Below are 288,358 nucleotides of genomic sequence, written 5' to 3' on the forward strand. Positions count from 1 at the left end.
TCTGCTTTTTCATTGTGGCCATGTTCCGAAGTGGACCTGTTAACAGAGCATCCTTAGGTATAGGCAGACATGAATGTGTCCAGACTCTCTCAGTAAAATCCCCATGCTTCCTTGGCTGAGGAAACACATAGCTTTGGAAATGAGTTCCATGCTATCCCACCCTCTTCAGAGAAGCAATCTTTCTCAGCTCATGTGTCTTGGCTGTGTTTGATTTGTCTTCACACTCAGGAAGATGGGAACCAATGAAGTTGGCTAACAGCAGTGCTTATAAACAGCACCTCCATTTCTATGCATGTTCCACTGTACTTTTAATCATTATTCACTTGTCAATGGATTGAGGAGGGAGACATCTGTGAGTTTGAGGTCAACCTGATCTACACAGTGAGCTTCAGGCCAGCTGGGGCTCCAGAGTGAGAGCCTCCTCCCCCCCTTAAAAGAAAACACACAAAACACAAAATTGAAAAACAGGTAAACAAACAAAAACCCTTAAAGAAGCTGGGTTGTAGTGGCTCAAGCCTTTAATCCCAGCACTCAATAGGCAGAGCATGTTGATCTCTGTGAGTTCAAAATCAGCCTGGTCTACAGAGCAAGTTTGAGGTTGCCCAAGGCTACACAAAGAGACCCTGTCTCAAAAAAGAAAAAAAAAAACCACTTAATTAAATAGATATGTTTACTTTTTAACATTTTTTGATTCATGGTCTCTCTATGTACCTGCCTGATATAGGTTCTGGGTGCAACATGAGTTCTCTCGAACAGCAGAGGGTTAGGAGCTGTGCCATCTCTCCCCCCCAAATTCAAGTACTAAATCTCTGCAGTTTTAAGTCAACAGGTTTACTTTTTCCAACATTTAAAAGTTGATCCTCAGCTGCAAAAAATGTTGATACTTTATCATCATAAAAGCATTCAAATAATTATGAGGATCACCTCTATGAGAAAAATAAATTCACATTATATATTAGTGATCTTCAAGAATTACATTCAAGAGACTAGTCTTCCTAGAACGAAGAGGTTCTATTTGTCACCTCAATTCCTTACATGTTTAATTTTGTTTTTGAGCCCAGGTCTCACTGTGTGCTCCTAGCTGGCCTAGAAGTCACAGACCCACCTGCCTATGCCCCACAAGGTATAGGATTAAGGTACATGTCACCATACAAGGCCATATTTATGCTCCTTACATAACATCTACACAATACACCACAAGCTGAGTAGTGAATAAGAAAACAATGCCTTCTAGATCTCAAATAAATATACAGTGTTCATAGTATGTTTCTTTTTAACATTGTTTGGACCTTCTCTCCTTGTTTCAATTTCTTTGATGAAGTTTATTTGCTTATTGTTTCAAGCCACAGAAATATATGAAGTGGACTTCCAGTTGATTATGACAAGCTAATACCTGGAAGAATCCAAGGGCCTTCCAGAGGTCAAGCTGAGGCTCAAGGAGTCTTGTTGATATTTGGCTTTTGATTATTAGCTGTTTCCTGCTTTGAATTTCTCATGTGCTATTATAGCATTCCCATCATTTATTAGGTACCATTTCCCCTCTACTAAAGGAATATTTAGATAAGTTTTCTGTACAGTAGCACAGCCAGGATCCATAATTTCAGGGCTTTCTGTAATTATCATCATTAGCAGCATCTGGCCAGGACCATCCCTGGATGGATGAAAGTATCTTACCTGAGTTACCTCACAGATTCTCTAATAACAGACTTAAGCATCAAGACTATTTGTTTGAGAAGGCCTGGAAGATGTGCTAATTAAGCTTAACTTTCTCCTTTCCAAAGTCTCATCTCTAGTTTTAGATCCACTCTTAACAATTAACTCAGAACAAAAGGGTTCCTATTAACAGGTACATCTAGCTGTGATGGAAGTTGCCTAGCCAAGTTGCCTAGTGACCCTAGCACACTTGCCAGAAATGGTGGGAGCAGAGATAGCTTGGAGAGATAAGGGCCAAAGGGATAAAAATGCAGTTTTATTTTCAGAGAAGGACGAGACAGAGAAGAGAAAAGAGAATAGAATAACTGGATGGGTAAGAACTGGAGAAGTACGAACTGAGATGGGGAAGAACTAGATTGAAGGTCGAAAAGAGAGTACTAGAGGAATGAGATGGAAGATGAGGAAGAGCCAGATGGAGAAGAACAAGATGAGGAAGAACAAGATGAGAGAGAAGGAGATGGGTGAGGAGCTACTAAATGGATGAGGACCTAGATGGAGCAGAACTAAGATGAGAGAATTAAGATAGAACTTAGAGGGGACAGCAGAAAAATGTAGAGAGAAATCAGGCAAGAAAGGAGCTAGACATGAGAGCAGAACTGAAGCTGTGTAGACAGAATTTTATTACAGAGGAATAAAGTAGATGACAAATGTAACTTCTTTTCTGAGCCCCTGGGAAGAAGATTTTTAAGGCTGGACCATAATAATTTTTGAGAGTTTATGTTTGTTTCGTGCATGCCTGAATGTATGTATCTGCATGACTAGTTCTCCTAGAAGACAGAAGAGGGGTCAGATCCCTTTCAGTCACAGTTACAGGCATGTGAGACAACCATGCTGGGTGTTGAGCACCAGACTCAGGTCCTCTGCAAGAGCAGCACAGTCTTTACAACTCAGCCTTCTCTGCAGCCACTGCAGGTTTCTGAAGTTGGTGAGCCAGTACCCTTGGAAGATGGCTTTACTTAATTTTACTTTTCTAGCAATAAAAACATGGCAGCCAAAGAGTACTCACTCAATGCATCCTCAAAAAAGAGAAAAAGCCTATATAAAATTCTTAGTCATGGTCATTATGGCAGTAGTCGTGTTCACAAGTAAGATGGTGTAAATAAACCATAAGCTTATGCCTTGAAATTGTTAGATGTTCTGTGTGCTGAAATGTGAAGATACTTCACTCCAGAAGGGTCATCTTGGAAGGGAAAGCCATCTTCAGCCACCCATCACCTACTGCTTTCAGACTCGTTAGCCATTGTTTATAAGATGTGACAATATACCACATGCATCTCTAATCCATCCAGGGACTGTCAGTGCCTGGCTAACCACTTGTATAATCAGCATTAACATGTGACTTCAGCTGCTATTTTCCAAGTTCAGGTACAAATGAGTAGCCCTGGAAAAGTACATTACCTGAGCTATAAATCATATATTGACCTAGACTGAACATGCCAGTCAAATGTTCGTGCAACTTTAAAGAATCCTCAGTGGAAGGCCTGCAGGCAGGACACAGGAGGAAATTCCTCCACAGAGCAGTGGAGCACAGCAGTAAAGCAGCTGGACGGGGATTCTTCATGCCATCGCCACTGCTGCTGGCTGCTGCTTCAGCACCGTCACAGGTTCCAGACAGGGTGTCAAAAGTGGACAGTGGACTTGGGGGCAAAGGCCAGGGTGCCGTAGATCCAAGTGGACTCAAGACAAAGACTGACACTAATGGTCCCAAAAGCTGGGGTGGCGGAGACTGCATGTGCTTTGCCATTTGCTCTTTTGAGATAGGGTCTCTCTTTTAACCCAGGCTTGCCTAAATCTCAGTGATCCTCCTGCCACAGTGTGCTCAGTCCAGAGTAGAGTTGTGTGCCACACCTAGCTTCTGTTATTTAATGATTAAATGTGCAGAATTACTAGAAGTAAGGCATGGTAGTGAAGGCCTTTAATCTTAGCACTGTGCAGCAGAAACAAACTGATCTTTATGACCTTGAAGAAGAAAACGAAATAATAGGAATAAGATGTAAAAATAAGTATTCTTAATGTGGCTCACTTATTTTCCCCAATGATGCAGAATTGAGAGAAAAAAAAATCTGTAGACTTATATGTCAAGTGTGCAGTAAAATATGTATATTTAGTCATCAGAATATTGGGACTCTCTAGTAAATATGGAGTGATTAAGTAAAAATATTTTGACTCCATAGAGTTTAGTTCACTAAATCCTGTATTTATTTACATTGATGGGCCTTTTCTATAGAATAATTGTTTAAGAGACTGTAGATTTATGTTACAAATTTTTTAATCAAACTTTTTACAAAAATGAAAATCATATCATGCTTTCCACTGCTGGCCTGGGGTATTGCTTGGTGCAGAAAATGGCAGGTTTCTTTGTCCTTTCCCAGTTTCACAACAGAATCACACTAATGCTCCAGAAAAGAGTCCTACTAAGTGCAGGAATAGTTCAGGGAAGTCTTTGCACTCCAGCCCCAAGTTCTGCTGCATGCCAATCTCTGCAGCTTTCCGGGGAGCTCTGTGCTAGGCCTGGAAGCCAGGAATAGGAAACTCTGTCTCTTCAAAACACTCTGTCCCTAAGGGAGCTGCTCCTGTCACTCTGGACCCACTAGCCAATCAGGGCCTCCAGACAGACTGCCAGTCCGAATAGGGTGGGCACTTCCGGCAAGCCATACTGCAGGCTCGGCGGCTCTGAGGCTGAGTGAGACTCTCTTGTTCCGTGTGCTGCGCTGTGACCCGCTGCCGGGAGCTGTGAGGAGAGCGGGGCGAGTTCGGAATCCGCCATGGTGAGCGAGGGGCCGCCGTCCCCACACGGGTAGGAGCCGCGGCAGCCGGGGTGGATTCCGGGGCTGTGGGAACCGGCGGACACGGCGCCCCTTGAGGTCCCAGAGGTCCCTGCTGTCCCGGGAACTCTGGTGTCCTGTGGCCTCTGAATGACTTATAGTTGCGGCTGCGGCTGCGGCTGCGCAGAACATGGTGGGGTACTGTGTGAGGATTTGTCAATATTGCAGACGTCATCATGCAATGCACGCGCATGAGCAGTTTTCATCGTTGTCTTGGAAGGCAGATTGGCTGACTCTCTGAGCATTAGTTTCTCTAGTGTCTTCTAGAAGTTCTGCATTGGCCCTGAACATTTAGGTGTAGGTAGATCTGTCTGCAGTTAATTCTGTGCATGGCGTAACGTCTGCGTCATTAACACATTTGCATGTAGATGCCAGGGTGGTCCAGTCATGAGTGTCAGTAAGTGCCAGCCTTACAGTGTGTGATTCCTGGCCTCATGTGTCACAATTGACTCTATATTAATTGTCTTTATTTCTAAATTTCCTCTTATGTTCTATTGATCTCTTTATTCTTTCCCAGACAGTCCAGTCTTTATTGCAGTTGTATGAAAAGTTTTTAAGTCAGATGATGTCACTGTGTATGCTATTTACTCAATCTTGTGTTGATAATTTTTTAAATTGTTAGACATCTTATTGGACTTTTGTTGTATCTATAGCACAGATTCTGTATTGAAATAATGTTGAGGCTTCATGTCGACAGTCTTGGAATTTCTTTCCTTTGTTCCAGTCCATTGATTCTTTCAATTGTGAAGTTAATAGCTTTGGTTACAGATATTTGTTACATTTCATTTGTATTTCTAGTTGTTTAATCCATGGTGACATATGAAAGATATGAGGGTATGTGTTTTTTATTTACCAATTTTATTTATTTCATGTATATGGATGTTTTCCTAGAATGGATGGATGTTCATCACCTATGTGTTTGGTGCCCACAGAAGAAAGCAGGGGACATCAGACCCCCTGCAACAGCATCTACTGATGATTGTGTGCCACCATGTTAGTGCTGGGAACCAACCCCAGGACTTCTGCAAGAACAAGTGGTCTTAACTGCTGAGTCATCTCTCCAGTCCTAAATGTGACAGATTTTCAAAACTTTATGTGTGTGGGTGCACATGTACACACTGAAAAGCCAGTGTTAAGAAAGTTGAGGTTTACTTAACAATCTGTGACCCACTCTTTCAGTATAGGTAGGTGTTTTTAAGGTTTATTTTTACCTCTTTTAAACAGTGGTTGTTGGTATCTGTGTTAGTGACTATTGCTGAGAAGAGACACCATGACCATGGCAACTGTTGTAAAGGAAAACATTTAATTGGGGCTGGCTTACATTTTCAGAGGTTTAATTCATTGTCATAATGGTGAGGAACATGGTGGCATGCAGGTAGACATGGTCCTGGAGAAGTGCTTGAGAGTTCTACATTTGGATCTGCAGGCAGCAAGAATAGAGAAGGCCACTGGGCCTGGTTTGGGCCCTTGAAACCTCAAAGCCCACCTGCAATGACACACTTCCTCCAACAAGACCACCCCACCTAATCCCTCTCAAACAGTGCCACTCCCTGATGACTAAGTAGTCAGTCACAGGGCATATGGGGGCCATTCTCATTCAAACACCACAGTGTCACTTCTATTCTCCAGTGACTCCCAGTTATTAAGAACTTTGTTCCTGATGGTGGCGGCACACGCCTTTAGTCCCAGCACTCCAGAGGCAGTGGCAGGTGGATCTCTGAGTTTGAGGCCATTCTGGTTTAAGAATGAGTTCTAGGACAGCCAGGGATACACTGAGAAACCCTGCCTCAAACATCCCAGAAAAAGAAAGGACTTTATTTGATGTTTCTCAAGTGGTTATTCATGAGAGCAAAGTGCCATATAGCCCAGGCTTGCCTGATACTATGTCCTTGAGAATTGCCTTAAACATCTAACCCTGCCTCTGTCACCAGTGCTGAGAATACAGATATGCAGGTCAGAATGAAAAAGACAAGGGAATGAGTGTCCTAACGGAACCCAGGCTCTTATTAAGGATTTCTGATGCAGAGGAACCAGTGTAGGAATCTGCGTCCATTGCCTACCTGCAGGCTGGTGTAGTCACAGCAGAGAAAGGGATGAGGTTGAAAGGATTCCTGTTTTGTCTGCAGTTGAAATTGCCTGTGAGCAGTTAGGTAATCAGTTTTAGGTGATTGATAAATGTCCTGATCAATGTTTATTTGGGTTCCACAGACCGGGGCAATGAAGATTTTGGATAAGAAGTGAATTTCCTTCTAGAAACCAAATTGCCGTAGTTCCACTAGTTCGACCAGAACACAAGAGCTGGATTCATTGCTGTGGTCCTGCCTAACTGGCCTGTTGTTTTGCTGGCTGAAAATGTACAGCCCAAGAGAAAGGGTTTGAGTGATTCTTGGTGTGCTCCGACATAAATCGTTAGTCCCCTAGCATGTGGGGCCATAAAGCCTGTTTCAGTGTTTCCAGATAATCTCTCGAGACTATAATTCCATCATTTGGCCTTTCCCTTTCCCTGCTCCCAGCACCCCATAAACCACCTCTTGCCTTCAAAGTTCATGGCTTCCTTTTGCTTTGTTGTTCCCATTTAAATTTGACCTATGGCTTTTAAAAAAACTTATTTAACTTTTTAAAAAACTTTTAAAACTTTATGTGCATTGGCATTATGGCCCCTGGAATTGGAGTTATAGACAGCTGTGAGCTGCCATGTGGGTGCTGGGAATTGAACCCAGGTCCACTGGAAGGGCGTTTTTAAAAAACACCCTTTTCTTCAAACTCATTAAGATGCACTCTGTCCTATCTTTGAATGAGAAACTGTAATGGGAAGGAGTATACCTGCTTAGTTTTTGGTTGTGAGCCTAGCCTTTCAAGGCTGAGCCATCTCACCAGCCCGCTGTACCTGTTTACTATTGCTGATTCAGCAATACCCTTGGTAGGCCCCTAGTACATAGAACTAATTATTGCATCTTTTCCATTAGTGTGGCTTAAGGTGAATCTTGCTGGTTTGTAGGGGTGGTTTCTACATGGAGACATTCATCTGCCTCCATTTAATTTTAGATCTTTATGCAGGCCAGAGGTCAGAGGTTCTGTTCTCTTGACCACAGGGTTTTTTTCTATTAGCAGGCCTTATTTACTACTTTTAACTTTGCTCCTTTGTAAAGCCCCTAGAATCTCTTAGCTCAGATATTAGAGCTCCCAAACACGTTTGGCATCTTTGACCTCTGGTAAGGATGAAACTGCTGAGAGTTCGAGTGACACTTCTGGCTTCTTGTCAAGAAAGCAACCAATTCCTTTTGTTTGAGGACTTTTTACCCTCAGTGGTTTAGCTACTTCTTAGCTCACCCTTTCTGAAGAAGTAACCATACTGGGATTGGAGCAACAATTGATCTGGCTATTTCCAGCTGTATTTGGGGTGTTAGGTGGCAGGCAGTATTGTGATACCTCACCAGGGATCTTCCCTCAAAGATCCCAACTGTCAGATGTAGAGAGCAAAGGAGGTCCATGGCTGGTGTTTTGAAGGACTAAATGTCAAAAGTCCATTAGAGTGTCTTGATAGGCTTTCAGGAGTCCCTTCCATTAGACTCCTAGTTTTCCTTTGGGCTCTAAGGTTATTCTGCAGGGTTAGGAGTAGAGTTAGCAATGAACCCACCATAGCTTTCACACCCTTTGAAAGTTCTTGCATGAGCTAAAAGTCAGCATGATGCCCTTCCCATGTGGCTTCTAGATAGGGAGAGAAGAGATATTTACCATCATTTCATGTTTATGTTAAAACAATACTGGCTGGTCTGCCTTGGCTATAAGCAGATGCTTCATTGAGCCAAAATCTGATGTCTTACATCTGAACAACATCTTTTTATCAAGAAGAAAATATTAGTGAAATATATTTGTCTAACTAACATCTCCTGTAGATTTACACTTAATATCTGTGTGATCCCTTGGGTTGTTACCAAGTCTTTTAGTCTTTGGTTAAACTTTCCTTGCTGAGTGCTAAAGACTGTGGCCAAAGTAATTTTTCTTCTCTTTGTCAAGGACAGTTGTCCAACTGATCTCACGTCGGCTTGAGAAGACCTTCAGGTTCCTGTAGCCCTTTTACCAATTGTCCATCAATGTGAGAATGAGTCAAAGCCTTGCTTGAGAAACTAGTTTACTTTGAAACCAGAATTGACCCTCCTTTTGATAGACTTGACAATGTTTTGAATTCATTGAGTGGGGTTTCCCTGCTCTCCAGATTTATAATCTATCAATCCCTGTTGTATTTCTCAATCTGTCCATGTCCTATTCTCAATTTAAATGGAGGTTGAACATGAAATGATGCAGACTAAAGTACCCTTTTAGAGATGGTTTTTTATACATCAGGCTGCCTGTGTTAGAAAAAGTGCAGCATAGTTTATCATATGCAATGTGGGATTAAGTACTCATAGTTTAGAGACTATAGGACACCAAAAACTATTTAGAGAATTTCCACAGAGCCATACCTGGTTTGACTCCAGATTGTTAGCACCTAGCTTTAATCTGGCTTTTGTGATTGCTACCTTTTGTTTCTCAGTATCTTCTATGTAAATCTTCTCTGAGAGCATTTCTGAAGGTGCAAAGCCTATGCAAATTTGGTTGAAGAACCTGAAACACCACAGATATTCTTTGGCAGAGAATTTCCATTTGGCATTGTCCATTTGGGACGCTTACGTGAAAGGTATCGGTGCAAAGATTAACTTGCCATTTTGATTTCCAGAGTGGCTGTACAAGTTTGCATTTCCACCAACAGTGTAGGAGTGTTCCCCTTGCTCCACATCCTCTCCAACATAAGCTGTGTTCAGGTTCAGTGTAACTGGATTTATGTTGAGGTCTTTGATCCACTTGGATTTGAGTTTTGTGCATGGCCATAGAAATTGATCTATTTGCATTCTTCTACATGTCGACATCCAGTTATGCCAGTACCATTTGTTGAAGATGCTTTCTTTTTTTCATTGTACAATTTTGGCTTCTTTGTAAAAAATTAGGTATTCATAGGTGTGTGGATTAATGTCAGGGTCTTCATTTCAATTTCATTGGTCCATATGTTGGTTTTTATGCCAATACAAGCTGTTTTTAATTACTGTAGTTCTATAGTCAAGCTTGAGGTAGGGATGGTGATCCCTTCAGAAGTTGCCTTGTACAGGATTGTTTTAGCTATCCTAAGTTTTCTGGTTTTCCATATGAAGCTGAGTATTGTTTTTTTGAGGTTTGTGAAAAATTGTTTTGGGATTTTGATGGGGATTGCATTGAATCTGTAAATTGCTTCTGGTAAGATTGCCATTTTTACCATGTTAATCCTACCTATCCAAGAACATGGGAAATCTTTCCATTTTTTGATAACCTCTTCAATTTCTTTCTTCAAAGACCTAAAGTTCTCGTCTTACAGGTCTTTCACTTGCTTAATTAGAGTTACCCCATGTTATTTTACATAATTTGTGGCTATTGTAAAGGATGAGGTTTCTCTAATTTCTTTCTCAGCCCATTTATCATTTGTATGCAGGAGAGCTACTGATTTTTTTGCATTAGACTTGTATCCTGCCTGAACATTACTGAAGGTGTTTTTCAGCTGTAGGTGTTCCCTGGTAGAATTTTTCTGATCACTTATGTGACCTCTTATCATATCATCTGCCAATATTGAAAGTTTGACTTCATTCTTTTCACTTTGTATCCCCTTTACCTCTTTTTGTTGTCCTACTGCTCTAGCTAGAACTAGGATCTGGTGGCTAGGTGGACTGGCGCTTACCCATCTCTTTCTCCAATAGATGCAAGAGGTGTCTTCCTCTGAGGCAGCTGCTCTTGGTTCAGTCTGTGCTTGCTGTGTTTGTGTGTCTCAGGGGGCTACTCTTGGTCCAATTGGAGCTCTTGGTTTAATTGGAGCTGGCAGATTCTTGTCTCAGGAAGCCACTGAGGTCTCAGGGGGATGGATGGGTTTAGGGTAGGGAGTGGGTCTTGTAGATTACAGGATCCAATGAGACATGTTGGTGGGATAGCCTGCCTGCAGAATCTTCCCTGCTAGCCTGCAACTGAGGAAGCCATGGGTGGGAATGAGGGCGCACTCACCTCTTGGTTCAATCAGAGCTGGTGGATTCTCTAGTAATGTTTCTTTTACAAATGTAGATGCCCTTGTATTTGGGGCATATATTCTGGATTGAGACTTCATCTTGATGGCTTTTTCCTGTGATGAATATGAAATTTCCTTCTCCATCTTTTTTGATTAATTGTAGTTTGAAGTCTATTTTGTTACATATTAGAATAGTTACACCAGCTTGTTTCTTAGGTCCATTTGTTTGGAAAATCTTTTCCTAACCCTTTACTTTGAGATGATGTCTGTCTTTGAGGTTGAGACGTGTTTCTTGTATTTAGCAGAAGAATAGATCCTGTTTTTGTACCCATTCTGTTAGCCTGTGTCCTTTTATAGGCAAATTGAGTCCATTGACATTTAGAATTATTAATCACCAGTGATTGTTAATTTTTGTTATTTTTGGTTTTATTGTTGTTGGTAGTGTGTGTGTTTATTTCCTTTCTTAAGGATTTGCTGGTGTGGGATTATCTATTGCTGGTGTTTTCATGTGTACAGCTAACTTCTTTGAAGTTTTCTTATAATACTTTCTATAGGGTTGGATTGTGGATATATATTGTTTAAATCTGGTTTTGTCTTGGAATATCTTGTTCTCTCTATTGTAATTGAAAGCTTTGCTTGATATAGTAGTCTGGACTGACATCTGTGGTTTCTTAGTGTCTGCATTACATCTGTCCACACAAATTGTTTGATCCACACTGTTAATAATTGGTCAGTTGCATTAATGTGTTACTTGGGATCTATGAAAAAGTATCTTTTATAAAAGATTTTTATAAAAGTAATCCAGTGTATTGCCTAAAGTTACCTCTTAGAATCCTATAGAGATTGTCTTTAATGCTTTTATAGATGGCATATGTAAAAAGGACCATGGAAATAGAAGCTGGTTATAGAATTGCTCAATTTGTTATTACTCCCATACTTAAAAGGCAAAGCAGTTCCAGTGAGTAGGACAGGAGGTTTTGGAAATACTGGGGGAAAAGGTATTTTGGCTAATGATCATTAATTATGAATGGCCTAAATTAAAAATAAAATTAAATGGGATTGAGATAGAAGGATTATTGGATTCTGATACTGATGTATCTATAATTTCACAGGAATCCTGGCATCCTAACTAGCCTTTACAAGAAATCTCCACTCAATTTGTAGGCATGGCATAGTTGGCATAACTTTATCTCAAGTAAAACAAGAATATAGGATGGATTAAATGTATAGGGCTGGAGGGACAAGAAGGGATATCAGAGCTTTATGTGGCTGATATAGCCATGAATTTATGGGGGAGAGATTTGTTACAGCAATGGGGGAGGTCAAGTTAATATTACTACAATTTCAGAAACAGCTCATAAATTGACGTTTAAATTGAGTTATATATGGATGATATATATACAGATATCTTAGAAAATATGTTTAATATGGTACTGAAAATTTTACCCTATAGAGGATTACAAATTTTTCCTGAAAAATACAAAGACAAGATTCTCATAGGTATTTAGGCAAGAAATTCAATAAACAGAAAATTCAGCCGCAAAAGGTGTAGATTAGGAGAGATTGACTGCAAACTCTTAATAATTTTCAAAAATTATTGGTTGATATTAATTAACTGGTTGAGGCCTATAATTGGATTGTGTACCCCAGAATTAACTAATTTGTTTTAAATTTTGCAAGATGACTCAGATTTAAACAGTCCAAGACAGTTAACAGCTGAGGCTGAAAAAGAATTAGAATAAAAATTACAAAATGCCTATGTGGATAGATTAAACCTCACAAAGAGGTATGTTTTAGTAATTTTACCTTCAAATCATTCAAATACTGGAGTCTTTATGCAGAGAGAGGATTATATTTTAGAGTGGATTTTCTTAGCTCACAAACAGTAAAAAAATTAAAAACTTATGTAGAAAAGTTTCTGAACTAACCATAAAGGGAAAGTTAGGACTTTGTCAATTGTCGGGTATGGATTCAGCTGAGATTGTGGTACCTTATACCAGTGTTGAAATTAGGCAATTGTGGGAGATTGATGATTGGCAGAGAGCTTGTAGTAATTTCTTGGGAGAAATTAACAACAAATATGCAAAAAGTAAGCAAATTCAGTTTATGAAAAGAACTGAATGGATTCGTCCCCACATAGTAAAAAGGGCACCTATTTCTGGGACTCTTACATTCTATGCTGATGCAAATAAACCAGGCATGTCTGGTAATGAGGCAGTGAATATCAGTAAAATTGTTCATACAATTTTATAAAAGTAATCCAGTGTATTGCCTAAAGTTACCTCTTAAAATCCTATAGAGATTGTCTTTAATTTTAAAAAAGTCCATACAATGCTGTTCAAAAATTAGAGCTGTATGCCATTCAGATGGCTTTATTAGACTTTAAGGAACCTCTTAACATAATTACTGATTCTCAGTATGGTAAAAGGGTTGTATTGCATATAGAGACTGCTGAATTTATTTCTTATAATTCAGAATTAACTATTGTTTGTACAACTACAACAGACAATCCAAGGAAGTGATTACCCACTTTACATTACCCATATTTGATCTCATACTGGATTGCCTGGGCCGTTAGTAGCAGGAAATGTGGAAAATGATCAATTATTGATAGGATCTGTATTAGAAGCCTCAGAATTTCATAATGTTAATAACACCATGAAATAGTAGAGGCTTAAAAAAAATTCTATTACTTGACAACAAGCTAAGGAGATTATAAAATACTGTCTTGCTTTTTCTTTTTATAATCAAGTTCCTTTACCTGCAGGAACTCATCCTAAAGGTACACAAAGGAATGAAATGTGGCAAATGGATGTATTTCATTTAGTAGATTTTGGAATATTAAAATATGTTCATCATACCATTGACACTTATTCTGGATTCCAGTGGGCATCTATCTGCCTTAAGTTCTGAAAAGGCAGATTCTATAATTACACAATTATTAGAAACAATAGCTGTAATGGGCATACCAGTACAAATTAAGACTGATAATGCTCCATCTTATGTTTCCAATAAAATGAAACTTTTGTGAGTGTGTGTGTGTGTGTGTGTGTGTGTGTGTTACAACATAAAACATGTTACTGAAAACCATACTGTAACATCTATGGTTACAATCCTACAGGACAAGCAGTTGTTGAGATATCTAACCTCACCCTAAAAGAGATGCTTGCTAAGCAGAAATAGACTGCATAATGACGTGTTAACCTTAAATTTTTTAAGTGTTAATGAAACAGAGACAACAGGAGCAGAAAGGCATTGGACTATAGTAAAAACTGCTGATTTAAATCAGCCTGTGTACTACAAGGATGCCATGACTTCTGCTTGGAAAAAGGGGGAGGTGTTACCATGGGGCTGGAGTTTGCTTATTTTTCCACAAGAGATAATAAATTGTAGATTCCATCAAAATTGATTAAAACAAAAAAAAACACCATGCGCAAAAGACATCTCCAAGATGCTGTAGATGCAGGGATGCCTCTGCTAAAATCTAGACACAGGTTACCTTTGCAACAAACAACTAATCCTCCCACTTGGATATAGCTTAAGTGTTTGTGTGATAAACAAGAGATGATACTTTGCATGACTCACAAGCCTCTGGATGCTACAAACTTATTTCTTGCCATACTTTATGTGGTAATGGTACAGGTAAAAGGGATGGATCATAATCACCTGGCATTTATCCCCAATCCTCCACTTAGCAGTAAGTTGGAGAGATATGCATATTCCTGTAATGGTTAATGAATCTTCTTGGCTACCTGGTCCTTATGATAACCAAGCTCCTGCTCAGCCAGTGGAGGAGGGTAAAGTAATTGACAATTACACTGTTGGAGTTATGAGGAGTTTCTGTTTGTATGGGAAATGGAATTCAGTGCCTAAATATAACTCTCAAGTATGGCTATTCATAGTCAATACTACCTAAGATTATCATAATAAGTTTTATATGCTTCATGCATCTGGTTTTAAAGGCCTGGAGAATAATGCTACTACTTCCATACATCTATCGTTCTGTGAGATGAGGTTTTCCAACAAGGAATCTTGACTGGATACATTGGCAACAATGTAAGAGTGAGAAACCTTGAGTGCTAATTAATATCTCCAAAGGAGACATCATTGATTGGAGCCCTTACAGCTCCCCTCAAGGGGAGATATTCTCACTCAGAGTTAAGGTGGAAATGGTATAATTTAAATGGAATTGTGAAAAATCAGTGCTTCTATTAATGAACCTATTCAGTGGCATGGAGTTAGAATGGCAAGTTCTTTCCTGCAGTTTGGCAAGTCAATTCAGACTAACTTGTGGAAATTGACAAGTACCTTCCACACTCTCAAGATGTGGGAAGGAAAATTAAACATCAAGGATGATAAATAAACTCTGTCTTTCAGACTAAAAGCAATCCTTTATGGCATGTGTACCATTACCCTACTTGCTACTGAAAAGGACCTGTACAATGGCTCCCTAATAATTACAGCATCACTTGTGAATGCTTTATTCTTCATACCTGTGTTAAATCTTGTATGTTTTTAAATTTGACCTTTCAAAGTTTATATATACTTAGAGCAAGGCCTAGATACCAGTGAAGTTGTCAAGGCTATGTCAAGTTCAAAACTCTACTGTGATGATCCTGGTACAGAAGCTCACTGAAAGAATATTAAAAAGAACACGGCGAATGCTTGGACTGGTCATTGCAGTTATTATGAGAATCATTGCATAGATGGCTACAGCAGCAACAGCACTTTATGAAGAAATCCAAACCACTGAATTTGCTAGAGACTGGAATAAACATTCAGAAGTGTTGCTTGGATTCTAACTGAGGGAAGGGGGTGAGAAGGTGAGGTGAGAAGGTGCAGCATCAACAGCATAGACACTGGGAGTCCGTTGAAGGCAAATAATGGACTCATTTATTCAATAACAGGGAAGGCCTTACATACCCTCCTCCCAGCACCCAATCTGTATGGTCATCCCTAATTGGCTGGACATGATTAAGAACTCTGATATCAATTAGGAACTCTGACAGCTCCTGTTGCTAGGCTAGGTTGGCTCATAAGGAGTACATTATGTGCATGCCTTGGCAAGGGGTCTGATCCAATTTCTTCGACCCTATGGGCCTGTCCTTCTACATATCTACCCTTTTATTACATGAGCATTCAGCGGGAATCAGAGTTTTTTGCTCCAGCCTTGTTGACCCTGCCTCAAAGGGGCTCAGCAACTGGACTGCACCTGACTTAGGTTGGCTTCCCAAACAAGCTCTTACTCATCTTTGACTACCAGCCCTCAAAGAGCATCCATCCCTGAGGATTCACACGGGATAGGGAGTTTCAGGTAGTAGCCTTTTGAATTCCAGAAAGCCAGACATGCATAACCTCCTGTGAGGGCTATGAGTTGGATGTTTAAGAGCCATTAACACCTATAAAGTAGCCTTAGTTGTCACCTGCTATTGGAAGTGCTGTAGGAGACACTTAAAAAGTAGAAAGATCAAAAGCACCACCCCACCAATCAAAACATAAGTGAAATGCAGGAGGGATCAAACATCCTCTTTATATCATGCCAAACCTTTAAAAAAAAATAGTCAAAGGCCATAACCTCTTCTCTTGTTTAATTTAATTGGAAATTTTCATGTTAGCTGTAATGGTTAATATAGAAACTTAGCTGACTATGGGCCCTTAATATATTTAGCTAGCTCCCGGCCTGCTAAACTAATGTTCCTCATCTCAAAAGGCATCATACAAAATGAGGAAAAGCAAGGCTCCACAAGTCTTCAGCCTTTAGAGGGGCAATGAAAACAAGAAAGGGGAGTATATGCATTACCCGTCCTGGGTGATTTTATCCTTGGTGGAAGCAGGCTGACCTATGGCCAAGTGCACATCTCTTGCTGGGACCCATATTGGTGTAGTGGCACTCTGAGGAAAAACACAAGCATACCTTCTCCCACAGGTTAGCAGGGGGGCTGCAAGCTGCCATTGGAGGGAGATAGGATCTCTCCATCTCACCAGGGGCAGGGGTGTGTTCCCTGGCAGAGACACCCAGTGCTTGTATGCCAGGCTGAGACCCTTGTCATCAAATCTGAGAAAGTTCATATGAAAAAGGACGTCTGTTGAGACCAGATGAGGATCTCTCCTAGTCTCTGGTGAGATAGTCCTAATCAACAGTTCCTTAAGAGCTCTGTTGGCCTTCTCTACAATAGCTTGTCCCTGTGGATTGTAGGGGATTCTAGTGGTATGGGAAATCTTCTAGGACCCCAGAAAGTCATTAAATTGTTGAGAGGCATAAGCAGGGCTATTGTCAATATTAAGTGCCCAAGGTAACCCCATAACTACCCTAGCTGACTTAAGGACCATTGATAGCATTGACAGCCTCCTTCCCAGAAGGGGTGAGGGCATAAACAAAGGAGGAACAGGTATCTATTGTCACATGAACATATTTAAGATTGCCAAAGAGGGAATTATGCCTGACATCCATCTGCCAGATGGCATTAGGCAACAAGCCCCGGAAATTAACCCCTGCACACTGAAGCGGTCCTAAGGGGTCAAGAGGAGCACAAGTGACACATGCCCAAGACAAATGTTTACATTGGGAAACAGGTAATTCTGGAAGAAGTCTATGCAAATTCTGTGGAGACAGATGGAATTGCTTGGAAGAGCCCTGGCTTGCTCTAGGAGATCCATATAATGGTGTCTGTGACCTCATTTTCTTGAGTCAATATTCTGGGTAATTTGGAATGAAATCTAATATGTGACAGGTACCAAGGCTCAGTCCTCTGATTTAAGACATCTTGTATGAGCAACATGGTGCTGGCAATGGGGGTCAGTGAGTCTTTGACCTGAGAAAAGGCCAGCACACGAACTACCTGTAAAGCATATTGGCTGTCAGAAAAAATATTAACGGGCTCTATCTGGCACTCTACTAGAACTTTGAGGAGGGCCAATAGTTTACCCAATTGAACAGGACCAGGGTTAGGGATAACATATGTAACATCTTTGAAGCCAGGATGCTGGATAAGAACACCATATCTGTTTCTATTGGAATCTGAAAAGACCAGAGTGGTATGAGGAATGGGAGTGCAGGGGGATGGGGTAGGGGCTACATGGGGCTGTATCTGCTTTGGAAATGTGGGGAGTTCTGCTAAGATCTTGTTTTTTGGCAAATGATTGTCAACAGTTCCTGGGAATCCTGCAACCATTTCCTGGAATGAGATAGAATCTTCCCAGCAGGACTGGGTATTCTTTAAAGAAAAGGGGAAGATTATCTGGCTCTCGTCCATATGTTTTCCATGTCAGCATCTGTGCCTTATGGCCAAGTTGGAAGGACAGATCAAACTTAGAGGTGACCTTGTGCAGGTAAAAATGTGCTTGATGTTTCCATAGAAGGGGCCCAGATTGCCATAATACTCCCCCCCAATCCCCTGGGTGTCCAGAGGACCATTACCAATAAGGCCTTTGGGGATCATGGCATTGCAAGCTGGAGGTGGCTAGAATGGCCAAAACCTTTTGTAGCAACTCTTTAGCTTCTTGGGTAAGGCTAGCCTTAGTGGAAGGATAGGTGAACCCCTCCAACAATGAAATAGGTATCTCATCTCTTGATCAGAGATGGGTAAGAAAGTTTTAAGCCAATAAACCATGTCCCGTAATTGTTGTAATTCTGACACTGAGTACAGTTCCTTCATTTCCAATTTAAAGGAAAAGGGGCAGACCTCCTTAGCAATGGAAAATCCTAAAAAGGCAAAGGGGGGTACCATTTGGACTTTATCTAGAGCCACCGTCAGATGTAACAATGCAAGATCTTCTAATAATCCCTTGGCAGTCTTTTGCATCTGGGTGTGCGAGAAGGAGATTATCTGTATACTGGATCAAAAGAACGTCCCTGGGGACATTGACCAATTGGCAAATAGTGAAGCTATTCTTCATTCCTTGGGGCAAAACAGTCTATTGATAAAACTTAGCTGGTTTATGCATATTAGGTTCCCACACAGTAAAGGCAAAATGATCTGGATCCTGTGGCACCAGGGGAATTTGAAAAAAGCAGTCCTTAATATCTAAAACTAATATATAATAAGATGGAGGAATTACGCTAGGGTGGGGGAGGTCTGGCTGTGTAGACCCCATTTCTTCCATTAGACCATTAATTACATGAAGATCCTGCAGGAGGCAGTAGCGTCCCTATTTCTTGGGGATAATAAATATGGGAGTATTACATTTACTTGTGGATAGTTCAATGTGCTCCATCTCTGTTCTGCAACTAATTCCTTTAGGATTGACAGCTTGGGTCCAATTAGAGGCTACTGTTCTACCTATACTTCTTGATCCAAGAGCCAATGGAATATGGCTAGGGGGCTCAATGGTGGTGGATCTCATGCGGACAGCAGTGGCTGTTAGAATTGGGGGTGCAGATCTCGTGCAGGGTCATGGATTTCAAGACCTGCCTTTTCATAGACCTTGATGTCATAAAAAAAAAAAAAGGCCCTGTCATCTGTAGTTAAGGTAACACCTATATCCTCCAAAATATCTCTGCCCCACAGGTTCCTAGGTATATTGGAAATGATAGAGTGAATGGCTCCCCGATTGCCACCAAGATCCTTCCAATGGACTTAGAATCTTGTTGACCTCCCACACCACTGATGGGGGGTGGGGGGCGCTGGGTTTAAACTTCAAATGAGTGAAGTGAAATATCTCAGTCTTGGTTACAATGGTAGTATCCACACCCATGCCAACCAAACCCTTGACAGCTTATCCATCAAGGTAAATGGTTAGCATTGGGAAATGTAGGAAAAATGGGCATTGTCCAATAGATTTTTGGATTACTAGAGCCTGCTCTTACTGGTGGGGCTGAGGAGTTCCCCACCTGGAGTTTAAAGGGGCTGGTGTTTCAGCAGGCTGTGACTTGCCCAATGAAATCCTTTATTGCATCTGGGGCATCAGGTCTTTGGTTTTGCCCTGGGGCAGTCATGCCGCACATGGCATGGTTTGTCACATCCCCAGCAAGTTCTATCTACCTGGGGACCCTTGTGGGTGTCATTAGCACACTGCCTGTCAGTGAGAAGAACATCCAGGGAGGCAGGAAGAGTGGCAATGGGACTGGTACTGGGGTCAAGATCTCTGGTGGCCTGCACCCATTTGTGAATGTCCTTATTCCTCACCGCTGCAACTGCATTATGGGTTTGGGCATTGAGCCCCTCCCAAGTCAGTTGTTTAATCACCATATCTCTAGTTGGAGCATGCATCCACTCTGTGCTCTACTGCCTCATTGACACAGGCCTGGTAGTCAATGAAGAGCTCCCTGGGCTGTTGGATCAAATTGCAAAAGTAAGCTGAGGGGTCTTGGGGAGTAGAGGCTCTGAGGACCTTGAGAGACTGTTGAAAATAGGCATTCAAGCCAATCTGTGCCTGGTGCACAAGATGGAAATATTGCCCATGCCTTTTAGATGTTCATCTGGGCCTGGGATTCTGCCTGATGATCATAGACTGCAGGCTCCAACACGGCTTTAAGCAAATGGTACCAATCAAAATAAGTTTGTAACTGCATGGACCATTGAGCAATGACTTGCTGAAAGTAGGAGGAATCTGGGCCTGACTCATTGGCTCACTGATGAGGGAGAGATCAGCTATGGCGGTGGGAATCCAAGGTTGGGCATCGGCATTTGGGCCCATATTGACTTTGAAGGCTTCTATGGGTCTACAGACTGTCAGTGGTGCAGGTTGTGAGTGTTGTAAGACATCTGGCACTAATGGAATAGTAGCTGCCTCCTGACGCAGGCTAGCATTGGGGGTAGATTGTCCCAAGAATACTGTGGTGGAGGGGTAGCTGCCAATGGTGGTGGAGCAGAGGGGATAGCTGCACATGCCTTAATGACAGCTGCCTTCTCTTTCATAGATTTGGTAGGACCCAAACTGACAGCTACATTCTCCTTGACAGATTTCAGGGGGCTCAAACTGACAGCTATGTTCTCCTCGACAGATTTCAGGGGTCCTAAACTGTCAGATTTTGTCTGGCCCAAACTATCTGTTTCTTTATCATCAGATATTGTAGACACATCTGACAGGGAAGTGGTGGAGGTGATAAAAAGATTACCCATCTTTTCAACGGGATGAAAATTTATGTCAGACCCTTATGTCCTGTGCTTAGTGGGGGACTTTTGTGGTTTTTTAAGGCCATGACCTTATGTCCACATGGTGTTCCTGGATGAGGGATGGTGATTGGGAGCTGAGCCTTGGTTCCACCTCCTGGTGGGGGAGGTCAGTCCTTACATGGAGGTGCTAGGCGAACCAAAACAAAACAAAATGTGCCTTGCTAATGGGATGGGCAAATAAACATGACAGAGAACACAAAAGAAGGAAGGAAATGGGGGTCCCAGTGTTTACCTACCAAAGGGACCAAAAGAACACAACACTGAGGGGCCTTCTCACACAGCATTTTGGAGGTGCTGTCAGGCACTGGCGAGTGAAGAAAGGGAGAAGATCAGAATCTGCACTGGGAGAAACAAAGTAACAGAAGTCCCACGTTCAAGCACCAGTTGCTTGGATTCTAATGGCTCCCTTGGGCAAGTGGGTGAGAAGGTGCGGCATCAATGGCATAGACACAGGGAGTCCGTTGAAAGCAAATAATGAACTCATTTATTCCATAACAAGGAAGCCTTTATATGTCCTCCTCCCAGCACCCTGTCTGTGTGGTTTTCCTTCATTGACTGGGCATGATCAGCAACTCTGACAGTGACCAGGAACTCTGACAGCTCCTGTTGCTAGGCTCTCAGGAAAACTCCAGGTTGGCTCTTAAGGAGTATGTTATGTGCATGCCTTGACAACTGGTCTGAGCCAATTTCCTTGACCCTATGGGCCTGTCCTACTACACAGAAGAACTTTGGACTGAGCAAAATAAGACTGATAATAGTAAATGAATTAGCCAAGTTAAGATAAGCTGCTATATTGTTAGGGAATCAGTTAGAAATTTTGAAGGTGCAGATAAAATTAAAATGTGATTGGAATGTTCCTTCTTACTGTATCACACCTTAAGATTTAATGAAAGCAATTATGATTGGGATAAGGTTGGGATGCATTTTTTGGGTCACCCTAATTTTTCTCAAATGGTTTATGATTTACAGAAAGAAATTAAAGAAATTGTGCAAAAAAGTTACCTAATACAATAGGAATGGACATTATGGAAAGTCTAGCAGACCCTATACCCACATTCAATTCCATGAATCATTTGAATAGATTTCTTATCCTAGCAGTTGTTGCTCTTGTTCTAGCAATAGTAACTTTATTTGCTTTAAAATGTGTTTTGGTTTACTTACATAAGATTGTAAGAAGAAGATATAAAAAAGGCTATATTTACCATGAGGCCACGTAACTTACAAAATAATTGATTTTTATACATAGAAAGGGGGATCTGTGACTGCACTCCCACTGGGCTACTCCTGGCCTGGGCACCAAAGAGTAGCACCTAGCACTAACCCATCTTTTGTTTAGCAGACACCTTTTGTTTCTCTTGTTACCTATGTGAATCTTGTCTCAGAGTCTCCCAAGGATACAAAGGCCTATGCAAAACGTGGCTCAGGAAACCTGGAGAACCATGGTACTTTGATGAATCGAGGGATTTGCACTTGGCATTGTATCTTTAGGAGCATCTTTCAGGTTGTTTCGAACATATGGAAATCAAATGGCTAAACTGTAAATATAGAGAAAAATAAAGATGCCCTGGGCAAAGGGAAAAATGCTTCAGTCCTTAGAGGCTGGATTTCCCCTGCAGCCGAGAAAGGCTAAATTCTTTCTTAAGGTGCCTCTGAGTCTTCTTTCCATAGTTTCAAGTGAACCCACACACCCATGCCATGACGATTTGAGACATTAATGCTAGTTGGAATTTCATTTTTAAGAAATCATAAATGCCAGTACCAAGCTGTTTTTATTACAGTAGCTCTATAGTAGAGCTTGAGGTCGGGGATTGTGATGCCTCCAGAGGTTGTTTTATTGTACAGGATTCTTTTGGCTATCCTGGGTTTTTGTTTTTCCATATGAAGTTGAGTATTATTCTTTCCAGATCTGTGAAGAATTGTGTTGGTAATTTGATGGGAATTGTGTTGAATCTGTAGATTGCTTTTGGAAAGATCGCCATTTTTACTATGTTAATCCTGCCTATCTATGAGCATGGGACGACCGACATGTGGACCAATGGAATCGAATTGAAGACCCTGACATTAACCCACACACCTATGAACATATACAAAGAAGCCAAAAAATGTACAGTGGAAAAAAGAAAGCATCTTCAACAAATGGTGCTGGCATAACTGGATGTCAGTGTGTAGAAGGCTGCAAATAGATCCATATCTGTCACTGTGCACAAAACTTAAATCCAAGTGGATCAAAGACCTCAACATAAATCCAGCTACTCTGAAGCTGATAGTAGAGAAAGTAGGAAGTATTCTTGGCACTGGAGATCACTTTCTAAATATAACACCAGTAGCACAGACACTGAGAGAAACAATCAATCAATGGGACCTGTTGAAACTGAGAAGCTTTTGTAGAGCAAAGGACACGGTCAACAAGACAAAGCAACAGCCTACAGAATGGGAAAAGGTCTTCACCAACCCCACATCTGACAGAGGGCTGATATCCAGAATATATAAAGAACTCAAGAAATTAGACATCAAGATGCCCAACAGTCCAATTAAGAAATGGGCTATAGAACTAAACAGAATTCTCCACAGAGGAAGTTAAAATGGTTGAAAGACATTTAAGGAATTGCTCAACATCCCTAATTATCCGGGAAATGCAAATCAAAACGACTCTGATATACCACCTTACACCTGTCAGAATGGCTAAGATCAAAAGCACAGAAGACAGCTTATGCTGGAGAGGTGGAGCAAGGGGAACTCTCCTCCACTGACGGTGGGAATGCAAGCTTGTACAGCCACTTTGGAAATCAATATGGCGCTTCCTTAGAAAATTGGGAATCCATCTCCCCCAAGACCCAGCTATAGCACCCTTGGGCATATCCCCAAGGAATGCTCAATCATACCACAAGGGCATTTGCTCAACTATGTTCGTATCAGCTTTGTTTGTAATAGCCAGAACCTGGAAACAACCTAAATGCCCTTCACCTGAAGAATGGATAAAGAAAATATGGTACATATACACAATGGAGTACTACTCAGCAGAGAACAACAATGACGTCTTGAGTTTTGCAGGCAAATGGATGGATCTAGAAAAAATCATCCTGAGTGAGGTAACCCAGACTCGGAAGGACAAACATGGTATGTACTCACTCATAGGAGGATACTAGATGTAAAACAAAGATGACTAGACTGCTACACAACTCCAGGGAGGCTACCTAGAAAACAGGACCCTAGGAAAGACACAGGGATCACCCAATGACAGAGAAATGGATGAGATCTGCATGAACAACCTGGACGACAGTGGGAGTAATGAAGGGCAAGATTTGAGGGAAAGAAAGCTTAAAGGAGCAGGAGATCCCAGCTGGATCAAGAACAGAAAAGGAGAACAAGGAATAACAGACCATGATAAATGAAGACCACATGAGAACAGGAATAGGCAGAGTGCTGGAGAGGTCCCCGAAAATCCACAATGATACATCCTCTATAGACTGCTGGCAATGGTTGAGAGAAAGCCTGATCTCACCTAGTCTGGTGATCAGATGCCTGAACACCCTAACTGTCGTGCTGGAATTCTCGTCCAATAACTGATGGAAGTGGATGCAGAGATCCTCAGCCAGGCCCCAGGTGGAGCTCCAGGTGTCCAACTGTCGAGAAAGAGGAGGGTCTGCAAGAGTATGAATTGTTGAATCCAAGATAGCAAAAAGCACAGGGACAAATAGCCAAACGAATGGAAGCACATGAATTATGAACCAAAGGCTGTGGAGCCCCCAGCTGGATCAGGCCCTCTGGATAAGTAAGACAGTTGAATAGCTTGATCTGCTTGGGAGGCACCCAGTCTGTGGGACCAGGATCTGTCCTTAGTGCATGAGCTGGCTGTTTGAAACCTTGGGCTTACACAGGGACACTTTGCTCAGTCTGGAAGGAGGTGACAGGGCCTGCCTGTACTGAATCCACCAGATTTATATGAATCCCCAGGGGTGCCTTGATCCTGGAGGATATGGGAATGGAGGGGAGGGGCTGGGGGGAAGGTGGGGGTGGGTACGGGAGGGGGGAGGACAGGGGAACCCATGGCTGATGTATAAAATTTAAAACAAATAATAATAAAGAAAAAAAGAAATCATAAATACATCAGTGTTAGTGTCTCCTAGGCCTGAAATCTCAGTGCTATTATAATTTTACCTTTGGCCTTTCATCATTAATAACAGTTTGTGAAAATACTTTCTTTCAAGTACTTTTAAAACCTCCTGGTCTATTCACTGGAGCTGCTTTACCTTTAAAATACAGCTGGGTGGTAGTGGCACACGCCTCTAATTCCAGCACTTGGGAGGCAGAGGTAGGTGGATCTTAGTGATTTCGAGGCCAGCCTGGTCTACAGAGCGAGATCCAGGAAAGGCGCAAAGCTACACAGAGAAACCCTGTCTCCACCCCCCCCCAAAAAAGAAAAGATACAGAAGCAATAGTAATTGAGCAATTCTATCACCAGCATCTATTTCCATAGTTTTTTTTTTCCATTTAATTCATAATTTCAATTTCTCCCTAGTAATTTTCATCTATAATTCCTCGGTGAAAAAATAAATCCTTAAGATATTAAACTACTTTTTCCCATAATAATTCCAGTTGTCTCTGGGGGAAGAGGACCATACACTCCAGTGGTTATTTTGTAACAAGAAATTTGTGGAGATAATGTTAAATGTTTACCCACTAAATCCAAAGCAGCAATTCCTGAGGTAGCATACAATAAATCTCCAATACTGAGCCTAAGTTCCCTGGTTGCGCTATTTTGGTTGCTCTATTGATGAGCGATATCATTGCTGACAGGATATTGCTGGTTCATGTTGCTTATTCCCGGGCCCCAAGCTAAGCCCTTTATCTGGTTTCCCAATTGTAGAAGATTGCCATGTACATCTCTGATTGTTCTACAAATAATTAGTCCAATGTTTGCCTTTTTCACACCTCTTACAAAATTCCCAAAATTAAGAACCTTTTCCTTGATTATGTTCAAGGGAAACATTTCCTTTTGAAATTCTTGCTGACAGTCCTTTAAGTGCCCCAATTTCCCACTGTGAGATCCAAGTCCTTTAGCCAATGCCTGCTCAATAATATTGGCATTGTAAGCAGTAGATCTAATATCAGCAGTGGCCTTAATCCACTCTCCTAGAGGAGCTCCCTGCGCTTTCAAAGGCCTTCTTTATGGCCTTTTCACATTCTGTATTTGCATTTTTAAAAGCCAAAGACTCAGCCAAAACCTTTCTAACATCAGGATCAGACAAGGTTATTCTTGTTTTAAAAAAAAAAAAAAAATCAGTGGAAGCTTCTCCTGAACTTTGTGTAAATTTTGTAAATGATGTAGTTCTTCTCCCTGGCTCTTCAACCTTATTCCAAGCCCTTAAAGCAGTCAGATGGCATTGTACAATAGTTGCATCATCAAACGGTACTTGTCTTTGTATGTCAACATCCTGACCCTCACCCAACAATTGGTCCTTCAGTTTATTCCCTCCTCTAGCCTGATTATGCTGTTCTGTGACTGTTGCTGCTGCTTTGCAACAGGTGAGTCATTGTAATTGAGGACCAGCTGCCAGTATTGCATTCACGTGGTCCTTTCAATCTTGTACAGTAATTCTATTCTGTATGGCTCAGTTACTTAAAACTGTCTTATTTGAGGTGAATGCATTTCATATGCCACCACTGCTTCCTTAAATCACCTTAAATCTGTCATGTCTGTAGGTTTCCAATCAATCTGAACAAAGCCTTGTGGATATTGATCTTTTGCTGGCACTTGCTGCAAAGTAATGGGAAGAATCTGTAGAGATGTCAGTATTACCTTAGGCCACCATTCCTTTATTCTTTCATAAAGTGGCACTGTAGGTTCATAATTAATCATTTCCTTTTCTTTCTCCATTTCTTACTGGGAAAAATTCTTAATTAAAATTTTCTTTCTTTAACCTTTCTCTATTGAGAAGATACCTTTTTTAGCTTCCTTTCCTTCCCCTTTCTTTATTGGGAAGATAACTTTTTTTTTCCTGGATATTTTGTGTTATGACTTTGTTGGCTTTAATATTTTCTTTGACAAATCTATTTCCTCTATTGTATCTTTAACACCAGAGATTCTCTTTTACCATCTCTTGCATTCTGTTGGTTATGCTTGCATCTGTAGTTCCAGTTTGTTTACTCAGATTTTCCATTTCCAGCATTTCCTCAGTTTGTGTCTTCTTTATTGTCTCTATTTCAGTTTTTAAATCTTGAACTGTCTCCTTCACATCTTTAATTGCTTTTTCTTGGTTTTCTTTAAGGGATTTATTGATTTCTTCTAATGTTGTGTTTGTCTTTTCTTCAATTTTTTTGAAGAGAAATTTTCTTTTCCTGTTTAAAGTCCTGTATCGTCCGTCTTCTTAAAGTCATTTTACAGTAGATTTCTTCCGCTGCTTCTGTGTTGGGATGTTCAGGTCTTGCTGATGTAGAGCCACTAGGTTCTGGTGGTGCCACATTGGTCTTTAGGTTGTCTACTGTATTATTATTATTATTATTATTATTATTATTATATTATATTATTTTGTTTTTTCAAGATAAGGTTTCTCTATGTAGCTTTTGGAGCCTGTCCTGGAACTCACTTTGTAGACCAGGCTGGCCTCAAACTCAGAGATTCACCTGCCTCTGCCTCCCGAGTGTTGGGATTAAAGGTGTGTGTACCACTGCTGGCCATGTTTACTGTATTTTTGCACTGGCATCTACCCATCTCTTCCTCCACTTGGTTCAAGTGGTGTCTGTGTCTGAGGGGGCCTCTCTTGGTCCACTCGACACTCTTGGTCCAATTGCAGCTCTTGGTCCAATGTGAACTCTTCCTCCAATGTGAGCTATTGGTCTAATTGAGGCTCTTGGTCCAATTGGAGCTCTTAGTCCAATTGGTGCTGTTGTACTCTATGACTCAGGGAGCAGCTGCGGTCTTGGAGGGTGGATTGGTTTGGGGAGTGGGGTGGAGCTTGTAGATTACAGGGTCCAATGGTGGATGACGATAGTCTGGCCTACCTACAGGGGTCCTGCCTCCTGTCCTGAAACTGGGACTGCAGTGGGTGGTGGTATGGGAGTGCGGGGTTGTGCTCCTGGGCCCAAAGCCTAGAGGCTGGGGTGATTGTCTAGGAGAACAAAGACTTACCTCTTAGTCCAAGGGGTGTTCGTGGACTCTGTCTCAGGGTGCAGCTATGGTCTCGAAGGGTGTGTGGGTTTGGGGGTGGTGGGACTTGTAGGTTACAGAGTCTGGTCAGGATTGGTGGTAGTCTGGCCTGAAACAGGCTGTAATGGGTGGTGGTGTGGGGGTACCCCTGTGTCCCTGGGCCCAAAGCCTAGAGAGCAACTGGGGTCTTGGAGGGTGATGCTGGTCTTTTCTTAACTCTCTGTATTCTTAATCAACTTTATTTGTTATACTATTTATTCTTAATCATTCTATTTATTTGTTTATTTGTTAGAGACAGGGTCTCACTGTGTAGCTCTGCCTGTCTTTGAAATCTCTACATAGATCAGACTGGCTTCAAAATCACAGAGATTCACCTGTCTCTGTGTCTTGAGTTTTGGAATTAAATTTGTGTACCACCATGCCCATCTTGTTCATTTTGAAGTTAGGAGTTTTGATACAGTTTTGCTAATGTATACTCAGTAGTGTTGCTGTGTTTGCATGTCTCTCTATATATCTGTTAGTAGTCATTTCTCTTGCAATGCCATGTCCTGTTCAGTGGGCACAGAATTGAGAGGTGTGATCTTCCTTTTCTGTTAACTTCTAAAATGACTTGGTGGCTGCATTTGAAATCCTGTGACATGGAATAAATGTATGGAGCCCTCAGACTCATGTAAATATACTTTCAATGAAATGTACTTTTACAGTTCAGTCAGTCTCACCGTTTCTATTGCATACATTTGTGGGATACTTTAGGATACAGTGACCTTTGAGGATGTGCATGTGAACTTCACCCATGAAGAGTGGGCTTTGCTGGATCCTTCCCAGAAGAATCTCTACGAAGATGTGATGCTGGAAACCTGCAGGAACCTCACTGCTATAGGTAGGAATGCTAGGGGTTTTTTGTTTTTGTTTTTGTTTTTTTGTCACTTTTTCCAAGAAGGGGACAAGCATTTCTTGATCATTGATGCTTTCCTGTGATTTCAAATGTGATAAAGGAAGAATGTGGTGAATAAGTCAGTCATGGTTCTCAGGTTCAACATACATAGTGACTTAAAATTTGTATAATTTCCTGTAATATATCATACATTTTGTGGTACTGTATTTTAGGCTACAAATGGGAAGACCAGAATATTGAAGAATATTATGAAAGTTCTAGGAGACATGAAAGGTAATTTTCATATGTGAGATGATGTATATGCATCTCTGAAGAAATTTCAGTGTGTCCTGAAGCTTTAAGGAAAGACAATACTGTAAGCACAGCTTTATGATGACTGTAAATTCTCACAAACCAATGCACCTCAATGTCAGGTAGGTGATCCATATTTCTAAGGTATTCTTGTAAGAAAGAGTACAATAAAACAGTGTGTTAACACATGGCACTATTTTAATCATAGCTCTGTGAGATTCATTTTGTAGAATTGTCCATCCTTTTCATACTACTTAAGTATCATATAGGCATACACATTGATTAGGGGGATCAATGTATGTCCAAGGCCTTTTGTAAGCAAATAGTCCATAGTAAAGCTAGTGTTGCTCATATACTTATAGAAACTTACCATAGTTTATTGAGAGGGGCAATTTATGAGAGTCAAGAAGGTTGTCATGGTGGAGGAACCTTAATCCCTATAACCACATCTCTATGAAGAACAAAAAGTTAGATTGTGTGAATGTAATGTGAAAACCTTTTCTTTGTTATTCTTCCTTTAATAGGTATCTCATCTGTCCCTCTGGCTACAAACCATTTGAACAAAACGGATATGGAAAGAAGCAATGTACCTCTCTCTCTCCTACAACAGTTAGAAGATTTTTCGGAGTGCCCCCTATGAGTAGACTTGGTGAATGTGATACAAGTTTACAATTAATTGGTTTTCCAACTACACCAGGAATACATCAACAAACTCACACTGGAAAAAAGCCTTATGATTACAAGGAATGTGGGAATTCTTCTGTCTGTACTGGTTCACTTTGCAAATGTAGTGTGACTCACAGTATAGAAAAATGTTATGTATGCAATCAGTGTGGTAAAACTTTGAGTTCTTCCAGTTGTGTTCAAAGATGTTATAAAACTCATATGGGAAGAGGAAGTGATAAATATGAACCATCTACTAAAGACTTGAACCATCATTGGTATCTTCAGACACACAAAAGAACACATAATGAAGAGGATCTTTATGAATATAATCAACATGATAAAGACTTTAGATCTGATTCCTCTTTACAATTACACCAAAGAACTTATTTGGAAGTAGAATCCTATAAATATAATCAAGGTGCAAAAGACTTTGAACACTACAATTGCTTTCAAGTACATAGAATTTATACTAATGAGCAACCATGTGAATACAATCCATGTGGTAAAGCCTTTGCCAGTTGCCATAATCTTAAAATACCTGAAAGAATCCTTACTAGAGAGAAACCCTATGTATGTAATCAATGTGGTAAAACTTTTGTCAGTCGCCATAATCTTAAAATACATGAAAGAATTCATACAGGAGAGAAACCCTATGTGTGTAATCAATGTGGTAAAGCCTTTGTATATTTAACTAGTCTTCGAAATCATGAAAAAACACACACTGGGGAGAAACCCTTTGTATGTAATCAATGTGGTAAAGCCTTTGCTTGTCGCAGTAATCTTCAAATACATGAAAGTACTCATACAGATGTGAAACCCTACAGATGTAATCAATGTGGTAAAGCATTTGCACATATCATTTATCTTCAAAGGCATGAAAGAAGTCATACTGGAGACAAACCATTTGAATGTAATCAGTGTGGGAAAGGCTTTACACAATTTAGTCGTCTTCAAAAACATTTCAAAATTCATACTGGAGAGAAACCCTATAAATGCAGTCAATGTGGTAAAGCATTTGGAAGTCGCAGTAATCTTCAAACACATGAAAGAATTCATACTGGAAACAAGCCCTTTGTATGTAATCAATGTGATAAAGCCTTTGGAAGTCGCCGTAATCTTCAAATACATGAAAGAATTCATACAGGAGAGAAACCTTATGAATGTAATCAATGTGGTAAAGCCTTTGCACATTCCACTAGTGTTAGAAATCATGAAAAAATTCATACTGGAGAGAAACCTCATGTATGTAATCAATGTGGTAAAGCCTTTGCTTGTCGCAGTAATCTTCAAATACATGAAAGCACTCATACAGGAGTGAAACCCTACAGATGTAATCAATGTGGTAAAGCGTTTGCACATATCATTTATCTTCAAAGGCATGAAAGAAGTCATACTGGAGACAAAGAATTTGAATGTAATCAGTGTGGGAAAGGCTTTACACATTTGAGTCATCTTCAAAAACATTATAAAAGCCATAGTGGAGAAAAACTATATGAATGTAATAAATGTGGTAAAGCCTTTGGAAGTCAGAGTAATCTTCAAACGCACGAAAGAATTCATATTGGAGAGAAGACCCATGCATGTAATCAATGTGGTAAAGCCTTTGTAAGTCGCAGAAATCTTCAAATACATGAAAGAATTCATACTGGAGAAAAACCCTATATATGTGATCAATGTGGTAAAGCCTTTGCACATTTCACTAGTCTTCGAAATCATGAAAAAACACACACTGGGGAGAAACCCTATGTGTGTAATCAATGTGGTAAAGCCTTTGCTTGTCGCAGTAATCTTCAAATACATGAAAGTACTCATACAGATGTGAAACCCTACAGATGCAATCAATGTGGTAAAGCGTTTGCACATATCATTTATCTTCAGAGGCATGAAAAAAGCCATACTGGAGACAAACCATTTGATTGTAATCAATGTGGGAAAGGCTTTACACATTTCAGTCGTCTTCAAAAACATTTCAAAATTCATACTGGAGAGAAACCATATGAATGCAGTCAATGTGGTAAAGCCTTTGGAAGTCGCAGTAATCTTCAAACACACGAAAAAATTCATACTGGAGAGAAACCCTATGTATGTAATCAATGTGGTAAAGCCTTTGGAAGTCGCCGTAATCTTCAAACACATGAAAGGAGTCATACCGGAGAGAAACCCTATGTATGTAATCAATGTGGTAAAGCCTTTGTAAGTCGCAGTAATCTTAAAATACATGAAAGTACTCATACAGGAGTGAAACCCTATGGATGTAATCAATGTGGTAAAGCCTTTGCACATGTTATTTATCTTCAAAGGCATGAAAGGAGTCATACTGGAGACAAACTATGAATGTATTCAATATGACTTTCCTTTGCAAGTCACAAAAACCTTCAAAAACATGAAAGGTGTCATACTGGAGAAAAACCCAATGAATGTAATTGATGCAGTAAAACTTTGCAGGTCAGTGTAATCTTCGCACATCAAAGAAGTAATAGTGAAGAGAAACCCTACAAATATCAATGTGATAATGTCTCTTTATGTTACAATCTTTATCAGAGGCAAAACAGTATTACCATTGGAGAGAAACATCATTAATCTAGTAAATTCAGTAAAGCTTCACACACCACACACAAATGTTCTCAGTGAGCTGCCTCACTGGTGCTCAAGTAAGATTAGTAGAAGCATTCTTCCTGTCAAATATTGTCTTTTTTCAAATTATAAACAAATTGTCATCCAAGGATAGAGGAGCACAGAATAATTGCTACTATTGAATAGTAAAACTTACTTGAAGTATCAGCTTTACTTATTTGCAAATGAAAATATTATTTATTCTGCCATTCAGTTTTTTTTTTTTAATTGTGTTAGTTTATTCTAAGGGCTAAATGCATGTTCCTAACGCTTTCTCAGATACACAAATGAATGGCAAAGAATTGTCTCAGTGTGTGAAGGTTGTTCCTGCTAAGGCTGATTACCTGAGTTCAGTCTCTGGTATACACACATTATTCATACCAGTTTTTCTCTGATTACTACACTTGGGCTGGGGCATATGCACAGCACACACCCACACACATCAGTATTTTTGAAACTGAAATAAGAAGTTAGTGAGATCACTCACCTGCTTAAGACACTCACTCCCAAATTTGACTACCTCAGTTTGATCTCCAGTAGTGACATAGTAGAAGTAGCAAATACACACTTGTAAATTGTCTTTTTCCTGGCACATGCACAACATGGCACAGGTGCTGGCATACAGGTAAAAATTTCTAAAGAGATGAAATTTACAAGCAAAGAAAATAACCAAAATATTGAGAACACAAATACATTGTAGCATTCTATGACATGTCACTGTTCAATAAAATAATGATACCTTTTGTTTACATCTTACATTATTTGTCTCTGAGACAAAGATAGGTCATTTTATAAACATCTCATTTGGGTGTACTGGTCCATTTTGGAGACAGACAAATGGATCTTGCTGAATTTTAGGCAATCATGGTCCACATAATGAGATCCTGGATACTCATGGCCATGTATTGAGATCCTGTATCAAAATAACAAGAAGAAAATTTAAGTAACTAACATATATCACATTATGGAATTTTCCTAACTTAATCTGGCTCCATCTCTACTCAACTAAACACTTCATTGTCTTCACTCACGTCAAGATAACTATGTTAAGAAAGACAATAAGAAGTAATGTGCAGAGTCCATTCTCAGAGAGGAAACCAATTGATTCCTTCAATGACCATGTAGCGGGGATTTTCATCACCTCCAAGTGAGAGAAGATAGAAGGAATCATGGGACATCTTCATCTTCTGAATTATAATACATATTTGGGTCTGAACAGTTGATTCAGTACTTTTGCTATAAAGTATTCAAGCACATTTTTGTTTCCTAGCACCCACATCAGATGGCTCAGAACTACTTGTAATTATAGTTCTAGGAGATCTGATGCATTCATCTGGCTTCCTTGGGTACCAAATATGCAAATGCTGTAAATATATAAACGTTTTTATATATTTTTATATATTGTAATTTTTTCAATTGTAAAACTTGAAGAAAGTCCTTTTTAAAATATGGGGTTTTATATGTATATATATACACACACACTCATATATACATATCTATGTATGTATAGTTCATATACATCTGTGAGGGACACTACATATTGTAAAAAGGACTTTCTTCATTTTTTTAAACTAATTTAAATAAAAATTTAACTTAGGTATATTCATGGTCCTGGATTTGTATCGTGAGATTTCTGAATGCTTTTGAGAACACTCCCAATAATAAAAGAATAAGTCTTGTGACTTCAGTTTCCTCAAAACACAAAATTGTTTTTGAAACTGTTTTTGTGCTCCTCTCGTGTGGCAGATAAGAGTGAGTTTACTTCAGATTACTAATTATTGCTTGTTGTTGTTATTCAATTAAATGTTTAAACTATTCTTTATATGCCTGTATGGAAAAACATGTTTTCCATGTCTGGCTTGTCCTTATCATTGTATACAGCTTGAAGTCATGAGAATCTTATTCATATGACCTTTAAAACCCTTAAATGGGGGATGTCTTTTTGTATGCTGTGAAAATATGTTGCTCTGATTGATGGATAAATAAAGCTGTTTGGCCAATGGTAAGGCAGAATAGGCTTAGGGAGGACATTCTAACTAGAGAGGAGGAAGGAGAAAGGCAGAACAGTCTCACTGTCAGCTGCTGCCATGAGAAGCAAGATGTAAAGATACTGGTAAGCCACCAGCCATGTGGCAAAGTATAGATTTATAGAAATGGGTTAATTTAAGATGTAAGATAACGCTAGCGAGAAGCCTGAGACAATAGGCCATACAGTTCATAATTAATATAAGCCTCTGTGTGTTTATCTGGGTCTAAGCAGCTGTGGGACTGTGAGGACGTGGGAGCCAGGTGGGCACAGGAAAACTTTCAGTTACAAGTATGAAGTGTGTTGGGCCATGGATAAAGTTTTCTATGGTGTGAGTCTTTTGCCTCATTTATCAGCTCCATTCTTCCAGATCCCCTCTAGAATGGTGATGAGTTACACCTTATCAGGGGCCAAGTCAGCTACAACAGAAGAGAGTGGGGACCCTCACAGAAGGAAGTGACAATAATGGGGCAGAAGACTTATTTTCTCAAGTTTGTGAATCATTTCTTTCAACGTACATTGGTGTTTTGCCATGGGTGTCAGGTCCCCTGGAACTGGGTTTACAATTGTGAGCTGCCATGTGGGTGTTGGGAATCAAACATGGGTCCTCTGCAAGAGCAGTCAGTGGTCTTAACCACTGAGCCATCTCTCTAGCCCTTGACTTTGCCAAGTTTGTTCATAATTTTTTAAAGAAAAGAGAAGCACAAGCATTAAAGCCACAACTATTCAACTGCCTGCAAGTTGCTTATGATTACAATCCCTGGTTTCCAGAAGGAACTTTAAGTATGGGACAGAGTCAGAAATAATATTGCAAAAGAAATATGAACTGAGTGAAAAGTCTTCTTTCAGGCTTCTGTTGTTCAATATGTATGATATCATCTTAGTCACCCCCAAAGAGGAAGAGCTACACTGAAAATGTTGAAAGATAGTGTGCAATATTTGGGACAACTGTTTACTAGAATGACTTTTAAACCACAAAAATTATCCATAGACAAGACAATTTAAAAACAGTTGACCTTCAGAAATCATTAGTGGGTATTTAATTGGATACATCCTACTTTAGGAATGCCCAATCATGCACTAACAATATTATTTAAAACCCTACAAGGTTTCCTTACACAATGCTCACATATCTCGTGAGGCAAGAAAACAACTACAGCTATTTGAATCCAGAGTAGAATAGGCATTTTTGTATTATGAGGATCCTTTGCTGCCTTTAAACTTACTTATTTTTCCCACTAACTTGTCTCCTATTGGTATTCAAGCACCAGAGGATAAACCTCTGTAATGGAAATATTTATACCATAATGGTCAGAAAATACTACATGCTCTCCTTACTCTTATTGCTGTGTTATATTACCTCTAACAATCAGTGTTTAAGAGTGTTATACAAAGATCACTCCAGCCTCTAGGCTTTGGGCCCAGTGGCACAACCCTTCACCCCTCACCACCATCCATTGCAGACCTAATCTCAGGCTAGCCAGCAGTTCTCCTGCATACAGGCCAGACTACCACCACCACCCCCAAACCACAGACCCTCCCAAGATCAGAGCTTCTCCCTGAGACAGAGCGTGCCAGTGCCAATTGGACTGAGGTGAATCTTTGTCCTCATAAATGATCTCCACATCCTCTAGGCTTTGGGCTCAGGGGTACAACCCTGTGCCCCCACACCACCACCCATTGCAGACCTAGTCTCAGGCCAACAAGGCAGGTCTCTTGCAGTCATGCTGGACTACCACCATTCCCCACCCCACCTCCCAAACCCACCCACCCACCTTCCGAGACTGCAGCTTCTCCCTGAGACAGAGCCTGACAGCTCTGAATGGACTGAGACCCAGTTTCAGGCCAGCAGGCAGTTCTGCAGGCAGGCTGAACTACCACCATTCCCTGTCCATCCTTAGACTACACTGCTTCCTGAGAGAGAGACTACCAGCACCAATTGGACTAAGAGAGTCTGCCAGAGCCGATTGTACTAAGAGGACCAAGAGTTCTGATGGGACCAAGAGTGTCAATTGGACCAAGCAAGGCCCCTTCAGACAGACACAGCTGGCACTGAGTGGGGAAAGAAGGATAGATGCCAGTGCAAAAATACAGTCAGCAACATAAAGACCAATATGGCACCACCAGAACCTAGTGATTATACATCAGCAAGACCTGAACATCCCAACACAGAAGAAGCAGAAGAAATCTACTTTAAAAATGGCTTTAAGAAGATGATAGAGGCCTTCAAAGAGGAAAGGAAAAATTCCCTTAAAGATATTGAGGGACAACTGTAGCTGGAGTTATCTCCAGTCTTGTCTGGGCCCACAGCAAGTCAGAACCAAATAAACACACACAGGTTAATATTATTTAAAATTGCTCAGCCATTAGCTTAGGCCCACCACTGACTAGCTGTTACATATAAACTCAACCCATTTCTGTTAGTCTATATGTTGCCATGTGTTCCATGGCTTTACCTGTGTGCCTGTTATATGCTGCTCCCTGGATGGCGGGATGGCATCTCCTGACTCAACCTTCCACTTCCCAGAATTCTCCTCTCTTTTTGTCCTGTCTATACTTCCTGCCTGGCTGCTGGCCAATCAGCCTTTTACTTAGCTATCAATCAATCATAGCAACACATTCACAGCATACAGATATCCACAGCAAACATCTGAGTGTATCAGGTTCTGCTGACTCCCCATGTGAGGCCTTCCTTGCCTTGGAGGAGGTGGGAATGGGAGTTGGGATAGGAGGGAAGGCTGGGGGGTGAGAGGAGGGGATCTTTGGTTAGTATGTAAAATAAATAGAAAATTTCTTAATAGTAAAAAAAATTAAGAAAAATTCTATGAATTTTTGGATTTTATCTGTTGATTACCATAGAAGTGTATTAAATCATTATCCATCTGGCCAGCAATTTGATTTTCTTCTGAGAACTGAATTTGTGATTATAAAAATTGTCCACCTCCCATCCCACAGGCAGAAACTTATTTTGATAGCTCATCTAATGATACAGGAGGGATTCATGGTCCTAATACTCATCAATTTATTAATACTTCTTTTTCCTGAGCTCATCAGGAAAAGTGATGTTTTGATTAATCAGTTATGGTTAATTCATTAACCATTAATTACTCTTTCAGATTCTGCTTATGTAGTTGGATTGTTTCCAGCAATAGAAACTGCTTTGTTTTTTCTTCACATCCTGTTATGCTCCCATCACTACAGAAACTACATTAAGTTTAAATCTCCACAATCCATAGTTTATTAATCATGCTGATGCACACTTTAACATCCCTGTTTTTGTTGCAGAAAGAAATAAGCAAGCTTATGCATTAACCTGCCTGACTTTTACTTCTCCAGAACACAGGCATCAACACCTATACACTATACTAATTATATACCTCATGTACAGTGCCACAACATGCTTGAACGGGTGACACAAATTCTGCAGGAATGTCCTATTTGTGCTCTCTTATACTGTCATGGCCATATAGCTAAATTCAGTTATTCCCAGAGTTAAAAATACTAATGAATTAAGGCATATGGATGTCATCCACTTTCCTCTTGTGCCTCATACCTGCATACAGAATTACCTATTTCTAAGATTCTTTGAGCACTTCCTCAGTCCTCAGAGCAAAGCTTCTGTGTTTTGCTCTTCTCTTATACCAACTTTTGCTGTTGTGACAGTGCCTACCTGTATAAAATTTAACAGTGGACTCTTGTGTAGTACAGAACTTTAAGAACTTCTGTAAGGAATGGAATGTTAATCATAATACAGGAAATCCTTATAATCCTCAAGGCCAGGATATAATCTAAAGAGCATATAGAACATTAAAACAATAATTATTTAAAAATAAAAGGAGAGACTGGGCAGTGGTGGTGCACACCTTTTATCCCAGTCCTCAGGAGACAGAAGCAGTGAATTCAAGGCCAGCATGGTCTACAGAGTAAGTTCCAGGATAGCCAGAGTTATACAGACAAACCCTGTCTCAAAAAATTGAGGGAAAAATGAAATAAAAATGAAAGGGGGAGCACCAAAAGGTATTCCTGCATTTATTTACTCTCAATTTTAAAAATTTGCCTCCAATCAAAATTATCTACACCCCTAATGAAAGGCACTGTAGATATCCCATGTTTAAAAATAAAAAAGGGGGAGATGATGGAATATAGTCCAGGAATGAAATCATGTCTCTTCCCACCCTAATACATATGTGAACACACATATGCCCACAGGACATAAATATAATAAATAAAAATAAATATATGCAAAATGCCCCAGTGTTCTAAGTGATGATGTTACAGGCTTGAGCCAAGGCACCTATTTTTGTCCCTGAAAAGCAACAGACTAATAGCCCAAGGGAGGCCCAGGAGGCCCACTTCTATATTTGATCATTTGTGTATTAAGTGAAAAGACCCCAGAATATAAATGAATTTTGTCATGAAGTCCTTGGTCCAGTGTGGTACATTAACACTGTGTGAGGAATAGAGGGATGTGCAGAGAGAGGCATTAAGATTAACACATGAGAGAAACCAGGAGCTGTGGCTGTGATTCAGTTTGTAGACTGCTTGGTTAGGATGCTCAGAGCCCTGGGTTCCATTCAAGCATGACGACTCATGACTGTCATCCTAACACTCAGGAGGCAACAGTGGAGAGCTGTGGAATTTGAGATCATCCTTAGCTACATGGCTAAAAATGAGGCCTCTGGATGCTGCCCCTCATATGGTGCAAAAGTCAGATGGCAGCCTGTGGGACCCAGTCCTCACCTACCATATGGATCTTAACAACCAAACCTCATCCATCCAGCTTGGTTGTGAGGGTCTTTACCCACTAAGCCATCCCTTAAGCCTTGGTCTTTTTTTTTTTTTTTTTTAACCATTTTGGAGGATAGGGCAGTGCAGGCTTTACCTTGAGATGCTGAAATTTCCAATTGGGCCACTCTCTTCCTCTCCTCCCTGCCCCCAGAGAGGGTTTCCCTATGTAGCTCTGTCTGTCCTGGAACTTGCTCTGTAGACCAGGCTAGCCTGTAACTGAGAGATCCACCTGCCTCTGTCTTTCAAGTGCTGGGATTAAAGGCATGCACCACTACTGCCCAGCTAGAGTTTATATTTATAATGGGCTCATGTAGTCCAGATAGACCTTGAATTCAAGACTTTCCTGCCTCCACCTCCTCAGTACTTGAATGACTAGTGTCATCATGCCCCATTTATGCTGAGGCCTAGTGAATGCTGGGCCAGCCCTCTACTTGCTGAGGCCCACCTGAGCTGAAAACCTTGATATAGCAGACTTGGTGATGCACAACTGCACGCTGATATCCTATCTTAAAAACAAACCACAATAAAAACAACAACAAATCTTCGTTATCAGCAATTGTGTTTGTGTGTTTTGAGACAGTCTAAGTTGCCTGGGCTGCTCTTGAATTTCTGATACTCCTGCCTCAGCCTCCTAAGCACAGGTCAGTGCCACTGAATGAGGAAGCTAGAACACAAAGAGGTTTCCCTCCAATTCCTTTACTCCCCTCCCTCTTTTCTTTCTCTCCTCTTTCCCTACTCTTCCACCTGCCTGTTTGCTCCCCAACTGTTATCCTCCTCCTTTCTTCCTTCTCCACATTTCTTTTGTGGTGGGGTCTCTTGTGGTCCTGGCTGATCTCAAATTTACTATGTAGCTAAGATAACATTGAACCCCTGCTCCCTCTGCCTTTCTCCACCGTGTGTCCACAGGAGGCTCAGGAGCATGGTGTTATTCTGGCTTTATATCAAAACCATCTCCTATATGCTATTCAATGAGTCCCCTGACTCGTGACTCCATTTTGGGGTGCTCACCCTCCTTCAGAATTGCTCTGCCAATTCTTCAGCCTCAGTTTCTATCTAGGGACAGCCTTGTGATTTCTGGGAACATCCCAGTGCATGAACCTATCATATGGACTGTTGATTCCCTTGGGTTTGATTAAGGGGACTTGCTGGGACAAGGCATCATACAGCAGGTGCCCCAGGGTGTTTCTCTGCCCTGTCTCCCAACCTCAATGAGGACATGCAAGTACATACCAGATCCTGTAGAAGTAGCTGCTGTAGGCACAGGGTCCCTTAGGACAAAGCTCAGCTGTTTAGCCTTCATCTTTAAACCTCTGCAAGCTGAAGTCACAAGGATCACTTTCCCAAATATCTAGGATGATGAATGGGACTCAGAAAGTGATAAATGTGAGCCATTTACTAAAGTTTTGAACCATCACAGGTATCTTTAAATACACAAAGGAACTCGTAATGAAAAGGAACTCAATGAATGTGAACAACATGATAAAACATTGAGATCTGATTGCTCTGTACAATCACACTAAAGAACACATTTAAAAATTAAACCCAGCCGGGAGGTGGTGGCACAAGCCTGTAATCCCAGCATTTGGGAGGCAGATGCAGGCAGATCTTTGTGAGTTCAAGGCCAGCCTGTTCTACAAAGTGAGTTCCAGGACAGGCTCCAAAGCTACAGAGAAACCCTGTCTCAAAAAACCAAAATAAATAAAAATAAATAAATCCTATGAATATAGTCAAAGTGATAAAGCTCTTGCATGTCACAGTTGTATTCAAGTACTGAGAACTTAGACTAGAATGAAACACTATGAATAAGAACCAATGTGGTAAAGGTTTACACATCCCAGTATTCATAAACAACATCAAAGAAGATGTATTGGAACGAAATCCTATGAATGTAATCAATGTAGTAAAGTCTTTACACATCCAAGTTTTCTTTTTCTTTTTTCTGTTTTATAATGTAATTTAATTTTCCATATCAGTCATGGGTTCCCCTGTCCTCGCGCCCCCCCCCCCGCCCCTGCCACCACCTTCCCCCCAGCATACCCCCCCCTGCCACCACCTTCCCCCCAGCATACCCCCCATTACCATCTCCTCCAGGGCAAAGACTCCCCTGGGGATTCAGCTCAACCTGCTAGATTCGGTCCAGGCAGGTCCAGTCCCCTCCTCCCAGGCTGAGAAAAGTGTCTCTGCATAAGCCTCAGGTTCCAAACAGCCAGCTCATGCACTAAGGAAAAGGTCCAGATCCCACTGTCTTGTTGCCTCCCAAACAGTTCAAGCTATTCAATTGTCTCACCTATCCAGTGGGCCTGATCCAGTTGGGGGCTCCTCAGCTATTGGTTCATAGTTCATGTGTTTCCATTAGTTTGGCTATTTGTCCCTGTGCTTTTTCCAATCTTGGAATCTCAACTATTCTCGCTCATATAATCCCTCCTGTTTCTCACCAAATGGACTCCTGGAGCTCCACCTGGGGCCTGGATGAGAATCTCTGCCTCCACTTCCATTAGTCAATGGATGAGAATTCTAGCACAACAGTTAGGGTGTTTGGGCATCCAATCACCAGACTAGGTCAGTTTGGGCTTTCTCTCGACCATTGCCAGTAGTCTACAGTGGATGTATCATTGTGGATTTCTGGGGACCTCTCTACCACTTTGCTTCTTCCTATTCTCATGTGGTCTTCATTTATCATGGTCTGTTACTCCTTGTTCTCCCTCTCTGTTCTTGATCCAGCTGGGATCTCCCACTCCCCTAAGCTCTCTTTCCCTTGAACCTTGCTCTTCATTATCACCACTCACATCCAGGTTGTCCATGTACATCTCATCCATTTCTCTGTCTTTAGGCAATCCCTGTGTCTTTCCTAGGGTCCGGTTCTCTAGGTAGCATCCCTGGAATTGTGAGTAGCAGTCCAGTCATCCTTTTTTTACATCTAGTATCCTACTATGAGTGAGTACATACCATATTTGTTTTTCTGAGTCTGGGTTACCTCACTCAAGATGATTTTTTTCTAGATCCATCCATTTGCCTGCAAACCTCATGATGGCATTATTTTTCTTTGCTGAGTAGTACTCCATTGTGTATATGTACCCCATTTTATTTATCCATTCTTCAGGTAAAGGGCATCTAGGTTGTTTCCGGGTTCTGGCAATTCCAAACAATGCTGATATGAACATAGCTGAGCCAATGCCCTTGTGGTGTGATTGAGCATTCCTTGAATATATGCCCAAGAGTGGTATAGCTGGATCTTGGGGGAGATGGATTCCCAATTTTCTAAGAAAGCACCATATTGATATCCAAAGTGGCTGTACAAGCTTGCATTCCCACCAACAGTGGGGGAGAGTTCCCCTTGCTGCACGTCCTCTCCTGCATAGGCTGTCTTCTGTGCTTTTGATCTTAGCCATTCTGGACAGTGTAAGGTGGTATCTCAGAGTTGTTTTGATTTGCATTTCCCTGATAATTAGGGATGTTGAGCAGTTCCTTAAATGTCTTTTAGCCATTTGAGCTTCCTCTGTTGAGAATTCTCTGTTTATTTCTATAGCCCATTTCTTAATTGGTCTGTTGGGAATTTTGATGTCTAATTTCTGGAGTTCTTTATATGTTCTGGATATCAGCCCTCTGTCAGATGTGGGGTTGGTGAAGACCTTTTCCCATTCTGTAGGCTGTCGCTTTGTCTTGTTGACCATGTCCTTTGCTCTACAAAATCTTCTCAGTTTCAACAGGTCCCATTGATTGATTGTTTTTCTCAGTGTCTGTGCTACTGGTGTTAAATTTAGGAAGTGATCTCCTGTGCCAATACATTCTAGACTACTTCCTACTTTCTCTTCTATCAGGGTCAGAGTAGCTGGATTTATGTTGAGGTCTTTGATCTACTTAGACTTAAGTTTTGTGCACGGTGACAGATATGGATCTATTTGCAGCCTTCTACATGTTGACATCCAGTTATGCGAGCACCATTTGTTGAAGATGCTTTCTTTTTTCCATTGTATAGTTTTGGCTTATTTGTCAAAAATTATATGTTCATAGGTGTGTGGGTTAATGTCAGGGTCTTCAATTCGATTCCATTGCTCCACATGTCGGTTTTTGTGCCAGTACCAAGCTGTTTTTATTACTGTAGCTCCATAGTAGAGCTTGAGGTCGGGATTGTGATGCCTCCAGAGGTTGTTTTATTGTACAGGATTCTTTTGGCTATCCTGGGTTTTTTGTTTTTCCATATGAAGTTGAGTATTATTCTTTCCAGGTCTGTGAAGAATTGTGTTGGTATTTTGATGGGGATTGCATTGAATCTGTAGATTGCTTTTGGAAAGATTGCCATTTTTACTATGTTAATCCTGCCTATCCATGAGCATGGGAGATCTTTACGTTTTCTGACATCTTCTTCAATTTCTTTTTTCAGGGACTTAAAGTTGTTGTCATATAGGTCCTTCACTTGCTTAGTTAGAGTTACCCCAAGGTATTTGATATCACTTGTAGCTATTGTAAATAGTGGTGTATTTCTGATTTCCTTCTCAGCCTGTTTGTCTATTGTATATAGGAGGGCTGCTGATTTTTTGAGTTGGTCTTGTATCCTGCTATTTTGCTGAAGGTGTTTATAAGCTGTATTAGTTCCTTGGTTGAATTTTTGGGGTCACTCATGTATACTATCATGTCATCTGCAAAATGGGAAAGCTTCACTTCTTCCTTTCCAATTTGTATTCATTTAATCTCCTTATGTTGTCTATTGCTGTGTGTAGAACTTCAAGTACTGTACTGAATAAGTATGGGGAGATGGGACAGCCTTGCCTTTTTCCTGATTTTAGTGGAATCGCTTTGAGTTTCTCTCCATTTAATTTGATGTTGGCTGTTGGCTTGCTATAGATTGCCTTCATTATGTTTAGGTATGTTCTCTGTATTCCTGATCGCTCCAAGACCTTTATCATGAAGGGGTGTTGGATTTTGTCAAATGCCTTTTCTGCATCTAGTGAGATGATCATGTGTTTTTTTTCCTTTGAGTTTGTTTATATGGTGTATTACATTGATGGACTTTGATATGTTGAACCATCCTTGCATCCCTGGGATGACGCCTACTTGATCATGGTGGATAATTGTTTTGATGTGTTCTTGGAGTCTGTTTGCCAGTATTTAATTGAGTATTTTTGCATCAATGTTCATGAGAGAGATCGGCCTGTAGTTCTCTTTCTTTGTTGCATCTTTGTTTGGTTTAGGAATCGGGGTAATTGTAACCTCATAGAAGGAGTTTGGTAATGTTTCTTCTGCTTCTATTTAAATTGAACAATTTAAAGAGTATTGGTATTAAGTCTTCTTTGAAGATCTGGTAGAATTCTGCGCTGAAACCATCTGGTCCCAGGCTTCTTTTGGTTGGGAGACTTTTAATGACTGGTTCTATTTCCTTAGGGGTTATTGGACTATTTAAATGGTTTATCTGGTCTTTATTTATAAGTATGTGTTACCTACCCAGAAAATTATCCATTTCTTTTAGATTTTCCAGTTTTGTAGAGTAGAGGCTTTTGAAGTATGACCTGATGATTCTCTGGATTTCCTCATTGTCTGTTGTTATGTCCCCCTTTTCATTTCTGATTTTGTTAATTTGTATGCTCTCTCTGTGTGTCTTTTGGTTAGTTTGGATAAGGGCTTGTCTATCTTGTTGATTTTCTCAAAGAACCAACTCTTTGTTTCATTAATTTTTTGTATTGTTCTCTTTGTTTCTACTTTATTGATTTCAGCTCTCAATTTGTAATTTCCTGGCATCTATTCTTCCTGGGTGACTTTGCTTCTTCTTGTTCTAGAGCTTTCAGGTGTGCTGTTAGGTCACTAGTATGAGATTTCTCCAACTTCTTTATGTGGGCATTTAATGCTATGAATTTCCCTCTTAGCGCTGCTTTCATAGTGTCCCATAAGTTTGGGTATGTGGTGTATTCATTTAATTGATCTCTAGGAAATCTTTAAATTCTTTCTTTCTTAACCCATTGGTGAATCAGTTGAGCATTATTAAGTCTCCATGAGATTGTAGGTTTTCTGTAGTTTTTTGTTGTTGTTGTTGTTGTTTTTGTTTTTGTTGAAATCTAACTTTAAACCATGGTGGTCTGATAGAATGCAGGAGGTTATTCCAATTGTTTTGTATCTGTTGAGATTTTCTTTGTGTCCAAGTATGTTCTTGATTTTAGAGAAGGTTCCATGGGGTGGTGAGAAGAAGGTATATTCTTTTTTGTTAGGATGGAATATTCTGTAGATATCAATTAAGTCCATTTGAGTCATAACATCAGTTAAGTCCTTTATTTCTCTGTTAAGTTTCAGTTTGGGAGATCTGTCCAGTGGTAAAAGTGGGGTGTTGAAATCTCCCACTATTAATGTGTGGGGTTTTAGATGTGATTTAAGCTTTAGTAATGTTTCTTTTACATATGTGGGTGCTCTTGTGTTTGGGGCATAAATGTTCAGAATGGAAACTTCATCTTGGTGGATCTTTCCTGCAATGAGTATGTAATGTCCTTCTTGATCTCTTTTGATTGATTTTAGTTTGAAGTATATTTTGCTGGATATTAGGATGGCTACACCAGCTTGCTTCTTAAGACCATTTGATTGGAAAGTCTTTTCCCAGCCTTTTATTCTTAGGTAGTGTCTATCTTTGAATTTGGGATGTGTTTCTTGTATGCAGCAGAAAGTTGGGTCCTGCTTTTGTATCATTCTGTTAGCCTGTGTCTTTTTATAGGTGAATTAAGTCCATTGCTATTAATGGATATTAGTGGCCAGTGACTGTTCATTCCTGTTATTATTATTTTTTTGGTGGTAGTGTGTGTGTGTTTGTGTGTGTGTGTGTGTGTGTGTGTGTGTGTGTGTGTGTGTGTATGTACTTCTTTGGGGGTTAGTGCTGTGGTGTTATCTATTGCCTGTGTTTTCAAGGGTGTATCTGACTTCCTTAGGTTGGAATTTTCCTTCTAGTGCTTTCTATAGGGCTGGGTTTGTGGATAAGTATTGTTTAAATCTGGCTTTGTCCTGGAATGTCATGTTCACTCCATCTATGATGATTGAAAGTTTTGCTGGGTATATTAGTCTAGGCTGGCATCAATGGTCTCTTAGTGTCTGCATTATATCTGTCCAGGTCCTTCTGACTTTCAAAGTCTCCATTGAGAAATCGGGTATTATTCTGATGGGTTTGCCTTTATAAGTCACTTGACCTTTTTCCTTTGCTGCCCTTAATATTCTTTCTTCATTCTGTATGTTTAGTTGTTTAATTATTATGTGGTGAGGGGGCTTTTTTTGGGTTGTAGTCTGTTTGGTATTCTTTTTTTTTTACTTAAAAGTTTTTTTGTTCACTTTTGATACCAACCACAATTACCTCTCCCCACACTGCTCCCACCCACCCTCCATCTTTCCCCCCACAAAACCTCCTATCCAGTCCTCAGAGAGAGTAAGGCCTCTCACGGAGAGTCAAGGAAGTCTGCCTTATTAAGGTGTGGCAGGACTAAGGTCCTCTCTGCTGCATCAAGGCTGAGCAAGGCATCCCTCCATGGGGAATGGGCTCCAAAAGGTCAGTTCATGCACGAAGGATAAATCCTGGTCCCACTGCCAGTGGCCACCAAAAATGCACAAGTCACACAACTGTCGCCCACATTCAGAGGACCTAGTTTGGTCCCATGCAGGTTCCCCAGCTGTCAGTCCAGAGTCAGTGAGCTCACATTAGCTCAGGTCTCTGAGGGTTTCCCCATCAGGATCTTGTCCCCTTTGCTCATATAATCTCTCCTCCTTTGCTTCAACTGGACTCCAGAAGCTCCAGCCATTGCTTAGCTGTGGATCTCTGCATCTGCTTCCACTAGTACTGGATGAAGGTTATCAGTTCCCTTTATCCTTACACATGGGAACAGGGCAACTATGGACCTCCCATCTGGGAAACAAGGTGTCAATCATCATCATAGCTTTGGGTCTTCATGTACTGTTTGGTGTTCTATAGGCTTCTTGTATCTTCATAGGCATTTCCTTCTTTAAGTTGGGGAAGTTTTCTTCTATGATCTTGTTAAATATTTTTTCTGTGCATTGGAGTTGGCACTCTTCTCCTTCATCTATCCCTATTATTCATAAGTTTGGTCTTTTCATGGTGTCCCAAATTTCTTGGACATTTTGGGTCATGACTTTGTTGGCTTTAGTGTTTTCTTTGACTGATGAATCTATTTCTTCTACCGTATCTTCAACACCAGAGATCCTCTCTTCCATCTCTTGCATTCTGTTGGTTATACTTGCATTTGTAGTTACTATTCGTTTACTCAGATTTTCTATTCCAACATTCCCTCTGCTTGTATCTTCTTCATTTTTTCTATTTCCCTTTTCATGACTTGGACTGTTTCCCTCATCTGTTTCATTGCTTTTTCATTATTTTCTTTCATGGATTTATTGTTTTCTTCTGCTTTATTTGTCCTTTCCTCTAGGTTTTTTTTTTATAGCATTCTTCCCATTTTTTGTTTGTCTGTTCCTCCACTTCATTTTTATTTCCTCTATATAAGGCTCTAGCCTCTTCATGATGTTATTCATAAAGTTGTTTTCTTCTGCTTCTTCCATTTTGTGATGTTCAGGTCTAGCTATTGGAGGAGGGCTAGGTTCTGGTGATGCTGTATTGCTCTTTATTTTGTTGTATGTACTTCTGCCTTGATGTCTGCCATCTCCTGTGGATTCGTTCTTGATCTTATCAGCACAAGTGGTCCAGACAGAGCTGACAGATTCAAGAAGCCTCTCTCTGTTCCAGATGGAAGCTCTCTGGTCCAGATGGGAGTGCTAGCTGGATGGAAGCTGGGGGCTGGTCTCTGAGTCTCAAGAAGTGGCTGTGGTCTTGGGTGGATGGGTGTGGGAGCAGGGCGTGAAGATTGCAGGGTCTGTCGGGGGTCTTGGAGAAGGGGAACCTTCCCAGTGGGGGGTGGGAGGGTCCTGCCTGATGGCCAAAACCTGGGGCCAAGTTGGGCAGGTCTTCCCTGGAATGGCTGGTGCCCAGGGATGGGACCTAGGGGCAGGCCTCTCTGGATATGACCCCAGGCACTCACCTGTTGTCTAGATGGGAGCCTGGGGTAGGATGGGATCTGGGGGCTGGTCTCTAAGTCTCAGGAAGTGGCTGGGGTCTCTGGCGGATGGGTGTGGGGGCTGGGCATGGAGATTGTAGGGTTATTTATACTGTTGGAATTTATTTTTACTTTTTTCAGATTGTGACTGCCTTTCTTTTTTAGTCTTAAAGGTATTTTAATTTAATTTTGAATTTTACATAAGCCATATTCTAAAGACTTTGAACTTTGCAAAAAGATTTTGAGGTTTTAGTGAGAATAGATATTTTTAAAGAGAAAATTTAATGTGTTTGAATTTATAATGATTGTTTGACTTGTTAAAATCATTTTTGTTTTTAATGTGAGATCTTGCAGATGAATAAAGAAGAAAAGGTTGTGGTTTAACAGTGATGTGTTTTGTGTGTCAAGTTGACAAGTGGTCAATTGTACTGGCTAATCTTATGTCAATTTCACACACAAACTGGAGTTATATGAAAGGAAGGAAAGTCAATTAAGAAAAAGCGTCCATTAAAGTTGGCTGTAATGGCTTTTCCTAATATTGTTTGATATGGAAGTGTCCTAGGTTGTATGAGAAAAGAAACTGAGCAAGCCAATGGGGAGCAAGTCAGCAAACAGCATGCCTCCATAGCCTCTGCATTAGCTCTTGCTTCCATGTTCCTGCCCCATTTAGGCTTCTGTCCTGACTTCCTTCACTGATGAAGAGTAATATGGAAGTGTAGGCCAAATAAATCTCTTCTATCCCTTCTTGCTTCTTTGTTGTGGTATTTACATTGCCAAAATACTAACTAAGACTTCCTGTCTCAATAATCCAAAATCAGGGTTGTGGTCAAATGGCTTAGAAATTAAGCACACAGCTATTTTTCCAGAAGAGACAGTTTCAACTCCCAACACCAACATGGAAGTTGAAAATTGTCTGTAAGTCCTGTTCCAGGGTATCCAACACCCTCACACAGACATACATACAAAACACCTATGCATGTAAAATAAATATCAATCATTAAAAAAAATCACATTATGGAAACTTCCTTAACATAATCTGGACTCATTCTTACTCAACTAAGTTTTTTGTTGTCTTCATTTACATCAAGAGAACTGTATTAACAATTATAATAAGAAGCAATGTGCAGAGCCCCTTCACATAGGGATAGAAATCATTCAACCCTTCAATGACCAAATAGGGAATTTCAGCACCTCCAAGTGATAGAAGACAGAAAGAGTACTGGTACATCATCTTCTACATTAGAATGACATATTTGGGAGTATGGAATTTAACTCAGTAGTAAAGGTACTGTTTGGTACCCAAGTTTGGTTCCTAGCACCAACATCTGATGGCTCAGAACTACTTATAAAGCTGGAGATCTGATGTACTCTTCTGGCTTCCTTGGGCACCAGTTATACAAATGGCGCAAGATGGACTTCTTTCTCTCTCTCTCACTCTGTATGCATATGTGACTCCATGTTTTTTAAAAAGGTTGAATTCATGTATACATATATATTGCTTTTTTTCTAAAATGAAAAAATAAATTTAATTTAGGTATATTGTCAGAACATGGTCCTGGAAAGGAGTTATTTGAGGAGAGTTCTGAATGTTTATGTGGGCTGACTTCAGATTTCTTAATATTACTTGTTGTTTTATTCAGTTAAATGTTGAAGCTATTCTTTATATGCCTGAATGGAAAAACATGTTTTTGTCCCATGTGAACTACTTTTATCATTTTATGCTATGGTGATATTTTATTTGTACTGAAATGTGATTTTATTTGTATGTTAATAAATAAAGTTGCCTGGGGGTTAGAGCTAATAGCAAGCCATAGCAGAAGCAAGGTGGTGGCGGCGCACACCTTTAATCCCGATCTCATGACAGACAGATCTCTGTTTGTTCAAGGATACAACCAGCATGGAGACATATGCCTTTAATCTCAACACCAACCATAGAAGACCTGGAGGTCTGTATAGACAGGCAATGATAAGGAGGTCATGTGGTTGGGTTTACAACCAATGTGAAGGCAGAACAGAAAGTCAGTAGAAAGACAGATACAGAGGAAGTAAGTCTCTTTCGGAAGGGAAGGATGGCAGCAGCAATGAAGGGTAAGAAAGGGTTTTTAGAATCAGCTCTTAGCTACTGCTCTGACCTCTTAGGCTTTTAACTCTGCATTTGGCTCTGTGTTTCTTATTTAGTAAGACAGTTACATCTCCAGTATACAGCTTGAACTCATGAGAACTTGACTCATCTAACCTTTCTTAACTCACAGAGTATAAATTGTCTTTGCCAATAAATAAATTTGGATATTTTATGATATTTTAGTCCTCCTTACTTATCGACTCCATTCTTCCAGATCCTGCTACCTCTAGAGCAGTGAACAGTAGCACTTGAGAAGAAACCAGAAGTCACTACAAATTATGAGACTGATGACACTCAGAGAAGGAAGTGAGTGAAAATTATGGGGAAGAAATTAGGGAAGGCTTTGCCTTATGTTGAAATAGTGCATTGTGTCTGTGTGTGTGTGTGTGTGTGTGTGTGTGTGTGTGTGTGTGTGTACATATTTTTTCTTTTATTAAGAGATTTTCTATTTGTTTTATATATCAACCATTTATATATCAACCATGGATTCCCCTGTCATCCCTCCTTCCAACCCCCAGCATTTGTCCCCAATACATCATGTTTTTAAAGAAAGGAGGCACACAAATATTAAAATTAGAAATATTAGATTGCTTGAAAATTGATTATGATTATTATTCATGGTTTCCAGAAGGTGGAATTTTAGATGAAGTATGGGGTAAAGCCCAAAACGATATTGAAAAGGCATAGAAAAAAGGAAAAAATTTCCGTTCAATTTTGTGTCCTTTGGTCATTAACATGGACTGCTATCACACTAAGAAAGATAAGGAGGACATAAATCATATAAGACTCATTGTGAATTCCTTCAATGAATATAAACTTCATGATCAAACTTTTAAATTGGCAAAAGAGGCAAAGAGGTAGTTTTTCTTGTTCAGGCAAAATCAAAAGTAAAAATATCACATATATGTGTGCAGAGGATAGTTCCCTCGGCTCCCTCACTGGAAGCTCCTTTACATACAAATCCTCCATTTTCTGAAAATGACCCTGAATCATGGTGTGAATAATTTACTGATCAATCTAATCTTGAATTCTCTCCATTTTGGTGAAGACCTAGGAAAGCCTATGATAAAGTTGACTTCATTTACCAATTCCATCCTGGTTCCATGAGGTGCAATTGGAATTTCTAGTGAAACTTCAGCAAAATCAAAATGTTTAACATCTAATTATTCACTAACCAATCCATTTAAACTCTAAAAGAGATGGCATTGAACTGTTCTAGCTTATTATCTCAAGAAGCAAAAAATACCTACAGCTATTTCAATCCAGACCAAAGACGTATTTGTGTATCCTTTGAATCCTTTCTTGATGTCAAATGTACTTATTTACCCCACTGAATTGTCATAAACAAGTATTATAGCACAAGAGAATAAACCTTTGGAAAGGAATTTTCTCTTTTCTGTTCCCTTACTCAAACATAATGACCTCTACTCTATTGTTAATAGGCTGTATTTTCTCAAGGCATGACAAACTCCCCTACTATGTATAAAGTCTATATAGAAAACATGTTAGAGTCTGTGTGGCAGGCCTTCCATTAGTCTTAGATTATTCAATATATAGATGATATCCTGTTGGCTTGATCCAAAGAGGAAGAGCTACATTTCACATATGACATAACTCAGGAGATGCCAGAAAACCAACACAAAATAATGGATTTATTGTTGAATCAAAATGGTACAATAATCAGGCTCTATCTAATATTTAGATAAGCTAGTTACTATAACAACTGTTAAACCACACAAACATAAAAATGTTCATTAAAGAAGATAACTTAAAAACATCTGATGACTTTAGAAATTATTAGGGGCTATTAATTGGCTGTGCTCTCCATTAGGAGTAACTAATGATATACTAACCTTTCTATTTAAAATTGTTGAAGGATAGGCAACATTGTATAGTCCTCACATATTAGTTCCAGAGGAAAAGTAAGAACTACAGTTTTTGAATCCATACTAAGAGGGGCATTTGTGTATCCTGTGTATACATGGTCCCTGTTAAACTTACTTATTTGACCTACCAAATTGTCTCATTACTTATTATAGCAAAAGAAGAGAACCTTTGAAATGGATTTATTTACACAATAAGGGGTAAAAATACTAGCAGCCCACCTTACTTTTCTTGCTCAATAGTAATTCAGGGCAGAACCAAATGTCAAAAATTATACAGATTTGATTGTTGCTGTTTTATATAACCCTTAGATAACAATCAGTTGAAGTGTTTTAAAGAATTGCATGGACTTTCAAATCATTTGCATATTACTATGGAAAAAGATATGAAATCATTATCCAGCTGTCAATATAGGCTTTTCCTAATGTGACCTTAATTTGTAATTACAAAAATTGTCCAAACTTCTCTTGTTCTACAGCCTGAAACTTATTATTTTATTGATTGTTCACTAATGAATTAGGAGAGATTCATAATCCAGATATTCATCAATCTATTAATACTTCTTTTTCCTGAGCTCAACAGGTGGAACTTTCTGTATTGATTCATGTATTATGGTTAATTTATAACCTGTCAAGCTGGTGGAGCTACCCTAATATCTAACAAAAGAAACCTCCAAGCAAAATGAATCAAAAGAGATGTAGGACACTTCATACTCACCAAAGGAAAAATTCACCAAGAGACATCTCAATTCTCAACATCTATGCCCCAAGTGCAGGGGGGCACACATTCATAAAAGAAAAATTACTGAAGAATAATTCATACATTGAATCCCACAGATTAATATTGGAATACTTTAAAGGTTTATTAATTAAAAAAACATAGCCAGATATTGGCATTAAAACCTGAAAGATCAGAGAGACAGAGAGCAATCCACTATTTCTTACCCCTATGAAATCCCCCACCAAAAGAGAGTGGATTCCTGTTTCCTCATAATTTATATACCTTTCTTTGTCCTGTCATATTACTTCCTGAAATTAAAGGCATGTGTGTTTCCCTAGCAAAGGCCTGAGATCTCAAATGCTGGTATTAAAGGTGTGTGCCACCATGCCTGGCTCTGTTCCCAGTGTGGCCTTGAACTCACAGAGATCCAGATGGATCTCCCTCTCCCAAGTGAAAGGATTAGGGATGTGTGCCTTCTGGTCTGGTCTCTATGTCTATTCTAGTGGCTGGCTATGTCTTCTGATCCTTAGATAAGTTTATTAGCACACACAATATATCAGCACACTTCCCCTTTTCTGTCTAAAATAACAAAAGAAGGTTATAACTAATATAAGAAAACTATATACAATAAGTTCAATAAGTCTATAAAATATATACAGTCAAAAATTATATTAACAATGTCCAGTCTATTAACTTGGGCAAATTCAAACAAAAACTCCATTACTTATCCTATCTTCTTGAGTCCAAAATGTTGTACCTCAATCACATTCTACCCTAACTTGTATTGCTAACTGAAAACTATCTTTTGATGTCTTTCAAATTTATGTATTTTACACCTCTTTAGTGAGTTTCTTTTCTGAATTTTTTAACAAGGAAAACTGTAACTATAACTATCTAATCTTTAACTCCCTCAGAGACCTGAGAAGGAAACAATATTAACTAAGTAAGCAGGAAGTACAAACAAGTGACTTCCAAGAAATGTGAGAAATGACAGAAACAGCTAGCTGCCTGGAAAGTCACCCAAGATTACTCTGCAACATTGGGGCATCTATTTTTGGCCTGTAGGCTTAGCATATCTGACAGACTCTTCTGTGAAGCAGGATTCTCTCTCTCTCTCTCTCTCTCTCTCTCTCTCTCTCTCTCTCTGGTTTTTCAAGACAGGGCTTCTCTGTGTAGCTTTGCGCCTTTCCTGGAACTCACTTGGTAGCCCAGGCTGGCCTCGAGCTCATAGAGATCCGCCTGCCTCTGCCTCCTGAGTGGGGATTAAAGGCGTGCATCACCAATGCCTGGCAAAGCAGGATTTTCTAATGAGCCTTCCTACCTTGTCTTGGCAAGGATTGGAAGTCCTTTCTTTTGTGTCCTGCTTGTCCATTTTAGACAGCATACTGTCTAAAGTAAGACAGCTTTAGTTTCAAAGGTCTTATATGGCTCTTTCTTTCTGCTAGTTCTAATACATCCCATCTTTGCCTATTTCCACTCACTACATGTGGCTATTCACAGCAGGTGTCTCATCAGTTTGGTATCTCAATATAATTGTGGTCTCAAAATGCAACTCAGACTTCATGCTCATGGCTTGGTTGCAATGAGCTCTCAGAGTCTCTTCACTGGGGCTATGACTTTGAAAAACAGGTGGTAGAAACAGTGCTGAAATGAAACCACAGTGGAAGAGTCTGTGACCTTTAAATTTTGCATCTTTCTCATTTCAAGGACCAAAAATAGCATGTAGATGATATCACCATATAGTCTTCTAGCTTTGGATTAAACAGATTCCATTGGAACAGAGCAGCAGCAGATTCTGTATGAAGTTGTTTTCTGGATTTAGGAATCAACTTACCTTTTCATTGTGATGAAACACTATAACCAACATGATATTTCTACTGATTTCAGAGCAGAGCTTAAGAAACTGGGATAAAATGGTTCCAGACAACATCTTGTGCTTGGGGACTGAGAAGTAGGTGAAACAGCTCGATGACAACTCTTTGCTTCCACAGTTACAAGTGTGGTAACATATGGATGGACTCAACTGTCTCTGCTTGATGCCAACAAATTCTACCATCTTATCCTTTGCTGTTTGGAGCCTACTTGCCTAAGCCATAGGGGCCATCTCCTATATTTATGCTGACCTCACTATAGAGACATTGTAAAGAAATGAGTAAAACACTGTATATTTAACTGTTGAGCTACTGTCATATTGGCTTGTGATCTTATTAGTATGGATGCAGTAATGTGACATGGCCCTCATTTTTGCTAATGGTTTAATTTTAAAAATAGGTCAACACTACCTGACTTTTTTTATTACTGAAACTACATAGAATGAACCAAAATGAAAGCATCCAGAAACATCATGGAGACTGAGCCCTCAGGGGATTACCCCATTTAGACTCTGAAGTTGACATCGGACTTCAGTGGTGTATGTTAGTTTTGATTTATTGTTGACACATTGTATTATCTAATGTATTTACTGGACTACACTGGGCAGTGGAGAATTTTCTTAACCATGTCCCTTCGGCACTAGCCAAGTATTAAAGGAAGTTTCTAACACTTTGTAATGGTTACAATGAGAAGGCTCATGTGAATTTGCATTAGTCTTGAGCCAGTCCTGGGAAAACACCCATCCCAAGAGATTCAAAAGAATAGATTGCAGGGTGCTAGACAAGCTTCAACCAGTGAGAATCTAGGACATCTGGAGGCTACAAATTGAAGCTATCCTGGGTCTTATTGCCTCCTACCATGCCCATGTCCCCTATTTAGAATCACCATGCCTGTTCTTCCTTAATACTCTTGGGACTGCTCTGGTACCTTTCACGTCCATTCTTGTGTCTGGCCAAGCTTGCCCTAGGAACCCATGGTTTTATTTCCATTTTCTAGATTCTTTGACATAAAAAAGCTGTGGAAAATAATTTTTCAATAAATGATTTCTATGTGTAGCCCTGGATGTCCTAGAACTCACTTTGTAGATTAGGATAACCTTGAACTTGTAGAGATCCACATGACTCTGATTCCAGAGTGCTATGCTTAAAGGCATGAGTCAAGGCAACCCTGCTCAGAAAAAGAACATTATAATATTGTTTATTTTCAGTTACTAGGTCTGGAGAGATGGCTTAGCAGTTAAGAACACTGGCTGTTCTTACGGGGACCTGAGTTAAATTCCCAGCAACTACATAGTGGCTCACAACCATTTATAATGGGATCTGATGCCTTCTGGCATGCAGTCATGCCTGCAGAGAACTCATACATTTAAAAATAATCTGTCTATTCCCAGTTATTTTATTTTTTTCCATTTTCTGCATCCTGAAATCTCTAAACTATGACTACTTATTCCACATTACTTATGGTAATTTATATTGAACCTTTCTTACCTGGGCAGCATGACTTTTAGAAAGCCATCTCTAAAAAGAAGAATTTAATCTGTGTGATTTCATGTGCTCTGACATCTTTGATCATGAGTGTTGACTGCTGTACAGCATGATTTTAAAAAAGTATGAGGTGACTCTTCACATTCAAGTGTTTTGTCTGGTATAGTACTTTTAATACTTATTACAGTAATCTCTGTACACCATTCACAACATATGATAACACTCATCTAGCAAATCTACAAAGGTAATAAGGAAATAGGAAGACAGGTACATTCAGTCCCATTAATTGTCTCTGAATTCAATAGCAAGCCTCTTGCTGAATGCAAACCAAACTGGTGAAATTTATAAGGGGACAATTCCCTTTTGTATATTGCTGTTTTTCACATTCAAGATAAATATGACAGTAGTAAAAACAACTGTACTTTTATTTTTAATTTTAAAGTGGAGTTTTGCTTGGTGTTGTAAACATCAATTTGATGATGTTTTGGTATATATTTGTTGCTTCTGTGTATCTGTTATAGACAAAAATTTAAAAACTATAATCATGATTATGATAGAGATGCCATGTATTATATGGACAATGTCTTGTGTTTTCTCTTTGATTTATTTTAAATGTATGTAGCAAGGAAACTTTAATTTATTTCCTTATCTTATTATGTATTTTCTCTTTAGCTTTCTTTTATTAAAGTGGTATTTTACAGAGTCATCATAATTCTAATAATAGTCATCTTCCTGAATTCAGCCATGCCTGTGTATGAGGTGACCATTTGTTGATTGCAGATGTTCTTTTATTTTAAAAAAAAAAATCTGGTAATGAGATTCACTGGACCATCATTCAGAGCATCTAGCATCTCTCCCAACAAATTGAATAAAATTCTGCCCTGACTCATGTGATATCATGGGTTTTAGGAGTAGATAGGCTTTATATGCAGGGAAGACAAATGATTAGTCAGGTTCTACACATGCCACTGTAGAAAAGTCAGTATACAAACAAAGTGGAGACATTCCCATGTGGTTGCCTTTGGTTACCCACACTCCTGTCAGCATCCCCTCATCCATTATCAGTAAGTAAGCCCCCAAAACTCACTGAATCCACAGGGTAGACTCTGGTGAAAGTGTGCCCTTATTTCTCATTGGAACTTAATGTGGAGGTGAAAGACATTCCTTCATCTTCCACCCACAGGATTAAATCTCATAACAGATCATAAATTTATTTGTTAATATTCCTATGTCTGATAGTTATGCAGAAAAGCAACCATAAGTAAAAGAAGATGTTAGAAATATCTGAATATGGAAATGGCCTTTGTAATGAAGGACTTAGATGGATGAAGATGTAGATGGCTAGATTTTTCCAGAATAAAAGATTAGAAAACATTTTGCAAGTTTTGAGATAAAAAATGAAATTTAGACATGATATATTGTGAAATAAAGTTGTCAAGGTCAGAAATCAAGTGTTTCAAAGATTGGCCAAAATGTACATGAAATCAAAGATTATTTAGGAATGTCTGACTATTGAAATATCATAAATAGTTAAAGGTACTAGGCTTGTGTCTCTCTGATCTTCTGGATATTCAGTAACCACACTTGGAGGCTATTCTAATGTAGTCAGAGGGATTAACAGCAAGAATATTTTCCATTTACACACCAGGGTCAAAGAGGTCCCAGGGGGCTGTGGGCCACTAATCAATGTCCTATTAAGTCTAGAAAGTCACATGTTCTCTTGTACTCAGAGGCAATGTAGAGCTCACTCAATGAATTTGAAACATTGTCCAGTCTATAAAAAGCGACAGTCAACGCTAGTTTCAAATTAAGCCACAGTTGGTGAAGCAAGGCATTTGACTTATCCTCACATTGATGGATAACAAGCAAAAAAAGTTATAGAACCTGAGGGCTCTCTCAATCCCATGAGACATCTGAAGAGCAGTTGCACAACCTACCTTGAGAGTACAGAGTGAAAAATTAATTTTAATCATCTACATAGTCTTCAGCACTTAGCAGGATAGTTTAACCAAAGATTAAGATTATTTGTTAAAAACCCAAGACTTCTCAGTCCCTATATATTAGATGTAAGTTTGAAGGAAATGTTCCTTACACAAATATTTCTCACTAATATTTTCTTTGTGATGACAAGATGTTGCCCATATGTAAGAAATCACACTTTGGCTCTCTAAAGCAGCTGCCTCCAGCCAAGAAAGACCAGCCAGTTTTGTTTTAACATAAAGATGAAATGATGGTTAATATCTATATTCCCTTATCTAGAATCCTCATGGCAAGGGCATCATGCTCACTTAATGGATCATGCAAGAGCCATCATAGGACATGAATGAGGATTGGGGGGATCATCACTCTGGAAAACAACCTAAGAAGTCAAGAAAACCAGGAGTTTAATATATGGGCTTTTGTGAGCCTATCAAGACTGTGTAATGGATTTTGGATATTTTAATCCTTTCAAGACATCAACAAGGACCACTTTTCCTCTCTACATCTTACAGTTAGGATCTTTTAGAAAAGAACACTGATGAGGTGCCCTAATACTGCAACCTGACATGCCAAATATAGCTGGAAGAAACCAGGTCATTTGTTGCTCCATTCCAGTAGACCTCTTCAGATGAGGTCAGATAGGAACAGGAGGTAGAAATTGGATAGGCAGTTTAAAATAAGAAGACCTCAAAGAGAATATGAACCAGTTGCTTTCTTAATTGAAAGCCAGAAATGTCATTGAGACTTTTAGCAGTTTCGTCCTTGCCAGAAGCCATAAATGCCAAATGTTGTACAGTTTCCACCAGAAGACACTGCTCAATCAGCTGTTTAAATCAACAGTAAGTCATTATTAGCCATCCAAGGACTACACTGGGCAATCATATCACAGTGCAGCCCCAGGCCTTTCTCAGTGTGAGTTTTGAGCACAAAGACATGTTGTTATGGCTTGACATATTTCAGTTAACAAGAACAGTTCAATGAAAGCAGAAGTACAGGAGCCAAAACTATGCTTAGTACATTCAGACACTTAGAACTCTGGACTTTGATGGATTTGGTCTTTACTTTGGCTTTGGCTGGTAGTGCTGTTCACTTGCTGAGTTTTCCACCATGAATGGCACTTTCATCATGTAATCAATTGTGCTAAGGGGTGGAACATATGAAGATATGGGGCTCTGTTACATTTCCCACTGGTCTTAGTAAATGAGTCCAATTGTGGACTCATCCTGTTCTAAAGAGGAGTGATTGGTCCTAATGACCACTAATTTTAATGAACTGATGCATAATTAGCCACACAGTTTAAGATGCTGAGCCCCAATGTTCTGACCACAATGAGAAGTAAAGAACTAGCTAGAGAGGATAGCAGAGTAGTCAGCCTGAGGCACCAAAGAACAAAGATGAATAATAATGATCAGATTGATGTCTTTGTCACTTTCTCTTTTGAAGTTTTCCTCAGCCTAATTAGATTTTTGCTAATTGCTCCATATCAATTAGTAGAGAAACAAAAGATTTATCCAAAAGCCATACATGATTTCTTTATGTCATGAGAAGTAAATAAATTCCTCTCCAATTTTGTAGGACCATTTCTGCAAGTAATCTAATTGTTGCTTTAATACAGGATTGGAAACATTTAATTCCTCTAGGTCCTGATTATACTGTCTACATAGTTTGGAAAGCATCAGAAGATACACATTTAGTCAATCTCTTAGTACATGCCCACCAAGTAGTCTCAGTGGCTCAGTAATATTGCTGTTATCCAGATGAAATAACCCATAAGGAAGATTAGCAGGCATCAATATGAAGGGATCTGCCCAGGATAAATCTTCTGAAGTTAATATGGGCAGCCCTCAGTCCTGATGAATTTTTATTAATCAATGGTCAGACAGTCTGGTTAGTTCTTTTTCCTATGTACTATAGGGACCAGGTGTGTAAGTACCACAGCAATCTTGTCCAATTTGTAGAAGGGGATGATATAACTCTGTCCCTAGTGCCCCTTCCTGAGGAATACAGTCAGATTACCCAGGTTTTTCTTATTTTTCAAAGGTCAGAACCTTGTAAGGCCTATTTCAGGAAGACTCACTAACAAAACCCCAATTTTTTCAATGAAAACTCTCTTATTAGTGAAAATTTAGGGTGCCCAATTAGAGGCATGCATAAAGTTATAAAGTCCATATTCCAACATCCAAAGAGAAACATCTTTCCCTTTTCCAATAGAAGCAGATGTGGAAAGTGGGCATCAAGAAGCAAAGGTCAAGATGGAATATGGGTTGCTGGCCTGCTAATACCTTTCCTCTACCTTTCTTCCTCAATTTCCTGTCCAGGCATAAGAGCTGTGGGGGTTGACCATGACCCTATACAATAACCATAAGAGAAAATTTTATATATATATAACCACAGGGCAGGGAGTGGAAGGGCCCAGGGCCCAATAAAACTTTAATTTCAATGCACCCATAGTCCAGAGATAGTCATTTGGTAATCAGTATCTATGGCTATTGCTTTTGTGACCAGGGTGTGGTGGGTCCATGGTGTACAACAGCTACATTCACATCCATAGGATGTGGAGAGAATCCCCATGCAGGGTCCTTTCTGTGTTGGTTCTTGGGCACATTTGACTACACAGTTGATCCAGATTGTATCATTAGACCCAAACCAGGGGAAACTGATGGTGGACAGAGTCTGTCTGAATTTCTTTGGTAGTTAATGAATACCCATGATGGAGAACTAGAAGGCCTGTAGTGACTTGAGAAAGTAAGAGTGACACAGATTTGCTCAGTGCTGGTCTCTGAGCCTGGGAAGCAGTGGAAGAGGTCTTACAAACATACTTTCATAGGCAGTGAATCCTTTCCTATATTGAGGCTAGGATGCCAAGCATAGGAAGGGAAATAGGCCTATCCACTCTTTGCTGTACTCTAATGAGAGTTTTGTGAGATGCTGTAACATCCTGTTTATTTTTTCTACATGATCAGAACTTGGAGGTCTGTATGCATAAAGAAGGTTTCAATCTATATCTTAAGCCTTAGCTATTAATTGAAAAGTTTTGGCTATGAAAGCCAGGCCATTATCAGATCCCATTTCTAGGGTGAGGCCAAATCAAGATATCAGTTCCTGGAAGAGTTTTTTAAGCTACTATTCGGGCAGTTTCAGTCTGAGTTGGAATGTTTCTACCTATACAGAAAAGGTATCTCAAAAAACTAGCAATTATCATATATTGCCCTGGTAGGGTGGACGTTAGTGGAGTAAGTTTCCCAGAGTTTACCAGCATGTTGTCCTCACATTTGGACCTCTTTCTAGGTAAGGGATCCTCTTTAGGATTTACTTGAGGACACACCTTGCATCTGGGTGAAACTGCCTCTCCTGGGCTCTCCAGTCCAGGTATAACAAACCTTGGTCTGAGCAACTCGGAATGTTTTGAGGAGCCCAGATGAGTAGCCTGGTAAAGGTTAGTTACCAGAGTCCTGCCAGCTGTTTCTGGGAGAATGATCTTTCCCATCAACACGTGGGTTAGAACTGTGCCTTTCCTCTTTACCATGGAGCCTCAGGCAGTATCCAGTCAGGATACATTATCAGAATATCGGGGGCCACAGAGACAGGCAGTCAGAGCAGTGGGGCTGCAGCCGGCCACAATTATAATAAAAACCAGAAACTGAGCTACCGCCCACTGAGGAGTTAATGAAAACAAGCTCCTAATCAAGAGCTTGGAACAGGGACACTTTTAATCCCAACACCTGGGGAAGGAGCCATCTCTGTGGGACAAGACCAGAATGGATCTGTACACTGTCTGAGGCCAAACCAGGGCCCAGCTGCTGAACCTGCAAAACACAACAACTTGGAGGTGTTGCTAAGACTACCCTACTCAGCTAAAATCCATCTTGGAGGGGAATCAGAAACCTACAGTTTGTAGCCTGAGAACACAAGAACAGCTGAGAAGTTGACAAATGAGCAAAATGTGACCTGGGAACACAAAAGAAGGCACTGCCCAGCCACTGAACCAGATCACCAGAATCATAAGTATACACTTCACCAATGAGAACAGGTAAGCTCCCATCTCCAAATTGGCAGATCAGCTCTCTAACTCCTAGGCCCTACCCAGTGAAGTCCCAGCAACCAGATAGCTACCTTTCCCAACTCCCTCCCCCAAAATAAAACCAAAATAACAAACAAGACTAACCTCTATGAACCTAACAACCACTGAAACCATAAGCATACCCTACACCACACGGGAACAACTGCTCCCAGAGACAGAACCCACTAACACTGATTTGACTAAGATGATCCTGAAGAAACAGAGACCAACAGCACCAATTTAACAAAGAAATCCTAGTGAACCAAGACTAACAATTAGAACAAGAGAGGCACCTTCAGACACAGACACTGGCTGCACTGAACAGAGGAAGAGATGAGTAGAGGCCAGTGCAAAAACATAGGAAACATTATGAAGTCCTAAAGAGGAAATGAAAAACTGCATTAAAGAGGAAGTGCAAAACTACCTTAGAGAGGAAATAAAAAATTCCCTTAAAGAAATGGAAGAAAAAACAAACAAAAAATTGGAAGAAATGAAAGAAAGCCAAGAAAAAGTAATTAAACAGATGAAGGAAACAATCCAAGATCTGAAAAATGAAACTGAGACAATAAAGAAAACACAAACTGAGGGAATGCTGGAAATAGAAATCCTGACTAAACAAATAGGAACTATACAAACAAGCATAACCAACAGATTATGAAGATGGAACAGAGAATCCTGGATAATGAAGACACAATAGAGAAAATAGATGTATCAGTCAAAGAAAACACTAAAGACAAAAAAGTCGTAACACAAAACATCCAAGAAATTTGGGACACCATGAAAAGACCAAACTAAGAATAATAGGGATAGAAGAAGAAGAATACCAACTCAAAGGCACAGAAAACATATTCAACAAAATCATAGAAGAAAAATTTCCTAACCTAAAGAAAGAAATACCTATGAAGATACATGAAGCTTGCAGAACACCAAATAAGCTGGATCCAAAAAAAGTCTCCTTGCCACATAATAATCAAAACATTAAACATATAGAACAAAGAAAAAATATTAAGAGGCTCAAAGGAAAAATACCAAGTAACATATAAAGGTAAACCCATCAGAATAACACCAGACTTCTCAATAGAGACTATGAAAACTAGAAGGTCTTGGACAAATGTTATGCAGACGCTAAGAGACCAAGGACACCAACCCAGACTATTATACCCAGCAAAACTCTCAATCTCCATAGACGGAGTAAACAAAATATTCCATGATAAAACCAGATTTAAACAATACCTGTCCAAAAACCCAGCCCTACAGAAAGCACTAGAAGGAAAAATCCAACCTAAAGAAGCTAAACATCCCTATGAAAACTCAGGCAATAGGTAATCCCACACCAACAAACACCAAAGAAGGACAACACAACACAACCACAAAAATAACAGGAACTAACAATCACTGGTCATTAATATCCATCAATATCAATGCTCTCAATTCACCTATAAAAAAGACACAGACTAACAGAATGGATAAGAAAACAGGATCCATCATTCTGCTGCATACAAGAAACACACCTTAACTTCAAAGACAGACACTACCTTAGAGGCACCCACATTCATAAAAGAAACATTACTAAAGCTTAAAATGAACATCAAACCCCACACATTAGTAGTAGGAGATTTCAACACACCACTCTCACCAAAAGACAGATCTACCAGACTGAAACTCAACAAAGAAATAAAGGACCTAACAGATATTATGACTCAAATGGACTTAATAGATATCTATAGAACATTCCATCCTAACACAAAAGAATATACCTTCTTCTCAGCACGTCATGGAACCTTCTCAAAAAGTGAACACAAGCTTGGTCACAAAACAAATCTCAACAGATACAAAAACGTTGAAATAACCTCCTGTATCTTATTGGACCACGATGCCTTAAAGTTAGACTTCAACAACAACAAAAATTATAGAAAGCTTACAATCTCATGGAAACTGAATAATGCTCACCTGAAACATCAATGGGTCAAGGAAGAAATAAAGAAATTAAAGATTTCCTAGAATTCAATGAAAATGAAAGTACAAAATACACAAACTTATGGAACACTATGAAATCAGTGCTAAAAGGAAAATTCATGGCTCTGAATGCACACATAAAGATGATAGAGAAATCTCCTACCAATGAATTAACAGCACACATGAAAGCTCTAGAACAAAAAGAAGCAAACTCACCCAGGAGATATAGATGCCAGGAATAATCAAATTGAGGGCTGAAATCAACAAAATAGAAACCAAGAGAACAATACAAAAAAAAAAATGAAACAAAGAGTTGGTTCTTTGAAGAAATCAACAAGATAAATAAAACACTAGCCAAATTAACCAAAAGGCAAAGAGAGAGCACCCAAATTAACAAATTCAGAAATGAAAAGTGAGACATAACAACAGGCAATGAGGAAATCCAGAGAGTCATCAGGTCATAGTTCAAAAACCTATATTCCACAAAATTGGAAAATCTGGAAGAAATGGACAATTTTCTGGATAGATACCACATACCAAAGTTAAATCAAGACCAGAGAAACCACATAAATAGACCAATAACCCCTAAAGAAATAGAAACAGTCATCAAAAGTCTCCCAACCAAAAAAAGTCCAGGACCAGATGGTTTCAGTGCAGAATTCTACCAGACTTTCAAAGAAGAACTAATACCAATACTCTTCAAATCATTCCACACAATAGAAACAGAAGGAATACTACCAAACTCTTTCTATGAAGCTACAATTATCCTGATACCCAAAACAAACAAAGAAAGAGAATTACAGACCAATCTCCCTCATGAAAATTGATGCAAAAATACTCAACAAAATATTGGCAAACTGAATCCAAGAATACAAAAAAAAAAAATTATCCATCATGCTGAAGTAGGTTTCATCCCAGGGATGCAAGGATGGTTCAACATATGAAAATCTGTCAATGTAATACACCATATAAACAAATTGAAAGGAAAAAACCACATGATCATCTCATTAGATGCTGAAAAAGCCTTTGACAAAATCCAACACCCCTTTATGACAAAGGTCTTAGAGAGATCAGGAATACAAGGAAAATTCCTAAACATAATAAAGGCAATTTACAGCAAGCCAACAGCCACGGAGAGAAACTCAAACCAATACCACTAAAATCAGGAACAACAAAAAGCTGTCCACTCTCCCCATATTTATCCAATATAGTACTAGAAGTTCTAGTTAGAGCAATAAGACAACAAAAAGAGATCAAAGGGATACAAATTGGAAAGGAAGAAGTCAACTTTCACTATTTGCAGATGATATGAGAGTATACATAAATAACCCCAAAAATTCTGCCAGGGAACTCCTATAGCTGATAAACTCCTTCAGTAAAGTGGCAGGATACAAGATCAACTCAAAAAAATCAGTAGCCCTCCTATACACAAATGATAAAAGGACTGAGAAAGAAACATCACCCTTTACAATAGCCACAGATAATATAAAATACTTTGGGAAAACACTAACTAAACAAGTGAAGGACCTTTTTGATAAGAACTTTAAATCTCTAAAGAAAGAAATTGAAGAAAATATCAGAAAATGGAAGGATATCCCATGCTCATGGATAGGTAGGATTAACATAGTAAAAATGGCAATATTACCAAAAGCAATCTACAGATTCCATGCAATCCCCATCAAAATCAAAACACAATTCTTCACAAACTTGGTAAGAAAAATACTCAACTTCATAAGAAAAAGTAAAAGAACCAGGATAGCTAAAAGAATCCTCTATGATAAAGCAACCTCTGGAGGCATCATCATGCCTGACCTCAAGCTCTACTATAGTTATAATTATAGTTGGAGCTCACTAACTCTGGACTGACAGCTCAGGAACCTGCATGGGATCAAACTAGGCCTGCTGAATGTGGGTGACAGTTGTGTGGCTCGATCTGTTTGTGGGGTCCCTGGCAGCAGGGCCAGGACTTATCCCAAGTGCATGAACTGGCATTTTGGAGCCCATTCCCTGAGGTAGAATACCTTGCTCAGCCGTGATACAATGGGGAGGGGCTAGGCTCTCCTTCAACTTGTTATGACAGACTTTGTTGACTACCATGGGAGGCCTTACCCACTCCGAGAAGTGGATGGGAGTAGAGTGGGAGGGAGGTGAGGAGGTGGGAGAAGGGGAGAGAGGGAGAACTGGGGTTGGTATGTCAAATGAAAATTTTTTTAATAAATAAATATATTTTTTTAAAAAAGAATATCAATAGGCCCCAGTGGCCTTAGAGCCATTTGTTGAGCAGCCAGGTCAGTGGCCCAGAGAGGAGGATCACATTTCATAGGGGAAGCCAAGTTATCTTTATGAGGACCAAGATTTTTAATGCCCCTTTTCCCCATCTGGGAGTTTGGGTCAAATTGATCATTTCTGCTTTTTATGCTGAGGTACCTGGTTTGAGACCAAATAGTTTCAGTTAAAGTAACTATTGCAGGTCCCACATACCTGGTTTCATCTTTCATCTCATAGCAGTCATGGCAGAGTCCCTGTGGGCAGTCAACAGGGAAGAGCAGGGTACATGGTGATGGGATTCTCAGCCCAGACTTGAGGGTAGTGAAGGAGTAGGGCCTGGTATTGTGTCATACAGGAAGTAGAGAGCCGTTGTTCTGGTGTTCCTTTAGAAGGGCCTCGACTGCATTATGGGGTGCTGTGAGTATAAGATCATGACATAGAGTTATATTTTATTTTTTATTAGACTAGTAGTAGCTGCCACAGTCTTAAACACATGGGCCATCTTGTAGCTCCCAGGTCCAGACTTTGGACAAGTATGTCCTAGATCATTTCCATGGACCAATATTTGAGTTAAAATTCCTTTTGTGTTTTGTTTCATGGAAAATCAGATAAAAATGTTTCCAAACATCCTGAGAGCCTCAAATGTTTTTTGTTGTTCCAGTCCAGATTAGGGGATCTGCGATAAGAAGCCTTGCTATTTCCAGAAACTGTGGTATCCAGAGGTAGCAATTTTGAGCTGCACTGAGGAACTTTCCAACTTGTCTCTTAGTCTTTAAAGCTGGGATCAGAAGGGCCACAATCCCATTCAGAGCCTTGCTCCTTTGTCTCCTCTTTCCCAGGATAGGTAACCTCTGATGCATAATGTTGGGTTTTCTGAGCTTAAATTATGTAGCCCAAGATCTGTAAGTCTTGCAGCAGTTACTCAGTGGCCCTTAAACAATCCAAAATTCTGACTGAAGCATAGGATCCAGATAAAGAGCTCTCAGCTTCCATGTCTGCCAGCATGACCCCATTCTACTCACCATGATGGCAGTGGACTAGACCTCTGAAATTGTAAACAAGTCAAAATAAATGCTTTCCTTTATAAAAGGTTCCATGGACAGTGTCTTTTCTTGGCAATAAAACGAAGACAGATACAATATTTTACTTTTAAAAGAGATGAACATAACTAATAGAACACTTAGCTATATTGATTTTCAAGAAGATTAAGCCTTTTTCCTGGAAGAAGGAAATACATTAATAACAAGAAATTGTATGAGCATGCCTCCTGTAAAATGTTAGCTGCTGAGTGCTGTATGAGACACATAGGAGATAGCCAAATACCATGTGGCTGAAGTGAGCCCACCTGGTTTGCACTCAACAGTATAAGAGTATTTCCTATTGAGGTCCACAAAGGTTTTCTAGTGAAATCTGAATTTCTCTACCCAGCAGGGCTGCACTGGAGGATTACTTTATCATGTACATGGTTACCAAGTGATTGGAAGGGTCTACACTTGCCTGAGCCAGAGGGAGGTCTTTTGCTTCACCCCTTGCCATTCTTATAAATAGCCCTTTAGAAGAGACAGAAGGGGCCAGTGGATTTTGATCCATGCTCTCCCAAGGCTATCCTGTGTTCTATCTGTTTCTCTCCTCTCTATCCTTCTACCTAATATTTCTCACTTCTCCCTCCTCAAGAGTACCCTGTACAAAAAATAGAGCAGGCCTCCCACAGAGAAATGGGTAGGTCTTCCACCAGATGGCATCAGAAACAGAGTACAGGGACTTGGCAAAAGGAGGGTGGAGGGCCCCACAAGAAGCAGTTGGTTATGTCTGATTTTGTAGTAAAATTAAGGCAGAGGTATTCTATTTGGGGGATTATAGATAAAGTAAGGTGGTTGAAAGAAATGCCAAAGTAGAAAGTAGGCTGTTTAGGGTTGGGGATTTAGCTCAGTGGTAGAGTGCATGCCTATAAAGTGCAAGGCCATGGGTTCAATCCTCAGCTCCAAAAAACAAAAGTAGGCTGCAGTGAGAGTCTCTCTCTCTCTCTCTCTCTCTCTCTCTCTCTCTCTCTCTCTCTCTTCCTCTTTCTCTTTCTCTGGGATTCTTTCAGACTTAAAATTTCATTAGAGAGTTGTACTAAAAGGCTTAAGAACTCTTTGCATAACAAAACAAAACAAAACAAAACAACTCTTTGCTCCACAATCCCAATATAATTTCCCTTAATTGATTCCTGGCTTTGTTATATTTGAGACTGAGTAAGGAGTTAAACAGAAGGACATCTTAATGTCTGGATTTCTTAATCCAATAAATCTAGTTGATGCTGTAAATTAAGTATAGCTGACTGGAAATGAGAATTAATCAACTGTTGAGTGCTTTAGACTTGGGCTGGGTGTTGGGGATTTAGCTCAGTGGTAGAGCGCTTGCCTAGCAAGTGCAAGGCCCTGGGTTTGGTCCTCAGCTCTGGAAAAAAATAGACTTGTTCTGATTCTTCCATATTAAGTGTAGAGGTTGTGGCTCCTATTTGAAACAGGGAGGCTGTGGTCACTGCACCATCTGCCACAACAAGCAGAATAGTGGCCATTATGGCTGCCATTATTCCAAAGTCTCTTTTTATTCTGATTTGTTCCATCAATTCCACCCTATGTAAATGTGTTACACTGGTCAAGGTACCCAAAGGAAAGTGGGCAGGTGCACCACTACTGGCCATGAGGCCTCCTCAGGATTCCAGCAGGGTCCCAGCTTACAAAGGTCTTGAGTGCAATTTAGCATTGGCATGGAGGAATTGGTTAAGATAAAGAAAAAGGGGGTCTTTATGTATACAGGGGTGGCAGAGAGGGCAAAATATTCTTGCATGATATAATAGAGACCATCTGTAACTCTGTCAGAAGCAGAGATGGTGTCATAACATAAAAAGGTATAATCTCCATTGAAATAAGTGCCTCCTTTTATAAACAGAAAGGGTCTTAAATCCATACAGGCATGGAGGCCATATAAAGGTCAGACCCCAAAGGCAGTTCTAGCCTTTTTTTTAATTCACCTTATGAGGTAATTATCAGTAGTTTTTGGTATAGTACTACTCATAGATAGTGGGGCCTCACACTCCTCTGGTGTCTGGACCCAAAGCCCCATGTTAGCCTTTCCATTATAGGGAACAGGGCACAAAATCAGAAGGCAATAATCCCAATTTATAGGTTTTTCAATCTTGATAGTATGTTCCTCCAGATTTAGACAAAAGGAATCAAATGGTTGTTGAATGCCTTCAGTGATGTTTTTTCCTTTTTTTTTTCAATAGTGGGGCCCATTATATTGACACCCTGCATAATTCCAGTCATTTTTCCAATTAGCCCTCATAATCCTGTAAAATCTCCTAAGAGGGGCTGGAAAGATGGCTCAGTGGTTAAGAGCACCAACTGCTCTTCCAGAGGTCCTGAGTTCAATTCCCAGCAACCACATGGTGGCTCACCACCATCTGTAATGAGATCTGGTGCCCTCTTCTGGCCTGCAGCCAAACATCCTGTATACATAATAAATAAATAAATACATACATACATACATACATACATACATACATACATATATAATACATACATGAATAAATAAATAAATCTAAAAAAAAATTTTTAAAAGTTAAAATAAATAATCTCCTAAGAGGAGAAAGGAATGCACCCAGAAGCATCCATTCTATGGTGTGAATCAAAGCAAAGGATATTTGCTAGATCATAAGACCCAAATAAATAATTAAAAGAGCTTTGAAACGGGGCATAAAGAAGGCCCAACATTTTGTTAGTTGTATAATTTCCCAAGTTGTATAAGTTGCCAAAGGGTGGGTGATGAGTAATATCTATTTGCCAGAGTGCATTGGGCATTGGGTCCTTGGGGTTGACTCCTGCTCTATTTAGTGGTTCAAGGGGGTGCTCGTGGAGCACAGGTGGTACAAGTATGTGCTAGGTGCTTACAACTTGACAAGGGCAAGTCAGGCAGAAGTTTATGGAAGTTAGGAGGCAACAGGTGGAGGAACTGTTGGTGTAAGTGCCTGGCCTGCTCTAGCACTGGCAGTGACACTGTCTTGATCATTTTATCTACACGGTGGTTGCCAGCAGCCGGCATTCCTGGCAATCCCAAGTGTGATCGAATATGAGATATATACCAGGGATGCCTTCTATTCTCTAGCATGTCTTGTATTGCTTTCATGGTCATGGAGATGGGATCTTTAAGGGTTTTTAGTTTATCAAAGGACAATAGCTTACATGCTTGAGTCATGCATTGGCTGTCTGAAAAAATGTTTATGGACATTGACTGGCTCAACTCCAGCACTTTAAAGATGGCCAGGAGTTTTCCCAATTAGATGGAACCTGGGTTGAGCTGGGTGTGAGTTGTTTCTTTAGCATTAGGCATGGTTATATTAAAGCCAAAATTGGTCTTATTGGCATCTGTAAAAGCTATAGTACTTGAGGGAGAGGGACATTTGAAGGATTTGCATATGGGCTTAAAGTTAACTCAAGAAGTGACAAGACTGACAAGCATTCATCTTGGGAGACGTGGTTATCCAAAGTCCCTGGAGAATCTGTCATCATATTTTGGAAGGGAAGAGAGTCTTCCCATAAGGACTGAGTATTTTCGAGGGGGAAGGGGAGGACAATCTTGTCTGGTTCACGGCCCATGATTGTCCTAGCAGTTGCTCTTGCTTTAATGCCTATCTCAAAGGCAATATCAAACTTCGAGGTGATATGGGAATACTCAGAATGTGAAAGATGTATCCAGTTTAGGAGGCCTGATTGCCATAGTGCTCATAATATGCCACACTTAGACCAAAGGATTAGGACTATCAGGGAATATTTGGATTATGGCTCCTTAGGGAGGCATTATAGGCAAGTTCACTAGCCCTCTTTAACAGATCCTTGGCCCCCTCTGTCAATTGTATTTTTGCAGAGGGGGAGGTATGCACCTCGAGAAGGGAGAACATTTGTCTCATGTCCTCATCAGGAATTGGGAGAAATTACTTGAGCCAATTAATGGTGCCACAGAGTTCCTGGAGGTCTGTAAGGGAGAAGGACTCTCATATTATAATAGAGGCATTGAAGGGTTGGATGACTTGGCTGATTTGGTAACCCCCCCTCCCAAAAAATGGGGGCAACCACTCTATCTTTTCTGGGGAAACCTTGAGGTGAAGGGCTCCTAAGTATTATAGGATCTGGGGCAATAACTCCTGAAGTCTCTGTCTGCTTGGGTAGGCCAACAGGATATCATCCATATAGTAAATCATTAATACTTCTAACTAAGGCCTGTTGAACATACAACTGGCAGATAACTGGACTGTTTTTTATACCCTGGGGTAATACCTTCCAGTGACAACAGGAAGCAGGTTTTGAACATTGGGCTCCCAGACAGTGAGAGCAAAGTGCTCTCTGTCCTCTGGTGTCAGTGGTATTGAGAAAAAACAATCTTTAATATCTATTATGAGAATATGCCACTCTGGTGGAATAACACCTGGTGTGACAGCCCCACTTGAGGGGAACCCAATATTTTCCCAACTTTTTCTTAATTACAAAAATGGGATTGTTAAATCTACTGTGGAAAGGCTCAATATGGCCCAATGACAACTGCTCTTCAACTAATTTTCTCAACTCTGATAGTTTGGATTCTATAATAGGCCACTGGTCCACCTACATAGGCTTCTGCAATGTTCAATTTAATGATATGAGCCTTGGAATGTTTATATCTGTGTAGGGGGGCAGTGGCCCTTAGAATTGGGGTGAAGGCTAGAATTTCTACCAGATTGACCTGTTATGTCATGTGTTACTATATCCTCATAAAAGGCCTTATCATCTGTGGTAAGCATAGCCCCCATTTCTTCTAATAGGTCACAACTCCAAAGTGTATGGGGTGTATCAGCTATAATAGGGCGAAATCACCCCCGATTGCTATCAAGATCCTTCCAGTGAACCGGGTGAAGGGTTGTTTTTAAAGGCTTATCTCCTCTTACCCCAGTAATGGTTGGGCTCTCTTTTAAGTTTCCAACATGAGAAGGCTTGAGCATCATAAAGAGATATTACCATGGCTTCTGCCCCAGTGTCTACCAGACCCTTTGTGGGTCTGCCATACAGGTAGATGGTCATCATGGGAGAATGTGGGAATATTGGAAGGGTCCAGAACAGTCTGGGTTTGAAGATACCCCCCTTACTTTCTGTGCTGAGGGATGCCCCTCTTGGAGTTTAAAGCAACTTGTGAAGAGCCCTTGCAATCATGTGCCCAATGAAAGAAAGCCAGCTGCAACAGCAAAAGCTTCTCCCAGTGCTCATGATCTTAGAGGGCACCCAGGACAAGCAGGGATGCCACTGCTGCTGGGTGGGACAAAAGCAGCTGGCCATGACAGTAAAAGTGGCTCCCTGTGCTCAGAGGCTATGGGACCAAGAGAGACTGGGGACAAGGCCTAGGTGGACGAGGGCTAACAGGGAGAGAGCTGGTGGGGAAGCTGGGAGATGACAGGTGAATGATAGGACTAAAGGAACTGGCATACCACAAGAGGAACATTCCCACTCCCGCCTCAGAGGGAGGGAGGAGGGGATTCCTGCAGTGGGTAGCCAGAAAGCATCACCGTGAAGATAACGGTCACTGCCCTTAAGACTCTTAAATGGATAGATGAATATACTAAGAGCCTTCAACCATACCCCAAAGGGGCTGTCAGGGTCCCTCCATCGGGCAGAGACCCCTTCAGTTTTTCCTGAAGAGTAGCCCCAAGCAAGAAACTTCAGTTGGTTCAGAGCCATGGAGGGTCCCTCATGAAGTCCAGGGCTGGAAATGAAAGAACAGGCTTGTGTTTGTGGTACCGAGTGTGGTACCACATGGTGCCTCTGGAGAGAAAAGACTGTTTGGGAGGTCAGTTATTGATTCCATTTCCTAGGTGACCAGCCCTTATGTAGAAAAGCTGGGACAAACTGAAAATAAACAGTATGTGCTTTAAAGATGAGTGAGGGGAAGGGAATGGAGAGAGAGAGAGAGAGAGAGAGAGAGAGAGAGAGAGAGAGAGATCCCAACACTCACCAGTTGGGGAAGAAGAACAAAGAACTGAGAAGGGTGGGTGTCTGCTCACCAGGGATCAGCCCTAGGGGGCGTATCAACACCAAGTCATAATTGGAATCAGGACAGCAAGCTGGCCAGCAGAAAATAAAGAAGAGTGCCCAAAAAGAAAGTTAAAGAGGATCCAGAGAGCAAGCCCTGGGAATGGGTCCATTGGAGCCAGAATGTTGTTGACTCTGCAGCTGGGTCCCACACTCTCTGATCCTAGGGTCAGCCGGGTGAATAGATGCAGAACCAATGGCACAGGCTCTGGTAGACTGCAAGCAATCTCATTTATTAAACAAAGGACTGAGGTATTTGTGTGTGTAGTTTTTGGTGGGCTCTGCTTCCAGCTGCCGTGGTGTTTTCTAGTTAGCTCTGGGTTGTATGTCAGCAGTTGCCATCTTGAAGGTCTGGTTTCAGTCTCCTCTGTGTCCAGGATACTACTGTGTATGTTAGAGCTCTTTGTTTCCTTAACGCATGGCCCAGTGCTTTCCGCCTTACCCGCCTCACTGCATTATATAAATATAACATATTTTTTCTATCCATTCTTCCATTGAGGAACATCTAGGTTCTTTCTGGGTTTTGGCTATTATGAATAAAGCTATTGTTAACATAATTGTGCCATTGTCCTTGTGGTAGAATGGAATGCTCTTGGGGTATTTGCCCAGAGTGGTACAGCCAGGTTTTAAGGTAAATCAATTCCCAATTTTCTGAGAACTTGCCATATTGACTTACACAAAGGCTGTAAAAGTTTGCACCTGACCAGCAATGGAGGAGTGTTCCCTTGCTTCACATCCTCTCCAACATAAGCTGTTATTTGTGATTTTGATTTTATCCATCTGACAGATATAAGATTAAATCTCAGAGTCATTTTTATTTGCATTTCCCTAATGACTAAGGGTATTGAATACTTTTTAAGTGCCTCTCAGTCATTTGAGATTCCTGTGTTGATAATCCTGTTTATATCTGTACCCAAATTTTTCATTAGATTACTTAGTTTTTTTGATGTCTTATTTTTTGAGTTCTTTATATACTTCTTAAATCAGCTCTCTGTTGGATGTGCAGTTGGTGAAGAAGATCTTTTCCCATTTTGTAGGCTTCTCTTTTATCCTTGTGGTAGTTTGAATGTAATTAGTCCCAATACTCTCATAGGGAGTGGCATGATTATGAGATGCGGCTTTGGTAGAGTGGGTATGATCTTTTTGGAGAAAGTATGTCACTGTGAGGTTGAGCATTGAGGTTTCCTACACTCAGGATACTCCCAAGTGTCTCAATTGATTTCCTGTTGCCTGCAAGGATGTAGGACTCTCAGACACAGCTAGATCACCACATCTGCCTGCACACTCTTGCTCCCCACCATAATGATAATGGACTGAACCTCTGAAAGTCTAAATAAGCCACTGCAGTTGAATGCTGCCTTCATAAGAGTTGGTCACAGTATCTTTGCACAGCAATAAAACTCTATGACAGTCCTTTTGATGGTGACTTTTGCCTTACAGGAGCTTTTTGGTTTCATGAACTGCAATTTATTAATTGTTGATCTTAGTGCCTTTGTGATTGCAGTCCTGTTCAGGAGGTCATCTATGACAATGCATTCAAGACTATTCTCAACTTTCTTTTCTATCTGGTTAGGTGTATCTGGTTTTATGTTGATGCCTTTTATCCACTTGGTCTTGAGTTTTTTGCAGAGTGATAACTATGTATCTGTTTGCAGTCTTTTACCTGCCAACATCCAGTTAGAATAGTACCATTTGTTGGAGAAGCTTTTGTTGTTCTACTGTATAATTTGGGCTTGTCAAAAAACAAGTGTCCTTAAGTGTGTGGATTCTTGTCTGTTTTCACTTTGATTCAATTGACCAATCTCTCAGTTTTTATGCCAATACCATGTAATTTTTATTTTTCAAGCTTTGTAGTGCAGCTTGAAAACAGGGATGATGGTACTACCTATTTATTGTAGATAATTTTTAAAGCTACCCTGGGTTTTCTGTTTTCATATGAAGTTGATTGTTGTTCTTTCTAGGTCTGTAATGAAATACGTTGGAATTTTGATGGGGATTGTATAGAATCTGTGTGTTGCTTTTGGTAAGATGGCCATTTTCTACTATGCTAACCCTACCTATTCATGAGCATAGTAGATATTTACATCTTTGCACATCTCCTTTCCTCCTTCAAGGACTAGAAGTTTGTCTTTTACTTGCTTGTTTAGAGTTACATCAAGATAGTTTATACTATTTGTGGCTATTGTGATTGATGTTGTCTCCATGATTTCTTTCTCAGTCTAATTAACATATGTACAGAAGAAGGTTAATGTTTTTTTTGTTTTGTTTTGTTTTTTAGTTAATTTTTTATCCAGCCACTTCACTGAAGGTGTTGTAAAAGTCTTCTGGTAGAATATTTGGGGTTGGTTATGTATACTAACTACCATGTCATCTGCAAATGATACTTTGGTTTCTTCCTCTGTAATTTGTACCTACTTTATATTCTTTCATTTTCCTATTGTTCTACATAAAATTTCAAGTACTATATTGAATAGATATGGAGAGACTGGACAGCCTTGTCTTGTTCCTGATTTCAGTGGAATTGCTTTAAATTTTTCTCCATTTAATTTGAAGTTGGCCATAGGTTTACTATATATCGCCTTTCTTGTGTTTAGGTATGTCACTTGTATCCTTGTCTCTTCATGACTTTTATCATGAATGGGGTCATATTTTGTCAGATATTTTTCTGCATCTGATGTGATGATCATGTGATTTTCTCTTTCAGACTGTATATATGGTGGGGTCCATTGACAGATTCTCATATGCTGAACTACCCCTGCATATCTGAGATTAACCATATTTGACCATGGTGAATGATCTTTCTGATGTGATCTTGGATTTGGTTTGCAATTGTTTTATTGAGTCTTTGGCATCAATGTTCATGAGTGAGATGGGTCTGTAATTCTTTTTATTTTTGAGTCTTTTTGTGGTTTTAGGCATCAGGATGAGTGTGGCCTCACAACATAAATTAGGCAATGTTTATTCTGTTTCTATTTTGTGGAATAATTTGAGTGGGGGGGGGGCTCAAGACAGGGTTTCTGTGTAGTTTTGGTGCCTTTTCCTGGATCTCACTCTATAGACCATGCTGGCCTCGAACTCAGAGAGATCCACCTGCCTCTGCCTCATGCATGCTGGGATTAAAGGCATGCACCACTTCTGCCTGGCCCTCTTTTCTGATTAGTCTATCTGTGCATTTTAATTTGGATAAGGGTTTGTCTATCTTGTTTATTTTCTCTAAGAACCAACTCTTTGTTTCATTGACTCTTTGTATTATACACTTGTTTCTATTTTGTTGATTTTAGCCTTGAGTTTGACTAGTTCTTGCAACCTATCACTTGAGTTCATTTGCTTCTTTTTGTTCTAGCACTTTCAGGTATCCTGTTAAGTCTCTAGTATGAGATCTCTCAATTTTAATGAATACACTTAGTGCTATTAAATTTCCTCTTTGCACCACTTTCGTTGTATCCCATAAATTAGGTTTGTTCGTTTATTTTCAATGAATTCTTGGAAGTCTTTAATTTCTTTATTTCTTCCTCGAGGAAGTTGTAACTCAGTAGAGAACTGTTCAGTTTCCATGAGTTTTCAGGCTTTCTGTTGCTTCTGCTGTTGTTAAAGTCCAACAACGATCCTAGATGGTCTGATAAGATACAGGGGTTATTTCAATTTTCTTCTATCTATTGAGACTTGCTTTGGGGTTGAGTATATGGTCAACTTCATTGAAGGTTCCATGGGGTGCTGAAAAAAGGTATATTGGGGGGGGGGGTAAACTGTTCTGTAGATATGTTAAGTCAATTTGAGTCATAATGTCTGTTTTTTCCATGATATTCTGTTTAGTTTCTGTCTGGATGACCTGTAAATTGGTAAGAGTGGGAGATTGAAGTCTTCTACTATTTATGTGTGGGTCTGATGCATAGTTTATGTTTTATTGTTTCTTTTACAAATGTTGGTCCCCTAGCATTTGAGATATAGATGGTCAGAATTGAGATGTCATCTTGATAGATTTTTTTTCTCTGACAAATTTGAAGTGTCTCTTCCCAACTATTTTGATTTTATTTGGAAGTCTATTTTGTTACTTATTAGAATGGCTACACCAGCTTACTTCTTAGGTACAGCTGTATTGAAAAATCTTTTTCCAGTTCTTTACTGTGAGGTAATGTTCATCTTTAATGGTGAGGTGTGTTTACTGTATGCAGCAAAATGATGGTTCCTCTTTTTGCATCCACTCTGATAGCCTGTGTCTTTTAATTTGGAATTGAGTCTATTGATACTGAGGAATATTAATGAGTAGTGATTGTTTATTCTTGTCATTTTGATGTTGGTAGGAGTGGAGATAGTTTGTGTTTCCCTTGTTTTGGATTTGATGTTGTGAAATCATTTATTTCCTGTGTTTCCTTGGGTGTCATTTACCTTCTTGTGTTGGAGTTTTCCTTCTGTTATCTTCCATAGGGTTGAATTTGTGGATAAATATTGTTTGAATTTGGGTTTTTAAAAACAATAAATACTATTCCATTGCAAATTTTATAGTAGTAAGAACTCCCGTAACAGCTAGTTTATATAACAGAAAATCATACTGCAGAATAATTCTGATTGAGGTACAGTCCAAAGAAATTAAAATATGCATAAATGAACACATGCATGCAGGGCATCTGAGATTCAAGAGCAAAGGGAGCTGGGCGGTGGTAGTGCATGCCTTTAATCCCTGCACTGGGGAGGCAGAGGCAGGTGGATCTTTGTGAGTTCGAGGCCAGTCTGGGCTACCAAGTGAGTTCCAGGAAAGGTGCAAAGCTACACAGAGAAACCCTGTCTCGGAAAACAAAAAACAAAAAACAAAAAAACAAAACAAACAAACAAACAAACAAACTAAGGCAAAGGGAGTGACAGCCATTTTCCATAATTCATTATTTTTAACTCTTGGATTAACTCAAGCTATGAAACTCTGACAGTGTAAAAGGATATAAGTAGGGCCTTCCTGCACAGTCTCTCACTTCTCTAAGTGGTATGGTGTGGAGTCCTGCCCCACCAAGAACTCAGGTCACCTGTGAAGAGGTAGCCTGGAACTGAGGAAAGGTAGAATGCTCGCCCACTTCCCAGCCTTCCTCCTACCTGGAGACAATCAAACTCAGCGGGGAGTCAAGTCAAGCAAGAACTCATTTCTTGTTAGGCAGTAAGCCTCTTTTATAGCAAAAACCTCAGAACCCTAGGAGGGTGGTAAAGGAACCAACCAACCATTTTAAAGGTCACCATATACCCATTTTCTTGTTTATGAGTTATGCCCTGACATCATCTCCTGATCTTAGTATTTTATCTCAGCATAAACAACTTGAGCAAACTTACACACCATTTGTATCTAATCTCCACACAAACAACCCAAGCTAACTTCCTCTCAGCACCATCCTTGTATCTGTTCTCTACTTAAACAACTTAAGCTAACTTCCTCTACACACCATCCTTTGTATCTACTCTCTGCTTAAACAGCTTAAGCTCTATTTGTTTAACTCCCTCTCAGCATCCTCTTTGAGGCCAATGTATGCCCCACAGTATGGGGCTCTGAACATAAAGGATATTAGCTGTAGTGAGTAGGTGCTGAGGTTCCTGTTTTAGAAAAGTAAAAATAAGGCAGGGTCATGCATCAGCTTGCTTATTTCCTTCTGTAATAGAAACAAGGATGCTAGAGTATGCAGAAGAGTAAGTAACAAACAAAGGATGCCTTAGAGTTTTAATCAAATGTTTCTGTTCCTGGGGTAATAAGAAACAAAACAGGCAGTGAAGATAATATTAAAGCAATTTCTATGCTGGAAATATTCCTACAACATAAACAGAATCTGAAACAATATTTCCAGGTTTATAAATTAGCTGTAATACATGAATCAAAACAGCAAGTTCCACATGTCGAGCTCAGGAAAAAGAAGTATTAATAGACTGGTGAATGTCTGGTTTATGAATACTTCTTAATCCATTAAATGAGCCATGAATAAAATAAGTTTCTGTGGAAGGAGAGAAGTTGGACAATTTTGTAATTACCAATACAGGTCATATAAGAAAACGTCTCTCTTGCCAGCAGGATAACGATTTCCTATCTTTCCATAGCAGTATGTACATGATTAAGTCCATACAGTTCTTTAAAGCACTTAAATACTGATTGTTCTTTAAGGGATATATATACAGCAACAATCAAGTATGTAAAAATTTTGACATTGGGTCATGCCCTTGTTCAGTAATTGAGCAAGAGGAGCAAGAAAAGCTGATATGGTGTAAATAAGTTCATTTCAAAGTTTTCTCCTCTTGTGATGTAATACCTGTATGATATTTAGTGGGGGAAATGAGTGCATTTAAAGGGAACCAACAATCCACAGGATCCACAAATGCCTCAGTTAGTATGAATTCAAATACCTTTAATTCTTACTTATCCTCTGGAGGATGTGAGGACTATCCAATGATGCCTCTCTTTCTGTAGTTTCAAATAGAATAGTTAGTGCATCATTAGGTAATTCTAAAGGAGGACATAGCCAATTAATACTCCCTAAAAATTTCTAAAGTCACTGTTTTTCAGTTGTCTTATCTAATGGACATTTTTCTGTTTGGTTTAACAGTTGTTGTAGTGACTAGTTTTCCTGAATATTGCACAGTCTGATCACCAGAACATTTTGGTGCAAGAATAAGGGCACTGTTTTATGCTTCATTTGTTTTCTGGCATATAATATGTCATATCATAAATGAATTGTAGTTCTTCCTCTTTCAAGAAAGCCAGCAGGACATAAGGCTAAGGGAAGGCCTGCCTCTAACATATTTCTTATGTAGTATTGACACATAGTAAATGGGTTTGTCATGTCTTGAGACAATACAGTCCACTGATATTGGAGAAGTATTTTATGTTTGAGTGAGGGGACACAAAAGGCAAAATGCATGTTATCAGGATGAAAAATATACTTTAAAAGCATTCTTTTAATTCCAAAACTATTGAAGACCAGTTTTTAGAAATATCTAGGGACCTGAGTAAACCTTCCATTGGTCAATTTGTATTTTTTGGCTTAGAGTGTAAATCCATCCATTCCATCAGTTAATCCTCTTGTGCTATAATATCTGTGGGTAACAAATCAGTGGGGTAAATAAGTACTTTTGAAGGCAGCCAAGGATCCACAGGATGCACAAATACCTCTTTGGTCTGGATTGAAACAGCTGTAGTTAATTTTGGCCTCTATAGATAGTATGTGAAGATACTCCAATGCCATCTCTCCTTCTAAAGTCTAAGTGGATTGGTTAGTGCGTAATTTTGATTTTGCTGAAGTTGCACTGGAAATGCTAATCACACCTCATGAGGCCAGGAAGGAATTTGTACGTGAAGTCAACTTTATCATAGGCTCTTCTAAATAGTCACCAAAATGGAGAGAATTCAAAATTAGATTGATCAGTAAATTACTCACCCCATGCTTCAGGGTCAATTTCAGAAAATGGAGGATATGTCTGTAAAGGAGGCTGTAGTGGTAATGGGACCTGGGAGAATGGAGCTGATAAACAAGGACAATTAAAGTCTCATAAAATAGCTAACTTTATTCATTGCCTGAGATAATTTATACTCTGTGGTTTAAGAGAGGTTACATGAGTGAAGTTCTCATGAGTTAAAGTTGTATACAATAATAGAACAAGCCATATGGGACAAACACATGTTTTTCCATTCACGCATATAAAGAATAGGTCAAATATTTAATTGAGCAACACCACCAAGCAATAATGAGCAACCAAAAGTTAAATCACATCTTCCTGCACAAAAACACATTTCAAGAACAATTTCTGGATTTGAAGAAATTGGGGTTTTTTTGTTTCCTTTTCTTGGAGTGTTAACATAAGTATTCAGAATTCTCCTCAAATGACTCATTTCCAAAACCATGCCTGATAATAAATATAACTCATTTTATTTGTATTTTAGAAAAAAAATACATACATGAAAAAAGTTATGGAGTCACACACAAACACATAATTGTCTTGCACCATTTACATACCTGGTGCCCTAGGAAGCCAGACGAATGCATCCTATCTCCAGAACAAGGCTTTATAAGCAGTTCTGAGCCATATGATATGGCTTATCATATGGGTGATTGGAACCAAATTGGGTACCAAACAGCAGCTTTACAACTCAGTCAAATTCTCAACATGCCATGTTATTATATTGTAGATGATGAAGTTGTGCCATTACAGTTTCTGTCTTCTATCACTGTGAAGTGATAAAATTTCCTATATAATCACTGAAGAATTGAATGCTTTCTATCCCTCTGTGAATAGACTCTGATCACCACTATTTATTGTAATTGTAAACACAGTTCTCTTAATGTGAATGAAGAAAACAAAAGATTTAGTTGTGTAGAGATGAGTCCAGATTATAGTAGGGAAAGTTGCATAATGTGATATATTCTTTTAAAAATAGTTTATTTTTACTTTATATTCATAGATGTTTTGTTTGGATGTAAGTCTGTGGGAGGTTGTTGTGTTCCCTGGAAGAGGACATACAGACAGTTGTGAACTTCCCCATTGGTGCTGGGAATTGAAACTGTGTCCTGTGGAAAAACAGCCAGTGGGTTGAATTTCTGGGCCATCTGTCCACAACCCTAATTAAGGATTTTTGGGACGATGTCTTAGTTAGAATTTTAGCAATGAAACACCATGACAAAAAGCATAATAAAAATAAAGGGTTTATTTGACCTAAACTTCCATATTGCTATTTATCACTGAAGGAAGTCAGGACAGAAACCTAAATGGGGCAGGAACTTAAGAGACGACGCAGATGCCATACGTGTACTTAACTGGATTGTCCACCATGGCTTGCTCAGGATGCTTTCTTATAGAATGTAGGACGCCTTCCCCATCAACCATTAAGAAATAGAGCCAGATCTCACGGAGTTTTCTCAATTGAGTTTCCTTCTTTCATAACTGTAGCTTGTTTGTGAAGTTGACATAGGACTAGCCAGTGCAATTGACCACTGTTCAACTTGACACACAAACATGGCACTATTAAGCCCCAATCTTTCTTTTCTTATTCATTCACAAGCTACTGCATTAAAAACATAATAGCTTTAATAAAAGTCCAACAATCTTTATAAATTCATACACATTAAAGTTTCTCTTTAAAAATATGCGATCTCACTAAAAATCTAAAATCACTTTTAAAAATTCAAAGCCTTTCAAATATGGCTCATGGAAAAATCAAAATTAAATTAAATACTGCCCCATTGCAAGAGGAAGAAGCAAGGCAGTCAAAACCTGAAAAAAGTAAAAACGAAGTCTGACAGCATAAATTAACTCAACTTCTAGTGACTGCGATCCATGCAGAATCTTCAGCGATTCTCCAATGGGCTAGGGTCACTTCTTTGGCTCCACCCTCTGCAGTACACATAACTTCTAGGCTCTTACCGGTTCCACTTCACCACTGCTGATGGTTTTGGTGGACACCCTATGGTACTGGCATCTCCAATGATGGATTTTGTGCCTGGTGTTCAAAGCTTTACCTGATTTATAAGGTTCAAGGGATTTTTCTCTGGGATGTATTATTTCATGCCTGTGAAGATGACTTTATATATAAATGCTCTACCACATTAATACACCTTCTCTCCAGTGTGATTTCTTTCATGTTGTTTAAGAACACTGGGATATTATGTAAAGGCTTTACCACATTGATAGGGTTCTCTCAACTATGAATTCTTTCATTAGGTGTGAAGATGACAATTGTAAGCAAATGCTTTACAACATTAATTGCATTCATAGACTTTGTCTCCAGTAGGATTCTTTTATGATTGCGAAGAAGTCCTTTCCATGCAAATCTCTACCACAGTGATTACATCCATAGGGTTTCTTCCCAATATGATTTCTTTCATGACAATGAAGATGACTTTTCCATGTAAATGCTGTACCACATTGATTGATTGCATTCATAGGGTTTCTCTCCATTATGAATTCTTTCATGACTGTGAAGATCACTTTTATGTGTAAAGGCTTTACCACATTGATTACATTCATATGCTTTCTCTCCAAAATGAATTCTTTCATGTCTGTGAAAAGAAATTTTCCATGCAAATGCTTTACCACATTGATTACATTCATAGGGTTTCTTTCCAACATGAATTCTTTCATGACTGTGAAGATGACCTTTACATGTAAAGGCTTTACCACATTGATTACATTCATAAGGTTTCTCTCCAGTATGAATTCTTTCATGATTGTGAAGATCACTTTTCCATGCAAATGTTTTACCACATTGATTACATTCATAGGGTTTCTCTCCATTATGAATTCTTTTGTGATAGTAAAGGTGACTTTTATGTGGAAACGTTTTACCACATTGATTACATTCATAAGGTTTCTCTCCATTATGAATTCTTTCATGACTGTGAAGATCAGTTTTATATGTAAATGCTTTACCACATTGATTACATTCATACGGTTTCTCTCCAGTATGAATTCTTTCATGTCTGTGAAGAAGACTTTTCCATGCAAATGCTTTACCACATTGATTACATTCATAGGGTTTCTCTCCACTATGAATTCTTTCATGACTGTGAAGATGACTTTTACTTGCAAAGGCTTTACCACATTGATTACATTCATAAGGTTTCTCTCCAGTATGGCTTCTTTCATGTCTGTGAAGAAGACTTTTCCATGAAAAGGTTTTACCACATTGATTACATTCATAGGGTTTCTCTCTACTATGAATTCTTTCATGACTATGAAGATGACTTTTACTTGAAAAGGCTTTACCACATTGATTGCATTCATAGGGTTTATTTCCAATATGACTTTTTTCATGATTGAGAAGATGACTTTTTTCTGCAAATGCTTTACCACATTGATTACATTCATAGGATTTCTCTCCAGTATAACTTCTTTCATGTTGTTTAAGAATACTGGGGTATGTAAAAGCTTTACCACATTGCTTATCTTTATACTGTTTCATTAAAGCATTAGTTCTGGGTAACTGAAGATAACTATGACATGCAAAAGCTTTAAAATTTTGATTATATTCATAGGGTTTAATTTTCAAATGTGTTCTTTGCTGTAACTGTAAAGGGCAATCATATATAAATGTTTTATCAGGTTGTTTACATTCATAGGATTCCTCTTCTTTATGGGTTCTTTTGCATCTTTCAAGATATCTGTGATGGTTCATGCCTTTAGTACATGGCTCACAATTATCAGTTCCTTTTTCCATATGAGTTTTTACATTTCTTTGAAGAGAACTGGAAGAACTGAAAGCTTTACCACACTGATTGCATTCATAACATTTTCGTATAGTGGGAGTCACAGTACATGTGCAACATGATCCAGTACAGACAGAAAAATTTCCAGGTTCTTTGTACTCATAAGGCTTTTCTCCATTGTAAGTATGTTGGTGTATTTCCAGTGAAGTTGGAAATTCAATTAATTCTACACTTGTTTCATGATCACATTGCCTACTCATAGAGGTAACCACTGCATATCTTTTGATTTTTCTGGGTGAGAGAGAGGTACCTATCTTTTTTCCAGATCCCTTATGCTCACATGGTTTATATCCAGAGTGACAGATGATATACCTGTTAAAAGAAAATAACAATCAAAGAGTTTTCTTCACACTGCATTCACACAGTTTAACATTTTGTTCCTCATAGATGTAGTACAGGGATTAAGGTTTCTCCATAAAGACAACACTCTTGAATCTCATAAACTGCCCCTTAAACTAAACTATGGTAACTCTCTTTAAGTATATGAGTAACACAAGCTTAACAAAGGGACAATTTGCTTATGAACGTTTTTGGACATACCCTAATCCCCTAATCAATGTGAATGCCTTTCCATTAGTTGAATAGAATGAAACTAAATGGATGCATGGATCTCAGGGAGTTATGATTGATTTGGTGCCATTTGCCAAGGCATTGTTTCTTTGTCTTGTCTCTTACATGAACACCTTGTAAACCGATATTAGCTATCTGAAAGTGAGATACATGATATTGTTAGAATTTATGTTATATTTAATTATAAGCTGTAATTATTTATACTGTTGGTTTTCATTAAATATCAGAGCACTTTAAAAGTTCTCCAGAGAGGTTGGGGATTTAGCTCAGTGGTAGCATGCTTGCCTAGCAAGCACAAGGCCCTGGGTTCAATCCTCAGCTCAAAATAAAAAAAAAAACAAAAAAGTTCTCCACAGGCATATCACCTTGTACATGAATATTACCTTCCATGTCTTCTAGAACCTTGACAATGTTCTCCAATATTCTGGTCCTCCCATTTATAGCCTAAAATACAGTACCAGAAATGGATGATATATTATTGGAAATTATGCAAATTTTGAGTTATTATATTCAGTGAAACTTAGAACCATGCCTAATTTATGGACCACATTCTTCTTTCACAGTGGAACAAAAATTCCTAAGAAAGGTTTATAGCTGTAAGTTAAAAAGTGAAGGAAAACTCACATTCTTACCTATAGCAGTGAGATTATCATAGGTTTCTAGCATCACGTCTCTGTAGAGACTCTTCTGGGAAGGATCCAACAAAGCCCACTCTTCATGGGTGAAGTTCACTTGCACATCCTCATAGGTCACTGTATCCTAAAAATCACATACACATATGAAACAGAAATGGTAAGACTGAATGCTCTGCAAATGTTCACCTCACTGGGATTATATTTACATAATTATGTGTGCTTGACAAATTTATTTCATATCACAGAATTTCAAAGGCAATCAGGAAACCATTTTAGAGGGAATTAGAGAAAGAGGATTATGACTCATTTTTGATCCCTATGAATACTACTATATGGCATTGAAAGAGAAATGCTGACCTATAATATAGAAATATTTAAACAAAGCAATAGAATTGAGTAAACAATAGCAAATTTGTTTCAAAGTTACTGACATCATAAAACGATTGACAAGATGGAGCTTGGTGGTGCACACTTTTAATCCCCAAACTCACGAGGCAGAGACAAGTGAATCTCTGTGATTTCCAGACCAGCCTGGTCTATGTAGAGATTTCTATGATAGTCAAATGTACATATTGAGACCCTGTCAAACAAAGAAAAACACTGAGCACAAGGGGCTCACTCTAAATTCCCTCAATGAGCTAAACATAGATTTTAGAAACGTACTTTCAGAAAACTGGAGTGTAGATGTAACCGGTTTGTTAAGTAAGAAACACAGAACCAATTGCAGAGTTAAAAACCACGAGGTCAGAGCAAGAGTGGAAAACTTTACCCTTCACTGCTTCTGCTGTTCTTCCTCTCCGCCAGAGAGCTACCTCTGTGTGTCCTATCTTTTTTATAGATTTTCTGTTCTGTTTCCTCATTGGTTGTAAACCCAGCCACATGACCTCCTCGTCACTGCCTGTTTGTACAGACCTCCAGGTCTTCTATGGTTGAGATTAAAGGCGTATGTCTGCCATGCTGGCTGTGTCCTTGAACACACAAGAGATCTACCTAGCTCTGCCTCCCAAGTGCTGGGATTAAAGGTATGCACCACTACCACTCAGCTTCTGCTCTTGGCTTGCTCTGACCTCAAGGCAACTTTATTAACATTCAAATAAAATCACATTTCAATACAAATAAAATATCACTATACTGGAGTTCCTCATTTGAACTATATAGCTAATATGATATTCCTATGAAAAAATGCATTTTTATTAAGTCACTGACACACATATCAAAATGATTCTCTGAAACATTAGTGAAGGAAAGGCTGATGTTAAACCATAAAACAAACAAACAAGCAAAAATCCCAGTAGAATATAAGTATGGATCAACAGTTAAGATCACCTTTTGCTTTTATAGAGGACCTGCATCAGTCCCTAGGACTCAATTACGGCTCCCAATTTTTGGAACTCAATTTCAAGACTATCCAGGGCTCTGCTCTGACTTCAGTGAACAGCAGACACCCATGGTACACCTGCATATATACAGGGGAAAGACTCATGCATGCATTTCAAAAACTAAAAAGAAATATTAAAACAAGCATAAAGATATGCAGAATGTTACACATCTGCAATGTAGTGATTCAGGAGAGCTGTATTAATGTCATGAATGCATGCCATCCTGCTGGAAGAAAACGAAACCTCTGCTAAAGTTTAAACTTAAAAACGTGGGTAAAGCACATATAGTAAAGCCTAATTCTATCAGCCAAAAATATAAACTAAATATATCAGGGCAGAAAAAATGTCTTATCAAGGAAAAGCATTTGCTTCTATTTTACCTTAAGTTATTCAGGACGGAGTGTGTTATGTTGGAAATGTGGCTGCATGAAATGAACAGGGCTGCTCAGTTTCAACTACAGAAAGATGTGTAAGTGTGCCCAAACAGCTTGACCACACAGCTACCATGACAGGTTTAGAGGCCCAGATACTGCTTCTGGAAGGCAACGCCCAGATTCCAGGAAAACCAAGAGCTGACACCATCCAGTGATCCACCCAGGGATGGGAAAGTACCTAACATCCCAAACATTCCAACCATTAGATAAGGTGGCCAGATGTCCCTGAGTTTAGCACACAACTATTGTTGTTTTACCATTCCTACTTATAATAATGCTCAGCCAATAAAGTGATTAATTAAAAGATTCTTCCACAAGGAATGTTAAATAATACAACCCTATGTCAATATTTTGTAAATCAACCACTGGAAGTAGTTCATAAACAATTTCCTCAGTATATTATTTATCATTATATGCATGATTTCTTAATAGCTGCCTCTGATACTGATATCCTGGAAAAGGTGTTTGCTGAGGTACAACAGATCTTACCTCATTGGGGATTGCAAAGTGCTCCTAAAAAAATCCAAATAGGGGATTTGCTTAGGTATCTAGGATTTAAATTGAGTAAACAAAAAATTCAGCTGCAAAAAGTACAGATTAGATCAATTATACAAACTTAATGATTTTCTGAAATTGTTAAGAATATTATTTGGTTGCGGACTACCATTGGATTGTCTACTTAAGAACTAAGTAATTTGTTTCAAATTTTGCAAGGTGACTCAGATTTAAATAGTCCAAGGCATTTAACAGTTGAGACAGAAAAGAGTGCCTGTATAGATGGATTAGATTTCACAACTGAGTGTATTTTGGTAATTTCCCCTTCTACCCATTCTCCTACTGGGCTTATTATGTAAAGAGAAGATAATATTTTAGAATGGATATTTTTAGCTCATAAACAGAGTAAAAAGTTAAAAACCTATAAAGAAAAGATTTCTGAATTAATTATAAGAAGAACAAGACTTCATCAATTATGAGGAATAGATGCAGCTGTACTTTATACTCATGTAGATGCAGCTGTACCTTATACTCATGTAGAAATTATGCAATTATAAGTAATTAATAATGGCTGGAAAATATCCTATAGTAATTATTTAAGAGAAATTAACAATAAATACCCTAAAAGTTAAAGACTTCAGTTCATAAAAATAACTGAATGGGTTCTTCCCAGCATGGTGAGTCGAGTGCCTATTTCTGGGGCTCTTACATTCTGTGCTGACACAAGCAAATTAGGAATGGCTGGTTATAAAGCAGGAAACATCAGTAAAGTAATTCAAAGTCCACATGCTCCAGTTCAAAAACTAGAGTTGTATGCTATCCTAAAGGTTTTATTAGACTTAAATAAATCTCTTCACATAATTACTTATTCTCTGTAGTCAGAAGTTTTCCTGTGTCCCATCCGGCCTAGAGCATGCATTAAATGTAGCAAATCAAGTCACAGAGTAGAAAAAAAACTGCCTTTCACCTCAACTGCTGCCAAGATTCTGTCCAGACTGTGGAGAAGCAGGACACTGAGGGATTGATTTCCCTGCTTGGCCAAGACAAGACACCTGCATGTTCCTGGGGAAAGAGTGCTGCTGCTGTATCAAGGAATCTGGCCTGGTGGAAACTAAGTTCGAGCCACTCCACAAACCATCTGAAAAACTTCATCACTATGACCAGGGCACATCTCCATTGCATTCTTTCTGGCAGTCTTCACTCTTCCCACAGCTAGCCCTGTTCACAGGGCCAGTGGTAATCTATTTTTTTTTTCTCCTATCAACTTGCCTTATCCTCCCTCTTCCTCCCAGAATGGATTCCTGAGGTCTTAGGTGGTAGTTAACCAGATGCTTCTACACCCATACCTCCCACTGAGCATGAGCCAACTGACTGCCTATTCCCTCTCCCCACACTGTCCCATGATAAGAGAAAGTAGCCAGATTTGAACCAGCACCCGTATACCCAAAAACATTGGGACATTTGGCTGGAACCTCTAGCTCACTCCAGGAAGCCCCATTCCTGGCTATTCAAAACCCGCCCTTTCAGAAAAACCATGAAAAAGCCCAGTTCTGCATTCTTGACAGCTGGAGGCTCCTTCCCTGAAGCTGGCTGTGGCCCAATCCCAGCCTAAAGCATTATATTTGGGCATAAATCCAGCTTGTAAAGGAAACATCATCACCCTGCACCTACAGTGTATTTAAGATCCCTCCTTTTAGATCAGCCATGTGATTCCTCTCCTGCCCTCCTGAGAGTCACCAGGGAGCTGCTTTGCTCTGTTCATTAAACCTGGATTTATTAAATTGACCTGATAAGACTTATTACATTAGCGGCAGAGGATATCCAATAACCATGAACCCAAAACTTATCAATGGGAATTATTGCATTGACTGCTACTGTTGCAACAGTCTGAGTAGCTCTTCATAAAGAAACTTAAATTGCTGAATTTGTTAGCAACTGGCATCAGCATTTACAAACTTTGGGCTCAGCAGAATTAAACAGATAGGGTGACAAAGTTAGTGAAATAGCAGATTTGATGCAAGCTGTGTTACTTTTAGTTAGAGACTTAAAAGGAACAGATTCAGTTAAAATGTGTTTGGAATGTTACAACTTAATTGTATTCCACCTACTGTATTAGAGTTTAATGAAAGAAAGTATGATTGGGATAAGGTTAAAATGCAGTTGTTGAGTCACCCTATGGTTCTCAAATGATTTATGATTTACAACAAGAAATTAAGAAAACCTTTTCTGTTAAGTTACCTGACATGTCTGGAATGGATGTCATGGATGCCTTGCAGATACCATACCTTCATTTAACACTATAAATCATTTTGATAAAGTTTCTTATTCTGGCAATTGTGAGACTTGTTTTTGCTTAATTTTAACACTTTTCAAATATATTGTGACTTATGTACATGAGACTATCTTCACTGTGCAGCTGCATAACCTTCAATGTAATTAGATTAGCTAAAACAAAAGGGGGAAATGTAGAAATTTAGCAGAGTCACTGTATCTGGGGTAATATTTGAATGAACAACCAGTTCTCAGGAGTACTTTGACCTTCAAGAATTCTTATGGAAAACAGTGACTGTTTTGCTGAAAGGGCTTTGCAGAAATCTCATGACTTTGGTCACAAGATGTCTCAAGCACACCTGAGCCTCTTGTATTATGGGTATTGAAAATATTACATAATAAAGAACTAGAGTCATAGAGGCAAGTGATGCTTACCTTCAGTCAGATATATAAATTAAGATTCAGGACCTTATATGAGGAAATACGCTGTCTAACTTTCAATAAATACACCTTTGTATGGCTGTTCGGGGTTCAGTCCATCAGAAGAGGTTGGACCTTCATGCTGCCACATAGGCCTTAAAATTTCATCTCTGGAATACCTTCATTCTTCAACCAACATGGACTACACAGTGCACTCCGACGTGCTATACATCTGCTTAAGTGATAAATAATAACCAAGCCACAGACTAAATGTTTTGTCAAGACAGTCTACGACTCTTTAATTTAGCTGTACTTGTTTTCACAGGATACAGGAACAATATACATGTAGACAATATGCCAAAATACTACACAAAGCATCTATCCTAATTACTGCTCTGTTGCTGTGAGGAAACACAATGACCAAAGTGACAGTTATAATGGAAGGCTTTTTATGCTGGGACATGATTACACAGACAGAGGATTAGTCCATTTTCATCATGAATGGCAGCATCAAGGTAGGAAAGCATGGGGCTGAGACCAATATCCTGATACAGACAGGCAAACAGAAAGAAACCTTGTTTTGGCTTTTGAAACCCCAAAGCACACCTACAGTGACACACCTTAGCAAACAAAAAAGGTAAAATACCTGGAAGACAGTGCTTGGCTTCCACATTTACAATTTGTGGTAAGACACATGGATGGACTCAACATGAGGCCACAGAATTCTTTCCTCTATTACTTTGTTGTATGGAGCCAACATGTCTAAGCCACAGGTACCATCTCCTCCTATGTTCATGGAACCTAATTAAAATGTTCTTTTAAAGAACAGGTGCAACAGGACACATTTAAACCTTGAGAAGTGTTGGCCCCATTAGGCCTTGTGTCTGATAGAGGACGGAAGTGTCATAGCAGGGAGCTGGGCCATCCTTGCCAACAAAGTATCCCTGTGGTTTGCTGCCCTTTTGCCTATTATGTCATTAGTATGTTAGGAAAACACACAATTTCTAGACTTAACAGAAATTTAATATAAAGTCTGTGGTGGTATTGTGTTCCCCAAAATATTGTGTACCCTAATAAACTTATTTGGACTCAAGAGACAGAATAGCCACAATATTAAACATAGAGGATAGGCAGTGGTAGCACACGCCTTTAATCCTAGCATTCCAGAGGCAGAAATCCATCTGTTCATGAATGCAGCCAAGCATGGTGACTCACGCCTTTAATCCCAGGGAGTAATGGCAGAAAACAGAAAGGTATATAAGGCGTGAGGAGCAGAAACTAGAAGCATTTGGCTGGTCAAGCTTTCAGGCTTTTGAACAGCACAGTTCAGCTGAGATTCTTTCTGGATGAGGACACAGGGGCTTCCAGAAACAGGATCAGAAGAGGAACTGGCAAGGTGAGGTAGCTGTGGCTTGTTCTGCTTCTCTGATCTTCCAGTGTTCACCCCAATACATGGCTCAGGTTTGATTCTATTAATAAGACCTTTTAAGATTCCTGCTATAAAAGTCTAATAATATATGCTATCAACAACATTAAACTGATGGCAAAAGGACATCATGAATGTAAAAAATGATCAAGATCGAATACATAGCACATTAAAGACATCATCCAACTTCAAAAGTTCAAGTACAACTACCATAAAGATTTTACTGTCTGGGAAAGGAACTTTAGAGCAAACAGACATAAGAACACAACTGAAATACAGTCACTGTTGACAAATGAGACTAGGATACCTAGTATGGCCTTACTAACACAGGTAACTGGAACACTGGGTCATTTATATGCAAATGTATTAATAACACAGATTTTAAGATTTGTGCAAAATTAACTCCAGTAGGATCCTGCTACTGCATGTTAAATGGGAAGGACAGAACTTCAAGAAGCCCCCAGAGAAACTAGGGCTATGTGAGATAGCAACTCTGCCTTCCATGGAGACAATAAAATCAGGAGAGTTGTGCTCATGGCATGGTGAGGTCAAAAATAAGCATTTTTCCTCACAAAGGCTCCAGCTCCTCATGCTTTGAGGGAAGGCATGACAGGAACTCAAACAGTCCAGGAACCTGAAAGCAGGAGCAGATGCAGAGGCCATAGAAGGTGCTGCTTACTAACCTGCTCACCATGGCTTGCTCAGCTTTTTTCTTATAGAACCCAGGATGACCAGTCCATGGGGTGCCTCAATCCTAATGGGCTGGGCACTTCCCAATCACTTACTAATCAAGGAAATGCCCTACAGGCTTGCCTACATCTAGATCTATGGAAGCATTTCCTTCATTGAGGCTCCCCCCTCTCAGATGACTCTAGCTTGTGTCAAAATGACATAAAACTATCAAGCACTCTGATAATTTACATTAATTGGATTAAATGGGAACACAGATGAGTGACCTCTCAAGTTGGGGAGAACAGAAAGGAGCTTCCAGAGGCTATGCCCTGCTGGATTGAACTCCTGGGGCAAGAGGAGTATAAACGCATTCAGCTGCTAGTGCTTCTGTTTGATTAGGCAATCTTTACCCCAACTCTTCAGGAGATTTTTAAACAATATATCAAGCTGACTAGGTGATATATGCCTGTAATCCAAGCATGCAGACTAGCATGGGCTGCACAGGGAGGTGCAGGATATCAGGGACAGCAAAGCAGAATTGTCTCAAGCAAGATGTTTTTCTGAGGTGCTAGGATGGGATCCAGAGCTTTCATATGCTTGGTCAGGTATTATACCCTGACTTACATCTCCAAAACCCATCTTCCATGCATGATGACGTAAGTGTTGCACACATGTGAAAGTCAGAGAATAACTTGTCAAAGTCATATTTTTCCATTAGATAGGTCCTGGGGATTAAACTCAGTCTCAGAAGCCAGCACCTTAATCACTTGTAGGTATTCTACTTTCATAGGGTATGGCATCTTTTGTGGTGTTGCTTCAGGAGCAAAGTCTGCTGATGCAGTCCTGACTGGTCTGGATCTCTATGCAAACTCTAACAAAAATGTGCTTCCTTCCTTCTGCCTCTGCTGCCTGAGTCCTGATATTACACTGTGCCCCACCACACACACCTTGTTTTGTTTGGGGTGGAAATAGCCTCAAGTAGCTCAGGTTGGCCTCAAGTTCAATAAATAGCTGAGGGTCATCTCCCATTTTCAACTCTACAAAGAAACATTCTCCAGGTAGTGATATTTAAATAGTAAACAATGAGGCTGGGTACAGTGACATACACTTTTAATATTAGCACCAGAGAACACAGGCAAACTTGCTCTATATAGTAAATTCCAGGCATGCGAGCGTGAATTAGTAAGACCTTTCCAGGGGGGTGGGGAGGGAACAGTACTGATAATAACTTTTAGGCTTGAATGTTTCTCAAATATTTAATGACATTTCTTTATAGTGCATATGTACCTTTGTGCAAATGGATCATAATGTGGGTGAGTTAGTCACCCACTTGGCACCAAGTTGCTGTTACAATCATTACTGGCTGTCCTCCCCAAAAGACCACAATGCCTGTGTGTCAGTAAAGGGCAGGGAGAAGAACTCCTCCAGAGATGGTCTCAGGGAACAGTATATGCTTTACTGCATGTAAGTATCTACTTATATAGTGGAAGCCTATCAAGTCTGTTTGGTTAGCATATTACATTTGATTGAAACACGAATGCTCACACAACCCACCTGGGTTTCTATGTGAAAGAGGCACATAAAAGAGACATGGTGAGCACATGTATGTCAGCAGGCCTGACATATTGGCTATTGGCTACTCATGCTTCTTTATAATTCAATGTTCTCACTTCAGGGAATATTCAGGAGCATGATGGGTCACACTTCTTACTTAGAAGCACAGTGTATAAAGTAGGCTAACTACCAGGACAGGCCTGCATTTTGTCCTACAATTTCCTCCTCTAAATCATTTCATTTTCTTGAGTACAGAGCCTCATGATCAACAAGCAGGACATGCCAACCGTATTAATACAACTAAAAAGGTCATGTCATAGTTAAAGGAATCACGGTGCCACTGACAACCTCCCTGGAGACGGTTCCTTCTGCTCCCTTACTGAAACCTCCTTTAAATACTTAGGCACATTGGCGTGAAGATGATCTTGAAGCATGTAGTGAGGAATTCTATAATCTACATAATCTTAAATTCCCTCCATTTCCTGATGAGGACTTACGAGACCCTATGAAAATGCTAACTTTACAAACTAGGAAAGCTATGGCATGACAGGAAAAAGGAATTCATTTGCCAATTCTTTCTCAGCCTCATGAGCTGCTCTTGGTATTTCCAGTGGTATTTCATCAAAATCAAAATGCCTAATACCTAATTTTGCACCAACCAATTTATTTAAAGTTCTACAATATTGGACAGCATTGAAGAATCTTTGCACATTATCTTAAGAGGAATAAAAGAACTAGAGCTATTTGAATCCAGACTGAAAGTGGCTACTCATTTCTACCTGAATGTGGAAAATAGAAGGTGGAGTCACATGCCAATGATGATTATATAGTGCCTGGACAATTACTGATAGTTCATGGATGGGTCAGAGTTGCAAGCGGTACCACTGTCACAACTGTTCACAATTGTACATAACTGCTAAAAAGATTAGTATGCAGAAGGTGATCAGTAGCAGAAGATGGCTTTCCCTTCCCTAATGATTTTGCTTGGGCAAAGTATTTTCACATTATAACACACAGAATATCTGGTCATTTCAAAGTATAAGTTTATGTTTCTTTGTAGCATCTTACTTGTGAACATGAAGACAGCCATGAGGACTATGGCCAAGAATTCTATAGTGACTCTTGCTCATTTGAGGGTGTCAAGTAGCACTGAGTGAGTGCGATTTGAATGCCAGGTATATGTCATTAAAAACATAAAGTTAAGCCGGGCAGTGGTGATACATGCCTATAATCCCAGCCCTTGGGAGGCAGAGGCAGGCAGGAAGATCTCTGTGACTTCAAGGCCATCCTGGTCTACAGAGCAAGATCCAGGACAGGTACCAAAACTACAGAGAGATCTTGTCTCAAAACAAAAACAAACAAACAAAAGTAAAGTTAAGTAAGCCATCTTCCAAGGGTACTGTCTCATTAGCTTCAGAAACCTGAAGTGCCTGCAGAGAAGGCTGAGTTGTCAAGACTATGCTACTCTTGCAGACGACCTGAGCCTGGTTCCCAATACCCAGACTGGCTTATCGCAAACCTATAGCTCCAACAGATCTGACCCTTCTTCTGGTGTGAGAGGGAAGTTGGCAAGCATATACATAATAGGGATAGAAGAAAGAGGAAAATCCTAGCTCAAAGGCACAGAAAACATATTCAAGAAAATCATACAAGAAAACTTTTCTAACCTCAAAAAGAACATGCCTATAAAGGTACAAGAAGCTTAAAGAACACTAAATAGGCTGCACCAAAAAAAAAAAAAAAGTTATTTTGCCACATAATAATCAAAACACTAAACATACAGAATAAAGAAAGAATATTAAAAGCTGCAATGAGAAAAGGCCAAATAACATATAAAGGCAGATCTCTCAGAATTACACCCTACTTCTCAATGGAGACTCTATAAGCCAGAAGGTCCTGGACAGACATTTTGCAGACAGAAAGAGACCATGGATGCATAGACTCCTATACCCAACTTAAGACACCTAAAGAACATTTCACCCAACACAAAAGTATATACCTTCTCAGCAACTCATGGACCTTTCTCAAAAACTGGCCATATATAAAGTCTCAACAGATACAAAAAAAAATTGTAATAAATCCCTATATCTTATTGGTTCACAATGGGTTAAAGTTAGAGATCAACAACAACACAAACTACAGACAAATTTCAAACTCATGGAAACTGAATTAACTCTCAACTGAATTACCAACAGGTCAGGAAGAAATAAAGAAATTAAAGACTTCCTAGAATTCAATCAAACTGAATCCACATCATATCCAAACTTATGAGACACTGTGAAAGCAGTGCTAAGAGCAAGTTTATAGCACTAAGGGCCTACATAAAGAATTTGGAGAGATCTCAGACTAATGACTTAACTGCACACCTAAAAGTTGTAGAACATAAAGAAGCAAACTCACCTAAGAGAAGTAGCTGGGAGGAAATAATCAAACCCTGGGCTGAAATTAATCAAATAGAAACAAAGAGAACAGTAAAAAGAATCAATGAAACAAAGTTGGTTCTTTGAGAAAATCGATAAGACAGGCAAACCCTTATCCAAACTAACCAAAACACAGAGAAAATATCCAAATTAACAAAATTAGAAATGAAAATGGGGACATAACAGACACTGAGAAAATCCAGAGCATCTTTAAGTCATACTTAAAATAGCTGGACTCCACAAAATTTGAAAATCTAAAAGAAACGGACAATTTTCTGGATAGGTACCATATACCACATTTAAACCAAGACCAGATAAACAATTTAAATAGACCTACAACCCCAAAGGCAATGGAAGTAATCATTTAAAGTCTCCCAAAGAAGACCAGGACCAGAATTTCAAAGAAGAGCTAAACCAACATTCCTCAAACTGTTCCACACAATAGAAACAGAAGTAACATTGCCAAATTCTTTTTATGAAGCTACAGTTATCCTCATATCCAAAGCACACAAAGATATAACAAAGAAAGGGAATTACAGACCAATCTCTCTTATGAACATTCATGCAATAGGGGTTGGGGATTTAGCTCAGTGGTAGAACACTTGCCTAGCAAACACAAGGCCCTGGGTTCAGTCCTCAGCTCTGGCCAAAAAAAAAAAAAAAAACTCAATAAAATACTGGCAAATGGAATCCAAGAACATATAAAAAAAAAAAAAAATCATCCACCACAATCAAGCAAGCTTCATCTCAGAGGTTCAGGGATGGTTCAATATATGAAAATCTGTCAGTGTAATCCACCATATAAATAAACTGACAGAAAAGAACATGATTATCTCTTCAGATGCAAAAAATCTTTGACAAGATATAACACCCCTTCATAATAAAGGTCTTGGGGAGATCAGGAATACAAGGAACATTGCTAAACATAATAAAAGCAATATACAGCAAGCTGACAGCCAACATTAAATTAAATGGAGATAAAAAACTCAAAGCGATTCCATAAAAATCAGGAACAAGACAAAGCTGTCCACTCTCTCCATATTTATTCAATATAGTATTTGAAGTTACTAGCTAGAGCAATAAGACAACAAAAGGTGATCAAGGGGATACAAATTGGAAAGGAAGAAGTAGAACTTTTGCTATTTGCAGATGATATGATAATATACATAAGTGATCTCAAAAATTCTATCAGGAAACTCCTACAGCAGATAAACACCTTCAGTAACGTAGCTGGATTCAAGATTAAGTAAAAAAAGGAAAATCAGTAGCCCTCCTACATACAAATGATAAACAGCCACAAATAATGTAAAATATCTTGGGGTAACTCTAACCAAACAAGTGAAAGACCCATATGACAAGAACTTTAAGTCTCTAAAGAAAGAAACCGGAGAAGATATCAGAAAATGGAAAGATCTCCCATGCTCACGCATTGGCAGGATTAACATAGTAAAAATGGCAATCTTACAAAAGCAATCTACAGATTCAATGCAATCCCCATCAAAATACCAACACAATTCTTCACAGACTTCAAAAGAAGAATACTCAACTTCATAAGGAAAAACAAAATACCCAGGATAGCTAACGCAATCCTGTATAATAAAGGAACTTCTGGAGGCATCACCATCTCTGACTTCAAGGTCTATTATAGAGTTAAAGTAATTAAAACAGCATGATATTGGTATAAAAACAGACACATGGATCAATGGAATCGAATCGAAGATCCTGAGGTAAATCCACACATCAGTGAACATCTAATTTTGAAAAAGAAGCCAAAATTATACAATGAAAAAAAGAAAAGCATCTTCAATAAATGGTGCTGGCATAACTGGATGTCAGCATCAAGAAGAATGGAAATAAGTCTACTGCCTTCAAAAACTCAAGTCCAAGTGGATCAAAGACCTCAAAATAAACCCAGTTACACTGAAGTTGATAGAAGAGAAAGTGGGCAGTAGCCTTGATCACATTGGCAAAGGAGACAACTTCCTGAATATAACACCAGTAACACAGACACAGAGAACAATTAATAGATGGGACCTCCTAAAACAGAGAAGCCTCTGTAAAGCAAAGGACACTTGTCAAGAACACAAAATGGCAGCCTACAGAATGGGAAAAGATTCACCAACTCCACACCAGAAGGTGAATCTCCAAAATATATAAAGAACTCAAGAAACTAGACATCAAAATACCAAATAATCTAATGAAAAATGGGGTACAGGTATAAACAGAGAATTCTCAACAGAAGAATCTCAAATGGCCGAGATACACTTAAAGAATTGTTCAACATATGTAGGCATCAGGGAGCTGCAAATAAAAATGACTGAGACACCATCTTATATCTGTCAAAATGGCTAAGATAAAAAACACCAAAGACAGCCTATGTTGGAGAGAATGTGGAGCAAGGGAAACATTCTTCCATTGCTGTTGGTGGGATTGCAACCTTCTACAGCCACTTTGGAAATTGGTATAGTGGTTTATCAGAAACCTGTGAATCAATTTACAAGACCCAGCTATACTAATCTTGCGCATAGAACCAAAAGATGCTCAATCATACCACAAGGGCATTTGCTCAACTATATTCTCAGGAGCATCATTCATAATAGCCAGGACCTGAAACAACCTAGTTGCCCCTCAACTGAAGAATAGATAAAGAAAATGTAGTACATTTACAAAATGGAGTATCACTCAGCTATTAAAAAAAAAAAAAAAAAAAAAAAAAAACCACGACAGCATGAAATTTGCAGACAAATGGATGGAACTAGAAAAACATTCATCCTGAGTGAGGTAACCCAAACCTAGCACAAAAACAGGGTATGTACTCACTCATAAGTGGATACTAGCTATAAAGGATAACCAGATTACAATCCACAGCCCCAGAGCAGCTAGGTAACAAGGACGACCCAAAGAAAGGTTCAAAGATTTCCTTGAGAAGGGGAAATAGAAAGAGATCTCCTGGGTAAACTGAGGGGGGTGGAGGTACAGGAATATGAGGAATCAGGTTGGATGTGTTGGGGATAGGTTGGATGGGGAGAATAATAAAAGAGATATATTGATGGAGGGACATTTTGGAATTAGAGAGACATCTCATGCCAGGTAATCTCCCAGGAATCCACAGGATGACACCAGCTAAGATTCCTAGCAATAGTGGATGGGGTGCCTCAACTGGCCTTCTCCTGTAATCAGATTGGTGAACTATCTTAATTGTCATCAGAAAGCCTTTATCCAGTAACTGATGGAAGCAAATTTAGAGATCCACAGCCAAGTACTGGGCCGCGATCCAGGAGTCCTGTGGAAGAGAGAGAGGAAGGAAATTATGAGGTGTGTGTGTGTGTGTGTGTGTGTGTGTGTGTGTGTCAAGAACATGATGGAGGAACCCCCAGAGCCAGCTGACCTGGGCTCCAGGGAGCTCTTTGTCTCTGGGTAGGCAGCTAGGAAGCCTGCATGGGATCAACCTAGGCCCTCTGCATGTGTGTGACAGTTGTGTAGCTTGGTCTATTTGTGGGGTTCCTAGCAGTGGGAATAAGACCTGTCCCTGGTGCTTGAGCTGGCTTTGGGAGCCCATTCCTGATGATGGGTTGCCTTCTCCAACCTTGATGCAGGGGGAGGAGCTTGGTCCTGCCTCAATTTGATGTGCCATATTTTGTTGACTCCCATCAGAGACCTGCCCCTTTCTGCATGGAGACAGAGGAGGAGTGGATGGGGGGAGAGTAGTAGGGAGGTGGAGGTAGGGAACAGGAGGATAGGAGGGATGGGAAACTGGTTGATATGTAAAATAAATGAAAAAAAATTTAATAAAAAAGAAAAGCAAAAGCAAATGAAAGCTAAAAAAAAAAGCATGCAACGAACATGATAAATTTACTTGAGATATAGAAAGCAATTTTTCTTATTACCCCATCAGCTTAAAATAGTTTATGTAAATATTACATATATGTTATAAATAGGGCCAGGTATGGTAGCTTAGGCCTTTAATCCTAGACCTCAGGAGGCAGAGGTAGATAGATCTGTGAGTTCTAGGCCAGCTAAGCCTACACAGTGATTTCATATATATATATATATATGGAGTAGAGTTGACAACAGTCTTTGCTCTAGGGAGACAAGTCTCTTGAATGTAATTTTTGAAGACTAATAGTGTATCATGTTAATTTATTTTTTCTCACATAGATCCTCATAATTGTTTGAATGTTTTTATATTGATAAAAGATTCAACTTTTTTTTTTTTTTTTTTTTTTGGTTTTTCAAGACAGGATTTCTCTGTGTAGCTTTGAGCCTTTGGAACTGGCTTTGTAGACGAGGCTGGCCTCGAACTCACAGAGATCTGCCTGTCTCTGCTTCCTGGGTGCTGGGATTAAAGATGTGCGCCACCACCACCTGGCTAAGATTCAACTTTTAAATGTTACTTTTAAAAATTACTACTTAGATTTTTTTGGTTGGAGAGATGGCTCAGCTGTTAAGAGAACATACTGCTTTTGCTAGGAACTCAAGATTAATTCCATAACCTATACCAGGCAGAAAAAGCTTGACTCAAAAAAACAAAACAGACAAAAAGGTACAGAGACATCTTTAAGGTTTTTTTGAGATGGGCTCTCACTATGCAGCACTAGGTGGCCTAGAAAACACTATGTGTTGTTTCACAAATAATAAAGATATCAATAGAACATAAGAGAAAACGTATAAAGATACAATTAAAATAGAGTCAATTTTGACTCACCAGGCCAGGAAACACAGCATGCCTGGTCTTACTGACACACGTGACTGGATCACAATGGCATCTACATGCAAATAAGTTAATGACACAGACTTTTCGCCCTGCACAGAATTAACTGCAGACTGGTCTTACACCTGAATGTTCAGTGCTAAGTGCAGAACTTCTAGAAGACACTAGAGTGACCAGGGCTCTGTGAGTTAATCTTCCTTCCACCAGGTGTAACACAAGTGGCGCGTGTGGGCGCACTACACGCTGATGTCACAATAAGTAAATACCCAAGCACAGTGCCCACATCCCCGTGTTCTGCGCAGCCCCCGCCGCCACCGCTGCGGCATATGCAAGTTATTCAGAGGCTGCAGGACTTCGGAGCTGCAGGAACAGCAGAGAACTCAGACCTCCAGGGCCGCCGCCTTTGTCGGTTCCCACAGCCCCGGGATCCACCCCGCACCCGCGACTCCTCCCCGCGTGGGGACGGCGGGCCCTCACTCACCATAGCGGATTCCGAACTCGCCCAGCTCTCCTCACAGCTCCCTGCAGCGGGTCACACGGAACAAAAGAGTCTCACTCAGCCTCAGAGCCGCCGAGCCAGAAGAATGGCGGACAGGAAATGCCCACCCTATTCGGACTGGAGGCCCTGATTGGCTAATGTGTCCTGAGTGACAGAGTACTGTGGAGGGAGGGATACAGCACAGAGTTTTCCAGCCCCAGCATCCACTTCAGGCACATAGCTGTCCCTGACAGGCTGACATTGGCTTTGCTGCAAAACTTGGAACTGGACTGCAAGGTCGTCCCTGCACCTTTCCTGCAGTCAGATAGGCACTTCTTCGTCCTGGACACAGGGTGTTAGGTCTCAAACCAGAGACAAATGGCTGAGGCGCCTAATTAACATATCCAAGCAAGACATTGTCTGCCAGATTCTCCCTGCATCCCTCAGTTGGGCAGGCACTGAGAGAGTGGAGGTGGTCTGCAGGTGGGTGACCTATCTAGAGTTCTGGTGGCCAGCATAACATCTTGTCAAGTAGGGGGCCTCTGTCTGAGTTGTGGGCTTGGACATGACACCAGGAAGTGAAGATGGGAGGGGTTTGAGAGTAGGGTGGTCAGGCAACTGAAGAGTGAGTGAATGTCCTCTGGCAGATGGCACACCTGCAGTTTTGGTGGCCTGCATGGCCACTGGTCAAGCATGGGGTCTCTGTTTGAGTTGGGGACTGGGATCACAGTTTTTGAATATCTGAAATATATTTCTCTCAGGAGATTTCTTGCTCTTATCATTCTCTTGATTCCAATGGTCAGTGGTAAATTCTCAATAGATTAGTAATTTCTCTTTGTCCTTCATTTTATTTTTTAGACATTGTACCACAGTGCATTTTATAAGCAAAGCAGGCCCCATATTGATATTGCATCATGTGAAATATGAAGTAAGACTTGTCTAGAAAGTGTTGTCTTGGAGCTGTGCATAAACCATCAATTTTCTAGCCTCAGTGAATGCCTTTCTTAAAGATTTTGCTCCCTTTTCTTTTGGGAGAAGGAAATTCCGCCATCCTATGGTTTTGCTTCCCCAAAGTTACTGTATTACCTAGGTGGAGATTCTGAAGTGAGGTTGCAATGGACAGGTTTCCATTTCTTACTTTTAAATACAATATATTTGCATATGTGAATGTTTTCTGCATGTTTTTATATGTACTGAATGCCTGCCTGGTGAATATGGAGTCCTGAGGTTGTCACCAAACACTTGGCACTGGAATCAGGTACTGTAGTGAGCTGCCACATGTGTAGATAGAATTGAACTGGGTATGCCTACAAAAGCAGCAAGTTCTTTCTACCATTGAAGTCTTTCTGTAGCCTCCAGCTTTACATTTCTCATAGACACCTTTGAAGAATTGGGGATATAACCTTGTGTCTTCTTTCTGAAATATAAAAGAACAATAATAAATGACAATTTTTCTTGGAATCTAAAAAGAGTGAGCTCAAATATTGAAGTAAAGAACCATGTTAGAATGACAAGATTCAAATTTTAAATTGAACTGATCTCATAAGAAGCAAAATGCTTAATATTAATGAAGAATTAGTATAATTCTGACAAACTTTGTACATTCTTGTTGATCTCAGAAGATCTTTCTGCTTCATCTGAATGCATTGTCACATGGGCTATTTATTTATACAAACTTCTCTAACAATTCTATAGTAAAAACATATATGGAATTTCTAAAATTGTTATTCACCTGTATTGGCTTGTGGAATAACAGTATCTAATATTGATTATTCTATTTATTTCATGGTAGTCAAAGTAGTGTCATAACTTAACATCACAGATTATTTGACTTTGTTGTGTATTTTAGAACATGGGATATATGTACAGTTACTGATCTTCCTAACAGTAAAACAACAGAACTCATTGACTTTGATTCATCCCTGAATTCTGCCTTCCACATTGTTCTGCAAAGGGTGCAGCATTGAACCTGGGCTTCAGTATCCCAACTGAGCATTTTAGAATAGCATCATGTGAAGCCAAGATTCAGTTGAGCCAGTATCCATATGAGAGCAGGACTATTGTTTAAACATTTGGAAGCAGTTTTGCTTATCATAATTTTTCCATGTGAGATTAGACATGGTGATAATGTTTAATATCAAAAAGCCCCTCATAAAGGTACGTCTATACCTCAAATAGTTATTTCATATTCCCTAAAAGTTTAATGTTTGCAAATTCTTTATGTCATCCTGTTTTCTTTTATTATTAAGAAATTTTCTATTCACTTTACCTTCCAACCACAGATTTCCCCCCTCTTCCCTCTTCCCGTCCCACAGCCTTCCCTGACAAACCCAACTCCCATCCCCACATTTTCCAAGTCAAGGTCTCCCATGGCGGGTGCTGGTGGCACATGCCTTTAATCACAGCACTTACGAGGTAGAGCTAGGCGAATCTCTGTGAGGTCAAGACCAGCCTGGTCTACAGAGAAAGATCCAAGACAGGCACCAAACTACACAGAGAAACCCTGTCTCAAAAACAAAACAACAACAAAGAAAAGCTGGGATGTAGCTCAGTTACCTGCGTGCTTACCTAGCATGCACAGAGCACTGGAATTGATACCTGGATCTAGGACATGATGGTACATACCTGCAATGCTAGCACTTAAGAGGTGAAGGTTAGGAAAATAGTTCAAGGTCATACTCAAGTACATCTTGTCTCATTAAAAAAAATAGGTGGAAAAAGATTGGCTTTTATAGGTCTGGGCCACAATCTGTATGTCTTTATTCCAAACCTATCCATCCTCTGTGGTCCTAGCAGGGGATATTGAAGCTCCTCTGAACAAAGGCTCCATTCTTCTGAAGAGACCCCACCCCACATAGTGGGGGCTTCCTCCTGGTCCCTGGATTAGACACAAAATACACCCCAACACTGTTTTCACAGGGAGATCCTTTATTAAGCAGTGAAGCAAAGTTAAAGTGACTGCTTTGTGACTTGGACAGAAAAACAGCAGCAAAGGACCTTGCATGTGTCTGATATTTAAAGAAGAAAAAAAATGTGTTATAACGGGCTAGGATGTGCTTTTTAATTGGACATGTTAATTAGGTGAACCGAAGGGGGCTTCTGACTGCTGAACTATAGATGGCTGGACCTTGATAGTCAGTCTCAGGAGGAGGAAGTGCCAAGTAGGGTAATAGTGGCTAGCTTTAGGAGTGTAATCTAATGGTATTTAGCAAGGCAGAGGGTACTGGGGAAAAGGGCAAGGCTGCCAGAGCCACACACTCAAGTGGGCTAGTGTCCCTTCACTCCCCTTATACCCAGGCCCACACTAGGGTCATGTTCTAGACCCTAGTGCCAGCCTTCTGTCCTGTCCATGGAATTAGGTCAAGGAACACACAGAGAACTGTGGAGAGGAAAGAGTGTTTATTTAATCAGAGGTCCTTTCAGGGAACCTGGTTTATGTCAGTATATAAAAGGCAGTAAAATGAAAGGAATGGAAATGTGGAGAACAGTCACAGAAGAAAGGACAGAGTGAACATCCTCAGATCACATGTTACAGCAGTCAGGCCTTAAGCCTCCATCCCATCTTTATTTTAGGCAGGCAGACAGATATCACTGGGAACCTTTTCATTGACTGCCCCTGGAACCCCCAGCCTAGGCATTGTGCCCCTCACTAGAAGCTTGCAGCTTGGAGACTAAATGGCTCCCATATTGTCATCTCTCATTATACTGAGGGACACCTCTGGGTCTCTTAATGAAATGCTACCTGATGTCATGATTCCCTTACGTGGTCTCTAAGACATGCAGCAGCTGACAGGGTATTGGAGTATTCAAAGAGGGACATGAAGATGACGAAGCAGGAGTCAGGCAAAGACAGGTAGTAGCACTCTCCTGCATTGTACAGCAATATCAGGGAAAGACGCACAAGGTTGTTAGTCAGAAACTTGGCAGTCAGCAGCTGTCCTTATCAGGCTGTAAGGAATGAGAAATGGCCCAGCCCAGCTTGGTCCTCAGAGACCCTTGGAAACTGGAAACAACTTCTGGGCTTGGTTACCTTTGGGATGCTGAGATCCAGAGGTACAATGGTGGTGCCTGTAAGATACTTTTTTTTTTTTCTTTCTTTTTTGAGACAAATTTTCTTGTATCCCAGGCTGGCTTCAAACTCATTATGTTCAAGAATGACCTTGAACTTCTGATCTTCCTGTTTTGCCCCTCAAGTGCTGGGATTATAGCTGTGTACTACCATACTTGATATATGAGATGCCCTGGATCAATGTCAGGGTTTCAGGAGGTATACTAGGCAAGCAGTGGTAACAACTGAGCCACATCCCAACTCCCTAATATTCGAACAGAGCTTTTCTTCTGTGTAGATATGTGTGCCTGTACATGTACTCACACCCCTGCCTGATAACACAATTCAGAACTGTACACATGGCCTGGAGAGATGTTTCAGTTATCTAGAGTGAGTACTGCTCTTGCAGAACACCCACGTTCAGTTCCCAACATCCACACCAAGCAGCTCACAGCTACCTGTAACTCAAGCTCCAGGGTATCTGATGCCCTTTGGGCATAAGAGCCATCTGTGGACACTTGCACTCACATGCACACACCCCCACACACATTTACACACAATTTAAAAATAATTTTAAAAATCTTTGCTGGACATGGTGGCACAGGCACATGAGGAGCAGAGACAGGTGGATTTCTGTGTATTCAAAGCCAGCCTGTTCTACAAAGTGAATTCCAAGACAGCCAGAGCTTTATAGTGAGACCCTGTCTCGGTAAAACAAAAGCAACAAAGTAGTAATTTTTATGTCTACAAACAAAATATAATATATAAGATTACACAGTGATAGAATTCTGCCCTCACTCCAGCTGCATGACCACACATGCACAGTTCAGGAGCTGAGCAAAGGGTCTTGTGTCTTATATCATCAGTGTGCACTGGTGACTGTGTGTGCATGGTATGGTCACTCAATCAGAGCATGCCTGTCATAGTTCTGTAAGCCCACCTGCTCCTTAAAAATCCAGACACAGACATCTCTCTTCCCTTCTCTGTTCCCCCCTCAACTACCCCTTTTCTCTCTCTCTCTTTCTCTCTCTCTGATCTCTGCACATGCATCTCCCCCAGGCCTGGCTCTTCTCTCCCCCCCCCAATAAAGCTCTGATACTGGGTTTTGTCATGGCTTGTGTTTGCGGGTAACCAGTGCTGCTTACCATTCTTAACATTGGTGCCATGATGAGACAGGCTCTTCCGTTGCTCTGCATCCTGTCCAGAATCCTGTGCTGCCCACTACTACCAACTCTGCTTTTTTTCATTTGTTCTGCACAACACACACACACACTGCTAAGATTGGTGAGTCCCTCATCCTTTCCTGCGACTGTAGCCTGAGATATATTCCTCACGCCAGACCCCCAGGGGGTACTCAGCTGTGTACCATGACACATTCTCTCTTGACAAAGTATTGAATACCATTTGGACTCCCAGGGATTGCTCCAGTATGTAGGCCCAGCCTTTACCCTTATCATGACAGTGATTGGGTAATTTGTGCTGTTAATGCCGGTCTACAGACTGCCTATTCTCAAGGATGCTTGAAATAGGAGCCTGGGAATCCCGTTTGTATTTTAATTTTTTATTTATTTTTCTTTCTTGGTTGCAGACATGGGACATGGGGACTTTCTCCTCCCTGTTCCAGTCCTCCTCTGAAATTTGCCCACATAACGGCTGCTTTAACCTAGATATTTCAGAGGAATTGTCTAACTTCTGCCAATGAATGGGCAAATGAAAAGAGTTACCTTATCCCCATGCTTTTACCTAAGTTCTAAACCCTCCCTTTCTGACTCTCTCTCTCCTGACCACTTGCATTCCTGAACTTAAGGAATCTCTGACTCCAAAGAACCTTATTGTATCTGTTCTCTGCTCTTTTCTTCGGTACTGGGTGGGCTGCAAAGCACAGACAGGTCTGGAAGCAGGCTAGGACACATGCAAATAAGTTTACAAGCAGAACCCACGTGGGGAATCACAATATTCCAGATGACTTTTAGCTGGGGATCAGTTTATAGCCTGCTTCTTGGCAGGTCTTCCTAAAGCTGTTCTCAAGCCACCAAATTATCACACACACAAAAAATCAAGACTCAGAATAAAATCCATCTCTTGTCTCCCAGAGCTCACAGACATAAGGGCTAAAACTTAAGCATCTGTCCTGACCCAAAAGGTGGAAGTTTCAGCTGTGGCATTTAAGGTGGACCATGGGAGCAACAAGAAAGCCTGTGACCAGAACTGTCAAATGCTGGCACATGCCATCCAAATGGCTGCATAAGGTCTTCCAGGTCCCTGTTTTAGAAGGCTACTCAGGCTAGTGCATCCCCTGCTGGGCCATCAATTTAGTCTTGTTCAAAGTGCTACCTGGAGAGACAGCTCTGGTCAGCTGGCTGCACCCGGGAACCAAGTGGCATGGGGACAAACAACTTCCCAGCAGACTTCCCAGGCTTGGCCACGGGCTCACAGGGAACACAGGATGCAACATGGAGGCGGTCCATTTCCTTCCTGTTGGACACTGAACCACTTACTCAGTCCTGAGGGAGTTTTGGGGTCCCACCTCTCCTCATTTCCCTATTGTCAGGGTAGGCGGACAGTCTTACGCACCTCAGTAGACTTAATTGGACTTTCAGGGTTACTTAATGGGAAAAGATTTTCTGGATAAAGTAGGAGCTTTCATTTCATTTGCTCCCTCCATGTGCCTCACTCCAGACCGGTCAGCAGTACTTCCCATGCACAGGGACACAGACAGAGCCCTGCTCTCTGCCTTGTCCCCAATTCCAGAAGAATGATGTCTCAGCCCACAAGCTTTTCTCTTCCCATTTCCTTCTTCTAATTAACTACTCAGCTTATTATTACAGGATCACCATGGAGCTGGAATCCAAGGACCATCAAACATCTACCCAGATGGTAAAGGAACCACAACAGTTAAAAGGTATCTACACCCCCAGACCAAAAGGGTCTGGGCTCTGCAAAAAAACAGACTTTAATATAACCATCTATTACTGTTAAATGCTCTCAGAAATTGATCACCTGTGTCTCCTAGATGCTAAACTAATAAAGGAAACAGATGCCTTAAAATAATCTGTCTCTAATAAGGCTTATCTCAGGTAAGAATTAAGAAGAGTACTAAACATTACAGTGGTCGCCAGCCCAAGACTTTAATTTTCTCACGGCTGCTTTTTAATGTGTTTAAAATTTTTCCTAGGCTCCAGAAACTATCTTAAGCCCATCTGACAGGTCGGATCTACTTCAGATAAGTGCTGAACCCAAACTCTTCTAGTCTTGGGATCCCCTCTATCACCCTGGGAACCCCCAAAGGAAAATAATAATAATGATAATAATAATAATATTATTATTATTATCATTATTATTATCATTATTTCTTCTAAGCTTTTTTCTGTCTCACCAGCATCTTGTCAGATACAACAGCAGCCAAAATGCCAGTTGGAGATAGTTTTTTGGTTAGGGAGGAGCTCATGTCTACTTCCCCTTCTCAGCGGGGATCCTATCTGTCTTGGATCTGGGCAGGTCCTGTGCATACAGCCACAGTCTCCCTGAGTTCTTATGGTAGCACATCTTTTTTTTTTTTTAATTTATTTATTTATTGTGTATATAGGGTTATGCCTGCATGTGTCCCTGCAGATCAGAAGAGGGCACCAGATCTCATTACAATTACAGGTGGTTGTGAGCCACCATGTGGTTGCTGGGACTTGAACTCAGGACCTCTGGAAGAGCATTCAGTGCTCTTAACCGCTAAGCCATCTCTCCAGCTTCAGCCAAAATGCCAAGCCAAGAAAATTGAACAGCTCTGAGACAGCAGACAATTGCGTACCATCCCAGGACACCTGTCTACCTTGGAATCCCCCTTCCCTACTGCCCAAGAGTCAACCGACACCAACCAAGTCAGCTGGAAGCAGGTTTTCTGGGAGAAACAACACCCCTATTCCTGTTCACTCACTTTTTTATAATAAACAGTCTAGAATGTTAGAATTCTGCCCTTACTCCAGCTACATGACCACACGTGCAGTTCAGGAGCTGGGCAAAGGGCCTTGCGCCTTGTCATCAGTGTTCACTGGTGACTACCTTCGAGTGGCATGTCACACAATCAGTGCATGCCTGGCATAGCTCCCTAAGCCTACCTGCTCCTTAAAAAAGCCAGACACAGAACTCTCTCTTCCCTTCTCTGTTTTCTCCCCCACCACACATGCTACCTCTTCTCTGTCTCTCTCTGTCTGCTTTCTGCACGTGGGTCTCCCCTAGGCCTGGATCTTCTGCCCCCCTCCAATAAAACTCTGATATTGGGTTTTGTCATGGTTCATGACCTTTCTTTGAGGTAACCAGTTTTGTTACCCAGCGCCACTTATCATTCTTAACACACGTAAGTTATGTCTAGATTTGAAAAGCACAGTATCCTTAGTACTTTGGTTTTTTGTTTGTTTATTTTCCTCCTCCTTACCCTGCTACAGACAGAACTCGGGTCACACATGCTAGACAAGTCTTCTACCACAGTCCTCAACCCAGGACCACCATTATTTATTTTTTTTTTGGTGTTCCTCTTAGACCTCTGATACCACAGATCTATACCTTCTCCCCTACTATTCCACATGAAAACCTCTGTGAGGATCAGTTCCAGAAAAAGAAATTGAAATTAAAAAATAAAAGACACAGGAATGATCTAGCTTCCTGCAAGAAAGAAGAGAGGCTTAGACTTAATACCCGGTCCTCTCTTAGTCTTTGCTGACTCATTGAAAAAGAGAAGTTTCCAGCCAAGGTCAGGGTGAATAGGGCCATGAAGATCCAGCTGGGCAGAAGATTCTCTATGTTCCCACACTCTGCTCTTGTTCCCACTCTAGACTATGGCTGAATCAGTCCCTGGAAGCTGTGGCAGCCTGAATCTAGGTACTGGTGCCTGCAATGCTGATTCAACTTCAGCCTTCACAGCAGGGACCAAGGCAATAGTGACTAGGGTGGATTTTTGTGTCACACAAGCTAAAGTCATCTGAGAAGACAGAACCTCAATTAAGAAGATGCCTCCATAAGTTCATGTTGTAGGCAAGCCTGTAGAACATTTCTTAATTGGTGATTTATTTGGGAGGTTCCAGCTCCTTGTGGGTGGTACCATCCCAGGGATGGAGGTACTGGATTCTATAAGAAAACAAACTGACCAAGACATGGGTACCAAACCAGTCAGCAGCCTTCCTCCATGGAAATGGTTCTCAACTTTTCTAATACTGGGACCCAGTAATACAGTTGGTCAAGTTGTGGTGACCCCAACCAGAAAATTACTTCTGTCACTACTCATAACTTTAATTTTGATACTGATATGAATTGAAATGCAAATATCCAATATGCATGATATCTGACATCTGACCCTATGAAAGGGGACCTCAGCAGCACCCCAGAGGGTTCATAACTCATAGGTTGTGAACCATCACTCTGTGTCCTAGACATCAGCTCCTGCCCTGTTTGAGTTGAGTTCCTGTTCTGACTTCCTTCATTGATGAGCAGTGTGGTGATATTGTTTCCCCCAATATATTGTGTACCCTAATAAACTTACCTGGGGTCAGAGAACAGAACAGCCACTAGATAGACATAGAGGTCAGAAAGTGGTGGCACACACACACACACACACACACACACACCTTGAATTCTAGCATTCTGGATTCAGAGATCCATCTGGATCTCTGCAATTTCAAGGCTACACTGGAAATTTAGCCAGGCATAGTGGTACACACCTTTAATCCCAGGAAGTGAAGGCAGGAAGCAGAAAGGTATATAAGGCATAAAATCCAGGAACCAGAGCCCTTTAAGCTTTTAGGCTTTTAGCAGCATTTCAGCTGAGATCCACTGGAGTGAGGACTCAGAGGTTTCTAGTTTGAGGAAATAGGATCTGCTGACTCCCCATGGGAGACCTTGACTGGGAGGAGGTAGGAATGAAGGGTTGGTTGGAGGAGGAAGGCTGTGGGGCAGGAGGAGGGAGGATAGGGGAATCTGGTTGGTATGTAAAATGAATAGAAAATCTCTTCATTTTAAAAAAGAAAGGTTATTGGTTTCCCATAGTACCCAAGTTCAGTTCCTAGCACCTATATCAGGTAGCTCACACTGCCTGCAACTCCAGGCAGTGAATGGTCACAAAACTTTCAACTCCAAGAGTATACAAGACCTCCAACTGCCACTGGCACTGACACTTATGTGCACATACCTACACATAGACACACACGTACATACAATTAAAAATCAATCTTTAAGAAAGAATATTTCATCGGGTGGCACACGCCTTTAAGCCCAGCGCTTGGGAGGCAGAGTCAGGTGGATCTCTGTGAGTTTGAGGCCAGCCTGGTCTACAGAGTGAGTTCCAGGAAAGGAACAAAGCTACACAGAGAAACTCTGTCTCAAAAAAACCAAAAAAATAAAAATAAAAAGAATATTTCTTGAGTCCATGTAGTCTTTTGAGCATGTTGTCCTTCCGGATGCTAAGTGGTGAGAGTATGATGGGTCAGTGGGCCATGGAGAAGTTTTGCAATTCACCCAGGCTATTTAGAGAGGCCCCGGGCATGTCTTGCTTGGCTAGTAGAAAACATCAACTTTAAAAAAAATATGAATTTTTAAAAAGAGATTGTCAGAAGGAAGTGTGGCCATTATCTTTATAAACTAGAAGCAGCCTATAATTCCTTGATCTAATTTCTCTCCTAAGACCTACTTATGTCTATCTTATCAGCTCTGTTTTAAAACAGCCTGCCATGAAAGCTCCTGTTGCCATGTCTAGGAAAAGTGCAGAAGCCAGGGAAACTGTCATATTTAATTTTACAGTGATTTATGAGTCTTTGATGGTCACTGTTGCAGGGAATGAAAACCTAGACCAACTATCTTAAGGGACTCACTTCTCTTTTGAAGTTTGCTTTAATTTATTTATATAATTATTCTATTTTTAAAATGTAGCAGCCTATCTAGGATAGCAGAAATTCAGTTTCTGACAGGTTAAGTTAAGGATAAGTCCTAGTGACTTGCATAATGACTGAAATTACTTCATCATGCCCTCATGGCTGGGTACTGCCCAATCAAAATGTTACACTTTAGGAAGTAGCACTTTAAAGGGAATGTTTAAAAAGAATTAAAGGGTTGGGGATTTAGCTCAGTGGTAGAGTGCTTGCCTAGCAAGTGCAAGGCCCTGGGTTCGATCCTCAGCTCCACATACAAAAAAAAAAAAAAAAAAAGAATTAAAAATACTAAGAAAACACTTGTTTGCATATTTGAAGAATTTCATTTGTGACCTAGATAAAGTTAACACTTCCCAACATCAATACCTTACAACATGAAGATCCAGCATTACCAGGCTAGCTTAGGTGGCAGTTTGAATGAGAACGACCCACATAGGCTCCTGTATTTGATTGCTTGGTTACCAGTAGGTGGGACTGTTTGGGAAGGATTAGGAGATGGGGCCTTGTTGGCAGAGCTGTGTCCCTGGGGTTGGGCTTTGAGTTTCAAAAGACTTGTGCCATGTCCAGTGAGTCTCTGTCTCTGTCTCTCATCTCTCTCACACTCTTCCATTTGTGGATCTAGATGGAAGTTCTCTGCGACTTCATGCCACGTTTTTCCTCCTGTATCATGGACTTAAGCTTCTGAAACACTTTCTTTTATAACTTGTCTTGGTCATGGTATCTTATCACAGCAATAGCAATGTAACCAAGACAGCTTGGGGGCTGTCCTACACAGTCAATGCTTTACATCCTGAGGACCCAGTATTTTCATGTTAGCTCAAGAACTGCTAGGCATGCTCAGCACCTTACAGCACTGAGGACCCAGCACTATCATGTCAGGGGCTGTTTTACATGCTTAATGCCTTACAATGTATGGACCCAGTGTTTCCATGTCAGGTTGGGAGTTGTTCTACATGGTCATGTATGCATCTTTCTTTAGGCTATGACATCTTTCCTCATCTAACGCCCAGCCTTACTCTAAATCCTAAACCTAAGTAAAAGTGTCCCCAAATCTGTCAGTCTAATGCCACCTTCACAATTTTTGTTATATCAATGTATCACTCCATGGTTATTTACTGAATGATTTTTTTAAAGGATTTATTTATTTATGTGTGCAATGTTCTTCCTGCATGTATACCTTCATGCCAGGAGAGGGTATCAGATCTCATTACAGTTGGTTGTGAGTCACCATGTGCGTGCTGGAATTGAACTCAGGTCCTCTGGAAGAGCACCCAGTGCTGTTGACCATTGAGCCATCTCTCCAGGCCTGAATGGTTTTTCTTTAACACCTAAAACCTTTTAAAATGGAGCCAGCCCCAAGTGAGATACTGAATATCTCACTAGTTAAATAAAATTGTTGTCACTTATTTAAAATAATGCTGTGTCTTCCAACATTGTTTGCCATTCTTGAAGACTATATCGAGTGTGTAGCCAGCAGTGAAACTAAATCAAATGAATCCCCTTTGTGGTTCAGTTAGGAGACAGGAGTCGCTTCTCACAAAACATCTGGCTTTTGAGCTCCAGGAGGCAGGAGAAGCAAAGAGTGAACTCTCTCCATGGGGTGTGTATGGAGAGAGTGGAAATAGCCTTTCCCACTACACTGGACCAGACCTCCCTGCTACCCTTTCCCAGTGAATATGACAACTTAGTCCGATCTCAAACTGGAACTTCCCACTTAAAATTTAATTTCTAGTTACAATCAATGTTTCTGCCTGAAGGACCAAAAGGAGTCTCCATTTGCTGTTTGGAGGACCTGAGGTCTGTTATCCCTACATCTAAACCCTTACTTTCTGCACCAGAATTCCAGGAAATCCGGGGAAACCCTGTGAAAAGAACAACTGATACTGTGACTGTTTTGAAATGCCACTTGGAACTGGTTGTGGATAGATTTGGTCAACCATTTTTATGATGGCTATCCATCAATCCATAGGTGGGGGAGCTCCCACTTCCATTGCAGCACATCACTTGTACAGATTTGCCATTACCTTTTCTCCTTTGGGACACAAGTCACCCTTTTCACCCCTGGATACCTAGAAGAAAAACAAAAGAGAGGGTCAATGCACTAACATTGCACTTGTGGTGGGGGAAGGGGGTTAGGGGTAGGAGCATTTCAAACTGATAAACTCCTAGGACAAATCCCTCATTTTGGCAAAGCTCCAGGCTCAGATAATAGGTAGCTTGCCCAGTAAAGGCATGCTTTCTGGCTAAACCCCCTAAGTCCTCTTTTTTTTTTCTTTTGATTTTTGTTTTGTTTGTTGTTGTTATTGTTGTTTTGTTTGTTTGTTTTGTTTTGTTTTTGTTACATGTTTCTCCATGTAGTTTTGGTGCCTGTCTTGACTTTTGCTGTGTAGACCAGGCTGGCCTTGAACTCACGGAGATCTGCCTCCTGAGTTCTGGGATTAAAGTTGTGCTCCACCACCGCCTGGCGCCTCTAAGATCTCTTAATGTTGGGTAAAAAAGGGAAACATAGAAAGACCTGGGTCTCAGATCCTCTCATCTCACAGGGTCTGGGTCCCAGTTGCCTGTTGGTGTTTATTTTGGTAAAAGAGAAGACTGTGTGATAGAATCCTGGCCCTAGGCTAAGTCCTCTCTTCCAGCACCCCTATGCTGACTGAGGATGACTCCCTACATGGCTCTCATTTGTTTACCTGCTCCCTGTGGGAAACAGGAAACTCACTGGGAGGTCCTTTTTACCAGAATTGCCCTGCCTTAGGAGGCCTGCTCTTCTCTCTCAGCCCATACAGGATGAAGGACAGAGGAGTAGCTGGGAATGATGGCTGCAGTTGATATCTGAAGAGAGAGCTGGGCCTGTCTTCCACCCACCCCCATCTCCAGAGCTGTGCCCAGACCAAACTCTGGATGCTACCAACCACCAATTCCAGAGCTGCGCCCAGACCAAAATCTGGGAAGCTACCAACCACCAACTCCAGAGCTGCGCCGAGACCAAAATCTGAGATGCTACTAACCACCAACTCTAGGATCTGGTCTGGCACGAGAGACAAGGACTGATTTTCCCCCTCTGGATCCCGGGAAGCCCTAAAAGAAAGCAGACTGTTTATAATCAGCCTCCAAGACAGCCAGGTGTGCAGTAAGAATGGAAGGACTCCAGAATGTGCTGCTTATGTCTCTGCACTCTACTGTGAGTTTTAAAGGGCATGTAGCTGTAAACAGGAAGATGTCCAGGAGGCTTGTGTTTATACTAGGCCTAAAAACAAAGTAGCTTTTCTCAGCCCTCAAAAGCCTAATCCAGTGGCAAAACCCTGATAGCCAAAGAGAACAACAGGAACAGGATCCCCATGTCCCTGTACCCCAGGGCATGATGTCCCCCAAAGTGCTGACTCCCCAGCACAGGGTGACAGTCCCCCAGTCCTGCCCTCCCCATCTGTGTAGACAACTGCTGCTCCCCAGTCTTAGTGAGAGGGCCTGGGAAAGTCCCTCTGGACCACACACTGAACTTAGTGTCCATTGGTCCTCTTGACCAGCAAGCCCATCATACCCAGGTCACCTTTGTCACCTTGCAGCAATTAGAAGATGGAAAAGGACCACAGTAATAGTTCTTAGAGAAACAGAAACAGGGGTTGTGGGAAAACTGGGATGGTACCTGGGTGTTGGGTTTGGGTTATAAACTTGAGGTCTCATAAGCCCCTTTGCCTCCTCCCAGGGTTCCACATTCCATCTTTCATTGTGGTTGTTGAGATAAAATAGAGAACAAAAATGCCCAAGATAGTACAGATTGCCAAACGCAATATATACTAAGAAGCTATAAATGGTGATGTTTGATCTTTCCCTGGAAAGGGTTGTGAGAAGGTGGGGAGACAGTATGAAGGCTTCAGAAAACAGGCTTGCCACACATACAAATTCTTTGCCTGATTTGCTTTTTGCATAGGGTGGGTCTTTCAGACACCTCATATACTCTCACGCTCAGTTTGAAGCCAAGCAGAGGGAAAAGTCAGCCTCCGGATAGATAATTGGAGGGTGAGGGGGGTTGGGGGGGTGGTTAACAAGTAGGGTGGGCTCTGTTGTGACTCAGAGTAAGCTTGAATCTTTTTTTATATAGTATTTTTATTTTATAGTTAACTTAATTTCACATATCAGCCACGGATTCCCCCATCCTCCTTCTTCCCACCCCTCAGCGCTCCCCCCAAACCACTCCTCACTCCCACCTTCTCCAAGGCAAGGTCTCCCCTGGGGAGTCAGCCCAGCCTGGCAGACTCATCCAAGGCAGGTCCAGTCCACTCCTCCCTACACCAAGGCTCAGCAAAGTGTCTCAGCATAGGCCCCAGGCTCCAAAAAGTCAACCCATGCACCAAGGACAGGACCTGGCTCCACTGCCTGGGGGCCTCCCAAACAAATCAAGCTAATCAACTGTCTCATTTATCCTGAGGGCCAATTCAAGTTCCATGGTGGTTCCTCTGCCATTCCTTTACTGTTCATGGGCTTCCACTAGTTTGGCTATTTGTCCTCGTGCTTCCTCCAACCATGGTCTCAACATCTCTCTAAGCTTGAATCGTAAGCATTCCCTCTACTACAAAACTCCGTGCCGGGCAGTGGTGGTGCATGCCTTTAATCCCAGCAGTTAGGAGGCAGAGGCAGGAGGATCTCTGAGTCTGAGGCTAGCCTGGGCTATAGAGTGAGTTCCAGGAAAGGTGCAAAGCTACATACACAGAAAGACCCTGTCTTCAAAACAAAACAAAACAAACAAACAAACAAAAAAATTGCATAGGCCAGGCAGCGGTGGTGCACACCTTTAATCCCAGCACTCGGGAGGCAGAGGCAGGAGGATCTCTGTGAGTTCGAGGCCAGCCTGGTCTACCAAACGAGTGCCAGGAAAGGAGCAAAGCTACACAGAGAAACCCTGTCTCGAAAAACCAAAACAAAAAACAAAAAAAAAAACCCAAAAAACAAAACAATAACAACAGCAAAAAAACAAAACAAACAAAACCAAACAAGCAAAAAACCCACAAATTAATCCCCCCAATCAGCATATAGTTGACTTTATATCTCTACTAATTAGAGGTGGCATGCAGTTTTTTGTTTGTTGTTTGTTTTTGTTTTTCGAGACAGGGTTTCTCTGTGTAGCTTTGCTCCTTTCCTGGAACTTCCTTTGGAGACCAGACTGGCCTTGAACTCACAGATATCCGTCTGCCTCTTCCTCCCGAGTGCTGGGATTAAAGGGATAATAAGCCACCACCACCCGGCTTATTGTTTTGTTTTTTAAGGCAGGATCTTGTGTATCCCTGGCTGGTCTCATTGAAATGTAGATGGCCTTGAACTGATGCTCCTGCCTCTACCCACTGAGTGCTAGGATGACAGGAAATGTATCCCCACTCTGGCTGCATATTCTGAATTTTGAATATCTTTATAAATTACCTTAAATGTAAAACTGTTAGGGTTGGCGTTCAAAACAGAGAGCTCCATTCAGATATCGGGTCACAAATGAAGCTTTACTTTAACACGAGCTTGTGGGGCACCAGCGCAAGGAGTAGCTGGCGACCCCGAGTTTGAGGCTCACAGGCCTTTTATGAGGCAGTTCTACCAGGGCAGGGGAGTGGGGTCACCCCGAGTGCAGACACCTGGACGCCAGATGTCTCTGCGGTCTTTCTCAGAGTCTGGGTAGGTAAACGAATTCCAAGCTTATCTAGCAAGGGGTTATTTGGCAAGCATTCTTTCTCAAGCAATTTATCTTGCAAACACAACCCCAGGGGTCATCCTGCAAGCATCCTGTTTGCAAGAATTTTACTTTCATTTAATTTGTCACTTCAACATGTGATCATTGTAAAATAATGGGGAAAAAGAAAAATTGAAATGTACATGTTGCATGCTGAGGATCTAGGTCAGGGGTAGAGCTCTTGTCTAGCATGGACAGGTGCTGGGGCTCATGAGAGAGTGTAAAGGAACCAAGGTATAAGAACTTGCTACATAACTGCTGGAATTATAGCTATAAAATGATGCAGCCACTAGCACCAGAGTAGGCACAGCATTTATAGTAGAGAAAAGGTAGAAACCCCAAATAACTACTGCTTGATGAATGGGTAAACACAGGGTGCTGTGGTAATACAAGGGTCAAGTATCTAGCCTTGAAAAGGGGTAGAGTACTGCTACATCCTATAACAAGAATAAACATTACAGACATTAAACTCAGTGAAGGAAGCAAAAGGACAGAGGCATGGGATAGTTCTCTAATAGATGCTTTGATTTCTATTAAATACCCAGAATGAGAAACCTGAAGCAGAAAGTTAGATTGGTAGCTGATAGGGGGTGGGGTCTGGAGGAATGAATAGTAACTACTAATGAATAAATGGTTTCTTCTCGAATGATAAAAATATTTTAAAATCAAATAGGGTGATGATTGCATACTTTTAAGAACATACTAAGAAAACCCTACTGGATTATATATTTTAATAGAGTGAACTTACTAGATAAGTGTATTAAATTATTATTTAAAGATTACATTTAGTTCATGGGTATTATGTTTTGCCTGCATGCATATTGTACACTGTGTGCATGTCTGGTGCCTGTGAAGATACAGGAGGGTGCTGGATTCCCTAGAACTGAATTTATAGATGGTTGTGAGCTCCATGTGGGTGCTGTTGTGGGCCACAGGGTTTGTAGCTGAGAGATATTGAGGATTACCTTTCTCTCCAGTACAGACTACCTCCCAGTACCATGAACTCTGGTTAGTGGGTGAAGAATCTAGTTAGACATCAGCTGAACTTCTCCATGTTCAATGACAGAAGTGTTACCTTCAGAAACAAGACCGTAACATCAAGTTGTGCAGAGCCACCAACAGCTTTGGAAATACCCTGTGCTATTTGGGGGTTTCTGTGGGTCCCTTTGGTTAAGGACTCAACAAGCTGTACTTTGTTCCTGGCACAGGAGGTTTAAGATGGTGGCATAAGATGTCTAACTGAAGCCTTGTTAAACCTGTTATGTTTTGAGCCTGTTTAGATTCCTTTCATATATGTATAGGGAGCTTCTGGGGTAGTCAGTTTCCATATAGTTTTTCAAAGGGTCTGCAGTGTTGATCGTCCCTGCCCATATTCCCTCCTTTATCTTTCTCTCCCATCCTCCTCTCATTAAACCCTCCTAATCTAGTGTTCATTTATATCTTCATAACACTGTAGACTTTCCCCTTCCTTGAGAGATACTCTCCTCCCTTCTGGTCCCTTACCAGGTACCAAACCTCTGTGGTTATTCAGATTGTAGTTCCTATATCAGAAATGTAAAGGAAAAAAAAAAAACAAACAAAACAAAACCCAAACAGTATTTGTCTTTTTGGGTTTGGGTTGGCCCACTCAGGATGGATTTTTTTCTAGCTCCATCAGGCCAGTGTTAGGGAGGTATTTTCTCATGGCTGCAGGACTGTAAGGACCTGACTCATTACCCAACTCTCCCAGTGTTTTGCTTTGGAGGCCCTGCAGGTAAGTCTACCCCAAAATTACAATTGACAATGCTTTGCACAGGTGCTGAGCATGGTAGGCTTTCATCACCAGAGTCTGACATGGGCATGCGCAGAGCTCGCATGCATGGGGTTCACAGCTCACAGCATATCACAATGCCAGGGTAGCTGTGTTGCTAAGGGTAAAGCAGAGTTTGGCTCCCACTGAACCAAGGATCTGCACTAGCAGGACAGTCCTGTGTGTCAGTGGCAAGAATTTACCAATATTTCAAATTTTTAATGTACCAGTGTTCTATTTTTTACTGTAGGGTTTGGAAGGGTGTGGGTGGGTAAAGGGGGACCGCAGGGAGGGCCTGTGCAGCCTTAAGGCTGACCATGCAGGAAGACATCGACCCAGATGCTTGAATACACCTGCCTGTGGCCCTCATGCCTGGGTCAAGGGCTCTCGTGTCGCAACGACGAAGATGCAAATTTCCCCTCTACTTGATCGGGTATGACCCAGTAGGAAAGGTACAAAGGGCAGCCAGTGTGGGGGACTTGGCTTCAATAGAATGACTTCTTAATTGCCGTGGATACCATGTAAATGGCCATGACACAAGGCACAGGTAATGGGACCTGGGGAGGGGAGAGGCCCAGGAGGGACAGGAACTGTTGGTGACAGTCAGGGCCAACTAAGGAGAAACACACCTTCCAGGACTATAACCTGAGGGAGGGGAGATTTTGTTTTTGTTACTGCTATTTTCAACCTGTTTGCCTTTCATAGTCTTAAGAGCTAAAATTTACATAGATACAAGTGACCTGTAGATGCCCTGGACCTGTAGATTGTATCATATTTCATTTTATATAAGGCACAGTAAACTGCATGATAACCTTTTATTTTCTATAGCAGCAAAGTTAAAAATATTGCCCATTGTGGTCATAAAACATCATGGCAGAGATTTTAGCAACGCTAAAATGAAAAATAAAGAGTAAGGTAAGCACAGTAGCACTGACCTGCAATCCTACCTACTGGGAGGATACCAAGTTCAAGGCCATCTTGGGAAATATAGTTTTTAAATATTGTAAACATATTTGAATAAAAAATTGTATCTTCAGTGGAGGTATAATTCTGTTATTTCTCTTTATTGAAATATTGTGTTTGTTTTCAGTAGGAAGACTAACCATTATTGTATCCACCAAACACTGACTGTCAGGTGCTGGAAGCATTTATCCATGATCTTGAAGATGTGAATTGAAGCATCACAGTAGCACTATGTAAGATAGCTATAGTGTTGAATCCCCATCCTGTGCATGGGGAAATTGAGTTATTGGCGCACATAGGAAGCCTAATATATAACATATAATACCGCCAATTACAGTCATAGAATATCACGAATTATAAGTGACAGAGATGTCAGTGATGCTAAAAGGTGAAATAAAGAATAAAGTAGGCACAGTGGCACTGGCCTGCAATCCTATCTATTGAATACTAGTATATATAATATATAACTAGTTTATAACAGCAATTAGAGTAGGATTTAAATCCAACCTGAATTCACTCTGTTGGGTGTTCTGTTATGCAGATGGGCTGCTCTGAGGAAGGATGAAACTTGTGATAGAGCACCTCCTTTTTTTTCTGGTTTTTCGAGACAGGGTTTCTCTGTAGCTTTTGGAGCCTGTCCTGGACTAGCTCTGTAGACCAGGCTGGCCTCGAACTCACAGAGATCCACCTGCCTCTGCCTCCCAAGTGCTGGGATTACAGGCGTGCACCACCACTGCACCTCTATAAATGGGGCAGCCTGCACTATATACTTAGCCTAGTGAATGAACACTTGAGTAGAGAAATAAGTAAATATTAAAATTCCAGTTACTTCTCTTACATCCCAAGGAAATGATGTTTGCTATCTAGTATTTACAGTTGAATGTGCCTTTAGATGGTAATCTGTAATTTCCCAAAATGTCCTCTCAATTTGTAGGACATCGCTCCATTACGCCTGTGCACACAATCATCCAGACATGTTAGCAGTGTTATTATCCAAAAAGGCCTCTATTGATGTCCAGGATGATGAAGGTTGCACACCCTTGATTAAGGTAGCTATTTGATTAAGGACAGCAGTTTTTGTATGAATTGGAATAGATCTTGTCCTTGTTTGGTTTTTTGTTGCTGTGATAAAACACTGAACAAATCCAATTTGGGAAAGAAAATATTTATTTGGCCCACAATTCACAATTCCACATCATAGTCCATCATGAAGGGAAACCAGGGCAGGAGCTCAAATCAGGAACTAGAGGTAGGAACTGAAGCATAGATCATTGGGGCATTGCTACTTTTCCATGGATTTTTCCAAGGCTTGCAGCTTTCTTTCTCTCTCTCTCTTTCTTTTTTTGGAGCTGAGGATCAAACCCAGGGCAAGTGCTCTATCACTGAGCTAAATCCCCAACCACTTGCAGCTTTCTTATACTACTCTGGACTACCCGCCAAGTTGTGCAAACACCTCTAGGAAGTGGGGCCCTCCCACATCAGCCTCAATCAAGAAAATTCTCCACAGACTTTCCCACAGTCCAATCTTATAGAGGCAATTCTTCAAGTGAAGATCCCTCTTTCTAGGAGTCTTCAGCCTGTGTCAAGTTAGCAAAACAAATGAACAAGCAACCTCCCTCACTATAACAAGAAAGAAATCAGAGAAACATCACCCTTTACAATAGCCACATATAATATAAAATACCTTGGAGTAACTCTAACTAAGCAAGCAAAGGATTTGTGTGATGAGAACATTAAGTCCCTGAAGAAAGAAATTGAAGAGGACATCAGAAAATGGAAAGATCTCCCATGATCATGGATAGGTAGGATTAACATAGTAAAAATGGCAATCTTACCAAAAGCAATCTACAAATTTGATGCAATCCCCATCAAAATCCAAACACAATTCTTCACAGACCTGCAAAGATCAATACTCAACTTCATATGGAAAAACAAAACATCCAGGATAGCCAAAAGAATCTTGTTCAATAAAACAACCTCTGGAGGCATCACAATTCCTGAGTTCAAGCTCTGCTATAGAGCTACAGTAATAAATACCAGCTTGGTAGTGGCATGTAGACCAAAGGAACCATACTGAAGACCCTGACATTAATCTGAACATGTATGAACACCATATTTTTGACAAAGAAGCCAAAACTGTACAATGGGGGAAAAAGCGCATCTTCAACAAATGGTGTTGACATAACTGGATATCAACATGTAGAAAATAACAAATAGATCTATATCTGTCACCATGTATAAAACTTAAGTCCAAATGGATCAAAGACCTTAACATAAATCCAGTTACATTGAACTTGATAGAAGATAAAGTAGGAAGTAATCTTGAACGCATCGTTACCAGAGATCACTTTCTAAATATAACATCAGTAGCACAGACACTGAGAGAAACAATAAATGGGAACTCTTGAAATTAAGAAGATTTTGCAGTGTAAAGGACAAGGTCAATAAAACAAAACAACAGCTTACAGAATGGGAAAAGATCTTCACCAACCCTGCATCTGACAGAGGGCTAATATCCAGAATATATAAAGAACTCAATAAACTAGACATCAAAATACCTAACAGTCCAATAAAAAAATGGGCTATGGAGCTAAACAGAAAATTCTCAACAGAAGAAGCTCAAATGGCTGAAAGACATTTCAGGAATTGCTCAATTAGTCATCAGAAAAATGAAAATCAAAACGACTCTGAGATACAGTCTTACACCTTTCAGAATGGCTAAGATAAAAAACACTGAAGATGGCTTATGCTTGAGAGGATGTGGAGCAAGGGGAACACTCCTACACTGTTGATGGGAATGCAAACTTGTACAGCAACTTCGGAAATCAGTATGGTGCTTTCTTAGAAAATTGGGAATCTATCTCCCTCAAAACCCAGCTATACCACTCTTGGGCATAACCCAAGTAATGCTCAATCACACCATAAGGACACATGCTCAACTATGTTCATAGCAGCATTATTTGTAATAGCCAGAACCTGGAAACTTTCTTGATGCCCTTCAATTAAAGAATGGATAAAGAAAATATGGTACATATACACAATGGAGTACTACTCAGCAGAGAAAAACAATGACATCGTGAGGTTTGCAGGCAAGTGGATGGAACTAGAAAATATCATCCTGAGTGAGGTAACACAAACTCAGAAATACAAACATGGTATGTACTCACTCATAAGTGGATACTAGATGTAAAGCCAAGGATAACCAGACTGCAACTCGCAGCTCCAGGGAGGCTAGCTAGTAAAGAGGACTGTAGAAAAGACACAGGGATTGCTCAGCAATGGAAAAATGGATGAGATCTACATGAGCAAACTGGAGGTGCAAGGTGGTAATGGAGGGCAAGAGTCGGGGGAAAGAGAGCTTAGGGGAGCAGGGCGTCCTAGCTGGATCAGGAACAGAGTGGGAGAACAAGGAAAGAGATACCGTGATAAATGAAGCCATCATGGGACTAGGAAGAAGCAGAGTTCTAGAGAGGTCCCCAGGAATCCACAAAGATGACTCCACTATAGACTACTGGCTGTGGTCGAGAGGGTGCCTGAGGTGACCTACCCTGGTGATCAGATGGCCAAACACCTTAACTGTCATGATAGAACTCTCATCCAGTGACTAATGGAAGCAGATGCAGAGATCCATGGCCAGGCCCAGCAGAGCTCTAGGAGTCCAATCGATAAGATAAAGGAAGGATCATTTGAGCAAAAGCTATCGAGACCATGATTGGAAAAAGTACAGAGACAACTAGCCAAACTAGTGGAAACACATTAACCATGAACCAATAGCTGAGGAACCCCCCCACAGAACTGGACTAGGCCCTCTGAATAAATGAGAAAGTTGTTTAGCTTAAACTGTTTAGTGGGCCCCCAGGCAGTGAGACCAGCACCTGTCCTTAGTGCATGAGCTGGCTTTTTGGAACCTAGTGCCTATGCTGAGACAGTTTTCTCAGCTTTGGTTCAGTGAGGTGGAGAATAGACCTGCCTCAACTGAATGTACCAGGCTCTACTGACTCCCCAAGAGACCTTACCTTGGAGGAGGTAGGAATGGGGGGTGGGTTGCGTGGTAAGGCTGGGGGTGGGTGGGAGGAGGGAGGACAGGGGAATCCGTGGTTTATATGTAAAACGAATAGAAAATCACTTAAGAAAAAGAAAAAGAAGAAGCAATGCCATGTGACAGAGATGTATCCTTGGGAGCTACCTGATACACAGATAGAACCCAGCTTCCTTCAGTCAGAACAGGATCAAAATGCGCACAATTAAGCTGAAAGGAATACAGTATGTTTAGCAGGAGAGTTAGCAGCACTGTGGTGAACAATCTTAGTCTTGAACAGCAGACTGAAGTGACAGGGATGAAAATATCATACCGAGTGAGGTAACCCAGACTCAGAAGGACAAACATGGTAGGTACCCACTCATAAGTGGATACTAGAAGTAAAGTATAACCAGACAACAACTCATAACCCCAGAGATGCTAAATAACAAGGAGGGCCCAAAGAGGAACACATGGATCACCCTTGGAAGGAGAAATAGATGAGATCTCCATGAGTAAACTAGGGATGAGGTATGGGCAATGGAGGGTACGGGATAGAGAATGAGAACATAAGGGAATGGGATGGTTGAACTGAAACAGGGATGGAGTGGAAAAGCAATGAATGAGATACCGAGAGGGAGATATCATGGGAATGGGGAGAAACCCAGTGATAGGAAAGTTGCCAGGAAACCCCAAGGATGACTCCAGCTTGGACTACTAGAAATAGTGGAGAGCATGCCCAAACTGAACTGGCTTACCCCAGTGATCAGGCCAGTGAATAACCTGTCATCACAGAGCGTTTCTCCAATGATTGATGGAAGTAGATTCAGAGATCCACAGCCAAACACCAGGCAAAGCTCCAGGAGTCCTGTTGGAGAGAGAGAAGAGAGTTTCTATGAGCAAATGTATCAGAATCATGATGGGGGAAACCTGCAGAGATGACTGAACCAAACTAATGGGAATTCATGAAGTGGGATCAATGGCTGTAGAGCCTGCATGGGACTGGACTAGGCCCTCTGCAAGATGAGACAATTATGTAGCTTGATCTGCTTGGGGGACGCTCTGGTGGTAGAATCAGAATCCATCCCTGGTGCATGAAGTACCTATGATGGGACACCTCTTGCAGCCTTGAAGCAGGGGGAAGGGCTTGGACTTGCCTCTACTGGATGTGCCTCCCCATGGAAGGTCTTGCCTTCTTGTGGGAAGGATTAGGGAGTGAGTTAAGAGCTGGAGGCTGCTGGAGTGGGAGGAGGGAAGAGGGGAATGTTTGACTTGTGTGTAAAATGAATGGAAAAAAATTCTTAATAAAAAATAAGGAGCCAGGCAAGGGTGGCACACACTTTTAATCCCAGCACTCAGGAGACAGAGCCAGGCAGATCCCTGTGAGTTTGAGGCCAGCCTGGTCTACATTGCAAGATCCAGGAGAGGCACCAAAGCTACACAGAAAAGCCCTATCTTGAAAAAACCAAATAAAAATAGAAAATCTGCACAACAGTTCTTTAAAGTCATATACCATTACCTAAAAATTTCCCCAAAATAACTGAAAAGTCTCAAGAATTCAATCACTCTCTCCACTGTTCATCCTCTTTCTTGCATTGCAAAATAAAAAATATGGATGTTTCTTCATCTGTCTCTGTATTTGTTCTTTATTAGTGAGTAATTAAAATCTCTCACTTTTATTTTGCACACAGTTATAATGTGTGAGAAGAGACCTGCCTATCCATCACTCATGGCACTATTACTCACCTGAGGAAATTTGTAAAGATGCAGCAATGTCCCAATGAGTTCAGATGTTTTCTATGATATTCCTCTAAGTAAAGCACTTGATTTGCTCTCTTTTCTATAGCAGTAATTAGGAATGGAAATGCTCAAATCTGTGAGGCAATAAAACACAGTCTCTAGAACCTTTATTTCAGCATATGGGAGGTTGTAAATGTCAATTCCCAGAGAGGTGTTTAGTAAAAGAATGGAGTTCCTCTTGATTTCTTCAATGGCAAATAACATAGCAAAAATAAGCTGGTAGTTTTCCTCTATCAGTTTGCATAGAAGTGTTATTGCATTCAGTTGGGAACTCAAAATAATCAGATGTACAAATTTAAATGGAATGGCTTCTACATTTTGAAAGCTTGTGTTTTGTTAGAAGACACAATTTCACATCTGCTAATTAATGCTTTTCATTACAATTGTGTGATATGACATTCTCCAACACTATGAAAAGAAATTATTTCCCTCTTAAGCTGCCAGGTTCCTTTGATGGTTTAGTATATATGAACAACCTCATTGAATTCAATCTATCCGTGGCAATATTTAGCTTTTTATAGTTATATATTTATCATAGATTGCATGTATATGTGTTGTGTATTAGTGTTTCTGTCTCTGATGTGTTTGTATACACATTTCTTGTGGGAAAACTTTCAATGCTTGTACATGAAATGCAGATGATAACTTCTCTGACTGTATTTGTTGTTCAGCCCTCTTTAGATTATGTGTCTTAGTTTTCACTACTACACATGCCAGAGAAACTTCTGGGAATTTTCTTGTTGATCTTCCCATCTCCCTGGAAGACCACTTCCAATGTAACTGTGCACTACAATGCCCACTATGATGTGGATTCTCTGGCTCTCAACTCATGTTGCTCACTTGCTTTGTAACCACTTTATACGCTCTGTCTTCCCTTTATTTTTACTTGTAGTGAAGTAAATTATAATGACTTGTAGTGAAGAAGATAACATTTGGAAGGTTAATATACAAGGAGGAAAACAAACTTTCAATATTTAATGTCCATAAACCAAACTTTCATTATTGATAATTTTTCAACTTTTTCTGTAGTTGGGGACCTAAAATGCTTATTTCTATCAAGACAGTTTTAGTTGCTTCATAAAATAAAATGTTTGCTGCAAGCCACAGGAAAATGGAATGGAATTCAGCTACTATGACAAAAGGTCAAGGACTTTTCCAGAGGTCAAGCCATGGCTTAAGAAGTATTGGTGATATTTTAGCTTTTGTATATATATATATATATATTAGTCAGTTCCTGCAGTGGTTTTCTTGTATACTATGTATACTTTCAAGAACTTCTAACAGTGTATTTATGTGAAATTCTTCTCAAGTATCCTAGGCCATAATGGCAAAAGGTCTCCTGAATTAATGTAAATACCCTTCTGGAGACACTGACTGGTGCTACCTGCATAGCTTTATTTCTAGTGCAAATGAAGCTTAAATTTACATTAAATTGTCCTTGACTATTGGATGGTACATTTTCATCACAGATGAAAAAAATATTTAAAAATTATATGTGTTGCGTATACAAGCTTAGATATATTATAGATTGGGGGTTGAGTAGGTAATAGTATTACTCTTTATGATTTATTTAGTTTACTTACTCCTCCCTCTTTAATACTTATATCGATCTCCTTTTCCCTAATTAGAGAACCCCTTCCCCATTCCCATAACCAGAATTCTTGTACCCTGCTATTTCCCACTACATTGTTTTTTGACTCACTATCTCATAAATAATCCCTTTTTACTTTTCTGGTTCTACAAATACTCCTGGGTATATAGTTACATAAGAAGACTTGGAGCTAGAAAAATAAAAATAAAAAAAGAACAATTTTCAGCCAGGTGGTGGTGGTGCCCACCTTTAATCCCAGCACTTGGGGGGCAGAGCCAGATGGATCTCTATGAGTTTGACACCAGCCTGGTCTACAGAGCGAGATCCAGGATAGGCACCAAAACTACACAGAGAAACCTTGTCTTGAAAAAACAAAAACAAACAAACAAAAAAGAAAACAAAAACAAAAACAATTATCAACCTTTGTCTTTTGGGTTTGGGGGTATCTCACTCAATCTATTTTCACCTAATACCATCCATTCACCTGTAAATTTCATGATTTTATTTTCTTTACACCAGAATAATTTTCCATAGTGTTTTTAAACCATATTTTAATCATCTATACCTTGGTTAAAGAACATTTAGGTTGTTTTTATTTTCTAGCTATTGTGATTAGTGACAATGCACATGACTATACAGTGTATGTCAAATAGAATGTCCAGTCTCAGGAACATAAGCCAAAGTATAGCATAGATGGGTCATATGGTAATCTTATTTCTACATTTTGAGAGTCCTCCACACTGATTTTTTTCACGTTCCTGCAACAGTTCGTTATTCCACCAACAGGGAATGTGGATTCCGTTTTCACCACACTATCTCTAAATGTCATTTTCAGTGATTTGGTTCATCTTAGCCATTTTGACAAGAGTGATATGATGTCTTAAGTGTTAATAAAGCTATTATTAAACAACAAGAAAAAAGCAATTTGAGAAGGAAAGAAATTCTTTTGATTTATCCCATCACAGTCCATTGTGGGGAGCCAAGGCAGAGGCTCAAACACGGTATTCCCTCAATTGAGAAAAAGCCTCCCTGTGATAGTGACAATGATGGCAGGCAAGCTTGAAGGGCATTTTTTAATTAATGTTAGGTGGGGAGGGTCTAGCCTAACACAGATGGTGTCACCTTTATGCTGGTGGTCCTAAGTCATGTGAAAAATAGCAAGCTTAAGAATATATGAGGGGACTGGAGAGATGGCTCAGGAGTTAAGAGCACCAACTGCTCTTCTAGAGGTCCTGAGTTCAATTTCCAGCACCCACATGGTGGCTTACAACCATCTGTAATGAGATCTGGCACCCTCTTTTGTGTACATAATAAATCAATAAATCTAAAAAAAAAAAAAGAAAAAAGAAAAAAGTTACCAAAAAAAAAAAAGAATGTATGAGGAAGAAGCCGATAGCTCCAGAGAGGCTAGCTAACAAGGAGAACCCCAAGTGTGACAAAGGGATAGCCCTGGGAAGATGAAATGATTGAGATCTCCATGAGTAAACTGGGGATGAGGGGGGAGATGGAAGGTAGGAGATGGTGGAAAAGAACATAAGGGAATGGGGTGATTGAGCAGGAACAGGGATGGAATGGAAGAGCAATGAAAGAGATACCATGACAAAGGGAGACACCATGGGGATAGGGAGAAACTGAGTGCTAGGGAAGTTCCCAGAAAGCCACAAAGATGACCCCACTTTAGACTACTAGCTATAGCGGAGAGGGTGCCTGAACTAGCCTCTATGAGTAAGGGGCATTAAGATCATGATGGGGAAACGTACACAGACAACCACACCAAACTAATGGGAACTCATGAACTGTGACCCAATAGCTGTGGAGCCTCTATGGGACTGGACTAAGCCCACTGCATAAGAAAGACAGTTGTGTAGCTTGATCTGCTTACGGGGTGGTGGTGGTGGTGGTGGTGGTGGTGGTGGTGGTGGTGGTGGTGGTGGCGGCGGCAAAGGGTTCAGGATCCATCCCTAGGGCATGAGCGGGCTTTTTAGAGCCCACTGCCTATGATGGGACACTTTACACAGCCTTTGTCCAGGGGAAGGGGCTTGGACCTGCCTCAACTAATTGTATCAGGCTCTGCTTACTCCCCAAGGGAGGCCTTGCTTTGGAGGAGGTGGGAATGGGGGTTGGGATGGGAGGAAAGACTGGAGGGTGGAAGGAAGGAGGGGAGGAGATCTGTGGTTGGTATGTAAAATGAACAGGAAATTTCTTAATCAAAAAAAAAGAAAAGAAATAAATATAAGAGGAAAGGACATGGCTGCTGCTAGGTATGGTGGAAGAGATCGTTTATTGTAGATAAAAGGCAGAATGTAGGGAAAAGTAGAGACATCTGGGAGAGTCCAGAGCAGACATGAGCCTGATCCATGTAAGAAGAGGAGCTAGGGGAGAGGAGAGACAGACCAAGAGGCCAGGAAGGTAAAGGGTAGATGGGGAAAAAAAATGTTCCTGAAATGTTTGGGTTATAGGGAAGGGCAGCTCAGACCCTGGGCTGGGGAAGTTCAGGATAGGGGGTAGGGTATGCCAGCCATACCCTGTAACAGAAAGGGACTGAGGGATGCTGGGAGAATCTGGCAGCCAGTGTGTGCTTTGTTAAATAGGCACCTCGGCTGTTGGTTCCAGGTTTGAGACCATCCTGTGCACCAGGAGGAAGAAGGGGAAGTGCTTACTGAGTGCAGGAAAAGTGGGAGGACAATTTTGCATTTCAGGCTCAAGATCTGCTTCAATGCCAATCCCTGCAGGTCTGTGACAGTTCTGAGCCTGGGGTGGAAGCCAAGCGATCTGCTCCTGTCACTCAGGCCACACTAGCAAATCAGGGCTCCGAAGCTTACTACCGTTCAGGACAGGGGAGGGCACTTCCGGTCCGCCATGCTGCACGCTCCGCTGCTCCAGGGCTGAGGGAGACGCCGATACAGTGTTGTTCCGCTACCCCGCTGCCGGGAGCTGTGAGGAGAGCCGGGAGAGCTCGGAATCCGCCATGGTGAGCACCGGGCCGCCGTCCCCACGGGGAGGAGCCGCGGGAGCCGGGGTGGGGTCCCGGGGCTGTGGGGGCCGGCGGCCGACGCGGAGCCCCGTAAGGTCCGTGGGTTCCCTGAGGCCCCTCCTGTTCTCTGTCGGGCCCTGTGGCCTCTAAATGACTTTTATCTGTGGGCTGCGGCTGTGCAGAACACGGGGATGCGGGAGACACACACACACACACACACACACACACACACACACACACACACACTCTGTGTGTGTCTTCTAGAAGTTCTGCACTTGGCGCTGAACATTCAGGTGTAGGATCCGTCTGCAGTTAATTCTGTGCAGCGTGTAACGTCTGTGTCATGAACACATTTGCATGTAGATGCCAGGGTGGTCCAGTCACGTGTGTCAGTAAGGCCAGACTTACTGGGTTTCCTGGCCTCATGTGTTAAAATTTTTGATTACATTAATTGTGTTTTTATTTCTAAGTTTGCTTTTATGATCTGTTGATCTCTTAATTCTTTCTCAGACAGTACAATCTTTATTGCAGTTGATTGGGAAGTTTTAAAGTCAGATGGTATCAGAGTGTGTGCTGTTTACCTAATCTTGTGTTGATCATTTTTTTCATTCATGATGACCTTTTGTCATCAGTTTTCTGTAATTGATAGAAAAATTGTTAGACTTTTTATTGGAGTGTTGCTGAATCTATAGCTTAAATTCTGTACTGGAATAATACTGAGTCCTCCTGTCTTACAATCATGGAATTTCTCTCCTTTGATCAAGTATCTTGATTCTTTTAATTACAAAATTATAGTTTTTGCTACAGATATTTGTCACATTTGTGTGTATTTCTGGCCTATTTAACTATGGTGACATATAAGATATGAGGGTATGTGTTTTTTTAATTTTTCAGTATTTTATTTCATGTGTATGAGTGTGTTGTACAAATCCTAAATGGTTTAATAAAAACCTGGAGCCAGGTATTAGGGTAAATGCTGAAAGATCAGAGGAAACAAGCCATAGCCACTTTGCCAGTGTAGTTGGGGGACAAGGAGAGAGGAGAATTCTAAAAAGTGAAAGGCTGAGACAGAGAGACATTGCCAGCCACCCCCATGACAATCGAGATGTAAGGTACCGGTAAGCCATGAGCCACGTGACAAATTATAGACTAATAAAAATGGGTTAATTTAATATATAAAAACTAAATAACAAAAAGCCTGCCATGGCCATACATTTAAAAGTAATACAAGCATCTGAGTGACTATTTTATAAGTGGGCTGTAGGACTGCAGGGGCTTGGCGGGAGCTGGAGAAAAAAAACTCCAACTACACGCCAGTTCCTCAGTGGATCCTGTCTCCATGAATCCTCAGACTGAGTGCCCCTGAGTCCTAGCTGAAAGGGTCTCAGCCAAAAGGCCATATAGTTCCTGTGTACTCTCTCCTTAAATGCCTTTCTCTGCCCACCCATTTCACTTCCTTCCTAGTGCTGGGATTAATGATGTGTGTGCTTCACAAACACTGGTAGCAAAGGCATGAGAGCTCAAGTGCTGGGATTAAAGGTGTGTGCCACCCCTGCCTGACTCTGTTTCTTTCCTAGACGAATCAATCTCATGTAGTCCATGGTGGCTTTGAACTCACAGAGATCCAGATGGATTTCTGCCTCCCAAGTGCTAGGATTAGGGTGTGTGCCACCACTGCCTGCCCTGTATGTTTAATTTAGTGGCTGATTCTGTCTTCTAATCCTCAGGCAAGCTTTCTTTGATACATAATATGTCACCACATGAGTGATTTGCTTACACATGTGTATGTTCACCACACATGTGCAAGCATGTGTGTTTGGTGCCCACAGAAGACAGAAGGAGGCATCAGATCCTCTGCAACAGCATTTAGGGAAGATTTTAGAGTTGGGAACCAAACCCAGGTCTTCTACAAGAGCAACAACAAGTGGTGGTAACTGCTGAGCCATCTCTCGTCCTAAACGACAGATTTTCAAAACTGTGTGTGTGTGTGTGTGTGTGTGTGTGTGTGTGTGTTCAACTATATGCTGAAAAACAAGTGTTAAGAGAGTTGAGGTTTGCTTAACAATCTGCCTTAGGGGGGTTGGGAGATAATTCAGTAGGTATGCTGGTTAGACTTGGTCAGCTTGACACCAGCTAGAGTCTCACTGGTCTGTAGGCAAATCTATAGGGTATTTTCTTCACTAGTGACTGATGCCACTGTGGTTGATGCTGCCCTGAGCAGGTGATCCTGAATTGTTTATACAATTCCTTATGGAAGCCAACTGAGTAAGCCACGATAGAAGGGATGATAACCAGCATTTCTTGAAGTTGACAGCATATGTGGAATGCATAAGCCTATTGTGTATACAAGTTAGCAGATTTGTTCCTAGCCAGCTCCTCTTTGTGTGTTAAGTGGAGCTGGAGACTTGTAATTACTGAAAAGATTTTTCTCAATTTCTAAGTGTGTGGCATGACTTTTCATTGCAATGGCATATTATTTTCAGAACAGTTGTACCTTCAAGGTTTCAGGAAGTATTTTGAGACAAGGTTTGTTATGTTGACTTTTTGCCTTGATCCTGAGATGTTTAGGTCCACAGGGCATTGACCCTATTGTCCTCCTGACTGAACCTCCTCAATTCTTGATTAAACATTTGTAGTTTGTAGTTCCACACTTCTAAAACTACCTATTTGAGTCACATATTGCACTAGCAGGAAAATGATTTGTGTATGAAACATAGCTTCTCTATTGAGACCAGAATAGAAGGAATAGTTTATTGTGTATAGCGTAGAGGAAAGAAAATAGGCTAGGCAATAGCTAGATTAGAGATTAAGTCATTGAGCTGCAGGTGTCTCTGTTATAAAGACCAGTTTGATTGGGCAAGGTGAGTGCCTTTCTGTGTACTTCCCAAGTATGTGTTAAATCATACCATATGAATGAAGGAAAACCAAATTGGTGTATATACAATTTGGGGAGGTTAGCTTGAACCACTGAAATTTCCGATTAGGCAACTCTCTCATGTTGGTAAGTGCAAACCTGGTTGACCCACTTCAGTCTGGTGAGAGGATTGAGACACAGGGCATTTGACTATGGCTTGTGTGTAAGCATACAACACTTAGCAGCTAACATTTAACACAGGGTAGGGTCATACAGTCTCTTAAAAATGTGGACTTGAGTTTTGTGCAGGATGATCAGTATAAATCTGTTCTTCATGCTTCTACATGCAATCATCCAGTTTGACCAGCATTATTTGTTGAAGATGCTAGTCTTCATTCCAGTATGTATTTATTTCTATTTCTTAAAAAAAGAAAAAGAAAAAAAAAAAAAAAAGAAAAACTCAGGTGCCTATAGGAGTGTGGATTTATTCTTGGCCTTCATTTCAGTTTCATTGATCATTGTGTCTGTTTTTATGTCAATACCATGTGGTTTTTTACCTCTGTAGTAAAAGATACAATCTGGAATAGTGAGACCTCCAGCAGTTCCTTTATTGATCAGAATTGCTCTAGCTGTCCCGGGTGTTTTGTTTATCCATTTGAAGTTGAGAGTTGCCCTTTCATGATCTGTAAACAATCGTGTTGGGATTTTGGATGGGAATTGCATTGAATGTGTAGATTGCTTTGGGTAGGATTGTCATTTTTACTATGTCAGTCCTACCAATCTATGAGCTTGGGAGATCTTTTCAACTTCTCATGTCTTCTTCAGTTTCTGTCCCCAAAGACTTGATGTTTTATCATAAAAGCCTTGCACTTGGTTGGTTCCAGTTACCCCAAGATATTTTGTATAATTTGAGGCAGTTTTGAAAGGTGTCATCCCCATTTTCTTTCTTAGCTCTTTTGTCATTTGTAGGTAGGAGAGCTGCTTATGTTTGTGAGATAATTGTATATCCAGCCACTGTGCTGTAAGTTTTTCTCAGCTGGAGGAGTTCCTCTGCAAAATTTCTTGGGCCACTTACCTGTCCTATCACATCATCTGCAAGTCAAAATACTTTTACTTCTTCCTTTCCAATTTTATCCCCTTGATCTCATTTAGTTGTCTTATTGTTCTAGTTAAAGTTCTGTATTGAACAGATAGGTGAAAGTGGACAGTCTTGTCTTGTTCCTGAGTTTAGGTGAGTAACTGAGTGTCTCTCCATTTAATTTTATGTTGACTGTATGCTTGCTGGAAATTGTCATTATTTTGTTTAGGTATGTTCCCAGTATCCCTTATCTCTGCAGGACTTTTATCATGAAGGGGTGTTTGATTTTTGTGAAAGGACTTTTGTGCATCTTATGAGATGATAGTGTATTCCTTTTCTTTTGGTTTGTTTACATGGTGGTTACTTTCCTTAATTTTTGTAAGTTGATCATTTCTGCATTGGGATGAAGCCTACTTGATCATGGGTGGATAATCTTTTTGATGTGTTCTTGGATTTGGTTTGTGAGTATTTTATTGACAAGTTTTGCATCTATGTTCATAAAGGAAGTTGGTTTGTAACTCTCTTTGTTGGGTCTTTATGTGCTTTGGGTTTCAAACTGTGTCCTCTTAAAATGAATTTGGCAATGTTCCTTTTTTTGTTTCCATATATATATATAATTTAATTTTAAATAATAAAATTTAATAATATGATTTATTATATATATAAATAAAAATTGTATATTGGTTTTTAAAGACAGGTTTTCTCTGTGCAGCAGCTCTGGCTGTCATGGAACTAACTAGCTTTTGTTGACTAGGCTGGCTTTGAACTCAGAAAAATCCACCTGCCTCTTCCTCCCAAGTGCTGGGATTAAAGGTCACCACTTGAATTAAAGTGGATCACCACTGCCAGGCTGTTCCTTCTGTTTCTATTTTGTGGATTAATTTGAGTATTATTAACATTAACTCTGCTTAGAACATCTGGTAGAATTCTGCACTAAAACCATCTGGCCCTGTGGGCTTGTGGGGGGGGGGTAGTTTAATGACTGCTTCTATTTCCTCAGGTGTTGTATGTCTATTTAAGTTATTTATCCAATTTTTATTTAATTTTAGCAAGTGGTGCCTATTGATAAAATTATCTATTTGGTTTAGATTTCCTATTTGGCTGAGTACAGTTTTTAAAGTATGTCCTTATGAGTCTCTGGATTTCTTCCATGTCTGTTGCTATGCCCTCCAGTGCTGATAATAAAAGTGCATGTCATTATGCCCAGCCTCAGTGTTTACTATTAAAATGCCGCTACTTGGAGGATGTAGCTTTGTAGGGAAAAATGCAAGGTTAACCTTGGTTAGTTATTGACCTTGAGGCCAACATGGGCTAGTTGAGACTTGTTTCTTCAACACAGAAACAGCTCTGTGTGGTGGTGCACAAGTCTACTAGTTCTCAGGAGGCAGAGGCAAAAGGATCGAAGCAAGTTCAAGCTAGTGTTTGCATGTGGTTCCAGATCCATCTGGTCTACATAGGGAAACCTTGTGCCCAACAGAAAAATCAGGCATGATGTCATAACCTGTGGGGGGGAAAAATACCTCCAAGTAGACTTGCAAGTGTATGTAATACATAAGTAACCAAACATGAAAACCAGATGTTGGGGATGTAGGGGAGGGGTACTGCACTTGGCCTAGCATATACAAAGCTCTGGGTCGCATTGTAGCACCTCACAGAATGAGATAGAATCCTTTAATGTGGCCCCTGATCTCTGCACCTCCCTATGCTAGCCCATGCTAGTCTGATGCTTAAATTACAGGCATGTGTCATTTAGTCACCTTGATATATTGTTTAAAAGTCTCTTGAAGAGTTTGGGTAAAGACTTCCTAATCAAACTGAAGTAGTAACAGCAGAATGTATTTACATTCCTCTAGCCCCAGGAGTTAAATCCAGCAGGACATAGGCTCAGGCAGCTTCTCTCTGTTCTCCACTTCAGAGGTTACTCATCCAGGTTTTCATTTAATCCAGTTTAGGTGAACCATCAGTGACTGCTTAGTTTTATGCCAACTTGACACAAGCTGGAGTCATGTGAGAGGAGGGAGCCTCAATTGAGATAATGCCTCCATAACATCAGGCTGTAGGCAAGCCTGTAGGGTATTTTCTTAATTAGTGATGGTCGGGAGGTCCCAGCCCATTATGACTGTGCCATCCCTGGGCTGGTGGTTCTGCATTCTGTAAGAAAGCAGTCTGAGCAAGCCAGTAAGCAGCACCCTTCATGGTGACTGCATCAGCTTCTGCCTCCATTTTCATTCACTGCTTTAGTTCCTGTCCTGACTTCCTTCAATGGATAGTGATGTGGAAGTGTAAGTCAAATAAACACTTTGTAACCAAAGTTGCTTTTGGTCATTGTGTTTAACACAGCTATAGTAACCCTAAGATAATCAGACACCACCCCTTTTGCAAGATGATGATGATGATGATGATGATGATGATAATGATGATGATAATAATAACAGTAAAAACAAAAACACCTCTTTGCTGTCTTGATCTGTTTTTCATGAGCTATTCACATAGTAGCAGCTTATCTGGTCTCAGAGTCAGATTCATAAGGAATCAGTCCAAGTTCTGTATTCTGGTGTGACTGGCTTCAACATTGCTTGACCTGGCATGGTCACATAGGACTGAAATCCCAATAACTGGCAGGCTGAGGCAGGAAGATCATGAGCTATCGAAAACAATAGAGGTCCAACCCTTATTGCTTTCTTCCAGGGTCCATGGAAGAATCTAACAACCAACTGAGAATCTAAATTTAGGGCTACTGAAAGAATCTAAGCACACTGAGTTCTTTAGTCCATTCACTTTATTCTTTTAAATCAATTCTATCTACAAATCTTATTTTCTGTTCTCATATTTAGCTCCTCTCTTTCCCTTCCTCTGTTCTCTCATTATTCTACCTAGTTCTTTCCATTTCATTTTCATCTTTGTTCCCCCAAGCATGTGTGTGTGTGTGTGTGTGTGTGTGTGTGTGTGTGTGTGTGTGTATGTGTATATATTAACTTGTTAGTTAAAAACTACAAAGTAAACTCTCAGGAACAAGTTTTCTGATAAGAGTCACACTTGCAAAGATTTGGTCAGCTTAATTGGTGACTGACAACAGTTGTAGGTTGTAAAAAGTTCTGGTTAGCTCTTAAAGGGATAGTTACAAAGGAAGAAATTAAACCAATGAGAGATTTAAGGAAAAGCAAAGATTTTATGTGATTAATAATATCCATACATGGTTAGTCAGTTAACAGCCTTTTTCTGATAATCACCTGAATCTCAGGACCTATACATAATTAGTCTACTGAGCCTAAAACCTTACATTAAAAACTGGTATAGAAATGAACAAAGTGTTAATTGTTATTTGAATCAGAGTGGGGAGGTGTTGGTGGAGGAAGCGTAGGACAACACAGGTGCCATTGATCTCTTAAAGAACTAAGAAATACCAAGGCCAGACACTTGCACTATCCCTTCTAGTTCGCTGTAATTCTTCCGAAGGGTTTTGATCCAACAAGGCCAGGCACCTGCAATTCTGCTCTGTGAAAGTTCTATGAGGACACTTTGGCCAATTTTGCCTTGTCGGTGGCTAAGGATGGAGAACAAGACCTCTAAGTGTCTACAGTCCACATGGAACAATTGACCTAGTTATGAAGCATATTTTAGTATGTTTCTATTCATAAAAATTGTACAGTTAAATAAGAAAACATCTTCTAGACTATCCACAATTATGTGTGCCTCTAATATTAAGTTGCAATCATGAGATTACATGTACACGTAACATGGAAATGCACGGTAAATGGGGAGCTATCATAACTGTATTGCATGAGAAGTTTACCACAAGAAACAGCCAATTAATTCAAAAGGAAGTAATTCCATAACACCTTGCGTGATGGTTTCCTCCTGAGCACTAGTTGTGACCTGCTGTATAATCTCCCATGGTCTTTTGGTACTAGCAGCTCTCAACAATGAGCTCTAACACATCTTGGCTGTATGTCCCAGGATAGTCTGAATAATAAGTGAATGAATACATATTTGTTCAATTTGACTTTTGGTGAATTAGATTTTTATGTGTTGTGTGACCTTGGACATGCCATCTACAGGCATACTTTGCCCTTTGTAGATAACCAGAACAATTACACTTAGGAGAATGAAGAATTGAGAATATTCAGTCAGGTACTGTGGAAAGTAGCACCATGTCGGGAGTCTGATTACCTGCACCTAACCCCATCTCTCTTCCCTGCTTTGAACAGAAACCATGCCTCAGTGTAACATCCTGGACGAGGGCTCCAGCCTTCTTTCTCAGCATCTTCTAGTGCTGATGCCAAATATAATCATTTGTCCTGTCTAACTCCTAAGGATGGTTTAAGCAAGCAGTGAGATGGCAAAAAGCCACAACAAACAGCCTAAGATTTAAACATCCCAATCTGTTCAAATTCCCTGGAGAGGCAGATCTCCTCTTTGACAAAAGAAGCCTCAGGAAACCCCAGTTCTTATTTTGCACAGCCTCCACTTCCCATGTCACCCCAGCTTTCCTTTTTACTCTGGGCCCTGGATTTTCATTCAACACGCATTCATGTAAAATATGCACAAGTTGTGAGGACTCTACCCAGATGAGCCTCCTGGGAGTGGGAGGAGTGGTGAGGGGCAGGGAAGAGAGATGCTAAGGGTGAGTTTTCTTCTATGAGTTCTTATAGCCAAGGGTAACCTAGATGTTGTGTTCTCTCAGTCTCATCTTCCTAGGCATTTTTATGCAATGCTAGGAATCAAACTGTGGGCTTCTTATGTGGTAACATGCTAGTAGGCAAGCCCTTTACTATCCAAGCTACCCCCTTCTCTCATTTAAGAAATCAAGTGCTGCACGCCTTTAATCCAGCACTCAGGCAGCAGAGGCGGTGGATCCCCGAGCCCAGCCTGGGCTATAGAGTGAGCTCCAGGACAGTCAAGGCTACACAGAAACCCTGTCTCCAAACAGAAAAAAGAACGAGAGAAAGGAAAATATAAGTGCTAATGCTGGGCATGGTGGCCCACACTTTTAATCCTAGCCCTCAGGAGGCAGAGATGGGCAGATCTCTGTGAGTTCAAGGCTTCAGGCCATCCAGAGCTACATAGTGAGACCTTGTCTCAAAGCAAACAGGAAATATAAGTGACAAATGTAAAACCAGTATTTGGAAGCCGCTTTTGTAGAGGGCTTTGAATCCTTTCTTGAGTGTACAAGATTATAAATAAAGGAAAAAAGGCTGCCTTCTCTACTTACTTATTTTGCTTTCCCATTTTCTTTGGCTCAGGGCGTAAAGATACGTCATTTTCCTAAAGCTGTAGTCACCTTGGTTTCAGGAAAAACAAAGACACCCCACCCTCACCCCCACCCCGGCCAGTACAGAAGCCCTTATACTCTTTACTCACCCCTACACAAACTGGGTGAGAACAATTCCTTTCCTTGATTCTGAGTGTTAACAGCTCCTGACTTGTCAGGAAGTCAGGCTATACCTCCAGCTGCTAGGACAGCTCTGCAGGGTGGAGGGCTGACAGGACAGCTCAGCTCTGGTGGGAAAGGTGTCCTGACTTGTCAGGAAGTCAGGTGATACCTGAAGCTACGGTGTGGTGGAGGATGGTCTCCCCAAAGGATACAGCTATCCTGCTCCTCTCCCAAAGAGCCATTACAGCTGAGCTTTGCTCGAGCCCTCCCACTTCTTGTCTCTGGACCAAGATGTTGCTTCTTCTGCTTCATTATGTGAAAAGGGGAACCCCTGCAGAAATGTTGAAATCTCCTCTGGCTTAGGGGAAAAGTTGTTACTTATTTATGCTCAACCCCTCCAAGGGAATGTCTCAGCAAGGTTCCTCTGTTCTGCACAGGCGAATGAAGATCTTCACTCAAGATTCCTTTAAGAAAGAGATTTGTTTATTTGGGAAGAAAGAGTACAGGAGAGTAGCTGCCTCTGCCAGGGTGGGAAAGAAAATACCACAAGTGAATAGGCAGGGGACCTTCCTTATAATAGGGCTTCTTAGGGGCAGAGTTTCTCCTGGGAGAAGATTTTCTGTCCAGGGAATGGTTAGTTTTCCTGCTCAGGGATTGGTTGGTTTAGTTGGTCAGTGGCAGAGTTGGCTCTGGTTTCAGGACCAAACTGTGTTTCTTGTTTCTTGCACTGGCCCTTTTTGGCTCTAATTTCAGGGCCAGGGTGTGTTTCTTTCCCTGGCTCTGGTTCTAAGGCCAAAGTGTGTTTCTTTGGCTCTGGTTTCAGGGTCAGGGTATGACTCATAGGTTCTGGGTTCTGGGCTAAAATGGTTCTTTCACTGGCTCAGGTTTCAAGGTCAGGGTGTGTTCTTTCATTGGCCTTTTGCCTTACAATAATGGTGAGGCTGCACCCTGGAACTTGAGACACATTTAGCCTTCAAGAGTGACAGTGATTAGTGCTTTTGACTATATTGCACAACCAAGACAGACTGGCCAAGCTGACAGACCAGGACCAATTAATGAGGCATGCCTGTGTGCCCCACTAGTGTTTTCTCTACTGAAATCTGCAGCTCACACCAATAGCCCAGGACTCCCTGCATAATCAGCTAGAACTTTGCCAACTCATTTGCATATCCAGACCTATGTAATTAATAACATCTCTGTAGAAGAGGGATAGACTTAATGTCTGGATTTTTCTTCCTAATAGGTTTTCTGCCCTGAGATAATAGGTTTCTCCACTGATGTAGTAAACCAGATCAAGCTGAATTGAAAAAGTATAAAAGCAGGGTCATTGAGAATAACTCCTGTGTGGGTTCATTGGTCTCAGAGAATGAGGCCAGCGAAGTTGTGGCCCAGGTGCTGAGGCAGGAAGGTTTTATAGCTTGTAGGCAAGAGGTGTTGACGTGTCTATCACAAGCTGTGTTTGTGCCCAAGTACTGTCAAAACCTGAGAACTTAGACGAGGACTTTGGCAGCTGACAATCAGGGGAGGAACCTATAGTCGCCATCAAGAATGTGGAACTGGACTTTTGGTACATTAGGAGACTCTCTGGGTGGCGTTTGGAAACAGAGAGACATAGAGGTATGGGGCTTCCTGGACCATGTGGGGTGAGCTGAAAGCTCCAACCAACCTTTCTAGGGGCTGGAATTAAAGCCTTGAGAACCATACCTGGGCTCAATGTCCATCCCTATTATTCACCTTCCTGGTCTCTCATTTGTGGACCCTTAGTAGAGCCTATCCTGCTGGGCCTACGTAAGTCAGGCTTTTCTTCTAAAAACCTTGGTAAGAACAGCTGAACATTTCTCTGTAGCTGGGTTATGTCCTAGCAGTGAGACTGTTTGCCCCTGCGTGCTGGAGGCCTTGTTTGCACCTGCGGCTGACATCTCCATATTCACAATTCCAAAACTAAATCAAGGGTCTGCTTCAGCTCCCAGTGCTCAAGATTGCACTTGTTTATCCCCCACTAGCTCCTCCCTCACCTCATTTCCCCCACTGCTCCTCTCCTAACCTTCCCCTCCCCCTCCACACACACACCTGTTCCTTGGCCACCTGCTTGCTCTTCCTCAGATGTTTTCCATTTCAGTCAGTGAAGCAGCATTGGCTTCTCTGCTCTAGCACCACTCCCTAGCTGGTAGCCATCTCTCCTTTACCTCACTCCTTTGCTTGAATGTCCAGTGGGCCCCTCCGTACTGTGTCTTTCTACAAGGACGCCTGGGACGCCCTGCCTGTGTTGTCTGTCTGATCACTTGTCCATCCTCAGTCCCTACTGCTGGGAGACTAACTCCTAACTCCCAAAGGGTTCCATGATCTGGGATGGATGAAGTCAGCTCAACCAAGAAACTATGACCACCTGTTTCAAACAAGTGGCCCTGGTAGCCTGAGCCATTTTTTTTTTTTTTAAATTATACAGTTTTTTATTTATACAGTTTCAGTGGTTTGCCTGAACAGTTTTACAATCAGATTTGTGTCCTTAAGTTTCTAATAATGGTTACAGTAATTGACAGTTTGTTCCTTTACCTCGTTCCCCTTCCATCCCCCAACTTTTCCACTGGTAATCATTACTTACTTGATTCATAGCTTTAATGTCAGGAGCATATGCAGTGTTGCAAGTGGCAAAGGAAGTTTTTCTAACTAGGCACACCTACAGGTAGAACAGTGTGCCCAGTTGACAGCATTTGCAGTTACAGCATCATGCAATGTGAGAGAATTTTGTCTCTAGTGGTTAATATTTAGCTCTAGTCAAATCTAAGTTCTCACAATTAACTCATCTGCCAAAGTTGAACCAATTCATCCTTCATTCTGTACTATATCTCCTATGGGGGTATACCAGGTTTTTTCCTATCATCCTGTAAACTACAAAACTTAAAGGCTTACTCTTAATAGTTGGCATTACTTATTTCTTGTTCTCATGTTCTCTTCCTCTCAACTTTCTACAGTATTGGCACAGCTATCAGAAAGGAAGATATTGTGGATTTCTATAATTCTGCTTCATTTCCTGTTCCTAGGCTGTTCCCATTAACCCTTGATATCATCTATTTATTTGAATTTCTCCTAGACTTTTGTGGTTAAAATCATTCTCTGCAGAACAGTTATGCAAATTTGTAATGTCATGAACTACTGTGATTCTTTCAGACTAGTCACAAGATGTGTTGGAAAGGCAACATTCTGTTCTTAAGAATCTTGAATTCATGGTCACACTTGACACAAAGGCTTTAGGAGCTGAATCAGAGCCACTTTATATTTTTAACAACATCCCCTCTGGCTCACCCAGAGGAGCATCATGGGGGACGTTTTCCTAATGCAATAGCCATTTCATCCATAGCTGTAAGAAACTAGAAGGCAGCCGGCAATATGATTTGTATAAGGAAAGCAAGAAAAGCAGGTAGCACGTATCTTCCTGGGGTCATGCCCAGAATTGTGCAGTTAACTATCCATTGGCCTTTGCTAAAATGGATTAAATTTTCCTGTTCAGGAAGCATGTGACTGTAGAAAGTGTGTCTGTCTTCATTCAGGTACCACTGAGGCACAGCAGGACAGTGAGATCACTGGCCCAGGACAGACCTTATGAATGAAGGGGACCTTAAGAGGTGGGGCTGGGGGCTGGAGAGATGGCTCAGAGGTTAAGAGCACCGACAGCTCTTCCAGAGGTCCTGAATTCAATTATCAGCAACCACATGGTGGCTCAACCATCTGTAATGAGATCTGATGCCCTCTTCTGTATACATAATAAATAAATCTTAAAAAAAAAAAAAAAGAGGTGGGGCTGGGAAGAGCTGTCTTCTAAAGAGGCCAAATGGCAGGACAGCATTGACTTTCTGCAGAAATCCTAAAAATTTCCAAGGAACTGATAGATTTGTGCCATTTTCATGGTGTAGCAGAGAGTTTTCTTTGTTGAGTGACTATTATCAAGTGTCTGGAGGATAATAAATTATTTTGAGCCAGAAGTTTCCCATTGTATGCATCTAGTACCAGAAGTTAGGGAGACTGAGGCATGAGGGCTACTAGAGCCTCTAGCATTGAACATTCTCCCTAGCTTCCCTGCTGTGGTAATTTGTGTGTAATTGGCTCCTGTAAATGCTGAAGGGAATAGGGAAGGGGCATCAGCACGAGGAAAACTGACCACCAAGTGGATTTCACTCAAGTGGCCTGGAATAGCTCAGTCTATCTTTATTTATACTTAAACAGAGGTTTTTCTTACCAGGGTTACATGAAAAGCTCTATCATTGACTTCTATTTTTAACTTTAAGAAATAAATCATGATCATTATGAAAGCCCCCATTGTTCCCTTTATGCTTTCCCAAATACACCTTCCTACCCCCTGCATAACCTTAGTCTAGACATAAGCGTTCAGCATTTTTGCAGACTTAATTAAAATTCAAGCCCAAGGCATCCTGCTCTCGCAGCATTTATGTCAGCTGGTGGCTACTTGTGGATACAAAGTTAAAAAGTAATAAACATGGATACAATGCTATAAGGACAACAGTATTCAAACCCAGACAATTCTTTCATGTCTGCAAAATATATTTTTATATAATTCCCTTTTCTACAAGAGCATCCCTCGTAAAAGGTACTCTTTCCCCATCTCACTAAACCATACTTCTTCACCAGTATAAACTCCTATGTATTGTAAAAATGGATCAATCCAACCCACATTTTGCATTGTACTTTTTCTTCTTGGAGCATACCAGATCCTACCAATGGTTCTATGCTTGGTGTCCAGAGAACTTACTCTCAACAGTTAGTGCTATGCTTTATTCCTAGTCTGTTTATGCATGCCCTGTTCTTCTTTCCTGAACTGTGAAACATGGTTAATGTTCCAATGTTGTTTTCTCATATATACCTAAATATCTCCATTGAGTCAAAAAAGTTCCCAGGGTTGAGAGCTAGTAATTCCAGATTAGAGATTTAAGAAGCATTAACACCATGCTGAATCGTAGGGGAAAATATTTGAAAAGGAACCAAATTTCCAGGGAAAACTACAGCTGTTGCATGTGTAACTGACAAAATAAAACCAAAAACTCCCCAAAGAATCACCATATAATGAAAGAGAAAAGAGCCTGCAAGGTGCATGAATTTTGCAAATTTCTGTGCTGTCCTGTGAACTACTGGTGCTTGCCAAGTGAGAGTCCATTTCCACAAGTATATTGCTCTGAGGAAACCCATTGGACAGGTAGTCATATGCTGATCCAAGACTAGGCTATAGGACGTCTTACACTGTAAACTTATAGGGAGTGGCACTATCAGGAGGTGTGGCTTCGTTATAGTAGGTGTGGCCTTGTTGAAGGAGGTGGGCTTTGAGGTCTCTTGCTCAAGTAAGTGTTCAGTGTGACCCACAGACCATTTCCTGTTGCCTGCAAAGTGTAGGATTTTCCCTGCACCATGTCTGCCTGCACATCTCCATGCTCCCTGCCATTATGATAATGGACTTAACCTCTGAACTGTAAGTGAGCTACTCAAATGAAATGTTTTTCTTTATAAGAGTTGCTGTGGTCATAGTATCTCTTCACAGAAATAGAAACCCTTAGATACCTGGTATTACACATACTCTGTCACAGGCACCAGGACACATGAATGGGGGAAGGGGTCAGAAGACAGATTTTCTGAAGTCGTTCTCCCCTTCCACCTTCATATACATACCTGGGTTCAAACTCATCCTCTGGCTTGTACTGGCATGCCAAGCATGTGTATCCACTAAGTCAAATCACTGGTCCACTGTTATCTTTTTAAAAGACCCCATATGTTTCAGACATATACTCTGAAATTTCTTTGTAGCCCAAACTGGCCAGGAACTGCTTTATACACTTAGCCCAGCCTGATCTGAACTTAATCTTCTTGCCTTACCCTTCAAGTACTGGGATTGCAGATCATTTCTGAGACATAATTCTACAAATGCACAAAATTTTTTCTTTGTCTTGCATCTACCCCCTTTCCTTTTAAAACTTTTTTTTGCTATGTATCCTAAGCTAACCTAGTAATCAACAGGTTGCCTCAGCCTACAGAGGTCTGGCATTGCAGGGATGAGTTACCATGGCTAGCCTGACATTGGATTTAGCAGTAGAAAGATCCTCAACTCCAAGACTCAACAGTGAGAGCTGAACTATGTGTTGTGATGATATGATGGATGATGGGACTATGTTTTGAGAAAATTAGTCTGTCTATCTATCCCTCTCTTCCTCTTTCTGTCTGTCTGTCTGTCTCTCTCTGTGTCTTTTTCTGTTTCTCTCTGTCTCTCTATCTCTTGGATATGTATGGGTAGGTGGGTCTAACATATTCCAGGCTGACCTAGAATTGTTATTTGTTCCATGATGACATTGTACTTCCAATGCTCCTACTTCCATCTGTCAGTTGCTAAGGCCTGCACCATCACACCTATTTTATGTAGTTTTAGGAATTAAACCCAGTGTTTCTTGCATGCTAGACAACCACTCTACCAAATGAGCTACATCCCTAGACCTTGAAACACAGTTTATCTACATATACTTCAGACACTGCATACGATCTCCCTCACACCATCAGATTTCTTGAAATGGGCTGGCTGTCTAGAATTTAATCCATTTCTGACCTTACCTGGAAAAAGTTAGATCCCACAAAGTAAAGAGTTCCAAACCAGAAGAGCCCACACTCAGGATGCCCATTGTATTTCCATACCTTCCACAATGACCAACCAGCTATAAATCAGCTTTGGGTTTTGGTGACCTTCTCCTATTGTATAACTTTACTATAGGTCAAGTGGTTATGTTAGTAATGGTGTGGCCTGCCTCAGCTAGGGAATCACTTTACTTACACTTACAGGTCTTGGTGGCTATACTTTCTTCATAAACACATCTTTCCTTTTCTTAATACAAAAATCAATACTTTACACACACACACACACACACACACACACACACACACACACACTCAATCAATCAAAGCTGGGCTTGAAGCTCAGTAGGTTCAATGTTGGCTTATCATTGCAACAAGCTCTTGATTTGGTTCTCTTGGTTGTAGCATGCACTGAGTAAACAGCTGTAATGCCAGCACTTGGGAGGCTGAGACAGGGGATGGCAAATTACAGACCAGCATGTACTACACTAAGAGAACTTGTCTCCACGCAAAACAAAATACAACTAAACAAAACCACCAACCAACCAAAAACATTCAAATGTTTGTGGTCATCATTGACTACATAGTGAGTTTGAGGCCAATTTGAGATGCATGGCACCTTGTCTCATAAATGAATAGTAAGTAAGTAAATAAATAAATAGGCTGAAATACTAGCTGGTGCTGAAATACTGGGTTCAGTGTGCTTTTGTGTTCTCACATATTACTCAGCAACCTCAAAACTAATAATGAAATGCTTCATCATGCGATATTATGTCTTATTCCATTGGTTTGACTTACCAAAATATTAAATATCAAAAGTATTTCACAAGGAAAAAGAAATATGTTTCTACTATATGATCATGTAAACTTGTATATTGCTAAACAGTGGACTTTAATAGGAGTGTTCCATCCAACACTGTTATGGGATCCACTTGGACTTAACACAACTCACACACCAAATCAATGCAGAAAACCAAAATTTATTGTAATCCAGCTGCTGCTGATCAGTCAGGGATGCAGAACGGTTTTGGGAGCTGAATGTGACCCTGAAGTAGAAAATTACAGAGATTTTAAGCTTGAAAACTACAAACATCTGTGCCAAGTTACGGTTATGCTTTTCACCAATCAGGATTCAGGGAGTAGGAGACTTTCCTAGGAACATTGTTCTGTGGTACACTTACCTTGTTCTCATTGGTTGGTTTACTCAAGTGTGGTAGGCCACCTTGCACACCATTCTTCTCTCACCTTGCCAACTGGGATGGGTAGGAGGTCTTGGAAACTTAAACTTTATTTGATCCTTATTCAAAATGGAATTTCCATCCCAAATGGCTTCAGTTTGGTTCCTTCTTTCCACACTACCACCAAAATAGCTACATGTTACTCATGAACCGAAGTTCTGTTTTCATAAGTATTTCAGGAATTGGGTGGCTTAAATGAGACAGATGATCAGCAAACTTAATTGTAAGGTAGGGGTGGAGGGTGTAGAGCACACAAACTGAATTATAAGGTAGGGGTGAATAGAGTATGAAGCACAGAAGATGAATTGTAAGGTAGGGGTTGGGGGACTGTGGAGCACACAAGCTGAAGTATAATATAGGGGTGAGGGGATGTCGAACATGCCTTTGATCTCAGTAGTAGAGAAGGAAACTGAGGCAGGATCCTTGCCAAGTTTGAGGAGATCAGGTTCTTTCCTTATGAGAATGTATATACATTTTAATTTTTAAGTGACATTTGTTTACTAGCTTTCATGAAGAGGGGCATGCCCATGTCATGTGGATCCCAAAGAAGAACTTAAGTGAGTTGCTTCTGTCTTTCCACTATGTGGGTCCTGGGGATCAAACAAAGTCAGAATTCCCAGCCATCAGGAACCTGGGTAGGAAGGTCATGTCTTAGGACACCAAGCCCATCTTCCTTTAACCACCTTTACACACATTTTCAATTCACTGACTTACTGGGCCCTCACACCCCCTTAATGCCCTTAATGTTCCTAGTTTGTCACCTCTACAAATTCAGGTTAAGTTCAGTCCCAGTGGAGTCTTTTCCCCATTTCAATAGTATACTAAGATGTATCTCAATCATTTTACCCAGAATCTGGCTTTACTTTTGACACACTCCAACTCAAAATCAATTCTATATGGTTATAGTCTTCCAAACACAAATCTGATCCTGGCATCTTCTAGATTTCAACCTTGAAATAGCTTTCATGACTCTACAATAACAAGACAGCCAGTACTCTAATCTTTGCACCACTCTCTCAGTTCAGGTTTTACTTATGGCCACTTTTGGTTAAGAATACCAAAGTGTCAAGTTTAAGTTCATGCTCAAAATTCTTTTCTTAACAGCCCAGCAATAGTTTTTTTTTTTTTCTTCCAGAATTAACATGTTTATATGTGTCACAGCACCTACACCCAGTTTGCCCCTCCTTCATAATTATCAGTGATAAGGCCATGAGCAGTTGAGGGGGTGGAAATGTTGAGTCTTAGAGGAAGGACCCTCCACCCTAGTGCCACCACCACAGACCTCACTTCACTAGTCTTGGAAGTACAGTCAAACTCAAGACAAGTAAAATGTGGTTCATAATTTAGGACTTGGGCTACCAAGATGAGATGTGTGGAGCTGCCAAAGGCCTGTTTCCATGGTTTTGCAGGTCCCTGGTGAGGTTACAGAGGCTGCACCTGAGGCCCATGGCCTAAAATCGTATCTGTACTCATCCTGATCAGCCATGTGGCCAAGAGGTAGGCCTTCTTCCTGGTTTCTGAACCTGGAAGATGAAAAAGGGTGGATAGTTGCTTGTTTATTCCTGGCCTCTCAATGTTTTCTAGAAAAGCCAGTTTCCATACCCCTCCACCTCCAAAGGTCCATCTTGCTAAAATGCTGACCATGCAACCCTTTGGTGATCCCCTGAACTCTGACTTTGGGATCTGGCCAACATCATCAAAGTCAGTCCCCAGAGCCACTTCACCATGGCTCTGCAAAATGTCATACTATGAACCATTCTTAGTGCCCACTGGCTTCTGAACACCGAGCTTACAAATAGTCACTTGCTCTTTGCCCCATGTCACAGGCACAGCTGAGCAACTGTGCTGTGCTTGTGGTGCTGACAGCTGTAGGACAGCATCTTCAAGGAGGACAGCCCAGCATTTTTAGCAGCATCCCTTTTATCCCAGAAGTCTGGAGGCAGACACTGGCAGATTCCTCAGAGTTCTGGGCCACCCTGCTCCAATGGTGAGTTTCAGGCCAGCAAGAAAACATAGTGTGGTACTGTCTCAGCAACACAACCTAACAACAAACAAAACAGGGTACGTTAAATTGGACAGGCTGAGCGGAGGAGATCGCTCAGTGAACACAGTTGTTTGCAAGCATATGAAGCATATGACCAACTGAATTCAGTCCTAAACGTCCACCTAAAACCTGTAAGGAGAGACTCCACAAAGTTGTGTTTTAAACGCCACAGAGCCATGATATTCACATGCTCCCCTACCACTCACAGAAACACAATAACAAAGTATTTTAAAAGTGGGACAAGAATTCCTTCTGTAGCTCGGGCAGGACCTGATATGAATTGGGGTGTGTGTCTCTGCACCATGGATCCAGAAATTATCCTATTTCTGTTCTTTCTTAAATTTTGTTTAGGTGGATGGGTATTTTTCCTATATGTGCGTGGAATGCCCTGAAGAAGCTAGAAGTGGGGTTCAGGTCCTCTGGAACCACAGTTACAGATGGGTTGAGATGCCATGTAGATGGGAGGAATTAACCTTTATTTATTGATTGATTTTTATTATTATATTTGTGTTTTAATTTTACACATCAGCCATGGGTTCCCCTGTCCTCCCCCCTCCCGTACCCACCCCCACCTTCCTCCCATCCCCTCCTCTCCATTCCCATCTCCTCCAGGGCCAAGACTCCCCTGGGGATTCATTTAAACCTGGTGGATTCAGTACAGGCAGGTCCAGTCCCCTCCTTCCAGGCTGAACAAAAGTGTCCCTGTGGAAGCCCAAGGTTCCAAACAGCCAGCTCATGCACTGTGGGACAGTTCCTGGTCCCACAGACTGGGTGCCTCCCAAACAGTTCAAGCTATTCAATTGTCTCAGTTATCCAGAGGGCCTGATCCAGCTGGGGGCTCCACAGCCTTTGGTTCATAATTCATGTGCTTCCATTCGTTTGGCTATTTGTCCCTGTGCTTTTTCCAATCTTGGTCTCAACAATTCATACTCTTACAGTCCCTCCTCTTTCTCGACAATTGGACACTTGGAGCTCCACCTGGGGCCTGGCTGAGGATCTCTGCATCCACTTCCATCAGTTATTGGATGAGAGTTCCAGCTTGACTGTTAGGGTGTTTAGTCATCTGATGCCAAGACTAGGTCAGATCATGCTTTCTCTCGACCATTGCCAGCAGTCTACAGAGGATGTATCATTGCGGATTTCAGGGAACCTCTCCAGCACTCTGCCTATTCCTGTTCTCATGTGGTCTTCATTTATCATGGTCTGTTATTCCTTGTTCTCCCTTTCTGTTCTTGATCCAGCTGGGATCTCCTGCTCCCCTAAGCTTTCTTTCCCTCAAACCTTGCCCTTCATTACTCCCACTGTCGTCCAGGTTGTTCATGTAGATCTCATCCATTTCTCTGTCATTGGGTGATCCCTGTGTCTTTCCTAGGGTCCCTGTTTTCTAGGTAGCCTCCCTGAAGTTGTGTAGCAGTCTAGTCATCTTTGTTTTACATCTAGTATCCTCCTATGAGTGAGTACATACCATGTTTGTCCTTCTGAGTCTGGGTTACCTCACTCAGGATGATTTTTTCTAGATCCATCCATTTGCCTGCAAACCTCATGATGTCTGAGATACATAATAATGTATTTTTATTCCCAGGAGCAACTTGGGTGTTAGGCCAAAATATTTCATTGCAGGCTGGTTTGGAAACATACTTCTGTGTGGGCTGGAGAGATGGCTCTGAAGTTAAACGCATTGGTTGTTCTTCCAGAAGATTGGGATTCAATTCCCAGCACCTACATGGTGGCCATCAACTTTCTGTAATTCCAGTCCCGGGGGATCTAACAAGCCTCTGGTGACTTCCAAGGGTATGTCATAGACATGGAGGACAGACATACATGCAGGCAAAGCACCCATACATGTATAATGAACTTGTAAAAAACAGGTACTTCTACTACTCACTACTTTCTGTTCCCAGATGTTAAAGGAAAAGTCTAGGAGCACAGAAAGACTGGAAAAAGGATCAGGTATCACTTCATCTGCCAGGCAAGCAATGGCCCTCAGTGGCTTACCTGCAGAGTCATCAAGAAATGGTGGCCTATCCTCAGTTTTAACAGTCCAGAATATGGGAAATTCTAGACAGTGCAGCATGATGATAATGCTTGGTGGTGAATCTCAGGACTGCAGAGTAGGGTCTCTCAGATGAAAGGCATGCAAACAAGCCTTCTGGTGCCTGCTCCACATCTGTGCAACACCACAGTAGGAGGTTGCCATGGATGGTTGTCATCTACCCAGCAGCTGTGCATACATCCAAGTAACATGTAAGTGTCACAGGACAGCAGTTCCAGACCCTTAGCCCCTAGAGTACTCACTGCCCAGATGTGTGGTGAACTCAGGAGGTCCCAGGTGCTCAGAGGTGAGAAGGGTCAACAATAAACTATTCCTAACACAAAGGAGCTCGATAATCAGCTGATATCCATAAAACAGACTTGGTCTTCAGTCTGGATGCTGTGTAAGCACTGTCTGAGCAAGCCTAAGACAATGTCCATACCACAGAGACAGGCCTTGGTGCGTCTTGCTACGGGATTGATTTGACATATCCTGTATTCATGATTCTTACTCATTTTATTACAAAGCTTTCTGTCTTTCTTTTTTTCTTTTTCTTCTCTTTGTCCACATGGAATAGAGTTAGTTGTTTAACGCAAAAGAAAGTGCACAGGACATGAGGGAGCTGTGAAGAGATAACTTGGTTGGAAGTTAACTATGAATGCTTTGCTTCCTACTGCCATCCTGGTAGTGTAGTGAAGGAGCTCTATTGTGTTTAAAGGTTGAACTACCACATAGCTAAGCTGTTTTGCTGGATATTTTAGTTTTTAGTTTTGCTGCTTTTTTTCTTATTGTTTTCAGGGCTTTTGTTTGTTGTTTGTTTTTTTAGTTCTGAATTTGGGCAATGAGACATGGGTGAACACATATGCCACAGCACATGCGTGAAGGACAGAGGACAAGTTGGAGGAATGGGTTCTCTCCTGGGATGACCACAGGTCCTCAGCCTTGGTTGCAGGTGCCTTTAGTCACTTAAACAACTGGCTGGTTCCTGTCATAGCACTCCCTCCTAATCCACCTATTTTAATATACTTGTGTAGGTGCTCTATTTTTATTTTTGGGGTAGAGAATACTGGGTAATCAGTCTGAAGCCCCTCCCATGTTTGGCAAGGATCTGTCTACTTAGCCTTAAACAAAACGCTATTTTCAGGGAGGGTCTGGTTAAGTTGCCCAAGTTTTTTGTTAATTCCGTCTGTAGCCATACTAGGCCTTAAACTTATGGTGCTCCTGCTCCAACCTTCCATGTGGTAGGATTCCAGGACTACATCACCACATTCAGCTCAAAATTCATTTTGGAGATTAGCAATTTGACTGCCTTCTTTTTAAAAGTAACAGAGCTAAATTCATATCAGTTATGGCATGTGCCTTTAATTCTAGCACTTGAAGGCAGAGGCAGGCAGGCCTCTGTGAGTTCAAGGTCAGCCTGGACTACAGAGCAAGTTCGAGGACTGCCAGGACTGTTTAACAGAGAAAAACCAATAAATAAATAAATAATAAATAAACAAACCAATAAACAAACAAACAAATAAATAAAATAAATAAAATAAATAAAGTAAACCTTTGGTGTTATTAATATTTTCTTTGTTCCCCATTATGTCTATTTCATCTCCAATCTCTACTATTCTTTCTTTCTATGCCCTACCTTTTCATTCTTTAATCTTTTTTTTTTTTTTTTTTTACATTTTCATATGTGGTTTTGTTTGTTTAGGTTGTAAGTGGGCCTTTTGGGAGCCAGGTCTATGGAAACTTTCTCAGAGGCCCTGATGAAAGTGCTAAGAACACTACTTTTGTGTCCTGCCCAAGGGCTGATGTGGTGGGTATTATGTTCCCTGAAATATTGTGTGTTCCCCGAAATAAACATATCTGGGGTCAGAGAACAGACAGCCACTAGAACAGAGCCAGAAATGGTGGCTAGAAAATGGGAAGAGTAAGCCATAACAGAAGTTGGGCGGTGGTGGTACACACCTTTAATCCCAGCACTTGGGAGGCAGAGCTAGCCAGATCTCTGAGTTCAAGGCCACTTTAGAAACAGCTAAGCATGGTGACCCACGCCTTTAATCCCAGGGAGTGGGGGCAGAAAGAAAAAGGTATATAAGGCATGAGGACCAGGAAATAAGGAAAAAAAAGCATGTAGTTAGTTAAGCTTTGGAGCAACACAGTTCAGCTGAGATTCATGTGGAGGAGGACTCAGAAGCTTCCAGCCTGAGGAAACAGGATCACCTGAGGAACTAGCAAGGTGAGATAGCTGTGGCTTGTTCTGTGTCTCTGATCTTCCAGCAATCACCCCAATAACTGGCCTCGGGTTTTTGTTCTTATTAATAAGAACGCTTTAAGATTCATGCTACAGGCTGACTTGACAAGGTCTGCTCAGGTGCTTGAACCAGCCTCTTGCACTCAAGGAAACCAGCCCCTTCAACCTATGATGCTGTGGTTTTCAGTCTCATAAGTTCAGTCTGAGGTATCCTGTGTTCTTGCCATCATTGCTAAGTTATCTTTCCCCTGACTGTCCCATTCTCTACCTGCGAATACTGTATCAGCCCTGTACATCTTAATGAACTTGCTTACAGGAGCCATCATCTTATTCAAGACATACTGATCCCAAAACTTCTGTCTTTGACATCTTATCCCAGGTGGTCACCCTGGTCACCTCCCACCCCTTTGGGCACCCTAAGTGTTGGTGCTTGGTGTCACAGACAAAGCTGATTTATTTATTTTAATTAATTAATTCATCCCCCCCCCCTTTGTTCTTTGAGACAGGGTTTCTTTGTGTAGCCCTGGCTGTCCTGGAACTAGCTCTCTAGACCAGGTTTAAACTTTTGATGTCCTGCCTCCACCTCTCAAATGCTGGCATGATAGGCCAGTGCCAGCATAAAAGGCTGGAAAGTGTTACAGTTTTGATTACCGATGTGCAGTTGAGAGAAGTGTGTGCCTTATCGATACTGCTCCTGCCTGGTGAGTATCACTCAGATGGTTTCTATTTGACCTGGGTCGACTGGTCACCCTTTCAGCTGTGAGGGAGGCCATCACACTACTGTACATTGTTTCATGATCTCCGTGTGCTAGATAACCCTGTTCCCAGGAGGAAGTGCCTACTAAGTCCAGGTTTGAGTTCTGCTGCAGTGCCAATTTCTACTGGTCTAGGACAGTTCTTTGCCTAGACAGCACTCTGTCTCTAAGGGAGCTGCCCATGTCACTCAGGCATCATTAGCCAATCAGCGACTCCAGATAGACTGTCAGTCAGAATGGGGGTGGAACTTCTGGTCTGTCATGCTTCAGGTTCCTGGGCTCTGTGCCTTAGGGAAACTCTTGTATTTCCATGTGCTGCACTGTGACTCACTACAGGGAGCTGTGAGGAGAGTGGGGCCAGCTCGGAGTCTGCGTCATGGTGAGTGAGGGGCCGTGGTTCCCACGGGGAGGGGCTAGGGGAGCGGGGAGGAGTCCCCGGAGCGGGACAGTGGGAACTGGCTGGACCTTCAATGTCGCCAGACATCTCACGTTCCCTGTGCAGAGCATTGGGAGTGGAGCCCTTATGTGGAAACATCCTTGTTGCTGATGGCATCATGCAAGGCTAGCATGTGCCCTTTTCATCTTTCTGTGGAAGGTGTTACTGTAACAGTGTTGTTATTGTCACTCCCGCGGCTTTGAAGGAACCAGCAGACTTGAATGACATTACTCCATGGACAGAGCCAGGGGAGTAGGAGCCCAGTTGTGGAAATATTCTTGTTGTTGACATCATGTTTCAAAGCACGTGCTTGCAGTTCATTTATGTCATCATGCAAGGCAGATTTGCCACCTTACAGAACCCCAGTTTCTCAGGTGTCTTCTAGAAGTTCTGCACTTGGCACTGAACATTCAGGTGTAGGATCTCTCTGCATTTAATTCTGTGCAGGGCGTAAAGTCTGTGTCATTAACACATTTGCATGTAGATGCCACAGTGGTCCAGGCACCTGTGTCAGTAAAGCTAGACTTACTGGTTTTTCTGGTCTTGTGTCTTATTAATAGTGTTTTTGTTTCTAAGTTTGCTTGCATGTTCTCTTGATCTCTGTTCCTTCCCAGACAGCACAGTCTTTCTGTTGTTATTGTTATTTGTTTTTTGAGACAGTGTTTCTCAGTGTAGCTCTTGCTATCCTAGAACTTGCTTTTGTAGACCAGGCTGACCTTGAACTCACAGAGATCCACCTGCCCCTGCCTCCTGAGTACTGGGATTAAAGGTATTGCTTTATATTCAGTGTTACCTCAGCTTTCTGCTAAGGTGAGCCCATACTCCATCAGGCACAAGTCCCAGTGGGATCCCCACTTTTCAAAGGTTAATTGTGCATGATTGCACCTTTTCATTTAAAAAGATACTTTAATTAGGCTAGCATGAGATGGTACTGCTGTCCTAGGGAGGTAGGTCCCACACAACTGAGGAACAGATGAATGATTTTATGGACTCAAGCAGAGACAGTTGAGTCCTTCCATGTGTCTTACCACAGATTGTACTGTGGAAGCCAATTGTCATGCAGGTATTTCACCTTCTCAGTCCCCAGACACAAGATGTTGCTTGGCCCCATTTTGTCCCAGTTGAGTCTGGTCTGGGCTGCGATCAGACAGATTTCTAACTCTGTGTTGGCTGTAATGGATGACCTTAAGATTTCAACTTGTTAAAATAGTAAGATCAAATTTCAAACCTTCAAGGCCTTGCATGGCACTTCTACCCAGCTAGAAATGCAGCTTTGGATGGCATCATCTACAGCAGTCACACATAACCACACCAAACCTGATTCAAAGTTTCCCAGGTTCTCTGAGGGAGCTGGGTAGAGAGGGAAACAAGGCATAATGCCATGCACTCATAGGAAAGATACGGACTTAAACCTAAATTTGGAGGCCTTGAATTCTTTAATGTATTTTGTACTGCATAGAAATCTCTTAAGACATATGCCTGGAGCCGCACGTTTTTGGGCAAACTACACATTATTTAAATCATCATAATTACAGATCATAATGCACTTTAGGTGTTGTTTTTCAATAGCTATAACATTTTTATTTACAAAGACAATTGAACAACTAATTAAACAATTAAAGTTCCTCTATGAAGTGGGGCCAAACAAAATTTACATAAGTATCTAGACTCACTCCTTTTCCCAGGGGCAGTACAAATTCTGCAGGGTCTCATAGGAATTTTTTCTTTCTACTCACTGAAGTACATGTAGGTACATGCTGCTTCATATCACCTGACAGCCTTTTCAGTGGATTGTTACAAAGTGCTCTCCTTCCAACCCCAGGGGAAGAGCTGGACAGGTTTATCTTTGGTTCTGGAGAGCCTTCATTATTGTCATCTAACAGATGACACCAGTCTTTCACCACCAAGAGCAGAGACAGTTTGTACTTCAGTTTTGGTTGTGGATTGAGGACATTGTACATGCTAAGGGAATCAAAAAGTCCACAGTTTATAAGGTACAGCACTACTTTTTTTTTGTCCATTTCATGTTTTTTCTTAGAATGGAACAACATGAAAGGAATTGAGCTACAGTGTCAGCACCTTCCATGTGGACATTGGATTCCTTGATGTGGGAGTGGGGGTGGGGTTTACAATATTCTCTCCCATTTTCTATTTTGTTTTTCCCTGTTGTTGAGACAGAAGTGTCATGGATTGTCCATATCATTCAGGCAACCTCTTTGTCTTTTCATGCTAGGAGAAGAATATCAGTTTTCTTCCTTTTTGACGCTTTCATTTTTAAATTTCTTGCTACACCTCTACTCTCCCTAATAGTCCCACAGACTCTCTAGCTTTGGCCTGTAGCAGCAGTTCATCAGCAGATGTAGCATTGTGATAATTATCCTGGTAAATATGATGTTATATGCTAAGACTGGGTCCAAGGACTAAAAGAACAGTTTCGTGTATATTGCAGATAGAGTCGGTGTCATGTCATACACCATCTGAACAAGTACACTGTATTCTGTTATTTTCACTGGGTTGTACATGTAAATTTTAAATGACCTTTCCATGGTATCATTCCCTCGTCCAAAGAAAACTGTTGCTTTGGTTTGTGTGAAATTTAGGCAGGTAATAAGCCACCACTGGTTGGATCTTGAAAATATCTCCAAGTGACTGTCCATTTTGGCATGACCATTGAAATGTCAGGATGTCCATATTTACTCAAATCTATGGCAATTCTTGGTCTGTGGAAATACAGGTGTACGTATCAAAGGATCTGTTCACCAATAGTCTTTCAAGCTGTCTTTTCCTGTTTGACTCATAAGAATAATTAGGCCAAGGAATTTCTTGGTGTTTTTCTGTGTAACTGGAGACCACTTTGTAGTGATATTGTGTTCCCCAAAATATTGTGCTCCCTAATAAATTTATCTGGGGTCAGAGAATGGAACAGCCACTAGACAGACATAGAGGCCTGAAAATGGTGGCACTCACACCTTTAATCCTAGCATTCTGGAGGCAGAAATCCCTTGGATCTCTGTGAGTTCAAGGCCACATTAGAAACGGCCAGGCATGGTGACACATGCCTTTAATCCCAGGGAGTGATGGCAGAAAGTAGAAAGATATATAAGGCGTGATGACCAGAAATGAGAAGATTTTGGCTGGTTAAGCATTCAGGCTTTTGAGCAGTTCAGCTGAGACCCATTCTGCATGAGGACTCAGAGGCTTCCAGTCTGAGGAAACAGGATCAGCTGAGGAACTGGCAAGGTGAGGTGGCTGTGGCTTGTTCTGCTTCTCTGATCTTCCAGCATTCACCCCTATATCTGGCCTCAGGTTTGATTTTATTAATAAGAATTTTATTAATAAGATTCCTGCTACACCACTTTTGTGTTCTAGATGGTGTTTTGCATTTCATTACAGTTTGATCATGATAGTTGGGCAACTCTTTGCACATCTCAAAAAATTCATCACCAAAATGGTGGGTACAGAGTCACACTGAGTCAGAAATGTAGTGACCTAAGCATAACCTACAAGCATCTGTAAGTGTGGTGGTGTGTCAGTTTCAAATCAACAGTTATCAGTAGCTTCATCGGTGTTGGAATCACTTGAAAACACCACCACCTTGTTCTTCCTTACAGGGCTAATAATTTCACTGTCTGGAGAATCATCTCCAGAATCATCAAAACAGTCATCCACATCTTTGATCTCACTAGGAATATCGGATAAATTATCATTAAATACTTCCAGAAGTGTATCAGTTTCGTTGGTTTCCCTCCTTTTTCTGAGCAAGGGCATTTCCAAAATTGCCAGGAACTTGAAGATGAAGACTGTGTGAATGACCAAAATATAGTGTAACTACAGTGCTTAATGGGTTCCTGCAATTACATAATTTTTCATACATTAACCCGCACTTTCCACCCAGGAGATCGCTCCATTCCATGTGAACAAGACAGTGTGTTTGCATGTAAGATCCATAACAGATCGTACTTGAAACATGGGAAGACTCATGGGGGTCCTTAACAGATGGCATACAAAACATGAGAGAAATTTGTGAGCGTTCCCTAACAGATAGCATGTGTGGTACGAAGTGTGTTCATCTCTTCTTAGATGGGGTAGGGAAGGTTATATTAAGGAAGCCTGTAACCCAGCCAGAGAAGTTGGCTCCCCGTAGTATTTGGAAAAATTTTTTCCTTCCCTCTCTCTGTCCTTGTGTGTCTCTCTCTCCCTCTTTCCCTGTCTCTTTCTCTCACCTTCTCTCTTCCTGTGTCTGTTTGTCTTAATAACTTCCACTCTTTTCCTTTAGAGCTCTTTCTTCTTAGATTGTATCCTGTCATCATGTATACTTTTCCTTTAGAGCTCTTTCTTCTTAGATTGTATCCTGTCATCATGTATACTTGCTCAACACCCCCAGGCTTCTATCATTGAGTGCTTGGTCCCCAATTAATGGAAGTAATCGTGTAAAAGTGAGTAGTGTGCCCTTGTGGGAGTAGGAGTGTCTTGTTTGTTAAGATGTGCATGTGGGCTTTGAGGTTTCAAAAGACCAGGGAAAGAGAAGTGTTTCTTTATACTGCCTTCCTGTATATCGGGATGTAACACTCAGCCCTATGCCTACCCATGAAGCTTCCTTCCAAGATGATAATGGATGAATGCTCTGTCACTGTAATCAATCCCCAAATTAAAATCCTTCCATTATAAGAGTTGCCTTAGTCATAGTACTTCTTCACTGCAGTAGAACAGTCAGTAAGACAGGTTGTTTGTGTAATATTTTGGCGTATTACCTCTCTGTATTCTGTACATGTCCTGTGAAATCAAGTAAGGCTAAATGAAAGAGTAAAGAACTAATTTCTTGAGAAAACATTCCATCTGTGGTATGTTGTTAATAGAATGTCTTTATTTCTTTATTTTATTTTTACTCTTTATTCATTTATTACAGAGTTCCAAGAGTTTGTAAGCTTTCTGATGCTTCTGCTGTGGTTGATATCTAGCTCTAATCTGTGGTGGTCTGATAAGATGCAAGGAATTATTTCAGTGTTCTTACATCTATTGAGACTTGCTTTGTGTCTGTGTATATGGTCAGTTTTAGAGAAAGTTCCATCAGGTGCTTGTGGGCAACCTTGTCCAGGGATGTTGTCCACTGTAACCTCTCCCTGAGTCTGTCCATTTAAAAGCAAAGAAGGGGTGACTCATCTTTGTACCAGCATGAGATTGAAGAATTCATTTTTCATGTCCAAGACAGTGTATACCTGTTTCTTTGGAAGAACCAGATTCCTGGGAATTAGAGGTCCCAGGTTTCTTTATAGGCAGGAGAAGCATATTCCAGTGTGACCGGTAGGACACCAGGATGCTTGTCTCTTCAAACCAGGCAATATGGAATTCAGTTTCCCCTTTTGTTTCTATGGTCATGAGTAATGTTTATCTTTTGATTGTAGACAGAACTTTCAGCTAGGAGATATTCTTCTAATAGAGGGGAAGATACCAAACTTTTGCTTTGTGTTTCTAAGTCCAACTGTGTCTCATTATCAAAGAACACGATGGCGGCTTCCAGTTTATGCAGAAGTTCCTGTCCTGATGGCTTTTCTGTTGTTAAACAGGTTCTGCACTACCTACAGCAACTCGGACCTGCTTATACCTCTAAATTTCTTTATGCTTTTATAACATTTTTCAAATGCCCTGACTGGCTGAGTGACAAAGGATATCTTTAATCTTTCTATAAATTACACTCTGAAATTGCTTAAAATCTCCTTGCCCAGCCCAGGGGCAGTGTTTTTACTTTTTTCGGAGAGATTGGTTGGTTTTACAGACCATTGGTGAAAAAGAGATATAAATTATGAAAGAGAAAGTAGTGGAACTTTCTCTTTTCATTTTGGTTCAGCCCAGAAGTTTTCTCTTTCCCCTGGAACTACTTAGAGCAGCACAAAGTGGAGGGAATGCTCACCTAGGGAAACTATTTTCCCCCACCCTGTGTGCATTTCAAGGAGTCAAGCAACAAAACAAGCAAGTGCTTCTAGGTGGAGGGAGGGGTTCATTTTCTCTTATGGGTGCCTTGGCAGAACCAAAAGGATTTGAGTCCCCAGCAGGAAGGAGTATACTTCTTCAACCTGTTGGAAGAGTCTTTCACACCAGAGAAAGTTGCTGGTCAATACAGTGAAACAAAACTGATGGAAACACATAGAAAGACATGTAGAGACACACACATACAGAGAGAGAGAGACAGACATTCATTAAAAACAACCAGGGTGGTCATACATACTCATACACCTCAACAGACAAAGGGATCCAGTGATATGTCCAATTGTTTCTGGGGTGGATCAGCATGCATATCTGGCCTCTTTTGTGTCTAAACAGAAGGCACCTCAGTAAGACTTAACCTTCAAAGGTGACAGAACAGGGGAGTTTCTAATTTGTTTCCTTTTGTGGAGGTGTCAGACCCCTCTGAAGCATTAGGCAGTACTTGATCAAAGGGAGCCCTGGTGTGGTTTAAATAGGAATGGCCCCCATAGACTCATAAGGAGTGGCAATATTAGGAAGCTGGCCTTGTTGGAATAGATGTGGCCTTGTTGGAGGAAGTGAATGACTGTGGAGGTGGTCTTTGAGATCTGTGTGTCTCTGTCTTCTGCACCTGCTTCTCCAGCACTATGTCTGCCTGCATGTCACTATGCTTCTTACATGACAATAATGGACTAAACCTCTGAATTGTAAGCCAGCCTCAATTAAATGTTTACCTTTATAAGAATTGCTGTGGTCATGATGTATCTTCACAACAGTACAATTCCAACTTAGACACCTGGGTACCTGGATTATCTCAGGTTGCACACTCCTGGTAGTCCCCTGACCATTGCACTCCTCCTCTCTCCAAGAGGCTCAGAGACCTCTCAGTCTTCTGAGAGTCTCTTTCCAGGAACTCAGTGGGATCTCCAAATGTTGTGGCTATTCATCAGAGAAGACTGCTTGGCCATGGGTTTAAGCCAATAGAATGTCTTTATTAGCTGCCCTGGACTACACTGAGTGTTTGGGATACCAGTGTAGCCCCATGCCTCTTTCAGGATGAACTTTTAAGCACAAAAAATAACATGTTTGGGGTTTACATGCTTAAGTTAACATGAACAGTTAGCCAGAAGTAGAACTACAGGAGCTCCCTGTGCTAAGATTAGCCTTGTAGCCTTGATTTTCTTGCTTCTACCTCCCATTTGGTGAGATTAGGGCTGTCAGGTCTCCATGCCCAGCTGTAAAGGGATTTTCAATAAAGGCTTAATTTTAGTGAGGCCTGTTCTGCAGGTTATACTCTTTGCCTAATTCTCAGTATTTTATTTTTAGAGTCATACATAATTATATAGGGATGTGATGGATGTGAGAATCAAGGACTGTTTTGAACCTATGAACTCTTGCTTGTGGACAGTAAATTCTGGTTTTCTTTAGATACAGCCATTGCTGGGGTATTCTAAATGTCTTCTTCCTCCAAGATAACCTTGTGTATGTCTTCTCCTGGTAATAACATTTAGAAACCAAATTGTTGTACTTAAATAGTTTCTAGGGGCCAGAAAGATGGCTCAGTGGTAAGTGTGAATATGGGCCTTGCAGAAGACAGAATTCAGTTCCCATACCCAGGTTGCCATTTCTTTTGACTATGAATGAAATATTCCAGGTTTGTGTCATTTCATAACTCTAGTGACTTGTATCCCAAATGCTTTACTCTTCTTTGCCCTGGAATATTCTTGTGTGATTATATTTGTGTTCTTCCTTCTTAAGTCATGGTATCATACTTCCCATGTCCCCAATAATGCCCTTGAACTTCTGATCCTTCTACCTCCACCACTCAAGTGTTGTGATTACAGCCATCCCAATCCTTGCCCCCTTTATGTAACAGAAATTGAACTCAGGGCTTCATGCATGCTAGACAGGTATGCCATCAATTAAGCTACATCCTCACCCTTTTTATTCTTTTTCATTTTAATTAGATTTTTAATTATAATTTTATTACATATGAATGCTTTGCCCACTTACATACCTGTGTACAGTGTATATGCCTGGTGCCAATGGAGATCAGAAGAAAGTCAGGTCCCCTAGAACTGGAATTACAGGTGGTTGTGAGTAACCACATGGGTGATGGGAACCAAAACCATGTACTTTGAGCATCAAGTGCTGGTAACCACTGCTCATCTCTTTGGCCCCATGTGGTCTGATTCTAATCCTGCACGGAGGGTTGTGAGTGATTATCACTTCTCTGCCTAGCATTTACTGAAGTCAGCATTGGATTCTCTTAACCTGATGATAGGAATAGTTGTGTGCCTCCAGTGAGTGCTGGGAATTGATCTAGAATCTCTTTAAAAGCAAAAGGTGATCTTATCTGTTGGCTCATCCTTATATATTCCATCATTTTTGTTATTGTTGTTTGTTGTTTTATTGCTTTAGTAGTATTTTTGAGAATGCTTTGATCTATCAGTCCATTATTTATTTATTTATCATTCATTCATTCATTCATTCATTCATTCATTCATTTGGTTTTTGAAGATAGAGTTTCTCTGTGTAGTTTTGGTGCCTGTCCTAAATCTCGCTCTGTAGAGCAGACTGGCCTCAAACTCACAGAGCTCTGGCTCTGTCTCCTGAGTACTAGAATTAAAGGCATATGTCACCACCACCCGCCACTCTGTAATTTATTAAAAATTCCTTCCTTCCTAGGAATTGCTAGCCTTACTATTACAAGGGGTCAATCCAGTTTGTAATACTCAAGTACAGAATTGGAGTGAATATTTAATACAATGGAGGAATTTTGAGGGAGTCCTTATGTGCTTTCCTTTTGTTGTTGTTTCAGACAGAGTCTCACATTAGTCTAACTTAAGCTGTCCTGGTAATCTCTACCTAGACCAGGCTGGCCTGGAATAATAGTTTCAACTGTCTCTGCCTCCTGGGACTTGAGGTTAAAGGTGTGCACTACCACACCCATATTGTTTACCCTTTTTTGAAGTTAACAATTTAGATTAAATTTTGCTGATGTATTCTAAATAGTGTTAAATTGTTTGCATGTTTCTCTCTATATATTACTAGGCATTTCTTCTGCAATGCCATATTCTGTTCAGTGGGCATAGAAATGGAAGGCATCATTCTCCTTTTCTGTTTCCTAATACAATGAGTTGGGGATTGCATTTGAAATTCTATGACCCATGTTGTAGAATATATGGAGCATAAAGCATTATGTAAATATATTCTCAATGAAGTGTACGTTTGCAATGCAGACAGTCTCAACATTTCTATTATGTACATATATGGGATACTTTAGGAAGTGGTGACCTATGAGGATGTGCATGTGAACTTCACTCATGAAGAGTGGGCTTTGCTGGATACTTCCCAGAAGAGTCTCTACAAAGATGTTATGCTGGAAACCTACTGGAACCTCTCTGCTATAGGTAAGAATATGAGCTTTCTGTCAGTTTTTAACTTAAGGAGATAAGACTTTCTTGGATACTTGTGGTCTGTGATTTTGCATGTGAAAGAGGTAGAATTTGGTGAATAAATCAGGCATTGTTCAAAGGATCAAGAAAGATAGTAATTTCAATTGTGCCTAATTTCCAGTAATATATCGCATACATTTTCTGGTACTATATTTTAGGGTACAAATGGGAAGACTACAATATTGAAGAACATTGTCAAAGTTTTAGAAGACATGGAAGGTAATTTTCATTTGCAAGCTGATACATATGTTCCTCCGAAGAAATGTTAATGTATCCTGAAGTTTTAATGAAAAGCAACAATGCAAATAAGCTCAGCTTTGTGATGATTATTAAATTCTTACAACACTTGTGCTCCAATGTCAGGTAGCTGATCATTGTTAGCAAAACATTCCTTTAAGGACAAGTCAAGGAAACAACGCCACAACAGATGTCACAATTTTAATCATAGCCATATCAGAGGCTTGTTGTCAAACAGTCTTATCTACTTACTTTCATACCATTCAATTATCATAAAGGGTATTCACATTGATAAGTGGATTAGTGAATGTCCAAGACCTTTTATAAACAAATCTTCCATATCAAAACTAGTATTCCTCATATACTTTAAAAAAAAAAATACTTATTTATTATGTATACAGTATTCCACCTGCATGTGTCCCTGCAGGCCAGAAGAGGGCACCAGATCTCATTACAAGTGGTTGTGAGCCATCATGTGGTTGCTCGGAATTGAACTCAGGACCTCCGGAACTCTGTAAGAGCAGTCAGTGCTCTTAACCACTGAGCCATCTCTCCAGCCCTCCTCATATTCTTTTAATGAGTGACTTACCATAGTTTAGTGAGAAGAGCAGTTTCTGAGAAACAAGAAATTTATCATGGTGTAGAAACCTGATCTCTATACAACATCTGTATGAGACATAAAACATTAGACTATGTGAATGCAATGTGAAAACCTTTTCTTGATTATTTTCCCTTTAATTAGGTATATCATCTGTCCCTATAGATTCAAGCCATGTGAGCATAAGGGACATGGAAAGAAACATTGTTCTTCTGTCTCTCTAAGAACAATTAAAAGATATGTAGTAGTCCCCACTAGGAGCAGAAATGATGACTGTGATACAAGTTTACAAGAAATTGGCATACCAACTTCAGTAGGAACGCATCAACAAAATTACATGACAGAAAAACCTTATGAATACAAAAAATATGGAAATTTATCTGTCCGTACTAAATCCCTTTGCACTTGTAGTATGACTCACATGATAGGAAATTGCTATGAATGCAGTCAGTGTGGTAAAACTGTGAGTCCTTCCAGTTCTCTTCAAAGACATGAAAAAATACATATGGGAAGAGGAAGTAGTAAATGTGAACCATCTATTAAAGACTTCAGCTCTTACAGATATCTTCAAACCTACAAAACAGCCAATAATGAAGAGGATCTCTATGAATGTCATCAATGTGATAAAGCCTTTATATCTGATTCCGCTTTAGAAGTACAGCAAATAACTCATTTGGAAGTAAAACCCTGGGAATATGATCAAAGTGATAACACCTTTGCATGTCATAGTCTTCATCAAGTACATAGAACTCATGGTAGAGAGAAAAGGTATGAATATCATCAATGTGGTAGAGCCTTTGTATGTCTGCCTTATCTTCAAATACATACAAGTCATACTGGAGAGAAACCCTATAGATGTTGTCAATGTGCTAATGCCTTTGCACAGAAGAATCTTCTCAGTCACAAAAGAAGTCATTGGGGAGAGAAAACCTATGAATGTAATCAGTGTGGTAAAGCATTTGCACGTAATAGTCATCTTCACAGTCATGAAAGAAGTTATAGAGGAGAGAAATCCTATGAATGTAATCAATATAGAAAAGCCTTTGCATATAAAAGTAGTCTACTCTGTCATGAAGGAATTCATACTGAAGTGAAACCCTATAATGTAATCAATGTTGTAAAGCTTTTGCATGCAATAGTAATCTTCACATGCATGAAAGAAGTAATACTGGAGAGAAACCCTTTGAGTGTAGTCAATGTGATAAAGCCTTTGCAAATAAGTGTCATCTTCACAGACATGAAAGAAGTCATACTAGAGAGAAATCCTATGAATGTGGTCAGTGTGATAAAATGTTTGCACATTATAGTAATGTTTAAAATCATGAAACATTTCACAGTGGTAAAACTCCCCCTGAACCTAATAAATGAGGTATAGCCTTGTAGTCCACATACATTTTTTCCCACTGAGCTATCTCACCAGTGCTTGAGTAATATTCATAGAGACAAGCCATTGTTAAAATATTGTCTATTTTTAAGTCGTAAACATTGTGTTTCAAGAAGGCAGGAACACAGGATAATTTGAATAATAAAGCCAATTTGCAAATGAGAATATTATTTATTCTGTTGTCTTAGTTTGGGTTTTCATTACTCTGAAGAGACACCATGACCATGGCAACTCTTAGAAAGAAAACATTTAGGTGGCATGACTTGCTTATAGTTTCAGAGCTTCAGTCCATTATCATTATGACAGAGAGAGTGGTGGCGTGTAGGCAGATGTGGTGCTGGAGTTGAAAGTGCTACATCTTACAGGCAACGGGAAGTCAACAGACACTCAGCAGTATCCTGAGCAAGGAAACCTCAAAGGCCACCCCCACAGTGAAACATTTCCCTCAACAAGGCTTATCCACTCCACAAAGCCTAATAGTGGCACTCCCTATGAGATTATGGGGACCAGTTATAGTCAAACTATCAAAGTTGTTATCTGTTATTTTTTGGATCGTGTTACTTTATTCAGGACTAAATACTTGTTCTTAACATATTCTCAGAAACAAATGAATGGCAGAGAATGTTATCAGTGGGTAAATGTGCCAAGCCTGATGACCTGATATTTAGTTTCAGAATGGCTGTAGTATATAGAGTGGTCCTTTCTCAAGAAATCAAAAAAAGAAAAACCGGAAGGATGGGTGCATTTCCACAGGACCCAAGTTCAATTCTTATCCACATAGAAGCTCACAACTCTCTGTAATTCCTTTTTCAGGGGCTCTGACAGCCTCATTAGCTATACATGCATGCAAAACAACTTTTCATAAAAATAAAAATTAATAACTTTAAAAAGTATATATCCTTTGCAGAGAACAATTTTCACAGCAATGAAAGAATCATACGGGAGAGAAACCCAATGAATGTAATCAATGTGGTAAAGTACTTACACAGGAAAGTAATCTTCACAGTCATGAAAGAAGTCATAGAGGAAAGAAACACTATGAATGTAATCAATATGGAAAAACCTTGCATATAAAAGTAGTCTACTCTGTCATGAAGGAATTCATACTGGAGTGAAACCCTATAATGTAATCAATGTAGTAACGCTTCAATGTAGTAAAGCTTTTGCATGTAATAGTCCTTCACATGCATGAAAGAAGTCATACTGGTGAGAAACTCTGTGGGTGTGATCAGTATGGTAAAACCTTTGCACAGAAGAGTCATCTTCACAGGCATGAAAGAAGTCATACTAGAGAAAAACCCTATGAATGTAATCAATGTGAGAAAGCCTTTGCAGATAAGGTATCTACTTTGCTCTGTTCTCCTAAGTGAACGTCCTAAGAGAGGTCTCCATTTCTTCTCAGCTCCAGCCCAAGATGTTACTTCTTCTGGGACACTCTGCTAAAGTGGAATCCCTTGCAGAAATGTATCAATTTCCTCCAGTTCTGGTGAAAAGTTGTTACTTTTTCTGCTCAGTCCTCCTAAGGGAAAGTCTCAGCAAAGGTCTCCCACAACTCCTTAAAGTCTCAACAAAACAGCAGGATAGCTAGAGGAAGAAATCTGAAATGTGTCGTTTATACATATCTCAAATCGTATTTATCTTTTGATCAAATTAATAAAATACATTTATGACATTATTATTACTTCTAATCATATTTCTATAAGTTTTGATATTATTGATGAACAGTTCATCAAAAGGATCTGGAATTGTATCAATTCATTTATAAAGTAGAAGCCCAATTATTAGGAATCTAGAGGTGAATAACAGCCTGTAATCAGACTGTCAGCTAGGAGTGCCTTTGTCCTGCAGTGGCCTGGTTATATGGAGTGATCAAGCGATCCATGGTCCATAAGGCAATTCAGCATCCTGTGTAAATATGCAAGCATATCTTATGGTCGTGGGAGATGGCAAGCCAGGCTGTAAAGTTCCCATAGACTCCAATAAATTTCATTTAATTTTTTAAGGTCTTGTAATAGCCTGTAGCCTGTTATTTTCTGAACAACAAATATTGGGGTGACTCAAGGGCTGATGGGAGGCTTTACATGTCCTATTTTTTGGGCTTTTCCTCCACTAGACAGGTAGCAACTACAATTCTCTCAACATTTAAAAGCAATTAATTGATTAATGGGGTCATCAGTGGACAGTGGCCCCAGGATAAATTTTGAGACCCTAGGCCATGTCTGTCGTTTTTAATTTCTGGAATAATGGACTCAATTTTGCTTTGGGCTTGTTTACCCAAATTCTTTTAAGTTTAAAATCCATCTAGTTGATTGGGTATGTGTGAGTAGGTAGATCTAATGTCTTTCTGGGTGACCTAGAACTTGTTATGTGTTCCAGGATGGCATTTTACTTCCAGTCCTTTGTGTCAATTGCCAAGATTGTAGGCATGCACAACCATATCTATTTTATGTAGTGCTAGTAATTGAATGAACCCAGTGTTTCTTGCATGCTACATAAGCAGTCTATCAAATGAGCTACATCTTCAGCCCCTGAAACACCCTTTATCTACATATACTTAAGACGCTGCATATGATCTCCCTCATATCATCAGTTCTCTTGGCACAAGCTGTCTATAATTTAATCCACTTCTGACACTACTTGTAAAATAATAGATTTCACAAAGTAAAGTGTTCAGAACCAGAAGAGCCCACACTTGGGATGTCCATTGTCCTTCTATGCTGACCAACCAGGTATAAACCATCTGTGAGTTTTGGTGACCTTCTCCTACTGCATAACTTTTAGGACAGCTCTTAATGTTTATGTTAGCAGTGGTGAAGCCTGCCTTTGCTAAGGAATCACTTTATTTACACTTACAGTTTTGAAGGCCCTTCATTCTTCATAAAGATGTCTTTTCTTTTCTCAACACAAAAATCTACACTTTACAAAAAAGTCAAATCTGGGCTTGAAGCTCTGTATGTGGAGTCTTGGCATTGTACTAAGTTTGTGATTTGTGCTCTGTGTAGCATACACTAGATGAGCAGCTGTAATGACAACACTTGGGAGCCTGAGACAAATGGAAAGCAAATTACAGGCCAGCATGGACTACAGTAATACAACATGTCTTCAAGTAAAACAAAAGTACAACACACCACCAAACAATGAAATAAAAACATTCAAATGTTTGTGGTTGTCATTGACTACATATGGCTTTTGAGGCAAGCTTGAGATACATGATACCTTTTTCCATAAATGAATAAATAAATGAGTAAACAAATAAATAAGTAGGTTGAAACATTAGCTAGCACAAATGATACTGAAATACTGGGCTCAGTATTCTCTTATGTTCACAGTATTACTCAGCACATCAAACTAATAATGAAATGCTTAATCATACAATATTCTTTCATACTCCATTTCCAAAGTTCTAAATATATTTAAGGAGTATTTCACAAGAAAAAATATATTTATTCTATGTTTGATGATATAGACAGACACAACAAGAAAGTGGTCTCTGCTAGGGGGGTTCCACCCAACAACATTTTGGAGTCTACCTGGAGCCAACACAACTCAGACACCAAGTCATTGCAGAAAAAAACTATTGTAATCAAGCTACTACTGATTGATCAGAGGCACAGAAGAGACTTGGGAGCTGAACTTTGACTCCTAGGCAGAATATTATAGAGCTTTAACCCTGAAAACTGCAAATATCTATGCCAAGTTACACTTTTCATAAATCAGGATTCAAGGATTAGAGACTTTCCTAGGAATGTTTGTTTGTGATACACTTATCTTTTTCTCATTGGTTGTGTAGAGACCCACAGAGGTTTCCTAGTGAGAACTTACTCAGGGTCTAAGAATCTGAGCGTGCTTTACCCAGCAGGGCTCCATAAAGGGATGATTTCACCACGGCATGGTTACCAGTTATTTGGAAGGGTCTACACTTGGCTGTGTGGTGTGCTTTGATCTAGCAAGGGGGAAGGGATTTTTTGTCCTTCCTTCCTGCATTGTTATAAAAAGCCCTTTTAAAGAGGCAGAAGGGGCTGTTGGGTCTTGATCCAGGTGCTCCTGAAGCTATTCTGTGTTTCTGTCTTTCTCCTCTTTGCTCACTTTCTATCTAAAAGTTTCTTATCCCTCTCCTCCTCATAGGAACTCTTTAAAAGGTGGGAACTGGCCTCCCACATGGTTGGTTTACTCATGTGACAGGATGGCTTGCCCACCATTCATGTCTGACCTTGCCAACCAGGAAGGTCTACGGAGGTCTTGGGAACTTAAACTTTATTTGACCTTTATTCAAAATGGCTTCAGTTTGTTTTCTTCTTATAACAGACACTACCACTGAAATAAACTACATGTTGCTGATGAACTGAGTTTCCTTCTTGAGGATCTATATTCAGGAATAGGGTGCCTTGAATGAGACAGATGATCAACAAGTTGAAGTGTAAGGTAGGGGTGGAGTAATGTGGAGCACACCATTGATCTTTGCAATGGGGAAGGAAACTGAGGTAGGATCCTTGCCAAGTTTGAGGAGATCAGTGGCTTTTCTTATGAGAATATAGATACATTTCCATTTTTTAAATCATATGTATCTGTTTCCTAGCTGTGTGGGGAGGGGCATGCCAATGTCATTGTCCTATGTGCATTCCAGTTAAGAAATTATGAGAGTTGTGAGAGTTGGCTCTCTCTTTCTATCACATGGTTCCTGGGAAACAAACAAAGTGAAAATTTAAAAAAACAGGCCCTACTAGAAAGTAGGTGTCAAATGTTCCCAGGTGTCAAAGGAACATTCTACGAGTACTGTAGGGCTGGGGAAAGGATCAAGGTATCACTTCACCTTCCAGCCAAGAGTCCCTGAGTGGATTGCATGCACAGCCTTAGAATATGAGGCTGTTAGATGGCACAGTGTCATAATGATGCTTTTTAGTGGAGCTGTGGATGGTAGAGTGGAGACTGTCAGATGGAAGGCATGAACATCCATACAACACTAAAGTAGAAGGTTGGTCATGGGGTTTTTATCCACCTGGCAGTTGTGTGGATATCCCAGTAGTATATGTCATAGGCACAGGACAACAGTATAGAGGACTCACACATGACAGATAGCACTTTAGCCCTTGGGGGAGTCACTGCCCAGGTATCTGGTGAATGGCCCACTCTTGAGGTCCCAGATCCTCAGATTTGAGAAGAGCCCACAATAAATGTTCCTGTCTCAAAGGAGCTTTGTAATGTGCTGATGGGCATGAATAGACTCATTCTTCAGTCTAGATGCTGTGTAAGCACTGCCTGAGCAGGCCTGAGGCAAAGTCCATACACAGAGACAGGCCTTGGTGTCTCCTGCTAAGGATTTGATTAGTATTTGTGATTCTTACTCATTTTATTGCAAATTTCTTTGCATTCTGTCTTTCTTTCTTTGTTTTTCTATTATTTGCCAACTCAGAGTAGAGTTATTTGTTTAATACAAAAGAAAGTGACCAGGAGATAAAAATTTCTATGAAAAACTCTCCATTTGTTGCCATTGTACCTTAAGGAAGCTGCACAGAGATAACTTGATAACTTGGTAGCAGGTTAACTGTGAATGCCTGACTTCTTATTGCCATCCTGGCAGTGAGGTTCTACTTTGGTAAATGGTCATACTAATATGTTGCTAGCTATTTTCATGGAATTTAAAATTTGCTGCTTTTTTGTTTTTGATATTGTTTTCAGTTTTCTTTTTAAAAATTCTGAATTTGGGTAATTTAGACATGTGTGGACACACATGCCACAGCACATGTGTGAGGGTCATAGGACAAACTGAAGAAGTGGTTTCTCTACAGGATGTTCACCTCAGGTCCTGAGATTTGGTTGCAGATGACTCACTCAGCCAACTAGCTGGTTCCAGTTACAGTGCTCTTTCTAACCACCTATTTAAGAATATTGACTGTAGTAGCTCTACTTTCCTTGGGGGTTGAAAATACTAGGTACTCAGTCTAAAACTCCACCCACGTGTGGCCAGCATCTGTACACTGAGCCCGAAACAAAAAAAGTTGTTTTGAGGCAGGGGCTGGTTAAGTTGCCCAAGTATTTTGTCAATTCAGACTCTAGCCGTGGCAGGCCTTAAACTTATGATGGGCCTACCTCAGTCTTTCATGTGGTGGGATTCCAGGGTTGCACTACCTTTCTAAGCTTAAATTCATGTGGGAAAAGAGCAATTTGAGTCTGTCTTCTTTTTAAAAGTAACAGAGCTAAATGAGAATTAATTATGATTTTTAAAAATGAAATTTTGGTGTCATTAATATTTTCTTATTCCCTATTATATTGATTTAATCTCCAATCTCTACCAGCCCTTCTTTCTAAGCCCTATCTTTCCATGCATTCATACTTATGTTTCCATTTTCATGTGTGTTTTTGCTTGTTTGGGTTGGAATTGGGCCTTTAGGAAGCGAGACCCTTGGAAGTTTTTCCTAGAGGCTCTGATGAAAGTACCAAGGGTACACTAGTTCTGTGTCCTTGACCAAGGGTTGACTTGGAAAGTTCTGGTCTGGTGCGTGATCAAAAGGAGTCAAGGGAACCAGCTCTTCAGCCTGAGAGGCTGCAGTTATCATTTTCATGGCCACTGTGAGCTCAGTCTGAGGTTTTTTGTGTTCTTGCCAACAATGCTAAATTGTTTCTGCTGACTGCCCCATTCTCCACTTGCAAAGAATGTATCAGAATTGTACTTCTTTTTTGTTTGTCCCCCCCTCCCCCCCAGGATTTCTCTGTAGTTTTGGTGCCTGTCCTGGAACTTACTCTGTAGACCAGGCTATCCCCCTAACTCTGCCTCCCAAGTGCTGGGTGGGATTAATGGCATGTGCCACCACCACCTAGCTTTTTTTTTTAATAGTATTTTTATTTTATAATTAACTTAATTTCACATATCAGCCATGGATTTCCCCATCCTCCCTCCTCCCACCCTCCAGCCCTCCCCTCCAACTGACCTCCCATTCCCACCTCCTCCAAGGCAAGGTCTCCCCAGGGGAATCAGCCCAGCCTGGTAGACTGAACTGAGGCAGGTTCAGTCCCTTCTTCCCACACGAAGGCTGAGCAAAGTGCCCCAGCATAGGCCCCAGGCTCATGCACCAAGGACAGGTCCTGGCTCCACTGCCTGGGGGCCTCCCAAACAGTTCAAGCTAATCAACTGTCTCACTTATCCACAGGGCCTGGTCCAGTTCCATGGGGGTTCCTCTGCCATAGGTTCACAGTTCATGCGTTTCCACTAGTTTGGCTATTTGTCCCTGTGCATTTTCCAATCATGGTCTCAATATCTCTTGCTCGTACAATCCCTCCTCTCTCTTGCCGATTGGACTCCTGGAGCTCCACCTGGGGCTTGTCCGTGGATCTCTGCATTCACTTCCATCAGACACTGGATGAGAGTTCAATCATGACAGGCCATCCGATCACCAGAGCAGGTCAGATCAGGCACTCTCTCGACCATTGCCAGTAGTCTACAGTGGAGGTATCTTTGTGGATTTCTGGGAACCTCTCTAGGACTCTGCTTCTTCCCATTACCTTGGGGTCTTCATTCATCGTGGTATCTCCCTCCCTGTCCTCTCACTCTGCTCCTAAGCCAGTTGGGACCTCCCTCTCCCTTAAGCTCTCTTTCCCCCGATCCTTGCCTTCCATTACTCCCCCACCCCCAGTTTGCTCATGTGAGATCTCATATATTTCTCTGTCGGTGGGTGTCTTTTTTAGTGTCCTCTTTACTTGGTAGCTTCCCTAGAGTTGTGAGTTGTAGTCTGGTTATCCTTTACTTTACATCTGGTATCCACTTATGAGTGAGTACATACCGTGTTTGTCTTTCTGAGTCTGGGTTACCTCACTCAGGATGATTTTTTTCTAGTTCCATCCATTTGCCCACAAACCTCATGGTATCATTGTTTTTCTCTGCTGAGTAGTACTCCATTATGTATATGTACCACATTTTCTTTATCCATTCTTCAGTTGAAGGACATCTAGGTTGTTTCTGGCTTCTGGCTATTACAAATAATGTTGCTATGAACATAGTTGAGCATGTGACGTTGTGGTATGATTGAGCATTCCTTGGGTATATGCCCAAGAATTGTATAGCTGGGTTTTGAGGGAGGTTGATTCCCAATTTTCTAAGAAAGCGCAATATTGATTTAAAACGTGGCTGTGCAAGTTTGCATTCCCACCAACAGTGTAGGATTGTTCCCCTTGCTCCACTTCCTTTCCAACATAAGCTGTCTTCTGTGTTTTTGATCTTAGCCATTCTGACGGGTGTAAGATGGTATCTCAGAGTCGTTTGGATTTTCATTTCCCTGATGACTAAGGATGTTGAGCAATTCCTTAATTGTCTTTCAGCCATTTGAGCTTCTTCTGTTGAGAATTCTCTGTTTAGTTATATAGCCCATTTCTTAATTTTGATGTCTAATTTCTTGAGTTCTTTATATATTCTGGATATCAGCCCTCTGTCATGTGGGGTTGGTGATGGTCTTTTCTTACTCTGTATGCTGTGGTTTTGTCTTGTTGATGGTGTCCTTTGGCCTGCAAAAGCTTTTCAGTTTCAAGAGGTCCCATTTATTAATTGTTTCTCTCAGTGCCTGTGCTACTGGTGTTATATTTAGGAAGTGATCTCCAGTGCCAATGCATTCGAGACTACTTCCTACTTTCTCTTCTATCAGGTTCAGAGTAACTGGGTTTATGTTGAGGTCTTTGATCCACTTGGACTTAAGTTTTGTGCACGGTGACAGATATGGATCTATTTGCGGCCTTCTACACGTTGACATGCAGTTATTCCATCACCATTTGTTGAAGATGCTTTCTTTTTTCCATTGTATAATTTTGGCAGCTTTGTCGAAAATCATACGTTCATAGGTGTTTTGATTAATGTCAGTGCGATTCCATTGGTCCATATGTCAGTTTTTATGCCAGTATCAAGCTGTTTTTATTACTGTAGCTCTATAGTAGAGCTTGAAGTCAGGAATTGTGATGCTTCCAGAGGTTGCTTTATTGTACAGGATTCTTTTGGCTATCCTTGGTTTTTTGTTTTTCCATATGAAATTGAGTATTGTTCTTTCCAGGTCTGTGAAGAATTTGATGGTGATTGCATTGAATCTGTAGATTGCTTTTGGTAAGATTGCCATTTTTACTATGTTAATCCTGCCTATCCATGAGCATGGGAGATCTTTCCATTTTCTGACATCTTCAGTTTCTTTCTTCAGGGACTTAAAGTTCTTGTCATACCGGTCCTTCGCTTGTTTAGTTAGAGTTACCCCAAGGTATTTTATATCATTTGTGGCTATTGTAAAGGGTGATGTTTCTCTGAATTCTTTCTCAGCCCATTTGTCATTTGGATATAGAGGGCTACTGATACTTTGAGTTATTCTTGTGGCCTGCTACATTGCTGAAGGTGTTTATAACCTGTAAGAATTCCTTGGTCAAATTTTTGGGGTCACTTATGTATACTATCATGTCATCTGCAAATAGTGAAAGCTTGACTTCTTCCTTTCCAATTTATATCCCCCTTGATCTCCTTATGTTGTCTTATTGCTCTGGCTAGAACTTCAAGTACTATATTGAATAAGTGTGGGGAGAGCGAACAGCCTTGTCTTGTTCCTGATTTTAGTGGAATCGCTTTGAGTTTCTCTCCATTTAATTTGATGTTGGCTGTGGCTTTCTGTAAATTGCCTTTATTATGTTTAGGTGTGTTTCCTGTATTCCTTATCTCTCCAAGACCTTTATCTTGAAGGGATGTTTTATTTTGTCAAAGGCCTTTTCAGCGTCTAGTGAAATGATCATGTGTGTGTGTGTTTTTTCTTACAGTTTGTTTATATGGTGTATTACATTGACAGACTTTCTTATGTTGAACCACCCTTACATCTCTGGGATGAAGCCTACTTGATTATGGTGGATAATTGTTTTGATGTGTTCTTGGAATCTGTTTGCCAGTACTGAGTATTTTTGCACCAATGTACATGAAGGAGATTGGTCTGTAGTTCTATTTGTTACATCTTTTTTTTTTTTTTTTTTTGGCTTGGGAATCAGGGTAATTGTTGCCTCATAGAAGGAGCTTAGTAATGTTCCTTCTGTTTTGTCTTGTGCAGAACAATTTTAAGAGTATTGGTATTATCTCTTCTTTGAAGATCTGGTAGAATTCTGCACTGAAACTGTTTCTGGGCTTTCTTTGTTTGGGAGAATTTTAATGATTGTTTCTATTTCCTTAGGGTTATTGGTCTATTTAAATAGTTTATCTGGTCTTGATTTAACTTAGGTATGTGGCACCTATCCAGAAAATTATCCATTTCTTTTAGATTTTCCAGTTTGGTAGAGTAAAGGTTTTTGAATTATGACCTGTTGATTTTCTGGATTTCCTCAATGTTATTATGTCTCCCTTATCATTTCTGATTTTGTTAATTTGGATGCTCTCTCTGCCTTTTGGTTAGTTTGGATAAGGGCTTGTCTATCTTATTGATTTTTCTCAAAGAACCAACTCTTTTTTCTTTGATTCTTTGTATTGTTTTCGCTTTTTTTTTTTTTCTTGCTTTTTTTGTTTTTTTTCGAGACAGGGTTTCTCTATGCAGCTTTGCACCTTTCCTGGAACTCAGTCTTTAGGAAATGTTTATTGGCCCACAATTTTACATCACACTCCACCATGAAGGGAAACCTGGAACTCACTCTCTACCCCAGGCTGGCCTTACAGAAATCTGCCTGCCTGTGCCTCCCAAGAGCTGGGATTAAAGGTATGTGCCACCACCACCCGGCCTTTTTAAAACTGTTTTTTTCTTTTTTAAAGATTTATTTATTTATTATGTACACTGAAGAGGGTGTCAGATCTCATTACAGATGGTTGTGACCACCATGTGGGTGCTGGGAATTGAACTTAGGACCTCTGGAAGAACAGTAGGTGCTCTTAACCTCTGAGCCATCTCTCCAGCCCTTTGATTTCAGCTCTCAATTTGAATTTCCTGGTGTCTATTCCTCCTGGGTGACTTTGCTTCTTCTTGTTCTAGAGCTTTCAGGTGTGCTGTTAAGTCACTCGTGTGAGATTTCTCCAACTTCTTTATGTGGGCATTTAGTGTTATGAATTTTCCTCTTAGTGCTGCTTTCATAGTGTCCCATAAGTTTTGGTATGTGGTATATTCATTTTCATTGATCTTTGGGAAATCTTTAATTTCTTCATTTATTTCTTCCTTGACCCATTGGTGATTCAGTTGAGCATTATTCAGTTTCCATGAGATTGTAGGCTTTCTGTAATTTTTGTTGTTGTTGAAATCTAACTTTAAACCATGGTGTTCTGATAGAATACCGGAGGTTATTCCTTTTTTTTTAATTTTTTTTTATTTTTATTTTTTTTATCTGTTGAGATTTGCTTTGTGGCCAAATATGTGGTCGGTTTTAGAGAAGGTTCCATGGGGTGCTAAGAAGGTGTATTCTTTTTTTGTTAGGATAGAATGTTCTGTAGATATTGATTAAGTCCATTTGAGTCATAACACTAGTTAAGTCCCTTATTTCTCTATTAAGTTTTGCTTTGCAGATGTGTCCAGTGGTGAGAGTGGGGTGTTTGAAGTCTCCCATTATTAATGTGTGGGGTTTTATGTGTGATTTAAGCTTTAGTAATGTTTCTTTTACATATGTGGTTGCCCTTGTGTTTGGGGCATAAATGTTCAGAATTGAAACTTCATCTTGGTGGATCTTTCCTGTGATGAGTATGTCATGTCTTCTTGATCTCTGGATTGATTTTAGTTTGAAGTCTATTTTGCTGAATATTAGGATGGCTACACCCACTTGCTTCTTAAGACCATTTGATTAGAAAGTCTTTTCCCAGCCTTTTATTCTTAGGTAGTGTCTATCTTTGAAATTGAGGTGTGTTTCTTGTATGCAGCAGAAAGATGGGTCCTCCTTTTGTATCCATTCTGTTAACCTGTGTCTTTTTATAGGTGAATTAAGTCCATTGATATTAAGGGATATTAATGATCAGTGATTGTTAGTTTCTGTTATCTTTTGGTGGTAGTGTGTGTGTACTTCTTTTCTTAGGGGTTTACTGCTGTGGGGTTATCTATTGCCTGTGTTTTTGAGGGTGTATCTGACTTACTTAGGTTGGAATTTTCCTTCTAGTGCTTTCTGTAGGATTGGGTTTGTGGATAAGTATTGTTTAAATCTTGCTTTGTCTTGGAATGTCTTGTTCACTCCATCTATGATGATGTGAAGTTTTGCTGGGTATATTAGTCTAGGCTGGCATCCATGGTATCTTAGTGTGTGCATTACATCTGTCCATGTCCTTCTGGCTCTCAAAGTCTCCATTGCGCAATCGGGTGTTATTCTAATGGGTTTGCCTTTATAAGTCACTTGGCCTTTTTCCTTTGCTGCTCTTAATATTCTTTCTTTATTCTGTACGTTGAATTGTTTATTATGTGGTGAGGGGACTTTTTTGGGAGGTCTAGTCTGTTTAGTATTCTTTTTTTGTTTTTTTTTTAAGCTGAGGATCGAACACAGGGCCTTGCACTTGCTAGGCAAACCCTCTACCACTGAGCTAAATCCCCAACCCTTCTGTTTAGTATTCTATAGGTTTCTTGCATCTTCATAGGCATTTCCTTTAAGTTGGGAAAGTTTTGTTCTGTGATCTTGTTGGATATATTTTCTGTGCCTTTGAGTTGGTATTCTTCTCCTTCCTCTATCCCTATTTTTATTAGGTTTGTTCTTTTCATGGTGTCCCAGAGTTCTTGGACATTTTGTGTTAGGACTTATTGGCTTTGGTATTTTCTTTGACTGATGAATCCATTTCCTCTATTGTATCCTCTATACTAGAGATTCTCTCTTCTATCTCTTGTATTCTGTTGGTTATGCTTACATTTGTGTTTCCTGTTCGTTTACTCAGATTTTCTATTTCTAGCATTCCCTCTGTTTGTGTCTTCTTCATTGTTTCTATTTCCCTTTTCATGTCTTGAACTGTTTCCCTCACCTGTTTCATTGCTTTTTCATTGTTTTCTTTAAGGGATTTATTGCTTTCTTCCAATTTATTTGTCTTCTATTTCTTCCAATTTTTTGCTTGTCTTTTTCTCAGTTTCTTTATTGATTTCTTCCACCATTTTGTTTTTCTTTTCCTCAATTTCATTTTCATTTTTTTTTCTTGAAAGGCCTCTAGCATCTTCATGATGCTATTCTTAAGGTCACTTTCTTCTGCTTCTTCTGTCTTGTGATGTTCAGGTCTTGTTGTTGGAGGAGTGCTAGATTCTGGTGATTCTGTATTGCTCTTTGTGTTGTTGTATGTACTTCTGCCTTGATGTCTGCCTATCTCCTCCTCTAATGGGTATACGAGGTGCCTGTGTCTGAGTGAGTTGCTGTTGGTCCACTCTGTGCTTGTTGTGTCTCGGGGGCCCTTCTGGGTCTAATCTTAGCTCTTGGTCTAATTGGAGCAGGCAGATTCTGTGTCTCAGGGAGCTGCTCTTGGGTCAACCCAAGCTAGTTCATTCTGTGAGTCACAGATGGTTTCTCGGTCTTCTCAGGACTCTTTGTCCAGTCGAAGCTACTGATTCTATGTTACAGGAAACCTCTCTTGTTCCAACGAGAGGTGGGAGATTTTACTTCTCAGAAAGGCACTCTTGGTCTAGTGAGGGCTGGCAGATTGCCTGTCTGCTGAGGTTACTCTTTGTCCAATAATAGCCCTTTGTCCAATGGGAGCTCTCTCTCTAGGACCGAATAGAGCTAGGGGTTGGTTTCCCAGCCTCAGGAAGTGGCTGGGGTCTCCAGCAGATGAGAATGGGGGTAGGGCATGTAGATTGCAGTGTCTGCGGCTGAGGGATGTTGTTAAACGGAGTCTTCCAGCAGGAGCCCTGACTGCTGGTTGGCAACTGGAGCTGAGTTGTCCAGGTGTTCCCAGGGAAGAGCTGAGACCAAGGGATGGGTCCTAGGGGTGCGCCTAACTGGGTATGAACACAGTCACTCGCCTCTAGGTCCGAATAGGGCTGGGGTCTTGGGTGGATGGGAATGGGGGCAGGGCATGTAGATTGTAGGGTCTGCTGCTGAGCGTTTTTGGTGAACAGGGATCCTTCCAGCAGAAGCCCTGCCTGCTGGCCAGCAATTGGGGCCCAGTTGGCTGGGTGTTCCCTGTTTTTAGGAACACCCGGCCAACTCAGTTACACAGATTTAACATTTTGAGATGCGGAGTCACTTGGACCATCTGTTTTCATTGATATCTGGTCCCCTTGTTCTGAAATTCATAAGCTTTTAAAGGTAACATATATGTCTGTATTAATACATATAGACTCTGTATTATATACAAGGTAGCCAAAGATCATTTCTTGTTTTATGTTTGTGCAGGTAAAATATATATTACATGTTTTATAGCTTTTCTAAGTTTATTTCTTTATGTCTGTAGCCAGAATTTTTAAGGGGTCTTCTCCCATCAAATGACCCATTTCAACCTGAAATGAATCCATAGTCTCTGATTTTCTGTGGCACTAAAAGCATAACCTGTGGGAGCCCATTTTGTGGTTCCTCATGGCTTTACCCAGCATGCCCACCTAGACGATGATTAGCGCCATAGGCCTGAGTGCAGGTGTCTGAGATGGTCTGCACTTGGCTGTGCTGGGGGAGGAGGTCTTTTGTTCCACCCCTTGGCATCTCTATAAATACTCTGGGGCAGAGACAGTCAGGGCCCATTGGAAAAGGTTCCAGGCCCTCGTGAGGCTATCCTTTATTTTCTATCTGTTTATCTCCACAATATAAATCCTTCTATCTAATATTTCCTGCTGCTCACATTCAAGAAAACTCTGGAGAGCTGTGGGGTTGGTGGGTAAACGTCCCACAATAACCTCTCCCCCAAAATAACATACCTTTTGCTTACATTTTGAAATCAATATATATCGGTTGGTTTAATCTAGCAGCTTGCATAATCAAATATCTGTTATCAGCTATTATTCCTTTATCAGTAGTCAAAACATTTAAAGAAAAGACAATAACATATAGGATCCAGACTCCTCATATATTTTCCATGTTTATGTGGCTTTTTTCTTTACATTTCTTTCTTTCTTTCTTTCTTTCTTTCTTTCTTTCTTTCCTTCCTTCCTTCCTTCCTTCCTTCCTTCCTTCCTTCCTTCCTTCCTTCCTTCCTTCCTTCCTTTCTTGTTTTTCGAGACAGGATTTCTCTCTGTAGCTTTGCTCCTTTCCTGGAACTCACTTGGTAGCCCAGGCTGGCCTTGAACTCACAGAGATTTGCCTGCCTCTGCCTTCCGAGTGCTGACCCATTTTACATTCATTAGAGAGGTGTTTGGGTTCTAGGAGTTTATAAGCTTTTAGATGCTTCTGCCATTGTTGATATTTAGCTTTAATCTGTGGTGGTCTAATAGGATGCAAGAAGTTATTTAAATTTTATTGTATATGTTGAGACTTGCTTTGTGTCTGAATATGTGATCAGTTTTGGAGAAAGTTCCTTCTATGAAGTACTTGTGGTGGGGTATTCACCAGGGAATACTGCCGAGACATGGATGTAAGCCAATAGAAGGTCTTTATTATCTGGCCTGCTAGTACAATGGGTTTTTTGGATCCCAGTGTAGCTGCATGCCTCTTTCAGAATGAGCTTTTAATCACAAAATCCCTGTTCTGGGTTGACATACATCAGTTAACAAGAATGATTTGCCAGAAGCAAAACTACAGACTAAAAAGTAAGGTTACTGTGTTTATAGACTTTCCATAAATATGGATTTTGATGGATTAGGCCTTTGTTTTATTTTTGCAAGGTGGTGATGTCTATGTGCTGAGTTTTGCAGCCTGAATGGCACTTCTATCATGGAGTCAGTTATGCTAAGGTGTAGGGGCTTACTAAAGTCAGGGGAGTGCTACATTCCCAACTGAACTTAGAACTTAGTCAAATCATGGACTCATTCTGTTTTAGTTTAACATATAGGGCCCCAACATTATTCCAATCAGAATGTAAGTAAAAGGCTCAGTCAGTGCTGATATCAAAATAATTAGTCAGGGGGACCAAGAGAACAGAGACTGCTATCAGTCGTGTCCCCAACCATGGCAATATTTTTAAAAACCACTCCTGATCAATCAGCATAGAAATGACACGTTTTTCCAAAGCCATACATAGTTTCCTTTATGTCATGATAAGTAAGTCTCAGCCTTTTCAGTTTTGTAGGGTGGTTTTTATGAGGGAATCTAACTGTTGTTTTAATTCAGAAATGATAACTTTTAATACCATGATGGCCTGATCAACTTGTCTACTTAGTTTCAAAAGCATCTGAAGAGGCACATTTAGTGAAGCATGCCCACCAAGCAGTCTCAGGTGCTCAGTAATATTGTTATCCAGATCATTACAGGCATCCGGATCCTTATCCCCTTTGTGGAATAGGAATTGAACTGAGGGATTCATGCATGCCAGATGAGTATGCTACCAACTAAGCTACATCTTCAGATCCTTTATTCTTTTTCTTTTTAATAGGACTTAAATTATAATTTTGTTATGTATGGATGTTTTCTTGCTTATATGCCTGTGTACAGTGTATACACCAGGTGCCCATGGAGATCAGAAAAGAGTCAGAACTGGAGTTAGAAGTTGTGAGTGACCATGTGGGTGCTGGGAACCAAACCCAGGTCCTTTCAGAGGAGCATCAAGTGCTGCTAACCACTTTGGCTCCATGTGATATGATTGTAACCACCCCCAAATTCTCTATTTTTTCAAACATTTATCTTCTTACTTAATATAATAAGATCTTTCTTTTTTTGTAAATTATTATTTTTATGGTTTGGTGTGGGTATTTTACCTTCATAAATGACCGTCTAATATGTACATATCTGAAGTCTGAGAATGCCAGAAGAGGGCATTGAAGCCTCTGGAACTGGAGTTACTGATCATTGATTCTTCTTGGGGTTACAAGGAATCAAACCTGGATCCTCTAGAAGAGTCAACAGTGATCTTTACCATTGAGCCATCTGTAAAGTATCAGAGATCTAAACAACAAATTAGGTCATGTTACTATACACATTATTAATTCTCACAACTGAAGGCCTGACAGTGAAGGTCCTTGTGAAATCAGCTCCTTACAAATCCACTGTTTTTCCTAGCTCTCTGTTGATTCTGCTGTGACCATTCTTCAGTCCTGTGGGTGGATAAGCACATTATCACCGCAGGGGCTTTGCATCTGTTTTTTCCTTTGCAAGGAATGGTCAACTCTTATGTGTCCCTTATTTCCATTTTGTCACTGAATGAGGAAGCCCTGCTGCAACCACTTTAACCTGAGTAGTGGATGTTGCCCATAATCCTAGCACTTGAAAATTAAGGCAGGAAGATCAAGTTCAGTGTTATCTAGATTACAAATTGCAGTCAAGGTTAGCTGTGGCTATATGACACCCTGTCTCAATCATAATAATAACCTGCACTCTTAGTGTTTGCTCTAGAGCTCCTGGGTCTAGTGAGGAGACTGTGAAACTTCCTTCAAGAAGCCATGAAGATAAAGCCTGGCTTGCAATTTTAGGTAACAATATGTTGAGATTCGCAAGCTTTGAGACACCTGACATGGGTGTATGTAGGAAGTGGAAGTAGTCAAAGAGAAAGATGTATGAGAAGTTGCAGAGATAAAGAGCCATCTAAGCCCTTTGAAATTGAAGCCCCTGGTGTCTGACAGAGCTGCAGGATTTGGTATTTGCCTTGCAGGATTTCAGACTTGTCTTCTTTCAATAATTCTTTGAAAGGGAAATTGTGTGTTTGCTAGATATAACTTGTGTCTGACACTATATGATTTCACACTCAAGAGTTTTCATTGAGTGTTAGATGAAACTTTAGGTATTCCAAAGTGTATGAGCTATTACATAATATGGGATTCTTTGAAAGTAGACTAAATGTAATTTGCATGATGGTGGATTTACTCTGAGCCTATTGTTTCCTGTGTCAAAATGTGGGTGGAATAAAAAATGCTGTATTTGAGCCTTTGTCTTTGCCTTCATTGGTGGCTTATGAGGCCCTTCAAAGGAGGAGCCTTTCCAGAGGAATGTAGTCTCTGTGGAAGGGCTCTGAGTGGTTACACCATCACCACACTTCCTGTGTGGTTGAAACTGAGCAGCCCCCTTTCCTTTTCATGTAGTCATTCCATCACTACCATTAGAGACTCCATTCCTAAATAATGTAAGGTAAAATAAAAGTTATTGCCTTTCCTTGCTAATCTATTTTCCTTGTGTGATATAAAAGTTTAAAATTTTGGCTGATTGAATTTGGTTTTTGTACATGTCAAGTATTTGCTCTTGTGCTGAATTTTACCTGTATTATGACTTATGGCAGAGGGTATCACTTTTCAGAATAAGAATGTATGCATTCATGAAATTAATTGTGATCTCCTGAATCAGTGAATTTTAGGCGTGTAACATTATCCCTAACTTTGTGTATGTTTTTACATTTTTTTTTTTACTTTTCCAATGTCTGAATCTTTTGTCCATATATATGGATGTGTACCACTTGTGTGTCTGATATTTACTGGTGTCAGAAGAGAGCACTGGGTTCTCTTGACCTGATGTTGGGAATAGTTTCTAACCTATGCTGAGTGCTGGGCATTGATCTAGGACCTCTTCAAAAGCCAGAGGTGATATTACCTCTTAACTAAACTTTATATATATCATCACTTTTTATTTCATTATTATTTTAGGATCAACATTTACTTTACTAATATTGTTGAGAACTCTTTGATCCATCAGTCAATAACTTAGGAAAATGCTTTTCTTTCTAGAAAAAATTAGCCTTATAGTTTAATAGATGTCACTCCAGATTATGATAAATAAGTACAGAACTGGAGTGAATGTTTAATTCTGTGGAGGAATTTCAAGTAAGACCCTGAATGCTTTCTATTTTTTGTTTGTTTTTCCTTTGAGACAGGGTCTCACTATATACCTTTGGCTGTCCTGGAAATCTCTACATACACTAGGCTGGCTTAGTAATCACATAGCCTTTGCCTCCTGAGATTTGGGATTAACGATGTGCATCACCACACCTATATTGTCTATCCTTTTTTGAACTTAATAATTTTGATAAAATCTTTGTTTCCATGCCTCTCTGTATATATTACTAGGCATTTATCTTGCATTGCCCTATTCTATTCACTGGGTAAAGAAATGGAAGATGTCTTTCTCCTTTTTTGTTTCTTTTTAAAATGGCTTGGTAACTGCATTTGAAATTCTGTGACCCATGTTATAGACTATCAAGCACACAGAATTATGTAAATATATTCTCAATGAAGTATACATTTGCAATGCGGACAGTCTCAACATTTATATTATGTACATATATGAGATACTTTAGGATGCAGTGACGTATGAGGATGTGCATGTGAACTTCACTCATGAAGAGTGGGCTTTGCTGGATCCTTCCCAGAAGAGACTCTACAAAGATGTGATGCAAGAAACCTACTGGAACCTCACTATTATAGGTAAGAATGTGAGCTTTCTGTCACTTTTTAACTTAAGAGGATAAATCTTCCTTGTACATTGGTACTATCCTGTAATTTTGAATGTTAAAGAGGAAGAATCTGGTAAATAAATCATGCATTTTTTCAAAGGCTTATGAAAGATAATAATTTAACTTGTTCCTAATTTCTAGTAATATATCATATATATTTTCTGGTACTGTATTTTAGGGTACAAATGGGAAGACACTGATATTAAAGAACATGATCAAAGTTCTAGAAGACATGGAAGGTAATTTTCATATGCAAGCTAATACATATTGAGCTCTGAAGAAATGTTAATGTACCTGATCATTTTTGTTTTCTGTAACAGGGTTTCTCTGTGCAGCTTTAGAGCTTGTCCTAGAGCTCACTCTGTAGACCAGGCTAGCCTCAAACTCACAGAGATTCCCCTGCCTCTGTCTCCTCAGTGCTAGGATTAAAGGCATGTGCCACTACCACCCTTTAACTTTTAACTTTTAATGAAAAATAACAGTGTAAATAAGCACAGCTCTGTAATGATTATTAAATTCTCACAATATATACTCCAGTGTTAGGTAGCTGATCATGGTTTGCAAAGCATTTCTCCAAGGACAAAACCAGGAAACAACACCATGACATGTCACAACTATATCATGGCCTTATGAGAGTCATGTTGTAGGGTGTCTATCTACTTACTTTCATATGATTCAGTTATCATAAAAGGTATTCACAATGATAAGGGGATCAGTGTATATCTAAGAACTTTTATATGCAAATCTTTCATATTAAAGCTAGTGTTCCTCAAGTACTTGTAGTGAGTGACAGCATATTTTAGTGAGTGAAGCACTTTACTTTACGAGAGACAAGGAGACTGTCATGGTGAAGAAACCTGAATCACTATACCACACCTGTATGAGACACAATACATTAGACTATGTGACTGCAATGTGTAAACCTTTTATTTGTTTTTCTTTCTTTAATAGGTATATCATCTGTCACTCTGGATATAAGCCATGTGAGCATACGGGATGTGGAAAAATGTATTGTTCTTCTGTCTCTCTCAGAACAGTTAGAAAATATGTAGTAGTCCCCACTATGGGAAGATATGACTGTGGTACAAGTTTACAGTTAATTGGTTTTCCAACTTCAGTAGGAATATATCAACAAATTCACATTGAAGAAAAACTTTATGACTACAGGAAATATGGAAATTTGTCTGTCTATACAGGTTTGCTTTGCACATGTGGTATGACTCACAGTATAAGAAAATGTTATGCATGCAATCAGTATGGTAAAACCCTGAGTTCTCTTCAAAGATATAAAAAGAATCATGTGGGAAGAGGAAGTAATAAGTGTGAGCCATCTACTAAAGGCTTTAACCACTACAGGTATCTTCAAACATACAAAACAACCAATAATGAAGAGGATCTCTATGAATATAATCAACATGACAAATCTTTTAGATCTGATTCCTCTATAAAAGTACACCAAAGAACACATTTGGAATTAAAACCCTATGTATATAGTGAAAGTGGCCAAGCTTTAACATGTCACAGTCTTCATCTAGTTAGTCAAACTCATACTAGTGAGAAAAGTTATGACTATGATCAGTGTGATAAAGCCTTTGTATGTCCCAGTTATCTCCAAAGACATAAAAGAAGTCATTCTGGAAAGAAACACTATGAATGTAATCAGTGTGGTAAAGCCTTTACACAGAGGAGTAATCTTCACAGGCATGAAATAATTCATACTGGACAGAAACCCTATAAATGTAATCAATGTGGTAAAGTCTTTGCACAGAACAGTTATCTTCAAATACATGAAAGAAGTCATACTGGAGAGAAACCCTATGAATGTAGTCAATGCAGTAAAGCCTTTGCATGTAAAAGTGATCTTCACAGGCATGAAAGAAATCATACTGGAGATAAACCCTATGGATGTAATCAGTGTGGTAAAGCCTTTATATATAAAAGTCATCTTCACAGGCATGAAAGAAGTCATACAGGAGAGAAACCCTATGAATGTAGTCAATGTTGTAAAGCCTTTGCACAAAAGAGTAGTCTTCACAGGCATGAAAGAAGTCATAATGGAGAGAAACCCTATGAATGTAATCAATGTGGTAAAGCCTTTGTACAGAACAGTCATCTTCAAATACATGAAAGAAGTCATACTGGAGAGAAGCCCTATGAATGTGGTCAATGTGGTAAAGCCTTTGCATGTAAAAGTGATCTTCATAGGCATGAAAGAAGTCATACTGGAGAGAAACCCTATGGATGCAGTCAATGTAGTAAAGCTTTTGCATATAAAAGTCATTTTAACAGACATGGAAGGAGTCACACTGGAGAGAAACCCTTTGGATGTAATCAATCTGGTAGAGACTTTGCATGTAACAGTCATCTTCAAATAAATGAAAGAACTCAGTCTGAAGAAAATTCCTATGAATGGAATCAATGTGGTAAATCTTTTGCTTATAAAAGTCATCTTCATAGTCATGAAAGAAATCAGACTCAACAACAACCCTATGAATGCAATCAGTGTGATAAAACCTTTACATGTTACCAAACACTTCAAAATCATGCAAAAATTCACACTGGTGAAAATTCCCCTGAACTTAATAAATGAGGTAAAGACTTGCACTCAACCTACATTAATCCCACTGAGCTATATCCAACTGGTGCTTGAGTATGATTAGTATAGCCACTCCACCATTAACATATTGTGTCCTTTTCAAGTTGTAAACATATTGCATTTGATGAATACAGGAACACACGATAGTTTGAATAATAAAACCTACTTGCAAATGAAAATCATATTTATGTTGTCATCCATAATTTTTCAATCATATTACTAATTCCAAGGACTAAATACTTGTTCTTAACATTTTCTCAGAAACACAAATGAATGGAAGAGAATTTTATCAGTGGGTAAATGTTGTTGCTGCTAAGCCTGGTGACCTGAGTTCATTCTCTGGGATAATGAACATATTAATCATAGAAGCTTTTCTCTGATTACTACAGTTGGGTTGTATGCACACCCACACACCAACACACCATGTATATTTTTGAAGGTAAAACAAGGTCCAATGAGTTATTCAACAATTTAGGGCACTTACTGCCAAACTTGACTGCCTCATTTTGATCTCTAATACTCAAATAGCGAAATTACAGAATAGACACGGGTAAGTTGTCCTCTGATGGACACATGCACACCATTAATGCGAGAAGTCCACAGATGTCTGGGAAGAAGACTTATTTATTAAGGAATAAAATGGGGATCACACTCAAAAATATAGAACAAGTAAACGCAACTGGTGATCCAGCTACCATTCTGTCCAAGGGTGATGAAGACCAAACCCAAGCTGCTTTCCACTACTTGATCTGGCTTCAACCCCCAGGAGAGTGTATAACCTCTCCTCCTCAGCTCCTGAGCAGTCACATTCCCAGACAAGACCACACCCTAGGACTTTTATCCCAAAGCCATTGGCTGAACAGATCAAATTCCCACAACACACCATGGCATTATATTTACACAGTTCACATTTTTTTTTTTTTTTTGAGACAAAGTTTCTCTGAGTAGCTCTAGCTATCCTGTAACTCATTCAGTAGACCAGGCTGACCTTAATCTCAAAGAGCCCTGCCTGCCTTTGCCTCCCAGGTGCTGGGATAAAAAGTGTATGCCACCAACATCCAGCCAATTTAAAAGTTTTAAAGAAAGGAAATTTACAATGCAAAGAATTAGCCAAAATATTGAGAACAGAGGATACAATTTACCAGTTTAATACATTGAAAAATCCCAAGAAGTATTATTGCTCATTAAAAAAAAAATGATTCTTCCTGATAAAACTTACATTATTCTTCCAGTATCTGATTCAATGATAGATCACTTAAAAAAACATATCTCACCTATATCTAGAGATGCACTCTTGTAATCTCAGCTCTTGGAAGAGATAGGCAGATGGATCTCTCTGAATTTGAGGAGGACAGTTTGTTTCAGGATATCCAACACCCTAATACAGCCATAAATGTAGGTAAAGCACATTTCCCCATAAAATAAAAATAAACATTTTTTAAAAGCATTATGGAACTTTTCCTAGCATAATGTGGACTCTTCTCTACTCAACTAAATCTCTCATTGGGTTCATTCACATTAAGAATCATGTTAACAATTAAAATAAGCAATGGGAGGAGTCCTTTCACAAAGGGATTGAAACCCATTTAGTCCTTCATTGACCAAGTAGCTGGGACTTTGATCACCTGCAAATAATAGAAGGTAGAAGAGGTAAAGGGAATCTTCATTTTCTGTGTTATAATGGCATCTTTGGGAGCTGGAGACTGAACCCAGTAGTGCTGCTGCTGTTGGGTATCCAAATTTGGATGCTAGCACCCACGTCAGATAGATCAGTACCTGTAAATTACAGTACCTGTAAATACTGGTCCAGGAGGACTGGAACTTTTCTGCCTTCTTTGGGCACCAGGTATGGTAATGGTGTATAGGGGTGTGTGTGTGTGTGTGTGTGTGTGTGTGTATGTGTGTGTGTAAGAGACAGAAAAACTCCATATTTTAAACTGCATGATCAGACTTGAAAATTGATAAAAGGGTCAAAAAAGATGAATTTCTTTATTCAAGTAAAATCAAAAGTGAAGCACCACTGACATGGATGCAGGTGCCAGCTCCCTCAGCTCCCTCACTGGAGCCTCGTTTAGATACATATCATCCATTTTCTGAAAAAGATGCTGAAGCATGGGGTGAGTAATTTACTAATCAATCTAATCTTGAATTCTCTCCATTTTGATGAGGACTTAAGAGAATCAGTGGGAAAGCTAACTTCGTTTATCAATTCCTTCCTGGCCTCATGAACTGTGATTTTTATTTCCAGTGCAATTGCAGCCAAATCAAAATGTTTAATGTCTAATTATGCACCAATCTTTTTAAAACTATAGAAGAATAAATGTCACTGGACTGTCTTCCTTCACAGTTTTACATCAATAATATATTACCTCTCCCTCCTATATCATAACTTAGAAGGGATCTTGATTGCCTGACTCTTCCACAAAACACATTGGTGAAGCTATTTTTATGGCATTCTGTTGATTGGACCATGTGTTCAAGAGGTAGCAACCACTTTGAATTCATTGGTAAGACATATGTTCATCAGTGGATGAGACAAGTCCAACCAAAATTCAAAGACCTTCTACCTCATTGAAATTCTTAAGAATTCATTGGTATGTGGCATGCAGATATATTCCTTCTAAGGTGACAAACAAGTTTGTGTACCTGTCTCCTCCCACCACCAAGAAAGAAGCACAACATTTAATGGGGCTCTTTGGAGACAGCATATTCCTCTCTTGGGAGTATTATTCCAGCACATATACCAAGTGACTTGGAAAGCTACTAGCTTTTTGTGGTCCTGGAACAGGAGTCTTCAACAGGTTCAGGCTGCTGTGCAGGCTTCTCTACCACTTGCACCACCTAATTGGATGCGACTCAAAATGTCAGTGGCAGATAGGGATGCTCTTAGGAGCCTTTGTTGGTCCCCTGTGGTTGTATCAAAGAAGAGAACTTTTGGATCTTGGAGTGAGACAACTGCCAACAACTAGTCTCCCTTTTAGAAACAGCTATTGCTGATATATATACCTCAGGGAGGTGGGCGAGGGAAAAGGTAGGGACAGGAATGTTTGTTGGTGTGGGTGCAAAGACAGAAAGGCTGGGCAGAGTAGGGTCAGAGGCTTGGTGTAGGAAAAGAGGCTAGATGTAGTTGGAGATTTGTAAGGGGGTTGAAATTTGACTACAGTTGGAGGATTTGGACAGGGGTGAGGGGGCCTTCATCAAATGGGTGGAACCAGTGCTGGCAGAGGTAGGTTGGGTGGGGCCACATCCAAGGAGGGTTCAAGAGTGGGCAGGGCAGAGGCTAGGCCAGATATGAATGGGAGCTACAAGTGCATGGGTGGGTGAAACTAGGTGGGCTGGGCTTGATAAGTTTGGCCAAGTTTGTCAGTGCCAAGGCAACCCTTACATGCCAGAGCTTCATACAGGCAGCCTTGTACATTTACATCTCCCACACAAGACTCCCACACACCCAAACACAATTAAAGACTACTCCAAACACACACACGCAAATATGTCAACCATGATGACACACACATGCCCTACACATATAAATATACCAGTCACACTCTGATACATACTATAAACATATACTTACATATTTCCCAATATGTATACTCAGAGTCAGCAAGATAAAGCAGCCAATAAAGTGGCTTGTTGCCAACCCTACTTACCTACGTTTGCTCTTCACATAATGGAAGGAGAGAACCAATTCTCAAGTTTTCCTTGTTTTGCCAACTACACTGTGGCATGTGTGTACCTTCCTGCAGATGTACACAAAAGAAATAAAATGTGATAAAATGTCTTTACCAATACATAATAATTACACATGTGCAGAGGTTCTCATCTGTTTGGGAGGTTGTGGGAACTTTAAGGATATCTGTTCTACCTGGAGTGCAGACAGCAAGATTGTCTGGGCCAGACCACATAACCTGGCTACAGAGGCAGCTGTTAGGGCAGGTGTCCAAGCATGAGAAGACATGAGTGAGGTCTTCCACACAAATGTCTTCTGCCACTTGCTCTCTTTAAGGTATAATTCATCCAGAGCATGGATATCTGTCTGTATGTCTGTCCACACGCAGGCCACTATCCATTCAGCAAGAAGAGGTGATTGGACCACTTGAAACTTTGGAGTTACACATGTGAACCCCCATGTGTGTGCTGAAAACAAAACCAGGTTTTCTGCAAGAGGTACTTGCCAGAATCCAGCTCCAATAGGTTCAGGTTCCAAAGAGGAAGTGTGTTGTCAGTGAAGGAAGGAGGCTGACAGGATCTGAGTGTGAATTGGGATAGCTGCTGCTTTATTGAAAAAAAGTTTCATCTTTTATACTCTAAAATTGCATATTACTTTAGCCACAAGCAAGATTAAAAGTAGAATTAATAATTCTGGGATGAAAGCAGCCATCAACTTTATCACATTTTTCTTGCAGCAAAAAGTGACAAGTTCAGCAAGTATCTAAATGCCTGTCTGGACATGAGCCCGTTGTTTCTCTTTAATAGTGTGCTTCCATCCTTGGAACCAGGTGTGTCCAGTTAGTAAATCTTCAACTTCTCCATTCTTGATGTAATCAGGGCAGGAAAATGGGTTTTCTTGTGTTGGTTTAGGCAGGCTTATCACATTTTATGGTTCCTTGCTGATGGGGATTTTTTTTCCAAGAAATTATTTTTTTAAGGAAACTCAGTGTATGCATCCTCATCTTCCACCAAAGCCCTCACAAAATTTCCCATAGGAAAAGGCATAAGGAAACTCCTGTAAAACATAGTGTAAATTATTAAAAATGGAAGTAAAAAGATGCTGGAGAAATGTGATCTGCAAAGTCAAAATGCTGGAAGATTGTCAAGCAGCAATGGTCACCATGTGGCCCACACCAGGTACTAAACTGCTGAATCAGCTCATTCATTCATTCATTCATTCATTCATTCATACATTATTTGTTTGTTTATTTATGGTCTTTTGGGAAATCTGCCTGCTTCTGCCTCCCGAGTGCTGGGATTAAAGGCGTGTGCCACTACTGCCTGGCCATGAATACTAAATTTCTAATGTCAAAAGACAGCCTGTGTGACCCAGTCCTCTCCTATCATGTGGTTCCTAAAGATCAAGCCATGTCCATCAGTCTTGGTTGCAAGCAATTTTACCTGGTGAGCCATGCTACAATATCCACTGAGCCCTGATATATTTTGTTAATCATTGTTTCGGGGGGTGGGTTGTTTTTAAAACAGGCTCTTGAAGTTCAGGATGACCATGAAATCATGACCTTCCTGCTTCGACCTCCAACTCTGGGATGACAGGTTTCACCAACATGCCCTGTTTATGCAGAGGCCTGGTGCATACTGGGATAGTGCTCTACCCAGTGAGTACCATCTGCGCTGAAAACAGATGTATCCGGCTTGGTGATACATAGGTCCACAATGACACCCTGTCCAAAAAAACAAACAGAAACTGCAAACAAAAAATTGGTTAAATGAATTGTGTGTATGTGTGTGTTTTCAGAGAGCATCTCTATCAGTGCCTAGGCTAGCCTTAAAATAACAAGGTAGTCCTTGATCTCCTGACCCTTGGCCTCAGCCTCCTATGTACCTGGAGAACAGGTCTGTACTTTTGAATGAGGAAGTCAAGGAACAGAGAGGCTTAACTGTGTCCAGTAATACACAGCTAGTTGCCAGAGGTGCATGACAAGATCAGAATGTTCTTAGGGTCAGGTCAGAATCCAGTATCTTCTTTGTGGTGAAATGTCATCAGTTCAGGATGGGAGGATAGGAACAGGCTGAGGTGCTATACTTTTTCGGGTCTGCATGTTCTGAAAGTTTCATATGGGCTAGAGCCACAAACGCAGTATGAGGCATTGTTTATGAAGTGAGAAATGCACACAACTGAGGCTCACCTGGCCATGGCCAAGCAGCTCCAGTTGTTCTATATAGAGGTAAATTGTGAATTTCAGTGGCAGAGCTGTGCCCAGGAAGTCCTGGACAAGGACAAGGAGAGTGAAAAAAGGAGGGTTCCCTTCTGCTCAATGTCAGGGTCTACTGAGCTATTACACAAAACTGAAGAGCCTCCCAGATGGCACGGTATTGTGAAATCATTCCACTTCTCATTTAGGGAACTGAGACACAGAGGAGGAAGAGTCTTGGCTAGAGCAATTCTGGGTACAATAACCATACAATACCATATGGTTATTGTAACCATGGTAACAAGTATGGGAAGCTGTACTTCTCTGTTGATACCAGACACGGGGAGGTTAAGCTACTTACACAAAAATCACACAGCTAGCATATGGATAATAAACTAGGATTTGAACCCAAGTTTCCCAACTACCCTTATAAAGTTTTTAATTTAACATATTACATGTATTTATTAATGTAGTGGTGAGGGCTTGCATGTATGGAGGTCAAGTACAAGTTATATGAATCCATTTTCTTTTTCAACCATTTGTGTCTGTAGAAGGAGTCTCTGTCCTAGCAGCCTACTCTCAATGACATGGAGACTTCTTATTAATTGTGAAATCTTGGCCTTGGCCTATGCTTGTTTCCAGCTAGTTCTTATAACTTAAATTAACTCATTGCAATTAACTTAAGTTCTGCCATGTGGCTGTTCCCTCCTATTCTGTATGTCTAACTTATTTCACATCTGGCTGGTGTTTCAACCTCTTTTTCCTTCCATAGTTCTCTCTGCCTGGAAGTCCTGCCTAAACTCTACTCCCTAGCTATTTGCCATTTAGCTTTTTAAATACCAATCATCACTACACATGTTTACACAGGGTGAAAAAACTATCCCAAAATAGATTCCAGGGATGGAACTCAGGTAGAAAGACAGGCTAGGCAGCAAGTGTCTTTACCCCTAGAATTATCTCATTGGCATCCAGTTGTATCATTTGTGTTTGCTATTTGTATGCATGTGCAAGTATGGAGGACACAGGTCAGTGTTGGGCATCCCCTAAATTGATAATAAAATCCAGGTTGACTTAAGGGTTACTGGGCATGACTAGGCATCTCCAGACTCTAGTGTTACCAAAGAAGTGCTAGCAGAGACCCTAAGACAGGGGAGGTATGGTAGCTTTCTATGAAGGGCCAAAAAGACAAAGTATCTGATGACATGTAGGTGATGTGGTGTCTGGTTTCTCTGTGCTATAGGTAGGCAGAGCAGTGAGTGTAAGCATTACAGCTTGGATGGAAAGCATTCCTGGCAGCTGGGAGCCAAAGACTCCCACAAAGTCACCTCACACAAGAGATTTATTGGGAGCAAAAAAATCAGGTTGGGTGCCTCTGCTCAGGGAAGAATCAGCAGCAAACTGAACAGGATTCAGGATTTACATAGAGTTTCTTTGGAAAGGGGTGAAACTTATTGAGTTGGAGCTTTCCGGGGTGGAGATTGGTGGGACTTCATGCCCAGGTATTTGGCTTTTTACTCTGTAAGGTTAGGTCAGTTAGAGTATTCTGAGGGTGGAACCTAAAAGTTAGAAATCCTCAAGGGAAAGGCCTGACAACTCGTGTGGCTGTAGGGGCTTACATTCCCCTCTTTTTTGTTTATTATTGATAAACAATCAGGCCACAAGAAAGGGGGCAATGTTATTATTAGACTACTTCCTGGTGAATCAGGGCATCAAAGTCCTTTGGGTGAACTTGATCTTCACAATCAGGGTATAATTGGGAGTTTCTGGGCTTTGCTCTGTAGCTAGGAGCCAGTAATCCTGTAATAGCAACTGATTAAAAGTCTAGGTAGGGATTTTTTAAATCTGTTTTTTAAGAATTCTAGACAAGAAGATTATAAGGCAGGCTGTAGCTAGTAGGATTAAGAAAAGCAAGAGAAGGGGTTAAGAAGGGTAGTATACAATTCCTTATTGGATTATCAATAAGCCACTAGCCAGAGGCATTGAGCTGTTTCTTACATTTTTGGAGATCCATTTGGAGTTGTCAGATCTTATATCTTTTACTATACCTGACTCATTGACATAGAAGCAACTTTCTTCCCTAAGGAAGACATAAAGACCACTTCTTTCCGCTGTTAGGGAATTTAATCCTTGCCAATTTTGTAGCACTTATTGTGGCTCAGTGATCTATTTGGCCCTGGAGAGTAAGGATGGTTTGAGCCACCTGTTGGGGATCCTGGATGAACCAAGAGGAAAACTGATGGTAAATACCTAAGGAAATAGTCCCCGAACTCAGCACCAAAAATGTTAGTGTTACAGCTCTGAAGAGAAAGGTATTTTGGCACACCTGGGTAGCATTTGTAGTAAAATTAAACAAAGCAGGGAGCTCCATAGTGACACACAGTAAAAGGGGAGAGGCAAATGGCTGGAGACGTGCAAGTATCTTAGTAAGTAGAATTGCACATGTGGTGGGGCCCTGAAGGGCATTTCAGAGAGTATGCCCATTTGGGGAAAAGCCCAAAGTGCATAGAAGAGTCTTTTTTAAAAGATCAGAAATAAGAGGTTTAAGTCCCCTGAGGCTAAGGACAGAGACTGAGTATTGAGCCTGGGTGATACATTGGGTGGGGTTTGATGAGGCTGGTAAAACTGTTACCTTATCCTGACAAGAGAGGAAAAAGAAAATGTGGATCCCTAAAACTCCATCAGGACTGAATAGGTGGCCCCGGTATCCAGAAGGAGAGAGACAGAGCACTGAACTGTGATGTCTACCAGAGGCTCCTAGAGAAAGATGGCAGTGGTTAGGCCAAGGGAGTCAGGGCCCCCTCAGTAATCCATAACCAGATCTAAGAGGTCAGCTGATGGGCCATCTGGGCCTTACGTCCCCATGCCATGAAGGACATGGGGACAATCAAAAATGCAAGGCTTTTCCTGATGGAACCTTGGACATGATCTGTGTGGTTTATGAAGGATCAGACAGACCTGGGCCCAGTTACCTTCCTGACTGCATTTAAAACAGGACACAGAGGTTCTCAGTCTTTGGGAGGCCAGAGAGCTTGAGCAGTTGCTCTGGTCAGCCAAAAGGCCTTTACATAGCATCAGATATTTTTGTTCTGTGGCTTTTTCATCTCTCTTATGAATACCTGAAAGGCCATTGCTAAGACTTTTGCCTGTAGAGTCAGGGATCCTTCCTCTAGATGTTTCAATTTGACCCTAATATCAGGGAAATCCTGGGAGAAGAAGTAGGTCATAATACGTTGTTTCCTATCTGTGGTCTTGGAATCTAGACTGATATATTGTAAGATGGCCTTCATAAGGTGGTCTAGAAATTGAAATGAGTTATCACATTCGTCCTAAATGACCTCTTGGATTATTTTCATAATTTATCTCTTTAAGGATGGCCAGCCAGGAGGCAAGTTAAAAGTGATCCCAAGCAAGAATACTCTGGGGTATTATAATTTCATTTAGGGTACTGGTCAGGGAGGGCCTCAACCATGGCTGGGTGGGCAGCCTGTCACTGAGAAGGGACAAAGGGAAACCAGAGAGGCTGGAGAGGAAGAGAAGAGTGTTGGTGGAAGCTTGTTACTGTGGTTGAAAATAATGTAAGAATCATATGCTTTGGGTCTCACAGCTAGGAGGAGGTGTTTTTCCCTGGATGACTTATGTCATGTGGTCATTTTTATCAAGATGGGAGTGAGATCATATGGCAAAGTCCATCCTTTCCAACTCTAGCAACAATAGCTGTCAGTCACATGGCTATTTTCATCCCATTGGGATAACAGCAGCTAAGGTGCCAGGAAGCCAAATGTTTTAAGATTACCTTTGTATAGATTTTTAACTATCAACCATGCTGTTATGAGGTTTAAGTTAACCACTTTGTTACATATTTTACAGGATCTTAATCAGACCCAATATGCTTGTAAATCTTGAAGAAGTTTGTACAATAATTTTATAAATTTTGCGATAAGATTTATACCTTAGCCAAAGTTAAACCAAAACTAAGAGAGTATGAGATGAGTAGTAATAGTCCATATTGGTAATAGTCTGTCTCTTTATTTTGTTTTGGTATCCTTTTTCTGTCACACAGTAGATGGCTCTTCTAAGATGGGACAGAGACTTTGAAAGAACCCTTTAAATAAGCATGGTTTGGTCTAGAGGAGGTAGAACCATATCCTACTCCAGCATCAGATTTTATTTCAAGTGGTACAGTATAAAACAACAGTCTAATGCCACTCATACCTAAAAGACACCTGGATACCTATAAAACTGAATCTAGTAAGCTGAAAACAAACAAGGTTTAGAGATAGGAAATTTTTTAGTCCTGACTATGGGAAAATGATGCTTCAGGAGGGAGCTGAGAGAAGCACCGTCAGTGAGAGAGTGTGTGTGGTGTGTGCATGTTGCACCTGGCCTACTTTTTTGCTTTCTTCTCCTCTTGCTAGGTCTCACTTCTAGATCCCACTTTGCAGCAAACTTACAGATCCATCTTAGGTAACTTAAAAGACAAGATATTTACACAATGTGTGTGAGGTGTGGAGGAGAGACTAGACAAAACATACAGGGTTTGGAGCATAGAAATAGTGAATGGGGAATCTCTTTCCATTTCCCCAATTGCTCACAATATCTGTAAAGGTCCTAAATAATATTATGATCTAAGATGTTATTATGTGGCCCCTTGGATTGATTATGTAAGGGGTATTGAAGCTGAATTTGATTGCAAAAGTAAATAAATTTAGGGCCCTTCAGGTTGAGTGTCAGGTGGAGAAACTGGAGGTTTTCTCAAAGGGGGAATTAAAGGGTATGGAAGACATTCCCATGAATGAAAGAAAAGGAAAATGTTACTGCAGCTCATAGTTGTGGGCATCCCCAGATACAGGGAGGACCAAATGAGGTCCAAACCATTCAGTGGGTCATCAACACATTCAATGGGGTTCAGGAGCTTAGCTGGCTAAGCTAGCAGAGACTAGATCTTTTGTAGAGGCCAGAAAGCAAGAGAAAACCAAGCTCTAGGGGAGGGTCATCCACAGGGAAGGGTTGGCGAACAGGTCAAAGAAGCCACAAGGGCCTAAAGGGAGCTGTGGGATTACAGGCAGCTCCAGGAGGGAATGTTCGAGAAGAGGGCAGGAAGGGGGCATAATAGCCTGGTTTGGCCTAAGGAAATTGCAGGATTGCAGCTCCAATGGGATCAGGTTAAGAGAGTCAGCTGTAGCCTTAAAGAACATGGCTAAGGGTACCTCCACTTCCCAGAGTATGAGAGTGGTGTCAGACACTCAGTGGTCACTTGCTCAGATGCAGTGAACATTTATACCAACCAAAGAGGAAATGTACCTAATTGCCATTGTTAGATGGGGTGCTGAGCAATAGGTGAGCCAGAAAATGAGTCAGTTGGGGGTGGATTGGAGATGAGGGATAGATGCCCAGTACAGCTTAGATCATAAGGGGAAATGCAGACACTAGGAGAGAGTATCCAAGTCACATCACCAAATGTAAGCATTGAAGTTTGGATGAAAAGGTGTTCTGGACGTCAGGAACCAGGAATACAATGAAGTCATTGAACAACAAGCCTCACACATGAGATTTACTGGGAGGGGGAAAAAGATGGTGGCTGCCTCTACTTGGGCGAGAAACAGCAACAAACTGAAGAGAATATATGGCTTATATTGAGTTTCTTGGGAAGAGGGTGTAACTTTTCAGGATGGAGCTGTCTAGTGTGGAGATTGGTGGGATTTCATATCCAGAGATTGGGATTTTTATATTGTAGGATGGAGACAGATTCCAGCAGTTAGAGTACTCTGCAGGTGGAACCCAGCAATTAGAGGTCCTCAGTGGAGGGTCCTGGATACTCATTGGCTGAAAGGGCTTACAGTGAGTCATTAATACTTTACTGATAAACATAAAAAATGTGATTTGGAATCTCTTCAAGGGTCACAAAGTAATTCTTTCTTTGGATTTTTTCTGTCTCAAACGTAAGTATGAGGAACATTTTTAGCAACTGAGGTATAAAAATACAAGTTCTGAGTAGGCTCGGCTCTCATCTTTAGTCAATGAGACCGTACCAAGCTGCCAAGTGAAGATGTCACTGGGTTCTCTATTGTTCAGGGTGGCCGCTCATGAAGCCCTTGCCACCTCCAGACTACAAAACTTGCCAAAGAAGTCTTTATGCTAAAGGAGGCATTGAAGGTGCAGCAGGCCCTTATGGCTATCTCTAAGGATGGGAAGGGCGCTGAGAGGCCAAATGACAGTCTTGCTGCAGAGGGTGGAGGTACTGCTGGTTCTGTGGAGGACAGTCAGTTGATGAGACATAGAGAGAGACAGGGATAGCTTGTTAGATACAGCCAGGGTGTGGTGAATAAGGGACAGGTCCCTACTTCAGCCATCTATGACCACTGATGGTAGGGTCTTGATTCAGGTGGAGAGGTGTGTGGTTAGGTGTAGATAGAGATGTATTTGATGCATATCCATAACTATTGAGGATACATAGTACAGCCATTCAGTCTCTATCCTTCACTTCTGCAAACTCAAGTCTCGTGGAGCATATTGATGAGTGGAAATCATTATGTACCTTCCCTAGCCAGCAGAGTGAGAAATGGGACTCATTATGCATTGGGAGATCAGCCTGGAACCTTACCAATGGTGCTCAGCTAATCCTGTCATGCTATGGCTCCCTAAATTCTGTCCCTCTGATTCTAATTACTTTGCTACACTTGATATTACAAATTCTGTTATGCCACCTACATCAGAATAATCCACCAAAGAGCATAAGCTCACTGTGAAAGGGAAACATAACCAGTGTGGAACACTGGGTGATGGCAGGGATGAGGCAGGGGAGCTCCCATGACAGTTTGAGCTTCTGGATGCAAAACTCAGTTATGGCGATAAACATGATTGTCATGTAATATTTAAAAAAAAAAAAACATGAAATGTTGCTGTGACTTAGAGGTAAATTCCCTGTCTAGAAAACCCCAATGAATATCTTGGGGACACTTATTAGAGGTGAAGCCTCTACCTATGAATGAAGAGTTTGTGGCATTGGTTAAGCATTTAGTTCCTGTGTAAACTCTCTCAGTGATAGGTAGTGGACAGGGTTGGTGGAGCCCTGTAACCTCTCTACAGGTAGTGAGACCTGGGACAATGTAGCCAATGTTTGAATATTCTAATATGACTCCATGCTTGGACCATGTTCTGACAAGCATGAACCATCTGCTTAAGCAAGATCTACTGATCCCAAACATTCTCTCTTTAGCTTCTCATCACAGGTGGACACCCTGGACACCCCCTTTTGGGACCCTAACTGTGTTGAAGGATACTTGATTATACTGTGAATCCCCAGATTGTATTATTTACTGAAAAATCCTGTTTCTAATTGTGATGTTGCTCAACCCTAGCACACACCTTTAATCCAAGAGCTTTCTGCTTATTGTAAACAGGATTAAATAAAGTCAAGTGTACATCAAGAACTGGGGCAAACAACCAATTGACAGGAAGTGAACAAGAGAAAACCATGGAGAGAAAAGAGGGAGTCAGGAGGATATATGGAGAGATGCACCAGAAGTAGAAAAGAGAGACATTCAATTTGAGATTTTTGTTTGAGATGGCAGAAGAGAAAGGGGAGTCTTTAGGGGGATGTCATCTGAGGAAGAAGGTCAGCTTGCTGCTTCTTCTGCCTCTCTGAGATAGCAGGTTTTCTCCTCAGCATCTGGCTCCTGGGTCATTATTGTTTAAATGGAATGGTTGAGATTTAGTTAAAAACATTTGGCACTCCAATGGGTGGAATGAACAAAGGGACAGAGAAATTACTCTAGCTGTGGGCCAAATGAGAAGCCATTAGATTTGGTAAGACACCTGGGAAATGTTCAAGGAGAGAGTAAAGTAATATTAAAAGAAAAAAATCTTTTCCATGTTAAAGATGGAAAATATCACAATACATAATATTAGGACCCTGTATGATGCTAATTTGGATAGTTTGAAAATAGAAGCTGAATGAAAAGAAAAATGACAACTGAGATCAACATAATAGCAAGTATAATTACTGTAATTATCAGTCTGGTGAATTATATTGTGTCTTTACTATCCATATTTGGTTTTGTGCCAAAAATGAAAAGTGTGTTGATAAGATACATGCTGTAGAAAGACTTTTAAATGAAAATATGAAAAAGTATTCAGACTCAGAGAGTGAAATTTAGACAAGAACCTACTATGCCACTACATGAGGAAACTGAAGAGGAGAGACCTAAAGTTGTTAGAAAATCAACCTTAGTTTGTCCAGTTACTCTACAAGAACTGCTAGCAGATGATAGGCAACCCCAAGATTATGAAGAAGTTAAATGAAGTCCTATAGAAATATTAAATTTGAGAAGATTTAATGTAGTAGTCATTTCATATGATATTCATTCACCCTATTTGATGCCGAGATAAATTCATGGGAACTCAGAAAAGAATTAACCTCCAAGATTGGAAAGATTTGGCAAAAGCAATTTTGGAAGCTGATCCTCAGTTGCAGTGATGAAGATAATGGAAAGAGGAAGCTAGGGCCCTAAAACAGTGAAGAGGTATTAATGTTTCCCAAGATCAGTTGTTAGATGAAGGTCAATCAGCTGAGTTACAAAGGCAGATTGAATTTGATGAATACAGGTTGGTGTTACATCCTTTAGCAGCTTTAAATGCTGGGACCAAGGTTGAAGAATCAGAAAAGAGCTCTGAGTTATTTATTAAAACTATACAAGGCCCAATAGAAGTCTTCACTTTTTTTTTTTTTTTTTTTTTTTTTTTTTTTTACAAAGATTGACTTCAGCTGTAAATAGAACAGTAAAAGATGAGAGGTCAGATAAATATTTATCAAATCTTTGGCATTTGAAAATTCCAATGCGGGATGCAAAAGGCTCATTATACCTTTAGAGGCAAGATCAGCAGCAATAGGTGAAGAGACTAGAAATATGGCTGATATTGAATCTAATGTGCATGATGCTATTCTGAAAGAAGTAATTTCTCATAGTTTAAAAACAATCGAAATGTCATGGTCATTTGAAAAGGACTGTAGGTAAGGCATTCCTAGAAACAGTGCTTTTTCTAGAGATAATCCACAAGAAAGATCATAGCCTTGATGATTATGTAGAAAGTATGACAAAAGCGCGTGTTGTACTAATAAATGCAGATCATCAAAAGACAGGCAGGATGACTATTTGCCATTGAGAAATGACCTGATGGGCCTCCAGCAGTCTCCAATATTAAATTTGATTAAATCATTCCCTATCTGCCAGGGTCCACCTACAGCTTGGTTTCAGGTCCTGAGGCAAGGATGGGGTATTGATGCAAGAAAAAAATCTGACCACCAGGTGGATTTACTCAAGTGATCCCAAATAGTTTTGATCATCTTTATTTATACTTAAACAGTGTTTTTTTTCCCTGCCAGGCTTACATTAACAGTTTTATTATTGCCTCCTATATTTGACTTTTAAGAAACAGAGTATATTTTAAGGAATGTATTAAAATTATTGTGAAAGCCTCCATAGTTCCCCTTTATGCTTTATCAAATACATCTTCCCACCCCCTACATAACCTTAGTCTAGACACAGAGTTCAGCATTTTTGTAGGCTTAACTAAATATTGAACCAGACACATCCTGCTCTCACTGTACTTATGTCAGCTGGCAGCTACTTGCAGTTACAAAGTTAAAAAGTAATAGACATGGGCACGATGCTTTAAGGACAACAATTTTCAAACCCAGACATTTCTTTCATGTCTGCAAGATATGATTGCGTACAGTTCTCTTTTCTACATAAGGCCCTTATGTCTCAATCTCTGTAAAAGGCAGACTTTGATAAGGTACTCCTCATCTCATGATACCATACTTCTTCCACCAATATAAGCTCCTATATGTTGTAAAAGATAGATCTTTCCATCCAGCATTTTACATTGCATTTCCCCCATTTGAATATACTAGATCTTATCATTGATTATAATGATTGGTGTCCAGGGAACTTACTCTCAATAGTTGGCACAATGCCTATTCCTGAGGATCTTTCCATATTCTGTGTATACATGCCTTAGTCTCCTCTACAAAATTTTGCATTGCTGGGGATCACAAATTAATCCTGAAAAATACCAAGAGGAGAGCCAATAAATTATTTAGGATGTAAGATAAGTTTACACAAAGTACAAATCTGGAGAGATCAATTATGAAATCTTAATATTTTCAAAAATTGTTGGAAGGTATTAACAGTATGTGGCATACAATTAGAATAGCTACTCAAGAACTAAGTAATTTATTTCAAATCTTACAAGGTGATAAGGACTTAAATAGTCTGAGAAAATTAATGGCTGAGACTGAGAGAGAATTGACTCTTGTAGAAAAGAAATTACAAGGTGCACATGTGGCTCACATGGACCCAAAGCTTGACTGAATTTTAGTTATTTTTGCCTTCTATTCATTCTCACAGGAATTCTTACATAGAGAGAAGATATCTTGGAAAGGATTTTTAGCACACAAACAGAGTCCAAAACTAAAGACTTGTGTAGAAAAGGTTTTGAATTGATTCTGAAAGGAAAAATGAGACTTTATCAATTATCAGGGATAGGCCCAACAGAAATTGTGGTAGATTTTACTCATGCTGAAATTTCCTCATTATAGACAGAAAATGAAGATTGACAAAGATATTTTGGGGGGGGAGATTAACAACAAATATCCCAAAAGCAAGAGACTTCAGTTTATAAAAAGAACTAATTGTACTCTTCCTTATATAATAAAAGGGACACCAATTTCTGGAGCACCTATGTTCTCTACTAATGCAAATAAATTAGGAGAGGCAGGTTGTAATTCAGGAAAAATATGTGGCTCAATATCCTTAGGATTCAGTTAGAAAACCACAGCTGTATGCCATTGTCATCGTGTTATTATTATTTTCCTGACTCTCTTAATATAGTTACTGATACTCAATATTCAGGAAGAGTTGTTTTACATATTGAAACCACTAAACTTATTCCGGGTGACTCAATAATAACTTTGCTAGTCATTCAACTGCAATGAGTAATCAAAACTAGAAATCATCCATTGTACATAACACATATCAGATCCCATAGTGGTGTACAGGCCCTGTAGCACAAGGTAATGATGAAATTGATCAGCTATTAATAAGAAATGTTTTAGAAGTCTCAGAATTTTGTAAAAAACACTATATTAATAGCAAAGGTTTGAAGAAAGACAAGGAAATTATAAGGAAATGACTTGCTTGTTCTCTGTATATCCAAACTCCATTACTTGCAGGAAGTAATATAAATGTGCCTAAGGAAATGAAATTTGGCAAATGAATGTTTCATTTTTCAGAGTTTGGATAAACTATGTGCACCATACCATAGATACATATGCAGAATTTCAATGGGCAACTGCTTTAAGTTCTGAAAATGCTGAATTCATAATTACACATTTATTAGAAGCCATGGCCATTATGGGAATACCTATACAAATTAATACTGACAATGTGGAGCTGGAGAGATGGCTCAGTGGTTGAGAGCAGTGACTGCTATTGCAGAGGACCTGGGTTCAATACCCAGCACCCACATGGCAGCTCACAACTATCTGTAACTCCAGTTCCAGGCTTTCTGACACCCTCACACAGACATACATGCAAGTGAAACACCAATGAACCTAAAATAAAAAAAAATTTAAAAAGACTGACAATGCTTCAGCAAAAGTCTCTAGTAAAATGAAAATATTACAACATAAAACATATCATAGGTGTACCAGATAATCCTACAAGACAGTTATAGAAAGATCTAATTGCTCTTGAAAAGGTATACTTATCAAACAGGAGTAATAAAGACCCTCAGGGGTAGGTTACACAACTCTGTTTTAATTTAAATTTTTAAAAATGCTAATGAGGGAAGAACAACAACTGCAGAGAGACATTGGATATGAAAAAAACTCTTGCTGAATTAAAATAGCCTGTATATTTTAAAGATGTGTTGACCTCAGAATGGAAACTGGAATATGTGTTATATTGGGGAAGAGTTTTGCTTTTGTTTCTACATGATAAAAAAAAAACAACCTGTGGATATCGTCAAGATTGATAAAGATTAGATTCAAACAGGAGAGACCTCCTGAATAACAAGTGATAGTTCATCAGACAGGTAGGTCATTCAAACTGAACTAACTTAAAAGAGTAACAAATGTCTTTCATTTCATCAGACGTGAAATAATTAAAAATAAGCTATAAATAATAATTTTAATGATAATTTACCAAGGGCACTCTTGCCTTACTGGAAGAATATAAATTTTTTTTAACCACTTTCTTAATTCCATGTTAGAATGCTAGACTATAAATTGTTGTGTGGCCCACACCATCTTGGACATCAGCTTTTGAACTTTCTCCTTAAATAAAAGGATATTTTGTTGTTTTTTATTCCAAACACAGTTAAGAGCTTTAGAATGTTTTAAGTAAATTCAAATGGTTAATACAGTTCAAACTAGTTTTCCAAATCCTTAAGAGATAGAGTGATTTGGAGCTAAGTTAAGTTTTTTGAGCTGGGTGGGTTTAGTTCATGCCTTTAATACAAGCAGAGATACCCAGATCTCTAATAAGTTAGTTGCTTTCTAAATTCTAGTGTACCGTGAAAAGGTGGTGGTGAATGCCTTTAATCCTGCCACCCAGGAGCAAAACTCAGATATGGCTCCTAATTTGTATGATTGTGCACTAAAGAAATCACATGCCATTTTTACAGTTTTTTTTTAAAAGAATCCCTCTACAGCATTATGCAACCCTGACCAATATTGAACAAGATGATACAATAATTATGGATGTCATAATTATTGGTGAATTGGCAACTGGGGACTCTTCATTAAAGCTAAAAGGAGTCATCAACATTTGCCTGTTGGTTTCTATTACAAATGATTTCCATATTGGGAGAATATTCTGTCTTTAAGAAACAAATATGGAAATTTTTTGAGGAATGGTGAACCTTATATACAGTCATTGCCAACCACCCTTTCTTTGCTCATAAGGGTGCCGCTTACAGTGATGGATTGGATCCATTTAAAGGTAGAATCATTTCCAGACTTAGCAATGAAAGCAAAGGTATTACACTGAAAATGTATTCCTTTGTGACCAGAACGTGGTAGCAAAAGGATCTGTGCTTTCCCACACTGAGGTATTAGCTCAGCTGACCATAATCCCCATCTATAAACTGGTTACCCCTCCCCCAAAAGAAGCACATATTGGACTGTGGGGGCCAACTAAATGGTCACAACAATTGGCAAATTCATGTTTTACTGATGACTCTTCAACCATAGATGGAACATAAACTAAATGGAAAGTGGCTGCCTGTAGACCTGGGGATGGAATGGTCATTACTGAGGAAGGAATCACAAAATCAGCACAGCACTATTGGCTATAAGACAAACAACTAGGAAAACAATAGGAAAATCACTACCTTCTCCAATTCACGGGGCATGTGCAATGGTATAGCTATATGATCATCAAATTGGAAAACCACTAACTGGCAGCTAAATGGCAAAGATATATGGTCATGGGAGGCATGACTGGAAGTGGCAAAACCTAGAAAAACTTAGCAAGGACATCAAATTCTATGTAGCTCATACAGGCGAGACAGACAAAATATCTGAAAATAATGGAATAGTGGGCAAATTGGTGATGTGTTTAAGACTAGAATAGTAAGATCTTCCAGGAAATAAATACAGAATAAATCAGCAAAAATGATAGATTTATACATCGGAAAAACTAGGACGCTCACTCCTAATACTAAAATAATAAGGGGAAATGAAGAACCAAATTAAACTAAGACAACCTTATGAGAATAACAGTTTTCAGGAATTAGTAGCCAAGTAGTAGTTCACACTTTTAATCACAGAACTTGGGAAGCTCACACCTTTAATTCCAACACTTGAGAGGGAGAGGAAAGCACATAAGAATTATAGTGATTTAAATTTAAATGCTGGTTGCAAAAAGCAGGTGGAAAGGCAAAGAGAAATTCCTTTATGATCTAAACATACATACAATTAAAACTTGAATATATATATATATATGAATAAGTGTACATATATATCCATACATACTAAAGTATAGCTTGTTCCAAAATCACAAAGATATTTTTAATTGAAAGATAGTATTTTTATGCTGCCAGAAACAATTTTGTCCTAGGAAAGATACAACTTGCCAAAACAGGAAACTTACCCCCACCCCCCAGCAGAGTTAGTTTTTGTTAACTTGAGTATAACTTTATATCCTTAGAAATTTATCATTGTACAAAAATACATTCTAATCTAAAATATGTTGGAGATTTGCTGTTTTCTCCATAGTTTAAAAAGTGATAAAATAATAAATAAGCAGGGGACTCATTAGAACTAATAAATTTTATAGATGATGCCTTTTAACAGTAACAGTCTCAGCTGCTCCTGGCTTTCCATCTTGGTAGGTTTTTCCTGCTAGTGTTTTAGAGAGATGGAGTTGCCAGCTCTCATGCTTCAGTAAGATAGGATTTATTTATGTTTTATTATTTTTAAGCAAGTAAACAGATGGAGTACATTAAGCCCTTTGTTCTACTTTTTGTCTCCATTCCATTTCTCTCTCCAAACTATCCATGTTCCATCCATTCCAACTTTCTGTGAACTAGAGACTCCATACTCAAGTATCTCATTCCAAATGTTTCCTTCTACTATATCCTTTCTACATTCACAATCCATTTGCAGTATATTTTTCTCTCAAGTTAGATCACTTTATCTTCTTAGTGCATCTCTATCCTCTATGTGCTATTTTATATGTGAGATCAGTTAATGTTGAGCCTCAGTCTTCAAGGATACCCATTTTGGAGGAAGATGCACAAACTGGTGTTTCAATGCTATCCATTATGACTGTAAGCCTTTGATTCTTTTCTGTCCATCCAAAAAACTATGATCCAAATTTAAATAAACAGCAAAGTCAGTAAAAAGATTCAGTGACAGCCAGGCATGGTGGTGCATGCCTTTAATTCCAGCACTCAGGAGGCAGAGGCAGAAGCAGGTGGATTTCTTTGAGTTCCAAGACAGTCTGGTCTACAGAGAAAATGCCAGGACAGTTAGGGCTACACAGAGAAACCTCATCTCTAAAAGTGAAAAAATTAAAATAACAACAACAACAAACAAACAAATATAGAAAAATATTCAATGGCTGAGAAACATCTAATAAAAGCTGGTTGATTACAGCAATATTATGCTTTTATCCTGTATAACCCAGAGTGGGTACAATCTTTTTTTTTTTTTTTTGTGGATCATGTAGAATTTGGGTGTAAATTTGGTGTTTGTCCTTTTCAAGAGCCATCTATATATAAAAGCAATTACTATAGGATTTTTGTTTCTTTTTTCTTTTTTTCAATTTTTTTTATTAAGAAATTTGCTACTCACTCTACATACCATCCACAGATCTCTCCTCCTCCCTCCCCCACCCCACCCCAGCCCTCTTTCCTGAGCAACCCTGCATCCACACATCCTCCAAACTGAGGTCTCCCATGGGGAGTCAGCAGAGCCCAGCACACTGAGCTTAGGCAGGTCCAAGTTCCTTCCCACTGCACCAAGGCTGTGCAAGTTGTCACACCACAGGCACCAAATTTCAGAAGGCTGCTCATAGACCAGGGACAGATGCCAATCCCCCTGCCTGGGTGCCCCCCAAACAGTTCCAGCCAAACAACCATCTTCCATATCCAGAGGGCCTAGTCCAGTCCCATGGGGGCTCCACAGCCACCAGTCCACAGTTCATGGGCTTCTACTAGTGTGGCCGGTCATCTCTGCACATCCTCCCATCATGATCTTGATGTCCCTCACCTACAGAATCCCTCCTCTCCCTCATCAATTGGATTCCCAGAGCTCAGCCTGGTGCCTAGCTGTGGATCTCTGCATCTGCCTTCATCAGTCACTAGACAGAGGCTCTATGATAACAGCTAGTTATTTGCTAGACTGGTCACCAGAGTAGACCAGTCCAGGCACCCTCTGTACCACTCCCGGCAGATCGAGGTGGGGTGATCCTTGTGGATTCCTGAGAGCTTTCCCAGAACCCTGCCTCTTCCTAGTCCCATGATGTCCTCATCTATCATGGTACCTTACTCCCTGTCCTCCCACTCTGTCCCTGTTCCAGGTTGACCATCCCATTTCCCTATGTTTTCATCCCCCATTCCTTGCCTTCTGCCACCCCTCCCACACCCAGTCTGCTCATGCAGATCTCATCTACTTCTCCTTCCATATGGTTTCTCTTTTTAGGCCTAGATGTCTTGGAACTCACTCTGTTGACCAGCCTGGCCTTGAGCTCAGAGGTCTGCCTACCTCTGCCTCCCTAATGCTAATAAAAGGCTTGTATCACTATACCCAGATTAGGATTTTAAGATGTAACTGTAGGCAATACTCATAGAGTATTTTTCTATTGTCCTGGAACAAAGATCTTTAATTTTTAAAAGTTCCAAAGCAATATGTTACTGTGACCTGCCAGTTATGACCAATGGGGAATAAACAATTTGCATTTCATTCAGTGCAACATAATTTTGTGGGCTGTTAACCTGTAAGAAACCATTTCTAGGAGCTACTGCTTTAGCAGGCACATTATTTAATAAGCTAATAACCTGCTCTATTTCAGATCTTACATTTTTGTAGAATTAACTGGGAGTTTTCCAAAAGAACTTTAGAAGGAAATCTAAATACTCAGTAGTAATAAACAGATAAGAGTAGTTTTAAGTTTCAAACCCTGGACAAATATCTGAGGTGCCTATTTAACATATCAAACTGGCTACTAGATTCTCCCAGCATCCCTCAGTTCCTACCTGTTACAGGACATGGCTGGCATGCCCCACCCCCTACCCTGAATTCTACATCTCAAGGGTTTAGCTTACCTTCATTAAGAGGCTCTTCTGTATATAATCCAGACATTTTGGTCACCCATCCTTCCATTGAACCTATGACCTCCTGGCTGTTCCAACTGGATTCCCTCTGTCCTCTCTCTTTCTTCCCCTTCTGCCTCTACACATGGCTCACTCAGCTCAGTCTGATCATAGCCACTCTGGACTCTCCCAGATGTCCCTGTCTATGGTTATGTTCTCCCACATATCTACAATAAAATTTCTCCTCCAACACACCTAGGAGCAGTCATGTCATTTTCTTTCTCTTTTATTTATTTTTTGGCATTCATCTGATGCTCAAGAGAGCAGGCAAAGTATCTTGTACTAAGCACTGCCATTTGGACTTCAGAGTCTATTTTACCTATAGGGTAAAATAAAATTCAGTTTCCTAGCCCGAGGGGAGCTGGGAACTTAACAATAGTTGAAAAACCTCTTCCTTAGACAATTGAAACTGTCTGTTATACCCCCAAGTTCTCTAAAATATTATGTCTATTCCTATCAGCAGAAACAACAAATGAATGATTGGTTACATTGAAAATTTTACATGTTGTGTCAGTTGATAATGGTGGTACACACATGGAAATTCCCTATCTTTGACTCCTAATTGGTGAAAATTCTAACTGTCACTTGGCAACAAATGGTTATGGTTTTTATGCTTTATAAACCCTGTTTCTGTCCTGCTCAAGTATGTCAAGGAAAAGCAAGGCTCCCCAGTCATTGTCCTGAAGGCCTGATCAACCATCAACTCTGATTGTGGGGTGATTTCATAAAGGCTCTGCTGTTTCATAAGGCTACCTTTCTATCTTTTTCATTGTGGCACGAACAGACAAGGTGTAACAGTAAAATCCATGAGTGGCTTAAATGAGTTCCCTCCCCAAGGAACTCTATGGCTCTGAACTAAGCTGCTGATTTGACTCTCCTAAGATATGTATGGATCATTTGCTTGTGCTGTCATGCCACTTATCACATTTGACTCTAGAGTCTGCCTCTTCAGCTGTATCTTCCATCCACCTTACTTCACCATCCATCTCTCCTCCCCTGCTTAGTAAGTGTCCCCTCTCCCTGCTATGCCCTTTTTGGCTGCCCCCCCATATGGGTTAATAGGTTTTCTGTATTGTAACAATAGGTTTCTTCACTGACAGAGTAAGCCAGATCAGGCTGAATTGAAAAAGCCAATGAACAGGTATATTTGAGCAAACCAACTCCTAGGAGAGTCCTTCAGCTCCAGAGATTGGAGCTGGAGAAGTCACACACCCAAGCTAAAGTACGGAGCTTATATAGCCTGTGGGCAAGGGGTGATGACATGTCTGCCATAACCTGGGTTTGTACCCAACTATGGCCAAAAGCTGAGCACATTCGATAGGGACTTGGGCTGCTGGCAACTTTAGGGGAGGAGCAGCTGCAGCCTTCAAGAATGCAGAACTTGGCTTTTTGGCACCTTTACTTTCTTTGGGATTCTTTGAGAGGGTGGAGTCTGGAGAGAAAGGAATGGTGCTTTCTGAATCAAACAGGAGTGATCTGGAGATTCCAGCTGAACATCCCAACATTATGGGGGACATGGATGCTGATTCAAATCTCACTACTTCTTACTGACATGTGATGATGTGGATGGGGAGTCATGAGTCAGAGGGTTTGTACTCAGTGGGAGGTAGGGGTGAAGAAGCATTTGGTCAACTACCACTCTGGAGGCCTCAGAAATCCATTATGGGAGGAAGCAGAGAAGGCAAGATGCTTAGAGAAAAAAATAGAGCATTACCCCTGGCCATATGAATAGGGCTAGCTATGGGAAGAATAAAGATTACCAGAAAGAATGGAATGGAGATGTGTCCTGGTTGTATTGGCAAAGGTCTTCAAACAATTTCTTGAGTGAATCAATATTAGTTCCCACCAGGCCAGATTCATTGATACAGTAGCAACAATCTTTCCCCAGGGATATGCAAATGCCTATAAAACCGCTGGATCAGGTTGACTGACACCTTGGTGTCATAGCAAAGGCTATGGCTTTGGGTTAAAATACATGAACATTTTAGGGGGAAAATATAGCACATAAGACAAAACAGATAAAGGCAAATGAGCAAGACAGAAGAGCAGATAGGCTGACCATTATGGCTCTCCTTGAGACATTCTAGAAAACCAGAGGGTGGAGGGTCTCAGTTGCTCTACAAACCATTCATCTTGGGTAGGTGCATGCTTGAGCCTGGCGAGATGGTACCAGCACTGATGTCCCAGGATCTTGGCACCTAAACGGGTGGTGAGAATCACAGTGTAGGGTCCTGCCTGCCAGGGCTCTCAAGACTTTGAAGATAATTTATTGAGGAGTACCTGGCTCCCCAGGGAGAGTAGGGTGGGCTCAGGAACAGTTGGTTCTGTTGGCATGGAGGCAGGGAGATAACTGTCAGCATGTGAATGGAGAAAGGATCATAGGAGGGAAAGGTAGGATAGGTCCTTGGCTAGTGGAGGGCCAGGAGATGATGGCTAAGAAAGAATGACCCTCTGTAAAGCATCTCAAAACACAGGCCTGTATGAGATCGTGGAGTGGCCTGAATCTGGGTAAGGACAGTGGAGAGGAGGGAGGGCCAAGAAAAGTTGAGTTCAATAGAAGGCTTGCTGAGTTGTTGTTTGATGAGTCCAATGGCCCTGTCCACCTTTCCTCAGGATTGTGGGTAGTAGGAGATAGGGAGTTTCCAGGAGATATTGAGGGCTTCAGACATGACCTTGATGATTCTGGACCACCACATCTGCTGTTTCTCTAGAAGTGGGGAATGCCTCTATCCATTCTGTAAAATTGTCAATAAGAGTTAGGAGATAGCGGAGTTTTTTTGTGAGTGGGCCTGTGGGTGAAGTCAACCTGCCAGTCCTTAGCCAGTTGGTGTCCTTGGAATGGTGCTATATCAGGTGTGTCTGGAGGGCCCCCTGTGGGTTAGCATTGGCACACATCTGTCAGGAGGAGTACACTAGTAAAATACAGGCTCAAAGATGGGTGGGATAAAGGACGGTTATTGGTGAAATTATTAAGGCCACTCCACATAGTTAAAAGGGAGGTTTATTTTGTGGTGTAACTTACAAATGAAGGGATAGGTTGTAGGGTCTGGCAAAGGTATGGCGCAGTCTGGCGGTGTTCTCTGGAGAACTCTGCTCAGTCTATCTCCTGCGTCCAGCATCCTAGAACCAAGAGAGAGCCCTCCTTTTGATCCTGGGTCTTCTGCTTCCTCCTCCACCCCGCCTTGTGGGCGTGACCATTACTGAAGCCTCAGTGGGAGTTGGAACTTCCAGACCAATGGTGGGATGGCTACCCACTACATCTCCCCCTTTTGTCTAAATAAGAAAGTTCTAACCTAATACAAGACTATATACAAAGAGATGGTTATCAAATATTGTCCAGCAGTAATGAGGGATAATGACCTAGATAAGTTGGAATTACAATAAGTGCAAACAATATCAAGCAAAAAACACATAGTAAAATCCAGGGAAGTCTAGAACATGGGTAGGTGGCGTGTTACAAAGATCATTCCAAAAGATGTCCTATCCTAAAGAACCTGAGTCTAATACTTAATATATTCTATCTAAGATATTATATATGTATATATACTAAGTTGTAACTATAACTGCTAGTCTTCAACCTCATCAAAGACCTGAGAAGGAATATAATAATACCTGAGAAATGGGAGAAAGATGCAAGCAACTTTCGGGAGTCTTGCAAGAGTAGACAGAGACAGCTGGCAGCCTGGACAGTCACCTAATGTTTCTCAGCATCGTTGGTGCATTCAAATTGGCTACAGGCCTAGAGTATCTGACAGACCATTTTCAGAAGCAGGAATTCTGAAAGACCATCTTACCCTGTCTTGGCAAAGTATGGTGGTTGCTTTCCTTGTGTCCCGCTTGTCCAAAAAGGACAGCATTTGTACTGTCAGCAGTTGAGGCAAGGGCAGTTCTTTGCCCAGTAGGCCATTTTGTGCCAAGAAGAAAACTTCCAAATGGAAATGTCTTAGAAGCCCAACATTCTCTAGGGATCAAATTGGTGCTGCCAGGAGCAATTGTGTCTCACGTCAACAGAATTCTAAGTTATTTAAATGCCATATTCTCTAGGTCCATGAAGTGTTTGAAGATTACCTGTCCATCTGACCTATGTATTTATAAATCTGGTTATCCTAACTAACATAATTATAGAGATTCTACAGGACACTGAGAGAAGTGACCGAGAGACTCTAGCCCTGTGGGCTGAAGACAAATGCCCCAACTTTACAAAGGAATATTAGGTGACTCTCCAGGCTGCCAGATGTCTCTGTTTACTCTGGCGAGACTCTTAAAAAATGCTTACATCCTTCTCCCATTTCTCAGGTAATATTATATCCTTCTGAGGTCTTTGATGTGGTTGAAGACTAGATAGTTATAATTTCCTCAGTTATGATAAAAGATAAGTTAGATATAAAACCTTAGGCTCACAAATATAAGATAGATAGGATATCTTCCTTAATATTGTAACTGTAATTCTTGCTTGATAATTGTTTTGTTATATGTAATTGTACTATGTAAAAGTTAAAACCTTCCTTAAAAAAAGGGGGGGGAGTGCTATGGATATCGCTCTGGATAAATAAATTTCTGATTGGCCAGTGGCCAGGCAGGAAGTATAGGCGGGACAAGAGAGAAGAGAATTCTGGGAGGTGGAAGGCTGGAGAGAGAGACACCACCAGCCGCCGCCATGACAAGATGTAAGGTACTGGTAAGCCACGAGCCATGTAGCAAATTATAGATAAATAGAAATGGGTTAATTTAAGATAGAAAAAGTAGATAACAAGCAGCCTGCCATGGCCATACAGTTTATAAGCAATATAAGCTTCTGTGTTTTTACTTGGTTGGGTCTGAGCGACTCTGGGACTGACGGGTAAGAGAGATTTGTCCTGACTGTGGGCTAGGTAGGAAAACTCCAACTACAGAGGGTCTCTAAGAAGTAGAACAAAGGCTTGGGGCCTGTGTATATATGGTTTGATGGATGTAATAAATGATGGAGAGTGCCTGATCCTGAGGGAGGATGAGGCAGTTATTTATGTAGAACCATCCATCTTTTGTCTGTATGGCACCTTTGTACAGGAATTTGTTTCTCTCCTCTGGTTGGCAATAGGGCTGATAAGCAGGTTTCAAAAACGAAACATGTACTATTGATCCAGTGGTCCTGGAGGCCAGTCACTGGGCTACCAAGTCAGCTCTGGCATTGCCTAAGGCCAGTGGGTCCTTGGAACACTGATGGCCCCAGCAGTGGATTATGGATACTTCTGCAGGTAGCTGGAGGGTCTCCAATTGGTGTAGATGTTATCCCATTGACTCTTAGCTGTTTGGAGTGCTCTAGTTAAGGCAATTTTTTTGAGAAGAGATCCCCACTTGTAGGCTGGTTGCTTCAACTTTTGTAGTGGAAGCAACTAACACATAAGCCACCTGGCAGTTTCCTGATCTGTCTATAAAGGAGCTTCCATCAACAAAGAGAGTGAGATGGGGATCTGTGTGAGGCTAGTCTAGTAGACGAGGCCAGGGTGAGTGTAAGGCCTCCAGAGATCTCTGGGCAGGAGTGGGAAGGGGTATCAGAGGAAGAAGGGACAGGGATGATGGTTGCAGAGACCCGTGAGGCAATTAAGGAAAGAAGATGGGAGTTGAAAGAGAATGTGAAGGCCAAGGAGAGGGTGGCACCAAAGTGGCTGAGGATAAAGTGGCCAAATAAATATATTAGACAAATGGGTATGACTAGAAAAGAGTGTAAGAAGAATCATCCTGCAAGAATGCCAGGAAGTGGCAGGGTCTTAGGCAGAAAGGAGAGAGTCCCATCTACCTCTGTGACAGAAATTGGAAAGTGAACTGTGGTATTGAGTGAAAGGCCAAAATGGAAAGAAAAATTAGCCTCCATGCCCACCAGGAATGAGATGGACTTACCTGCTACCTGGAGCATTACCCTAGGCTTAGAAAGGGTGATTGATGGGAGTCTCTGAGTCTGGGTGCCATCAGTCCTCTGCCAGTTTGAGGAGCTCACAGGCTGGAAGAATCTTAGATGCCTGTGCTTGTGGAGCTGGACCTCTGTGGCATGGCATATAGGATGAGCCTGCATGTGGACATTCTGACTTCAAGTGGCCAGGCTGCCAGCAGACAGGGCATGTCCTTGTTTGTAGCTGAGGATTGGAGCAGCATCAGGACCAATGGCCTTTCTGGCCCTGTATTTGAAGCAGGCCCCTGGTAGAGTTGACTTTAGCTGGGCCCTGGTGAGATGGACCCTTGTAGACTTCCCCTGTTCCCTCTTGGGGGTGCCAGTGGCCTCAGAGCAGCTGCCAGGGCATGAATTTGGAGCACAGCCTTCTGTTGTAGCTGAACCTGCTGGGAAGAGTCAGCTGTCTCCTTTCAGGTGTTAAAAATCTTTAAAAGCCATTTCACCAATTTTTGTACAGAGGTTTAGGAAACATCTTCAGCCTTGTTGGAAGAAGTGGGTCAATGTGTATCAGGCTTTCAAGTCTCAAATGCTAAATCTAGGTCTAATGTGTTTTCATCTCCTTCTGCTGCCTGCTGATCAAGATGTAGAACTCTCAGCTCATTATCCAGCACCATGTCTGCCTGCATGCTTCCATGCTTCTCCTCATTATGACAATGGACTAAACCTCAGAAATATAATTAAATGTTACAATTAAATATTTTCCTTTCCAGGAATTCCTGTGGTCATGATGAATCTTCAAAGTAATAAACCCCTAATTAATGGAGACATTGGTACTATGGACTGGGCTGTTGCTGTGATTGGTCTGACTGTGTTTTTGTTTGAAGGAATTCGAACCTTGGGATTTTGAGTTAGGAAAGCAATGGAATGCTTTAAGAGCTGCTTAATGGACCATCATAGTTAGAGCATGGAGGACAGTGGTGATGAGGTGTGATTTGAACTGTGGATGCCTGGCTTAAGAGATTTGAGAAGAGAAGAATGTTAGTATATTGCCAAGAAACTGGTTTTGTTATATTTTGGTGAAGAATGTGCGTGATTTCTGCCCTTGTCCTAAGAGTCTGCCCAAGGCTACAGTGAAAGGTTTTGGATTAATTCCTTTGGCAGAGGAAATATCAAAACAGTTTAGATGACTTTGTGGTGTGATTACTAGTCTTCACTCTTATGCTGATTTATAATGAAAAAGGAGCAAGGTGAACAATGAAAAACTAAAAATGTACAATTTGCAGAGAAAGGGGGCACCAGGAAGAAGAATGGGGCTATGTCCTGTTTTCAGAGAGGTAAACAGATTAAGAAATGGAATAAAGACAGTGGTGACTTCAGGGCATGATCACACTCAGCCAAGCTTCATAACCAAGGAAAATTATAACTATCTAGTCTTCAACTACATTAAAGACCTCTGAAGGAAATAATATTATCTAAGTAAACAGGAAGAGCATTGTAAGAACCTTTAAAAAATCTAGAAAGACAGACAGCTGGCTATCTGGACAGTTACCCAAAGTTTCTCTGCAACATTGGGGCATCCATTCTTTAGCCCATAGGCTTAGTCTCTCAATCATTTGTGTGTGTGTGTGTGTGTGTGTGTGTGTGTATGTGTATGTGTATGTGTATGTTCTATAATATGTCTGGCAGTTTCCTCTTTGAAGCAGGAACCTTCAGTGGTCACCTTTCTATGGGTCCTGCATGTCCAGTTGATACATTTTGTCAAGTAGTCTAGGCAAGAACAGTTTCTTGCCCAAATGGCTATTTTTGCCAAAAAGAAGATAAACTCTATATGGAGTGTCTTCAATTCCTATCCTCCTCTCTGAAGTAAATCAGTGCTGCCAGGAACAGACATGTCTCACTGTCCAGAAAGTCTAAGTTTTTAAAACATTTTAAATGTCATATTCTGCAGGTCTTTGAAGTGTTTGAAGATTACCTACCTAATTGAATTATATCTATGTATACCTAGAAAACTTAACATGAGTATAAGTTTGACTATCATAGACCAATTATTAATCTGTATTTTAATTATTCATTAAATGAGTTACATAAACATAATAACTTAAATGAGAATAGAAATATATATAAAGTATAACAAAATTATCTCTAAAATTGTATCAATAAACTAAAATCTATAGCAATGTAGAATATTTATTCTATATTTTTATATCATATCCCTTCTTATTTTAGAAAGAGATTGACTGTGACTAATAACATTTTGTAACCAACAACCTAAACAAAGACAAACATCCATAATCCACTTTTAGGGAATGTGAGCATAGTTTTCTGGGCTACTTCCTGCTGATAGAGGGTGCTTGTAATCTTATGGGGACACAAAGAAAATTTTAGGATTATAGTCAAGTCCTGACTGGAATAGTCTGTGAGGCTGTATTCTCTCAGCCAGTGGCTTGAAGTTGATTTTGGATGTTAGATGATCTGGGCCATGGTATCATTGGAGACCTTTCAGAAGGTCTTGTCTGGTCAAACCATATTAGCCTGGAAGCAATCCACAGGTTCTCATCTTCTGTGGAAACAAAAGCAGAACATCTTTTCTGAAGCAACATATCCTTGGACACAAAATTTGAAGTTCAGATACCTTTAAAATGTATATATTGGCTTAACTCAACAGCTTTTACAATCAAATGTCTTTCTACAGTTAAAAATCCCAAAGACAATATAATCCAGACTTTCTGTGTGATTTTTACCTTTTCATGGCTTATTTTTTATATTACCTTTACTTTCTCTTTAAAGACTTTATTTTTTAAGACTTTCTATTTTTGATATAACTGTATTTTCCTCTCTTTCAAGCCTATGTATATTTTTAAACCATTTAGAGGTTTATTTTATCTGAATCAGTTTTATTGTGAATCTATTGCTTTAAACTGCAACATTGTTAGGACTAAAATAACAGCTTTGGTTGCTGGCTTTGCCCACCTCAGCTTTCCAACATGGCAGGGGTAATTCACCACAAGTTCTGGGAGCCATGTTCTTCACTAACTCTGGAGGCAGTAGGTCCATGCCTCCATCTAGCAGCATGTAGCCCAGAAACCTTTTTCTCATATGGTACTATCCAAAGCAAAATCCATCATGCAATGTACTGTGTGGCTTGGAGATGCCTCTGTGTACTGCAGCAGGAATCTGCCTTGCTGTGTTTCAGCCAGCAAGCCTCAAACCCACCATACTGTAACTCAAGCCCTCAGGCCTCAGTGTCTCTGTATCACAGCTTTTTTGAGAGACACAACTAGAAAGCTGCTCTTGGATCCATCTTAGAACCCTTTTTAAAAGCTTTTTTGGGTTTTGGGTGGGAATTCTTGTCCCATGTCTGGGCGCCACAGGCATGTGACAGGGGTGTCCTTGAATGGAGTCCTAGAGCAGCCATTGTGTGAAGCTATCAAGGTGAAGCCTGGATTGCCTTGTAGATTTGTAGATGCAGACCTGTGGGATACTAACAGGGAGTGGAACCAGCCCAAGAGAAAAATGTGTATTGCAGTCAACACAGACAAAAGGAGTTGGTGTTCTGAAGAGTACTTTGACATCAAAGATGGAGATGCAGAGTTTGGACCTTGCCCAAATGGTGTCAGTCTTGCTTGGCCCAGTGTTTCCTTCCTATGATCCCCTTTCCTTCATTTGTAATGGTTGTGTATATCCTGTGCCACTCTATGTTGGAAGTATATGATATGCTTTTACATTTTGATTTGACAGGGGATTACAGTTAAGAGAGAACATGAATCTTACAAGAGATTTTGAACTTTGGACTTTTAAACAAGTTTGAGACTGTCATAGACTATGGGGACTTTTGAATGTGAACTGAATGCATTTAAGCATTATGTTATGACTACAAGCCTATGAGGGCCAGGGTATGGAATGTGGTGGTTTGAATAGGAATGGCCCCCATAGATTCATGTGTTTGAATTTGGCCCATAGGAACTGGCACTATTAGGGGTGTGGCCTTGTTGGTGTAGATGTAGACTTGGTTGAGGAAGTGAGTGACTGTAGATGTGGGTTCTGTGATCTGTGTGTCTCAGTCTCCTGCTGCTGCTGCTGCTGCTGCTGCTGCTTCGGTTGCTGCTGCTTGTGGATCAAGATATACAACTCTCAGCTCCTTTTCCAGCACCATGTCTGCCTGTGTGCCACCATGGTTCTTGCTGTGATGATAATGGACTAAAGTTCTGAACTGTAAGCCAGTCCCAATTAAAGTTGTTTTTGTTTGTTTGTTTGTTTTTATAAGAGTTGACCTGGTCATGGTGTCTCTTCATAGCAATAAAATCCTAACTAGGATCCTTGGGGACCTGAAATATGTGAGGTTGGACACCCCCTACTAGTCACCTGAGCATTCACTCCTCCTCATCCAAGACACCTGCTGTTCTGTGGTCTAGTCTCTGTGAACGCAGTAGGATACCCAGAAATGTGGAAATTCATGAGAGAATACTGTTCAGGAATGGATTTCAGCAAATAAAATGTCTTTACTGGCCAGCTTGGAACTACATTGAAGGTTCATGTTCCCAAAGTAGCCCCATGCCTCTTTCAGGATGCACAAAAATCACAATCTGGGTTGACATACTTCAGTTAATAAGAACAGATAGCCAGAAGCAGAACTATAGAACCTAAAGAGCAAAGTTAGTTCATTTATAGATTTTGGCATAAATTTGGACTTTGATAGACTATGCTTTTATTTTTAGTTTTGGCAGGTGGTGGTGTATATATGCTCAATTTTACAGCCTACATTATGTTTCCATCATAAGTCAGTTGTGCTAAAGTCTGGGGTCCTACTAAGGTCTGGGGTGTGTTACAGGACTGAGATGAAAGTGTATTCTTTAGTGTTTAAGTGCAAGGTTCTGTAAATATTACTTAGGCCCATTTGATTTATAATGTCTGGTAGCTTCAGTATTTTTCTGTTTAGTTTTGTCTAGATTGCCTTCCATGGGTGAGAGTGTGGTATTGACATCATCCACCAGCAGTGTGTGAAGGTCAGTATTCAATTTAAGCTGTATTAGTCTTTCTTTTTACAAATAAGGGTGCCCTTGTGTTTGGGTAATAGATGTTAGAAATTGAGACATCATCATGGTGGACTTTTCCTTTGATGACTATATACTGTTATTCCCCATCTCTTGATTAATTTTTGTTTGAAGACACTAACATACATTTCACATGCTTATGGGCATTTGGATGAGCAATGAAGCCACAGCAATGAGCTCCTGTGGGCTAAAGATCAAACCCAAGTGCTTCACACATGATAGGCAAATAATGTACCACTGAGTCAGTGTTTACACCAAATTTCCTTCAGTCAGTCATGGTGATGCACACCTGTAATTTCAGCATTTGAAAAGCTTAAGCAGGAAGATCACCACTAGCTAGAGGTCAGATCATAACACAGAGTGAGATCTTGGTCCAAAAACACAAAACAATTTCCTCATTGTAGACAAAGATCTATGATCTTCTTCCAGTATGTCCTTAATTTACTGAAAGAGAAATATGTATTTTGTGCCATTACATGTTGGGTATATATAATTTGTGTTTTGACATTACAAGATGTCATAGTCCAGAGATTGAGGTTGGGTGTCAGAAGAAACTTTAAACATTAGAACAACTTTGGGACAGTTGAAAAATAAAGGGATCTTTGAAATTAGGCTAAATGCATTTTATATCATGATTTGACTGTGAGCCTATCATGATCTGTCTCAAATGTAGAGGATTGAATGAAAACACTTCCAGATACTATGCTGTATTTGAACATTTGTCTTGGGTTTGTGGTCTTCATTGGTGACTTATGAGGAAATCCTTAGAGAAAGAGTCTTTCCAGAGGAATGTAGTCTTTGGGGAAGGACTTTGAGTGTTTATACCATCACCACAGTTCTCTGTGTGGTTGATAATAAGCAGCCTCCTTCCTTCTCATGTAGCCACTGCATCAACACCATTAGAGACAAAAATTCCTAAATAATGTAAAGTAAAATAGAAACGATTGCTTTTCCTTGATAATTAATTTTTCTTGTCTGATATTTTATGTTTATATTTTTCTCTGATTGAATAAGGTATTTGTACATGACAAGCATGTACTGAACTTTATCCACCTCATGACTTTTGAACTTTTTGCATGTCTCTCTGTATATACTACTAGGCATTTCTCCTGGAATGACATATTTGGTGAGCATGCAATTGGAAGGTGTCATTCTCCTTTTCTTTCTTTTAAAATGAGCTGGTGGCTTCACTTGCTATTTAATGACCCATGTCACAGAGCTTATCCAGCACAATGAATCATGTAAATATATTGTCAATGAAGTGTACATTTGTAATGCAGTCAGTCTCAATATTTCTATTATGTACATATATGTACTTTAGGATGCAGTAACCTATGAGGATATGCATATGAACTTCACTCATGAAAAGTGGGCTTTGCTGGATCCTTCACAAAAGAGTCTCTACAAAGGTGTTATGCTGGAAACCTACTGGAACCTTACATCTAAGGGTAAGGATGTAAGCTTTCTATCACTTTTTAACATAAGAGGACAAGCCTTTTTGGAGATTGGTGCTTTTCTGTGTTTTTGAACATGAAAGGGGAAGAATCTGGTGTGTAAATCAGGAATGGTTCTAAGATTCATGAAAGACAGTAAACTCAACTGTGCCTAATTTCCAATAATACATTGCATACATATTCTGGTACTGTATTTTAGGGTACAAATTGGAACAGCACAATACTGAGAAACAATGTCAAAGTTCTGGAAGAAATGGAAGGTAATTTTTCTGTGCAAGCTGATACATACCTCTGTATCCACCTCTGAAGAAATGTTAATGTACCCTGAACTTTTAATGAAAATCAAAAGTGTAAGTGAGCACAGCTTTGTGATGATTATTATATTCTCACAGAACTATGTACTCCAAATGCAAAAAGCTGAGCACTGTTTGCAAAGCATTCCTTAAAGGCAAGACAAGGGAACAATGCCATAAAGGATGTCACAATTTTAAGCATAGCTCTATCAGTGGCATGTTGTAGAACTGCCCATTCAAATACTATCATGTCATTCAATTATTATATGAGATATATACATTGATAAGGGGATTACTATATGTCCAAAACATTTTATAAGCAAATCTTTAAAACTAAAAGTAGTGTTCCTCATATACTGGTAGTGAGTGACTTACCATAGTTTAGTGAAAGGAGCACTTCATGAGGACAATGAAGTTGTCATGGTGTAGAAACCTGAATCAATATCAACATCTGTGTGAGGCACAAGATATTAGACTATGTGAATGCAAGGCTAAAATCTTTTTTTTTTATTCTTACTTTACCAGGTACATCATCTGTCACTCTGGATACAAGCCATGTGAGCATAAGGGATATGGAAAGAAACATTGTATTTCTGTCTCTCTCAGAACAACAGGAAGATATGTAGTAGTCCCTACTATGAGAAGACATGTTGACTGTGATACAAGTTTACAATTAATTGATTTTCCAACTTCAGTGGGAATACATCAATAAAGTCACATTGGAGAAAAGCGTTATGATTACAAGGAATATGGACATTCATCTGTCCATGTTATTTTTATATTTTATTTATTATTGTTATAAATGCAATCATTGTGGCAAAGTTCATAGTCCTTCCAGTTCTCTTCATGAAACAAAAAAACTCATATGGGGAAATAAAAAATGTGAACCATGCACTAAATGCTTCAGCCATTAATGGTATCTTCAAACCCACAAAGCAACCAATACTGAAGAGGATCTCTACAGATGTAATCAACATGATAAATCCTGATCTGATTCCTTCTTAAGAGTGCACCAAAGAACTTATTTGGAATGAAAACTCTATGAATAATCAGTGTTATAGATAGTTTGCTTGTCACAGTCTGCATTAAATACATACAACTCACACTAGAATGAAAAGGTATAAATATCAATGGGATAAAGTCTTTGCACATCCTAGTTATCTCCAAATACATAAAAGAAGACATTCTGGAGAAAAATTCTATGAATGTAATCAGTGTAGCAAAGTCTTTGCATGTTGCAGTAACTTTCAAAGTCATGAAAAATTCACACTGGTGAAAATCTCCATGAACCTAATAAATGAGGTAAAGCTTGCAGTCCACATACATTTTTCTCATGGAGCTATCTCATTGGTGATTAGGTAGGATTAGTAGAGTCACAGTTAAAACACTGTCTCCTTTACAAGTTGTAAACATGTTATACTCCAAGAATATAGAAACACATGGTTCTGTGAATAGTAAAGCATATTTGCAAATAAAAATTATATTTATGCTGTCATCCATTATTTTTGAATCATGTTACTTCATTCTGATAACTAAACACTTGTTCTTAACATATTCTCAGAAACACAAGTGAATGAATGGCAGAAAATTTTATCAGTAGGTCAATATAGATGCTGCAAAGCCTAATGGCCAGATGATATTAAGTTACAGGAAGGCCTTGGGTGTATTTAGAGACCTTTTCTCAAAAAATTCCAAAAAAGTAATGTGGAAAGGGGTACACTTCCACAGGACCTAGGTTTAATATTCAGTACCCAGCTAGAAGCTCACAACTGAGCCTGGTGGTGGTGGCACATGCCTTTAATCCCAGCACTCAGGAGGCAGAGGCAGGCAGATCTCTGTGAGTTTGAGGCCAGCCTGGTCTACAGAGTGAGTTCCAAGACAGGTTGCAAAGCTACACAAAGAAATCTTGTCTCAAAATATAAAAGAAAAATAAGCAAAACAAACAAACAAACAAACAAGAAGAAGCTCACAACTATCTCTAAGTCCAGTTCTAGGGGATCCAGTACCCTTATACAGACATACATACAGACAAAAGACCTTTTCACCTAAAATTTAAAAAAAAAATCACATTTTAACAGTATAAACTACATTATAGAACTTTCCCTAGCATAATGTGAATTCATCTCTCCATAGCTATATCATTAGTTGTGGCCATTCACATCAAGAGAATTGTACTAACAATTAAAATAAGCAATGTGTAGAAACCATTTACAAAGGAATGGAAATCAATTCAATCCTTTACTGATCAGGTAGCAGGGACTTTTATCACCTGCAAATGATAGAAGGCAGAAGGTGTAAGGGAAAAATCTTCATTTTCTGCATTATAATAACATCTTTGGGATCTGGAGAGTTGACTCAGTAGTACTGCTGCTGTTGGGTATCCAAGTGTGGTTCCTAGCACCCAAATTAGGTGGATCAGAAATACCTGTAAATCCTGATTAAGCAGGTTGGATGCAATTTTATGCTTTCTTTGAGCACCAGGTATGTTAATGGTATAAAGGCATTTCTATGTGTACATGCACATATGTATTTTTGTGTGTGACAAAAAGATGAGAAAAGGAGACTCCATATTTTGAAAAGAGTTTTCTTCATGTATTTGTTATTTTTTTAAACAAAATTACTTTCATCAATATTTATTTTTGGAACACTGTCCTGGAATGACATCATGTGAGGAGAATTTTTACTGCTTGTGTGTACACTTGAAGAAAATGAAACAAGATAATTATGACTTCAGTTTCTTCAAAACACAGAACTATTATTGGAATATGCTTTTGTGTTCCTCCCAATACAGCAGTTAGGAGTAAGTTTCCTTCATGTTACTCATTACTCTATAGTTTTGTTATTCAATTAAACTATGTTTTATGTCTTTATGTCCAATGTGGATTGTTTTGTCACTGTATACAGCTTGGACACACTAAAACTTTACTTGGGTTACTTCCTTAACCCTAAGACAATAAATGAACTCAGACTTTGAATAAGAGGACTATTTTATAAGACTTTAGTGTGCCTCATTTATCAGATCAATTCTTCCAGAGTTCACTGTCTTTAGATTACAAGTGGCTCCTAAACAGGGACAAGTAATTGGCTACAAGATAGAAGAATGAGGACTCTCATAGAAGGAGGTGAATGAGAATAATGGTACAGAAACCTGGAGAGGCTTTGACTTATGTTGAACTAGTGCATCATTTTAAAAGTAAGGAGGAGCACCAGTATTAAAAACACAACTATTACATTACCTGCAAATTGTTTATAACCCTTGGTTTCCAGAAGATGGCAGTTCAGATGAAGTGTGTGACAGGTTTCAAAAGGGAAATAAAAAGACATATAAACAAGGGAAAGATCCCTGTTTGATTTGGGGTCACTTGTTCATTAACTTGGACTATTGGTCCAATAATTAAGTAGGGTATTAATCATGAAGAAGTGGTATTGAATTCCTGGAATGAATATAAACTTAACAACCAAACATTATATTTGATAAAAGAAGCAAAAAAGATGAATTTCTTTATTCATGCAAAATCAAAAGTGAAGCACCATTGACATGAATGAAGGTGACACCCTTACTGGAGCCTCCTTTAGATAAATATAATATTCATTTTCTGAAAAAGATCCTGAATCATGGTGAGTAATTTACTAATCAGTCTAATCTTGAATTCTTTCCATTTTGATGAGGACTAAGTTGATTCTGTGGGAAATCTAACTTAATTTACCAATTCCTTTTGGCCTCATGAATTGCAATTATTATTTTCAGTGTGATTTCAGAAAAATCAAAATTTTTAACATCTAATCATGTACTAACCAATATACTTAAAACTATAGAAGGAAAAATGACATTAGACCTTCACAGTTTAACGCCCATAATAAGTTACCTCTCCCTCATTGTGTCATATCATGGTTAGACGGGATCTCAATCACCTGACACTTTCAGAATATATCACATTGGTGAACTATTATTGTGGCATTATGTTGATTGGACCACAGTAAGCAGTGACCCATTTGAACTCATTGGTAACACATTTGCCCATCAGAGAATGGGACATAAATCCAACCAAAATTCAAGGGTATTCTACCTCATTGAAATTTTTATGAGTTTAGTGATGTGGAACATGCAGAGATATTTTTCTAAGATGAAGGACAAGTTATTGTACCATGCTCTTCCTACCACTAAGAAAGAAGCACAACATTTAGTGTGCCTGTTTGGATTCTGAAGACAGCACTTGGGTGTTTTATTCTATATCATAGACCAAGTGACTTGGAAAGCTGCAGGGTTTATGTGTCCTGGAAAAGGAAAAGGTCTTCAGTGGGTCCAGGTTGCTATGCAGGCTTCTCTACCACTTGGACCACCAGACCTGATGGGACTCAATGTCTGTGGCAGATAGGGATGATCTTAGGAGCCTTTTCTTGTATCCTATAGTTTTATCAAAAATGAAACCCTTGTGAACTTGGAGCAAGGCTCTAACACTGTCTACAGACAACTATTATTTCTTTCAGAGACAGCTATTTTCATACTCTTAGGCCTTAGTGGAACCTGAACATTTGACAATGGGCCACAATGTCACATGAAACCCAAGTTTCCTGTCCATCATCAGCTGGGTGCTATCTGACTCATCAATCATAAATTAGAATGTTCACAGAAGCAATCTATTATCAAATGTAAGGGATATATTTGTGATTTAGTTAAGCAGTCCTGAAGGCACAAGCAAGTTACATGATGAAGTTGCCAATATGCCTAAGGTTTCTACTCCCATTATAATTCTCTCTGTTTCCAAGTATTACTTAGGGAAGTGTATGGGGCCTGGCAGTATTAAGGCCAGAGGGTGAGATGAGAACATTGGGGTACATCTGTGGGCATAGAGACAGACTGGGAAGAGTGGGGTCAGATGCTGGGATCAGGAACAGATTCTAAATGTGGTTGGAGACTTGGATGGGGATGAAGTAAGGGGAAAGTTGAAGAAGGTTTGGACAGGGTTGAGTGGGGAATTTGTCACAGTGGGTAGATTCAGTGCTGGCAGTGGCAGGATGGGCAAGGCCACATCCAAGGAGGATCGAGTAGTGTGCATGGCAGAGGCTGGGCCAGAGAAAGAAATGGGAACTACAAGTGCAGAGTTGGGTGGAACAAAGACAGCTGGGCTGGCTTGATAAGTTTGGCCAAATTTGTCATTGCCAGACCAAACCTGACATGCCAGAGCATCACACAGGCAACATTGTGCCTTAACAATACCTTTGCCACACACAACCCCCACAAACCAAAACACCCATGAAGACTTCTCCAAACACACGAAAGATGGCAGCCAAATTGACACATGCACTACACATGACCTACAAATATAAATATACCAGTCCCTCTCAAATACATACGACAAGAATATACTCCCATATTGCTCAAAGTCAGACTCAGGAAGATGGAGCAGCCAATAATGTGGCTTGTTGCCAACCCTACTGACCTAACTTTGCTCCCCACAAGATGGACGGAGAGAACCAATTCTTAGCTGTCTTCTGACTGCAACATATGTTCTGGGTCATCTGTGCACCTACCAGCAGGTACAGACAATAGAAAGAAAATGTGATAAAATAGCTTTACGAAGTATATGACTACACAAACATGCACAGAGACACTCATCAATTTGGGCAGTGGTGAAAGCCTTGGTCATACCTTGCTCCACCTAGGATGAAGCCAGGAAAGGCTGGGGCACATGTTCTGGGCATCCTACCAGAGCACACAACCTAGCTACAAAGGCATCTGGTATATCTGGGATCCAGGTACGAGAGAACAAGTGAAAGGTCTTCCAGATGAGTGGCCTCAACCATTAGACTCTCATTAAGGTATATTTCCCAGTGAGCATGTGTATCTGTCTACATGTCTGTCCACTCACAAGGGCACTGTCCATTCTGCAAGAAGAGATGGTTGGATCTCTTGGAACTTTGGAGGTACAGATGTGTGCTGTGGGTGCCATGTGGAAATTGAGCCATGTTTTCTGCAAGAGATAATTGCCAGAGTCCAATTTTATTGGAGTTGATGTCCCAAAGAGGAGGTGTGGAGTCAGTGAAGGAAAGAGAGGCACATAATCTGAGGGTGAATCAGGATAACTGATCCTTTATTAAAAAAAATGCTGCACTTCTTATACTCTATAATTGCACAATACTTTAGCTAGAAACAATATTGAAAGAGGACTTAATGATTCTGGGATGAAAGCAGCCATCAATCTTATCACAGCATTTTTCCTGAGGCAAAAAGTGATAAGTTCAGGAAGTGTCTAAATGCCTATCTAGGTGTGAGCCCATTGTTTCCCTCCATATTATGTTTCCTTGATAAGAGGTTGTCCAGTTACTAAATCTTTAAGTTCTCTATTCTTGGTGTAATCAGGGGTAGGAATGTGGGTGGGGGAGAGACAATGGGGTGTCTTGTGTGGAAGTAGGCAGAGTTGTCACTCTACATGATTCCAGGATGATGTGGATATTTTCCAAATTATTTTGTTTAAAGAGACTGCTAATGTATACATTCTCATCTTCCAATGAAGCCCTCACAAAATTTACCAAAGGAAAATTCATAAGCAAACTCCCATAACAAGTATTGAGAATTATTAAAAATGGAAGTAAAAAGGTGCTGGAGAATTGTGATCTGTAAAGTCAAAATGTCTGAACTTTGTCAGCAACAATGTTTGCCTTGCAGTCCATGCCAGGTAATAAATTGCTGAACCATCTCTCACTCTTTATATTTCTTTTAAGATTTAATTTATCATTCTTGTCTTTGTGTGTACACATGAATCGTATACTTCTAAAGTCAGAAGACAGCCTGTGTCTTCTTCTTCTACCATGTGTGTACTAAGGACCAAACCATGTCCATCAGTCTTGGCTGCAAGTACATTTACCAGCTGAGCCATGCCGAGCATTCACTGAATCCTCATATTTTTTAATCATAGTTTTGGGGATTTTGTTTTTAAAAGAGTCTTAGGAAGTTCAGGCAGACTGTGAAAACATGACCTTACTGGATACACCTCCAACTACTGGGATGACAGGTTTCTCTACCATGCTATGTTTGTGTGAGACCCAGTGCATACTGGGCTAGTGTGCAACCCAATGAAATCCATCTGAGCTGAAAACATTGATGTATCTGAATTGGTGATATGAAAGTCCACACTGATACCCTGTCTCAACAACAAACAATTTTCTGCAAACAAACTTTTTGTTAAAGGAATTTGTGTATGCTTTTTTAGAGACAGTCTTTCTCAGTTGCCTAGGCTTGCCTTGAACTAACACTGTAGCCCTTGACCTTCTGTTCCTTTTCCTCAGCCTCCTATGTACCTTAAGAATAGGCCTGGACCGCATGTAAGGAAACCAGGGCACAAAGATGCTGCATGGGCATATAAGGTCCAGAGTTGTGCCCAAAAGTACCTGGACAAGGATAAAGAGAATGACAAAAAGGCAGGTTCCTTTCTGCTGTCATGGCCCACTAAGCTGTAATTATAAAAAAACTAAAGAACCTCCCAAATGTCAAGGTATTGCAAAATCCTCCCACCTCTCACATTACAAACTGAGGTACAGGGATGAAAGAGAGTCTCAGCTAGAGAAATTCTGGGTAATGATGCTACATCTGGTTATTGTAACCATGGTAACAAGTTTGGAGAGCTTACCTGTCTCTTTTAATAAAAGACCCTAAGAACATTCTGATCTTGCGGTGCACCTCTGGCAACTAGCTGTGTATTCCTGCACACATAGTTAGGCCCCTCTGTGCTCTGGGTCCTCTTGTGGTGGTCGAGGCCTGTTCTCCAGGTATATAGTAGGCTGAGGCAAAGGAACATGAGCTTAAGGGTGGCAGTGTTAGTTCAAGGCCAGCCTAAGCAACTGAGAAAGACTGTCTCCAAAAAAAAGTGTAGAATAAAAGGGTCAGCCAAAGTAACATGGCCTGTCCCTGAAACCAGATCCACTCAAAGAAACCCATGTTGACCCTGAATCCAGAGCCAGTGGGGGGAAAAAAACCACTTTGACCATGAAACCAGAAACAAAGAAATATACCCTGACCCTGAAATCAGAGTCAAAGTAATACACTTCAGTCCAGGAATCAGAGCCAGTGAAAGAAATACACCTGTAGTTTCACTGGCCCTGAAACTATAGCCAAAAGCTAAAAAGGGCCAATGAAAGAAACATACATTGGCCCTGAAACCATAGCCAAGTCTGCCCCTGACCAACTGAATAGGAAACCAACCAATCTTTGACCAGGAAAACCAACTAACCCTTGAACAGAAAACCAAACAACGCTTGAGCACAAAATCTAGCCAATATGAGCTTGTCCAAGCTCAAGGAAATAAAAATCTGACCAATTTGCTCCCCTAAAATCTCCCTGCATATGGCTTTTACCTAAATCCCATTCTGTATGTCTTACTTTTTTTTTGCATCTTTCTGGTGACTTTGACTCTCTTTTACCTCCCATAATTTTCTCTCTGCCCAGAAGTCCTGCCTATATTATCCTGCCTAGCTATTGTTCATTTATGTTTTTATTACATCAATCACAGCAACACATCTTTACATAGTGTAAAAAATATCCACAATGTGTCCCAGGAATGGAACTCAAATAGAAAGACAGGATAGACAGAAAGCTTCTTTACCCCATGAATCACCTCACTGGCCCCAAATTTTATCATGTGTGGTTTGTGTGTGCATGTACAAGTGTGTAAGTCACAGATAAACATTGGGCATCCCCCAAATTGATAATAAAATCCAAATTGACTTTATGGGTTATTGCACATGGCCAGGCATCTCCAAACTCTAGTGTTCCCCAAGATGTGCCAACAGAGACCCTAAGAACAGAGAAGGCATGGTGGCTTTCTATGAAAAGCCAAATGTACAAAGTATTTGATGACCTGTAGGCCACACAGTGACTGGTTTCTGTGTGCTGTGAATAGAGAGGACAGTGAGTCATTAAAACTTTGATGATAAACATCAAAATGTGATCTGGAATCCCTCTAGGGCAGGTCACATAATTATTCTTCATTTAGGTATTTTTCCTTCTCAAACATTTAAAAACATGAGGAACATGTTCAGCATATTGGGTATACAAATAGAAGTCTTGAATTTGCTCAGTTATTGTCCTGAATCTGTGACCCTATACCAATATGCCAAGTGAAAATGTCACTGGTTTTTCCCTGGTTCAGTGTGGCTGCTCATGAAGCCTCTCCCTCCTCCAAATTGCAGAATTTGTCAAAGAAGCCTTTTTGTCAAAGGAGGCTTTAAAGGTGCAACAGGCTATCTTGGCTAGCTGTGAGGAGGGAAAGAAACTGAGAGGTCAAATGACAGTCTTCCTGCAGAGGGTGGATCTATGGAGGACAGTCAAGTAATGGGATATAGAGACAGGGCAGTTGCTTACAGAGGAATAGCTTGTGGGATCCAGCCTGGTTACAGAGCCTCAGGGTTGTGTCCCTGCTTCAGTCATCTATGGCTATTGAAAGTAGGGTTTTGATTCAGGTCTAGAAGTGTATGGTTGTATCTTTTTATAGATGCAGCAGGTGCAGGCTCAGAGTTGTTGAGGACACAGTGCAGCTGTTTAGTCTCTATCCTTCACCTCTGCAAGCTGACACCTCAGGGACCATCTTCCTTAGCTTGCAGGGTGATGAACAGGATTCATTATGTACTAGGAGACCAGCTTGTGTCCTTACCAATGGTGCTCAGTTGGCCCCGTCATGACATGACTGGCTCCATTTTGGCCCTCTGATGTTTATCACTCTGCTACAACTGACTATATTACAACTTCTGTTATGCCACCCACAACACAACAATTCAACCAAAAAGTATAAACTCACTGTGAAAGGGGAACTCATTGTGAAAGGGAAACAGAACCAGTGTGGAACACTGGGTAACAGCAGGGATGGGGCAGGAGAGAGCCTACGATTGTTTGAGCTTCTGGACCCAAAACTCAATTACGGCAATAAACACCACTGCTATGCAATATTTAAAGAAAACATGGAATGTTACTGTGACTCAATCCCTGTTTAGAAAACCCTAATGAAGATCTTGGGACATTTCTTAGGTGTAAAGCCTCTGCTTAGAATCTCCAATGAGGAGCTCAGGGGATGGATTAGGGATTAAGCTTCTGTGTAGAATCTCTCAGTGATAGATTGGGGGAATGGTTGGTGGTAGAGACCTGTCACCTCTCTACAGGCAGTGAGACTTCGGACAATGTAGCCAACATTTGAGAATTCCAACATGACTCCATGCCTGGACCATGTTCAGACAAACATGAGCCATCTGCTTAAGGGAGATCTACTGATCCCAAACTTTGAATCTTTATCTTCTCATTGCAGTTGATCACCCTGGACACCTCCCCTTTTGGTACTCTAATGGTATTGAAGGATACTTGATCACACTGTGTATCTTGAGACTGCATTATTTATTGAAAAAAAAAAACTGTTTCTAATTATGGTGTAGCTCAGCCCTAGCACACGCCTTTAATCCAAGAGTTTTTTGCTTATTGTAAACAGGATTAAATAAATTCAAGCATAAGTCAAGAATTAGGGCAACAACCAGTTGACAGAAAGTGAACAAGAATAAACAGAGAGAAAGAGGGAGTCAGGAAGACATATTGAGAGGTTCACAGAAAGTAGAAAAGAGGGACATTCAATTTGAGGTTTTTTGTTTTAGATGGCAGAGGACAAGAGGGAGTCAGCAGAGAAGGAAGGTCAGCTTGCTGCTTCCACTGGCTCTCTGAAATAGCAGACTTTCTCTCCAGCATCTGACTCCTGAGTCTTTATTATTTAAATTAAATGATTGAGATTTAGTCAAACACAACAGTTAGTACTCCAATGGGTAAAATGACCATTGGGACAGAGAAATCACTCCAGCTGTGCACAAACTGAGAAGGAACCAGACTTGGTAAGACACATGGAAAGTCTTCAAGGTGAGAATTAACTACTATTAAAAGGAAAAATCTTTCCCATGTTAAAAATGGAAAATGTAACGCCGGGCGGTGGTGGCAAATGCCTTTAGTCCCTAGCAATCGGGAGGCAGAGCCTCATTCTGTGAGTTTGAGGCCAGCCTGGGCTACCATGTGAGTTCCAGGAAAGGCGCAAAGCTACACAGAGAAACACTGTCTTGAAAAACTAAAAAAAAACTAAAAAAAAAAAAAAAAAGAACTAATTGGATTCTCCATCATATTGCAAAAGGGACACGAATTTCTGGATCCCCTACATTCTCTACTAATGCAAATAAATCAGAAAAAGGAAGATTATAAGTTAGGAAAAATAAAGAAACCATCTCAAAGCCCTTATGATTTAGTTAAAAATCAGAGCTATATGTCATGCTTATGATATTATTAGATTTTCTTGAATCTCTTAATATCATTACTGATTTTCAATATGCAGAAGTTGTTTTCCATATTGAAACCACTGAACTTACTCTAGATGATTCAGAACTAACTTCACTACTTTTGCAACTACAACAAGTAATCAGAAACAAAATTATTCGTTGTATGCCAGATCCCTTTTAGGCCTATGAGGCCCTACATCACAAGATAATGATGAATTTTATCAGCTATTAATGCGAAATGAGCTAGATTGTGCTGATATTTTGTTTGTGCTCTAACAAATAAAGCTTGCCTGAAGATCAGAGGGTGGAGATAGCCATTACTTAACCATAGATCTGGAGGTCTGTATAGACAGGAGACAGTAAGTGATAAGGCTGGGTGAAGAGGAGTATAAGGTGAGCATAGACAGGAGATCACCCTTTTTTTGGTCTGAGGAATCGAGGTAGATCTTGGTGGGACTAACCCCCTACAGAGAAGGTAAAATACCTGAAATACAGTCTAGCTTTGGATCCAAGCTATCCACAAGTATATCTTGTAATTTGTTTTCTATCAGAGTCAATTCTGTCTTAGCCTCAGCTGATAATTTTCTTGCATTATCTAAGTCATTATCATCTTATTAGGTTTGAAATATACTACTTAGCCATTGTGTAGTGAATCAAATTGTTGGTCAGAGAGAGTTACTATCTCTCACCAATTTTTGAAAATCATTAAGAGTTTGTAATTGGTCTCTCCTGGTTTTGGGTTTCTTTGTTTGACTTTTCTGTAATCCTATCTTATATCCTATATAATTGATAGACTTTCCTTTATGCATTTTTTTCAGAAGCAATTTGTAATACTCAGCAGGGTAAAATTCTCTTTCCTTCATCAAACATATTTTCTAAAGTATTTGCACCTGAATCAGGTAGTACAATATCATCCATATAATGATAATTTTTAGATTCAGGAAACTGTTTATGAATAATTTCTAATGGCTGGTATTCAAAGTATTGACAAAAGTGGGGCTGTTTAACAATTCTTGTAGAAGAATATACACTGATCCTTTTAACATGTTGAGCATTATTATAAGTAGTCACTCTGAAGACAATTTTTTTTCATGTCTTGTTCTTGTAAAGTACAGTAAAAAGGCAGTCTTTTAAATCAGTCTATATAATCAACCATCCCTTAGGTCATAAATAAGGCAAGGGAATTCCAGAGTGTAAAGAAATCATTGGTGCAATCACTTTATTTATGGCTCTTAAATCTTTTAACAGCCTCCATTTTCCAGATTTCTTTTTGACAATAAATAGGGAATTCCAAGAACTGGTTGATGCTTCAACATGTTGAGCATTTAGCTGCCCCTGAACCAGCTGTCCTAGTCCCTGTCATTTTCTGATGTCAAAGGCCATTTTCCCAGCCACACAGGTTTGTCAGTCAAACATTTTAAAGGTAGGGCAGTTGGTACCTCTGAAAGATCAACAGCTGTTGTGTCCTGTGTATGTACAACCAGAACATTTTGGGACTGTTCTTGATAATACCTTTTAATATTTCTCTCAGAGGCAGTCTTTATTTTATGGTTTGATTCTGAGATTGGAGGAATGTTAATTTGTGTTTTATATTGCTGCAACAAACAGCATCCCCATAAATTCATTGCTATACTAGGCCCATTTGGTTTTGCTTTGAATTCTGTCTTTCTGGCCCTATACATTCAACCCATCTTGCACCTTGTTTTAACTGAGATAAAGTTCCAGTCCCTAGAAGCCAAATATTTACCTCCTGAAGAGGCCAATCTGGATGCCAAGATTTTCATGAAATTATTGTTACATCTGCTCCTGTGTGTACTAAACCTTCATTTCCAAGGCTATTTATTTGTATTTTAAGCTTTGGTCTCTAATTGTTTATACACTTTGCCAAAATATTTGTTTCTAGTCTCTCCAGAATTTTTTGTTTTATCTACTGAAGCTGTTCTGTCCTTGATTGCATCCAGAGCAGTCTTGATTCTGACAACAGGCATTAAATCTTTTAATGTAGATGAGTTTCTCTTTTGTCGACAGGGAATGGTTGAATTTAATTTGATAGCAGAGCCCATGGGAGGCCTCTTAGGCCATTTCCAGATGGCAAAGGGTTACCTTGCCTGTCCATTGTTCATCTGCATTCATTAGTTCAATGCCGCCTTTGCCACACCTTCTGCATACTTCAGAAGCATGGGGCCTTAGTTTTGGATTCTATCTAGGGAAAAAAAACATTGTTTCTAGGAATGTCGTCCTATAATCCTTTTTCAAAGGACCTTGCTTACCACAAAACATTTGAAATTTTGATTTTTTTCAAAAACTTTTAGAAATGACTTCTATCAGAATAGTGGCACAAACATGAGATCAATATCAGCAGTATTTCTAATCCACTTATTTATTTTTGCTGATCTTGCCTGTAAAGCACTAATCACCTTTTTGAGTTATGAATTGGCATTTTTAAAGGCCAAACATTTGATTAATGTTTTTCTGACTTCTGAATATTATACTTTTGCATTTATAGCTAATGTCAATCTTCACAAAAAATCTGTGAAGGCTTATTTTTGGCAATGTACAATTTTAGAAAATTACTCAGACCTCTTTCTTGATTCTCAACATTTTTCTAAGCATTTAAAACTACTAAATGATGTAGCTGCAAGGTGGGATCATCAAATTCAAACTGCCTTTGTAACTCAGAATATTGATTTTTCAACTAGTAACTAATGACGGGATATTTTAATACTTCTATCCCTACTTCATTGTTCTATGGCCCTAGCTTTCTCTTTCAACCCTGTTTGCCATTGTATCTGAAGACCAGTTTCCAATATTGCTGATGCCCAATCTTTCTACTCTTGGGAGTAATTCAATTCTGATTTGCCCCTGAATTTAATATCTGCTTCACATAAGGTGAATGCATACCATATAAAATGACTACTTCCTTCAATCTCAACTCTAATATTTTTGTAGGATTCCATTTAACATCTTCATAACATTGGGCACACCTACCATCTGCTGGTAGTTGTTTTATAGTAGCTGGAAAAACTAAGTTTGGTTTTCTAACAACGTTGGTCAGCCTCTCTTCGATTTCATCATGAGGGAGCATGGTAAGTTATTCTGTAAATTCTTCTGTCTGGGTCTAAGAATTTTTTTTTATTTTCATTTATAATTCTTTCTAAGGCTTGTATCTTGTCAATTCACTTTTCATATTTGGCACAAAAAGTATTATGGCTGTTAAAAATAAAATATGTATTAACAGATTGATATTAAATATAATTGGTACAATATCAATATAATTTCTTTTCATATTTTTCTTCTTCTATTTTCAATGAATCTAAAATAGCACTATATATGATCCTGATTCCATATTTCCCATCTTTTACATGAGAATGATTTTTCTTTCTAATATTACTTAAATTTCTCCTTGAGGACTTACCAGGTTCATACCAAATCTTATAACTTTTCAGATTGTCTGCAGCTGGTGTGATTTATCTGTCCATGTGGCGGTGACATGTTGGAGCTCCAAATATTGTTTTTAATTAAGTCTCAATCATTTGATTTTATGAATAAATCCTCGAGAGCCAGATTTGGCATGAAAGCCTGCTATCTCAGAGAGACAGCGAAATAACCCATCTGACCTTTCTCCTCAGCTGTCATCCCAGAAACACTTCTTTCCCTCTTTTGTCTCAAATGACTCCCTTTTCAAACTCCATGTCCCTCCTTTCAATTTTCTGTGCAGCCATCTATCCTCCTGGTTTCCTATTACTCTCTGTAATTTTTCTTATGTAAAATTTTGCAGAATATTTATGTATATGATCAAGCTGTGTCTCTGCTGAAGGCATCTTCTGATGGTTCAATAAAAAGCTTGATTGCCAATAGCTAGGCAGGAGAAGTTAGGTGGGACTTTTGGAAAATTAGAGGAACCGGAAGTGAATTTAGGCGCTTGAGGAAGCTTCAGAACATGATACAGGAGGCAGGATGGGTGGTATTTTCAGAATGTGGATTAATAGAAACAGGTTAATTTAAGTTATAAGAGTTAGGTAGGGGGCTGGAGGGATAGCTCAGCCGTTAAAGGCTAGGCTCACAACCAAAAATATAAGAGTTAGGTAGGAACAAGACTAAGCCATAGGCTGGCCTTTCCTAATTAATAAGTCTCCGTATCATTAACTGGGAGCTGGTGGGGCAGAGTCAGACTCATTAGAGTTAACTTCATGTCAAGTAGTTGCTTGCTCTGCCTCTTGATTTATGGTTTACTTTATTTAATCCTGGTTAAAATATTCAATCAGAAAGCTCTTGCATTAAAGGTGTGTCCAAGAGCTGAGCCACACCACACATACAAACAGGGTTTTCCAGTAAATAATGCAATCTCAGGACTCACAGTGTGATGAAATTCCTTCAACACTTTTCTTTCTATTCTGGTGTCAATGGAGAAGCAATGCTCCACACACAAACACGTTTCCTGTTAGTATAATGGACAGTCAGCACTATGCTTCAATTGGGTAGTTTTAGAAGTATCTGGTGTCATAAATCTTTTGTCAAGAATTGAGGAGGTTGAGTTAGGTCCACAACAAGGCCAATGCCCTGTAGTCCTAAATCTGGGATCAGGGCAAAGAGAGCCAACATAACAAACCTTTTCTCAAACTATTTTTCTGAAAGATTAAAGGTGCTACTCTTTTGGAATTAATATGACTTCCTAATGAGAAATCATGCCACACATTCAGAGATTAATTAAGAAAAAAATCTCTTCAGTAATTGCAAGTCTTCAGCTCTATCTACACACAAAGAGGAGCTGGCCAGGAACAGATTTGCTTACTCATATACACCATAGGCTTATGCATTCCTCATATGCTGTCAACCTGGAGGAATGCTGCCTATTGCCCTCCTGATATCATGGCTTCCACAGTTTATTTCCATAAAGAACCCAGGACTGCCTACTCAGGGTGGCACCAACCATGGTGGGATGGACCCTATTTCATCAATCATTAATCCAGAAAACACTTTATAGATTTTTCTACAGACCAGTGTGACTCTGGTTTCTGTCAAACTGACCAAACCTAACCAGCATACCTACTGAGTCATCTCTCAGCCTCCCCCACAGTTGTTAAACAAATCTTACGTCTCTTAACACTTATTTTTCAGTATAAGTTTTGATAATCTGTCTAGTTTATGAATGGATAGATTGTTCTGCAGTCAAGAACACTTATTGCTCTTTTAGATGTCCTGGTTTTGGTTCACAACACTAACATGGTGGCACATAATCATCCCAATATCCTGTTGCAGTAAATATGATGTCCACTTCTGTCTTCTGTGGACACCAAACACACATGTGGTGAACATACATGCATGCAAGCAAACCACACATACATATCAAATAAAACAAATAAATGAAGAATTAGAAAATACATACCCTAATAGCTCCTTTATGCCATCATGGATAAAAAGAGCCAAAAATACATAGAGATGTGACAAATATCTGTAGCCAAAAGTATAACTTTGTAATTCAAGAAACCAAGAAACTTGACCAAGGGAGAGAAATCCCATGATTCTAGACAAGAAGCTTCAATATTAATTCAGTACAGAATGTGAGCTCTATATTCGACAAAAGTTCAGTAAAAAGTTTAACAACTTTTGCCATCAACAACAGAAAAGTGATGACAAATAGTCATCATGAATGAAGAAAATTATGCAGTGAAATCATCTGACTTCAAAACTTCATATACAATTGAAACAAAGGCTGTACTGTTTGGGAAAGAAGAAAGAGATCATCAGAACATAAGAGAAAAGTTACATACAAAACCGCAATCAAACACTGTCAGGGTTTACAACTGAGGACAGGATTGGAACACCACAGCATCTACATGCAAATGATACAGACTTTACCCTCTGCACAGAATTAACTCCAAATGGAAGCTACACCTGAATGTTCAGTGCCAAGTGCAGAACTTCTAGAAGACAATAGAGAAATCAGGGCTCTGAGAGTTAGAAAATCTGCCTTCCACAGCAACATAAAAGCAGCACACATATGTGTTTTGAAGAGTGAAGTCAACGACAAGGAATTTCCACAGCTGGATTTTTGCTCTCCTGGCACTTCCCAGGTGCAGCCTGTGGAGTGTTGTCATTCAGAGGCTACAGGTTCCCACACAGACCCCGGGACTGCCAGGAACTATACTGGGCCTCACCAGACTGAACAGGGACTTCTAAGGACAATAGGGGACCATGTGGGATATAAGTGACCTCATAGGAGCTAACTCTGTTTTCCTCACAGCTCCTGGCAGCTGGTCACAACACAGTACATGGAACCACTAGAAACTCCCTCAGCCCCAAAGCTGAGTCTACAGCAAGAAGACCAGAAATACCCTCTGCTATACTGACTCATTTTCTGCCTGGAGGCCCTGATTGGCTAGCGCCTGCCTTTATTTCTTCCACCAAACTGGATCCAAAGTTTCCCAGTTTCCCTAAGGGTAGGGAGGGAAATAGGGATAAGGCCATGCACTAAGAGAAAAGATAGGGACTTAAACCTAAGTTTGAGGCCTACATTGTTTAATTTCTTCTTACATGCAATAGAGAAGGTTATATTTAAAAAGCCTCTTTCCCAGCCAGAGGGACTGGATCCACATATTTCTGAAAAATGTTTGTTTCCTCTGGTTTCTCTGTCTCTGTCTGTTTCTCTCCATTTCTGTCTCTGGTTCTCTCACCCTGTCTTTTCCTCTAGAGTTATTTCTATTTATATTATACTTTTTTCACAGTATATATTTTCTTCATCACCCTCAGGCTTTTATACTTACATGCTTGGTGTATGAGGAGGAGACCCTTGTGTGTCACAGGCTTTCTTTGACTGCCAGTCCCCAAATCATGACACAGAGACTTAATATTAGGTATGAATGCTTGGCCTCAGCTTAGCTTGTTTCTAGATAGCTTTCTAAACTTAAATTATCCTGTTTCTTGTCTTCTACAGTTTGCCTCGGTGCTTTTTACCTTTCCTTTATTGTGTATGTCCTGCTTTCTTTTTCCTCCACGTCTGTCTGGCTGGCAGATGCATGGCTGGCGGATTCCTGGCTGGCTGGCCCCTTTCCTTTCTCTTCCCTTCTCTCTCTTGTGCCTTGATTCCTCCTCTTCTTATTCTCTCTGTCCACCAGCCTTGTCTGTCCCTCCTCTGACTAGCTATTGGTCATTCATCTGTTTACTAGACTACCTAGGTGTCTTAAGCAGGCAAGGTAAAACAGTAACACGTCTTTACAAAATTAAACAAATGCAACATAAACAAATGCAATACATCTTTACATAGCTAAAGTAATAGTCTACAGCATAAACAAATGAAATGCATATGTACTGAGTTAAAGTAATGTTCCACAATATTTGTGAGAGTAGGTGTGTCCTTTTTGTTAAGGTGTGTCATTGTAGGAGGGATTTAATGTTTCAAAATGCCAGTACAAGACAAATGTTTCTTTCTGCCTGTCAGCCTTTCTGGCAGTATGTAAGTCTCAGTGCCAAAGCTGTCCATTGTGATTCTTCCATTCATGATGGTAGTGGACTAATCCTCTGTCTCTCTAATGAAGCCCAAATGAAAGGTCTTCCATTATAAGAGTCACCTTGGTCATAGTGATTCTTCACAATAATAGAACAGTCAATATACACGTAGTCTGTCTAATATTTTGGAGTATTATTTCTCTGTATTGTACCTATGTCCTGTGAAATTGAGTAAGTCTTAATTAGAGAGTAATGGACCATCTTGACAAAACATTGATTCTATGGCATGGTTATTACTGATGACTCATGCAGACCTATCATGAAAAAGAGCAACCTTGTGAGGAGAAGTTCATGAAACCTGTTTCGTTTGGAAAGTAAAACAACACTGGGTACTTTCAGAGGGCAGTCATGTGCTGAAACAAAGGCTGTAATTATCAGGGAGGTTAGGGCCATTCAAGAGAAGGCAACTCCTCCTCTCTGGAAATATAGAAATGTTTTTTCAAGGGCATTGTCTACCCAGCCAAGCATTTAAGTATGGAAAGAAAAGGAAGGTAATTCCTAGTGCCCAAAACCATTTTCATACAGAATCTGCTCTTCTCTCTTTGAATGGGGCCATGTCAGGGTGCACTGTGTTGTCCAGTTTTGTTGAAGAAAGAAGGCACTCCAAGGTGAAATTGTAAAGACTATGTGGCAGCAGGAAGGCCAGCCTCTCTGATGGACTGAACCCCAAACAGCCATACAAAAGTGTATTTATTGATAATCACACAAAGTATTTCCTCAAACCAAAGCCCATAATTTAATTATGTCTTAAAAATGGAGAGTATCACATGCCCCCATGACTTTACTCCTTTATTATGTATCATTTTAAACACACAATAATACAAGAGATTCAGGTGTGCCTGAGGCCTCTTGTGACCAAAATCATGGGATGGCTGCAATATAATTCTACAAATCACGGAAAAGAATCACTGTTTTCCACAAAGATTCTTTAAGGTCAAAGTACTTCTAAAAAGCAGCTGTCCATTCTAATGTCTACCCAAGTAACTGTAAAATTCCTACAACAGGGCCAGGTCCACCCAAAGCTAGAATCCTGTGTGGTGGCGTCATCTATGTGCAACCTTTTCTTGCAAGAAGGAAGGGGCAACACTTAAAGTTCATGGATTCTTCCTCTGTGCTTCAATTTAGCACTGTTTAAGTCACCTGTTTGGCAGAATCATTATCCCAGTGAGTAGACTGTGAGAGTTTGCTGCTGAAGCCTGAGTTGCATTTGGATGGTATAACATATTGAGTTATCCAAGCTATGAGACACTGCCAAGAATAGATGCATGAAGGTAGTGGAGGAAGCCAAGAGAGATGTGTGAAAAGTTACAGAGAGAAAGAGACATCTGATACCTTTGAAACTGAAACCCCATGTGCCTGCTTCACATTTGCATGATTTGGTGATTTCTCTGCAAGGTTTGCCTTGGTCCAATAATTTCTTACCTCTTTGCAAAGGAAATGTGTATAGTGTGCTAATGTGTGTCGGGCATATATAATTGTGTTTTGATTTTACAAGACGTCAAATTCAATACATTGTTTTGATTTTCAGAAGAAACTTTGGACATTGAAACAGTATTGAAACTGTTGCATATTATGGACATCTTTGAAGTTCTGCTGCAATGCCAGTCTCTGCAGGCCTGGGGTGGTACTAAACCAGGGCTGTGAACCACCTTGCTACCTCCCTTCACAGCACTCTCTCCCTATAGGAGCTGCTCCTGTCACTCAGGCCACACTAACCAGTCAGAATGTGGGAGGGCACTTCTGGTCCGCCAAGCAGCAGACTCCCTGAGTGAGGCACTTGCTCCTCTCTATGCTGAACTGTATCCTGTTGCCTGGAGCTGTGAGGGAAGTCAGGCGAGCTTCTTGGGGGAGCTTATCAGAATCTGGCCATGGTGAGCAAGCAGCCGCTGTCTCCAAGGGGGAGGAGCTATGGGAGCCAGCATGGGATCCCTGGTCCCTGGCAACCTGTAACTGGACTAGAAGCCCCTTGAGGTCACGTGAGTTCCCTGAGGTCCCTGGTGTTCCTGCAACTCTCTGGTCCAGGCAGCCTCTGAATGTCTTCTATCTGTGGTCTGTGTCTGCAGAGAACATGGGCCTGGGTGAATTGTGTGCAGATTTGTCCTTATCGCTGTCTATACTGTTCAGGGCATGAGCATGTAAAGCTTTCATTACCACCTCGGGAGGCAGATTCGCTAAGGTGCAGAGGCATGGATTCTTCCAGTCTTCTGGAAGTTCTACACTAGACACTGAACATTTAGGTGTTAGATTCATCTGCAGTTAATTCTGTGCAGACTGTATAGTCTCTGTCATTAACACATTTGCATGTATATGTCAAGTTGGTCCATTAGCCTGTGTCAACGTAAGGCCATACATATATATTGGGTTTCCTGGCCTCACGTGGCAAAATTGATTTTATATTAATTTTTTAATTAATGTAAATTAAATAAAACTTAGATTACAGTAATCTGAGTTTTCTCTTCTTTCCAAAAGAGCAAATCATGAGTTCTAGGTGAGTGAGTGCTGCATAGTGAGAGCCCATCTCAAAAAATTTTAAAGTTATATCTGTGTTCATTTTTCTGAGTCAAGTTCTCTCTGCCTGATATAGGTCATAAAATTAGACTTGATTTCCCTGCAAAAGCATCATGTGCTCTTAATACCTGAGCCATAGCTCCAGTCCAAAATCCAAGTACTAAATCTCTGTAATTTCAAAACAACAAGTTTCTTTTTCAAACATTTAAAAGTTGATTCTTTTATCAATATAAAAACATTCAAATAATTATGAGGATCATTTCTAGGAGCATAATAAATTCACATGATACACTATTAATATTCAAAAATTACATTCAAGAGAGTAGTCTTTCTAGAGCAAAGACTTTGTTTGTCAACTCCATTCCATATGTATGTATTTCATATATCCTGTATTCCATTTTAAAGTTAGGGCATCCCTTAAATATCTAGGATGGGATAGGATATAGACCAGTCCCAAGAGAAGGAGGGTGGGATGAGTGGAATCATGAGAATGAAGGGAATTAAGGGAACTGAGAGAGTTGAACTGGTGACTGAATGATGGTGACTGACAAATAAAAGAATTGAATGAAAGAGCTCCCTGCAACTGGATTCTTCCACGCTGATGGTAGCATCTCTCCTGGGCCTCTGGAATTGTATAAGGCTGGATCCTTAAATATTATACAAAAGCTGGCGCCCCCAGTCCCAGGAGGTTAATCATTCAAGCACACCCAGAACTAGAGGTGTTGCTTGAAGGGGGTCTGTCCAGAGATGTGGCAGTCCCCCTGGGGAGTTGGAAAGGAGGCCCCCAAAGTCCCAGCTATCATTGGATCTCACCAAAGGCACTGCAGACCGGAGGGACATCATGCCTCTTGAATGGTGAGTAATCAGAAAAACCCTTCCCCTATTAGGAATCCTTTTTCATCATGGGCCAGAATGAGTGCAAAGAAAGACAGCTGTTTGTAAACTCGATTAAACATATGCTCAAGAAGAAAGGTATTAAAGTTAGCACTAGGCAACTTTCTGAATTCCTTAAGTTTGTACAGAAAGTAAGTCCCTGGTTTCCTGACCATGGGACATTAGACTCTGAGACATGGGCAATCGTAGGGAAACAGATTAAGAATTGGCACACAAAGCATGGAGAATGCCCTCTACAGCACTCCTCACGTGGGAAACATTTAAACAAGCTCTGACCACTGACCAAGAACTTAAACCTAAGTGGAAATCAGAGCAAAGTAATCCTCCACCTGCAACCTCTCCCATTAAGGGATCTCTCCCATCTCCCCTCCACTTGGGAAAGAAACACAATATTTCCCCCTCTTTAAGAGATCTTACTGAGAACAGCTCAGAGGAGAGTTCAGATAATTCTAGCAATGATGAATCAACCTTTGAGGAAGAAAAAGGAAATAAAAAGGAAACAACATGCCCTCATACACTGGACAACATTTTGCTACAGTGTTTATACACTCCACTTGGCCCCCAACAAGAAATAAAAAGAGAAAGAAGAAAGGGCCAGTGGGCTTCTCCAGCAGGCTCGCCTCCAAGGTGAAACACTTGGATTTTTCCCTGTGATCTAGCCAGGCATAGAAGGCAAAGCCCTGCCTTTTAAACTGCTAAAAGAAATAATATAGGCAACAGCTGCTTATGGCCCAACTTCCCCATATAAGCTTACCCTGGTGGAAAGTTTAACCTACCAGTAGCTCACCCCTTGTGATAGGTTGCAAGTAGCTAAGGCTTGTTTAGCAGGAGGTACCTACTTGTTATAGAAGACTGTATTTGAGCAAATAGCCAGACAACAGGCAGCCAAATCTCGGGCAAGAAGAGGTTTAACTTATGAAATGTTTATGGCCACAGGGAGATATGCTAATAGAGCCAAACAATGAAAATTATCACAAGATGCCTTGAAAGCAATTACCACAACAACCTTTACAGCATGGAAACACTTACCCTCTGTTGATGCTAATACCACAGGGCTTACCAATATAACACAGAATACAGAAGAGTCATATACAGAATTCGTTGCCAGGCTGACAAAAGCTGTGGAGAGAATGGTTCCCAGCTCTGAAGCAAGAGATGTAATTTTCAAGCAATTGGCTTATGAAAATGCCTCTACTACTTGCAAATCTCTACTGAGACAAGTAAATAAATGGGAAGCATCTCTGATTACATTAGAGCATGTGTGGATGTCAGTCCCTCTTACTTTTAAATTGTGGCAATAGCAGCTGCATTACAGGGATGCACGACAACTGAATTCATAAAAAAACAACAACAGAAACAGCCTAACCAAAGGGATATAGAGCCTAAATGTTTTTCATGTGGACAAATGGGACATATCAGCAAACACTGTCCCTTTCAAGGAAGGGCCAATATCCCAGAGACAATAATATAAGCTCTAATGCCCCAGCTATAACCCAGGCTGCAAACTATAACAGGCCTATGAGAATATGCCCTCGCTGCCAAAAAGGCTATCATTGGAAAAAAGACTGTACATCCGGATTCCCTCAGAATGAGACGCTGCTAGATGATACTATTAACTCCCAAACTATAGCAAGACTCCTCCCACCTACTCAGGGAAACAGGGCTCCAGCCAGAAATAATAGGAGCAATAAACAACCCGTTCTTGAATAGAGGTCAATCGAACAATTACAAATAGCCACCCCCAGGTGCGCAATATTCACAGTATTAACTCCTGACTCCCCAACAATATGTATGAATACCGGAGTGTACCGACCTCCCCAGAAGAGATGCTGGGGTTAATAATAGGACATAGTTCCTCAGATGTACAGGGTATAAAAATTGTCCCTGGAGTGGTTGACCCTGACTTCACTTGAGAAATTAAGATTATTGTACAACCCCCTACAAAAACAATTCAGATCCATCCAGGACAGTGCATAGTGCAAATATTGCTGCTACCATATTAGGTCATGGGAAGCTCAGCCTCTGCAGCACCTAGAGGAGCAGCTGGCCTCAGTTCTAGTGATATGACCTTCTGGATCAGGAAATTAAAAATTCCAGACCAACAAAAACTCTTAAAGTACAGGGAAAAAAAGATAACTGGTCTTAGCCGGGCGGTGGTGGCGCACGCCTGTAATCCCAGCACTCGGGAGACAGAGGCAGGTGGATCTCTGTGAGTTTGAGGCCATCCTGGTCTACAGAACTAGACCAGGACAGGCTCCAAAGCTACAGAGAAACCCTGTCATGAAAAACCAAAAAACAAAAAAACAAAAAAACCTGGTTTTTTAGACACGAGTGCAGACATTTCTTGCATTTCTGGGAAAGACTGGGCAAATACCTGAGAAATGGCTGTTACTCCTTCATCTTTAGTAGGTCTAGGTCCAGCAAATAATGTTGCCAGAAGCTCAGGAATATTAAAATGGTCAGATGGAGAAAATTATGGCACATTCTGTCCATATTTCGTTTTCTCCATACCTATCATGCTATTGGGAAGAGATGTATTACAACAGATAGGTGTGTTATTAATCTCTGCTAATGAAATAGTTTCAGCTCAATGCTACAAATGGGTTATAACCCCCAAAAGGGGCTAGGTAAATAGGCCCAAGGTAGAATTGAGCCTATTATCCCAGAAATAAAGAATGACAGACATGGCATAGGATATCAGAATTTACCATAGGGGCCACTGTTCTAACTGCCGACCCCATTAAGTGGAGGTCCAACATTCCCATCTAGGTTGAACAGTGGCCCTTAATGCTGAGAAAATTGAAGCTGCTACCTGTCTAATAAAGGAGCAGCTTGAAAGGGGGCATGAAGAACCATCCACCACCTCATGGAACACCCCCATATTAAGAAAAAATCAGGCTGTTACAAGATCTTAGAAAATTAAATTAAATCATGGAGCCAATGAGGGCCTTACAGCCTGGCTTGCCACCCCCTATGGCCATACCTAAAAATCAAAATATAATCGTCATAGATCTACAAGATTGTTCCTTTAGCATACCTCCCATCCTGAAAATTGTCAGGGTTTTGCCTTTAGCCTGCCTTCTCCAAGTTTTCACAGACCTATCAGAGGTACCAATAGAAAACCTTACCCCAAGGAAGCAAAATCATCTCAACCTTGTGTCAAAAATTTGTGGATACAGAACTTTTGCAAGTTAATAAAATGTATTCTGATGTTTATCTTATTCATTATATGGATGTTATATTAATTTCTCATGCTGATAGAGCATATTTGCAGTAGGCACTACAATTTCTGGTTCAGCAATTGACTTTATATGGGCTCCAAGTGGCTCCTGAAAAAATCCAAATTCAGCCTCCTTTCTCACATTTGGGATGTGTCATGCACATGGACTTTGTCTCTCCACAACTTTTTAATTAAGAATTGACTGTTTAAGAACGTTAAATGATTTTCAAAAATTGCTTGGGGGTATTTCCTGGGTACATAGTTATTTGGATTTATCCGCAATGGTATTTAAATCCTTATGACATCCTTTATGGTGACCCTAACCCAAGATCACCACAAAAGTTAATGCCTGAAGCTTAAACCTCCTTGGCTCTGAAAGAAAAAGGACTTAACTCTAAAAGACTCCTTCATATAGATTACAATAAACCATGGAGTCTGATTCTTTTGCCTACTGTTTATGCACCCACCCCCCTGCTTGTGGCAAGAAGGGCCTTTAGAATAGCTACACTTACCTGTAATTCACAGAAAAATTGTAACAGCTTATACTTCTCTAGTTGCCTCTCTATTGACTAAGGAAAGGAAGTGAAGTAAATAATTGTTTGGACAGGATGTCCATATGATAATCCTTTCTTCTACAGCTGAACAGCACAATATCCTGCCCTATGAGTCTGTAGATAGGCAGGTAGCTCTAATAGGATATACTGGCACCTTTTCATATGAACTGCCTGGCCATTATCTATTAAAATTCATATGCTTGCATCCTGTAATTTTTCCATATAGAACTAAATCAGATCCATTGCATCCTCCAACAGCGTTAGTATTCACTGATGGCTCTGCTTCAGGGCAAGCTGCACTAATTATTGATGGCTCTAAAGAGTCTTTCCTTACACAGGAAACCTCAGCTCAAAAATTGGAACTGATAGCAGTAATTGCTGGCTTTGAGAGACTCAGGGACAAAAGCTTTAATTTATACAGATTCCCAATATAAAGCCCCACATATAGAGACTGCCCCCTCCCTTCTAATCGCTCAACAATTTTAAACTTGCTTCAAAATTTCAGGAATTAGTTCAGTCTAGGACTCATCTTTCCATTATTGGTCATGTTCCTGCACATATGATGCTTCCAGGTCCCATCCACGATGGGAATCGTATGGCTGACTCTCTAACAAAAGTGATAGCCTACTCTATGGAAAGGGCTCAGAAAAGCCATACCTTACACCATCAAAATGCCATGGCGCCAGGCTTTCAATTTCAAATTCCCTGCGAAGCTGCCAGATCCATTGGGTGTAACTGTAATATTTGTCCACCTAATAAAATTCTCTCTCAATGGGGGTTAATCCACGAGGCCTATGACCTTGTGATTCATGGCAAATGGATGTAACCCATATTCCCTCATATGGAAAATGGGCATTTGTCCTAGTATGTGTAACACCTATTCTTTATAGTAAATATGAAGTACTTAAGTCAAAATACTTTGATCCTGTAGGGTTTAGTTAACAAAAATATTTACTTTAATGGGCCTTTTCTACAGAATAGCTGTTTAAGAGATTGCAGATTTTTAGTACATTTTTATAATCAAACTTTCTTTTTACAAAAGTGAAAATCATAGTACATTTTCCACAGCTGGCCTAATGTATGATTGTCCCTGAAACCGACAGGTTTTCTTTGTCCTTTCTCAGTTTCATAGCAAAACTGACTAGTGCCCCAGAAATGCGTCCTGAACTCCCAAGAAGCTGGACAGAGTTGAGGTCTGACTCGGTAGGTAGCTGGTCCCAGCAAAGGTTCTAGATACCACACTTCTCTCTGGGTGGGATGGTGGGGGTCCCTCACCCCACTGTGGAGGCTAGCCAAAGGCTTGGGGGTAGGGTTGGAGTTGCCTGACCTGGCAGTTACTCTGGCCCTACTGGGTAACACCTGAGTTCAGGGACTTTCTCCTTAGATTGCAGGACCTGCGGAAGCATCCATGACTGAGTCAGCCCAGATCTCCTGTAGTCAGTGTTTCAGGTGCTGGGGACACAGACCTAGAAGCATAACAGGGATGGGAAAGGAGTGAAATATCATTTCACCTGCCTAGAAAGAAGGTCCCTGAGTAGCTCACTTGCACAGTCCACAGGAAGGGGTGGCCCACCCTGGGTTTGACTTAAGAATATGGAGGTTCTAAGAAATATAAAAGGAAAGGACATGGCTGCTACTAGGTATGGTGGAGGAGAAAATTTTTTAGATAAAAGGCAGAGTGCAGGGAGAGGCAGGGACCATTTGGGGAAGTTCAGAGCGGACATGAGCTTGAACAATGTGAGCAGAGGAGCTAGGGGAGAGGAGAGATAGACCAAGAGGTCAGGAAGCTAAAGGGTAGAGGGGGAAAATCCAGGTTACCATAATGATTGGTTTATGTAGGGAAAGACAGCCCAGCCCCTGGGCTGGAGAAGTTCTGGGCAGTGGGCGGGGCTTGCCAGCCCTACCCTGTAACAGGTAGGGGCTGAGGGATGCAGGGAGAATCTGGCAGACAATGTCTTGCTTGGAAATGGTCATTAGGCGCCTCAGCCATTTGTCCCTGGTTTGAGACCTAACACCCTGTGTCCAGGACGAAGAAGTGCCTATCTGACTGCAGGAAAGGTGCAGGGACGACCTTGCAGTCCAGTTCCAAGTTTTGCTGCAATGCCAATCTCAACCGGTTTGGGACAGCTCTGTGCCTTAAGGCGGAAGCCAGGGCTGGGAACCTCTGTGTTGTGTCCCTTCAAGGTACTCTGTCCCTAGGGGAGCTGTTCCTGTCACTCAGGACACACTAGCCAATCAGGGCCTCCAGTCCGAATAGGGTGGGCATTTCCTGTCCGCCATTCTTCTGGCTCGGTGGCTCTGACCCTGAGTGAGACTCTTTTGTTCCGTGTGCTGCGCTGTGACCCGCTGCCGGGAGCTGTGAGGAGAGCAGGGCGAGTTCGGAATCCGCCATGGTGAGTGAGGGGCCGCCATCCCCACGAGGGGAGGAGTCGCGGGTGCGGGGTGGATCCCTGGGCTGTGGGAACCGACAAAGGCGGCGGCCCTGGAGGTCTGAGTTCCCTGCTGTTCCTGCAGCTCCGAAGTCCTGCAGCCTCTGAATAACTTGCATATGCTGCAGCGGCGGCGGCGGGGGCTACACAGAACACAGGGATGTGGGCACTGTGCTTGGGTATTTACTTATTGTGACATCAGCGTGTAGTGCGCCCACATGTGCCATTTGTGTTACGCCCGGTGGAAGGAAGACTGTTAACTCACAGAGCCCTGGTCACTCCAGTGTCTTCTAGAAGTTCTGCACTTAGCACTGAACATTCAGGTGTAGGGTCCGTCTGCAGTTAATTCTGTGTAGGGCATAAAGTCTGTGTCATTAACACATTTGCATGTAGATGCCATTGTGATCCAGTCACGTGTGTCAGTAAGGCCAGGTATGCTGGGTTTCCTGGCCTGGTGAGTCAAAATTGACTCTATATTAATTGTATCTTTGTAAGTTTTCTCTTATGTTCTATTGATATCTTTATTCTTTGTCCAACAGCACATAGTGAGTTCTAGGCCACCTAGTGCTGCATAGTGAGAGCCCATCTCAAAAAAACTTGAAGAAGGATATGTCTGTGTACCTCTTTTATCTGTTTTGTTTTTTTGAGTCAAGCTTTTTCTGCCTGTAACAGGTTATGGAATTAATCTTAAATTCCCTGCAAAAGCAGTATGTTCTCTTAACAGCTGAGCCATCTCTCCAACCAAAAATCCAAGTATTAAATCTCTGTAATTTTAAAACCACAGGTTTACTTTTTCAAACATTTAAAAGTTGAATCTTTTATCACTATAAAAGCATTTAAACCATCATGATGATCTATATGAGAAAAATAAATTAACATGATACACTATTAATCTTCAAAAATTACATTCAAGAGACTTGTCTCCCTAGAGTAAAGACTGTTGTCAACCCTACTCTCTATATATGGTAGTCTTAGTTGGCCTAGAACTCACAGATCCATTGCCTCTGCCTCTTGAGGTCTAGGATGAAAGATCTAAGCTACCATACCTGGCCATATTTATAACATATATGTAACACTTACTTAACTATTATAAGCTGATAGGTTAATAATAAAATAATTGCCTTCTAGATCTCAAGTAAATGTATCATGTTCGTTGCATGCTACCTTTTTAGCTTTCATTTGCTTTTGCTTTTCTTTTATTAATTTTTTCATTTATTTTACATACCAACCAGTTTTCCATCCATCCTATCCTTCCGTTTCCTACGCCCACCTCCCTTCTACTCTCCTTCCATCCACTCCTCCTCTGTCTCCATGCAGAAAGGGGCAGGCCTCTGATGGGAGTCAACAAAACATGGCACATCAAATTGAGGCAGGACCAAGCTCCTCCCCCTGCATCAAGGTTGGAGAAGGCAACCCAGCATCAGGAATGGGCTCCCAAAGCCAGCTCAAGCACCAGGGACAGGTCTTATTCCCACTGCTAGGAACCCCACAAATAGACCAAGCTACACAACTGTCACACACATGCAGAGGGCCTAGGTTGATCCCATGCAGGCTTCCTAGCTGCCTACCCAGAGACAAAGAGCTCCCTGGAGCCCAGGTCAGCTGGCTCTGTGGGTTCATCCATCATGACCTTGAGACACACATACACACTTGGCCCAGTGATTGGTTGTGGATCTCTTCGTTTGCTTCCTTCAGTTACTGGTTAAAGGCTCTCTGATGACAATTAAGATAGTCATCAGTCTGATTACAAGAGGCCAGTTCAGGCACCCTATCCACTGTTGCTAGGAGCCTTAGCTAGGGTCATCCTTGTGGATTCCTGGGAGTTTCCCTGGCATGAGATTTCATCCTAATTCCAAAATGCCCCCTACCCCCATCAAGGTATTGTTCCCACACCTCCACCCCCTCCGTTTACCCAGGAAATGTCTTCTATTTCCCCTTCTTAGGGAAATCCATGCATGTCTCTTTGGGCCTTCCTTGTTACCTAGCTGCTCTGGGGCTGTGGATTGTAACCTGGTTATCCTTTACACAGCTAATATCCACTTACGAGTGAGTACATACCATGTTTTTGTTCTGGATCTGGGTTACCTTACTCGGGATGATTTTTTTCTAGTTCTATCCATTTGCCTGCAAATTTCATGCTGTCATTGTATTTTACTGCTGAGTAATACTCCATTCTGTCAATGTACTACATTTTCTTTATCCATTCTTTGGTTGAGGGACATCTAGGTTGTTTCCAGGTTTGAACTATTATGAATAACACTGCTATGAACATAGTTGAGCAAGTGTCCTTGTGGTATGATTAAGCATCCTTTGGGTGTATGCCCAAGGTTGGTATACCTTTGATTTTAGGTGGATTGATTCCCAGTTTTCAGAGAAACTGCCATACCAATTTCCACAGTGGCTATATATGTTTGCACTACCACCAGCAGTAGAGGAGTGTTCCCCTTACTCCACATTCTCTCCAACATAGGCTGTCATTAGTGTTTTTTATCTTAGCCATTTTGACAGATTTAAGACGGTATCTTAGAATTGTTTTCCTTTGCAGCTCCCTGATGCCTAAGTGTGTCGAACAATTCTTTAAGTATATCTCAGCCTTGAGAGTCTCCTAGTCATCTGTTGAGAATTCTCTGTTTAAATCTGTACCCCATTTTTCTTTGGATTATTTGGTATTTTGATGTCTAGTTTCTTTAGTTCTTTATGTATTTTGGAGATCAGCTCTCTGTCTGTTATGGGGTTGGAGAATATTTTTCCCATTCTGTACGCTGACATTTTGTCTTATTGACAGTATTCTCTGCCTTACAGGAGCCTCTCAGTTTCAAGAGGTCCCAACTATTATTTGTTGTTCTCAATGTCTGTGCTACTGGTGTTATGTTCAGGAAATTGTCTCCTGTGCCAGTGCATTCAAGGCTACTTCCCACTTTCTCTTCTATCAGCTTCAGTGTAATTGGGTTTATGTTGAGGTCTTTGATCCACTTGGACTTGAGTTTTTACAGGGAATAGACTTATTTCCATTCTTCTACATGCTGACATCCAGTTATGCCAGCACCATTTGTTGAAGATGCTTTCTTTTTTCTATTGTATAATTTTGGCTTCTTTTTCAAAATCAGGTGTTCACAGGTGTGTGGATTTACCTCAGGGTCTTCGATTCAATTCCATTGATCCACATGTCTGTTTTTATGCCAAATTACCATGCTGTTTTTATTACTATAACTCTATAATAGACCTTGAAGTCAGAGATGGTGATGCCTCCAGAAGTTCCTTTATTGTACAGGATTGCATTAGCTATCCTGGGTTTTTTGTTTTTCCCTATGAAGTTGGGTATTGTTTTTTTTGAAGTCTGTGAAGAATTGTGTTGGGATTTTGATGGGGATTGAATTGAATCTGTAGATTGCTTTTGGTAACATTGTCATTTGTACTATGTTCATTCTACCAATGCATGAGCATGGAAGTTCCTTCCATTTTCTGATCTCTGCTTCAATTTCTTTCTTCAGAGACTTAAAGTTCTTGTCATACAGGTCTTTCACTTGTTAGATTAGAGTTACCCCTTAAATTTTATATTGTGTGTGGCTATTGCAAGTGATGTTATTTCTCTGATTTCTTTCACAGCCAGTTTATCATTTGTATATAGAAATGCTACTGATTTTTTTTTAACTTAATCTTGAATCCAGCCACATTAATGAAGGTGTGTATCTGCTGTAGTAGTTCCCTGGTAGAATTTTGGGGGTCAGTTATATATAGTATCATATCATCTACCAATAGCAAAAGTTTTAGTTCTTCTCTTCCAATTTGTATCCCCTTCATCTCCTTTTGTTGTTTTATTGCTCTTGCTAGAACTTCGAATATAATAGTCAATAGATAAGGAGAGAGTGGACAGCCTTGTCTTATTCGTGATTTTTATGGAATCGCTTTGAATTTCTCTCCATTTAATTTGATATTGGCTATCGGCTTGCTGTATATTGCTTTTATTATGTTTAGGAATGTTCCTTGTATTCCTGATCTCCCCAAAACCTTTATTATGAAAGGGTGTTGGATCTTGTCAAAGGCTTTTTCAGCATCTAATGAGATGATCATGTGGTTCTTTCTTTTCAATCTGTTTATATGGTGGATTACACTGACAGATTTTCATATGTTGAACCATCTCTGCATCTCTGGGATGCAGCTAACTTTATCATGATGGATGATTTTTTTTATATGTTCTTGAACTCAGTTAGCCAGTATTTTATTGAGTATTGTTTGCATCAATGTTTACGAGGGAGATTGGTCTGTAATTCTCTTTCTTTGTTGCATCTTTTGTGTAGTTTGGTATCGGGGTAACAGTAGCCTCATAAAAAGCTTGGTAATGTTCTTTCTGTTTCTGTTGTGTTGAACAATTTGAGGAGTATTGGTATTAGCTCCTCTTTGAAATTCTGGTAGCATTATGTACTGAAACCATCTGTCTCTGGGCTTTTGAGGTTGGAAAGCTTTTTAATGATTACTTCCATTTCCTTAGGGATTATAGGTCTATTTGAATTGTTTATCTGGTCTTGATTTAGTTTTTGTATGTTATACCTATCCAGAAAATTGTCCATTCCTTTTAGATTTTCAAATTTTGTGGAGTACAGGTTTTTGAAGTATGACTTAAAGATGCTCTGGGTTTTCTCAGGGTCTGCTATGTCCCCCTTTTCATTTCTGATTTCGTTAATTTGGATATTTTCTCTCTGTGTTTTGGTTAGTTTGGATAAGGGTTTGTCTATCTTGTTGATTTTCTCAAAGAACTAACTTGTTTTTCATTGATTTTTTTGTTCTGTTCTCTTTGTTTCTATTTTATTGATTTCATCCCAGGGGTTGATTATTTCCTCCCACCTACTACTCTTGGGTGAATTTGCTTCTTTTTGTTCTAGATCTTTCAGGTGTGCTGTTAAGTCACTAGTGTGAGATCTCTCCAAATTCTTTATGTAGACACTTAGTGCTATCAACTTTGCTCTTAGCACTGCTTTAACAGTGTCTCATAAGTTTGGATATGATATGGATTCAGTTTCATTGAATTCTAGGAAGTCTTTAATTTCTTTCTTATTTCTTCCTTTACCCAGTGGTAATTCAGTTAAGAATTGTTCAGTTTCCATGAGTTTAAATTTGTCTGTAGTTTGTGTTGTTGTTGATCTCTAATAATAATCCAATAAGATACAGGGGTTTATTACAATTATATTCTTTTGTGTTTGGGTGAAATGTTCTTTTGGTGTCTATTCAGTCCATTTGAGTCATTGCAAATTCCCTTGTTTTTCTGTTAAGTTTATGTCTGGCAGACCTGTCCATTGGTGAGAGTGGCGTGTTCAAGTCTTCCACTATTAATGTATGGGGTTTGATGTGTAATTTAAACTTTAGTATTGTGGATCCTGTTGTGTTTGTGGGCATAGATATTCAGAATTGAGACTTCATCTTGATGGATTTTTCCTTTGATGAATATGCAGTGCCCTTCTCCATTTCTTTTCATTAATTTTAGTTTGAAGGCCATTTTGTTAGCTGTTAAGATAGCTATATAAGTTTGCTTCTTAGGTCCATTTGATTGGAAAATCTTTTCTAGTCCTTTGTTCTGAGGTAATGTCTGTCTTTGAAGTTAAGTTGAGTTTCTTGTATGCAGCAGAAGGATGGATCCTGTTTTCATATCCATATTGTTAGCCTGTGTCTTTTTATGGGTTAATTGAGTTCATTGATGTTTAGAGATATTAATCACCAGTGATTGCTGATTCCTGTTATTTTTTTGTTTTTGTTTTGGTGGTGATGGTGGTGATGGTATTGCATGTATGCATGCGTTTGCACACATTTGTCCCTGTGTGTTTGTTTCCTTTCTTAGGGTTTTGCTGGTATGCAATTCTCTATTACCTTTGTTTTCGTGGGTGCAGCTAATTTTCTTGGGTTTGAATTTTCCTACTACTTTCTGTAGAGCTGGATTTATGGTTAGGTATTGTTTAAATCTGGTTTTGTCGTAAAATACCTTGTTTTCTCCATCTATGGTGATGGAAAGTTTTCCTGGGTATGGTAGTCTGGGTTTGTATCCATGGTTTCTTCCTGTCTGCAAAATGTCTGTCCAGGACTTTCTGGCTTTTAGAGTTTCTATTGAGAAATAGGATGTAATTCTGATAGGTTTGCCTTTATATGTTACTTGACCTTTTTCCATTGCAGCTTTTAATATTCTTTCTTTATTCTATATGTTTAGTGTTTTGATTATTATGTAGAAAGAGGATTTTTTGTTTTTTTGGTCCAACCTCTTTGGCATTCTGTCGGCTTCTTGTACCTTTATAGGTATGTCCTTCTTGAAATTTGAAAAGTTTCTTCTAAGATTTTCTTGCATATGTTTTCTATGCCTTTGAGCTAGAATTCTTTCTATCCCTATGATTCTTAGGTTTGATCTTTTCATGGTGTCCCAGATTTCCTGGATGTTTTGTGTTAGGAATTTATTAGATTTAACGTTTTCTTTGACTGATGAATCTATTTCCCCTAGCGTATCTTCAATACCTGAGATACTCTCTTTTATCTCTTTTAGTTTTTTGTTTTTCTTTTCATCCATTGCCTTAAGAGAATTTTCATTTCTTCTTTAAAGGACTCTTATCATCTTCATAAAGTTATTTTTAAGGTCATTTTCTTGTGCTTGAGTTGTTTTGGAATGTTCATGTCTTGCTGTTTTAGGATCTCTGCATTCTGGTAGTGTCATATTGCCCTTTCTGTTGTTGAGTGTATTCTTAAACTGGAATTAACTCATCTGTTCTTCCACTGGTGTGGGTTGTGCCTGTGCTTATGAGTCAGATGGCGTTGCAGGTGAGGGCTGGCCACTGGGAGGATGACCAGGTTTATGGATTTGGGTGGTGGAGTGGGTCTTGGGGGAACAGTATCTGGTGGGTTGTGGCAATGGTGGTACAGCCTGGAAGCAGGTTTCTCACCTGCTTACTGGCTGGTTGGGACAGCTCCAGGGCAGTGGAGTTCCACCAGATTTGGGTGCAGGGCCCAACTGCCTTGCTGATAATGAGATGTGACGAGGAGGGACACGAGATGTGACGAGGAGGGACACGGGATGTGCCTTGGGGTTTAGAGTCTGGTTGGTGGGGCAGTTCAGCTAGGGGAGGCCAGTCACTAACCTGTTCTTCCATCTTGCTTAGGTTGTGCCTAGCCTATGTAGTCTGCTGGGGTTGTAGGGGGGTGGTTGGCCATGCGGGGATGACCAAAGTGAATGGGTTTGGACGGTGGAGTGTTTTGGGGAAACAGAATCTAACCTCCTTGGTGGCTGCTGCAGCTTGCCTCTTGCTTCTTTTTAATATGATCTGGAGCTTTCCCCATAGGTTTTATTTCAATTTCTGTTAATCTTTGTTTTTTTTTTGTTTTTGTTTTTGTTTTGTTTTGTTTTGCATGCCTGCATGAGTGTATATGCTTGCCAGTTTCTCTCTGAACACCAGAAGAAGGGTCAGATCTGTTGTAGCTGTAGGCTTGTGATACAACCACCCTGGGTGTTGGGAACCAGGCTCAGGTCCTATGCAAGAGTAGCACAGTCTTGACAGCTGAGTTTTCTCTGCAGGCACTGCAGATTTTGGACTGATGAGCCAGTACCCTTGGAAGATGGTTTTACTTAACTTTACTTTTTAAAATGAAATAAACATGGCAGTCATATAGCACCCACTCAATGATATTTGATAAGCTCAAAAAGAACAAGCGTCACTTGGTCTTAGTTGTAGTGGCTATTTTCATGTTTACAAGTAAGATGGTGCAAATAAATAGGAACTTATGCTTTGAAATTACCAGATGCCCAGTGTGCTGGAATGTGAAGATATTGGCCCCAGCAGGGTAAATGGGAAGGGAAAGCCATCTTTAGCCACTGATCACGTTCTGCATTCTAGTCTTTTAATCAATTGTGTACAATTGTAAACAGTTGTGACAAAGGTACCACTTGCAACTCTGGCCCATCCATGAGCTGTCAATCATTGTTCTGGCATTATATAATCACCATTAGCTTATGACTCCACCTTCCATTTTCCACATTCAAGTAGAAATGAGCAGCCATTTCTAGTCAGGATCCAAATAATGCTAGTTCTTTTATTCCTCTTAAGATAATGTGCAAGGATTGTTCAATGCTGTCTCAATTCTAGAGCTTTAAATAAGTTGGGTGGTACAAAAGTAAGTATTAGACATTTTGATTTTGATGAACTACTACTGGAAATACCAAGAGTAGCTCAAGAGGTTGAGAAAGAATTGGCAAATGAATACCTTTTTCCTGTCATGTTCTAGCTTGCCTAGTTTGTAAAGTTAGCATTTTCATAGGTTCTCATAAGTTCTTACTAGGAAATTTAGGGAATTTCAGATTAGATAGATTATCAGGTTCCTCACCTCATGATTCAAGGTCCTTTTTAGGCAATAGAGAAAAGATTTTAAAGGGAGCTGAGGAAACAGTCAACAGCTTAGTTGTCAGTGAGACTGTGATTCCTTTAACTATGCCATGACCTTTTTACTTGTATTGATACGGTTGGCATATCCTGCTTGTTGATCATGAGGCTCTGCACTCAGGAAAATGAAATGATTTAGAGGGGGAAATTGTAGGACACAATGAAGGCCTGTTCTGGTAGTTAGCCTACCTTATACACTGTGCTTCTAAGTAAGAAGTGTGGCTCATCATGCTCCTGAATATTCCCTGAAGTGAGAACATTGAATTATAAAATAGCATGAGTAGCCAATAACTGCCCTGCTGACATATCTGCACTGTTCATGTCTCTTTTATGTGCCTCTTCTGCATAGAAACCCAGGTGGGTTGTATGAGCATTCATGTTTCAATCAAATGTAATGTGTTAACCAAACAGAGTTGATAGGCTTCCACTATATAAGTAGTTGCTCACATGCAGTAAAGCAGATGCTGTTCCCTGACACCATCTCCAGAGGAGTTCTTCTCCCTGCCATTTACTGACCCACAGGCATTGTGGTCTTTTGGGAGGAACACCCAGGTAATGATTGTAACAGCAACTTGGTGCCCAACGTGGGTGACTAACTCACCCACATTATGATCCATGTGCATAAGGCAAATATACACTATAAAGAAATGTCATTAAATATTTGAGAAACAATCAATCCTAAAAATTATTATCAGTGCTGTTTTTTTCTTCCTGGAAGGGTCTTACTAACTCACACTCATATGCCTGAAACTTACTATGTAGAGCAGGTTTGCCTGTGGCTCCCTGGTGCTAATATTAAAAGTGTATGTCACTGTGCCCAGCCTCACTGTTTACTATTTAAATATCACTACCTGGAGAATGTATCTTTGTAGAGATGAAAATGGAAGAAGACCCTCAGCTATTTACTGAACTTGAGGCCAACCTGAGCTACTTGAGACTATTTCCACCCCAAATAAAACAAGGTGTGTGTGGTGGGGCACAGTATAATATCAGGACTCAGGTGGCAGAGGTAGAAGGAAGGAAGCAAATTTTTGTTAGTTTGTGTAGAGATCCAGACCAGTCAGGACTGCATGAGCAGACTTTGTCCCTGACAGCAAAACCACAAAAGATGTCATAATGTATGAAAGTAGAAGACCTACAAGTGATTAAGGTGCTTGCTTCTGAGCCCGCCTTGCTTCAATTCCCAGGACCCACCTGATGAAAAAAATGACTCTGACAATTATTCTCTGTCTTCCACATGTGTGCAACCCTTAAGTCACCATGCATGGAAGAAGGGTTTTGGGGATGTAGGATGGTACAATACCTGACCAAGCATGTGAAAGCTCTGGATCCCATCCTAGCACCTCAGAAAACATCTTGCTTGAGACAGAATTCTGCTTTGCTGTCCCTGATCTCCTGCGCCTCCCTGTGTAGCCCATGCTAGTCTGGATGCTGAGATAACAGGCGTGTGCCACCTAATCAGCTTGATATATTGTTTAAAAATCTCCTGAAGAGTTTGGGTAAAGACTTCCTAATCAAACAGAAGTACTAACAGCAGAATGCGTGTACACTTCTCTTGCTCCAGGAGTTCAATCCAGCAGGACTTAGGCTCTGGCAGCTCCTTTCTGTTCTCCCCAACTTGAGAAGTCACTCATCTGTGTTCCCATTTAATCCACTTAATGCAAATCATCGGAGTGCGTGACAGTCTTATGTTAACTTGACACCAGCTAGAGTCATCTGAGAGGAGGGAGCCTCAATGAAGGAAATGCTTCCATAAGATCTCGATGTAGGCAAGCCTGTAGGGCATTTCCTAGATTAGTAACTGATTGGGAAGTACCCATCCCACTGAGGATGAGGCCCCCCACCATGGGCTGGTGGTCCTGGCTTCTATAAGAAAGCAAGCTGAGCAAGCCATGGTGAGCAGGTTAGTAAGCAGCACCTTCTATGGCCTCTGCATCATCTCCTGCTTCCAGGTCCCTGGGCTGCTTGAGTTCCTGTCATGCCTTCCCTCAAAGCATTAGGCACAGGAGCCTTTGTGAGGAAAAATGCTTATTTTTGACCTCACCATGCCATGAGCACAACTCTCCTGATTTTATTGTCTCCATGGAAGGCAGAGTTGCTATCTCTCAAAGCCCTAGTTTCTCTGGGGACTTCTTGAAGTTCTGTCCTTCTCACTTACCATGCAGTGGTAAGATCCTACTGGAGTTAATTTTGCACAGATCTTAAAATCTGTGTTATTAATACATTAGCATTTAAAAGACACAGTGTTCCAGTCACCTATGTTAGTAAGGCCATACTGGGTATCCTGCTCTCATTTGTCAACAGTGACTGTATTTCAGTTGTGTTCTTATGTCTGCTCTAAAGTTCTGTTATCTCTTCATTCTTTCCCAGACAGTACAATCTTTATGGTAGTTGTATTTGAACTTTTGAAGTGGGATGATGTCTTTAGTGTGCTATTTATTCGATCTTGATCATTTTTTTCATTCATTGCTGTGGACTAGGTCTCAGCTGGACCACCAGACCGAGGGAGAACAGGTTGAAGGTACTCAGGATAAGTGGGATTCGGCGAGTGACAGACAGACACAGACACAAGAGTATGCTGTGAAGCTGCTGCAATTTTACTTAGACCAAGCAGTGAATTTTATACAGTTATTTGAGGAAACATGGCAATCGGCCAGTAGGGTGACAGACATAGAATCAACAATGTAGTACACAATTTTCTCAGAATGACTAACAGATCTCATGAGTACAGCCTTTATTTCCCCTTTTGTGGTTCCTCATCCAGACAGAGAACATTACGGCCCCAGCTGTAGCTCTCCTTCTACATAATTATTAAACATTTGTTTTGTATCAAAATTAAACCTATCCCACCATAGTTCTAACCATAGTCTTTTATGTGTGTAAATATTTAACCTTTGCCTATGGGTGAGAAGGCACCAGGGGGGTTGGAACCTAGTTAATCTTTCCCTGAACTGTAATTTATGTCATTCTGTTTTCATACCATCATGATTCATCCATCAGTTCCCATGTTTATCATGAGCTCTCGTGAAAGGTAATGGTTCTAAATAGTTATTATGTCTAGGAATAAAGTTAGGGGGTTGCCACCATCACCCCTTGATGAGAAACTCTATTTGTCCCTGGATAATTCTTGTAGGAATGGCTAGTTCCTGTAACTGTTTCCTCGCAGCTGCTGTCGGCTGCGTGTGTGGATTGCCTATGAGTGCCTGTACCTTTACTTTCATACTCTCTTGCTAGAGTCTTTGTCCTTCTGAATCATAAGTTCTTTTTGTTCTAAGTCATTTATGAATTTTCCTAAACTTTTGGGACCCTCTTGAACTGTTTGCTTAAGAGCTTGAGTCATAGTTGGAGGTATTGAAGCCACTTTTGAGGAATCACAACTCTTTATGGGGCACATCAGGAACATTAAGGGTTAACTTCCTGGAATCAATACACAAGGAAACAGCAATAACCACAGCTGCAAAGAGAAGAAGGCAGAGTGTCAGCTAGCCTCTGCAAGCAGATCTGCGTGGTTCCGTTTAGCCTGGCACCATGAGTTGGGCAGATTGATGAGGGGTCGCCAGGGGCATAGACCCGAGGGCCACCAGCCCCCCTTTCCCACGTAACTACCTCATCCAAGGCATTTGTCACGTGGGCGACAACGTCGTGGGCGTGGCAATTCATGATTTCCTTTTGCCATCAGTTTAATGTTGTTGATAGCATATATTATTACACTTTACATTCAACTTCTGTTAACTCTATACATTTTGTGTTTTCCTAATGTACTATTGACATAATAGGCAAGAGGGCAGCAAACCACAGGGATACTTTGTTGGCAAGGATGGCCCAGCTGCCTGCTATGACACTTCCCTCCTCCATCAGACACAAGACCTGGTGGTACCCACACTTCTCAAGGTTTAAATGTGCCCTGTTGTACCTGTTCTTTTAAAAGTACATTTTAATTAGATTCCATGAACATAGGATTACATGGTACCTATGGCTTGGACATGTAGGCTCCATACAACAAAGTAATAGAGGAAAGAATTCTGTGGCCTCAAGTGGAGTCCATCCATGTGTCTTACCACAAATTGTAAATGTGGAAGCCAAACATTGTCTTCCTGGTATTTTATCTTCTTTGTTTGTTAAGGTGTGTCACTGTATGTGTGCTTTGAGGTTTCAAAAGCTGAAGCAATGGGTCTTTCTGTTTTCCTGTCTATATCAGGATATTGGTCTCAGCACCATGTGTGATGGCAGCAAGTGGTAAGGTAAGGTGGTCTTAGCTTTTGGCTACTGTTCTGATATCTGTGCTTTTAATATGCATTGGCTCTGTTTTTCATTTAATAAGACCGTTTTGAATTTTGTTTACACCCATACTTGCCTACCTTGATGCTACCATTCATAATGATAATGGACTAATCCTCTGTGTAATCAAGTCCCAACATAAAAAGCCTTGCATTATAACTGTCACTTTGGTCATTGTGTTTCCTCACAGCAACAGAGCAGTAATTATTAAAGATGTTTTGTGTAGTATTTTGCCATATTGTCTACGTATATTGTTCCTGTATCCTGTGAAAACAAGTACAGCTAAATTAAAGAGTCGTAGACTGTCTTGACAAAACATTTAGTCTGTGGCTTGGTTATTATTTATCACTTAAGCAGATGTATAGCACGTCGGAGTGCACTGTGTAGCCCATGTTGGTTGAAGAAAGAAGGTACTCCCAATATGAAATTTTAAGGCCTATGTGGCAGCAGGAAGGTCCAACCTCTTCTGATGGACTGAACCTTGAACAGCCATACAAAGGTGTATTTATTGAAAGTTAGACAAAATATTTTCCTCAAAAAAGGTCCCTAATCTTTATTTACATGTCTGACTGAAGGAGAGCATCACTAGACTCTATGACTCTAGTTCTGTATTATGTATAATACACAATAATACAAGAGGCCCAGTGTGCTTGAGGCATCTTGTGACCAAAGTTGGGATTTTTGCAAAGCCCTTTCATCAAAAAAATCACTCCTTTCCATAAGGATTCTTGAAGGTCAAGGTATTTTTGAGAACCAATTGTTCATTTATGTATTACTCCAGATACAGTGACTCTGCTAAATTCTTACATTTCTCCCATTTGTTTAAGTTAATCTAATTATGTTGAAGGTTATGCAGCTGCACAGTGAAGATAGCCTCATGTACATAAGTCAGAATATATTTGAAAAGTGTTAAAATTATTGTAGCAAAATTAAGTATAACAATTGCCAGAATAAGAAACTTATCAAAGGGTTGGGAATTTAGCTCAGTGGTAGAGTGCTTGCCTCGCAAGCGCAAGGCCCTGGGTTTGGTCCTCAGCTCCGGGGGAAAAACAAAAACAAAAACAAAAACTTATCAAAATGATTCATGGAGTTAAATGAAGGTATGGTATCTGCAAGGCATTCCATGATATCCATTCCAGATACGTCAGGTAACTTAACAGAAAAGGGTTCCTTAATTTCTTGTTGTAAATCATAAATCATTTGAGAACCATAAGGTGACTCAACAACTGCATTTTAACCTTATCCCAATCATACTTTCTTTCATTAAACTCTAATACAGTAGGTGGAATACAATTAAGTTGTAACATTCCAAACACATTTTAACTGAATCTGTTCCTTTTAAGTCTCTAACTAAAAGTAACACAGCTTGCATCAAGTCTGCTATTTCACTAACTTTGTCACTCTATCTGTTTAATTCTGCTGAGCCCGAAGTTTGTAAATGCTGATGCCAGTTGTTAACAAATTCAGCATTTAAGTTTCTTTATGAAGAGCTACTCAGGCTGTTGCAACAGTTGCAGTCAATGCAATAATTCCCATTGATGAGTTTTGGGTTCATGGTTATTGGATATCCTCTGCTGCTAATGTAATAAGTCTTATCAGGTCAATTTAATAAGTCCAGGTTTAATGAACAGAGCAAAGCAGCTCCCTGGTGACTCTCAGGAGGGCAGGAGAGGAATCACATGGCTGATCTAAAAGGAGGGAGCTTAAATACACTGTAGGTGCAGGGTGATGATGCTTCCTCTACAAGCTGAATTTGTGCTCAAGTATAATGCTTTAGACTGGAATTGGGCCACAGACAGCTTCAGGGTAGGAACCTCCAGCTGCCAAGAATGCAGAACTGGGCTTTTTGGCTTTTTTTTTTTTTTTTTTTTTTTCTGAAAAGCCAGGATTTGGAGAAGCAGTAATGGTGGTTTCAGCCCAACATCCCAATCTTTTTTGGTATAGGGGTATAGCCAGTTCAAATCTGGCTACTTTCTGTTGGTATGGGACAATGTGGGAAGAAGGAATAGGCAGTCAGTTGGCTCCTGCTCAGTGGGAGGTATGGGTGAAAAAGCATCTTCTTAACTACCACCTAAGACCTCAAGAATCCATTCTGGGAGAAAGAGGATAAGGCAAGTTGATAAGTGAGGAAAAAAAAAGATTATTACCACTGGCTCTATGAACAGGGCTAGCTGTGGGAAGAGTGAAGACTGCCAGAAAGAATGCAATGGAGATGTGCCCTGATCATAGTGATTAAATTTTTCAGATTGTTTGTGGAGCGACTCAAAATTAGTTTCCACCAGGTCAGATTCCTTGATACAGCAGCAGCACTCTTTCCCCAGGAACATGCAGGTGTCTTGTCTTGGCCAAGCAGGGAAATCAATCCCTCAGTGTCCTGCTTCTCCACAGTCTGGACAGGATCTTGGCAGCAGTTGAGGTGAAAGGCAGTTTTTTCCTGCTCTGTGACTGGATTTGCTACATTTAATGCAAGCACCCGGGAGAAGTTCTTTTGCAGCCATTTATCTTTTAGAAGAGATAGCTGTGCTGCCAGGTGCTGGTATGTCTCTCACTGAGGACCAGCTCAGTAAACATTGTAAGGGAGAGCAGGCATGGTCTAGGCATGAAGCAGCCAGCCTTTCCATCTCTGACTCCCACATTGTAGTAAATGTAAGGATGGGACATTTATGCCATGTGGAGTGGGATAGCAAACAGGAATATACAAAGAGAATCGATCTGTTGTGGCTAGAATCCCAGCATGGCCAGACCAAATGCCAGGAGAACCTACAGTGTAACAATGCAGTGTGTACTTTTTGGTGAGCCCTTTCAAAGTATGCCACTAAGAAAACACACCAGGGACAAAATAATTAGTGTAAGAGGATTTTTGGGGGGGTGGGGAGGATGAAAGATTGAAAGATCATCTCAAAGTGGATTCATGTGGCAAATATGGCTAACAGGTCTTAAGTAGCCTATAGGCATGGTCTTGAGCAGCCCTCGGGGGGAAGAGATGACCCTTGGCTGGCTTTCTGAGAGGAGGATCTGCTGGTTGGTTGGCTTTTTGAAGGGGCAGGGTCTGGAATGGGAGTAGTGAGACCTGAGTGTAAAATGGGGCCCCAAGTGGGAGATCCCCAACACTCATAACTACAGCAATAATCAGTCTAATCATCAGACATGTTCTTTTTAACATTCTCTCTGGGAGTTCCTGGACTAGAATCAGCACAGGTGAGACTTGCCATAGCCTCAAAAACTTCACTGTTAATCAGATTGCTGGCCTTGCTCTAAGAACATTTAAACTTTCAGAAGTGACACCCAATAACATGCTAACATTAATACAGGTATGGAGAGTAAAACATTTAAAATACTATACTATACTTACACTATATATATTTATAAATAGTTATATTCTATAATTTTATATAGTGATACTATAGTTGTTAAAGTAACATTGTGTAGCTCTTTCAATAATATATAAGGTAATGGTACACATGCTACTAAGGTGTGACATTGATTCAATCTAAAAGATAAAGTATACTTACCATTATAAACATTTAACTTTCCAAAGTTTAAGAGGGTGTAAGGCACTTGGCAATTTCCACAAATTAATCTGAACTGAATTGCCAAATTGTAACATAGAACCTGACATTTCACCTCTATGTCATTGTGGCTAATGTCATTGGATAGGTTACTTTACAGTAGAACTAATTTCCACAATTTCATTCAAACTATACCACTGTCGTCTTAACTCTGAGTGAGAATATTTTCCTCAAGGGAAGCTGTAAAGGCTCCAATCAATGATGTGTCAATGGGAGATATTAATAAGCACTCAAGGTTTCTCACCTTTACATTGTTGCTAATGTACCCAGTCAGAATCCTTATTGGTAACCACATCTCACAAGATGGTAGGTTTATAGAACTAGTAGCATTAATATCCTGTCCTCTAAAAGCAGAAGCATGAAACATGTAAAATTTATCATAAAAATTCTGGGCGGTACTATAATTAACTAAAGATAACCAAAATTGAAAAGTTATATTTAGGTAGTGAATCCCATTACCCAGACAAATAGGAATTCCTCGTATCCTCACAGTATAGTTTGTAATCTCCTTACTCTCTTCCTCAGGTTTAGCAGCTCCTCTGTAGTCATAACAACCAGGTAGCCAAGAGGATTCATTAACCACAACAGGAGTATCCATATCTCCCTAACTTACTCCTTAGTTAATTGGAGAATTGGAAAAATAGTCCCAGTAAGCATGATCAGTCCCTGTTACCTCAATAGTTACCACAGATCATGTAGCAAGAAACAAAGTTGTAGCATTCAAAAGGTTTTAGAACTTTTGTCAACTTTGATGGTATTCATAACTTCTTGTATCTTGTAGAAACATAAGCATAACCCTGGGCCCCATCATAACACCTTCCCCATTTTCCATACACATGTCAAGGCATCATTGTAGGACACAAGCTGACTTACTTAAGCAGTGTTTTTCTGTGGTCCAATGCCTTTAAGTATCTGTTGTCCTTGTCTCATTAACATTTTAAAATTTAGTTAGTAAAACACCATGTAATCTACTTCAGGGAGTCCACATATCCCCCTTTTGTTTTTAAAGCATCTCTTTTAGAGTGCAGTTAAATCTTTCAGTAGCTGATTGTCCTATAGGATTATATGATATTCCTATAATATATTTTATGTTATAATATGCAAAAAGTTGTTTCATTTCATTGGGAACATGAGCAGGAGCATTATCAGTTTTAATTTGTCTTGGTATACCCATTATAACCATTGTCTTGAATAAATGTGTAAATACAGAATCACACTTTTCAGAACTTAAGTCAGATGCCCTTTGAAATCCAGCGTATGTAACAATAGTATAATGAACATATGTTAATTTTTCAAATTCTGCTAATTGAAATACATCCATTTGCTAAATTTCATTTCTTTGAGCTCCCTTAGGAATTTGGCTATACAAATAACAATTGGGACAGTTTTTTATAATCTCTCTAGCTTGTAACCAGGTTTTGAAAAATTTACCCTTCAAGCCTTTACTATGAACATGATTTTTTAAATGAAATTTTGAACCTCTTAATACATTTATTAATAGTTGATCAATTTTTCACTTCCTTTTGCTAATGGCCCAGGCAATCCAGTATGAGACCAAATATGGGTAATAATAAAGTGGGCAGTTCCTTTCTCAGATTGCCTGTTGTAGTTGTATAAATAATAAAGTTAATTTTGAATTATCAGGAATAAGTTCAGCAGTTTCAGTATGTATTACAACCCCTTCTGCATATTGAGAATTACTGTGGGATATCTTTCTGTATGCTGTGAATATATATTTCTCTGAGTGATTGATAAAGCTGTTTGGGCAATGGTGAGGCAGAATAAGGTGGTATATTCGAACTGGAGAGAGACAAGAAAAGAGAGTGGAGAGATGCCAGCCAACTGCTCAAGGAGCAATAAGATGCCAGCAAACCATTAACACCATGGCCATGTGGCAACATACAGACTAGTAGAAATGGGTTAAATTTTAACAGCTACCTAACTAGAAGCCTGACCCATAGGCCATACAGTTTGTAAATAATATATATAAGCCTCTGTGTGTTTATTTGGGACCAAGTGGCTTCAAGATGTGGATAAAAGACTTTCGTCCTGACTGTGGGGCTGGGTGGGACACAGGAAAACTTCTGACTTTAGGGAAAAAATAATTATATGAAGAGATTTATTAAAGTCTAATAAAACTATTAGAATGTCATACAACTCTGATTTTTTAACTGAAGCCTGTGGACTTTGAATTACTTTACTGATGTTTCCTGCATTTGATCTTCTGCTGAGCTTTACCCACTTTTTAAATTTTAAACTGGCTGAAGGTATCATTTTCTTCCAGCAAGATGTCATGCATTCATGACATTAATACAGATCTTCTGAATCACTACATTGCAGATGTGAAACATTCTGCATATCTTTTTGCTTATTTTAATATTTTTTAATTTTTGAAATGCATACATGATTATTTTTCCTGCTTATATGCAAGAATAACATTGTGGCTTGTGTTCACTGAAGTCAGAGGAGAGCCCTGGATTCTCTTGAAATTGAGTTCCAAATATTGGGAGCCACAAGTGAGTCCTAGGGACTGATGCAGGTCCGCTGCAAAAGCAAAAGTTGATCTGAACTGTTGATCCATATTTATATTCTACTGGGATTTTTGCTTGTTTGCTTTCTTTTATTGTTTAACATCAGCCTTTCCTTCACAATGTTTTTGGAAATCATTTTGATATGTTTGTCAGTAACTTTATAAAAATGCATTATTCCATAGGAATATATTAGCCTTAGAGATTAAATGAGGCATCCAGTTTTCTGAAAGCCATATACATTTCTGGAATGTATGTTTAATTCATTGGTGGAATTTAGAGTAAGCCCCTTGTGTTCAATATTTTTCTTTGTTTGTTTGACACAGGCTTTCACTATGTACATTTGACTGTCCTAGAAATCTTTTCATAGACCAGGCTGGCCTAGAAATCACAGAGGTTCACTTCTCTGCCTCCTGAATTTGCACCACCATGCACATCTTATCCACCCTTTTTTGATGTCAATAATTTTGAAACAAGTTTGCTGTTGTTTACTCAATACTATCTCTGTTTGAATGACTCTCTGTATATATGTCAGCATTTCTTTTGCAATACCATATACTATTCAGAGGACTTAAACATGATATGTGATCCTCTTTCCCTAATTCCCTCTAAAATGATTTGCTGATTGCATTTGAAATTCTGTGATATGAAATAAATTTGTCAAACAACACATAATTATGTAAGTATATTCCCAGTGAAGTATACATTTGCAGAGCATTCAGTCTTACCATTTCTGCTTCATATATATATGTGCTTTTTAGGACACAGTGACCTATGAGGATGTGCAAGTAAACTTTAGTGGTGAAGACTGGGCATTGCTGGATCCTTCCCAGAAGAGTCTCTACAGAGATGTAATGCTGGAAACCTGTGATAATCTCATTGCTATAGGTAAGAATGTGAGTTTTCCTTCAATTTTTAACTTAAGGGTACAAGCCTTTCTTAGGAATTTTTGTTCCACTGTGATTTCTACTGTGAAAGAATAAGAATGCGGTACATAAATTAGGCATGGTTCTAACATGCACTGAATATAATAACTCAAATTTTGCATGATTTCCAGTAATATTTCTGGTACTGTATTTTAGGCAACAAATGGGAAGACCAGAATATTGGAGAACATTGTCAAAGTTGTAGAAGACATGGAAGGTAATTTTCATGTACAAGGTGATAGATACATTTATGTCTCTGAAGAATTTTAAAGTGCCCTGATATTTAATGAAAACCAACAGTATAAATAATTACTGCTTTGTGATGATTATTAAATCATGTACCTCAATTTCAGATAGCTGACCTGTGTTTTCAATGTGTTCCTGTAAAAGAGAAGACAAAGAAACAGTGCCTTAACAAATGTCACCATATCAATCATAACTCCCTGAGATCCATGCATCCATTTAGATTCATTCCATTCAACTAATGGAAAGGCATTCACATTGACTAGAGGATTAGGATATGTCCAAAAACATTCATAAACAAATTATCCCTTAGTTAAGCTTGTGTTACTCATATACTTGTAGAGAGTTACCATAGTTTAGTTAAAAGGTCAGTTTTGGAGATTCAAGAATGTTGTCTTGGTGGAGAAACCTTAATCTCTGTACTACATCTCTATGAGGAACAAAAAGTTACACTGTGTGAATGCAGTGTGAAAACCCTTTGTTTGTTAATCCTTTAACAGGTATATCATCTGTCACTCTGGATATAAGCCATATGAGCATAAGGGATCTGGAAAGAAGATAGGTACCTCTCTCCCATCCAGAAAAATCAGAAGATATATAGTAGTTACCACTATGAGTAGACAGTGTGATCAAGAAGCAAGTGTAGAATTTATTGGATTACCAACATCCCTGGGAATACACCAACATTCTTACACTGGAGAAAAGGTTTATGAGTACAAGGAATTCGGAAATTCTTCTGTCTGTACTGGTTTATGTTGCACATGTAATATGACTCACACTATAGGAAAATGTTATGAATGCAATCAGTGTGATAAAGCGCTGAGTTCTTCCAGTTCTCTTCAAAGAAGTATAAAAACTAATATGGTAAAAGGAACTGATAAAGGTAACTCATGTATGAAAGGGTTAAACCATCACAGGTGTCTTGAAACATGCAAAAGAACCCATAAAGAAGAAGAATCCTATGAATGTAAACAACATGATAAAACATTTAGATATGATTACCCTTTACAGTTACAGCAAGGGACACATTTGAAAATTAAACCCTATGAATATAATCGAACAGATAAATGCTTTGCATGTCATACTTACCTTCAGTTACCTAGAACTAATACTATAATGAAACAGTATGAATATAAACAATGTGATGAAGCTTTTACATATCCTAGTATTCTTAAACAACATGAAAGAAGTGATACTGGAGAGAAATCCTGTGAATTTTATAAATGTGGTAAAGCATTTGCACAAAAAAGTCATCTCAGTCATGAAAGAACTCATACTGGAGGGAAACCCTATGAATGTAATCTATGTGGTAAATCCTTTACATGTAAAAGTGCTTTTAACTATCATGAAAGAAGTCATACTAGAAAAAAAACCCATGTGTGCAATCAGTGTGGTAAAGCGTTTATGCGTAAAAGTCATCTTCACAGTCATGAAAGAAGTCATACTGGAGAGAAACCCTATGAATGTAATCAGTGTGGTAAAGTCTTTGCAAGTAAAAGTCATCTTAACAGTCATGAAAGAATTCATAGTGGAGAGAAACCCTATGAATGTAATCAATGTGGGAAGGCATTTGCTTGGAAAAGTCTTCTTCACAGACATGAAAGAATTCATACTGGAGAGAAACCGTATGAATGTAATCAATGTGGTAAATCCTTTACACGTAAAAGTGATCTTCACAGTCATGAAAGAATTCATAATGGAGAGAAACCCTATGAGTGTAATCACTGTGGTAAAACATTTGCACAGAAGAGTCACCTTTACTATCATGAAAGAAATCATACTGGAGAGAAACCCTATGAATGTAATCAATGTGGTAAAGCCTTTGCATGTAAAAGTCATCTTCACAGTCATGAAAAAATTCATAATGGAGAGAAACCCTATGAATGCAGTCAGTGTGGCAAAGCCTTTATACGTAAAAGTCATCTTCACAGTCATGAAAGAATTCATAATGGAGAGAAACCCTATGAATGTAATCAATGTGGTAAAACATTTGCAAGAAAAAGTGATCTTTGCAGTCATGAAAGAATTCATAGTGGAGAGAAACCCTACGAATGCAATCAGTGTGACAAAGCCTTTACACGTAAAAGTCATCTTCTCAGTCATGAAAGAAGTCATACTGGGGAGAAGCCCTATGAATGTAATCAGTGTGGCAAAGCATTTGCACATAAAAATCATCTTTATTATCATGAAAGAAAACATACTGGACAGAAACTCTATGAATGTAATCAATGTGGTAAAGGATTTGCATGGAATAGTTCACTTCACAGACATGAAAGAATTCATGTTGGAGAGAAACCCTACAAATCTAATTAATATGGTAAAGCCTTTACATGTAAAAGTGGTTTTCATGCTGGGCGGTAGTGGCCCACTCCTGTAATCCCAGCCCTTGGGAGGCAGAGGCAGGTGGATCTTTGTGAGTTCGAGGCCAGCCTGGTCTACAAAGCGAATTCTAGGACAGCCTCCAAAGCTACAGAGAAACCCTGTCTCGAAAAAAAACCAAACGAATCAACCAAAAAAAAAAAAAAGTGGTTTTCACCGTCATTAAAGAAGTCATGCTGGAGAGAAATCCTATGAATGTAATCAATGTGGTAAAGCCTTGACACGTAAAATCATCTCCACAGTTCTTGAAGAAAAGACTAGAGAGAAACCTCTGAATATAATCAATGTTGCAAAAGCATTTGCATAGAAAATTCATCTTCATAGCCATGAAAGAATTCATCCTGGAGAGAAACCATATGGATGTAATCAATGTGGTAAAGAATTTGCTGTGAAAACCTCTTCACAATCATAAAAGAATTATTCTGGAGAGAAAGGCTGTGAGCATAATTAATGTATTAATGTAGCATTCACTTATAACAGTCATCTACACACTCATGAAAGAATTAGTAGTGGAGCTGGGAGGTGGTGGCACATGACTTCAATCCTAGCACTCAGGAGGCAGAGCCCAACAAATCTCTGTGAGTTCGAGGCCAGCCTGGTCTACAGAGTGAGTTCCAGGAAAGACACAAAGCTACACAGAGAAACCCTGTCTCCAAAAACAAAAACAAAAAGAAAAAAGAAAAAGAAAAACAAAACAAAACAAACAAAGAATTCATAGTTGAGATAACCAATGAATGTATTCAACATGGCAAAGTCTTTACACAATATTTCAGTGTTCTTAAACAACATGAAAGAAATCACACTGGAGAGAAGGTCTATTAATGTGGTAGAGCATTTATATATAAAGTCATCTTCACAAGCATGAAAGAATACATCCTAGAGAAAAATCCCTTGATCCTTATAAATCAGGTAAAGCTTTGAACACTGGGCACAGAATCCATCATTTTGATATGCCAGTACCACGGGGTGTCCACCAAGACCATCAGTAGTGGTAAAGTGGATCCAGTAAGAGCCTAGAAGTTATGTGTACTCTAGAGGATGGAAACAAAGAAGTGACCCAAGCCCATTGGAGAATCGCTGAAGATTCCGCGTGGATCCCAGTCACTAGAAATTGAATTAACTTATATAGTCAGACTTCATTTTTGCTTTTTTCAGATTTTGACTGCCATGCTTCTTCCTCTTGCATAGAGACAGTATTTAATTTAATTTTGATTTTTCCATGAGCCATATTTGAAAGGCTTTCCATTTTTTAAACAGATTTTTTTTCAATTTTTAGTTAGATTGCATATTTTTAAAGACAAACTTCAACGTGTATGAATTTGTAAAGACTGTTTCACTTTTATTAAAGTTATCTATGTTTCTAACACAGGATCTTGTGAATGAATAAGAAAGGAAATGTTGTGGCTTAATAGTGCCATATTTGTTGTCAATTTAAAAAGTGGTCAGTTGTACTGGCTAGTCCTATATCAACTTCACAAACATGCTACAGTTATGAAAAAAAGGAAACTCAATTGATAAAACACCATAAGATCTGCTTCTAAGGCATATTTTTTATTAATGATTGATGGGGAGGTGTCCTAGGTTGTATAACAAAGCAGGCTTAGCAAGCCATGGTGTTAAGAAGCAACCCTGCATGCCATCTGCATCACCTCCAAGGTCCTGCCCCATTTAGGTTTCTGTCCTGACTTCCTCCAGTGATAAACAACAATATGGAAGTTTAGGCCAAATAAACCCTTTCCTCTGCATTATGCTTTCTGGTCATGGTGTTTCATTACCAAAATTCTAAGACATGCTATCTCAAAAATCCAAAATTAGGTTTGTGGACAGATGGCTCAGCAATGAAACACTGACTGTTCTTCCAGAGAACATGGTTTCAATTCCCAGCACCAACATGGGAGTTCACAACTGTCTGTAGGCCTCTTGCAAAGTATACAACATCCTCACACAAACTTAGATCAAAACAAAACACCTATGAATATAAAGTAAAAGTAAATTATTTTTAAAAGAATATATGAATTTATAGAACTTTCCCTAACATAACCTGTACTCATCACTACACAATTAAATCTTTTGTTGTCTTCATTCACATTAAGAGAACTGTGTTTACAGTTACAATAAGAAGTCAGAGTCTATTCACAGAAGGATAGAAAGCATTCAATTCTTCAGTGATCATATAGGAAATTCCATCACCTCCCAGTGATAAAAGACAGACACAATAATGGCACAACTTCATCATCTACAATATAATAACATGGCATGTTGAGAATTTGACTCAGTTGTAAAGCTGCTGTTGGGTACCCAAGTTGGTTCCTATCACCCACATCAGATGGCTCAGAACTGATATAAAGCCTTGTCATGGAGATAAGATGCATTCTTCTGGCTTCCTAGGGCACCAGGTATGTAAATGTTGCAAAGACAATTATATGTTGGTGTGTGTGAGACTCTATGGCACCAGGTTGCTCATTATTGCTTGGTGGTGTTGCTCAGTTAAATGTTTGACCTATCCTTTATATGCCTGAATGGAAAAGCATGTGTTTGTCCCATCATATGTTCTATCATTGTATACAACTTTAACTCATGAGAAATTCACTCATGTAACCTTTCTTAACCCACAGAGTATAAATTGTCTCAGGCAGTGAATAAAGTTGGCTATTGTTTGATACTTTAATCGTCCATATTTATAAGCCCCATTCTCCCAGGGCCCATTACCACTACCGCCTCCCTTACATACATATCCTCCATTTTCTGAAATTTGCCCTGGAGCATGGGGTGAGTAATTTACTGATCAGTCTAATCTTGAATTCTGTCCATTTTGGTGACTATTTAGAAGAGCCTATGATAAAGTTGACTTCACGTACAATTTCCTTTCTGGCCTCATGAGGTATGGTTGGTATTTCCAGTGCAACAACAGCAAAATCATAAGGTTTAACACCTAATTATTTCACTAACCAATCCATTTAAACACTAGTAGGAGAGATGGAGTTGGAATATCCTCACATTCTATCTATAGAGGCAAAAATTAATTACAGCTATTTCAATCCAGACCAAAGAACAATCACTACTAATTAATATTCCTCAGTATCAGTGGACTCAATTCCAAATTAAAAGACAAAGGCTATCAGAGTGAAAGAAAAACGAGATCCATCATTTTTGCTGCCTACAGGAAACACACCTCACCACTAAAGATGGACATTAAATCAGAATAAAGTGTTATAAAAAGATTTTTTAATACAACTGTGCCCAAGAAGCAGGCATGTGTAGCTATTCTAATATCTAAGAAAATAGGCTTCCAAATAAAATTCACCAAAATATTTGGGGAGAGACACTTTAAACTCATCAAGGAAAAAATCCACCAAGATGACATCTCAATTCTGACTATCTCTACCTCAAATGCAAGGCCACCAACATTTGTAAAAGAAACATTACTAAAACATGAACCATGCATCAGACCCCACATACAAGTAGTAGAATTCAATCTCCCACACTCAACAATGGACAGGCCATCCAGACAGTAACTGAACAGAACAATCATGGAAAAATTAAGACATTATGACTCTAATGGACCTAACAGATAGCTACAGAATAGTTTACCCAAAAGGAAGAATATACCTTTTTGTCAGTACCCTATGGAACCTTCAATGAGGTTGTCTATACGCTCAACCCCAAGGCATGTCTTAATACATAGAAGGAAACTGAAATAAACCCTGTATCTTACCAGATCACCATGGACCAATATTGGACTTCCACAGCATAAGCAACAGAAAGCCTGAAAACTTGTGGAAACTAAACAAATCCCTACTGAGTTACAAGAGAGATTTGTCCTGACTGGGCCAGGCAGGAAGACTCTAACTACAAATTGCGCCCAACGTGTTTGCAAGAGTTTCCACCTAAAACCTGAGAAAAAAAGATTCTAAATGGAGCTAAAAACAGCTTCCTAGTTGTCTCTCTCAAGTTAGTGGCAGCCTGCCAGTTTGAGCTACTATATGGTAGGTTCCTGGCGGGTTCCTGGCATGTGTGTCTGACCTGCAGTGTGGCAGGAATGAAGAATCTACAAGGGGCACTTTACTCTGCTACATGGTGGATTTAGCCTTTGCTAGTAAGAAAAAAAAGTTTCTGGGCTATGTACTGCATTGATAGAACTGCTTTGTAAGACTGAATGCTGCTGTGGCTGCTGGCTCCGCCCACCTCAGCTTTCCAACATGGCAGTGGTACAGTTTACCACCAGCTCTGGGTCTGGAGCCATGTGTACCATCAACTATCAGAAGCAGTTCTATCAAAGCAGCATGTTGCCCAGAAACCTTTTTTTTTTTTTTTTAAATTACCAAAGGCTAAATCTACCATGCAGCAGAGTAAAGTGCCGCTTGTAGATTCCTCATTCCCGCCACTCTGCAGGGCAGGCGCACACACCAGGAACCGGCCATAGTACCTCAAACCAACAGTCTGCTGCTAACTTGAGAGAGACAGCTAGGAAGCTGTTTTTAGCTCCGTTTTAGAATCTTTTTTGTCAGGTTTTAGGTGGAAACTCTTGCCAACATGTTGGATGCCATGTGTAGTTAGAGTTTTCCTGCCTGGCCCACAATCAGGACAAATCTCTCTCAACTGCCAGGCCCATAGACACTCAGAATCAACCAAGTAAATACACAGCAACTTATATTGCTTACAAACTGTATGGCCATGGCAGGCTTCTAGTTATCTACTTCTTCTATCTTAAATTAACCCATTTCTATTAATCTATACTTTGCCACGTGGATTGTGGCTTACTGGTGTCTTTACATGTTACTTGTCATGGCGGGTGTCTCCTCCCACAGCATTCCCCCTCCCAGAAATCTCTTCTCTCTTGTCCTACCTATACTTCCTGCCTGGCCACTGGCCAAACATCATTTTATTTATACAGAGTGATATCCACAGCAGTCTATTTCAACACATTTGTTTAACCATGAAAACATAAATAATATGACTACAGGTTTGATTGTTATTGATGACTAAATACTAACCTGCACTTTTTTTTCTGTTTTCTTTTTTCTTTTTTTTAGATTGTATTTGTTTTATAATTTCACATATGAGCCATGGGTTCCCCTCTCTACCCCCCCCCCCCATGCAGCCCCTGCTTCCCCCACCCCCTCCCCTCTTTTCTTATCTCCTTCAGGGCCAAGACTCCCCTGGAAATTCAGCTCAACCTGGTAGATTCAGTACAGGTAGGTCAAGTCCCCTCCTTCCAGGCTGAGCAAAGTGTCCCCGCATATGCCCCAGGCTCCAAACAGCCAGCTCATGCTCTAAGGACAGATCCGGGTCCCACTGCCTGGGTACCTCCCAAACAGTTCAAGCTATTCAGTTGCCTCACTTATCCAGAGGATGTTATCCATTTGGGAGCTCCACAGCTTTTGGTTCATAATTCATGTGTTTCCATTAGTTTGGCTATTTGTCCCTGTGCTTTTTCCAATCTTGGACTCAACAATTCACATTCTTACAGTCCCTCCTCTTTCTCGTCAATTGGAGTCCTGGAGATACACCAGGGGCCTGGCCAAGGATCTCTGCAAAAAAAAAAAAGTCCCCTCACTGCATAATATTTAAAAAACTAAACGTACAGAATAAAGAAAGAATATTAAGGGCAGCAAAGGAAAAAGGCCAAGTGCCTTATAAAGGCAAGTCCATCAGAATAACACCCGATTTCTCAATGGAGACTTGGAAAGCCAGAAGGACCTAGACAGATAAAATGCAGACACTAATAGACCATGGATGCCAACCTAGACTAATATACCCCGAATAACTTTCAATCATCATAGATGGAGTGAACAAGACCTTCCAAGACAAAAACAGATTTAAACAATACTTATCCACAAACCCAGCCCTACAGAAAACACTAGAAGGAAAATTCCAACCTATGGGAAGTCACATACACCCTGAAAAACACAGGAAATAGATAACACCACAGCAGTAAACCCCAAATAACAGAAATACACAGACACTACCACCAAAAAATAAAAATAATAACACGAATGAACAATCACTGGTCATTAATATCCCTTAATATAAATGGACTTATTCACCTATAAAAAGACACAGACTAACAGAATGGATATGAATACAGGACCCATCTTTGTGCTCCATACAAGAAACACACCCCAAATTCAAAGATAGACACTACCTAAGAATAAAAGCCGGGGAAAAGACTTTCCAATCAAATGGTCTTAAGAAGCAAGCTGGTGTAGCCATTGTAATATCCAGCAAAATAGACTTCAAAATAAAATTAATCAAAAGAGATCATGAAGGACATTACATACTCATCATAGGAAAGATCCACCAAGATGAAGTTTCATCTAAACATTTATGACCCAAACACAAGGGCACCCACATATGTAAAACAAACATTACAAAGATTAAATCACACATAAAACCCCACACATTAATAGTGGGAGACTTCAAAACCCCCACTTTCACCTCTGGGCAGATCTGCCAAATTGAAACTTAAGAGAAATATTGGACTTAACTGGTGTTATAGCCTCCATTTCTTAATTATTCATTACATTTTTACATGAGCTGCATAAGCATAATACCCAAAACAAGAGTAGAAACAGTGTAACAAAAATAATTTTAAAGTTGTATAAATACAACAAAATCATAACAATGTAAAGTATTTGGTATTAATAGTTGTCTTTTTAGCCTTTATTCCTATACCTCCCCAAAATGATGACAAAATCCATATCACATGGAATGACCAAATCCACTCACCCAACCCCTAGGGTATTATGGCATTTTGTTCTTTAGACTGTTTCTTGCTATTTGAGGGTGACAGTATCTTTCGGGGACGCTGACAGTGTTGAGATAATGATCAAGTCCCAGGAAAACTACTTGTAACATTTGTTGTCCAGTCTCTGTGTAATGGAAAATTGAAGAGCTTATCTGACATCTTGCTGGAGTACTCTGTGTGGTGGGACTCCCTCTGCTAGCTGCTTTGAAGTTGTTCTAATGAGTTTTGTGAAAACTTTAATAGGGGCATTCTGAGAAGCTGGGTGACCTGGGCTACTTGTCTTTATTGGTGTTTGTTCCTTTTTTTTTTTTTTTTTTTCCTGAAAGCACACAAACGTTTAAAGGTAACACATGTCCTTGCCTTAATGTAAGCATGGAATGTATTATGCACAATTCAGTTATGAAGGATTTTTTCTTTTATGTTTGAGCAGATAAAAGGCATCCATCAACTTTATGTCAGTTTGGACTGTATAACCAAATCAGTATGAAAACTCTGTAGCCAACAAGATGTATCATGTCTCATACAGTTTCAGAGCTGTTCCCATGTAAAGGAATCAGAATCCATGTCACTTGCCTGGTAGTTTTCTTCTTAATTTATTTCTTTATGTCAGTGGTCAATATTTTCAGGGGATCTCTCCTGATCACACCTGATCTCTATTCATTTTGAAGGAATCTTCAGCCTTTCATTTCCTGTGAAAACAAAAATTATAACCTCTCCCAAAATGCAATTCGTTTTCTGTATTCCATTTAAAGTTAAGCCATCCCTTAAATACCCAGGCTTATTTAATTCAGCAGTCTCTTTTACAATCCAGTGTTCACAACAGCTATCATTCAAACATCAGCATTTAAAAAATTCAAAGTCAACACAACACCATATAGGATGCAGAATCCCTGTTTATTTCCCATCTTTATGTGGCTTTTTTTCTTTTATATTTACATTATAAAATTACATTATTTACAAGCTATTTATTTGTTCTGTGATTGACTAGACCCATTTTATGTTCGTTTTTATACACTTAAGCACATTTTATGTACAATATAATGTGTTTTGATGTTTTAATTCCATCCAGACCTGTCCGTAATGTATGCCTGTAGTATTTTCTGATCTCCTGAGCCAAACCTCAACTGACCAGGCTCCACTTAGCACCTGACACTGGAGACTGGTTCTGCCTCATCCTCAGGTCCAAGAGTCAGCCTTATGCAAACAGGCTTGGGCAGAGAGCTGCATTTAACTGGGAGACAAATTTACCACCCCAGCTCTGGGAAATTGATGCTGTGGTACAGCAGGTGTTTTTGCTTACCAGGCTCTTTCAACTTAATCTTGTGGCTGCTCGAATGCTTGCAGTATGGCAGAACTCTGCATCTGTATGCCAAAAGTGCCAGGCTACTGGGTATGGTGATATTTTACTTGTGCTGAAATATGATTTTATTTGTAAGTTAATAAATAAAGTTAGACCTAATAGGAAGCTATTGCAGAAATGGGACAGTGGTGGTGCACATCTTTAATCCCAATCACATGGCAGGCAGATCTCTGTGTGTTCAAGGATCCAGCCAGCATGGAGACACGCACCTTTAATTTCAATACCAACCACAGAGACCTAGAGGTCTGTATAGACAGGCAGAGATGAGGAGATCATGTGGTTGGGTTTACAACCAATAAGAAGGCAGAAAAGAAAGTCAATAAAAAGGCAGACACCCAGGAAGTAGGCCTCTTTCTGAGGGGAAGGAAGGCAGTGGCAGTGAAGGGTTAGAAAGTGTTTTTAGTATCAGCTCTTAGCTTCTGCTACTACCTCTTGGGTTTTTAACTTGACATTTGGCTCTGTGTTTCTTATTTAATAAGACTGTTACGTCTACAATTCGGAAGCCATGTCGCTTTTTATTTTGTTTTCTTTTTTCAGGCCCTACAGGAAATACAGGTGACACATTGGGCTTCAAATGTAGCAGGCCTTCTTAGGCTGCCGGCCCCAAAGCATGATGTGAAGACTTACTATTAGTTATGAATGCTCAGCTTTAGCTGAAGCTTGTTTGTAGCTAGCTTTTCTAGCTTCAATTCACCCATTTCTAGAAATATATGTGCTGCTCTAAGACTCACTTACCTCATTTATAATGTCTCCGTTCTTCTCTCCTGTTTACCCCATGTTGGCTACCTCGCTCCCCTTTCTTCTTCTTCCTCCTTTTTCCTCTGTCCACTAGCCCCACTTATCCCTCCTCTGCATAGCTAATGGCCATTCAACTTTTTATTCGACAAATCAGTTGACTTAAGCAGAACTTTACATACTTAAACAATTTACATAGTTAAACAAAAGATTCCACAACATACCAAATGCAATACATCTTGACATAGTTAAACAAATGAAAAATGAGTGTACACAGTGATCAAATATACCACTACAAACCTCTGATCGCTCAAGGGGCTGTCAATGACTGTTCAACCACTTCTGCAATCCACATTAGCATGTGCCTACACCTGGTATTTTCCAAGGTGAGGTAGAAATGAGTAGCCCTGGGAAAGTATATTACCTGCACTAGAAATCATATAGTGAGCCAGACTGAGCATGCCATTCAGGTGTTAGTGTAGCTTAAAGAATCCTCAGTGGAATGTCTGCAGGCAGGACACAGGATAAAATTCCCTTATAGAGCAGTGGAGCACAGCAGTAAAGCAGCTGGACAGGTGATCATCATTTCATTTCCACTGCTGCTGGCTGATGCTTCAGCACCATCATAGATTCCAGACAGGGGTGTCAAAAAGTGGACAATGGACTGCGGGGCAAAGGCCAATGTGCCGTAGATCCATTTGGACTCCAGGACAAAGACTGACACTAGTGGTCCAAAACCCTGGGCTTGCAGAGCCTGCACAATCTTTGCTATTTGCTTTTTGAGATAGGGTCTCTCTTCTAACCCAGGCTTTCCTAAATCTCACAGTGATCCTCCTGCCACAGTGTGCTCAGTACAGAGGATAGTTGTGTGCCACCCTAACTTCTGTTTATTTAATGACTAAATGTGAATAATTAATACAAGTCAGTCATGGTGGTGCAGACCTTTAATCTTAGCACTCTGCAGCAGAGGCAGTGATCTTTATGACCTCTAGGCTAGCCAGGTCTGCGTTATGGGTTCAAGACCAGGAAGGGTGGTAGAGTAAGACCCTGACAAAGAAAATGTAATAATAGGGGCATGATGTGAAAACACTTTTCCTTCATTTGGCTTACCTAATTTTCAGTAATGATGCAGAATTGAGAGACAATTAAATCTGAGAACTCACATTTAATGTAGGTAGCAAAATATGTATAATTTAGCTCTCAATATCAAGCGGCTGTCTAGTAAATATGGAGTGATTAAGTAAAAATTCTTTGATTTTGTAAGGTTTAGTTGACTAAAATTTTTTATTTACATTTCTGGGTTTTTTCTACAGAATAGGTTTTTAAGAGATTGTAGATTTTTGCTACATTTTTTTTTTAAATCAGAGTTTGCAAAATTGAACATCATAGTACATTTTCTACAGCTGGCTTGCTGTATGGTTGTCCATGAAACTGACAGGTTTTCTTTGTCCTTTCTCAGTTTCATAGCAAACCTGACTAGTGCCCCAGAAATATGTCCTGAACTCCCAAGAATTTGGTCAGAGTTAAGATCTGAATCAGTAAGTAGCTGGTCCCAGCAAAGGTTTTAGGTACCACACTTCTCTCTCTGGGTGTGATGGTGGGGTCCCTCACCCCATTCTGCAGGCTGCCATGGTGCTACAAAGGAGGTGCCTAACCTGAAAGTTACTCTGGCCCTACTGGGTAAGACCTGAGTTCAGACACTTTCTCCTGAGATTGCAGGACCTGCAGAAGCCTCCATCACCAAGTCAGTCTGGACTTCCTGTAGTCAGCCTTTCAGGTGCTGGGGACACAGGCCTAGAAGCATAACAGGGATGGGAAAGGAGTGAAATGTCATTTCACCTGCCCAGAAAGAAGGTCCCTGAGTAGCTCACTTGCATAGTCCACAGGAAGGGGTGGCCTGCCCTGGATTTGACATAAGAATATGGAGGTTCTAAGAAATAAAAAAGGAAAGGACATGGCTGCTACTAGGTATGGTGGAGGAGAAAATTTGTTTAGATAAAAGGCAGAGTGCAGGGATAGGCAGGGACATTTGAGGGAGTTCAGAGCGGACATGAGCTTGAACAATGTGAGAAGAGGAGCTAGGGGAGAGGAGAGACAGACCAGGAGTTCAGGAAGCTAAAGGACAGAGGGGGAAAATCCAGGTTACAGTAGTGGTTGGTTTATGTAGGGAAAGACAGCGCAGCCCCTGGGCTGGAGAAGTTCTTGGCAGTGGAAGGGGCTTACCAGCCCTGCCCTGTAACAGGTAGGGGCTGAGGGATGCAGGTAGAATCTGGCAGACAATGTCTTGCTTGGAAATGGTCATTAGGCACCTCAGCCATTTGTCCCTGGTTTGAGACCAAACACCCTGTGTCCAGGACGAAGAAGTGCCTATCTGACTGCAGGAAAGGTGCAGGGACGACCTTGCAGTCCAGTTCCAAGTTTTGCAGCAAAGCCAATTTCAGCCTGTCATGGACAGCTCTGGGCCTTAAGGCTCAAGCCAGATCTGGGAACCTGTGTGCTGTGTCCCTTCATGGTACTCTGTCCCTAGGGGAGCTGTTCCTGTCACTCAGGACACAATAGCCAATCAGGGCCTCCAGTCCGAATAGGGTGGGCATTTCCTGTCCGCCATTCTTCTTGCTTGGCGGCTCCGAGGCTGAGTGAGACTCTCTTGTTCCGTGTGCTGAGCTGTGACCCGCTGCCTGGAGCTGTGAGGAGAGCGGGGCGAGTTCGGAATGCGCCATGGTGAGTGAGGGACCTCCGTCCCCACGAGGGGAGGAGTCGCGGGTGCGGGGTGGATCCCGGGGTTGTGGGAACCGACAAAGGCGGCGGCCCTGGAGGTCTGAGTTCCCTGCTGTTCCTGCAGCTCCCAAGTCCTGCAGCCTCTGAATAACTTGCATATGCCACAGCGGTGGCGGCGGGGCCTACACAGAACACAGGGATGTGGGCACTGTGCTTGGGTATTTACTTATTGTGACATCAGCGTGTAGTGCGCCCACATGCGCCC

The 288,358-nt window shown here is 40.3% G+C and overlaps 4 protein-coding genes, 1 long non-coding RNA gene, 1 other non-coding gene and 1 pseudogene across 10 annotated transcripts in view; 5 read left to right on the forward strand and 2 right to left on the reverse strand.

Annotated features, from left to right (window-relative positions):
* The first annotated feature begins 4,359 nt into the window (after positions 1–4,359).
* On the forward strand, positions 4,360–34,126 carry LOC118572045 (zinc finger protein 431-like). Of its 2 annotated transcripts, XM_036171464.1 has the most exons (4): positions 4,360–4,481; positions 28,615–28,741; positions 28,969–29,029; positions 29,572–34,126. In XM_036171464.1, exons 1-4 carry the CDS (start codon positions 4,479–4,481, stop codon positions 32,045–32,047), a joined length of 2,667 nt encoding a protein of 888 aa, XP_036027357.1. In that variant the 5' UTR covers positions 4,360–4,478; the 3' UTR covers positions 32,048–34,126. The 2 variants fall into 2 exon arrangements, with proteins under 2 accessions (XP_036027357.1, XP_036027359.1); XM_036171466.1 differs by lacking the exons at positions 4,360–4,481; positions 28,615–28,741; positions 28,969–29,029 and adding an exon at positions 29,038–29,169.
* A 51,651-nt stretch (positions 34,127–85,777) lies between these two features.
* LOC118571703 (zinc finger protein 431-like) lies at positions 85,778–102,396 on the reverse strand. Its single transcript, XM_036170927.1, has 3 exons — positions 102,297–102,396; positions 86,031–86,157; positions 85,778–85,842 (listed from the first exon to the last, which is right to left on the reverse strand). The coding sequence occupies exons 1-3, from the start codon at positions 102,297–102,299 to the stop codon at positions 85,778–85,780; spliced, it is 195 nt and encodes a 64-aa protein (XP_036026820.1). The 5' UTR covers positions 102,300–102,396.
* Positions 102,397–102,535: 139 nt separating this feature from the next.
* Positions 102,536–117,241, forward strand: LOC118571940. Its single transcript, XR_004943411.1, has 3 exons — positions 102,536–102,776; positions 109,170–109,243; positions 116,024–117,241. It is a non-coding gene; the product is annotated as an uncharacterized LOC118571940 (long non-coding RNA).
* A 14,713-nt stretch (positions 117,242–131,954) lies between these two features.
* Positions 131,955–227,620, forward strand: LOC118571780 (zinc finger protein 431-like). 3 transcript variants are annotated; one of them, XR_004943397.1, is made up of 5 exons: positions 131,955–132,088; positions 223,940–224,006; positions 225,376–225,502; positions 225,708–225,858; positions 226,327–227,620. XR_004943397.1 is itself a non-coding variant. In XM_036171041.1 (4 exons), the coding sequence occupies exons 1-4, from the start codon at positions 132,086–132,088 to the stop codon at positions 190,384–190,386; spliced, it is 1,830 nt and encodes a 609-aa protein (XP_036026934.1). In that variant the 5' UTR covers positions 131,955–132,085; the 3' UTR covers positions 190,387–190,560. The 3 variants fall into 3 exon arrangements, 1 of the variants encoding a protein (XP_036026934.1); XR_004943398.1 differs by having other exon boundaries at positions 223,950–224,006; XM_036171041.1 differs by lacking the exons at positions 223,940–224,006; positions 225,376–225,502; positions 225,708–225,858; positions 226,327–227,620 and adding exons at positions 187,641–187,767; positions 187,975–188,035; positions 188,748–190,560.
* On the reverse strand, positions 150,993–151,134 carry LOC118572089. The gene has a single exon (XR_004943459.1). It is a non-coding gene; the product is annotated as a small nucleolar RNA SNORA43 (small nucleolar RNA).
* A 26,438-nt stretch (positions 227,621–254,058) lies between the features above and the next one.
* LOC118571896 lies at positions 254,059–277,090 on the forward strand (annotated as a pseudogene).
* Positions 277,091–278,399: 1,309 nt separating this feature from the next.
* Positions 278,400–288,358, forward strand: part of LOC118571781 (zinc finger protein 431-like) — a 44,018-nt gene continuing 34,059 nt past the window's right edge. For both annotated transcript variants that reach the window (XM_036171042.1, XM_036171043.1), the window contains exon 1: positions 278,400–278,928. In XM_036171042.1, the coding sequence (XP_036026935.1) occupies positions 278,899–278,928 (30 nt within the window). In that variant the 5' untranslated portion in view covers positions 278,400–278,898. The remainder of the gene's footprint in view (positions 278,929–288,358) is intronic.

This window comes from Onychomys torridus, chromosome 21 (genome assembly GCF_903995425.1).
Source record: "Onychomys torridus chromosome 21, mOncTor1.1, whole genome shotgun sequence".
NCBI classification, from domain to species: Eukaryota; Metazoa; Chordata; class Mammalia; order Rodentia; family Cricetidae; genus Onychomys; species Onychomys torridus.

Coding starts and splice junctions, on each gene's coding strand:
- LOC118572045 (XM_036171464.1), top strand. Junction 28,742..28,968: donor CAGGAACCTCACTGCTATAG/GTAGGAATGCTA, acceptor ACTGTATTTTAG/GCTACAAATGGGAAGACCAG. Junction 29,030..29,571: donor AGTTCTAGGAGACATGAAAG/GTAATTTTCATA, acceptor TTCCTTTAATAG/GTATCTCATCTGTCCCTCTG.
- LOC118571703 (XM_036170927.1), bottom strand. Junction 85,843..86,030: donor TGATAATCTCACTGCTATAG/GTAAGAATGTGA, acceptor ACTGTATTTTAG/GCTATAAATGGGAGGACCAG.
- LOC118571780 (XM_036171041.1), top strand. Junction 187,768..187,974: donor CTGGAACCTCACTATTATAG/GTAAGAATGTGA, acceptor ACTGTATTTTAG/GGTACAAATGGGAAGACACT. Junction 188,036..188,747: donor AGTTCTAGAAGACATGGAAG/GTAATTTTCATA, acceptor TTTCTTTAATAG/GTATATCATCTGTCACTCTG.